At 44.2% G+C, this 288,358-nt stretch overlaps 3 protein-coding genes across 6 annotated transcripts; 1 reads left to right on the plus strand and 2 right to left on the minus strand.

Moving 5' to 3' along the window:
- The first annotated feature begins 38,399 nt into the window (after positions 1–38,399).
- On the plus strand, positions 38,400–162,537 carry LOC121003882 (piezo-type mechanosensitive ion channel component 2-like). Its single transcript, XM_040435822.1, has 55 exons — positions 38,400–38,445; positions 40,755–40,861; positions 44,308–44,345; positions 53,128–53,290; positions 80,228–80,432; positions 81,526–81,739; positions 82,736–82,902; positions 83,050–83,078; positions 83,329–83,339; positions 83,608–83,662; positions 85,769–85,892; positions 88,551–88,663; positions 90,334–90,597; positions 90,674–90,779; positions 94,539–94,720; positions 98,055–98,203; positions 98,504–98,677; positions 98,775–98,816; positions 98,948–98,980; positions 110,760–110,863; positions 112,277–112,434; positions 116,752–116,928; positions 117,025–117,168; positions 117,315–117,515; positions 117,755–117,959; positions 119,281–119,382; positions 124,706–124,871; positions 126,306–126,549; positions 126,634–126,730; positions 126,809–126,971; positions 127,415–127,504; positions 133,647–133,744; positions 135,572–135,640; positions 136,553–136,665; positions 137,131–137,245; positions 138,023–138,091; positions 138,178–138,344; positions 138,438–138,634; positions 138,710–138,823; positions 139,921–140,133; positions 142,345–142,603; positions 144,388–144,576; positions 144,779–144,983; positions 145,941–146,070; positions 146,181–146,328; positions 146,421–146,635; positions 147,503–147,661; positions 147,782–147,929; positions 149,113–149,301; positions 150,715–150,807; positions 157,027–157,196; positions 157,282–157,398; positions 160,302–160,381; positions 160,463–160,694; positions 162,282–162,537. The coding sequence occupies exons 1-55, from the start codon at positions 38,400–38,402 to the stop codon at positions 162,535–162,537; spliced, it is 7,818 nt and encodes a 2,605-aa protein (XP_040291756.1).
- Positions 162,538–163,473: 936 nt separating this feature from the next.
- NPEPL1 (aminopeptidase like 1) lies at positions 163,474–182,105 on the minus strand. The gene is made up of 12 exons (XM_040436671.1): positions 181,884–182,105; positions 178,908–179,093; positions 178,417–178,587; positions 178,246–178,335; positions 176,196–176,277; positions 175,900–176,042; positions 171,814–171,891; positions 171,256–171,356; positions 169,913–170,036; positions 169,589–169,765; positions 167,084–167,194; positions 163,474–163,947 (listed from the first exon to the last, which is right to left on the minus strand). The coding sequence occupies exons 1-12, from the start codon at positions 182,031–182,033 to the stop codon at positions 163,795–163,797; spliced, it is 1,566 nt and encodes a 521-aa protein (XP_040292605.1). The 5' UTR covers positions 182,034–182,105; the 3' UTR covers positions 163,474–163,794.
- A 41,588-nt stretch (positions 182,106–223,693) lies between these two features.
- Positions 223,694–244,241, minus strand: STX16 (syntaxin 16). 4 transcript variants are annotated; one of them, XM_040434879.1, is made up of 9 exons: positions 243,961–244,241; positions 231,802–231,813; positions 231,120–231,227; positions 229,602–229,742; positions 229,364–229,526; positions 229,195–229,286; positions 225,655–225,798; positions 225,500–225,580; positions 223,694–224,718 (listed from the first exon to the last, which is right to left on the minus strand). In XM_040434879.1, the coding sequence occupies exons 1-9, from the start codon at positions 244,039–244,041 to the stop codon at positions 224,614–224,616; spliced, it is 927 nt and encodes a 308-aa protein (XP_040290813.1). In that variant the 5' UTR covers positions 244,042–244,241; the 3' UTR covers positions 223,694–224,613. The 4 variants fall into 4 exon arrangements, with proteins under 4 accessions (XP_040290813.1, XP_040290811.1, XP_040290812.1 ...); XM_040434877.1 differs by having other exon boundaries at positions 243,916–244,241; XM_040434878.1 differs by lacking the exon at positions 231,802–231,813 and having other exon boundaries at positions 243,916–244,241.
- Between the last annotated feature and the right edge of the window lie 44,117 nt (positions 244,242–288,358).

Genomic DNA, 288,358 nt, shown 5'->3' on the forward strand with positions numbered 1-288,358 from the left:
TCTCATTAGCAATAGTTCTTCACTTATGAGGGGCTGTCCCCAAAGGTGAAGAAGCACCCACCTACCTGTTGATTGTACTGCGACTCTCCATGTACTGTAACTGTAAAGTATGTGGCACAGGGATTCTGCTTTATTAGATGCAGACCCAACACCAAAAGTGCATTAGGAGGGGTGGGGGTGATATACAAAATGAGTGAAGGCCATACCAAATGGGGTGGGGAACTTTACAAAGGAAAATGTACGGCGGCGTGCCTCACACACCACACTCATCAATCTCCTACAAGCCAACTTTCAAATGTTGGCAAGTATGGAATATACCCAAGACCAGACACAATATGATTGTGACATTTAAATAGAACCTAAGGAATATTCAGAATGAGTGGATGTGCCATGTTTTTTGCCACATGGCTAAAAACCACAAGGCAAAAACTGCACATGGTTTTACTGCTAATGGTTAAAGGATAACTGTCATATTTTTTTTACTCAAAATTTAATTTTCATATATGTTGTTGCTGCTGTGGTGATAATCCATAATCACTAATTATTGTGTTCACACACCACTTGTTTAATAAGATTCCGTCCATAGCAACCGCTCCTCACAACACTTCTTTCTGACTATCTTCTCAAGATGGCCGCCGATGCCCTTACCCTGAGGCTAAGACCTCCCTCTCTAGCTACCCAGAATTCCTTCGGCTCATCCCGGGAAGGCGCAGCCTCACCCCAACCAATCGGCTTTCTCCATACTTAAACACACCCTCTTCCTCCTGAGTAGTTAATCGCAAATTTCTATCGCGAATATCGTCACTATCCCGGTCCGACAGGAGCGCGCATGTAGCGTTCGGGACTGCCCACTACTACGTCCTCCGTCTTCTGTATATAGAATATAGGAGACGGAGGACACCTAGCAACGCTGTTTTAGCCGCACCACTGAAATGCCTGGGGGAGGAAAGAACATGCTGCAATTACTAGGCAATTCAATACCTATACAAAAGTATTAACTAGGGAACTAAGGTAAACTTAGTCAGACCAATCCAATTACATAAAAAAAATATATATGACAGTTACCCTTTAATGTTCCGTAGCAAGCATAAGAAAAACACATTAAAACTGCAAACCATGGGATAACCGCACCAGCTAACTAGACCTTAACGAATCCTTAGCACGTAGTTTTGGCCATTTTTTGGGCCAAAAAATAAAAATGTCGTGAAAAATGGCTGACTTGATCAGCATCCATTGCAATATTTTTGCAGAGAACTTTTGCCCATATAGTGTGCATTAGCACTTCTTATGAATTAATGCCATATTTTGCATGCTCTTTGTTTTTTGTTGAGAGGAAAGTATGTACCCGCTTGTAATATTACTACTTCTGTAGAGCTGTATGGGAAACAACTTAAGCATTGGTATAAAAAAATTGCCATTAAAAACACCAACACACAATTGCAAGAAAAAAACAACAACTATTGAGGTCTATGAGAAAAAAAACACACCAAGCAAGGTGAAAAACAACACTACAAAAATGCCCGCTTGTTCTGTGTTTCATTTTTTCAATAGACTTACATGAAACACTGGAACTAGTGTTGTTTTTTTTCCCCCTAAAAAATTATGCAAAAAACACCAGCAAGAAAAAAAACACAAAGATTTGCGAAAGCCCTCAAAAACCCTGAAAAATCTTATGTGTGACAACAGCCTAATGGTTCTTGTTGGGGGAGGGTTAACTTTATTGGTAGGTGAAGTCAGAGAAAGCATGTAATTACACATTTTTTGGACTCTTGTTTAATTTTTTGACATTTTGTTGCAGGACAATTCTTATGAAAGTCCAAAATCAGCTTCTTCCAATTGGAGGAAACTCATCATTTAATAGATCATCATCATATCGTTTTTTTCCCCAGTAACTCCACAGGATAGGGAATGTGTGACTGGTGGGCGTCCCATGTTCCCCCATTTCAATGGAGTGGTAGTTGCACATATCTGGTGCTGCTTCATACAACTGGGACTTAGGCCAGACACACACAAGCCGAGTTCAGTGTCGCAGCGCGTGTCAGTGTTCTGACCTCAAAGCACAGCATTATAATGAACTTGCTTATGTGTGTCTGGCCTTAGCTCTCTTCGGCAGTGCCATAGAGAATGAGCAGCAGAGGACATGCCTGTCCGCCTCTCCATTTAAATATGGGAAAACGGTACTCCAGCAGTCAAAACTCCAATCTACCACCACACCCAATGTAGACATGTTCAAACAGAGAGTAGTTTTCATTTTTAATAAAGCTTTTAATAAAGTTGGAACTACGGAAAGGTGCTGTTTATGGGAGTGTTGCAAAAATTCAGTCTTTTGTAGCAATTAGCTGTGATTTTTAGTTGCCATGTAGTCCACGGATTATTTTTATAAATCTGCTAGGCATTCATAAACTGAATACATATAGTTTTAACTTGAGCGTTGACTGATATACTGGATACTGTGAGATGGAATAATCAGTAATATGACATTTACTTACAGTAAGCCAGCTTTTCCCATCAGTCCCGATGGACAGTAAAGGGATGTTCAATAGACAATAATCGTAACCGAGACGCCCTTCCTCATCACTCAAAGATGTTTGCTTGTCATTTTTGAAAATGTTTCCGTGCTACTAGAGTCAACATAATCACAGAAAAAATGGTGTACCACATGCACAAAGAAATGTCTCCAAATGTATGAGGAATATGTTGCCCATGAGACCAGCTAGGTCAGTGATGGCGAACCTTTTAGAGACCAAGTGCCCCAACTGCAACCCTACAACCCACTTACTTATCACAAAGTGCTGACACGGTAATTCACCCTGAATACTACAGTCCCATGTAGTAGATCCTCCATGTACTTTATCATTTAGCTATAGCCTGCCTACAGTCAATGCGCTGCCTGTGCTGTTCAGTGTGCTGTTCAGTAGAGATGTCGCGAACATAAAATTTTCCTTTCGCGAACGGCGAACACGAATTTACGCAAATGTTCGCAAACGGGTGAACCGGGCGAACCGCCATAGACTTCAATAGACAGGCGAATTTTAAAACCCACAGGGACTCTTTCTGGCCACAATAGTGATGGAAAAGTTTTTTCAAGCGGACTAACACCTGGACTGTGGCATGCCGGAGGGGGATCCATGGCAAAACTCCCATGGAAAATTACGTAGTTGACGCAGAGTGTGATAAGTTGAATTCGCAATGCGATTAATATAACCTGCATTAATCGCATTGCGAATTCAACTTAGATCTGAGTTCCTAATGGTTGTATTGCTAGAATTGACGAATATAACGAATATAGCACTATATTCTCAATCTTCGTTATATTCTAGCAATACAACCATTAGGAACCCAGCTCTAAGTTGAATTAGCAATGCGATTAATATAACCTGTATTAATCGCATTGCGATTACAACTTAGTCAAATTTGTGACACTGCAGCTTCAGAATGAATCTAATATGGATGCTGTCCTTGCTTTTTGATAGGAGGTGGGAGGGTCTGGGAGGGAGGGTCTGCTGCTGATTGGCTGGAATGTGTCTGCTGACTGTGAGGTACAGGGTCAAAGTTTGCTCAATGATGATGTATAGGGGGCGGACCGAACATCGCATATGTTCGCCTGCAGCGGCGAACGCGAACAAGCTATGTTCGCCGGGAAATGTTCGCCGGCGAATAGTTCGGGACATCTCTACTGTTCAGCCGTGCGTTAATGAATGGCAGGAAAAGTCTAAAACATATTGGTACACCTTAGACTTTTTCCAGGGCGCTCAAGGCTGGGGCTTTTTAACATTGTTGCATGTTGCATTGTAACATTGCAAGTAATGGTTGTGAATGTGGTCCTGTTACTACATGCCACCACAACAGTATGAAGAATCCAAACCTCCTCGAATTTTTATTATAAATCACAAGCAACTTCTCCAGCAGTGATTCAGTGTGAGTCACTTGAGACATGTTACCATTTTTTTAAGTATCTAATCTGCACTGCAATTCCTAAATCACACACAACTTACAGCCAAATCATACTCTAATGCAACAGCTAGTCTAAAAAAAAATCGCACACATTTTTCACACACGTGACTTGTATGTGTCTTCATGTTACACAACCAGATTTACACAACCTGATCAAATGCTTGTGTTGTAATGGGTTTTCCAGGTCATTGTGTTGTAATGGGGTTTTCTGGGTCATCTATATTGATGACCTATCCTCAGGATAGGTTACCAATATCTGATTAGTGGGGGTCCAACTCCTAGCACCCCTGCTGATCAGCTGTTTCAGGAGGCCACAGCGCTCCTGTGAGTGCCACAACCTTTTTAAAGCTGACCAAGCATAGAGCTGTCCACTCGATAGAGGCTATGCCTGGCATTGCAGCTCAGCCCCATTTACTTGAATGGGATTGAGCTGCATCTAGGCTGCGAGTGATGAATGTGACATCACTGCCTAGGAATAGGTAGAGGTCTCTTCAAACAGCTCTATTTTATATTTCTAACTGATTCAGAACGAATCAGAGCTGAAGAAGCACAGCCTAAAAGAAACAATGCTGCAGTTCAACTCTGCCATAGATTTGTCTTGCTCCTCAATTCAAGTCAATGGGAATGATGGTGGTCCTCCCTATTGCATTCTACCCTCTGACAGCGTGCCCGATATGGATTGATGACTCCACTTTTGGGTTAGTGGACAAATTGATGAACGACTTAATCTGGGGGAGGGGAAGGGTTAGGATTAAACAAAAATATCTTTGTATATCGGAGAGAAGGGGTGGCCTTTCCCTTCTATTCCTCCAGGGATATTATATTGCAGCACAGATAAAGTGGTGTTTGGGAGGGGGGAGGGCAGAAAGTCAGGCCGCTTTGCTGTTGGGTATCCTCTCAAGGGATTTCCAGGGGCCATATGGGGACATTTTTTCTGTCTTGGAGACTGGTCATTTGGACATGAGGAAAAAACAATGTTTGATTAGTGATACACTAAATAAGGTTTGGAATAAGATAAAAAAAATTACTGGGTGAGACATTTCCTAATCACTTTACTCCACTTTGGCACAATTATAATTTAAAAGAATTTAAGTCAATTGTAGACTATAAATATTGGAATTCACGCGGAATTAACCGCTTAACTCATATAATATCACATGGTAATATTATTCCTTTAGATGCACTAATAAAAGGTATAGCGTCCTTTGTAGATAGATATAGGTATGCACAAATTAGTCACGCATATATGAGCACTCAGGACAAAAATTTATTGGCCATTAGGACAAGCCCCTTTTTGGACTATTGTTTTAGATTTAAGGATACTCAACTTACACTCTCTCAAATATATCGTAAACTCCTGGACTGTTTGGGGGAAATAACCACATTTAAAAGTGAGGGAGGCTGGGAAGCTGAATTGGGCGAAGGGAACAGCTTGGAATGGGATATCGTATATCAAAACATAAAGAAAGTATCGCTCTCTCAGAAATACAGATTGATACAGTTCACCGCCTATACTACTCCCCCTCCTTCCTCGCCAAGATATACAAGGAAAGGAAGGACCTGTGTTGGAAATGTTCGTCAGAAAATGCGGAGTTAAGTCACCTACTATGAGATTGTCCGGAAGTGTGGGGGTATTGGACTAGCATCTATGAGGAACTATATAAAAGATATAAGATCAAATTGAAGCGAAGTTTTACGCAGGCAATATTGGGTCTTTTCCCCCGCTCTGAACTGACCCCCTACCAATTACGAGTTAGCATGGAAAGTTTTATGGTCGCAAAGGCCTTGATAATTAAATATTGGGGTACGAAGAATAGTCCTAGCTTTAATGAATGGAGGGCTCGGCTAGACACTATTGAGGCCTATAGAAGAATGGCAAGGAAATTAGAGTGATGACTCCCTGCGGGGGCAGGCTCCCTTACTTGCTTCAGGCCCCCAGGATCCCTTATAGTGGGAATTTCTGGAAACAGAAGTTAAGGTAGATATTAAAATGTGGATGGACCCCGCAGCAGTGAAGCAAAAGGGATGGGGTGAGTTAAAAGGAACAAGTGTATTAACTTGTATAAAGTATATTTGTAAATTTTAACTGGTTGATATGAGAATTTGTATATTTGTTCCAGAAAATAATAAAGGATTTAAAAAAAAAAAAAAAAAGTCAATGGGAATGACTAAGCAGTTTTCAGACATAAACAGCCTTCTGACAGAGCTAAATTAGATTATCAAAAGTTCACTGTGTCTGGCTTTTTCCCTCCAAAACTCAGCTCTTCATAGTCCCATATGGTAACTGTGGAAAATTACTAGTTTCTCAGTGGAAAATCCCAAAGTCTCTCAGTATTAGCTGGCTGTGCATTAACCCTTTCCACAGTGCAGTGCAAATGAAAAGGATAAATTACAATAAACATATAAAATGCAGTTCAACAATATGAAAGTGTATGTGCACAGAATGGCATAAATCATAGTTCAATTTAATTTAACCCTTTAAAGGGCAATACAGTAGGGAGCTAATGGCTATTCATAGCAGTAATAGGGGCAAATATCCACAAAAATCCATACTCTAGAGTAACTTTGCTCCGGGGTATTACAACTCCAAAACATGTAGGACAGTTACATGGGTTTCCGGGCATGAACAGTTTTTTCTTGTACTAATTTTAATATTTCTATTTAAGCCTGCAGTTTTTAGGCCACGATCACATGTTCCTGTTTCCTGAAGCAGTTTTGGAAGCTAAAACCACAGGTAACATAGTAACATAGTTTGCAAGGCTGAAAAAATACATCCGTCCATCCAGTTCATCCTGTTTATCCTACAGGTTGATCCAGAGGAAGGCATAAAACCCAGTGAGGTAAACGCCAATTTTCCTAATTTTAGGGAAACAAAATGTATTCCCAACTCCAATCAGGCAATCAGAATAACTCCCTAATGAATTTAAAAAGAGAGGAGGTTGTATCTGTCCGTCATGCTTTGTCTCAGTCTATGATCCACACCTGATTTTCGCTTCCAATACTGCATCAGGAAACCTGTTTTTTGCACTGGACTTCTTGCCCCTGTTCTGCTGTGTATTTGCTATTTATGCATTGCAAAGGGTGAAATTCATGGTGGAAGTTGACATTCTGTGGATTTAAAATCCACACCGCAAGTCAATTTACGATTTCTTATGGAGGAATTTGTTTTACTCTCATCCACTCATCCATTGTAAAACACTGTGGATTTTCTTCACTAAGTTTACTGCGGAAACCCACATAGCCTATACAGCGTGTGGACATACCCCTACTACACTTTGGGTGTGGTCTACAGATATTGATGATCTATCTTCTGGACAGATCATTAATATCAGATCGGTGGGGGTCCGACACCTGGCATCCCCCACTGATCAGCTGTTTTGGGCTGCCTAGAAGCTATACTGTGTATAGAGCGTGTGGTGGCTGTGTTGGGGCACTGCAACTCAGCTTGCATTTATATGAAGTCTTCTGCTTCCATTCCGCACACAATATAGTTTCCAGAACCGCGGCTGGCCCAAAAAGGTGGGAGTGCCGGATGTCGAACCCCCACCTATCTGATATTGATGACCTAGTCTGAGAACAGGTCATTAATATTTGTAGTCTGAACAACCTCTTTAATGTAGAAGGAAACAAACTATAGCTCAACAGTGTTGTTCACCCCTTCAACCATTGCTGGTCCCTGTCAACATCCACTATAGTGATGTCACTCATGGATGTCACCCCATTTCATAACAAGGAGTGACCGTGACCCGCAAAGGTTGAGCACATCTCAAGATGTTTTGTTGTCTGTGTCGAAATGGCAGAATTAATTTTGCAAGCTGCTTTTATGCTTACGGCACACGTTTTTGTTAAATTTGTACAGACGTACGAATGACATTTCTGTCCAACACAGCTCTCTAAATATGAGCCTCAGAGGATGCGCTAGTCTATATCTTAGTTACTGTCTTCTGATCAATATACCATTACTCATTTACATTTAATATCCTGTGTGCAAAAAAAATATTTATATCATTTCAGTGCATGTGGCCTTAATGCATAGTTTAGTGTTCACATCTCTCCTAACATTTTGAGATGTATCTCACATTAACATAATGCAGTGTCATCATGTCCAGCCTGCTGCTAGCTCACATTAAACATTGCAAACACTTATATATTTTGCAATAAAATGGCCCCATTACTCCATCTGTCATCACCGATGATGAGAAAGACTTGAGTTTCCTTTCCATTTTAAAATCTGCTGTATCTGGTAGCTTGTCAATTATATCCAGACATCCCATTGCTGATCATCGGCAGTTTCTTCTCTGCTGATTACATTTGTCCAGGGTCTGCTATTACAGCTATACAGACATCTGGAGCCAGCAAAGAATGTTCACTTAAAGCATTTTCCAATGCATGATATCAAAATATTCAATCCTATATATATCCTGCTTGCAGTGTCGGACTGGGGTACTTAGGGCCCACAGGTGTAACTCATTCTGGGGGCCCACCTTAGGGCTCCTGCACACAAACTTATTTTTTTTCGTGTCCATACCATTTTTTTCGTGGCCTGTATGTGAAACCATTCACTTCAATGGGGCCGCAAAAAGTGGAAATGAATCCATGTGCATTCCGTGTCTGTATGTCCACATATCCGTTCCGTAAAATTATAGAACAGGTCCTATTATTGTCGGCATTACAAACGAGCAGGGGCGTACATAGAATTCATTGGGCTCCATAGCAGGAATCTGAATTGGGCCCCCATGGTCCTTTACAAGCCCCGCTGACTACCCATCCCTGGTCCCTCCAACCTTCTACCCCAGTCCCTCCCCTCCCCTACCCATGAACTGTAGGTACACTGGTGCTACATTACACATTACTACTGTTTGTGATTGCCTGTGGGTGCTTATGAAATAACATGTACACAAGGGGTGACATTAGTAGGTATAATGTACTATATAGCACTACCGTCCAAGCCCGCGTTCACATTACTGTTAGTTTTCCGTTCTTCTGATCCGTCAGAAAAAAAAAAAAAAAGCAATAAAACAGATCCTGTATATTAAGCATCCATTATGCTCAGTTGTGCACATTTTGCATCCATTTTAGCCATTTCCATCTGAGATACGTTATTTAGGACGGTAAGAAAAAAAATACTTTGTGTAGAACTTTCTTTTAGGCCCCTTTCACACGAGTATTCCGCGCGGATGCGATGCGTGAGTTGAACACATTGCACCCGCACTGAATCCTGAACCATTCATTTCTATGGGGCTGTGCACACGAGCGGTGATTTTCACGCATCACTTGTGCGTTGCGTGAAAATCGCAGCATGCTCCTCTTTGTGCGTTTTTCACGTAACGCAGACGCCATAGAAATGAAAGGGGTTGCGTGAAAATCGCAAGCAAGTGCGGATGCGGTGCGATTTCCACGCATGGTTGCTAGGTGACGATCGGGATGGGGACCCGATCATTATTATTTTCCCTTATAACATGGTTATAAGGGAAAATAATAGCATTCTGAATACAGAATGCATAGTACAATAAGGCTGGAGGGGTTAAAAAAATAAAAATAAAAATTAAACTCACCTTAATCCACTTGCTCGCGCAGCCCGGCTTCTCTTCTGTCTTCTTTTTTGCTGTGTGCAGGAAAAGGACCTGTGGTGACATCACTCCGGTCATCACATGATCCATCACATGATCTTTTACCATGGTGATGGATCATGTGATGACCGGAGTGATGTCACCACAGGTCCTTTTCCTGCACACAGCAAAAAAGAAGACAGAAGAGAAGCCGGGCTGCGCGAGCAAGTGGATTAAGGTGAGTTTAATTTTTTTAAATTTTTTTTTTAACCCCTCCAGCCTTATTGTACTAAGCATTCTGTATTAAGAATGCTATTATTTTCCCTTATAACCATGTTATGAGGGAAAATAATACAATCTACAGAACACCGATCCCAAGCCTGAACTTCTGGGAAGAAGTTCGGGTTTGGGTACCAAACATGCGCGATTTTTCTCACGCGAGTGCAAAACGCATTACAATGTTTTGCACTCGCGCGGAAAAATCGTGCGTGTTCCCGCAACGCACCCGCACCTTTTCCCGCAACACCTGTGTGAAAGAGACCTTACATAAAAAAAAGATATCAGACGGAAATGGCTAAAGAGGATGCAAAATGTGCATACCTGAGCATAACGGATGCCTAAAATAGAGGATCTGTGTTTTGTTTATTTATCTCCTCTTCTGACGGATCAGAAGAACGGAAAACGGTGGATGTGAACCCGGCCTAAGGCCCCTTTCACACGAGCGAGTTTTCCGCGCGGGTGCAATGCGTGACGTGAACGCATTGCAGCCGCACTGAATCTGGACCCATTAATTTCAATGGGTCTGTGTACATGAGTGTTGTTTTTCATGCATCACTTCTTCATTGCATGAAAATCGCAGCATGTTCTATATTCTGCGTTTTTCACGCAGCCCCATTCACTTCTATGGGGCCAGGGCTGCGTTAAAAACACATTGCACGGATGCAATGAGTTGCGTTGTAAACGCAAGTAACTTAGCAACAGTGAAGGGAATTTAGACAGAGAGTTGAGTTTCTCAGTGTCTGGCTCCACGCAATGCAGTGTGAGAGAACTTTGTTTGTAGAGTCTCCTGCCCTTGCGGACCTATTTCAGGATGCCAAAGCCTCTCAAATCCATGGACATCGAGAGGCTCATTGTCCTCGTGCAGGAGAGGCCCTGCATTTGTGATACAAGGTCGAGGGAGTACCACGACCAGACCAGTACAAAAAGGATGCAGCATGGGTGGAAATAACCCAGGAGCTGTTCACCAGCATATGGGAAAAAAACAAAGGCCAGAGTCGCCAGAGTTTGGGTAAGTAGCCAATCTATACATGTGTGATCCTTGCTGTCCTCCCTAGCATAGCACATGTCATACGTTATCCTCCCTAGCATAGCACATGTCATACGTTATCCTCCCTAGCATAGCACATGTCATACATTGTCCTCTGTAGGACTATAATTTTTGCAAAATTTGCCTTTGTTGTCTTTTTATTAAAAGTGGATGAGGTCAAGAATCGGTGGCAGAGCTGCAGGGACCAGTTCAGGAAGGAGATTCAGCACCAGGGGCGTAGTGGTTCCGGGCCACCGAAGAAAAGGCCCTACATGTTTAGGGAACAACTCATATTCCTACGTGAAATGATGGAACTGCGTCCGTAAGTTAATTATAAACACTGACCACTACATGTTTATCGATACACACTGTATGTTGACTATGTTGGTAATGTGATTTTTAACAATTTGTAAATTAGAAATGTCATAGTTGCCGATAGCAACCAAGCCGATTCCTCCTTGGTTGCATAATGATATTTATGTATCACAAACACATAGACCACATTAATAATTGTAAACGGTTAATATACATTAATATCACCCAAATACGCTTACTATATAAACTTGATTTCTCAATCAGTTACACACACTAATATTAATGTGGTTATAAACAATATCAACAAATTTATACACTTTATTCAACAGATTTTTATTTATAATACATATCTACAAAACATTAAAAAATATCTATAATGTCCATTATGTACACGATAGTAAACACAATACAGATGGAGTTTAGTGACATGACACATGTAGGTTTTTATTAAATCAGAATTAGGCCAACTACAATTTTATTAATGATGATGGTGAAACATGTATACATTTAGTGCTAAAAATTACACTTTATATTAATGAGGTATTAGTACATATTTCACATACCGTGTTCCAAACAATATATGTAAGCAAAATATGTAAGCTTGCAACCCACGTCAAGGGTCCTCATTATCTTGCGAGTCCCTAACAAAAAATTCACCATCCAGGTTGTGAAAAAAATTAATAAAATGGCAACTACAACCTTCCATGTGTCGAGTACTACTGCTGGAAAGGGAATGAACCGATAGGGGATATAAAATATTCAGAAAATAAGTCCCTCACTCTCAGTCCATCAGATCCTGATCTTCCAAGTTGGAAAGTGTCTCTTCCAGATGGCGGCCTATATACTTGGGCGTCTTCATCAGGTGTCGACTCATAGGTGCGTATGTAGTTGTGCAGCACTACACACGCTTTGATGACCACATTAACATTTTCGGGGGCCAGCTGTAGGGCCTAAGGAAAAACCCACCATTTGCTAGAAAAAATACCAAAGGCGCACTCCACAAACCTTCTGGCCCTACTTAAACGATAATTAAAAGTGCACCTCTTTTCATCCAAACCTCGTCTACGAAAGGGACGCATGAGGTGGGTAGAAAGGGCAAAACCCTCATCCCCTAAGGCGCAGGTGGACCAGAGGAGCCAGGAAGGTTTGCTGGCTGTGATATGTCCAGTTGGTTGGACTGAAGCCACCAACCCATTCTGGAAACCCTGAAGATGCGAGCATCTGCAGTACTTCCATAGGACCCAATATGTACAATTATAAACCTGTAGTTTGTGTCAGCCAAGGCCAACAAAACTACAGAGAAAAACTGTTTCTAATTATAAAAATCGGGACCCTGAGTTCGGTGGCTTCTTAACCCGTATGTGCTTTCCGTCAAGGACACCAATACAATTTGGGAATTGAGCCAACTCCAGGAAACCCTGGGCTATATGAAGCCACTGCTGCCTAGTTGGATGTGGCAGCACCGAAGCTTTCAGTCTCAACCAAATGGTGGCACATGTATCCCGTACCACACCAGCAATTTGGAGGTCCCCATTCTAAACTCAAAATGTAAGGACGAAAAAGAGTTGCCAGTCGCCAGATATCTGAAATGAAAAACAAATAATAATTAGCACCATTAATACCCAAAAGATCACATGTTTAAAAACCTTCAACATTACTTAAAAGTATTTCATGGCAATGTGTCTGCCAAGTGGAAATAAAATTATACCATACAACAAGATTAGGACTCAATACTTTATATTGAAATACACTTTAATATAAGGAAAACCGTTTAGCTACATCAACTTCCAGACCATTATCATATACACACAGGTGACATATCCTCATCATTACAGCCAGGATTAGAACCCACCCCCCCTCCCGCGGAACTTCTGGTGTGACTAATCAATGACTTGGTAGTACACCAAATGACTGTATAAAAAGTGGCCGGGGCAAAAGCACACACAGTTTCTTACTGTAAATGTACAATATACAATACATGTGTACTACAGAATATACAGGCCATAGACCATACTACTACGGTATGTATTGGCATACAGTGAACAGTGGGTCATTCATGTCTGAGTCGAATAATATAGTCTTACTTTGAAGTAATAATGAGACGTTCTTCAGGTGACACACTCCGCCGCATGTTGGTGTCCTGGAAAGTCAAGGCAGGCCGCAACTCCCCCATCAGCCGATCAAATGTAGCCACCGACATGCGGCAATAATTAAATAACTTCACAGGGTGCGCACGGAGGTCAGATTACAAGCCAACAAATTGACCTTTGCTGGCCCGCTGCGAAATTATAGGATGCACCCACATCCGCTTCCTCCGCGGTTCCCCCTCTATCATTTCTGTCCGCTCTCCAAAACAACGGAAGACCAGCCAGTGCAAAAACACATGGTCAGTGGATGACACGGTGAAAGTGGACATCTTGCAAAGGGAAATCCAAAAACCAAACACACAAACCAGCCAAATGACCAAAATCTCCCCCCAAAAAATTGAGCTGTCCAAAAAACCAATGCATGCTGGGGGTATTTATATGTGTTTGCAGTAACAGGTGAATCTAGAGGATGGATCAGTTTTTTTTCACGAGCGTTAAAAAGGCATGCAATCCGCATGTCATCCGCGTGGGAAAAATGCAATAACGCAAAGCAATCGCATACAAAACGGACTGCACACGCAAGCAAAATCGCGCAATTATCATTGAACGCACCCTGAACGCATCGGGACCTAATCCGTCACGCTCATGTGAAAAGGGCCTAAGGATTCATTCATATCTCAGGTGACTGTATCTGGCAGGCTGTTCCGACAGAGAACATCCTGCCAGAGTTGACTGGATCCAGCATTGCTAGATTCTGCCGTTCACCAGGGATGCCCAACCAGCACCCTCCAGCTGTTGCAAAACTTCAACTTCCAGCAAGCCTGGACAACCTAAAGCTATTACGGCATGCTGGGAGTTTTTCAACAGCTGGCGGGCTGCAAGTTGAGCTTTCCTGCCAGAGACTATGGCAGACTATCAGCAGGGTTTTGGCCTGACAAAAACTGTTCTACTCGTGAAGGGCAGAAACCAGCAGTGGTGGATTAGTGAACTCTGGCAGGATGTTCTCTACCACAGGGATCAGCAACCTCCGGAACTCCAGCTGTTGTAAAACTACAACTCCCAGCATGCTCCACTCACTTCTATGGGAGTTCTGAGAACAGCCAAGCAAGTGTGCTGGGAGTTGCAGTTTCACCACACCTAGAGTGCCGAAGGTTTCTGACCCCTGCCCTACCAGATGCCGATCACCAGAGATGTGAATGAAGACTAATACGGCATCAAAGTGCAGCAATCAGATGGCTTTATTTTGTCTGGGTTCAGAGCTGAACCCCGGACATATCCCCTTCTTCTCCCACTCAGCCCCTGTAACATGAGCATTGGAGCATTTCCCTTGCCCTGCGCTGAATCTGGAGAATTTTTCTGGAGATTCGGTGACGTCACCTGATCTGCAGAAAAAGCCCTTGCCCTGCGCAATTCAGCACAGGGCAAGGGAGAGCATTGGAGCATGAAATACTCTGATGCTCATATCAGAGGGGCTGAGTGGGGGAAGAAGGGAATTTGACAACCCCTTTAACAGTCACAGTCATAACTAGTATTGAGTGAACTTGTATTTTCAAGTTTGGCATACAAGGTTCGGGTTATCTAAGAATTCCGTTATGGATTCTGCTACCACGGACCATAATAGAATTCTATGACAGCATAGCATGGTCAGCATAGACTTCTATTATTATAGGCTTCCGTGGTGGATGCCGTCATAGAATTTCATTTTGGTCTGTGGTAGCGGAATCCCTAACGGGATTCTTGGAAAACCCAAACCTTGTACGCTGAACTTGAAACACAAGTTCGCTCAACACTACTCATAATGCATTAACTAAATGTGAAAATGTGAAGTGTGTGATAACTCTGCTACATCTGTGTGTATGTGTATATATATATATATATATATATATATATATATACACTGCTCAAAAAAATAAAGGGAACACTTAAACAACACAATGTAACTCCAAGTCAATCACACTTCTGTGAAATCAAACTGTCCACTTAGGAAGCAACACTGAGTGACAATCAATTTCACATGCTGTTGTGCAAATGGGATAGACAACAGGTGGAAATTATAGGCAATTAGCAAGACACCCCCAATAAAGGAGTGGTTCTGCAGGTGGTGATAACAGACTACTTCTCAGTTCCTATGCTTCCTGGCTGATGTTTTGGTCACTTTTGAATGCTGGCGGTGCTTTCACTCTAGTGGTAGCATGAGACGGAGTCTACAACCCACACAAGTGGCTCAGGTAGTGCAGCTTATCCAGGATGGCACATCAATACGAGCCGTGGCAAGAAGGTTTGCTGTGTCTGTCAGCATAGTGTCCAGAGCATAGAGGCGCTACCAGGAGACAGGCCAGTACATCAGGAGACGTGGAGGAGGCCATAGGAGGGCAATAACCCAGCAGCAGGACCGCTACCTCCACCTTTGTGCAAGGAGGAACAGGCGGAGCACTGCCAGAGCCCTGCAAAATGACCTCCAGCAGGCCACAAATGTGCATGTGTCCGCTCAAACGGTCAGAAACAGACTCCATGAGGGTGATATGAGGGCCCGACGTCCACAGGTGGGGGTTGTGCTTACAGCCCAACACCGTGCAGGACGTTTGGCATTTGCCAGAGAACACCAAGATTGGCAAATTCGCCACTGGCGCCCTGTGCTCTTCACAGATGAAAGCAGGTTCACACTGAGCACATGTGACAGACGTGACAGAGTCTGGAGACGCCGTGGAGAACGTTCTGCTGCCTGAAACATCATCCAGCATGACCGGTTTGGCATTGGGTCAGAAATGGTGTGGGGTGGCATTTCTTTGGAGGGCCGCACAGCCCTCCATGTGCTCGCCAGAGGTAGCCTGACTGCCATTAGGTACCGAGATGAGATCCTCAGACCCCTTGTGAGACAATATGCTGGTGCGGTTGGCCCTGGGTTCCTCCTAATGCAAGACAATGCTAGAACTCATGTGGCTGGAGTGTGTCAGCAGTTCCTGCAAGACGAAGGCATTGATGCTATGGACTGGCCCGCCCGTTCCCCAGACCTGAATCCAATTGAGCACATCTGGGACATCATGTCTCGCTCTATCCACCAACGTCAGGTTGCACCACAGACTGTCCAGGAGTTGGCAGATGCTTTAGTCCAGGTCTGGGAGGAGATCCCTCAGGAGACCGTCGACCACCTCATCAGGAGCATGCACAGGCGTTGTAGGGAGGTCATACAGGCACGTGGAGGCCACACACACTACTGAGCCTCATTTTGACTTGTTTTAAGGACATTACATCAAAGTTGGATCAGCCTGTAGTGTGTTTTTCCACTTTAATTTTGAGTGTGACTCCAAATCCAGACCTCCATGGGTTGAAAAATTTGATTTCCATTTTTTTATTTTTGTGTGATTTTGTTGTCAGCACATTCAACTATGTAAAGAACAAAGTATTTCAGAAGAATATTTAATTAACTCAGATCTAGGATGTGTTATTTTTGTGTTCCCTTTTTTGAGCAGTGTATATACACTCACCTAAAGAATTATTAGGAACACCATACTAATACGGTGTTGGACCCCCTTTTGCCTTCAGAACTGCCTTAATTCTACGTGGCATTGATTCAACAAGGTGCTGATAACATTCTTTAGAAATGTTGGCCCATATTGATAGGATAGCATCTTGCAGTTGATGGAGATTTGAGGGATGCACATCCAGGGCACGAAGCTCCCGTTCCACCACATCCCAAAGATGCTCTATTGGGTTGAGATCTGGTGACTGTGGGGGCCATTTTAGTACAGTGAACTCATTGTCATGTTCAAGAAACCAATTTGAAATGATTGGAGCTTTGTGACATGGTGCATTATCCGTCTGGAAGTAGCCATCAGAGGATGGGTACATGGTGGTCATGAAGGGATGGACATGGTCAGAAACAATGCTCAGGTAGCCCGTGGCATTTAAACGATGCCCAATTGGCACTAAGGGGCCTAAAGTGTGCCCAGAAAACATCCCCCACACCATTTCACCACCACCAGCCTGCACAGTGGTAACAAGGCATGATGGATACATGTTCTCATTCTGTTTACGCCAAATTCGGACTCTACCATTTGAATGTCTCAACATTTTTCCAGTTTTCAACAGTCTAATTTTGGTGAGCTCGTGCAAATTGTAGCCTCTTTTTCCTATTTGTAGTGGAGATGAGTGATGCCCGGTGAGGTCTTCTGCTGTTGTAGCCCATCCGCCTCAAGGTTGTGCGTGTTGTGGCTTCACAAATGCTTTGCTGCATACCTCAGTTGTAACGAGTGGTTATTTCAGTCAACGTTGCTCTTCTATCAGCTTGAATCAGTCGGCCCATTCTCCTCTGACCTCTAGCATCCACAAGGCATTTTTGCCCACAGGACTGCCGCATACTGGATGTTTTTCCCTTTTCACACCATTCTTTGTAAACCCTAGAAATGGTTGTGCGTGAAAATCCCAGTAACCTTAGCAGATTGTGAAATACTCAGACCGGCCCGTCTGGCACCAACAACCATGCCACTCTCAAAATTGCTTAAATCACCTTTCTTTCCCATTCTGACATTCAGTTTGGAGTTCAGGAGATTGTCTTGACCAGGACCACCCCCCTAAATGCATTGAAGCAACTGCCATGTGATTGGTTGACTAGATAATTGCATTAATGAGAAATAGAACAGGTGTTCCTAATAATTCTTTAGGTGAGTGTATATATATATATATATATATATATATATATACACATACACACACACCATATATACTGTACATATAGTACACACACATATATACATTTACTCAGTCATTCACATATATACAGGTACATTAGACAATTACACACGTATATCACATACATGTGCAGAATACAGTACACTACACAGACATAAGTAAATATATGTATACTGTACACACATATATTACACTGGCACAATGGGAGGACATCTTATCCTCAGCCGGCAGTGCAGCAGGCTCTCTTCCCCCCTTCCTCTGTCCCGACTGCTGCACATGGATTACAGAACAGCAGAGGAGGACTCTGCAGTGTGCCAGTACAGGGAAGAGGAGCAGAGTGGGGGAGGGGAGCACTGGGGAGGTTTCTGATGGCATGATGGCATGTAGCATGCTATAGCTTCTGAAAAACAGACCTCTCCTCAGCAGTGCAGCCCCTGAGGACTTGCGCAGGCTGCTGCTAGAGGCATCTCTTCATGGTACGATAGGGGCCTTGCTGGGGAAAGCGTGGAAGCCAGAGCACAGCCTGCTGGAGAGATGCAGTGAGGGGAGCTGTAAGGCAGAGCCAGAGGCCCTGGCAAATACTCTAGACCAGAGCTGTTGTACTAATGGTAATAAGGGGGCGGAGAATTTCCTCCACAGTCGGGCCCCCTACCCCTACGGGCCCCATAGCAGCTGCGTGATCTGCCTCTATTAGAGGTATACCACTGCAGACAAGGAAAGGACTGTTATATTAGGGGCCGGCTGTTCTGTTCCGCATAATGTGGAATGCTCACACCCGGTATCCATGTTTTGCGGATCCGCAATTTGCTGACTGCAAAACATCCAACAGTCGTGTTCATGAGCCCTTACAGTGATAAAATGCACAAACATACATGTGGCAGAATTTAGGCTAATTTCACACTTGCAGTAACAGGGTCCGGCAGGATGTTCTAGCGGGGGAACAGCCTGGTGGATCCGTGCTAACGCTAGCCCACCATGCCACCGTGCTGCGGCCGGACCTTCGGCCTGCCCCCTTTACAGTGAATGGGACTGGAGGAGACTTCCGGCGGCACGGTGGGCTAGCGTAAGCACGGATCCGGCAGGCTGTTCCCCCGCCGGAACAGCCTGTCGGAGCCTGCTAGCGCCAGTGTGAAAGTAACCTTACACATATATGGATATCCTGCACTTAAGTCGGTCAGAAACAAGACACATGCAGCACACACCAATCACTCATTGGACACATATGGCACACAAGACACTTATACATGGGTCACATGCTGCATATACACCACTGATGCATATTTAACGCCCCAGAGGTGCAGTACCACCTTTGCACCTTGCTACTGTCTCCTATGGTTAACCACGTGTCATCCTATGTATTAATTTTCAGGTCCTGCAAAATGTGTATTCATATTTCTTATTTTGTAACTGTTCACGTGTAATATGCCTGGTCCACCAGCAGGTGTCAGCAAATATGGCAGAGCTACAGGTACATAGAATAGAACCTTCCTTTCCAATCTAACCCTCCTCTGTGGTGTGGTGGGCGTGTCCCACTTGCTGCAGGGAGGGTGAAGTTCTAGTTAGAGTCAGTTGTAGTTTACCCCCTGCCAAGGGAGGGTATGTAGCAGGTGCACGTCACTGTTGGAAGTGGCCTTGTCTAGGCCAACTGGAGCACCTTCAGCTCATCTGGACATGGAGGCAGAAGCCTGAAGCCTCAGAGACCAGGAGTAAAGTGTTCCCTGGACAGAGCTGGAGACAGACCAGATTGCAAAGTGAAGTACAGCATAGAGAAGAAGCTGAGTTCTATAGTCAGCCTGCCAGTACAGCAGAGTCAGAGAGCAACTGATGTAGCAGAGAGGAGTTTGCCTGCCACAGTTAATGCCAAAGCCTGCTGGAAACCAAGATAAAGCCTGTAAATCATTTGGAAGAACGTTTATTGGGAGTAAAGCTATTATTGAAGTTCATTACAAGGTCCGGACTTAAGTTATTTCTTCCAATTCCTCAATTATTCTCCCTATTGCTCTGCTTCGGACGACAACGCCTGGGTTCCAGCGTATCCAGGTAGGAGCACCGTGACACGTGCACCAACATTAAGGGACATTTAGGCCACCCTACACCTGGCGTCACAAAAACATTTACTTTAAGGGACCCATGACCGTTGTCCGTGCGTCGCACATAGATCATATATAGCACACACCAATCACCCATAGGAAACATGCAATGCACACACCAATACATTTATGCCTAACCCTGTTATGTGTAGCACACCTAAAGAGGTTGTCTTAGTTCAACAAATGACTTTTGTCATGTAGAGAAACACTATAGGTAGGTAAAGGTGTTGGCCTATGCGCACTTCCAGCCTTTCCCTATAGTGTGTACACGGTGGTCGTAACCACGGATACATGATGTGTATGATGTGATGGAAAGGAGGCAATATGGCTAATCACTATACATTAGTAAGTGCCTTGTATTAACTGCATGATAAATGCCATTTACTGAAGTGAGACAAACTCTTTAACCCCTTTATGCATAAATGTCTGGCATAAAATTTATCAAATCTTAACCTCCTCAGATTGCACATAATCTACAGTATATTTATAAGGGTTGTCCTACTATAATGACCTATTGCCTATCTACAGGATAGGTGAGAAAATATCAGATTGCTGGGGGTGTGACTGCTGGAAAACCCACTGATCATGATAAAAGGGGTCCTGAGACATTCAATTACATTACCGCCTTGATCATGGGGGTCACAGCAGTCAGACCCCCATCAATCAGACACTTATCACCTGTCGTGTCAGCTGTTTTACCTTTTCACATTCCTTATCCTTAAAAGTTATCCTTAAAAGTGATGTGTAAAAAATAAAATTAAAATAAAAAATCTGGCCCAAAATATGTGTCAAACTAAAATAGAAATGCTTGACTGTTAGGGTCCATTCACATGTCCGGACAGCGGCACTGAGCATTCCCCATTTTGCGGACCGCACATTGCCGGCACTAATAGAATATGCCTATTCTTGTCTGCAATTGCGGACAAGAATAGGACATGTTCTATTTTTTTTCGGGAAAGTAATTGGGACCCGGAAGTGCGGGTCTGCAATTCCGTGTCCGGGCATCACATCGTGCTGCACCATAGAAATGAATGGGTCCGCAATTCCGTTCCGCGGAACGAAATTGCGGACGTGTGAATGGACCCTTAAAGGGACTGTGTCCACTTTTCTAGTTATCCCATGCTAAATAATTATATCACACTGGCGCTTTTATCCTCTATACCAGGGGTCTGCAACCTTTAAGACATAAAGAGCCACTTGGACCCGTTTCCGAAGGGGAAAAAAAACTGGGAGCCGCAAAACCATTGCGACATTTAAAACAAATATAACACTGCATATATTGTTTCTTACCTTAATGCAATATACAGGATCGTGCAGTCAGCTGTCAATCTGAAGAAAAAAAGGACTTTTTCACTTAACAATGTAAAATATATATTTGCAAATTAATAGCTAATTAAAATATTTAATTTACCTTTACCAGACCACCCCCAATCATGTGCCAGTAATACCAGACCCCCCCAATCATGTGCCAGTAATACCAGACACCCCTCCAATCATGTGCCAGTAATACCAGACCCCCCAATCACGTGCCAGTAATACCAGACCCCCCTCCAATCATGTGCCAGTAATACCAAACCCCCCTCCAATCATGTGCCAGTAATATCAAACCCCCCTCTAATCATGTGCCAGTAATACCAGACCCCCCTCCAATCATGTGCCAGTAATACCAGACCCCCCTCCAATCATGTGCCAGTAATACCAGACCCCCCTCCAATCATGTGCCAGTAATACCAGACCCCCCTCCAATCATGTGCCAGTAATACCAGACCTCCCCAATCATGTGCCAGTAGTAATACCAGACCCCCCCAATCATGTGCCAGTAGTAATACCAGACCCCCCTTCCAATCATGTGCCAGTAGTAATACCAGACCCCCCCCCAATCATGTGCCAGTAGTAATACCAGACCCCCCCCAATCATGTGCCAGTAGTAATACCAGACCCCCCCCCCCAATCATGTGCCAGTAATTCCAGGGGCCCCCCCAAATTCCCCAATCATGTGCCAGTATAATACCATTATGTGCCAGACTGCCAGTTAAAAAAAAATAAAATTAACACTTATACTTACCTCTTTGGAGCGATGCGATGCAGGCCTCTTCCGGCGCTGTACGGCTCAGGTGGCGCGATGAAGTCATCGCGCCACCTACGCCGGCCTCTGATAGGCTGCCGGCCTAGTAGTGCCGACAGCCTATCAGAGGAACAGGAAAGGGACACACCTCCCTGCCCTGCTCATCCGCACAGCCTTCTGTTTGTATCGCTGTCCTGAGGACGGCGATGCAAACAGATCACTATGGAGATGAGCGCTTCGCTTCCACAATGGAAGCGCTCATCTCAGTGCCTGCCCAGCCGCTGCTGCACAGTGCCTGCCCCACCGCCGCCGCTGCACACACACTGCTCATGCCGCACACACACTGCTCATGCCCATGCCAGAGCCGCGGCAAAGGTTCAAAAGAGCCGCGTGCGGCTCCAGAGCCGCGGGTTGCTGACCACTGCTCTATACCTATCGCTGACGCTGCGGTACCATAGCAGTATAACAGCTGCTACAAAGAAACAAGAAGGCTAATATCAAAGAATAGGTTCCGCACAACGCTATCCCACACTCTCTACAACACCTTCAAAAGAGGCAAAGACGTGCATATATAGCATCAATACAGTTATACATAAATGTACCTGTTTGAATGTTGCTGTTGTTTATCTGCAGGTGCCGTTCCTCCTTTATATATTGGTATTCGTATACTTGAGTGGGGTAAGGAGCCCTATAAATTTTTATATTCTATACATGAGCTTGCCCTGGCCGGTGGCACTGCTCAATATTAAACTCACTAGTTCGCACTCGACTTCGAGCGCTGTGTGACGTCACAAAACCAGAGTAAGAGTATCTAGGAGTGTCAAAAAGCTTCAACGCGTTTCGGATAATCGTTATCCTTCATCAGGGAACCTTTTCTAGTTATCCTCTATCCACAGGATTGGGATAACTAAGTGATCCGTGGGGGTCTGAACGCTGGAGCCCCCACTGATCCCCCTTCTTGACTGAGTGCGAGGTCAAGCATATGCCCTGCCTCTCCATCCATTCTCTATGGGGTCGCCGGAGATGGCAGAGTACAGCGCTGGTTAATTCCAGTGGTCCCAAAGAGAATGAATGGAGCAGCATGGCGTATGTGTAGCCTGTCACACCATAAAAAGGGGGAACAGGACCCGTTCCTGGGGGTTGTAGATTCAGACCCCACTATTCATATAGTTATGCCCTATGGTGTGGAGAGGATAACTTGAAAACCTGGACAACCCCTTTAAATCCTCCACCACTCCACCACCAGTATCTCTTTACATGGCAGCAGTGATGCCTGTAAATACAGAATATCATCACTACCACCATGTAAACCATACGTGTCAATACTGGAGAATATGATGCACTGTGCAGAATTTTTCGGGCATAAGTCCAACCCCCTTTGCAGGTCACAACCTTTAACAAAGCCCAAGCAAAGGTTCTAGAGGAGCAACGTGAGTAAAAGGGCTCAAATGGAGGGTTATAACTGAAGCAGAGGCATTAGGGTCACCTGAGGCAGGATAGTAGTGTGGATCCTGGAGCAAGGGTAATTGGAGAAGAGGCAATATTAGCGGTGCATTTAGAGTGGGGGCATCTGGAGCTGAGGCACTTATGGGGGTGCACCTAAAGCAGAGGCATTAAAGTCACCTGTGGCAGGGTAATAGTGGGGATCCTGGAGCAGGGGTATTAGGGGGGCACCTGGAGAAGAGGCAATATTAGGGGTGCATTTAGAGTGGGGGCATTAGGGGGCATCTGGAGCTGGGGCATTTATGGGGGTACACCTAAAGCAGAGGCATTGGGGGGACCTAGAGCAGAGTCCCCCCAATGCCACTGTGAACTCTGCAGAGAGCAGCACTCATACACAGATCTGAGTCTGCTATAAGCAAATCCCCCTATTTCCCCCTTACAGTCTCCTACAGCTTACTACTGTCACACACCTGAGAAATCAGCCCAGCACCGCAGAGGAGTCCTTCTCTCCAGCAGCCACAGTTTTCTGACAGCAGGGAGGGCAGAAGGATGGCCAGACATGTTTTCTCCTCCTTCACTGCCAGCAGCCCGGGACCCTTAGAAGATACTGCAGGGCCTCCTGTACAATTTACACCAGTAGGAGGCTGCATCACTGTGCGATACTGCCACCTAGTGGCTACAATAATTATCTCCTGAGAAAGGAGAAATAATTACTCCTCCATCTTATCTCTGGGCGCAGGAGACTGGGGCCCCACAAAGGAATCCCTCACCTCCCCTGTGGGCCAGTCCGAGCCTGCCTGCTCATATGTTCTACTAGATAATTCATAGTGACTGACCTCCACAAATCAAGAGGACTGAGAATTACCAGTAAGTTCTACTGAAGACCAGAGTTTCCAGAGTGAGCCGTCTGCTCTTCCACGTTCTTCCCAGCCCATAATTATTGGACTCTTTTGGGGAGGTTGGTAATTAAATTGTTAATGAAATTGTGCAGGTGTCCACAGCGTTCTTTAGAGTGGCGGGAATAGTTACCTTCAATGCTATGGAGGATCTAAAGAGCTTCCTCACCAAACATGGTTGATTTTAGTTTGAAAGATTTGAATTTGATAGTTCACCCTTGATTATGTCCCATGGTAATTATTGTTTAAGTTTCTTTTTGTATAATTAGACAGCACTCTGTTTGATTGATATGATGATAAGTGATATTTATTCAGCCGGACATAATGATGCACAATGTACAGTTATGGCAACGTTTCGGGCTAAATGAAAGCCCTTCATCAGGCCCAAATCAGGCCACACATGAAACGCCGGCGCCGGTGTGGTTCCTGAGGTGGAGCAAGGAACATAACCGTGACGCGCACCCCCAAATAAGCCAGGTTATTGTTGAGTGATGTGACTACTTGGAATTATACTATTGTTTAAGTGTCTGATTGTTACTAGCATCTAAATTATTTCTTGCGGTTGCCTAGCAACATGTTCTGCAGTCAGAGGGTGACCACCCTAGATTCCATATTTTTGCATACTTACCAACATTTTCGTTAGTAAAATCAGGGCATCTGACAAATTTAAATCCCATGGGAATACATGGGGAACTATTTATCATGCAACTTTTTCTGCAAGTGCATTCTCCCACATGTGAAGGCACTTTACAGGTATGTGCTGGTTGATAGAGACGATCAACTGATTGAGGAGTGTTTGCTTGTTCATTGGGTGATCGCCAGCACCTCTTACACAGGCCAATCATAAGGACCGAGCGTTTCCACAAATGCTTATCCGTGATAATTGGTCAGCATATTGGTCCGTGTAAAAGGAGCATCATTTGGCAAATGGAATTTGGAAATTCGAAACTGTCTGAGCATTGGATGTCACTAACATTTAAAGAAAATTAGGTTGTGTGCCGTTCAGTAGAATTAAGATGGTTGTTCTTCCCATCTTCGATGAATGTTTTATTATGTAAATGTTATTTAAAAGCATTTTGAGGTCAGTACAAGTCCTGGCAGAATGCAGAGTCCCTCTACTCCATCGTCCGAGGGAAGTACAGCCTTTCATTTTCAATGCAGCCCTGATGATGCACAGACAGCGGCATGAAAAATCGACATCAACCCCTTTTGCATTTCAATGGTTTGCCCATAACCCAGGTAATGAATAAGGGTCTATTTCTTATTATTTTGTGCCTGCGTTTCACTACAGCCTTAACTATGTTGTATAATAGATATAATGTATATGCTTTATCTGCCTTGTGGTATTGCTGTATATAAAATGTAACTGCCGTTTCAGTTTATTTTTAATATAGTGTAGAGACAGGGATGTTAAACATTTTTGTAATATACTTTATTAGGGAAAGATGTTTCTTTGTACTAGAAAACATGATGTACGAGTTTTCTTAGTAAAGCTTTGAGTGTTGCTAAGAAGGGTCTGTCTTCAGGATTTTATTGAGCGCTGAAGACATCTGTGTGTATGTGTGTTACAAGTCAGTGGGCAGAGATAGTTAGGGCACATGTACTTTGTCAGGAACTGGGGTAGTGACAAGACGCAGGCTGGAAGCCTCTATATGTTACACACAGGTGTCTTCAGCGCTCAGTGGAACTAAAGACTGAAGACAGTCATGCTCAGTTATAGCTTTGCAAAGAAAACTGTTAGGCTCCATTCACACATCCGCAAATGGGTCCGCATCCGTTCCGCAATTTTGCGAAACGGGTGCGGACCCATTCATTCTCTATGGGGACAGAAAAGATGCGTCCGCGGCTCCGCAAAAAAATAGAACATGTCCTATTGTCCGCAATTACGGACAAGAATAGGCAGTTCTATGGGGGGTGCTGGCCGGGGGTATTGCGGATCCGCAATACACTACGGATGTGTGAATGGACCCTTACACCCAGTTTTCTTGTACAAAGAAACATCTTTCATTAATAAAGTCTATTAAAAAAAATGTTTAACATCCCTGTCCCTACACTATGTTAAAAATAAACTGAAATGATGGTTACGCTTTAACTACAAGTGGAGAGAAGGATGAAGATGCGATTATTGACTAATGGTGTATTGTCCCCTTGACTTTTACAGCTGGGTTATTGTACTAGGCGAAAATGAGAGTAACTTGTATGGAAATAAAAAATTTTTTGTTAAAGTGAGTGCAAAGGTAAATTGATGCACCAAAAATGTTAATGCTTGCATGCTCTAAAACGGCCTCTGAGAAACAAAATCTGAAATCTGGTTGGTTGGTGACATCCTTACATGCCCATGGACAGAAAGGACAGTAGATTTCTATTGTTCTCCGGTCTGGATCAGGGGTGCAGCTAGCCTTTCTGCTGCCTGAGGTGAAAACTGAAATGGCACCCCCCATGCCAATTTCTTAACCTAACCCCTTTGCCACAATGAAAGCGCTCATTGCCCATGGCCCTTCCACTGCCCCCCTCTTGCCCCTACCTGGTGCTGCCTGAGGCGATTGCCTCACCTGGCCTCATTGGTGGTGCACCCCTGGTCTGGATTATGTCACAGGCAAAAGGAACAATGGCTCTCCACCAAGGTCTAAACTTACATCATAGCGCCCATTGGAATTTTGTCTAGGTACAGTGTAGCATTATAATTTGACCAATACATGGCATTTTTATTTTGGCACTCTTTAATGTATGGTAAACTATTATGTAGACACTTTATTGCTATAATTCCCAAAAAATAAATGACAAGGGACACCACACATATTTGTTTAGGGGCCTCCACAGACCCTAACCTGCCTATACTAAGCACTGTACACAACACTGAAAGAATATCAACTTTACAAACATACACATGGAGCTGTAAGGGGGTCTTTAGGCTGGGGCTACATGGTGCTCTCTGACCAAGGATCACAGTGTAGCAGGGCAGCCATAGATATGAATGGGATTGCAGAATTGCAAAAAATCCAACGAACCTTTGAGTCGCGCTGTGACCTCATTCATTCCTATCGCTGCCTTGCTAGACTTCGATCCCTGATCGTGTGACAGCTGTTGCACCCAAGATCGTTGTGTTGCCCCGGCCTTAAGCCTCATTCACATGTCAGTGTTTTCCCATCAGTGATTGTGAGTCAAAACCAGGATTGGAGCCTCCACAGACATAAGGTATAAGGGAAAGATCTGCACCTGTTCTGTGTTTAGAGCCGCACTTGGTTTTGGCTCAAAATCACTGATGGAAATCACTGACCGAACACTGACTGTGTCAATGAGGCTTTACTGTGGATTTTTTTGGTCTATGAGTGGTATATGTGGATTCTCACTGAAGGATGGCGAAGAAACCAGGCAGACACCGATATGACAAGAACAATGGGTGTTACAAATGTCTTACAAGAGGCAATTAGCTTAGTGGTTACAATCTCACATAGCAAAACAGAGTATGCTTAGAAACTACTGTATCTCAATGAGGGCACAGGCTTAGTGGCAACAGGGTTGGCAGACTTACTGTCTCAGCAGATATTGCACCCAACCAGTCTCCTGGTTGACAACAATGAAGATGGCAGTGCAGCTTGAAAGACTGCGGTGTCTTTACTCCTGTCCTGGCACCTAGACAGGTCCTCTGCTGCTCTAGAGTGCAGCAGCTAAGAAGTGCAAGTTACCCCTTCTCCAGCCTACCCCCTACCACTCGGGGGTTCAGCTGATTGACCCTCTCTTTGTCTAGAGGGGGTCTACCAAGTTGTGAATGCCGTTCACCTCCACTTGCTAGCTACCATTGCAATGTAAGAGGGGGTGCACACCATTTCAACAACTCTTCCAGAGCTTACCATACATCTGTTTGCATCTACAGCCTCCTGATATATCATACACAAGTTTTACTGTCAGAATCAGACAGAAATAAATTGCGATACGCCTCCATAGATGCTGCACTGCTGTGGTAGTCTCCCCTTGTAGCATTGCTTCTAAGGGAGAATGTCTCCATAATATGGATTGTACAGAGACACAGGGAGCTCAGAAATGTAGTGACTCCCATGTGCATGAGACCTTAGGCTGTGTTCACACTTCAGTTAGTTTTTTTGTGGGTTGTTTTTGCTCTGCTCTGAATAAAGAAGCAATATTATAAAAGAAAATACGTAGACTCAGCCTATGTTCACACTGCATAATGTTGAAGCTTAAAAATACAAAGCTGATATGGACCTGATTTCAGAAGAAGTCAACCTCTGAAGTCCAAATGCTTTTTCCATTTCATTTCTTTTATTTCAGCAGCATTTTCAGAAGAGTAAACTACGGCAAAATACATATCAAGTAGAAAACTATATTTGGAGTATATTTTGGCGTAATCAGCTTCTAAAATTCTTCAAAGTGACATCCCACTTTTTTAAGTATTTTTTAAAACAGCGGTGTAAAAACACGTACCCGTGTGAACTATGGTGCGTGTTTCTCATTGAAAACAATAGGAAGCTGATATTAAGTGTTTTTGAAGCATATTACAATGTAAAATGCCTGATTCATGTGCTAAAATATGCTGCGTATTTTGCTGTGTGAACACCTCCTAAGTGTATAGTCACATGTGAAAGATATGTTGCAGAAGATTTCTACAACTGTCCAGTAGAGATGGCCTTGCAGTTCGCCCGGCGGTCGTTTCGTGGCGAACTTTGCCTGAGGGGTGTGATATACTTATAAATATACTTTCTAACATAGAAAGTATATTATAGTGCATTTGTATTGTGCAGCAGTTGTGTGCGGTTCTGCTGGGATACCGCAGCTAGATAGACGGACAAACGCTGTTGGAATAACTAATTGCAACTGGTGTGATATACCTGTTGCCCCCACAAAAAAAACTGATCGAGGGTTGTGATATCCCTATAATATACCTTCTAACATAGAAAGCATATTATAGTGCATTTGTATTGTGCAGCAGTTGTTGTGCGGTTCTGCTGAGATACCGCAGCTAGATAGAGGGACAAACGCTATTGGAATAACTAATTGCAACTGGTGTGATATACCTGTTGCACCCCAAAAAAAAACTGATTGAGAGGTGTGATATGCCTATAATATACCTTCTAACATAGAAAGTATGTTATAGTGCATTTGTATTGTGCAGCAGTTGTGTGCGGTTCTGCTGAGATACTGTCACGGTCCCTCAGGTGACTGATGTCAGGAAATCAAGGAGATTGGCTGAGCGTGGAGGAATCTAACAGCCTCCTTGATTTCTCTTGATTCAGTGTTGATAGGGTTAATGACCACTTCCCTTTTCTCAGCTGTTGCTCAGTGGTCATCACTTCTACCCTTTATAGTCTCACCCCACTCTTCTGACTATGCGGTTGATAGCTTCATTTGGGTTTGGCTGAGCTGGTGTGAGATTCTCTCTGGTGTTCCTGTTCTTCCGTCTCTACAGAAGTTAAGTGTCGCGTTTGTTTGTATTTGTTATATTCCCTGTTATTGTTCCATTCGTCCATCCGGGGAGGAATGGGTTGTCTCTGGTCCTATACTTATTCCAGGGCTTTATAGTGAAATAAGGGCCTAGGTATCCTGCTTATGAATATTCCTACCTTCAAGTCTATTCATATTGAGTCAGGGCCTGGATTAGGGTTGTCAAGGAGATGACCTGTTTCTTCCCTAGTTTCCAGGCCCAGTTACTGTTCCCCTTCCCTCCTGTGTTCAGTGTGGAGTTTCCCCCCCACACTGATCGTGACAGATACCGCAGCTAGATAGAGGGATAAACGCTATTGGAATAACTAATTGCAACTGGTGTGATATACCTTTTGCCCCCCACAAAATATTGATTAAGGGGTTTGATATACCTGCTTCCACAAAATACTGATTCAGGGGTGTGATACACCGGCTTCCACCAAATATTGATTGAGGCCTGCGATACACCGGCTTCCACCAAATATGGATTAAGGGGTTTGATATAACAGCTTCCAGCAAATATTGATTAAGGAGTTTGCTATACCAGCTTCCAGCAAATACTCAAAAAGGGGTTCTATATACCTGTGTCCACAAAATACTGATAGATGGGGTTGATACACAGGCTTCCACCAAATATTGATTGAGGAGTGCGATACACCGGCTTCCACCAAATATTGATTAAGGGGTTTGATTTGCCGACTTCCAGCAAATACTCATTAACGGGTTCTATATACCTGTTTCCACAAAATACTGATAGAGGGGATTGATATACTGGCTTCCACCAAATATTGATTGAGGCCTGCGATACCCCGGCTTACACCAAATATTGATTACGGGGTTTGATATACCGGCTTCCAGCAAATATTGATTGAGGCCTGCGATACACTGACTTCCACCAAATATTGATTAAGGGTTTTGATTTACTGGCTTCCAGCAAATAATCATTAACGGGTTCTATATACCTGTTTCTACAAAATACTGATAGAGGGGATTGATATACCAGCTTCCACCAAATATTGATTGAGGCCTGCGATACACCAGCTCCACCAAATATTGATTAAGGGGTTTGATATACCGGCTTCCAGCAAATAATCATTAACGGGTTCTATATACCTGTTTCCACAAAATACTGATAGAGGGGATTGATATACCAGCTTCCACCAAATATTGATTGAGGCCTGCGATACCCCGGCTTACACCAAATATTGATTAAGGGGTTTGATATACCGGCTTCCAGCAAATACACATTAACGGGTTCTATATACCTGTTTCCACAAAATACTGATAGAGAGGATTGATATACTGGCTTCCACAAAATATTGATTGAGGCCTGCGATACACCAGCTTCCACCAAATATTGATTAAGGGGTTTGATATACCAGCTTCCAGCAAATACTCAATAAGGGGTTCTATATACCTGTTTCCACAAAATACTGATAGTGGGGGTTAATACACCGGCTTCCACCAAATATTGATGGAGACTTGTGATACACCGGCTTACACCAAATATTGATTAAGGTGTTTGATTTACTGGCTTCCAGCAAATACTCATTAACGGGTTCTATATACCTGTTTCCACAAAATACTGATAGAAGGGATTGATATACCGGCTTCCACCAAATATTGATTGAGAAGTTTGATTTATCGGCTTCCAGCAAATACACATTAACGGGTTCTATATACCTGTTTCCACAAAATACTGATAGAGAGGATTGATATACTGGCTTCCACAAAATATTGATTGAGGCCTGCGATACACCAGCTTCCACCAAATATTGATTAAGGGGTTTGATATACCAGCTTCCAGCAAATACTCAATAAGGGGTTCTATATACCTGTTTCCACAAAATACTGATAGTGGGGGTTAATACCCCGGCTTCCACCAAATATTGATGGAGACTTGTGATACACCGGCTTACACCAAATATTGATTAAGGGGTTTGATTTACCGGCTTCCAGCAAATACTCATTAACGGGTTCTATATACCTGTTTCCACAAAATACTGATAGAGGTGATTGATATACTGCCTTCCACCAAATATTGATTAAGGTGTTTGATTTACTGGCTTCCAGCAAATACTCATCAACGGGTTCTACTGTATATACCTGTTTCCACAAAATACTGATAGAAGGGATTGATATACCGGCTTCCACCAAATATTGATTGAGAAGTTTGATTTATCGGCTTCCAACAAATACTCATCAACGGGTTCTATATACCTGTTTAAACAAAATACTGATAGAGGGGATTGATATACCGGCTTCCACCAAATATTGATTAAGGGGTTTGATTTACCAAACTGGCCTGCAGTAAAATTGATGTTCAATGACCGTCTAAAAAAACCTCCAGCCACATAATCACTTGATCTTTTTGGTACGGTAAATGCCTAATTGTTGGGGCCTCGGAGGAATTCAACACCTGTGACGACCACGTGTTATCGAATTTTACCTATTATCATTTGGGGTTTATTCAAGAGGGGGGATTTCGTTAGCCATGTTTTTAATCCAATTTTATATTTTTAGTTGTTTTAAACATATGTATTTGACATGTATTTGTAGTGGCCTACAGTAAAATTGTGTCACGGCGGACAGGAACTCAGATACACAGACAACCAAATACACAAGTGTCTAGGCTAGATGCTGGGGACAGGTCACCTCCTAGCACATCCCTGACTTCTCTCCCTATGCTGCTAAGCCCACATTCAGACCTTAATGGTAGGAATGAAGTGTCCTCGTGCCTGGACTGCAAACACCCTAGAATCCCTGAGATGGTGAAAGGGGAGAAGGGGCAGAAGACACACAAATAGCCTAGACCGCAAACAACACAAACAGAAATCAAACTTATCTGAGCTGGAACAGACAATCCTTCCTTCCTTGAATCCAAGGCCAGACTGAAAGCTATAACCCGCACGGCCCTCTGGGATTGAAGGCAATTTAAGCCAATAACCCCACCCAGAGCACCTGAAGGAAGGCGGATCCAGCATGATTCCAAAACAAACAAAAGGTTAGACACGTGCTGCCAATCTGACAGACCTCCGCACACTGTCTGAGCCGGGCATGACAAATTGTTATCCAATGACCGTCTAATATACCTCCAGCCACATAATCACTTGATCTTTTCTGTCCGGTGAATGCCTAATGTTTGGGGCCTGTACTCCACTGGCCTACAGTAAAATTGTTATTCAATGACCGTCTAATAAACCTCCAGCCACATAATCACTTGATCTTTTCTGTACGTTAAATGCCTAATTGTTGGGGCCTTGGAGGAATTCAACACCTGTGATGACCACGTGTTATCGAATTTCACCTATTATCATTTGGGGTTTATTCAAGAGGGGGGATTTCGTTAGCTATGTTTTTAATTCAATTTTATATTTTTAGTTCTTTTAAACATATGTATTTGACATGTATTTGTACGGTCCTGCAGTAAAATTGATATCAAATGACCGTCTAATACCTCCAGCCACATAATCACTTGATATTTTCTGTACGGTGAATGCCTAATGTATGGGGCCTGTACTCCAGTGGGCTACAGCAGTGGCGTGCCCAGGGGGGGGGCGGGGGGTGCTGTGCGCCCCGGGTGCTGGCTCTGACGGGGGTGCCAGCAGACCCAGAAGCAATGAGCGCTTCCATCAATACAGATGGAAGTGCTCATTGCTGAAGCGCTGACACCCGTGACCCAGTCCCATATACTGCGGCAGGGCAGGGAGCGGAGCGCATAGTTCCCTGCCACACCGCCGATCGCTTCAGGCCTAGTAGGCCTGAAGCCTATGCGGTAGTAAAATCCGGGTGCAGGCGCGCGTGATGACGTCATTGCGCGCCCCTGTGCCGGGACTCAGCAGCACAGTGCCGGGACTCTGCAAGCAAGTGCAGGTAAGTATTTAGCTTTTAGGGTTTCTTTCTTTCTTTTTTCTTTTATGTGGCAACTTTGTTGGACATGAGGGGACTGGGGTGGACAGAGGACGTGTGGTGGCAAACTTTTATTTTATATTATAATGTGGCAACTTTGGGGGACCTGAGGGGGCCGGGGTGCACACAGGACAGAGAACGTGTGGGGGCAAACTTTTATTTTATAATGTGGCAACTTTGGGGGACATGAGAGGGGTGCACACAGGAGGACGTGGGGGGAATATGGTGGGATACTGTGTGACATTATGGGAGGGATGGCAATGTGGGGGACACTGCAGTGTGGGGGGCAGCGTGGGGGACACTACTGTGTAGGGGGCAGCGTGGGGGACACTACTGTGTGGGGGGCATTGTGGGGGGACACTACTGTGTGGGGGCAGCGTGGGGGGACTACTGTGTGGGGGCAGCGTGGGGGGACACTACTGTGTGGGGGGAAGTGTGGGGGACTCTACTGTGTGGGGGGAGTGTGGGGGACACTACTGTGTGGGGGCACACTACTGTGTGGGGGGCAGCATGGGGGGACACTACTGTGTGGGGGGACTACTATGTGGGGGACACTACTGTGTGGGGGGACTACTGTGTGGGGGGACTACTGTGTGGGGGAAATTACTGTGTGGGGGAAATTACTGTGTGGGGGACACTACTGTGTGGAGGGCAGAATGGGGGACACTACTGTGTGGGGGGACTACTGTGTGGGGGGCAGTGTGGGGGAAATTACTGTGTGGGGGGCAGTGTGGGGGGACACTACTGTGTGGGGGGACTACTGTGTGGGGGGCAGTGTGGGGGAAATTACTGTGTGGGGGACACTACTGTGTGGGGGACACTACTGTGTGGGGGGCAGCGTGGGGGGACACTACTGTGTGGGGGGACTACTGTGTGGGGGCAGTGTGGGGGAAATTACTGTGTGGGGGACACTATTGTGTGGGGGACACTACTGTGTGGAGGGCAGCGTGGGGGACACTACTGTGTGGGGGGCAGCATGGGGGACACTACTGTGTGGAGGGCAGCATGGGGGACACTACTGTGTGGGGGACACTACTGTGTGGAGGGCAGCATGGGGGACACTACTGTGTGGGGGGCAGCGTGGGGTACACTACTGTGTGGGGAGCAGCGTGGGGGACACTACTGTGTGGGGAGCAGTGTGGGGGAAATTACTGTGTGGTGGACACTACTGTGTGGGGGGCAGTATGGGGGACACTACTGTGTGGGGGGCAGCATGGGGGCCTTGCTATTAAGGAGGCACTGTAGGGGCCATTCTATTATTTCTGGGGACACTATACAGGGATTATTACCTGGAGCACAATATAAGGTGTTATTATTACTGGGGGCACTCTAGTGGACATTATAGCTGCTGTAGACACTATAGGGACATTTGGGGTAATTTATCAAACTGGTGTAAAGTAGAACTAGCTTAGTTGCCCATAGCAACCAATCAGATTCCACATTTCATATTTGACAGCTCTTTTGGAAATCCAGTTTTACTTTACACCAGTTTGATAAATGACCCCAATTATGTCTATTAAGGTCACTATTTTTTCAGCAGTATAGTACCTAGGGCATTGGGGGGCACCACGGGCACAGTATTGGGGGTGACAGCAGGATGACACTGTGGGGACACCAGGATGGGGAGGTTGATGGAGAAATCTAACGTGTCTGTGTTACAAACTCTGTAGAGACGAGATGCGGCTGAAAGAATTTCTCATGGTGGTCAATGGGGGAGAAGAGGAAAGAGAAGGTCTACATGACAGGAGATATCCCTGGATGTAAGAGGTATGTGGTCAAGTATTGGGGGGGGGGTGCCAAAGAAATGACCCGCCCCGGGTACCAAACACCCTGGGCACGCCACTGGGCTACAGTAAAATTGTTATTCATTGACCGCATAATGTACCTCCAGCCACATAATCACAATTTATTTTCTGCCAGGTGAATGCCTAATTTTTAGGGCCCATACTCCCGTGGCCTAAATTAAAATTTTTCTAGGTTCCAGCAGGGCACCTTTTTGAGAATTTCCCTTTAAGATGCATAAAAATGGCCCCTGATTAAAATACATATTTTTTGTGGTGATTTATGTCATTGATCCCCCTCTAGTATGTCACTGTCCATGTTGTGGGACTATTGTGCACTTCTAGTAAGTATTTGGTGGCTGCAAATATGACCTAAAGGTTTTTCAGGTTCGCCTGCCATTAAAGTTAATGGGGCCCACCGCGAACTTGCAGTTCGCAAACATTTGATCGCGTTCGCGAATCTTCCCGGCCGATGTTCGTCCATCACTACTGTCCAGTTCATTGTAGGTTGTCCTGTGGCCGAAAATTCAAAAATAACGTTGCCACACGTGAACATACCCTAATGGTTAAATGGGTTTTCCAGGATTCTAATATTGGAGACCTACGCACAGGACAGGCCATTAACATCTAATTGACGAGGGTTTGTTATTCTGCACTTCTCTAACTCTTTCAAAGTAACATTCATTTTAATGGAAGCTACTCTGAGACAGTGGATTGACGGGTTTTTAGACCCTCCCCCCACGATCACATATTGATGGCCTATCGTGAGGATAGGCCATAACTTATTATTAAAATACTAAAGGCCATTAGTGTATTGTCAGCTGAACCCGCCAAGAACGGCGAATTCGGCCGACAGTTTGATGTGTGCGGGGAGCCCCCGACTCTCCCCTGACGGATGATTTTGGCGGAGAAGTAGATCGGGCGAATGGAATATTTTCTCCCAATCCTATTGTTCTCCTGGACGATGAGCAGAGGTGGACTAGGAACTTAAAGTGGCCCTGGAAAAAATAGTAAAAGTGGCACGGTTTTGTAGTTGGGTCCAAATTGATGGAAGGCAGAGCAACACAAGTAGGCAGGGCCAGTGATACCATATTGTGGCACATTATACCATCCCAACAGAGCCAAATACTACAGTCCATCACAAAATACTGCCAGCAGTACAAAATACATCCCCAAAAACTTCCACTGACCGGCCGTGAGGAGGGCTCAGGTGGCCCCTTCGGCATCGGCCCACTGGGAAGTTTCCCTGTAAGGTCTATGGCCAGTCCGCCCCTGGAGATAAGCCACCACCAGAAGTGTACGGCAGTGGTGTTCTCCACTCTCCCCGTTGAATACACATACAGGGAGAGAGATTGAATGTGTACGACCACCCTGAGGAGTACATTTTCAATACTTGCCACTTCCAAAAGCATATTTCAAATCAGCGTCATAAAAATATGAGCGCAAATTTCCTATATAACCCAACGGTAAGCTTATTAGCAGTGTGTTATTAGCTTATTAGAACATTTAAAATGGGCATTTTTCACAACAAAATACGGTGCTGATTTTGCCTTGTGAACATAGCCTCATTGTAATGGCTCATGCACATGAATGTATTTTCATTCCGTGTCCGTTCCGTTTTTTCTGTGGACTGAATGTGGAACCATTTATTTCAATGGGTCCGCAAAACAAAAAGGAAGTTACTCTGTGTGCATTCGGTTTTAGTATGTCCGTATATTCGTTCCGCCAAAAAATAGGACATGTCCTATTATTGTCTGCATTACGGACAAGGATAGTACAGTTCTATTAGGGAACAGGGGTTTCTTTCCGCAAAATATGGAATGCACACGGACGTTATCCGTACTTTTTGCGAATCTGTTTTTTGCGTACCGCAAAATACATACGGTCATGTACATAAGCCCTAAATCAGTGACCATAATCTGCAAGTTGGACACCTCCACAGGACTATAGTCCCCCCCAAAAAATAAAAAATAATAATGATGCCACTTGAGGAATATTATAATGTCATTCGGTATCTGTAATGGAAATGTCTGTCAGTCAATGAGCAGAGTCAACAGCTGGCATTGTGTTTCCCTGACCTAAGCGTTGTCTGAAGGCTTCATCTCTGCGCAGTATTCCTCTGTGAACAGCTTGTTTGTGTGCAGCAGAGACTGGAGAAGGTGAGGAGTGAGATTTAATAGCAGTGTGAATTGCCCAGAGAGCAGTGGGATATGAGGGCATCTGGATCAATATGTTCCTTCCCTCAGCTCTCATGCACCTCCCCTCACCACACTGAAGACCTCTCACTCCCAGCTGCTCTCTGGCCAGTGTGGACACTCAGGTGGGTCTGTCCTCTTCATTTACACTAGCGAACCCTTGAACTTCTCAGTCAACCCTGGGCATGGGACGTAAATGTCAATCTACTACTTTCCTAGGTGTTCAAGATGTCTACCCTATTGTGACTAGACTGCTTGGCCCTTCCTAACCCACCTCGGCAGACTGGCATAGAGAATGGCAAATGAACTATTATGTGGGTTAGTCTTCCGTTTCCTCCTCCCCAGCTGCTTACTGGCAGGTAGGTATCAAAATCCACTACGTCTCAGACAATCTTCTCAAATGACGTAATTCTGTATATTATGTTATGTAGAATTATTACTTTCGAAATGGCACTGTATTCTAAGGGATTATCCACGATGCATTACGTATATCTGTGTACTGTTATTAACAAAAATATATAGTCTCAGAAATATACAAATATATGTTTTTTTAATTCATTTTTATTATTATATGATTTCTATAATTTATTATCAATGCTGAAGAAATCTAATATCACTATTTTGCCTCCTGGAGCCATTTGCATCCGTTTCAATGGATTCTCCATCATCTATTTTGTGTACCTGATGCTGATCCCTCTTCTATCAAAACCAACATACACTACGATGAAAGGTAGACTTATTTGCTGCTTTGTGACCATATTCTTCATATCTTAAACTTCCGCTATAACCTTGTTTTATTGATTGCTTGTGATGTTATGAGCCTCGAAATTCAAATTTCTACAAGTTGGAATGTTTTTACTGAACCCTCTCTTTTTTATAAAGTAAATGGAGTAGGATTTTGTATATGACCCTTCATGATATTATTAGTTATCATTTATAACATTATTCCCGTCGTCTGGTAACTATCTGCTGGGTATATTACTATGCCGTGCAGTTACATTGCCCCTTGGTCTATGTTGGATGACAACGGACTTGACATTTTTCTTTGTTTTTCTTCAGTTAGGCTTCTTACACACAGGTTTTAATGGGATTTTCTGCACTTTTGCACCTGCAGTTTTTGGTGCACTTTTTGTGGTAAAAATGCCAGCTCCATGTTAGCTGAATGCCTATTGGGACACATACTGAAGTTTTTGTCCATTAGACAGCGTTTTCTGTCTTTCTGCCTTTTTATCAAAAATGATGCATGCTATCATGCTGTAGCTTTTGGTGTTTTTCAGCTATTTTGACATCCCCTGCTCTATAGGGGGAAAAACATGAAAAAAACACTAGTGAACAATCGCAAACTGTGTGCAAAAATGCCAAAACAAAGCCACAAAAACCTTAGCAAAAGCAACAGGTGGCCAAAAAGTGTTTTTACAGCCCCAAAAAGGGCAGACAAAATGTATGTGCTTGTGTAAGGACCATAACGGTGGCTGCACACTGTGCAGATTTGTGTGCCGCACATAAATCCGCACTCTTTGGGCTCATGCACATGACCGTATGTATTTTGCGGTCAGCATTCCGTATTTTGCGGAACGGAACAGCTGGCCCCTAATAGAACAGTCCTACCCATGTCCATAATGCGGACAATAATAGGACATGTTTTTTTGTGGAACGGAAATACGGACATACGGAAACGGAATGCACACAGAGTAACTTCTGGTTTTTTTTTTGCGGACCCATTGAAATTAATGGTTCCGCATACAGTCTGCAAAAAAAACATATCGGACACGGAATGAAAATACATTCGTGTACGTGAGCCCTTTATCTCAGAATTGGTGTGTTTTTTGGTGCAGATTTTCGTGCGGATTTTCTGTTTATGTTAACAACCACATTGAAGTCTATGGGGAAAACCACTCTACAGAAGGTGTGGAATCGCATAAACAATTGACATGTGAGGGTGCCTTTTACACATTGCAGATTTTGTTGCAGAAATTTCCTGTGACTAAAAATCATTTCCACTCATTTGATTGGGCTTTTTTTTTTGTGGCAAGCACATGGATTTCTGTAAGCCCCATTTAGGTAAACTATTTTTCATTTGCAAGAAAATTTATTTAACAAAATCTGCAGCCTGTGAAGGCATCCTTAGGCTATCTGCACATGAGTGCGGGGGAACACACACGAATTTCCATGTGGATTTATGTGTGTTTCTGCAGCATACCTGCACCAAAATCCGTAATGTCTACCAGCGGTTTTTGGTGTAGAATTGAAGCTAAAACGGCAAACATAATTGACCTGCTATTTATTTTGAAATCTGCATGGCAGGTCAAATTCCGCACTAAAAAACTGTGCAGTGTAAGTAAGATTTGTGTAATCTCATACACTTTGCTGATACTGTAATACACTGCGTTTTTTCCGCACATAAATCGGCACGTAAAAACCGCTCTTATTGCGCAACATGTGCAGGTGGCCTTAATCTACTTGCACACATTCTGCATTACATGTGGGTTTTCCACGACGATTCTCGTACAGAAAAAAATGCAGCGTAATAGTGTATCAACAAAGTGTATGAGATTTCACACTTTGCTTTTTCGTTAAGTACGGAAATTGACCGGTTGTGAAATCCTCAGCCTGTCAATTCTTTGTGTGGTTTCCACCCTTTTCAACACAGTGGTGAGATCTGGGGAAAAAACACATCAAATACGCACCAAAAACCAAGTAACATCTAGTATATAGTAGCCATACAAAAAAGTTGACATCAATCTTTAAACCTTCCACCCGTTAAGGAAATAAAAGGGACCAGAAGGATAACTGAAAAACGAATAAAATAAAACTAAGTTGATGCATTAGCCTGTATTCATATGTGTATCTTTTTTGTCTTCACCTTTGAAAAAACTACGTGCAATCTAAAATATCTATTGTCGTGAAATTATTTTTCAGTTCAGTGCAGTAAACTTGTGCCACAATATAAAAACTTCTAGGCCTTTTTGGATTGGAGGAACTTGAAGTTTTCATGTTTTCTCTATTTTCTTTTCTTTTTTTTTTTTTTCTTTGTTTTAGAACACACTGGAAAATTCCTTAAGTCCATATACTATACCAGCTTCTTTCTCCTCATCGTACAGTCATCTTTCCAAATTGTGTTTCATTACATTCCTCCTGAAGGTAATATACTCGTGGGCTAGGATTAAGTACTGGTGTGCATTTTAAAGAGGACCTTTCACCGCTCCTGACATGCCTGGTTTAATAGCTTCATGCATTCCCCACGTAATAACAATTCTGGAGCATCTATTCTTATGTCTGTATGTTGTGCCATTCCTTTATTATTTCTACTAGAAGTTATGAATGAATTGCTAGCAGTCTGCAGTAAGGGTACAGAGGGTGGTAACCAGTTGGGGGGGTGTACCTGCACAGTCTGAAAGTGGCAGCACTGATTGGATAGTCAGTCTGTGCAGGTACACCCCTCCAACTGGTTACCACCCTCTGTACCCTTACTGCAGACTGCTAGCAATTCATTCATAACTTCTAGCAGGAATAATAAAGGAATGGCACAACATACAAACATAAGAATAGATGCTCCAGAATTGTTATTACATGTGAAATGCATGAAGCTATTAAAACAGGCATGTCAGGAGTGGTGACAGGTCCTCTTTAAGGGGGTATAGTCTTAGGGTACAGCCACACAGTCAGGTTTTCTGATGCAGTTTTAGAAGCCAAAATCAGGAGTTGATCATAAAAGGAGACAAAGTATAAAGGACAGATACAACTTCTATTTTTTTTTTTATTTCGCTCCTGGTTTTGGCTTCCAAAACTGCATGCAGAAACCTGACAGTGAGGCCGTACCCTTAGGGTACTCTTACACGTTCTCAGCTACAAGACAATTTACTGCTTTGGACTATAGCTCAATATTTAAAATTAATTTTAAAAAATGCTACAAAAGTCTAGGTGTTAGCCCCATCCTTATATGTGCCCTTTGTTTATTATCTGTTCCTTTGGCTTCAAAAACTGCATTAAAAACCTGAACATGTAAGCCCAGCCTGCAGTGTCACCCTCTCATCATGAAAACAACTATTTATCTTGGACCCTATATCATATTATAAAGAACAAAAAACTATTGGAAGTAGAAATAAGCATTGATCAGAATACCAATAATGGTTATTTATGTGGACTATACAACTGCTTAGGCCTCTTTCACACGTTTTTCCCCCGTGGCCGTGCTACGAACCGCAAATTGCGGTCCACAATGCATTGGCACCGACCACTTGAATGGGTTCCGCGATCCCTCTGTTCCGCAAAAAGATAGAACAAGTTCTATCTTTTTTTGCAGAACGGAACAGAACCCCACGAAAGCACTCCGTAGTGCTTCCATTCCGTGGTTCCATTCCATTCTGCACTGCATCCCCGGATTTGCGGACCCATTCAAGTGATGCGGAATGCATACGGCCGGTTCCCCGTGTATTGCGGACCCGCTGTATGCGGGCCGCAATACGGCCATGGGAGACACACAGTCGTGTGAAAGAGGCCTTAGGCTGAGGCTGCACCTAGACTTGTAGCACTGTTAGTTTATTTTAATTGTTGATTCACTGATGCAGTGCATAAGATGGAATAAAAGTCAATTTACTGCTTCAGACTAAGGCCTCATGCACACGACCGTTGTTTTATTCCGTGTCCGTTGTGCCGTTTTTCGGGATTTTCTGCGGACCCATTGAATTTCAATGGGTCCGTTGAAAACTCGGCTAATGCACCGTTTGTCATCCGTGATCCGTGGTTCCAGTCCGTCAAAAAGATATAACCTGTCCTATTTTCGCGGAAAACGGTTTGCAGACCCATTCAAGTCAATGGGACCGCTAAAAAACACGGAGGCACACAAGATTGTCATCCACGTCCGCGTCCGTTTTTTTCCTATCATTTGCATGGCAAACCTGTCTTAGATTTTTTTTTACTTTCCTTTATGTAAAAATAAAGGAAGACACACGGAAACAAAAACTGAAACGGATCACGGAAAAACGGAACCACATTTTGCGGAACGGAACACAACAACGGTCGCGTGCATGAGGCCTAAGGCTACGTCTACACGACGACATTTGTCGCGCGACATTTTGTTGCACTAATGTCGCCCGACAATTTTTATAATGGCAGTCTATGGTGTCGCACTGCAACATGCAACATGCTGCGACTGCAACGCAACAGTCGCAGAAAATCCATTTGAGATGGATTTTTCTGCGACTGTTGCGTCGCAGTCGCAGCATGTTGCAGTGCGAAACCATAGACTGCCATTATAAAAATTGTCGCGCGACATTAGTGCAACAAATTGTTGCGCTACAAATGTTGCAGTGTAGTTGTGCCCTATCTGTTGCGCGACTTATTGTGGCGCGACAAATGTCGTCGTGTAGACGTAGCCTAAAGCCTCATGCACACGGCCATTGTGCGGCCGTAATGTGCATTGGGGGTCGCAATTTGCGGTCTCCAATGCATGGGCAATGTCTGTGCGGCAGCCAGGACGGATCGAGACCCATTCAACTTGAATGGGTCCGTGATCCGTCCGCACTGCAAAGAAATAGAACATGTTCTATTTTTTTGCGGTGCGGAGGCACGGACAGAAACACCATGGAAGCACTCTGTAGTGCTTCCGTGCCTCCGCTCCGCATCGCAGCCCCAGATTGCGGACCCTTTCAAGTGAATGTTTCCACATCCATGATGTGGGGAGCACATGGCTGGTGCCTGCATATTGTGGACCCACTGTTTTCTGGAACGCAATACGGCCATGGCCGGGCAACGGCTATGTGCATGAGGCCTAAAAGTGCTACAAAAAGTCTAGATGTAGTTTCAGCCCTAAGGTACGGCCACAAGATTAGGTTTCTGGATGCAGTTTTGGAAGACAAAATCAGGAGTGGATCATAAAGGAAGAGTAAGCATAAAGGACAGATACGACTTCTGCATTTTTTTCTGAATCCGCTGCTGGTTTTGGCTTCAAAAACTGCATCAATGTGTGTCAGCCGCCTTACTACTGCATGCCTCCCAAGTGTCCCTCTGTCCCTCTTTGTTACTTATGTGTCCCTCTTTTTGACCTGGGTAATAAATGTACAATAATAAAGTTACTAAACTGATCCAGAAAACATCTGTCTGGTTCCTACCTATAAATTACACCTTAACTTATATATATTTTTTCATTATTTGGGCAATTGTGGACTTAAAATGTCTATATTAGAGGAGTTTTGTGTGAATATTTAAAGGGGTATTCCAGCACAGGGGCTGCACATGCTGTAGAAAAATAGCGGAAGTTATACCGCTTTACCGATTCTCCAGTGCTGCAGTTATAACGGTTACGGGTCCCTGAGGGCCCCCCACTCCTTGCTACTGTCTCGACATGGCAGGAAATGTCTGTGGTTCCTCAGTCAATCACTAGCCGCAGCCATGACCCTCCGCAGCCAGTGATTGGATCTTATACACAATGAGCCATAAGTGTCCTTCTTTGACTGGCCAAAAGGTGGGGTGATATGCTGATAGTGTCCCTCTTTGTGCTTTTTAAAAGGTGAGAGGTATGCTATTGTACTGTGTGCAGAGTCTGCTATACTTGACAATGACTGTGTTATTTGTTGCTGTCTGTTCAGATTACCTCTGGGAAGAAATCCTGAAACACTTTGGAATTGTGAGGTAAGAAGTATCATTTTTTTCAGACTATAAGACGTGTCCATAATTAGAAGCATAAAATTAGAAAATACATATATGGGTGATACACAGTGGATATGGTACAGACACAGTAGAAAAGCCAAAACAGTGCCATCGACAGTGTATCCTGACTATGACAGCCCCAGTGCCTAACCACATTGCATGCCACAGCACCTCCAGACTATGCCAATTTTCCAAAAAATGCTCGAACTGTAGAAATACATAGGGGAATTGATCAAACTGGTGTAAATTAGACCTGGCTTAGTTGCCTATAGCAACCAATCATACTCCACCTTTCATTTTCCAAAGGAGCTGTGAAAAATTAAAGGTGGAATCTCATTGGTTGCTATGGGCAACTAAGCCAGGTCTACTTTACACCAGTTTGACAAATTACCCCAACAGTGTTTGCAGGGTATGTTCACACATGACGGATACACAGATTTGCCAGCATTGCACAGTACCAGCAAAGTGGGTGAGATTTTAAGAAAACTGTAGCGTAAAATCTCCACCGTGGATTTCACCTATTGCAATGGAGAGAGCCAAATCCGCAGCTATTTCCCCTGCAAAAATAGCCCGAAATACATGCAGTTATTGCAGCATTTTTTGGTGTGGATCTGAGGCAAAATCTGCTGTGGACTTTTCTTCTATTTTTCATCGCAGGTGGATGTACCTTTAGGGCATATTAACATTGCGAAAATATACCACAACTGCAGTTTTCCATTGCAGAATTTGATATCGAATCACCAGCTTCTCATTGAATTCAATGGGAAAAATACCAACCTGCACACGGTGGCATGTTCTTCCACCGCTGATTTCCAGTCTGCTTCAGAAGTGGCATTACCGTATTTATTTATTTAATGCACTTATACAGCGCTACTATATTTCGCAGCGCTTTACAGATATTAGCATCCAACTGTCCCCAATCCAAGGTCCCTATCAGTATGTCTTTGGAGTGTGGGAAGAAACCGGAGTATCCGGAGGAAACTCACGTAAACGTTTACGTGGGGGGAACATAGAAACTCCATGCAGATGTTGTCCTTGGTCAGATTCAAACCTTGGACCCCAGGACTGCAAGGCACCACTGAGCCACCGTGCTGCTGGCATGTTAATATGTGGAAGCGGATTTTAGCTGCGTTCTACATTGTAGATAATGGAGAAGGACTAAAATTGCTAGCATTTTTTTGATGTTTTTGGCTGCATTTCCACTGCCCAAAACACGCTGCTCAGAGAGAAAGATCACACTACTAATCTGCCAATGTGTGAACATATCCTACTCACTGTTATTTTGTCTGGAGAACAGCCGTATATCAGATAACACTGATTGCTAGAGTTGTGATAGGTTTTATCTGGCCATACAACCCGCTGGTGACTTCTCCATGTGACTATTACAAACAATGTTATGGACAATCTCATGGCTACATTAAAACCATCAGCAATGGTGTACACATTTTTATTTGTATATTTTTATCGGACATGCTTTCACATTTTTGTTGATTATTGATTGGTTTCAGGGGCGAACTGGCCATAGACCGTACAGGGAATTTTCCTTGTGTGCCAGTTAGCTAGCCAGTTTGTGTTGGCTTTGCCTACTTCTGTTGCCCCATCTTCTAAAAATTTGGATCCACCTACAACATGGGGCCATTATAAAAAAAAAATTCCAGGGCCACTTTAAAGGGGTTGTGTCACTTCAGAAAATAGCATTTATTATGTAGATGAAGTTAAAACAAGGTACCTACTAATGTATTATGATCCAGCCAGCAAAGGAGGCAAAATGCGTAATAACAATACATTAGGAAGTGCCTTTTATTAACGTTCTCTACATGTTTAATACCACTTGCTGAAGTGAGACACCCCCTTTAAGGTCCCAATCCACCCCTGGTTGGTTTGTGCAATCACAATCACTGATGGAAATCGCTGATCAAACACTGACCAAACACTGACTTGTAAAAGCGATGGCCGCTTCTGTAACTCAGCCTCCCCTGGCTGGTACTTACTGTGGTTATTACCATGCCATGACATGTCCCGAGATGGGACAACGTGAAACGGGCGCAGCCCCCCAGGGCCCTCTATCGCATCCCAGGTGTAGTAAATGCTGAGTGGTGTAATGCGGCCCAAATGTCTCTTTATGTGTGTCACGGTGCTCCTACCTGGATACTGCTGGACCCCATGCTTTGGCTCCGAAGCAATAAAAAGGGGGAATAATTTAGGGATGGAGATGACCTTGAGATGAAGTTCAATGGCAGCTTTACTTGAATAAACGTTTCTCCAAACAGTTTTCAGGCTTTGTCTTGGTTCCAGCAGGCTTTAGCATAAACTGGCAGGCAAACTCAACTCTGCTTTATCTCTTTCTCTCTGCTGTACTGACAAGCTGACTGAATAACTTTGCTTCTTCTTGATGTGAGAGACAGGTTTTATTTCTTTTTATATATATATATATATATATATATATATATATATAATGTGAACATTCTGTAGTACTCTTTTCTGTCCACTAGATGGCTGCAAACCAGATGTATGAGCCACGTGTGCATTCCTTTTTTTGTCTTAAAGGGGTATTATCATCTTAATGATCACTGTTAAATCTGTTAATGATTTAACAGTGATCATTATTCTAAATATATTTAATTAACTAATTCCCACCCCTTAGAAGAAAATATACACATACTTACCTGACTGTTGTCTTCCGTCTCCCCTGGTTACGGCCACCGCTCTTCTCAGGAATCGCGGTGGCCGCGCTTGTGCAGGCGACTTCTTCTCTTTTCCCGGCCGGCCTCACACAGTCCCGAAAGCGCACGCCGAGGCCGCGCGTGCGCTATGGTAATTTCTTCCTGGCCAGTACAGTATAATTGCCAGGAAAAAGTCACCAGGGCGCATGCGCGGTCTCGGCGTGCGAGTTCAGTCCATCGCGCGGCCCTGCCGGGAGAAGACTTCAATCAAGATGGAGCCTGCCCCCTGCCGAGTGCCGAAACCAGGAAGTGGACAGCACGCCGGGAGCAGGTAAGTATGAAACGGTGTGTTGATAATACCCCTTTAAGGACACTAGGGGGAAGGGGAGGGGGATTAGGTTGCAGTTTTCAAATCTATCTATGAACTCAGAGTTGAAGTTGCTGAAACCACTCCTATCAGGTTAAGGAGCCAATAGTCTCTTCTTAAGGAACACCCCTTTTCTGATGTCATGTCTGCTATTTAAGTGAATGTAACTTGAATAAAGGGTCTCTCTTGTTCTGGCTCAGGAGGATGAGAAGATGCTTTCATGAAACCAACTGTGTGTCTGGTCTCATTATGAAAGTAGAATGGTGCGCACTTCTAATTGATTTAGCACCACGCAAAGACGATGAGAATCACATGAATTGCCATAACGTTGATGCTGCACTTCACTCTGTAGTCTGACTTATGTTCAGTCAAGGAACTTTTCTCCTGGCTCCTAAGGCTTTAAGTTTCCGCCTCCATGACCAGCAGAGCTTAAGGTGCTCTGGCTGGCATGGGCACGTCAGGCAGCGACGTGTCCCTGCACTCCCTTCCCCTGTCTAGAGGAGCCTAAAACTAACTGGAAACTTCTACCCCACCCTTCCGGCAGGAAGCAGGATTGTCCCACTTCAGCCCAAAGGTGGGGAGAATGGAATGGTAAGTTCCATTCTCTCTAACTATAGCTCGGCCATATTTGTTGCCACCTGCTGGTGAACCAGTCACATTACATGTAATAAACAATTGCATAACAAGACTAGGAATGCACACTGTGGAGAGGACCTGGAAAAAATACATAAGATGACATACAGGTTAACCCATTAGGTAGTAGCAGGGTGCAGGAGTGGTAACACCACTCTGGGGTGCTACATACACCTTTACTCAAAACCAAGCAGCCCTTAGCTTGTGCTTAGAATGTGCTCTAAGGGTACCCAAGGATGGTTAGAGTGCTGCACGAGACTATTTACTATTACTAACTGATATAGCAACGGCTACCACTACGTCTCTACCCGTATGAGTAGGGTTTCTATTTACATTTCTCCCTCTCGGTAATAATCAGAGAACCAAAAAGTCTGCACCAAGCGCTCAAATACTCCACGACCTGGCCACAGTCGTATATGGAGCTTGGTAGTGTCATGTACTGTAATCCCTCCACGATACTATTAGACACCCGCAAATAGGAGGGTGGCTTCATCCTGTAATCCCTTCCAAGCACCAAGGTCTAATCATACTTTACGCTTCGTCACCTTGATGACGAAACTGGTAGCTTCACATTTCCCTTAGGGCTGTGTACATTGCGTTAAGGCACCTAGGAACATATTTTTTAGACCTGCTTGTGACTTTACCACTCGGTCCTCCCTGTGTAGCAACAACACATGATCTCAAAGACACAGGACATATTGGCTCCTTCCCCTCCCAAGTCTGTGGAGAGAACAAGAATTAAGTGCATATGCAAATCATACAATATAATACCTAGGCTTTTTAAACTAATACAGGGCAAAGGGGGACAATTGGTATTCAGTGTCCTCAGAGGCAGTCCATATGAGCAATGAAGCAAGGATGCTAACTACAGTATCTAGCTAACAATATAAAGTCCAAAGTCCATTCAAAAAGTGCATAAGAGGTCACATTGTTGTACCCGTAACAGAGTCCATACAATGGGAAAATTGCTTAAACGTTGCAGAACCTTAGAACTTTAGTGCAAAAATATAGTTAAAAAATGTCACACTAGAAATCACAAAGAGATCAGGTGCACGTTTGAGTCCTTTCTTTGGGTGCTGGCTTGTAACGTTGCAAAACTGGAACATACAGTATAGTGAAAAAAGTCATTTATAATCCACATAAGGTAGTAGGTAATTCCCACAGTGGGTAGTTTTCCTCACAGCATGAGGTATCCTCTGGGAGGGGTTGAAGTCTTCCTCCTGGCTTCCATATTTGAGGGCGCAAAAGTCCTTGTTAAGCTGTGTGACATCCTCATCGATGTCACGGCTAGCAGTGGTGCTCTCTGTGGCTGAGACTCCAGCAGAAACTTCATCTGCGATCTCCTGGTGGCCTTCTGTAGCAGAATTTAGTACTGCAGGATCACCTTCCTCTGGAGGATCCTCTGTAAGCCTTGACCTTTTCCTGGTAGATGACAGATTCTCCAGTCTTTCATAGCAAGGAGCTCCGGATTCATTGGTGGTTCTGGAGTGCATGGAGCAGTATCAGTAGATTCCTCCTTATCCTCGCACACCTCAGGGCAGTGCTCCTGTTTGGTGGGCTCGGGCTGTACAGTAGCAGTAGTAGTAGGCCTGGAGATTTCTGTAGTGGCAGTGATAATGGCCACAGACTGGCTTTTTTCGGGCTCTGCTACTCCAGTAGTCAGGGGCAACTGTGGTAACCTTCGCCTGGCAGATGGCCCGCTGCTCCCTCCCGGAGGGACTGGAAGTCTTCTTCGCTGTTGTTGCAGGGGTTGAAAGTCCCAAGTGGCAACGACAATGGCCACAGGGCAGTCCTTCTCTGACCCCACTGTGGAGGTACCTAGAGGCATGATGCATGTGGCTGTAGCTGCTGATAGTGCTGATGGTTTGCTGCGATCCAAGTAGGGTGGCCACTGGCTTCCCCTCAGAAAGCCGGACCTCACCGGCCACATCCCTAAACCAATAAACTACACCCACGTCTATGAAGCCATGCCCGCCCAGTGAAGCCACGCCCCATCGCAGGAAGGTGAGGAGGAAGTCCGACACACTGGGTGCGCTGTGTGGATGGAGGGGAGGGGGTGATGGCCTCAGGGGCAGAGCGGTGCCCCCGGGTTATGGGTAAATATGGGCACCAGGATAAGTTTACACTGTGCAGGTGCCACACTCAGTCTCACAGGGAGCCCCCAGCAGCTCGTCCTCCGCCTTCCTGAACAAACCTGCTCTGCTCCTGGCTGCACATGCCGGCTCTCTACAGGCTGCCCGGCCATATGGCCTGCACCGGTGAGGTCCCGTCCCTCGCAGCACTCCTCTGTTCCCGACTTCCCAGAACTGGCTGGTGCAGCTACAGCGCTGATAACGTTGTGATGTCATCGTGCAATGTGATCCAGACATGCTGCCAGGCCCTGCCTCCTGCCAATTACTTAAAGTGACCATGCCTGAGCGGAGTCAGCGGACCTGCCGTCCCCGTCACCCTGTTACCAACAAAAAAGGAGGACTTCTGGCCGTCCGTCCTGGCCTTGCGCCAGACGGAGGACCAGGAGTCTAAAAAACGGACTGTCCAGCCTAAAAACGGATGTCTGGCCACCCTAGATCCCATGGGTGCTATCCTTACTGTCAGATATGGCTTTTGATACCCTGTACCAGACTAGAGGGGTCAGTGTAAGCTAACATGCAATTTAAGTGTATGTTGCTATGGGCAACAGCAGCAGAATTGGTGCGTGGCTCCTTTAAGAGTCGCTGCAACTGCTCAATTCTGGGGAGTATGATGCTCTGGCATGCAGATAATGGTCCAAAACAGTCTTTAGCAAGGTTATTTTCCCCAACAGTACTCACTCAGACCTCTGGACATTGCTTCTCAGGATCCAGGGAAGAAGGAACTGCATTTTCCCTTTCCCTTTGCCACTGCTTCTACTTCCTGTAGGGGGTACAGTTGGTTTCTCTGTCCTCCTGGGAACTTGTACTGAGCAATTTAGTTTCTTCTGCTGTAAGAATGGTTCCTCTGTGGAGACGGGCTCTTTGGTTCCCTCCCCTCTGATGGGTGGATGTCTTCCTCTCAACACACAATGCCCAAATCCAAGATGGCTGATTAACCCCTGTTTTGCCACAGTGCTGCAACCGATGCAGATTCACACTCTCCAGCAGTAAGTAGATGCTATAAAGTCTCTTGTAGGAGGATTTACAGATAGAGTGGGCCTTCAATGCGCAAAAATAGATTCTGTCCCCAGGGCCCTCTATTGCGTCCCAGGTGTAGTAAATGCCGAGTTGCGTAGTGCGGCCCAAATGTCTCTTTATGTGTGTCACGGTGCTCCTACCTGCCCATACCGCTGGACCCCAGGCTTTGGCTCTGAAACAATAAAAAGGGGGAGTAATTGAGGGATGGAGGAAAAATAACTTGAGTCCAGACCTTGAGATGAAGTTCAATGGCAGCTTTACTTGAATAAATGTTTTTCCAAACAATTTTCAGGCTTTGTCTTGGTTCCAGCAGGCTTTAGCATAAACTGGCAGGCAAACAACTCTGCTTTATCTTTTTCTCTCTGCTGTACTGACAAGCTGACTGAATAACTTGGCTTCTTCTTGATGCTACACTTCACTCTGTAGTCGGACATGTTCAGCCAAGGAACTTTTCTCCTGGCTCCTGAGGCTTCAGTTTTCCGCCTCCATGACCAGCAGAGCTTAAGGTGCTGTGGCTGGCATGGGTACGTCAGGCAGTGACATGTCCCTGCACTCCCTTTCCCTGTCTAGAGGAGCCTAAAACTAACTGGAAACTTCTGCCCCACCCTTCCGGTAGGAAGCAGGACTGGCCCACTTCAGCCCAAAGGGGGGAGAATGGAATGGTAAGTTCCATTCTTTCTAACTATAGCTCTGTCATATTTCACCATGCTGGTGAATCAGGCACATTACATGTAATAAACAGTTGCATAACAAGATTAGGAATGCACATTGTGGAGAAGACCTGGAACAAAATACATAAGATGAAATACAGGTTAGCCCATTAGAGATAGTAGCAGGGTGCAGGAGTAGTAACACCACTCTGGGTTGTTACAAACGTTTTTAAGAAGGTATTTATTTTTCAAAACATGAAGATTATTCAAACTGTAAAGAAAGAGATACAATTTTACAATCCAGCTTCCGTATCTTTTCCACAGTTTTTAAGATCTCTGCTTGCTGTCGTTCTGCAGGAACATTCATTTTTTACTTCCATTGGATAAAAATGTGTCCTGTTCATGTCTTGATCACACTGGTACTGTAACTAGCCGTGTATCTGCGTGTCCTTTACCAGGACAGATATTTATCGGTCGATAATATGCTATGAAGGATCCCACCAAATGACAGCAATCAGATATTTCAATTTTTTTTTGCAAATTTGCTTAATATTTGCTGGAGAGTACTTATAGTTTGTGCTTTGACTTAAAGGGGTTGTCTCACGAAAAATATTCTAAGGTTTTCAAACCAGCACCTGGACCGAAAGTCACATGTACTGAAATAAATTTAGCATAGCCACTGAGTAATTCAATAAATTGTATCTGTATGGCGCCACCTGCTGTATGTTTTTTCTCTTATTTCTTTGTCCGGCTCACTGACATGGCCGCACATGCTCAGTTTCATCCTTCAATTGAGTTGTGATGCAGCAGAAAAGACACTCCCCTTGAGATATCACCTTGATATAAATCTAGCACAGCAATAAATGGGGATATTTCCATGTAAGGTACAGGGCTGGTTCTAGCTTTGTTAGAAAGAGATTGTCATGTACTATATGGTGTCTGATTTTCATTTTTAACATTAGTCATGGGAGAACCCCTTTAAGTTGTGACATAAGACTAAAGTAGCTTATTACATGCGCCAGGGATCGGGCGCATATTGGGAGCAAACATTCCTATGAACACTTGTTCTTGATAATTGGTCCATGTAAATGTGCTGCTAATCACCTGAGAATTGTAATAGCAACCATACAGAGGAGATGATTGCTGCATGTAAATACGGCTCCCATGAGCAGACAAACAAATGGTTCATTCCCAGTCATGTGTATCAGCCCATGTGTCATAAGCTTGTAGTACATTCTCTTCCTCTTGCTCATACAATAAATAATTTATTGTATGAATTGAAGTAATTTTTTTCTGTTTTAGACTTAGCAACGTAGATGCTTGGAACATAGTCCGACTGTTGGCCTCCGATATTGGCATGTTATTTTCTGGATATTTTATTCGAAGGGCCTGTAAAAAACTAGTAAGATCAGGAGCTCCCAAAATCAGTGTTCGTGTGAGCAGTGAGGAGGAAGAAGAAGATGAGGTGAGCCCATAATTTTTCGGTGTTATTTGTCATGGAAGGGTCATCTTTGCAGTTATCTTCCCCCCCCCCCCCCCCCCCCCCCACACACACACACATTGGTGGAGATGTACTAAGAGAATTCCAACTTAAGTTCACCATGTACTAAGAGAATTCCAACTTAATTTTACCAAAAAACTAGCATATATGCACCACATTTATTTTGTGATTTTAGACACATTTTGTGCTTAACTTTACAAGGGGGTATGACTTAATCGGAAAGGGCTTAGGTTAAAGAAATACTGTACTTTCACACAATTTAATAAAAAATGTTGTATCCACCCACAGAATAAAATTATCATATCATATATGGAGATGTTATATTGGCAGAATAGAATGGCTCTACTGGTCAATTGGGATGGGATGGTGCTTAATATCTGAGTGTTGACCAAAAAAATTTAAGAGATAGTTAGGAAGATATGGCACTCATATATCTGGAGGACTGCTCAAACATTAAATTTTATTATATTCAAGTAATATAATGTTCCACAGGTCATAATTGTTAAAAAGGTCATAAATCTAAAATAGTCATACAAGATACGTATATTGTACAGAAAATAAAACAAGAAATGATTAAAACATCACTAAAAATGACGATTCATTATGAGAATCACTGAGGCATAAAATGACTGGTTATTCAGTGAACCTAACTTTACTTGGTATGTCCACCACAGTAAAATCTGATTATCGAATATAATGATCGCTCAGGCCGGATTTTTCGATCAAGTAATCACCGGATATTCGATATCCACAATTGTTATGTCCACCACAATATAATCGGGTTGGCGAATATAATGATTATTCAAGCCGAATTTCCGATCGGGTGATCACCGAATGTTCGATATCAGCGATCGCCGATTAATACATTGTAACACTTGTATGATTTTCACAGAAGGAAAAGACTAGTTTCGGTTCGATTATTGGCTGTGAGTTGCAGATGTTGTATTGGTCCAACACCATATATTCGGGCGGCTCACAAAGTCAATATTTCGTAATAGAAACTCTGTATAGTAATTCACAAATTATCGCAGCTTGAATTATTCGGGGTTCCAGCTCTTTGGTGGCGTCCCACCTGTTTATGAGCTGTACTGCTCCCTTACCTCCAAAGCGAAGTATGGCTTTTTCCTGTGATCTCCGCTACTGCCTCAGTGATTCTCATAATGAATCGTCATTTTTTGTGATGTTTTAATCATTTCTTGTTTTATTTTCTGTACAATATACGTATCTTGTATGACTATTTTAGATTTATGACCTTTTTAACAATTATGACCTGTGGAACATTATATTACTTGAATATAATAAAATTTAATGTTTGAGCAGTCCTCCAGATATATGAGTGCCATATCTTCCTAACTATCTCATATATGGAGATGGCCTTGCGGTTCGCCCGGCGGTCATTTTCATGGCGAAATTTGCGCATTCATGATTCGCCGAACATGCGAACATATGGCGATGATCGCATGCGCCATATTCTTTTGCATTGAGCTGAACTTTGACCAATGACACATCCATCAGGTGGGACAGGACAGCCAATTGAGACGTTTCAGCACATGAACACACCCCAACCCTATAACAGAACCCGATCTGGCAGTCATTTTACATTCTCTGTTTTGACAGTGTAGGGAGAGGTTGCTTTGTGGAGCAGGGACAGACTGTTAGGGACACCAAATGCTTGCTAATAGGGCCACAAAAGTCCTTTTAAGGACTGGTATAGGTGTGCTATCGATAGGTGTGATATAGAGGGGTGGGATATACTTATAATATACTTTCTAACATAGAAAGTATATTATAGTGCATTTGTATTGTGCAGCAGTTGTGTGCGGTTCTGCTGCAATACCGCAGCTATATAGAGGGACAAACGTTATTGGAATAACTAATTGCAACTGTTATGATATATCTGTTGCCCCCCCAAAAAAACTGATTGAGGGGTGTAATATACCTATAATATAGTTTCTAACATAGAAAGTATATAGTGCATTTGTATTGTGCAGCAGTTGTGTGCGGTTCTGCTGCGATACCTCAGGTATATAGAGGGACAAGCGCTATTGGAACAACTATTTACAACGGGTATGATATACCTGTTGCCCCCCAAAAAACTGATTGAGGGGTGAAATATACATGCTTCGACAAAATACTGATTAAGAGGTGCGATATACCTGCTTCCGCAAAATACTAATTGAGGGGTGCGATATACCTGCTTCCACAAAATATTGATTAAGGGGATTGATATACCTGCTTCCACCAAATATTGATTGAGGCCTGTGATACACCTGCTTCCACAAAATACTGATTAAGGGGATTGCTATACCTGCTTCCACCAAATATTGATTGAGGCCTGCAATATACCTGCTTCCGCAAAATTCAGATCGAGGGGTGGGATATACCTGCTTCCACAAAATATTGATTAAGGGGTTCTATATACCTGTTTCCATAAAATACTGATTGAGGGGTGCGATATACCTGCTTCCACCAAATACTGATTGAGTCCTACGATACACCTGCTTCCACAAAATACTGATTGAGGGGTGTGATATACCTGCTTCCACAAAATACAGATTGAGAAGTGCGATATATCTGTTTCCACCAAATATTGATTAGAGGTTCTATATACCTGCATCCACAAAATACTGATTGAGGGGTGCGATATACCTGCTTCCACAAAATACTGATTAAAGGGTTTGATATACCTGCTTCCACAAAATACAGACTCAGGGGTGCGATATACCTGCTTCCACCAAATATTGATTAAGAGTTTCTATATACCTGCTTCCACAAAATATTGATTAAGGGGATTGATATATCTGCTTCCACAAAATACTAATTGAGGGATTCTGTATACCTGCTTACACAAAATACTGATTGAGGGGTTTTATATACCTGCTTCCACAAAATACTGATTAAGGGGTGCGATATATCTGCTTCCACCAAATATTTATTAAGAGGTTCTATATACCTGCTTTCACAAAATACTAATTGAGGGGTGCGATATACCTGCTTCCACCAAATATTGATTGAGGCCTGCGATACACCTGCTCTCACAAAATACTGATTGAGGGGTGCGATATGCCTGCTTCCACAAAATATTGATTAAGGGGATTGATATACCTGCTTCCACAAAATTCTGATTGGGGGTTTCTATATACCTGCTTCTACAAAATACTGATTGAGTGGTTCTATATACCTGCTTTCACAAAATATTGATTAAGGGGTTCTTGTACCTGCTTCCACAAAATACTGATTAATGGGGTGCGATATACCTGCTTCCACCAAATATTGATTGAGGCCTGCGATACACTTGCTTCCACAAAATACTGATTGAGGGGTGCGATATACCTGCTTCCACCAAATATTGATTAAGGGGTTCTATATACCTGTTTCCACAAAATACTAATTGAGGGGTGCGATATACCTGCTTCCACCAAATATTGATTGAGGCATGCGATACACCTGTTTATACAAAATGCTGATTAAGGGGTTTGATATACCGGCTTCCACCAATTACTGATTGAGGCCTGCGATATACCTGCTTCCACAAATACTGCTCTTCTCTAGGGACTTTGGCACAGGTTCATTTTGAAAATGACAGGCAGAGGAAGAGGCAGGCCGTTCCGCAGGGGTGGTAGGGGTCGGGCAGGTGCACCAGGTGGAGCCTAAGTGGGAAGTGTCACCGCCAGTTCTGTTCTACCTCTTGTATGATGTTCTTTGTTTTGGTTTCACTTTCTCATCTCCTTTCCTTCTGCCAGGTGTCACTTATTTTGACTAATTGTCTTCCTTTATAATCCCTCCCATACTGCCTCACTTTGCGGTTTATACTACTTCCTGGATGAGGTGTCCACTGCTGGAGGCTGCTTTTGCTGTTTGTTCAGATAAGTCATTTACTTTATTGTGTTTCCTTGCTGGCTTGATTCTAGGTGACCCTGACTCCATCTGTATTAAGTGTAGGGAGCCGGTGGTCGTGCCCCCTCACTATTATAGGGTTTTCAGGTGTCACACAGTATTAGGTACGCGGGCATGCAATCGTCTACCATACAGACCCTTGCATGTTCATAGCAGTCAGGGAGAGCTCTTAGGGTTTTATAGGGCTCACTTATAAGCTACTTAGTTTGGGATCAAGCCAGTCGCTCGTTTATTTATATGTTCCAGCTATCTGCTAACTTCATCTGTGACATTATAAACCGCCATAACCGTCTTAAGCATGGATCCGGTTTCAGCCTTGATTGACCGCATGCAAGGTCTTTCGCTGGAGGTAGCAGATCTCCGTAAAACTGTGTCTCAGTTTCAGGTGACCGGTTCTGCTGGCGTTCATGGAGTTTGTTCCGGGCCTAAGATCTCGCTCCCGAATACGTTCTCCGGGGGTAGTGAGGATTTTGTTCGCTTTAGAGAGGCTTGCAAACTCCATTTTCGCCTACTTCCCCATTCCTCTGGTGATGAGGAGCAGAGGGTGGGGATCATCATCTCGCTGCTCAGGGATAACACTCAGTCTTGGGCCTTTTCGCTGCCGGTGGGGGCACGGCGCCTCCAATCGGTGGATGAATTTTTTGTAGCCCTGGGGCAGATATATGATGACCCGGATTGTATTGCCCTGGCTGAATCTAAACTGCGTATTTTATGCCAGGGTAAACAGTCCGCAGAGATATATTGTTCTGAATTTCGGAGATGGGCAGCTGATACTGGTTGGAATGATGCTGCACTCCGAAGTCAATTTTGCCATGGTCTTTCGATAAGATTGAAAGATGCATTCGCTTTTCATGAGAGACCAGCGTCGTTAGAGTCAGCCATGTCTCTAGCTGTTCGTATTGACAGGCGTCTTAGAGAGAGAGAGGAGACCACTCTTTCCTGTCATATTCAGCCCAAGGACTGTGGGGCTGTCTCATTCAGTGCGCAGGGGTCTCAGTCTGTCTCAATCCCCTCTGAGGAGGAGGCCATGCAGCCGGGTTTGCTTGCCTCTGATAGTAGAGGATTCAGCTCTCAGAGGAGGGTTTGTTTCTGTTGTGGGGGTATAAATCATTTGGCTAATGTTTGCCCCTCTAAAAGATTCATGGCGTTTTCTGAGGGTAATAAAAACAAAACAAAACAAAAAAAAAACCTCTAAAAACTTTCCATTTGCTACTATTGGCAAGGTTGATGTGGAAATTGAAGGTTTGCAGTTTGCTTGTAGTTCCTGTTTTCTCCTACCTGCCAGGGTGGCACTAGACAGCAAGAACATTGTTTGTGAGATTGTGGAGCAGCTGTCAATCTCATTGATAATCAATTTGCAACAACGCATGGTTTCCAGGTATGCACTTTGGAAAAGGATATACCTGTTTTTGCTATCGATTCCGCTCCACTTTCTCAAAGATCGTTAAAGGGCATAGTTCACAATATCCGTTTGACTGTGGGTGACGCTCATGTTGAGGATATGTCATGGTTCGTCTTAAGCGGATTACCTACTCCTCTAGTGTTGGGGCTACCCTGGCTCACTAAACATAACCCCACCATTGATTGGCAAGCAAGGCAAATAAATGGTTGGAGTGAGTTTTGCAGAGAGAATTGCCTCACGGCGTCTCTTTCAGAGGTTTCTACCAAGACTGTGCCATCTTTTCTCTCTGAATTTTTGGATGTGTTTTCCGAGAGTGGTGTCCAGGAGTTGCCCCCTCACCGGGAGTACGACTGCCCTATTAATCTCATCCCAGGCGCCAAGCTGCCAAAATCCTGACTATACAATCTCTCCCAACCTGAAAGAGTCGCTATGCGTACTTATATCTCTGAGAGCCTGAGAAAGGGACACATCCGACCCTCGAAGTCACCTGTTTCCGCTGTTTTTTTTTTTGTTAAGAAAAAAGATGCTTCTTTAAGACCTTGTCTGGATTTCAGGGAGCTGAACCGTATCACGATTCGTGACCCATATCAGCTTCCTCTGATCCCGGACCTGTTTAACCAGATTGTTGGGGCTAAAGTTTTTTCTAAGTTGGATTTAAGAGGGGCATACAACCTAGTCAGGGTCAGGGAAGGGGACGAATGGACGGCCTTCAATACCCCTGAGGGTCATTTCGAGAATTTGGTTATGCCCCTTGGTTTGATGAATGTCGTCTTCCAACATTTTGTGAACAGCATTTTTTATCATTTAATGGGGAAATTTGTACTGGTGTATCTAGATGACATTTTGATTTTTTCTCCTGATTTCAAGACTCATCGGGACCACCTATGTCAGGTCTTGCTGATTCTGCGGAAGAATAAATAATACGCTAAACTGGAAAAATGTGTGTTTGCAGTTCCGGAGATTCAATTTCTTGGTTTTCTTCTCTCCGCTTCTGGTTTTCGGATGGACCCTGAGAAGGTCCGCGCTGTGCTTGATTGGGAGCTTCCTGAGAATCAGAAGGCGCTGATGCGGTTTTTGGGTTTTGCCAATTATTACAGAAAGTTAATTTTGAATTATTCCTCTGTTGTTAAGCCACTCACTGATATGACTAAAAAGGGGGTGGATTTTTCCTCGTGGTCGGTAGATGCGCTTCCGCTCCCATTTTGGTACAACCTGATGTCTCTCTACCTTTTATTGTTGAGGTGGATGCTTCTGAGGTGGGTGTGGGTGCGGTCTTATCTCAGGGTCCCTCTCCTGCCAAATGGCGACCGTGTGCCTTTTTCTCAAGGAAACTCTCCTCTGCAGAGAGAAATTACGATGTGGGAGATAGGGAGTTGTTGGCCATCAAATTAGCTTTTGAGGAATGGCGCCATTGGTTAGAGGGAGCCAGACACCCTATTATGGTGTTTACCGACCATAAGAATCTGGCCTACTTGGAATCGGCCAAGCGTCTGAACCCGAGACAGGCCAGATTGTCTTTGTTCTTTTCTAGGTTTAATTTTGTTGTTACGTTCCGCCCTGGGGTTAAAAATGTGAAGGCGGATGCCCTGTCACGTTGTTTTCCGGGAGGGGGGAACTTTGAAGACCCAGGTCCCATTTTGGCTAAAGGGGTGGTCGTCTCTGCTCTTTATCCTGATTTAGAGGCAGAGGTTCAGGCAGCCCAGGCAGAGGCTCCTGATCTTTGTCCTCCTGGGAGGTTGTTTGTGCCTCTCGCTTTACGACACAAGGTTTTTAAAGAGCACCACAATACTGTCTTTGCTGGGCACCCGGGGAGTAGAGCCACAGTGGATCTCATTGCTCGGAGATTCTGGTTGCCAGCTCTTCGTAAGACGGTTGAGGGTTTTGTGGCAGCCTGCGAGACCTGCGCTCGTGCCAAGGTCCCTCATTCACGGCCATCGGGTTCTCTCCTCCCGTTACCCATTCCTTCCCGTCCTTGGACGCATCTGTCCATGGACTTCATTACGGACCTGCCTCGTTCCTCGGGGAAGACTGTGATTCTGGTGGTAGTGGACCGTTTTAGCAAAATGGCACATTTCATTCCCTTTCCTGGGTTACCCAATGCTAAGACGCTGGCGCAAGCGTTTGTTGATCATATCGTTAAATTGCATGGCATTCCTTCGGACATCGTTTCTGATAGGGGCACACAATTTGTTTCCAGATTCTGGAAGGCCTTCTGTTCTCGCTTGGGGGTTCGGTTGTCGTTCTCTTCTGCTTTTCACCCGCAGTTGAATGGTCAGACCGAACGCGTCAATCAGAATCTGGAGACATATCTGCGCTGTTTTGTGGCAGAGAATCAGGAGGATTGGTATTCTTTTTTGTCCCTTGCTGAGTTCGCTTTAAATAACCGTCGCCAGGAGTCCTCTGATAAGTCACAATTTTTTGGTGCATATGGGTTTCATCCGCAGTTTGGGACATTCTCTGGAGAGGGGTCGAGATTTTGATCGTCTTTGTCATTTATTTGGCAAAAGATTCAGGGTAATCTGAAGAGGATGAGTGAGAGATATAAGCGTGTGGCGGATAAGAGACGTGTGCCTGGTCCGGACCTGAATGTTGGTGATCTGGTGTGGTTGTCTACAAAGAATATCAAACTGAAGGTTCCCTCCCTGAAGTTGGGTCCTAAGTTTATTGAGCCTTACAAGATCTTGTCCGTCATCAATCCCGTTGCCTTCCGTCTTGATCTTCCTCAGACTTGGAAGATCCATAATGTTTTTCACAAGTCCCTATTAAAACCTTATGTACAACCCACTGTACCCTCCTCTTTGCCTCCTCCGATTTTTGTTGATGGTAATCTTGAATTTCAGGTCTATAGGATTGTGGATTCTAGCATTATCCACGGTTCTCTTCAGTACCACGTTCATTGGGAGAGTTATGGTCCTGAGGAGAGAATTTGGGTCCCAGTGGCGGACATTAAGGCCACTCGTCTCATCAGGGCTTTCCATAGGTCTCATCCTGAGAAGGTGGGCTCTGAGTGTCCGGAGTCCACCCGTAGAGGGAGGGGTACTGTCACCGCCAGTTCTGTGAGAAGATCTGGCAGACGTTCTCTACCTATTGTATGATGTTCTTTGTTTTGGTTTCACTTTCTCATCTCCTTTCCTTCTGCCAGGTGTCACTTATTTCGACTAATTGTCTTCCTTTATAATCCCTCCCATACTGCCTCACTTTGCGGTTTATACTACTTCCTGGATGAGGTGTCCACTGCTGGAGGCTGCTTCTGCTGTTTGTTCAGATAAGTCATTTACTTTATTGTGTTTCCTTGCTGGCTTGATTCTAGGTGACCCTGACTCCGTCCGTATTAAGTGTAGGGAGCCGGTGGTCGTGTCCCCTCACTATTATAGGGTTTTCAGGTGTCACACGGTATTAGGTACGCGGGCATGCAATCGTCTACCATACAGACCCTTGCATGTGCATAGCAGTCAGGGAGAGCTCTTAGGGTTTTATAGGGCTCACCTATAAGCTCCTTAGTTTGGGATCAAGCCAGTCGCTCATTTATTTATAGGTTCCAGCTATCTGCTAACTTCATCCATGACAGGAAGTTGGAGAAGGTGCGTGCGATTACGTCAAATGATGCACCAGAGTTGGTTGAGTGGCTCACTCAGCCTTCAGCTTCTGCACCCTCCTCATCCTCTGCATCTGCACTCTCCTCACTCTCTGCTGTGTGCACCCCCAAAGACACCACCACGACCAGCACCACCAAAGCCCCTCCACTCGAGTCAGAGGAATTATTCACCCATCCATTCCCAGACCTTACAGATGCACAGCCATTCTTGGCATAGGATGAGGAAGAGGAGGTAGCAACGGCCGCCACCCATCGGTCTGACGACAGTACCCAGATAAGCCCAAGGAGAGTGGTCCCTGCTGTTGCTGCCTACTCCGAGATCTCTAATGTCAGTGGTGGTGAAGGTGACGATGATGACGTGTCGATAGACGTCACGTGGGTGCCCACAAGAGAGGAAGAGGAGGGGAGTTCAGAGGGATAGACGGAGCAGCAGATAGGGAGGAGAAGGAGGAGAAGCAGGCAGAACTCGAAGTGCACCGGAGGCAAAAAGCAGACTGCAAATGTATCTGGAGCGAGCTATCCACCATGCACGGTCACATCTTGCGCTCCCAGAACACCGGCACATGGCTCCGCAGTGTGGGCTTTTTTTAACGTGTCAGCTGCTGACAATAGTGTTGCCATCTGCAGCCTTTGCTGTCAACGCATAAGTCGCGGTAAGCCCAACACTCACCTAGGAACGACCACCTTAAGAAGGCACCTGGCCTCCCATCACCGAGCCTATTCGACATGCCAGGTGAGACGTTGCCATGCTGTGCTGCGGCTGTTGTGCCTGGAAGCCAAGAGCCACACCGGTCCTGCACTGCTTTCAGCTTTGCGGTCACAGTCAGATCAGTGGCTAACCCCGCTCAATTTGACAGTTGGTAAAGTGGTGTGCGACAACGGTGCCAATCTGTTGAGCGCGCTGAAACAGGGCAAAATGGCACACGTCCTGAACTTAGTCGTGCAGCGATTCGTTGCCAAATACCCCGGGGTCCAGGACGTTTTGCGGCAGGCCAGGAAAATCTCTGGCCATTTTAGAAGATCTTACACGGCCATGGCTCGCCTTCCTGACGTTCAGTGACGACACCACCTGCCCGTCAGAAGTCTGATTTGTGACAGCCCGACACGCTGGAACTCCATCTTGTATATGCTTGATTGGCTTCTCCAGCAGCAACGTGCCGTTAACGACTACCTGTACAAACTCTGCAGCAGGACAGGTTCTGGGAGCTTGGTTTTCTTTTCACTGTGCCAGTGGCTGCTCATGCGCGACGCACACAGACTTTGCGGCCATTTGATGAGATCACCAAACTGGTCAGTTGAAGCCAGGGCACCATCAGTGACATCGTACCTTACGCCTTCTTTCTGGAGTGTGCATTACGTCATGTCATTGATCAAGCCATCGAGGAGCAGGAGCTGGAAGTCGCAATGCTGAATGAATTCCCAGGGAGGCTACTCCATCTGAGGCAAGTCAGCAGGAGTGAGAAGAGGAGTCGGAGGAGGATGGTGGCTGGGGGGAGGAGGAGGAGCAAGAAGAGCAGGCTTTGAGGGGGACTTTAAACTTTTCGGAGATCCCTGGTGTTGTCCATGGCTGTGGGGAGGAGACCGAGGACTTTCTCACTGAGCTACATTCCCTCATCTTGCAAGGCGCATTGGATTATTCTTTGCTTTATTAACAAATCTAAAGCTTGATGTGACATTATGTGCCAGAGATGCACCAAGTATTGGCCAATTTTACACCAAATTCTAGGTGCAATCGCATTAGTAAATGTGGGCCTATGAATGCGTCTTTGGCCTTTATAATAAGCTGTATCTCTGCTAGACGATAATTTAATGAATATCTGTGAGGTTATGATTGGGGTTACTAATAATTGTGTATATTCTTGCTTTGCTATTTGTACCTTCTCCACAACATATCAAGTATTATGTTGCCTCTCCAGAAGGGAGAGAATGCAGCACTACAGTTCTGTAATCATTTGTCTTTTTCATCAAACCTGCAACACATTCAACAATGCTCCTTCTGGGTCAAGACGATTAATCTGTGATAAATTATTCTTGCCCCAATGCCAGTGCCGCACTGCATGGCAGATCAGTCATACATAAATTATCAGAAGTAGGTGACCACTAGTGATGAACAAATTTCTTGAAATTCAGTTTGGATTTGATTCGCCTGAATCGGTAAGTCAATTTGATTCAGGTCTGAATAGATTCAACCCAAATAGAAAGTGCTCATATTGCCCTGAAAAGTTGTGGATGTCATTCTGGGGGTCTTCTAGGACAGTATACAACTCATTGCCAGCATTACTAATCTTAGAGTGACAGTGCCATTTATGGCTATGCCTAAATTCTTGGCTGCTGGTGGTAACATGCAGCATCTTTAAAAGCAAACTACACTGTAGCCAAAACAATTGCCGCTTTTTGGCAGCAAATGCCTGCCGATGTGTATACACAGACATTGTCTGGGGTCATTTGATCCTCCTTCTTCGTCTTTCCTGTCTTCTGATCTGGAAAATGGATAATACCATTTTGAGAAAGTGGTCTGAATTAAATCAACAAAAAAATCTGATTTGGATTTCACCTAAATTTTTGGAAAATGTTTTGTCGAATTTGCTCAACTCTAGTGATAAGTTTAACAATTATAGGAGTTCCATGGCTGCCATTTCCTTCTCTCACCATTACTACTAAGGGTCGGTTTAGTTTACAATGATTTCTTGTGCTATATTATAACCATGATCAATCTCAGCCTACAATCATCATTGTGAAAATAATTTTAAAGAGGGCCTGTCACCACTCCAGACATGTCTGTTTTAATAGCTTGATGCATCCCCCATGTAATAACTATTCTGGAGCATATATTCTCATGTCTGTATGTTGTCCCATTCCTTTATTATTTCTACTAGAAGTTATGAATGAATTGCTAGCAGTCTGCAGTAAGGGTACAGAGGGGTGTTTTATGGAATTTGGGAACATTTGGCTGTAAAAAGTTTAGTTTCTTCCAATAAAATGTTTCTTTAGCCCCAAATTTTTCATTTTCACAAGGGGTAACAGGAAAAAAAAGTACCCCCTTAATATATTCTTTAAGGGTGTAGTTTCCAAAATGGGGTCACTTTTTGAGGGTTTCCACTGTACGGGTACGTTAGGGTCTGTTCAAATACAAAATGTTGCCTATAAACCATTCTAGCGAAATCTGGCTCCAAAATCTATGTGGCGCTCCTTTCCTTCTGAACACTGCCACGTGCCCATAGAGCAGTTTAACGCCACATATGGGGTATTTATGTAAACTGCAGAATCGGAGTAATATATATTGAGGTTTATTTTGCAGGTAACGCATACTGTGTTGCAAGAAAAAATTGATTAACAAAAATTTATAATTAATTTAAAAATCTACCAAAAAAGTTAAATTTTGAAATTTCACCTCTATTTTCCTTTAATTCTTGTGGAACACCTCAAGGGTTAACAAAGTTTGTAACATCAGTTTTGAATAAGCAGACATATTGCATCACTTACAGAAGGGGACCAAGTGTGCGGGACCAACTGGTCAAAAGCCATTTCTTGGCAGCTCCAACACCAGGAACATGGCTGGACAGTTGGGTGCGTGGTAATTACAGATGTTCATGATTAGGTTATTGGGGAATTCCCTCGGGTCCTCTATTCTCCCCCATTAACCTCACACACCCTTACCCTACCTCGTTACCAACCCCCCGCCAAAAATGACACAGAGCCGCATATTGGAATTAAATGGCCACAGAAGCCTTTTATTAATACAAACATAACATGTAACATATATAAACATATCTGTATATACCTAGACCTGACGAAGGAGGTCCTAGAAGCCCCGATTCCAGCTGGTGCACCAAACACCTGGCTCAAGCCACCTTGCCTCCAGCCGTATCACTCCAGCTCGGAGACACCGAGTGATGGTCACCCCACAGAAATTAACCAACTTTCCAAACCTGGGAGTCCAGCCCCACCAATTGAGGCCCTCCCATCCACAAACACCAAGCCCTACCACTGTCTTCCAGGACCTCCTACCGCCACAGACGCGCAACTTGACCTTTACCTCAAGCTTGCGCGCTCTTCCACACCCCCAAAGCTCGCTCGATCCCCCCTTGCAGACCCAAAGACCACAGATCAATGCCCACTGCATTGAGGTGGACCCCGTCCGCCCTCCAAAACTCACCAACTCCTGGCTCTAACTCAAAATGCCGTACCACAACTGCCCCATTCCGCGCCACAAATTTTCCAACCGCCCTATTAACTTTAATGCGGGCCTTGTTTATCCTCTCCACCGATCGGGCCTCCCGCCAACGCCGTCTAGACACGATGTCCGACCACACCACTACCATCCCGGGAAACAACGACCACAACCGTAACAGGTCAAACTTAATATCCCAGATTAATTCTCTCACGGCTTCATGCCCAAATCGTTCCCTCCAGCATGCAGCACCAATACATCCGGAGGCCGGTCCAGCTGCACAAAGCGGTGAACCTCCCTCAAAACCCCACCCCACAACATACCTCGGTAACTCAGCCACCGGATGGCCACCACCTCCCTATCAAAGCCCAGCTGCCGACCGTTCGGCCGCACATCGGCCCGTAACGCCCCCCAAAAAATGAAGAAATGCCCGATAATACACACCAGAGCCGGGGGGACACCTGAAACAAGACAAACATAACAACCGCATTAATGCCGAAGCCCGCAACCCGCATCCCTTACAGACTGCCCAAACGCACATAGGATCGAAACCTACCCGATTCCCACCGACCTATCCTCTTAATAACCTCCTCACTCATACCCCGACGGGCTGCCTCCGTCGCCACCCCAATCCGGAACGAGTGACCCGTGTAACACCGCGAATCAACCCCCAATTCCCTCAAGCACCTCTTCAGAACCGCCATGAACTGGAAGCTGGATAAAAATGACCCATCCGCGTGCTGCAAAAAGGGGGCTGCCTCTTCCCACCTACCCCCGCGATACTTCTGCAGGCAAACGACCGGACACATCGAGCAACCCGGCACTGCGAACAAACAAACACTGCACCCTCGCCCCTCCTGATCTATCTTGGGCCTACGCAGCCGGACCACCACCCTGTCCTGAAAGATATCCACATCCACATCCCGTAACCCCCCCGGCACAACTAACGCTCCTACTCACCAATTCACCCAACCTAAACGCCCCGAAAAAGGCCAACGAAAATGCCGACTTAAACAAGCTTACCTCCCTCCCAGAGCTACAGGCAACCTCTAATCGCCCCCCAAGATTTAACAACAGCTCAAACGACACCGGTAGCCGCCTATCCTCCGTCCGCCAACCCCTCCGCCAACCCTTCAACAGCTGCCGAACCAAAAAAGCCTTGGTACAATCCACCAGCCCCCGCAGCTTGAAACCAAAAGCCAAGCCCGACATGCACCTGTTTACCTGAGCCACCGACCACCCTTCATCTTTCTTGCACCCCAAAAACAACACCAAGGGAACTTCACCCGCATCCACTCCCAGCATGCCACACCAACTCACCCAACCATCCCAAGCCTCAGCATACGCTGCCCACGTACCGGCCGTTAGGGAGACCCTTAATAGCCTACTCACAGTACCTCCAAGATCTCCCACAGCAGCCCCGGACACTCCAACCCGGCGACCTCTGCCTCTGGCGCCAGCTGCCGAAAGCGCTCCCACTGCGAACGAGAAAGAGCATCTGCAATACCGTTAGAGACCCCCGGCACATGAACCGCTACCACCCACACATTCAACGCTAAACAACGCAATACCATATGCTGCAACAACCTAACAACCGGCGGGGATGAAGCAGACAAATTATTAATGGCCTGCACCACCCCCAAATTGTCACAATGAAACCTCACCTTTTTGTTACGAAACTTATCCCCCCACAACTCCAGTGCTAGCACAATAGTAAAGAGCTCTAACAATGCCAGATTCCGAACCCAACCCCTTACCCCCCACGACTCAGGCCAGCGGTCCGCACACCACTGCCCGTTGCAGTAGACCCCAAAACCAACTCCCCCCGCCACGTCAGAAAACAAATCAAAATCCACACTATCCACCACATCCCCCAAAACCAACGCCCTCCCGTTGAACTCTGACAAGAACCTAGCCCACACTTCCAAATCCCTTCGCAGCTCGCGCCCCAAACGAATAAAGTGATGCGCTGCCGTCACCCCCGCAGTCGCCGCCGCCAACCGCCTGCAAAATATTCGCCCCATGTGCATAATACGACATGCAAAATTTAACTTCCCCAACAATGATTGCAAATCCCTCAAACGAATCTTAACCGACCTACCCGCCCTGTCGACCTCCGCCCGCAAATCCCACAACTTATCCTCCGGCAACCTACACTCCATGTCCACCGTATCCAGAACAATCCCCAAAAAACTCAACTCAGTCGTAGGCCCCACCGTCTTCCCTTCTGCAAGCGGCACCCCAAAGGACGCAAACACCGACTGTAACGTAGAGAGCAACAGATGACATACCCGCGAATCCGCAGGACCCAAACACAAAAAATCATCCAGGTAATGGATGACTGACTTGCAACCCGAAACTTCCACCACCACCCACTCCAGGATAGAACTGAAGGCCTCAAAATATGCGCATGACAAGGAACAGCCCATCGGCAGACACCTATCCACGTAAAACACCCCATCCCAAAAACACCCCAATAGATGTAAGCTATCTGGGTGCACCGGGAGTAAACGAAAAGCCGCTTCAATGTCTGTCTTCGCCAACAAAGTCCCCGGACCTAAACGCCGCACCCACGCCACAGCCGCGTCAAACGAGGTGTAGACCACTGAACACAATTCAGGATCAATACCCTCATTGACCGACGCCCCCTTTGGAAATGACAAGTGATGGATCAGCCAAAACTTGTTTGGCTCCTTCTTTGGCACCACCCCCAACGGCGAAACCTTAAAATCCGAGAACGGCGGACCCTCAAACGGTCCATCCATACGCCCCAACAACACATCCTTTGCCAGCTTCTCTGACACCACCTCCGCATGCTCCCCTGCCGAGAGCAAATTCCTACCCGTAAAGGGTGTCGGCCCTGGGTCTGACGGGATACGAAAACCAAACCTAAAACCATCTAACAATAACTGAGCCGCAGGCCGAACAGGATACTTATTTAAAAACGGCTCCATCCTTTCCACCCGTACCGGTGTCAAACCCTTTTCCACTACATTCCCCCCCCCCCTCGGAAACATCTGGACGCCCCATGAGCCCCGCCGCAGGAAGTGCACTCGTGCTTGAACTTGCACTTCGCCCCGAATTTACAGTTCCCTTCATTAAAAAGGAAGCACAAACCCTTCGCCGCAGCCGTTGACATCCCCGACTGCCCTGCCCCGTTACCTGCATCCCCCCGAAAGGACTGCCGCCCCGGCGGCATCACCCGCACCAATATCTTTGTGGTCCCACCGCATGTTTGGGCGGACCGCTTTCCTCTGCCTAAATTGCTCGTCATAACAAAGCCAGCCCACGCCCCCATACACCCGATACGCCTCCCCGATCGCGTCCATATAACAAAACAGCGCAGAGCAGCACTCCGGCGCTTTTTCCCCAATGATGCTCGCCAAAATGGCAAACGCCTGCAGCCAGTTGGAGAAGGTACGCGGAATCAGCCGATACCTGCGTTTTTCATCCAACTGAAATCTCTCTAGGGGCAACAAGGAAAAAATCTCCATATACTCCCCCTTCCAAATGCACTCCTTCACCTCCTTCTTTAAATGCGCCTCCAATGGGCCCTCGAAACACACATATACCTCTCCTTGCGCCGAGTCATCCACTTTCCGCCGCTCCTCTTCGCCCCCCGCTTGGGTCTGCACCGATACCGACTCCCCCCCCCCCGCACCTGCGTATTAGCAACCCCTGGCCCAACCCTCACCGGCACCGAAGGGGCCCCCCCCCTCCCCCCAAGTGGGCAATGGGGACAACCCTGCTCCCCCAAGACCGGCAACCCAACCCGCCAAGCTACCCAGCAACTGACTCAGCCCCCCATCCAACTCCCCGTGGCTCCCCCCTGCCCCCACCCCCCCATGGGCGCTAACTACCGCATGTGAAGATCCCACCGAGGTCTTACCTGGCTGCCCGGGCGCTGTGAACCCTGCAGACGTCACTCCTGACTCCAGCAGATCCATCCCCAGCAACGAGATGTCCTCATGCGCCGACACCACTGCTGACCCGGATCCCCGCACCCCAGCCTCCACGGTGCGCACAATGATGGTGAAGATGGCTCCTCCTCCCGCTGCTGCCTGCCAGTACTTGCCACATCTTCTTCTGCATCCCAAGGCCTGGGCCCCTGCCGACCAGCTGCCAGCCCAGCCTCGTGTCCACACCGCCTCACACTCCCCCGGCCGTGCAGGCCTCCCGACACCCACAGAGGGGGGGGATCCTGCAGGTCCCGATCCATCGCTGCACGCTGGGGAAGGCAGGGGGCGGGAACCCCTGCCCTGCTCTGAGCTCCGCCGAACTGTGGGATTCCTCCCGCGCCGGGAGGCTGACGCTGGAGCTTTAGCCGTGCCTCCCCGGCGTGGAGGGTCCATGGAGGGACTCCCAATCCGGCGCCGAGCCCGTGGGGTCTCGCTCGGGCTAAGGCGCGCCGGCGGCCGTGCCTGACGCGGCCATCTGCCCTCCGGCGCCGAGCTGGAGGTGCCCGCTGCCTCCCCACCAAGCAGTCCCGATACCTGCGCCTCCAACCACTCCGGGCCGTGCGACTCTGCCGCCTCCCTCAGCCTATCTAGGAGGGCCTCCATAACAGGTAAGCTAGCTTCTCTACCTCAGCTTTTCCTACCTAAAATGGCGCCCGAATTCCCGCTTCACCCCCTTAAAAACCTTACCGCTCCGCCCCTCTCCTTAACCCAACCCCCTCCCCACTTAACCTTTTCCTGCCCACCTCTAGCCTGCGACTACCCCTGACGTCCCCTCGTCCACAAACCTATCATGGCAGCCTCCCCTTAGGCTGTCGCTCTAGTACAGCTGCACTGGATGTGTGGCATGCAAATACATGAAATGCAGCAAAACATTTGTGAGTAATAACACGGGGAGAAAATAAGAAATCTGGGATTTTATCAATTGTAGATCCAAAGGGTTCATTTACAAAATAACCTGTTTATGTGGCAAAGAATATATTGGTAAAACGAAATGAGTAGGGGAACATCTGGGTGATGTAGCAAATTCAAGGGACACTACGGTCTCACGTCATGTGAGGAGTGACCATGAGGGAAGGCCAGAGTGTCTTTCATTCATGGGTATTGAACTGATTAAAAATCCAATTAGAGGAGGGATCAGAAAATACTCCAATGTGAGGCCAAGTCGATTTATTATCTTAAAACTGTACAGCCTAACGGACTGAATGAGCAGCAGAACTTTAGCTGCTTCATTTGATGAGACAGGCATGTGTCACCGTCCTTGTGACATTAAAATTGTCCCCCCAAACAAAAAACATTCGGTGATCCTACTGTACATCCACTTTTACTGTTTGTGATCTGCTGAGTGTGTAACGAGATTATGTATAGTGTGGTTCTGTTGCACACTGAATAGATCGAACACAAACCCACCCCCCAAAAAATAGGGGGTGCTTAGCGGTATTACTATTACAGGAAGTAGGGGAGGGGTGAAAAAGCGAGGCAAATTCAATAAAAGGGATGAGACGCAGGTCTGTGCTCTCCCCACTCGGCTACACCAACGGTGAGGCGGCAAGATGTATGGGACACTTCCCTACATCTAGACACAGCGGGACCACTGTCGGACTGTGTCCACCCCTGTTTGGGAGTTGATGTGATACTTCACTAGTAAGTAAGAGGTGGTTTAATGTGCACTATTTGTATGGTGTTTATTTGACTGAATCCTGTGAAGAATGGAGTACTGGTAGTTATTATGTTTAGGCAGCCCCCCTGAGGCTAGCATCGGATCATCTCATGCTCCGTGGCGCTCCCGTGCCCTGCGCTAAATCGCGCAGGGGCACGGGCTCTTTTGTTTTCAATAACACACGGCCTGGCGGAAACTTCCGCCCGGCAGTGTGTTCAGTGATGTCACCGGCTCTGATGGGCGGGCTTTAGCTCTAAATCCCACCTATCAGTGCCGGTGACATCAACGGGGTTCCTGGCAGCCCCATGTAGAGCCCCGGTACGTACCGGATCTCCAAAAAATGCCTTTGCCCTGCGCAATTTAGTGCAGGGCAAAGGAGAGCATCGGAGCATGAACTGCTCCGATGCTCATGTCAGGGGGGCTGCCTGGGTGAAAATGGAGGTATGTCCGGGTTCAGCTCTGAACCCGGACAACCCCTTTAACTAGGGTCACTAGTATATTGCTGCTCTTTACACTTGCAAGCAAAGCACCTGTCCTCAATATTCTTGTGTTTTAAGGATACTCCTTTATCACACAACTGATACTCATCTGCAATCTGCACGTCTGGAGGCGGTAAGACTGTATCTTACTAATTTTGTGATCTGTCCTCAGGCAACTAGACTGGATCTGAGGATATGACAAGATAATAGTAGGGTGTGTTGATAGCGGTTCAGTCTTTTTGATCTGCTCACTGTTTTTGGTGTTGTTTTTAACCTTATTGATCTATTATTTTACGGCATATCTAGTAAAAGTTATATTTTAGAATATGAGAATACCCTGTCCACAGAGAATTTTTTGAAATGTTGATTGATAACCATTTTATGAGGTATTACTATCTGTCTTAAAAGTAGACAAATTGAAATTGAGAAAATTGTGAATTTTTCCACATTTTTGGTACATTTTGGATTATTTTTTAAATAAAGGTGAAATATATTGACTCAAATTTACCACTGTCATGAAGTACAATGTGTCAAGAGAAAACATTTTTCAGAATCGCTTGGATAAGTTAAAGCGTTCCAAAGTTATTACCACATAAATTGACACATGTCAAATTTGCAAAAATTGGCCTGGGTACTGAAAGGGTTAAAAATAACCTGTCATCAGAACAGGCACATTAAGCTATTCAAATCTTCACACTGGTCACACTGCCAAGGTTCAGAAACTGTTTTTCTTCAGTTGCCTAATAAGTTTTTTTGTGTGAAAAAGTGGAGCGTGGGGCGTGGACTCACTAACGGAGTCACTGGGGCGTGGAGTCACTAAAGGAGTCACTGGGGGGTGGAGTCACTAGTAGAGTCACTGGGGCATAGAGTCACTAGCGGAGTCACTGGGGGGTGGAGTTACTAGCGGAATCACTGGGGCATAGAGTCACTAGCGGAGTAACTAGCAGAGTCACTGGGACATGGAGTCACTAGTGGATTCACTGAGGTGTGGAGTTACTAGCGGAGCCACTAGGGCGTGGAGTCACCAGTGGAGTCACTGGGGCGTGGATTCACTAGCAGAGTCACTAGGGCGTGGAGTCACTGGGGTGTGGAGTCACTAGTGGATTCACTGGGGCATGTCGCTGCCTGAGACGAGTTGCGTAAGTCATGCTGGCAATCCTTCCCACCTCGCTGTTACAGCCACCCATTCTATTCTGCAAGTCAGGCCATTCTAAATCTGGCACAGGTGGAGAAGCACTCCTTCACATGGCCAGACGCTGACATGCCAGATAGAAGGTCCGGGCTGTAAAATTCACATTCAGGGCCATAATTACAATTAAACTGAGAAAAACTACCATATGTCATAACTGCTCTGTAATAATACAGTGTAATATTCACTATATAGTTTGCACTAGCCAAAAAACATTAAGTAAGAAGGATTCTGTTTGACACGCTATAAATGTAAGTGGTGGTGCTGTGACTCAGATGGGAGGTGAGGATGGGAGGAGTGGTAGTGGCAATGAAGGTGGTAGTAGTACTCATAGCTCAGGGTCGCTAGCTCCACACGTGCGCTCCCTAGAGCTGTGCAGTGACTGGAGGATGCACAATTTCTTCCCTTGGGGCACACCCTGGTGCTGGGGCTCCTGCCTGCTGGTAGTTGGCGTGCCTTTGATGGTGAATGGTTTGGCTTGGTGGAAGACAGGAGTGCTGAGGCAGAGGCTGACAGATGGTGGAGTCAATCATGGCTGCAGGTAGCAATAAATAAAGTCTTTCTTTAATAAATTGAAGATGGGAGTAGTAGTATATACAGCAGTAAAAGGCACATATACAGTTGCAAGAAAAGGTATGTGAACCCTTTGGAATGATATGGATTTCTGCACAAATTGGTCATAAAATGTGATCTGATCTTCATCTAAGTCACAACAATAGACAATCACAGTCTGCTTAAACTAATCACACACAAAGAATTAAATGTTACCATGTTTTTATTGAACACACCATGTAAACATTCACAGTGCAGGTGGAAAAAGTTTGTGAACCCCTAGACTAATGACATCTCCAAGAGCTAATTGGAGTAAGGTGTTAGCCAACTGAAGTCCAATCAATGAGATGAGATTGGAGGTGTTGGTTACAGCTGCCCTGTCCTATAAAAAACACACACCAGTTCTGGGTTTGCTTTTTACAAGAAGCATTGCCTGATGTGAATGATGCCTCACACAAAAGAGCTCTCAGAAGACCTACGATTAGGAATTGTTGACTTGCATAAAGCTGGAAAGGGTTTTAAAGGATCTCCAAAAGCCTTGCTGTTCATCAGTCCACGGTAAGACAAATTGTCTATAAATGGAGAAAGTTTAGTACTGCTGCTACTCTCCCTAGGAGTGGCCGTCCTGTAAAGATGCCTGCAAGAGCAAAGCGCAGACTGCTCAATGAGGTGAAGAAGAATCCTAGAGTGTCAGCTAAAGACTTACAAAAGTCTCTGGCATATGCTAACATCCCTGTTAGCGAATCTACGATACGTAAAACACTAAACAAGAATGGATTTCATGGGAGGATACCACAGAGGAAGCCACTGCTGTCCAAAAAAACATTGCTGCACGTATACAGTTTGCACAAGAGCACCTGGATGTTCCACAGCAGTACTGGCAAAAAATTCTGTGGACAGATGAAACCAAAGTTGAGTTGTTTGGAAGAAACACACAACACTATGTGTGGAGAAAAAGAGGCACAACACACCAACATCAAAACCTCATCCCAACTGTGAAGTATGGTGGTGGGGGCATCATGGTTTGGGGCTGCTTTGCTGCGTCAGGGCCTGGACGGATTGCTATCATCGAAGGAAAAATGAATTCCCAAGTTTATCAAGAAATTTTGCAGGAGAACTTAAGGCCATCTGTCCAGCAGCTGAAGCTCAACAGAAGATGGGTGTTGCAACAGGACAACGACCCAAAGCATAGAAGTAAATCAACAACAGAATGGCTTAAACAGAAGAAAATACACCTTCTGGAGTGGCCCAGTCATTGTCCTGACCTCAACCCGATTGAGATGCTGTGGCATGACCTCAAGAAAGCGATTCACACCAGACATCCCAAGAATATTGCTGAACTGAAACAGTCCTGTAAAGAGGAATGGTCAAGAATTACTCCTGACCGTTGTGCACGTCTGATCTGCGAATACAGGAAACGTTTGGTTGAAGTTATTGCTGCCAAAGGAGGTTCAACCTGCTATTAAATCCAAGGGTTCACATACTTTTTCTTGCAACTGTATATCACAATGTAAAGCTCCATTCCCACTACCGTATGGCCGCCATGCCCATGTTTGCGGATCGCATACAGTGGGTCCACAAAACATGGGCACTGGCCGTGAACTCTGTACCTCAGTATGGACTCATTGACTTAAATGGGCCCGCAATCCACGAGATATGGCAAAAGATAAGACATGTCCTATCTTTTGCAGAGCAGAGGCATGGACCTGGAAGCCCATGGAAGCGCTTCTGTGGGCTTCCAGGTCAGTGCCTCAAAAAGTTATTTTTCGCCATATCTTGCAGATCGTGGACCCAATGGGTACACACTGCGATGCATAGTTCACACAGCGGGTGCCCATGTTTGCAGACCCTCAGTTTGCAGTCTGCAACACGGGCACGGCGGCCATACTGTTGTGTGAGTGGGGCCTAATCCTCTCCCAATATAAGTATATAGACAGGAACAATAATGGTAGCTGTAGTTCTCCCTGGCTCTCTTTTCCCCTAAACATAGAAACATAGAAACATAGAATGTGTCGGCAGATAAGAACCATTTGGCCCATCTAGTCTGCCCAATATACTAAATACTATGGATAGCCCCTGGCTTTATCTTATATGAAGGATGGCCTTATGCCTATCCCATGCATGCTTTTAAACTCCTCCACTGTATTTGCAGCTGCCACTTCTGCAGGAAGGCTATTCCATGCATCCACTACTCTCTCAGTAAAGTAATACTTCCTGATATTACTTTTAAACCTTTGCCCCTCTAATTTAAAACTATGTCCTCTTGTAGCAGTTTTTCTTCTTTTAAATATTCTTTCCTCTTTTACCTTGTTGATTCCCTTTATGTATTTAAAAGTTTCTGTCATATCCCCTCTGTCTCGTCTTTCTTCCAAGCTATACATGTTAAGGTCCTTTAATCTTTCCTGGTAAGTTTTATCCTGCAATCCATGTACTAGTTTAGTAGCTCTTCTCTGAACTCTCTCCAAAGTATCAATATCCTTCTGGAGATATGGTCTCCAGTACTGAGCACAATACTCCAAATGAGGTCTCACTAGTGCTCTGTAGAGCGGCATGAGCACCTCCCTCTTTCTACTGGTAATTCCTCTTGCTATACACCCAAGCATTCTGCTAGCATTTCCTGCTGCTCTGTGACATTGTCTGCCTACCTTTAAGTCTTCTGAAATAATGATCCCTAAATCCCTTTCCTCAGATACTGAGGTTAGGACTGTATCACTGATTTTATATTCTGCTCTTGGGTTTTTACGTCCCAGGTGCATTATCTTGCACTTATCAACATTAAATTTTAGTTGCCAGATTTTTGACCATTCCTCTAGTTTTCCTAAGTCCTTTTCCATTTGGTGTATTCCTCCAGGAACATCAACCCTGTTACAAATCTTTGTGTCATCAGCAAAAAGACACACCTTACCATTGAGGCCTTCTGCAATTTCGCTGATAAAGATATTAAACAATATGGGTCCCAGAACAGATCCCTGAGGTACCCCACTGGTAACAAGACCTTGGTCTGAATATACTCCATTGACTACAACCCTCTGTTGCCTGTCCCTCAGCCACTGCCTAATCCATTCAACAATATGGGAGTCCAAGCCCAATGACTGCACTTTATTGATAAGCCTTCTATGTGGGACAGTATCAAAAGCCTTACTAAAGTCTAGATAAGCGATGTCTACTGCACCTCCTCCATTTATTATTTTAGTCACCCAATCAAAAAAATCAATAAGATTAGTTTGACATGATCTCCCTGAAGTAAACCCATGCTGTTTTTCATCTTTCAATCCATGGGATTTTAGATGGTCCACAATCCTCTCCTTAAGTATGGTTTCCATTAATTTCCCCACTATTGATGTCAGGCTTACTGGCCTATAGTTGCCCGATTCCTCCCTACTACCTTTCTTGTGAATGGGCACAACATTTGCTAATTTCCAATCTTCTGGGATGACTCCTGTTGCCAGTGATTGGTTAAATAAATCTGTTAATGGTTTTGCTAGTTCACCGCTGAGCTCTTTTAATAGCTTTGGGTGTATCCCATCAGGCCCCTGTGACTTATTTGTATTAATTTTAGACAGTTGACTTAGAACCTCTTCCTCTGTAAAGACACATGCGTCAAAAGATTCATTAGTCTTCTTTCCCAACTGAGGTCCTTCTCCTTCATTTTCCTTTGTAAAAACTGAACAGAAGTATTCATTGAGGCAGTCAGCTAGTTCTTTATCTTCTTCCATATACCTTCCGTCTTTAGTTTTTAATTTGGTAATTCCTTGTTTTAGTTTCCTTTTTTCATTTATGTATCTGAAGAATGCCTTATCGCCTTTTTTCCCTGACTGAGCTAATTTCTCTTCTGCCTGTGCTTTAGAAGCTCTTATAACTTGTTTGGCCTCTCTCTGCCTAATCTTATAAATTTGTCTGTCATCCTCGTTTTGTTTTTTTTATAATTCCTAAATGCTATCTTTTTGTTTTTAATGATTTTGGCCACTTCTGCTGAGTACCACAGTGGTCTCTTCCTTTTTTTGCTTTTACTGACAAGCCTAATGCAATCTTCTGTTGCCTTCAATAGTGCCACTTTTAAGTAGTCCCATTTCTTCTGGACTCCAATGAAACTGTTCCAGTCTTATAGGGACTCGTATACCACTAATCTAATTTTAGAAAAGTCAGTTTTTCTAAAATCTAAAACTTTTGTTTTTGTGTGGTGTGACTCAGTCACTGTACTTATAGTAAACCACACTGACTGGTGATCACTAGATCCCAAGCTTTCCCCTACAGTAATATCAGATACCAAATTCCCATTTGTGAATACTAAATCTAAAATGGCCTCCTTCCGGGTTGGCTCCTCCACTACTTGCTGTAGAGATAATCCCAGTAGGGAATTTAGAATATCTGTACTCTTGGCAGAACTAGCTATTTTGGTTTTCCAGTTAACATCTGGAAGATTGAAGTCTCCCATAATGATAACTTCCCCCTTCAATGTCATTTTAGCTATTTCCTCAACTAGTAGATCATCTAATTCTTTGACTTGGGTAGGTGGTCTATATATAACACCTACACGAGTTACCTTATGATTATCAAGCTGCAAGGTAACCCAAACTGACTCTAAATTGTTCTCGCTAACTTGTATCAAATTCGATTTTATGCTATCTTTCACATACAGGGCCACCCCTCCCCCCTTCTTGCCTTCTCTGTCTTTCCTGTATAGAGAGAACCCTGGTATTGATATATCCCAGTCATTACTCCCCTTGAACCACGTCTCAGTAACAGCCACTACATCTATATTCTCAGATGCCATTATAGCCTCAAGCTCATTGATCTTATTCCCTAGACTGCGAGCATTTGTAGACAAGACTCTGAGCTTGTCATTTCTTAACCTTTGTGCTACTGGCCTCTTCTGGCATTGTTCCGGGGCGCAGTCGGACTGCTGGATTATCACTCTTTTGCCCCCCTTTCCTAGTTTAAATGCTTCTTAGCAAATACTTGGAACTGTTCACCGAGGACATTCGTTCCCTTGAGAGAAAGATGCAAACCATCTTTCTTGTACAGTTCTTTTCCATTCCAACAAGAGCTATCATGAGACACAAATCCAAACCCTTGGTTCAGACACCATTCACCAAGCCATACATTGAATTCCTTAATGCGCATCTTCCTGTCATGCTGAAGGTTATGCACAGGCAAAACTGCAGAGAATGAAACAGTTGATGCAATAGTTGCCCGATTCCTCCCTACTACCTTTCTTGTGAATGGGCACAACATAAAGACACTTTGAAGTCTATCAACAGAACCACAGACATGCAATTAGTTGCTTACTAACTCTTTCTGCTCTTCCTGGGCTCAGGGGTGCAGATTTACGATACAGATAGTCAACAGTGATGGCCAGTTCGCAGTGTTCGCCAGCGAACACACATGCAGGCTGCTATCTTAACTCACAAGTCCGGCAATGCACAGGTAAGCCCTTACCTGTGCCTGTGCCGGGAGCCAGTCTGAAACAAATGCGGTCACTGGGAGCAGTTCCGGCGGCTGTTCTCGGACTGCCTGCTCCCGGTGACCGCATTTGTTTCAGACCGGCTCGCGGCACAGGTAAGGGCTTACCTGTGCATCGCCGGACTTGTGAGTTAAGATGGCAGCCTGCATGTGTGTTCGCTGGCGAACACTGCGAACTGGCCATTACTGATAGCCAGTCCTACTCAAAGTACAGTAGATGCCGGAGACAATAATCCCTTCTCTGAACCTGGATACTGGTAGCATTGTCTTCTCCCTTGCTCTGCTCAGACAAGGATTCTCAACTAATTAACTAACCAGGGGGCAGGCCCAGCCCATCACCCTGGTAACCTAGACAGTTTGCCAATATATTAACCCTCTGGTTGCTATAAAATACAATAAATCACAAAAAATGTTTTTAACTCTTGTAATAATAATTAACAGTAGTGCAGTAGTCGTTCTGGAGAACTGTAGTGGGAAGACAAGCTACAATAAAAACATTTTATTACGTTTTTATTAATCTGATTTATTTTACCTCAGGAATCTGAGACAGAAAGTGAAACGGAAGAAAGTGAGAATGAGACAGATTTTTCCACAGAAGACACTGTGGATAAGGACACCAACGACACTCGAGCAAAACTCATCGAGAAGGTTACAGCCTTCGTTTCTGCAATGAAGATTTTGTTTGAGGCTCTGTTTACGACAGCCGGAAAAGTGGTGGTTACTCTTCTACTTGGCCTGTCAGGTAGTTTCTGTACACAAAATAGCATTTTTCATGTAATTTTTTGGTGTTGCATGCTCCAGCCCCCCCTCCCCATAGCATTTAGGATGGATACACTACACATTTGCCTTGTGGATTTGCATGCAGTGTTTTACAGTATCAGTACAATGAGGATTTTAAATTGGCAAGATTTCTATTTCCATTTCCCTTTGCAATGCATGGGGTTAGGGAGGGTCTTATGAAGACCAGTTTTTTTTGCAATGCTCCATGGGAAAATAATATCGAAAGATGTATCTCCCAGGGAAAGAGAACCATATCGCTAGCGCCACCTTTTGGAAGTGGCTCGCTGTGAGTCAAAGTCTGACTTTTTCACAAACCTTGGAACCTGACAAAGCAAATTGTGGTTTGGCTATTTTCCCTTGGAATAGGGTGAAATCTACGTTAAAAATCCATGGAAAATCCACCTCGACTGGTCGCAACCTAACATTGAATTATCTATTATCTGATTTACTGTACGTCTATGACTGGAATTACTTTATTACTTTTATCACTGCCTAATAACAAAGCTGAAATCTCCTCCACTGAATATGAAGCAAATGTTCCATTTTAGGTTGTGCTTCATAAAAATGCCCTCAACCCCTAGATGACCAATGCAGACATCATTAAACATTTATAGAACATTTTATGAAAAATAATTAGTGTATGGAACCTTTTTTTTTCCCCTAAGGTTGTATTTCCCATCAGTGTAATGTTAGTTTGCATTAGGCTATAACTGTGTTGCCACCCACCCTCCAAAGAAAACTGCTGAAGTAATGGAATCATCACCAAGCCATTAAAGAACATGATTAGGTCACATCATAGTCTACTGCAATCCAGTGATAGAAAGCACATAACTGATACTAGTCTAACTAAAGAAACCCATTATCAAAGAGTAAAAATTGCATTAAAGATGCAGTCAACTGGTTTCCATTGGTTGTTTTATAATCAACAGTCAGCATTGCCGGGAGCGGCCGAGGCCTCATCTGCAGGGAATTGCATGTTTTCCCCATGCAGGTTTTATTCAGGTGCTCCGGTCTCCCACTCCATTGCAGTAACTGCTCCCGTCTGTCTTCTGCAGGTATAATTTTACCGTCTGTGACATCTGCCCTGTATTTTTCCATCTTCATGTTTTTGTGTTCCTGGTGGGCATGTAACCGCAGTGTTAGCCTAGTGGTTTTCAGCAGTCTCTGCGTCATGGCTGCAGTCTTTAGTGCTGGTCACTTGACGGCCGTCTATCTATATCAGCTCCCCTACTTCCAAGAAGTAATTCCACCCCAGGATTTGTATGCTAGGTAAGATTTTAAATTATTGTTCCTTGTATTATTATAAAAAAAAAAAAATGTATGCTTTTTCTTTTTATCTGGGGTACATGCTGCCAAATACTTTAACCCATTATTAACCAGCAGTTTTTTAATTCTTCATCATTGTCGCATTCCAAGAGACATAACTTTTTTTCCCCCCGTCGATGCGGCTGCATGAGGTCTAAAAAAGTGGGCGAGGAAGGTGACGGGTAGGCAGGCCTGTTTCATTCACCATTTTCTACGTGTGGTTTAGGCGTAGAAAATGGTCTAAATGTCAGACAGCTGAGAAGCTGTCTTACATTTAGAAGCGGCGGTGGATACGCCTAAGTTATGGCGCCTCTACATAACTCCGGCGGATCCACTGCCAGCTATAGGGGTTATTAAGACCGGCGTCTAAAACGCCAGTCGTAATAAATGACCCCCATAATGTATAACATTTAGTTTTTTTTGGGGAGGGGGGATAGTAATTTCCCCATTTTTAGTTTTTATAATGTTCAATATACATTATCAATAGCATGGTAAATGTATTCTCTTGGCCAGTATAATTGTGGTGATACTCAATTTAGATGCAGCAGTTGCTATTGACAATGGCATCTAAGGATTAAATGGTCTGGATTGGAGGTTTCTCTAATCCCATCTGCTAGAGTAGGAGACTGGCTGGCACATAAAACGAGTGCCAGATTAAAATTGCAGATTAGTAAAAAACAAATCTAGGTGGTCAGTAGGGGTTTGGGACCACAGTAATCTGAATATTATTTGACTTTTTAAGTGCAGCATGGTATTTCCATCTGTATTTTCATACATCATTCATGCAATGTCCAAATATCTTAATGGCGTTCACCGGTAAGTTTAGTGAGTCATGAGCCTTTAACACAAGTATGGGATGACCGGAGCCCAGTGATACTCAGTATGAACCATTTCATATTATTGTTTGACATGTCCAACGGAGCATTGTAAATATAGCCCTTTTTTATTTGAAATTTTTAGGCTTTTTGGGATAACAGCAATTATCAGGACCAATCAGACGGAATCATGGATGATCCATCTTCACCAAGATCTACACTGGCCAGTTTTTGCAAACCCATTTATGCTGCTAGTTTTATATTATACCTTAGTCATGTTGGTGCAGCAATGGGCTAAACTTCCAATGGTATGTCACAAATTGCTCCCAGTGCTCTTAGTCAGGTGTGCACAACTTATTCTGGTCAGAGGGCCACACTGTCATATTGAACCAGTCCCAAGAGCTGCAATAAAACTTGAAAGAGTATTTACCATCTTAGACATTTATGGTATATTGAAAGCATGTGTCATAGATACCCAAAAGGTGCTTGTTCCACTTCCAAAACTCCCAAATATTGGGTGAATGGGTGATCCCTTCTTCTCTGCTTACCCTCCTGAAATGAAGAGACCATGCATGTGGCTCTCTCCAATGTAGATTGCTGAAACAACCAAGTGTTTCCCTGCTCCCATAAAACTGAAATGAAGATAGTTGCATGCACGCTTGGCCTCCTGTACACCTCATCTACTCCTTTTTGGAGTTTAGGAGACCTCAGTTCTACCAATATATAGACATCCCAGAGACGGCCACTCAGTTCCCCATTAGAACTTACCAGTCCCTGCTCCCATGATACACACCATTCCTCTTCTCCCAAAAATGGATAATACATATGAGCAGCCACCAGACACAGATAAGCATGACTGTGACCATATTGTTGGGGGACACACAGAACTGCATTGCGGGCTGCATGTGGCCCCCGGGCCAACGGTTGTGCACCACTGCTCTTGGTGCTACATTGGGGAGATCTATCGTTTTTTAATTATCTGTTGAAGGAGGAATCTACAGGTGTAACAGAAAACAGCCCCAAAGATGATCACCATATGGATGAAATGCTTTGGACCTCAAATGCTGAGCAAGTGAGTATTTACATGAATTTTCTTCAAAATTAATCTAAACACAGGATAACAGACATTTACAGCCAATGAGTCTATTGTATATGCAATAAATATATTTTAAAGGGCTAAGAAGGATATACTGTACCCAACCAATAAAATGGTTGATAGAGATACATTATTTGAAAGAACCAAGCGTTACTAGTGCATTGTGATTTTTAATTTTTATATAATTTTTCTTCAATTCTATATCCGTTTATTGTGCATTATGATTAGCTTACTTCCTGGAGGCTCTCCCCAAATCAAATAATCCCGCCCTCTCACTCTTCTTCGTCTGCTGTCTACCCCCTTTCTTTCTTCTTGTATCTGAAGTGACTATACGGTCATTGTCATTGTCACAAATTTTGTATAAATCAATAATACATGACAGTATAAGAAATTTATGATATAGCTTATTGGGGGAAATGCTTCTTTCTCCACTTATCAGCACCTTTTGATCTACACCTCCCTAAACTGTTCAATTACTGTGAATTCACTGCTCATCTTAGGGGACAAGATGGAGTTTCAGCTCACTAAGGAAATTATTTTATGATGCTCATAGTTTTCGATGCACAGAGGAGGGGATGAAGGAGCTCTGTCTCTGCTTTTCTATGTATGCAGTGGGATTCATCATAGCAGCTAGTCTCTAACCATTGGCTCAGAGCCAACTGAGAATTAGAGACAGAGCCTGCAGAGGTGTAAGCTGGTGAAAGTTATTATATTATCATACACAAGTCATGTAATGGTACAGTATTACAGCAGTTTATTCTGAAAACTCACCTGAAACAACAGGCGCACTTTATGTCACACTATAAGTAAAATGGAATAACATGATATTACACTATAAAACAACATGCAATCTGAAATGTACCCAAAGTAGTCTTTGCACACACCGGATCTATCGCCTACACTTGATTGTGTTACTGAGAATTAATAACTAATTCATGCAGACATAGTTGCCATCAGTCTTGAATTTACAGAGACAGTCCCTGCAAATGTATTTTTATTTTATTTATTTTGCTTATATAGCGCTACTATATTCCGCAGCGCTTTACAGACATTATCATTGCTTTCTTTCTCCAATGAGGCTTACAATCTAACGTCCCTATCAGTATGTCTTTGGAGTGTGGGAAGAAACCGGAGTACCCGGAGTAAACCCACGCAAACATGTGTGAAGAACATACAAACTCCATGCAGATGTTGTCCTTGGTCGGATTGAAACCCAGGACTGCAAGGCAACAGTGCTAACCACTGAGCCACCGTGCTGCCCAGTTCAGGCTGGGCAGCACAGTCTATTTGTCCCTTATTTACCAACTGCAATGTTGGTAAGTATGTGCAGTTCAGAGGAGAGAAGTCACCTCATTGACTATATTCACAGTGTTTCAATTAAGCAGTCACTAACTTTTCGCAAAACTTTTTATATATCATAGAAACATATCAAAAGTTGAGATCGGAGGGGTCTGAGCGCTGAGACCCCATCAATCCCTAGATTGATGTGAGAGAAATGCATGCATAGCGTGCTCTGTCTTGTGCAGCGAGGAGAGAGGGAGTGTGCTATGTGTGCGCTCATCTCCCCTTGTTCTAAGGATCGATGGGGGTCTCAGCAGCAGGGTCAGACCCCCACCGATCTAAGCTTTTGATATGTCTCTATGAGATAAACGTTTTGTAAAAAGTTAGTGACCCTTTAAAGGGGTTTCTCTGGCATTTGTTTACTGATGCCCCCCCCCCCCAAATAGGTTCAGTATCTGATTGGTGGGGGTGTTACATTAGAGAAGGCACCAGCCTCGCAGCCTTCTCTCTGCCCACCAAACACTGTGCCGTACATTGTATAGCCGCAGTGCTTAATATCGCAGCTCAGACCCATTCACCTTTATGGGACTGAGCTGTGCCTAGGCCACATGACTCATAAACGTGACATAATATGGTCTAGGAAAAGCAGGAGAGAAGGCTGCGGCACTACTGTGAGCAACTGTGCCTTCTCAATCAGCTGATCGGCGGGGGTCCTGGAAAACTGCATTAAGGTGTGTATCATCAATTATACGTTTTGATTTTGCCAGATGTTAATTGCCATTTTTTTTCCCTACCTTTTAGACTGAATATCTGATGCCTAATGGGTGGCAAGAATTGCCTCTGCTTCAGTGTGAAGTGCAGCAAGCACATACTGATTTCTCTCTGCCTATATACCTTGAAGATGACATAAAAATAGTGGTGTCAGGTCAGTTTGTCGCAATAAGCCCTATAGTTATGTTTCTGGTTATTACCCTGTGCTCACCCAGAAATCTCACTAGCCCATGCCCTTTGTCTGTCTGTATGCACATGCTAAATACAAACATTTTTGCAAGACAAGGTTACAGTATATCTGTTTAAAGGGGTCTTTGGAACTTAAATATCGTAGTCCTGTCTACAGGATAGTTCATCAATATCAGGTCAGTGGGTGTCCAACTCCAGCACCCCCACCGATCAGCTGTTTGAAGGGACCTCGCTAGTAGGGTGAGTAATGTGGCTTATTTCTTGCCCTGTGATGCCATATCCATGGATCACATGGCCTTTCTACAACTCCTTCCCATTCAAATGAATAGGATTGAGCTCTGAGCTGTAATAGAAAGCTATACAATGTATGCCGCTGTGCCTGGTATACTAAAAAGAGGCCGCAACCCTTGTCCTAACAGCTGATCAGCGTGGGAGTGACAGGAAGCGGACCCCCACTGATTTGACACTGCTGACTTCTCCAGAGGATAGGTCATCAATATTTAAAGGCTGTGTACACATTCGGAGGCAATTTTTTTTTATGATTGTATGTATTTTTGGCTAAAAATATTTTTTTCCATTGGCCTTTATTAGAAATATTGAGCTGTTCTGTCACAAAGGGTTAAGCTTTTCTAGCTGTGTGACTGGTACATTCACTTTCAAATTGTGCTGGTCATCTAATAAGCCTTATTTTTAAACTACTGAGAGGTCATAAACACTTATTTAAGCCCCATTCTTATCAATAAGAAAAGAACTTAGCTGTAATGAGTGTTTATAAGGTCAGAGAGCAGAAATAAGGAGTCTGTTTGCTGCCGGTCTGACGGAAAAGACAGGAAATCCAAAGGCATGTCAGCTCTGTACGGAAAAAAGCACACACAAAAGTGTACATAGCCTTTAAGTCCTGAAAATCCCTTTAAAGATCTACAAACCGGATTCCAAAAAAGTTGGGACACTATACAAATCGTGAATAAAAACTGAATGCAATGATGTGGAGGTGCCAACTTCTAATATTTTATTCAGAATAGAAATAGAACATAAATCACGGAACAAAAGTTTAAACTGAGAAAATGTACCATTTTAAGGGAAAAATATGTTGAATCAGAATTTCATGGTGTCAACAAATCCCCAAAAAGTTGGGACAAGGCCATTTTCACCACTGTGTGGCATCTCCCCTTCTTCTTACAACACTCAACAGACGTCTGGGGACCGAGGAGACCAGTTTCTCAAGTTTAGAAATAGGAATGCTCTCCCATTCTTGTCTAATACAGGCCTCTAACTGTTCAATCGTCTTGGGCCTTCTTTGTTGCACCTTCCTATGTTGCGCCAAATGTTCTCTATAGGTGAAAGATCTGGACTGCAGACTGACCATTTCAGTACCCGGATCCTTCTCCTACGCAGCCATGATGTTGTGATTGATGCAGAATGTGGTCTGGCATTATCTTGTTAAAAAATGCAGGGTCTTCCCTTAAAGAGATGACATCTGGATGGGAGCATATGTTGTTCTAGAACCTGAATATATTTTTCTGCATTGATGGTGCCTTTCCAGACATGCAAGCTGCCCATGCCACACGCACTCATGCAACCCCATACCATCAGAGATGCAGGCTTCTGAACTGAGCGTTGATAACAACTTGGGTTGTCCTTGTCCTCTTTGGTCTGGATGACATGGCATCCCAGATTTCCAAAATCAACTTCGAATCGTGACTCATCTGACCACAGAACAGTCTTCCATTTTGCCACACTCCATTTTAAATGATCCCTGGCCCAGTGAAAACACCCGAGCTTGTGGATATTGCTTAGAAATGGCTTCTTCTTTGCACTGTAGAGTTTCAGCTGGCAACGGCGGATGGCACGGTGGATTGCGTTCACTGACAATGGTTTCTGGAAGTATTCCTGAGCCCATTCTGTGATTTCCTTTACAGTAGCATTCCTGTTTGTGGTGCAGTGTCGTTTAAGGGCCCGGAGATCACGGGCATCCAGTATGGTTTTACGGCCTTGACCCTTACGCACAGAGATTGTTCCAGATTCTCTGAATCTTCGGATGATGTTATGCACAGTTGATGATGATAGATGCAAAGTCTTTGCAATTTTTCGCTGGGTAACACCTTTCTGATATTGCTCCACTATCTTTCTGCGCAACATTGTGGGAATTGGTGATCCTCTACCCATCTTGGCTTCTGAGAGACACTGCCACTCTGAGAAGCTCTTTTTATACCCAATCATGTTGCCAATTGACCTAATTAGTGTTAATTGGTCTTCCAGCTCTTCGTTATGCTCAAATTTACTTTTTCCAGCCTCTTATTGCTACTTGTCCCAACTTTTTGGGGATTTGTTGACACAGTGAAAATTGGAATCAACTTATTTTTCCTTTAAAATTATACATTTACTAGGATTAAACGTTTGATCTGTCATCTACGTTCTATTACAAATAAAATATTGACATTTGCCATCTCCACATCATTGCATTCAGTTTTTATTCACAATTTGTTTAGTGTCCCAACTTTTTTGGAATCCGGTTTGTATAAACATTTTACATAAATTGTTTTACATTTGTAGATGTTTCTATTTCTCAGTGTTTTGCTTGCTGTATTTTTAAAGAATCAATTTTGTGTTTCATGTCACTTAGAGAAGGAGGAAGCAGAGGAGATCGCTCCAGCAGAGTCAAAGCGAAGTGGAATGGCTGTCCTTGGCCAGTTTATCATGAGGCAGAGTTACGTCAGTGCCTTAATTGTCATGATGGTGAGATGGCGTTTCATGCTCAAAGTGGATTTGTATATAGTAGTGCAAGTGTAGATTAAAATTAATAAACTGGTCACAAATATTCAGTTATTTTACATTAGATTTTAAATAGTTATTGAATGGTCAAGATGGGAAAACCAACGTAAGCAATGACCCAGAGTAGGCAGACTTACAGAAATGACTGAGCGAGAGGTGCTCAGCATTCAATCGGAGCTATGGAAACAGCATAACAAAGCAAACTATACTGCTTCTATAACTCCCAAATTATGGAAACAGTGTAGACTGCCATGCTTGGCTGTTAGAGTAGCTTGCATTCCCTCCTGTGGGAGTTAAGGAAACAGCAGACTACCACCCCCCTCTGATTTTTCCATAGGTCTGGCCATACCCGGCCATAGCTTACTGTGGTTATTTCAATCTCAACCATAGAAATACCCCTTTAAAGGGAGTATGTCAGCCCACAGAATCGCTAGTTAGGGACTGGGGAGAGCAGTAAAAGTATACTTTTTAAGGAGATTTTCTCATCAGGAGTAGTGTGAATATGGAGCTTTATTCTGCCAGATTTTGCTTCTGTCAAGAACACAGGGCAGATCTTCACTGTAAAGGGTTCTCTGCATTGAGCTGCTTCACAGTCCCTCCCCTTTGCTCTGAGTGACAACTGTATCATCCAACAAGTAGACCACAACAGGGAGGGGTTGTGAGCATCTCAATGCAGAGAGAAATTCACAGTGAAGCTAAGGGCACATGCTGGAGCAGAGCCTCGTAGGATAATAGTTCATATTCACACTACTCCTGATGAGAAAAGCTCCACAAAAGGTTTGTAACTCTCTCCTCAGCTAGTGCGGTCCAGGGTTTAGCATGGTCAGAACTGCTGACAGACTCCCTTTAAAGAAGATGAATAGAAGAAACTCAAAGAAGACTCTTTAAACTACAAATTAAAACTTTTTAAAAAAAATATCACCCAGATGTGAAAGTAGCCTTATATTTCCTATCAGGTTTGAATAGTGACATTTATATGGGTATATGTGAAGACATTAAAAGGGTTGTCTCATCTCAGACAATGTCAGATAGATGCGGTTCCCACCTCTGGAACCTGATCTAATTTTTAGGATGGGGCCCCCAAAATAAAGGAGCAATCACGACCACCCTCCATTCACCCTATGGGAGTTCTGAAAATAGTCAAGTGTGCGCCCTCCACTATTTTTGTAACTCTCACAGAAGTGAATGGAGAGCAAACTATGCATGCTGCAGTCTCCTTTGCTTTGGGGGCCCGGTTCTGTAGATATGAGCAGGTCCAAGGGGTGCGACCAGCACCTATCTGACAATGGTGACAAATCCTTGCAATATGCCACCAATCTCCCTTTAATGTATGTGGTATACTAGATTCAAATAGAGTATCTTTGACAATACTGCATCTGACAGAAACCAGAACAGGTAGAGTTGTCATGAGAATGTCTCCTCAGCCATTAGGCCTACAACTTCAAACCAGCATATCTCAGCTTAGAAGTAAGATGATAAAGCCTGCTGTTCACATTTCTAATGTACACTGAAGGGCTGTTTTTGTTCTGCTCATCGTCTTTAATGAATTATCAGGAATTAGCATGTGTTCTATCTGTAATTATTGCTAGTCTAAGTGTTATCTTTGGTTTAAATGAGATGCATTTGTTCTCTAGGTTTGGAGCATCACACACAACAACTGGCTGACATTTGTTTTATTAATATGGTCATGCATAATTTGGATGACTCGGGACAGGCGTCGTTATGCCATGCTAAGCGCACCGTTTTTGGCTTCTTATGCCAACATTTTAGTGGTCCAGAATTTTTTTGTTGGTCTCAATATCTCCCAAGAAGAACTATTCCCTGGAATACCCACAGCTGTTCTTATTGACTTTGACTTGAAGCCTTATACTATGCCATGTGTGCATCTTGGACTAAAGGTGAGACAAACAAAATATCTTTTTACCTGTGTGTGTAAAATTACTTATTGTTAACCATGGCATTTTTCTTTTTAAGATTTTCTATGCCTTTGTCTTCTGGACATTGTTAAGGCAGAATCTAAAAGAACGTCAACAGGAAGGAGACATGGAATCACTAAAAGAGGTTCTGGTGGAGGAAAGTGGTTAGTAGGCCTCACTAAAGTCCTTTTTTAGCTATTATACATAATGGATAAAAAAAATCTTTATACAGCAAGTACCAAAAGCTGTCAGACTTCGTAAAATTATCATACATTTTTTTATTTATTATTTTATTCTTGAGATGTCTATTCTTCTCATAAAAGAATTTATTGTTGGGACCAGACTGCCCAAAAAACAGTCTTCCAGTGGGACAGATTAAAGCAGCTCTCCGACTGAAGAAAAAATATTCATATGAACAGGGAGGGGGGGGGGGGGGAATCACCTGGTGTTCTCCTTTTCATCTTTTCAGCTGCAGATTTGCCAATTCCCATAATCCTCTCCTCACATTTAAGATGGACAGAATACTTCTCAGACCACCTGATGCATACCGTACATTTGATAGTCAAGACACTTTGTGCTGCCTTATGTGAGCAGTGCTGGCCAATCCAAGAGCAGAGCTGAATAAGCTGGAAGGGTCTTAGACTACCAAATGTACAGTGTGCATCAGGAAGCATGAGAAGCATTGTGGCCATCTTGGATGACAAAGGAGACGCTGGGAATTGGAAGATCTGCAGGTGGAGAGGTGAAAATGAGGGCAGCATGTAAATGTTCTGTTCGTTCCCTAGTTAATGTGGTTTTATTTTCTTCAACCTGAGGGTCACTGTTACGCTGGCGATCCATGCCCGCTGCTGTACTACTCCTCTGGGCATACATAGGGGCTGTGTTACTCACCCAGCTGGTCCTTATGTTGTTCTGGCCATCTGGACCCATTTGCCCTTCTCTGCCCACCAGCAGTGGGTCAAGCTATTGGAGAACCAAGTATCTCTAACCAGCGGCGCAGCGTGGGTTGCCAGCACCTAGGGCATGCTCCCAAACTGTCCTCCATGGTAATAGCATTCCCTACAGCAGTGTTACCTCCAGTCCTCATGGCTCACCTGATCGTCATATTTTCAGGATTTCCTTAGTATTGAGCAGATGATATAATTAGTGTTAGTGCGTCAGGACTTTCCACAGGTATTCATTCTGTAGGATATTCTGAAATCATGACTGGTTGGTGGGCCAGAAGGACTTGAGTTGAGGAACTCTACCTTACAGTACCTCCAATAGCAACCCCATTAATATGTGCTCAATAAGAATGCCTCTATAGTGCCCCTAGTAGAAATAAGGCCTCCTATAGTTCCCCCAGCAGTAACAAGGCCCCTCTATAAGATACCCCAATAAGAGCCCGCAGTAGTAATAACGCCCCCTATAGTGTCTGTAGTAGTTATAATGCGTCCAATAGTGGTACAAGTATTTATAAAGACCTGCTGTAGTGCCCCATGTAGTTATAATGACCCCCTGTAGTGTACCCTGTATTAAACTGTCCCCTGTAGTGTCACTAGATAAAAGACCCCCCGTAGTGCCCAAATGTATAATGCCCTCTATATGGATAGTATAAATAATGCCTGACCCCCTCTGTATTATTAATATATATATATATATATATATATATATATATAAATAGCCCCCTCTGTATAATATATAATGGCCCCTCTGTAATATTAGGATATATAATGGCCCGCTATGTATTATTATTATTATTATTATTATTATTATTATAATATATAATGGACCATTATATATATATATATATATATATATATATAATAATACGGAGTTGGCCATTATATATACTAATAATACAGAGGGGTCATTATATATAATAATTATACAGGGGGGTCATTATATATAATAATTATACAGAGGGGCCATTATATATTATACAGAGGAGGCCATTGTATATAATCATTATACAGGGGGAACCATTATATATTATACAGAGGGGCCACATTATCTAATATATAAAGCTGAGTGTATGTGTGTGTGTGTGTATGTCCGCTAAAGGAATCTGCACCGTCGCATTTACAATCACGAAATTTGGCACACAGGTACATCAGGTGTCTCTGGGAAGGTTTTAGACCGGGTCTCAGCTCTCTATGATGTACCGTTCCTGAGATATTCCCAAAAAATGCATTAACCAATAGAAGCTTGGTCACATGATCCTTATTAGCCAATAGAAGCTCGCAGGTCCTCCAGCCTCCACATACACAGTTTTACACCAGGTTTCCATAACAACCCAGCCATTTATTTGAGGGCCTATGGCTGCCTGGCGCCCCTGCAATTTGCCCCCCCCCCCCCCCATGCTACGCTACTGTCTCTACCTCATGAAGGATGTGGCCTGTGCTTGCCAGCCTGTCCTCTCCTGCTTGCCAGAAGGGCATGCATGCTCTCCCCAGCTCTTCAAGGGCCAACTAGGACACACCCTAATCTTCACCAGCTAATGGCTGGTCACCCTGGGGTACTTAAGACACCTTCCCCTCTGGAAAGGTACCTGAGCAAAAGGTTTCTAGCATGCTAGTCCCCGTAAAGGTTTTCTGTCTGTTTGTATGCCAGTGTACCAACCTCTGCCTGAATTCTGACTCTGAATCTCTGCTGCCTGACTTGACCTGTGCCTTATTACTCTTTTAAACCTTAGCTGCTTGCCTTGACCTCAGCCTGTTACTGACTACGAGCTTTGCCTGATCTCTCGGTGCTTTGCACCAGTGTGACCACTGTGGGTCACCTGTCAACCACATTGGGACTACTCCATGAGGTAGCAGCCTGGTGGCTCCCATGCAGCAAACTCCAAATTCCTGTATAGGGGTTAAAGGGTGAATACCAGGGGACTGCTAGGATAACACTCTTAGGTTTAGCCCAAAGTAAAACCAATTGGTTGACATAGTGGTTCCATACCAAATAATCCTTACAGTCACCTAAAAACAATATAAAGAGGCCTAGATATAACAGGGTCCATGAATTTCTGCAGTGGGTGTACCCGACTTGATCATCACTTGCTCATAGGGTGTATGACTTTTGGGATAATTCACATATAACAAAGATGCATAATCTTTTCTGGTCTGAAGGCCACATATTGTACCACTCCCAAGGACCGCAATTGAGAGGTATGCCCATCTGAGACATTTATGGCTTATCCACACTATCTGCTCTCTACATTTCTAAATGGTGGGAGTACTAGAAGTGTATGAAGAGTAATTTCCTGATCCCTTGAGATGAAGTGTCTGTAAATATCGACATCATAGTTTATGGATGTTAGTGAAACAACTGAGCATTTCACAACTTCCATAAACCACAATGGAGATAGCCACACATGCCTGGCCACCAGTCAACCTTGTCTCCACCTTTTTGGCTTGCTGAACCTATTAGACATTTATAGTACTGTATATCCTATTAATATATAATTAATGTTTTACATAGAAATTCCCCTTTAATGCAGAAATCAAAGTAAAACTAAAGCACAGTGCACCAGGCCTTATGGGGTGGCGCATGACACAGGGATTCAAAATGGAGAATACCAGTGATGGTCCAAACTAGGCATAACAGTATCAGTCTTCTCCTTTCAGACTGCTTAACGTATCCCCCCCCCCCCCCCCCCAAGTGCCAGTCTGATAGTTGGGGGCTGAACAGAATGGCATTTTGGGCCACAGGTTGGGCACCCCTGACATATAACCTATCAGTCCTAATTAATGGTAAGATGCCACTAAAAGTGAATATGCATATATTTTATGTAGCTAAAAGGTGGCTAATATTCAACAGGAATGTGCATTGGCATCCAGAAATGTAAATTAGCAATACTTAATAAACACGTCATGATTATAGTCAATGGGCACCTTACAGTTTTTAATAATTTCACAAATGCTATTTCATTTTTATTTTGTTCCATGCAGAAATCGAGGAGCCTCCAAACGCATTCATGGAAGTAGTTGGCTCCTTGGTGCGGGGTACACTCGTGAAGTACTGGATTTACTTTTGCGGTGCCATGTTTTTTGTCATCAGTTTTAGCGGGAAGGTTGTGGTGTATAAGATCCTCTACATTGTGCTTTTCCTGTTCTGCGTGTCTCTGTACAAGGTGAGGGCAACTTTTGACTCAAATCTGAAAGCTAAGCTCTTAAGGTGGCCATACATGTTAGTCTAAAGTTGATCCAAATGGATAATTTCAACCACAACGATTGTTAGTCGGTGGAAATTTAACAAGATTGATCATTTTAGCCAACCAATAACAGACTATCATTGTTTGAAAGGAAGTTACTCTGGCAGTTAATCAGACTTAAGATCTTTTGTTCTACAATTGTTCGTGGGCGAAAATTCCTCCTTTGAAAGAATGATCCCAGAAAGATCTTTCATCCATCACCCAATTTCATTGAACATGCATGGGCAGTTTGAACAACTGTAATGACCAATATGGACTAAAATGTGTATGACCGTGTCTGTGAAACCATTGTTCACCAGATGATCGTTTGCTCAACTGAAGTTAAACCGTCAACCAACTTCTGTCTAATGTGTATGGCCAGCTTAAGAAGGCAGTTTCTTAAAATTTTGAAACAAAGTAAATAAAACTGGGTTGCACAAACAGGCGGCACCTTTGCTGAGGGTGAGCCATTTCTGAGATTTTTCAGCTCTTCCAGTTGATCACTAGGCAATCATTCATTTGGATACCGAAAATCTTGGAACCCTGTACTATAGTAGTGAGCACCCTCAAAAGCAGAGTTGTCATTACTGCAGTTTACTAACACCCACATACAGAGTCATACAGATGGAATATGTATTTATTTGCCCTACTATTGGACATTGATTACAAAGGTGCCATTCACAAACAATAGTACCAAGTGTAGCTGCTACGAAAAGTATGACATTGTGCAGTATAGACCAGTGTAAACAATGGAGACCTCGTAGCTCTAGTCCAAGCTCTCTAGCTGATCTAGCTAGTCTTACCCCCACAGATTTAATACCTAAAGAAAGGCCATCCATTTTCAAAAGTCTAGATAAATATATGCTAATCCACTGGCGCTGATGCTCCCTAAGTAGTGTGCTGCAGTACCGCAATACCTGCTGCTAGGGATGCCTCACAAAAAAATGCTAAAAAACAAGATACCGCGCACTACCTTCTCCACTACTAGTCCTATCTAACCCTGCCAGAACAAGACCACTATCGTGTATCAATACTTAAATCATGTTTACCTTGCTATTGATTCTTCCTCCGTGATCTTTATTCAGCTCCTATTGCAGGCTTGATGACAGGATTATTGTGGGTCTGGTATCTCTTTCATAGGAGTACGCCCCGGCCGGTGGCGTTCTCCGTACTGATGAGTTTGAAAGCTTGCGCTCATGTGGAGCAACCTAGTGACGTCAGTATCCGAGCTACGGATCTCTACAAGTGCCAAACCACCAATGCGTTTCGGACAATGCGTTGTCCTTCGTCAGGGAATCAATCTGGCACTTAACGATACCTCCCTTTTATACCTCCTTAGTTTGCCTGCCTTAACTCTTCATGTGCTACATCTTACTTTCAACCTCTTGTTCGTCTCATTATGTATACATGTCTCCCATTTAATCAAAAGCAAATAACTCTATTTCGACATTTAGACCCTCCGGTGGCTCTTTTTGAACGTCCAATATAGACCTTGTTACAGGGGCATATAACTGCATATATTACCCCCTGACTATTGCATGTTATGTATTCTCTAATATCCTAATCATATACATATGAACTGTCTTTGTTCTGTATCTGGAATTGTTTTTTGTTTTTTTGTGATTTTTTACACCCCAGGCATTTTTTATTACCTATTGCTGTACATTCTCTTGTAGATGCCACCATATGGTTTCGGCATCTCACTTTTATGTAAAAAATATAAAAAAAATATTGCGAGACAGCTAAATATTTTTTACATAAAAGTGAGATGCCGAAACCGCAGATAGAATACATAGGGGAATGTATACTGTTCATTTTTATCTTCAGACGTGGGGTACCGCAATGGGGACGAGGTTCGCACCGGGGTTCGCTAATTTATAGGTAGGGTGGTGGGAACATATGACCATACACCTGGATGGCGAGAGCTGGACGGGCCTCGTCCTATGGCAGCGTTTTATAGATGATGTGCTTTTTATATGGGAGGGGGAGAAAAAACACTTTTTGAATTTTTTAAAGAGATGAATAAAAATTACTTATCTAGAATTCACACCGAGTTATAGTGTAAAAGAGATACATTTTTTAGATCTCACTATTTACATTGAAAAAGAAAAAATCTGTACCAAAACATTTAATAAACCTACAGATGCCAACAGTTTTATCTCCAAGGAAAGCTGCCACCTACCACGATGGCTTGATAATATACCTAGGAGCCAGTTTTTGCATATTAAAAGGAATTGCTCTGAGACAGAGGAATACAAAAAAGAAGAGAAATATATGCAGAAAAGATTTAAATCAAAGGGGTATAATAAAGAAATACTAATAAAACGAAAAACAGAAATAGAGCAACATAATAGACAAACTCTATTGGAAGACTTAGTAGATAAGAAAGTACATGATTTGCAGAAAAAAGTGAGGCAGGAATTCCATCTATAATTATACCATATAATGGTCAGACAAAATATAAAAAAAAAATTGTGAATAAACACTGGGACATATTAAAAGAGGACAAGGTAATTGGAGATTATATCCCAGATGTCCCAAAGTTTGTATACCGAAAAGCAAGAAATATAGGGAATATGGTGGCATCTACAAGAGAATGTACAGCAGTAGGTGATAAAAAGATGGAAAATAAAAATTTACCAAATGGGTTTTTTCTATGTAAAAATTGCCTGGGGTGTAAAAAAATCACGAAAAACAAACAAAAAACTATTCCAGATACAGAACAAAGACGGTTCATATGTATATGATATTAGAGAATACATAACATGCAATAGTCGGGGGGTAATATATGCAATTATATGCCCCTGTAACAAGGTCTACATTGGACGTACAAAAAGAGGCACTGAAGGGTCTAAATGTGGAAATAGAGTTATTTGCTTTTGATTACATGGGAGACATGTAGGCATAATGAGAAGAACAAGAGGTTGAAAGTAAGATGTGGCACATGAAGAGTTAAGGCAGGCAAACTAAGGTGGTATAAAAGGGAGGTATCGTTAAGTGCCAGATTGATTCCCTGACAAAGGACAGCGCATTGTCCGAAACGCGTTGGTGGTTAGCAAGGTAAACTTGATTCAAGTATTGATACGCGATAGTGGTCTAGTTCTGGCAGGGTTAGATAGGACTAGTAGTGGAGAAGGTAGTGCGCGGTATGTTGTATTTTAGCGTTTTTTAGAAATGTCTAGATAACCACTTGAATTACATTTTTGGATTACAAGCACTTGTAATACATTGGACTGTGTAAATTTGTGCAATGCTTTTCCTGGATAATTTGCAGATTCATTATGAATTGTGGAGAAGAATCCTAAAGTATTTCTGGATCACAGTGGTTTCCTACTCTATGGTGGTTCTCATTGCTGTCTATGTCTACCAGTTCAAGACCATCTCTGGATTTTTCCTTCAGATCCTAGGAATGTCAGAGGAGGGGTGAGAAAATGGGGATTTTATATAGCATGGTAATACGGGTTGCAAACATTTTGGTCACTACTGCATATGAATAGTAATATACTTGGGAACCAATAAAAGGTGAATTTCTTGACTCTCATATGACAAAATGCTATTATGTTTGGTAAAGGATCATACCAAGGCATATATTCATATAGAACCCTATTGAATAGCACTTTCCTGTACAAGTCATACACCTGTAAAATTGCACAATGTACAATATACAAGGCTGCATTTAAGATTGGTGACCATTGCTTCTCCCAAACTAATATTTGTGGTCAGACTGAGAGACCTGGGTTTGGAGCAGTACAGCACTGTGGAGCTGTTTGCTGGGATATTACTTCCGTCCTCCTTCCTCCTCGCTTGTATCCTTCAGCTCTACTACTTCAATGAGGACTTCCTGAAGCTAACAGATCTTAATAACATCCCAGTCAATGAGGGAGGAATTCATGACAGGTCTGTATATCAAAGGAAATTGGCTTCTGTAAAGCAAAGTCTAGAAAGATATCGAAGTGCTTTACATTGCATTACTTATGTTTCCTTGTGTACACAGCAAGAAGAAACTGGAGAGCCGTGTCCTCATTCTGGCCAACGTGTGAGTAACCAGTTATACATACAGTATGTGGCTTCACGGAAGAATGAGTGAGAGTTTTCTACCCTAACTGCCCCTTGTGGGCACTTATATGCCTACTCTTCATGATATAAATCTCTGTCTGTGTTTTCCAGCATAAAAGGCAACCTTGGCAATCTAAAGACAACGTAAGGAACCACCCACCATGTTTCTACAAACTCCAAATGCAACTAAATATTTTATTTCTAGGTTTCCATGGTTTTATTTATGTTTTCCAAAGGGCTGGTGATACAAAATGCCTAGAATGCAACATAATTATTTATTTTTTTAGTTTTCGGGCAGTTTTTCTTTCTCATTTTGGCAGTACTATGCCACTCAAAAGGAAATAAAAAAATGTTTTCCTTATTATATGACCTCCTAAATAGATCAGTAAACCATTGGCAATTTACCATTGGCAAGGGGAAAATGTTATCTGCTAGCTAATGCTCATGATAATAGTAGATGTAGAATTCAGGATAAAAGTATGACAGCTCTATTGTTCTTTTGATGGTCCTAATAAAGTTGCCCACAGAAGAGCAAATTGAACTGATTAGTGCAATGTGTGAAGCTCCAACTGAGTCAAGACAGGAAGCAGAATAGATGGATTGACAATCATCCACCCACGTTTTATTGAAATAATATACACATGGGCTGTTAAAGGGGAGTTCTGGGAGTAGAATATCCTCAGGATAGGTCATCAATATCTGATGAGTCAGGGTCCAGCACCCAACCAACACCGCCACAATCAGCTGTTTGAAGAGGCTGTGGCACCCTAGTGAGTGCTGTGGCTTCCTCACATACATTGTATAGAGGCTGTGCTTGGTATTGCAGGCCAGGCCCATTCACTTGAATGAGATTGAGATGCACATAGGCCATGTGACCAACGAACGTGATGCCACTGGCCCAGGAAGAGGCCCGAACTTCTTCAAACAGCTGATCGGTGAGGGTGCTGGTGGTTGGACCCCCATCTTTCAGATTTTGGTGAAATATCCTGAGGATAAGTCATCAATATTGTACTCCCAGAAAACCTCTTTAATATTTGATTTTAAAAAATTATGGTTGCATTTTTTAAACATCCTAGCATCTAATTGTCACACTTTTAAAGGGAATTGCCTGGTTTAGAAAACCCCTTATCAAATACCTGATAAGGTAATTCTGGGTTAATGAGGGGTGGGGGTATCTACTCAGGATTCTCATCTACTAGTTCAGCTAGATCTGAAACAGGCATCACTACTTTTTCTTCAACATGTCAGACACCTTGGCAGAAGCTACTGGACCCTATTATAACTACAGTTGTGTTCAAAATTATTCAACCCCCAATGCTGTAAAGGGTTTTAGGGAATTTAGTGTACATTTGTAATTGTGTTCAGAATGAAATCTTACAAGGACTTTTTAAAGAACCAAATGCAACTAAAATGACATCAATTGTTTTTGTAAGAGAAGGAGAAAGACAGGAGGCAGCGCCTCGTGTGTAGAACCGTATGATAATATTAAAAACAACAATGCACTGATTGTGCTTACCGTATTGGGTTGTGATGAGTCACAACTCCTATGAATCGCTTATGCTGGTAAAAGCCCGTCCAGCTTGCGGGAATGACTGCTGCTGCTGCCCAGGTTCTTACCCGTTTTCGTGGAGCACGATATCCGGGGTATGGAGAATAGTGGATAGGTATAAAAAATGAACCTTATAAAAAGCGGCGCTGCTGCAGAAGACAGGACTCAAATAGATAAAATAAAGTGGGTCTTTATTTATATTGGTCTACGCGTTTCAGGGGCGGACTGCCCCCTTCTTCAGGACAATATGTCATTACATTGTGGGTGTGAACATTATGACTTTTTATTCTGTTTGTTTGGGCGTGATAATTCGGCCTCTGGGGGCGTGGGGGGGCGTGGGGGTGGAGGGGGGGCGGAGACATGAATGCACGTGTTTCTCTTGTTGATATGCCGCCCACAAGAGGTCTGCTGCGTGCCTTCTTTAGTGATGTGTTGAAGGACCTTGCTGACGTCTTTCTTGTGGGTGCGGTCTTCGTGACGTAATCTGTGGGCGGAGTTACGACTCTTCCAGTGGTGACATCCACCGATCACCTCTGATGTTTTGTGGGCGGTGTATTTTGTTTGTATAGCGCTGGTTTGGTCTCTCAGATATATTCTTTTTCAGGTATGGTATTTTTGGTTTAGTTTGTATGGTTGCTATGCCGACCCTAGCTGGTCTGTTAGGTGCCGCTTTAGTGTAGCGTTCGAGGACCTTCCTGACGTCACGTTTGTGGGTGCGGTGACGTAATACAGGGGCGGAGCTATGAACTTCTAGCCATAAGTATTACGTTTCAATTGCGATGTCTTGTGGAGGGTGTGTATTGTTAGTGTTGCGCTAGTTCAGCCACTACAGTGTGTTTTTATGCGGGCATGGCAGTGTGATCACAGAAGTATATAAGAGAGTGCAATGGCCTACAATAGGAATTTATGTATATAGATACAAAAAAGTGCGGGGCATGCAGAATGCGGGACATGTGGGAATGAATAAAAGGATGTGTATGTATATATAAGTGTATGTGTGGGGTAAAGAACCCACACGTACAGGTTCATATAAATGAGAGTGAGCATAAGGTAAAAAATGGTTTAAAAGATGGAAAATACCAAATAAATTAATTGGGTAATTAGATTAAAAAAAATAATAATAATAAAATTAAAAAAAATTAAAAATTGATGAAAAATAATTGATGAAAAATAATAAAATAGATAAAAAAAAAATAAAAATTAAAAAAAAAAAAAAAAAAAATGATAATGTTAAAAAATAATAATAATGAACAATAATAGATAATAAATAATAAATAATAATGGTGGTAGTGGACAGCCATCTGGCGGGGATATAACCCTTTACCAATAAGAGTGGGAGACGGGGGCTGTATCACCTCGTATGAGTCTGTGTATATAAGATAATATATTTATTTATTTATTTATAGGATAATATATTTATCGATTTTATTGATTCATTTATTTATATATATATAGTCACTGGTAGGTCTACTCATAGGGCCTTGCGACTAAAGGGGTGGGTCTCGATGGCCTATTTATGGTGGTCCAGACGCACAAGTATTTTTTATATATAAAAAAAAAAAAAAAAAAAGAGAGATTCGGGTTTGCAAGAGAATTTTTGGGGATCTGAGAAGAACGAGTTGTAGTGGTAAAAATATATTTATCTAGTAGCCAATATTTTTGCGCACGTCGTACATATACGCTCACGCGTGTGTCCGTTATTACTGTGAGGTGTGAGTGGGGTATTTGGTTTTACAGAATGGTTTCGCTGATCTCATTTAGTCCGAAGGGGGTTAGGGTATCCAGTTGGAATATCCAAAAGACCTCCCTTCTTTGGAGGCTGTTGAACCTATTATAGGGATTTGTGGGTATATAATCAATAGGTGTGATTTTTATTGCATGTTTGTCTTTTTCTGTTGTGGTCATACAGTGTCTAGAGATGCTATGTTTTATATTCTGTTTCCGTATATTGTATCTGTGTTGGTTGACTCTGCAGTGTAGTGGCTGTGTGGTACGGCCCACATATTGGAGGCCACATTGGCATTCAATAAGATAGATGACATAGCTGCTCTGGCATGTCAGATGGTGTTTGATTTTGAAAGTGGCACCGTTTTTTGTGGATGAGAAAGTTGTGTTTCTATGTGTAATAATATTGCAACAAAGGCATCGTCGTTTGCCACATTTATAACTGCCTATTCTATTCTGTATAGTGCCCTTTTCTTCTCCCATGCTATGTTTTGGTTTGTTTGGGGCCACAGTGCTCTTGATTGTGGGGGCTCTTCTGTATGTGATTATTGGTTTGTTGGGTAGGTATTTTTCGAGATAGGGATCTTGTTTTAGGATGTGCCAGTGTTTTGTGAGTATTGTGCGTATGGCATTGTTAGATGTATTGTATTGTGTGATAAGGTTGAGATGTCTTTCTATTTGGGTCCCTTCATTTTCAGTTTTTTTGCTGCTGGTCAGACATTCTTTTTGAGTATTTTTGATGCTTCTTTTATATGCGTTTGTGATGAGTCTTTTAGGGTAACCTTTTTCTATAAAGCGTTTTTGTAAAATTTTTGCTTGTTTTTTGAAGTCTGAATCCTCTGTGCAGTTGCGTCTTACCCGTTTATATTGGCTATATGGCACGTTCTGTAGCCATTTTTTATGGTGGAAGCTTTTGTAGTGTATGTAGCTGTTTGTGTCAACTTGTTTGAAGAATGTTTTTGTTGTGAGGATGTTGTTTGTAATAGAGATAGAGATGTCTAGGAAATCTATGTGAGTTCTATCAAAAATTGGGGTAAGGGCAATCCCCCAGTCTGTTTTGTTTAGGCTTTCGCAAAATTCTAGTGCTGAGGGTTCATTTCCGTCCCAGATGATGAAGACGTCATCTATATATCTTCTGTAGTATATGATTTCCTTCCTCTGGTTATCGTAGATATAAGTTTTTTCAAATTGGCCCATAAAAATGTTAGCGAAGGCCGGTGCCACTTTCGTACCCATCGCGGTCCCCCGGCGTTGATGGTATGTGTGGCCATTATAGATGAAAAAATTGTTCTCTAAGATAAAACGCAAACTTTCAAGCAAAAACTGAATTTGTTGTGGTTTTAGTGTAAGGTCCTCTCTCAGTGTATTTTCTACACATCTAATACCTAGGTCATGTTGTATGTTGGAGTATAATGCTGATACGTCCATCGTGAGTAGAGCATATGAGTCCTTCCAGGGGATGTCAGTTAGCTCTTGGATTAATTGTCTGGAGTCGTGAAGATAGCTGTCTAGATTACGTACATAGGGTTGTAGGAACAGATCAAGATAGTGTGATAAATTACTTGTTGCTGAGTTGGTGTTTGATACTATGGGTCTCCCTGGAGGGTTTTCGGTGTTCTTATGTATTTTTGGCAGATGGTAGAAATAAGGATTAGAGGGTGATTTTGGAATGAGAAAATTCTTTTCTTTTTTGTTTATGTATTGATTCTCGTGAGCACTTTTTATAAAGGTGGTTAGTTTTTTTATAATGTTAGGGAAGGGGTTCTCCGTTACTTTCTGGTAATAATTTTTGTCATTCAGAATGTTCAGTGCTTCTTTTTCATAAACTTCTGTATTTTGTAGGACTATTGCCCCTCCCTTATCTGCTGGTCTTATTTTAAGATTTTTATTGTTCCCGAGTTTTTTTAGGGCAATTTTTTCTTGGTTGGTTAGGTTGGCCTTATTGTGGTGGCTAATTGAGGGGTTGGCGTTTGTGGTGATCTTTTTGAGGTCTGCAGCCACTAGATCAAAAAAAGGCTGGTATGAGGTGTCCTTGACTCTGAAGTGGAAAGAAATTCGATTTCGGGCGTACTTCTTGGTGTTTGTATGTTTGTATATCCTCTGGGTTGGTGCTCTCTAGTAACTTTTTTGTTTGGTTCTTTTTATGTTCGTATTCGAAATGTCTTTTTATTGTCAGGTTTTTACGAAATTTTTGCATGTCGAGGTATAGTTCGAAGGCATTCACTCTGGTGTGTGGACAAAATGAAAGGCCCTTTTGTAGGAGACTTTGTTCTGAGGTTGTGAGCTGGTGTGTTGATAGGTTGAAGATTTTTATTGTTGGTATAGGTTCATTCTCGTTTTTACTTTTGTCGTTTTTCTTTTTTGTTATATTGCCTTGCCTTTTTTGTTGTTGCCCTCCTCTACATCCTCGCATTCTAATTTTCTTTTTCCCGGGGTCGGTTTGAAGAACTCTGTTATTTGTGGTGTGATTGATATGTGTTGTTTGGTACCTATTTGTTTCGTGCTTGGTTGGGATCGAATATTGTTGGCATGGTCTAAAAAAGGAACCAGGGCTGAGGTTCCTGTGCGGGTATTGTCAATGGTAATGCAGTGGGGGGGTGTTACAGGTTTGTCTGGCGGAGAGGTGTGATGTACCGTAAGGATGGATGTGTCAAGAAGTGAACTGATATTCAGTGATGTGTGGCATGGGTGGGTGTCCGCTGTGGTGCCAGATCTCTTGGGAGATATATCTTTTTTTGGGGTTGGGCTAAGATGTATGAGTGGGGAGGAGTTAGCCGTGTAATCTTTGAGTGGTGTACGGTTCTTTTTAAAGTCTAAATATTTGGATTTTAGGACTCTGAATTTTTCCAAGAACTCGTCGGTGGATGAGTCTAAGTCGTGTTTTTTATTGGGAGGGTCGGTGTTTGCGCTTGGCGAGTTGCGTACCAGACTGGTATTGGTAGTGTCATTCAAAAGTATTGTTTCCTTTATAATGGCGGTGATGGGTGTAGGGGTAATGGGGGGTTTAAGGTTGGGTGGTCGCTCATGTTTTGGTGGTATGCTAGGTGGAGCGCTGGTTTTACTGGACGGTATAGTGTTTTGGAATTTGTATACTGTCGGTGCCGCTTTCTCGGTTTCTCTATTTTTGGATTTTTTGTAAGCATTATTGGTAAAAAAACGTGTTCTCGTCTCATGGTTGAAACTGGGTTTTTGGGGTCGTGTGGTATTGGTCATATTTTGAGGACCCGTGTATTTCTGGTTATGTTCGCTAGGGTTTATGATGTTATGTTGGTTCCCTTTTCTTCGTGTGAGTCTATAGGTTCCCTGTTCTTTGTCCATTCTATCTCGTTGCAATTTTTTAGCTTTATTGGCTATAATATTTTGCTCACTCTGGTAAATTCTATTTGTGAGATTTTGGTTTATTGTAGGGTAATCTGGGTGAAGTTCATAGTGCTGTAGGGATTTTATGATTATTTCAATTTTTTCTGTATGGTTTTTAATCAAAGCTTCCCTTTTGTTGGAGATGATTCTTATTAGGCCCGCCGCACATTGATCCAAATAGTCATTCCATTCATATGCGAAGACAGGGTCTTCTGGAAAGGTCGGGGCATTTCCTAATCTTAGACCTCTTGGTGCTAGATTCTCAAGTGTATATATTTGTAAAAACATGGCATCTAGTGAGTGTATCAGTTCATTCCTCAGGTTATCCTCAAGGTCCCGAAATAGTTGGCACATAGTCTTAGTTTCATCATGTGAAAAACTTGCCTTGTCATTTTTGCTGGTTGTCATGGAAGCAGGTTCGTTGGTATTATTCCTTGATGTATAACGTAGCACCAGGGACTTGCGTTGCTGTGTACGTTGCGAAAAATACTCCATTTTCCTTCTTTGTAGTGGTTACGGTTTTTCTACACGCTTTTAGGCTGCAGTTCCTCCTTGGAAAAAGGACTTCAGGGGGTCCTCCGGGTTCTGTGTGTTCCCACCAGGCTCCGGACACAATATGTAAGAGAAGGAGAAAGACAGGAGGCAGCGCCTCGTGTGTAGAACCGTATGATAATATTAAAAACAACAATGCACTGATTGTGCTTACCGTATTGGGTTGTGATGAGTCACAACTCCTATGAATCGCTTATGCTGGTAAAAGCCCGTCCAGCTTGCGGGGATGACTGCTGCTGCTGCCCAGGTTCTTACCCGTTTTCGTGGAGCACGATATCCGGGGTATGGAGAATAGTGGATAGGTATAAAAAATGAACCTTATAAAAAGCGGCGCTGCTGCAGAAGACAGGACTCAAATAGATAAAATAAAGTGGGTCTTTATTTATATTGGTCTACGCGTTTCAGGGGCGGACTGCCCCCTTCATCAGGACAATATGTCATTACATTGTGGGTGTGAACATTATGACTTTTTATTCTGTTTGTTTGAGCGCGATAATTCGGCCTCTGGGGGCGTGGGGGGGCGTGGGGGTGGAGGGGGGGCGGAGACATGAATGCACGTGTTTCTCTTGTTGATATGCCGCCCACAAGAGGTCTGCTGCGTGCCTTCTTTAGTGATGTGTTGAAGGACCTTGCTGACGTCTTTCTTGTGGGTGCGGTCTTCGTGACATAATCTGTGGGCGGAGTTCAACAGCCTCCAAAGAAGGGAGGTCTTTTGGATATTCCAACTGGATACCCTAACCCCCTTCGGACTAAATGAGATCAGCGAAACCATTCTGTAAAACCAAATACCCCACTCACACCTCACAGTAATAACGGACACACTCGTGAGCGTATATGTACGACGTGCGCAAAAATATTGGCTACTAGATAAATATATTTTTACCACCACAACTCGTTCTTCTCAGATCCCAAAAAATTCTCTTGCAAACCCGAATCTCTCTTTTTTTTAATTTTTTTTTATATATAATAAATAAAAAATACTTGTGCGTCTGGACCACCATAAATAGGCCATCGAGACCCACCCCTTTAGTCGCAAGGCCCTATGAGTAGACCTACCAGTGACTATATATATATAAATAAATGAATCAATAAAATCGATAAATATATTATCCTATAAATAAATAAATAAATATATTATCTTATATACACAGACTCATACGAGGTGATACAGCCCCCGTCTCCCACTCTTATTGGTAAAGGGTTATATCCCCGCCAGATGGCTGTCCACTACCACTATTATTATTTATTATTTATTATCTATTATTGTTCATTATTATTATTTTTTAACATTATCATTTTTTTATTTTATTTTTTTTTTTTTTTTATATATAAAAAATACTTGTGCGTCTGGACCACCATAAATAGGCCATCGAGACCCACCCCTTTAGTCGCAAGGCCCTATGAGTAGACCTACCAGTGACTATATATATATAAATAAATGAATCAATAAAATCGATAAATATATTATCCTATAAATAAATAAATAAATAAATAAATATATTATCTTATATACACAGACTCATACGAGGTGATACAGCCCCCGTCTCCCACTCTTATTGGTAAAGGGTTATATCCCCGCCAGATGGCTGTCCACTACCACCATTATTATTTATTATTTATTATCTATTATTGTTCATTATTATTATTTTTTAACATTATCATTTTTTAATTTTATTTATTTTTATTTTTATATTTTTTTTATCTATTTTATTATTTTTCATCAATTATTTTTCATCAATTTTTTATTTTTTTTAATTTTATTATTATTAGTTTTTTTAATCTAATTACCCAATTAATTTATTTGGTATTTTCCATCTTTTAAACCATTTTTTACCTTATGCTCACTCTCATTTATATGAACCTGTACGTGTGGGTTCTTTACCCCACACATACACTTATATATACATACACATCCTTTTATTCATTCCCACATGTCCCGCATTCTGCATGCCCCGCACTTTTTTGTATCTATATACATAAATTCCTATTGTAGGCCATTGCACTCTCTTATATACTTCTGTGATCACACTGCCATGCCCGCATAAAAACACACTGTAGTGGCTGAACTAGCGCAACACTAACAATACACACCCTCCACAAGACATCGCAATTGAAACGTAATACTTATGGCTAGAAGTTCATAGCTCCGCCCCTGTATTACGTCATGAAGACCGCACCCACAAACGTGACGTCAGGAAGGTCCTCAAACGCTACACTAAAGCGGCACCTAACAGACCAGCTAGGGTCGGCATAGCAACCATACAAACTAAACCAAAAATACCATACCTGAAAAAGAATATATCTGAGAGACCAAACCAGCGCTATACAAACAAAATACACCGCCCACAAAACATCAGAGGTGATCGGTGGATGTCACCACTGGAAGAGTCGTAACTCCGCCCACAGATTACGTCACGAAGACCGCACCCACAAGAAAGACGTCAGCAAGGTCCTTCAACACATCACTAAAGAAGGCACGCAGCAGACCTCTTGTGGGCGGCATATCAACAAGAGAAACACGTGCATTCATGTCTCCGCCCCCCCTCCACCCCCACGCCCCCCCACGCCCCCAGAGGCCGAATTATCGCGCCCAAACAAACAGAATAAAAAGTCATAATGTTCACACCCACAATGTAATGACATATTGTCCTGATGAAGGGGGCAGTCCGCCCCTGAAACGCGTAGACCAATATAAATAAAGACCCACTTTATTTTATCTATTTGAGTCCTGTCTTCTGCAGCAGCGCCGCTTTTTATAAGGTTCATTTTTTATACCTATCCACTATCAATTGTTTTTGTAATACAGTATTAAATGTTTTTTTTTTGTGATTTCTTCATTGACACAATTATTCAACCCCTTAAAGACTACCACTCTTAAGAACAGAGGTTCATTCAAGTGTTTTCGATCAGGTATTGAAAACACCTGTGGATGTCAAGGAGCAGCAATCAAGCATAATAAGCACCAATAAGGCAGATTTAAAAGGACTGTGATACTCAGCTCCTTCTAGACATTTACTGGTGTGTTTACAAACATGGTGAAGTCAAGAGAATGGTCCAGGAAGACAAGAGAAGAGGTGATTTCTCTTCACAGGAAGGGCAATGGCTATAAGAAGATTGCAAAGATGTTAAACATACCAAGAGACACCATAGGAAGCATCATTCGCAAATTCAAGGCAAAGGGCACTGTTGAAACGCTACCTGGTCGTGGCAGAAAGAAGATGCTGACTTCGACTGCTGTGCGCTACCTGAAGCACAAAGTGGAGAAAAGTCCCCATGTGACTGCTGAGGAACTGAAAAAAGATTTGTCAGATGTGGGTACTGAAGTTTCAGCTCAGACAATAAGGCACACACTGCGTAATGAAGGCCTCCATGCCAGAACTTCCAGGCGCACCCCCTTGCTGTCTCTAAAGAATAAGAGTCGACTGCAGTATGCCAAAAGTCATGTGGACAAACCACAAAAGTTTTGGGATAGTGTTCTGTGGACTGATGAAACAAAATTAGAACTGTTTGGGCCCATGGATCAACGCTATGTTTGGAGGAGGAAGAACAAGACCTATGAAGAAAAGAACACCTTGCCTACTGTGAAGCATGGCGGGGGGTCAATCATGCTTTGGGGCTGTTTTGCTTCTACAGGTACAGGGAAGCTTCAGCGTGTGCAAGGTACCATGAAATCTCTTCAGTACCAGGAGATATTGGATGAAAATGTGATGCAGTCCGTCACAAACCTGAGGCTTGGGAGACGTTGGACCTTTCAACAGGACAATGATCCCAAGCATACCTCCAAGTCCACTAGAGCATGGTTTCAGATTAAAGGCTGGAACATTTTGAAGCCGATTGAGAACCTCTGGTGGGACTTAAAGAAAGCAGTTGCAGCGCGCAAGCCTAAGAATGTGACTGAACTGGAGGCTTTTGCCCATGAAGAATGGGCGAAGATACCCGTAGATCGCTGCAAGACACTTGTGTCAAGCTATGCTTCACGTTTAATAGCTGTTATAACTGGAAAAGGATGTTGTACTAAGTACTAAGATTGAATGTCACTTGGGGGTTGAATAAAACTGATAATGATGTGAGCACAGAAAAGACATTTGTGGTTATTTCATTATAAAGGTTATGTTATATTTGTCTGACTTACAAGTGCCTCTTTGATTTAATTGTAAACAAGATGACTGAAATGATCAAAATCAATGTCAAACTGGCCAAAACACTCAATTTCAGTGGGGGTTGAATAATTTTGAACACAACTGTACGTCGGGCAATGGATCCAGCTCTGCTTAGTGGTTTCCTTTTACAATGAATGTGAACAGAGCCTTGTATATCAACCTTTGTTGTCATGAAGGCAAACGTGAAAGCGTGGTGACTGTAGATCCCCTGTGGGATGTGCACCTAGAATGATTCTTTCCAGCTAAGGCATCTTGCACACAAACATTGTGCATCCGTTCCATGCATTGGGGACCGCAATTTGGGGTCCCCAATGCACAGGCAACATCCGTGCGACAGCCGGGACGAATCAAGACCCATTCAACTTGAAAGAGTCCGTGATCCGTCTGCACCACAAAAAAATAGAACCCGTTCCGCATCTCCGGGCACACAACGTTCTTGTGCAGGAGGCCTAAGAAACATAATGCAAATAAAGAGAATGCTAAAGATGTATAAATTCCATTTACACCAAACTGTGCCGACTCACGTACGTGCATATAACAATCACACTTAACAGTGATTAGTGCATGTTCTCTATAGGATGGATGCTGACAAAAAGAAAAGTTCAAGTCAGAACACACTAGATAAAATTGATAACAGTACTGAGGATGAAGACACAACCGAGGATGATACACAGTCTCCAGGTAATACACAGATTGGTGGCAAGAAGCTTGTGCACAAAATCTAGTTGTCTCTTTTACAGTTTACTGACCTTAAGGCAATGCTTTTTCCCCTGCTGATATACTGTATCTAGTAACCTGGTATATCAGGCCAAGGCATTATATAATATGCAATTTCAAGGGGCCACATGCTTTGCATATCATTGTTATTATAGGGGTTTTCTGGAAGTAAAATATTGATGACCTATCCTCATGATACATTGACCAGCTGGTTCACTGCTAAATGATTAATGTTATGGTTCATTATTACAACTGTTAAAGTGTCTACTGTGATACTGCAGACCTCCCAAGTGTCCCTCTTATGGACGGGCAGTCCCTATTTTGGACCCCAGTCCCTCTGTTCCTCTTAAGTGCTCATCCACACGAACGTATTTTCTTTCCGCGTGCGTTCCGTTTTATTTGCGGACCGTATGCGGAACCATTCACTTCAATGGGTCCGCCAAAAAAACGGAAGTTACTCCGTGTGCATTCCGTTTCCGTATGTCCCTATTTCCGTTCTGCAAAAAAATAGAACATGTCCTATTATTGTCCGCATTACGGACAAGGATAGTACTGTTCTATGAAGGGCCAGCTGTTCCGTTCCGCAAAATACAGAATGCACACGGATGTGATCTGTATTTTTTGCGGATCCGTTTTTTGCGAACCGCAAAATACATGCGGTCGTGTGCATGAGGCCTTTAATGTCCCTCTTTTTGATCTGAGGTATAGATTTGCATTATTACATTTACAATATTGATCCAGAAGGTTTTTGTCTGGTTCCTCTCTGTATATTAGAGCCTGCCTTGTATATTATTTCATCTTTTGATGTAATTTCAATTTTAGAAATTTCTATATTCAGATAATTTTTGTGCTATTGTACACTAAGAAAACTATTAAAATTTATAAATATACAGGAAAAATTGACTTTTACACAATGAGCCATAAGTGTCCCTCTTTGACTGTCCAAAAACTTGGACTATGTCTATGTAACCCAAAAAGGCTATGTATGGGTAGGAAGCAGTTAACTGGCAGTTCTTACATAGAAACATAGAAACATAGAATGTGTCGGCAGATAAGAACCATTTGGCCCATCCAGTCTGCCCAATATACTAAATACTATGGATAGCCCCTGGCCCTATCTTATATGAACTCCTCCACTGTATTTGCAGCTGCCACTTCTGCAGGAAGGCTATTCCATGCATCCACTACTCTCTCAGTAAAGTAATACTTCCTGATATTACTTTTAAACCTTTGCCCCCCTAATTTAAAACTATGTCCTCTTGTAGCAGTTTTTCTTCTTTTAAATATTACTGTTAGTTACTGGTATACTTGTCTTCCATATGCACAGTTGCTGGGTCTTTAGGTTGCGAATAACTAAAAGATTTAGTCTATTTCCAGATAAAAACCCATGGCTGCTAGTGATCGATAAGCTAATGTCCTTGCTGCTGAATCTGCTCAATTTCATTCATGATGTCCAAGTGCTCTTGTGGAGACTACTGGAATTGCACATCATCAAGATCGTCTCCACCATAGTCATCTGGATCACACTCCAAGAGGTATTTAAGATATTAAGTGGACCCATGTCTCATAACAGCAGTGAAAATATTACATGAGTGTATTAATGAAGAGTAGAAAATATTGCACAGGTAAAAATATCTACATATAATATCTATAAAAAATAAATAGCTTATTTTGCGGTGGATCTGTGGCGAAAACTATGATGAGTGCTCCGCAAGATCAGCATTAGTTATATAAGGATTTTCACCCTGTGCACTGCAAAGATGAAATATGGAACGTAATCGGCAGCATTAATGACCATGCTGCTGCACCATAGGTCAATGTATGCAGCAGACCAAGCAGCTGCCTTAGAGCGCACCCTGCGCAGAGAAGGGGAGGGCGGAAAAATGAATGACCTTTTTTATCGCGCCAAAATGTAGCTTCGCTTGTGTTGGCAAAAATCCTTGCACCGGCCCTGAATGTATGCTGCAGATTTTTTTTCACACTGTATGGCTGAGCCATTTTGCTGGTCCTTTAAAACTGTGCGGATTTACTGTGCGCAAATCCACTGAGGCAAACTATTCATGGGGATCTGTAAAACCGTGTACCAGGGTGGGCTCCCCAGGATACAGCGAAGTCACTGACGAGGAAGGCAACACTGACACCAGCTTTTGCAAAAACAGAAACTTTAATGAACAGTAGAATTAAACACAATGTCAAATGTAGTGATACTGTCCTGAAGTTACATACGCTCGGCTTGGACGCCGAGACCCCTGTGCTGCACAGCACGGCACCCCAAGATGGCCGACAGACATTATTTGCAATGCTTTACCTATTGCGAGCACAACTATCACTGCCTCGCTTACCTATTATTACCCTAGAGAACGGGAATAATTGTGCGGGATGCAAGATACAGGCAGCCCGCGGTGCAGCACAAGAGCTCACAATCTTACAGGGAGTGCAGAATTATTACGCAAGTTGCATTTTTGAGGATTAATTTTATTATTGAACAACAACCATGTTCTCAATGAACCCAAAAAACTCATTAATATCAAAGCTGAATATTTTTGGAAGTAGTTTTTAGTTTGTTTTTCGTTTTAGCTATTTTAGGGGGATATCTGTGTGTGCAGGTGACTATTACTGTGCATAATTATTAGGCAACTTAACAAAAAACAAATATATACCCATTTCAATTATTTATTTTTACCAGTGAAACCAATATAACATCTCAACATTCACAAATATACATTTCTGACATTCAAAAACAAAACAAAAACAAATCAGTGACCAATATAGCCACCTTTCTTTGCAAGGACACTCAAAAGCCTGCCATCCATGGATTCTGTCAGTGTTTTGATCTGTTCACCATCAACATTGCGTGCAGCAGCAACCACAGCCTCCCAGACACTGTTCAGAGAGGTGTACTGTTTTCCCTCCTTGTAAATCTCACATTTGATGATGGACCACAGGTTCTCAATGGGGTTCAGATCAGATGAACAAGGAGGCCATGTCATTAGATTTTCTTCTTTTATACCCTTTCTTGCCAGCCATGCTGTGGAGTACTTGGACGTGTGTGATGGAGCATTGTCCTGCATGAAAATCATGTTTTTCTTGAAGGATGCAGACTTCTTCCTGTACCACTGCTTGAAGAAGGTGTCTTCCAGAAACTGGTAGTAGGACTGGGAGTTGAGCTTGACTCCATCCTCAACCCGAAAAGGCCCCACAGCCCAAACCAGTACTCCACCTCCACCTTGCTGGCGTCTGAGTCGGACTGGAGCTCTCTGCCCTTTACCAATCCAGCCACGGGCCCATCCATCTGGCCCATCAAGACTCACTCTCATTTCATCAGTCCATAAAACCTTAGAAAAATCAGTCTTGAGATATTTCTTGGCCCAGTCTTGACGTTTCAGCTTGTGTGTCTTGTTCAGTGGTGGTCGTCTTTCAGCCTTTCTTACCTTGGCCATGTCTCTGAGTATTGCACACCTTGTGCTTTTGGGCACTCCAGTGATGTTGCAGCTCTGAAATATGGCCAAACTGGTGGCAAGTGGCATCTTGGCAGCTGCACGCTTGACTTTTCTCAGTTCATGGGCAGTTATTTTGCGCCTTGGTTTTTCCACATGCTTCTTGCGACCCTGTTGACTATTTTGAATGAAACGCTTGATTGTTCGATGATCACACTTCAGAAGCTTTGCAATTTTAAGAGTGCTGCATCCCTCTGCAAGATATCTCACTATTTTTGACTTTTCTGAGCCTGTCAAGTCCTTCTTTTGACCCATTTTGCCAAAGGAAAGGAAGTTGCCTAATAATTATGCACACCTAATATAGGGTGTTGATGTCATTAGACCACACCCCTTCTCATTACAGAGATGCACATCACCTAATATGCTTAATTGGTAGTAGGCTTTCGAGCCTATACAGCTTGGAGTAAGACAACATGCATAAAGAGGATGATGTGGTCAAAATACTCATTTGCCTAATAATTCTGCACTCCCTGTAAAGGTATATACTATAATTTTCCCTTCCCTTGTTCCCAAACAACACTGTTGCACGTGTCCTTAATACTCCCAGCCAAGACGCTGGAGTAGCTGAAGTTTGCAGTGAATAGTTTTAGAATCTTTGTAACCCAGTCCTTGTAGCACAATCCTTGTAACACAATGCTTGTGACACGATCCTTGTAACCTGCTGAACACAGAATCCCTAGCTGTCTAACTAAACGCAGGCTAGATCACAGTTTTTTTTGCGGTGCGTGCACGATCTCTCTTACCGACGACCCGGGTATGGTCTTTATCTGATGGTGACTTAAACCGAATTACAAGTCCTTCCATCCACCATGAGGCTCTGCAGGGTCTGTAGCTCCGTTCCATGGCTCTTCTAGCCTTCCTCTTTTCTGGACGACATCTGGATTGCTGAGAGTCATCAGTCACTTCCAACAGTGACTCCGGCCATCCCAAGTCTCACTGACGCGCGGATGCCACCCGATGCTGTCTCCCAGCCTATGTCTCTCCAAAACATGTCTGCTCTCTTGCTTCCTGTTTCTTGCAGCAGCAGCATGAGTCATCAGCTCCACCTCTTATGCATATTCAATTACTTAGCAAAACTTAAAGGATAACTGTCACATTTAGACTCTAATTTCAATTTTCATATATGTAGTTACTAATAACATGATATTCCAGAATCAGTTACTATTAGACTGACTTACCCCATATTTAATAAGATTCAGCCCTTAGCAACCAGTCTGCATAAAACTGCAATTTCACTATTCAGTTAAGATGGCCGCCACTGCCCTCACCCTGAGGCTAATCCCGCCTGCCCTCACTAGCCAGTAACAATAGCCCCCAAAAGTGTCAGTAACCAGAGCCCTCCCCCTAAAGGGTTAATCTAGTGCAGCACAAAGGGGTCCTCTTACCACATGTTGCTTTCATTTATACACTGAGCAGATGGCAGATCTCCCTTCCCTGGTCTGCGCTTCTCCAACTCTGCATTCTCCAGCTCTGCTGAGTGAGGGAGCATCTGCCAAGCGCAGGGACAGGGAGAAGTGCACACAGCCCAGGCACTGTTATCAGCTGCTGGGGAGGACCTGGCTTTAATCATTTACTTAAAGTCCCTGGCTGTCAGTAATGTGAGCCTGCACGCTGCGTGCTCCGTCCTTCAACAGATAGACGGACCATGCCTGGCAACCCTATTTTAAGCACAGGTAAAAGTAGGCAGTACTGTGAACAAAAATGTGGAATTAAGGGGTAATTGAATATACAGTGAAAAGTTGAAATAGGACCACCAAGGTGATATTAATCACCACAATCCAATACTCCAAAAAATATATATATGACAGTTATCCTTTAACTGTGTGGTGGAACAGCGGCCTCTTGTGGCCAGACAGCAAAATAACAGTTCTAATGAAAAGATGTGTACAGAAACAGCATGAGCTGTTTCTCCATCTTACAGATGTACCCTAAATGTCTCAGAGATGACATTCAGGCCGTATTCACATGACCGTATCTGTTTTGAGGTCCACAAATCGTGGATGCGCAAAACACGGATATTAGCCTTGTGCATCCAGCATTTATTTTTGTGTGGGGCCGCAGAATAGAAATACAGTATGGATGCAGACAGCACAGTGTGCTGTCCACAGTTTTGCAGCCCCACTAAAATGAGTGGGTCCACATCCCATCCACAAAAAACGTGGATCAGATGAAGACCGAAAATATGGTCGTTCAAAACCCCCCTAAGGCTGGGGCTACATGGTGACTTTATCCCACGACATGTCACATGGACAAAGATCACAGCAACGCAATGCTACATCACGACTAGTGAATGTGAATGGACTCTTAGTTATTTTTATGATCATCTGCCCCTTTTCTCTCATTATGTGTTTCCAGGTCTCTCTGATGAATTGCCTTTTCTACCTGCCGTGGGTGTTCGCTCTGCCATACTCACACCTGCGTCCATATGCTTCAAACATCTCCACAGTGTGGTCCTGTGTGATGGTCATCTGCAAAATGATGTATCAGTTGAAGTTTGTCAAACCACTAGAGTATTCCTCCAATTGCACTGAGGTCTGGCTCTGTCTGTTTTTGCTGACCTGTTTCAATAGCTCATAACATCTTAAGTATGAATAAATAAATATATATATTTGTATGTCTTTATTTCAGGGCCTGTATCGCAATGGAAGTCTCTACAGTCCAATGTCAGAAGAGTTGCTACAGAAATCTATACTATATACCGCCCCTGTGGACCCAGCATTGTGGTGTGGAGGGTTGATAAAATGTGCAGATAGCGTCCTACCCTGCCTTCAGGTAACTTCTGGTTCCATATGTTTTCAAATTCACTTTGGTTCCTGAACTGCAGTGAAATAACAGGTATATCCCTTCTGTATTCACTGAAGCGCTGAGGTACATACTGTATGGAAGATTACGGCACTGATACTTGTCGTCCTCTACAGAACCATCTGACTATCCTGGCACTGATGGCTATCGAGTCCACCGTGTATCGACACCAGCTCTATTATCGCGTACACAACAAGCTGACTACCCCCATCACCAGCAGCATTTTTGATAACATCACCCGCCAGAATCTTGATGACGGTCTTGTCAACAGTCTAAAATACTTTGTCAATTATTTCTTCTATAAATTTGGACTTGAGGTTAGTTATGAGGTTAAGACCATTTAGAGGGCATAGTTCTCCAGGTACAAGCGGCTTAATGTGTGAAGGTTTCTGCAAAGTGGACTTAGCCCAGGCAGCTATGTGGTTGCTGTGGACAAGATCTACTCAGTTTTTATCATCGTTCTGCTAGATTCATTTATTTCTACTGAAAGCCAAGTTACTTTTCCAGAACACGATGTTGAAGTATACTTGTATAAAATGTCTTTTTTTCCTTTTAGGTTTGTTTCGTGATTGCAGTAAATGTAATTGGCCAGCGGATGGATTTTTACGCAGCTTTGCATGCTGGCTGGCTGATGTATTTGCTTCATTTGCGTCGTAGAAAAACGATTGCAGAGGTCTGGCCAAAGTACTGCTGCTTCATAGCCAGTATTATGACTGTCCAGTATTTACTCTGCATTGGCATCCCTCCGGCATTCTGTGCAGGTAATGCAAAATTATTTTAACAATGCCATGATCCTATGTAGACTGCAGGACACTCTCTGGAGCCACCAAGAAAACTGTGGTCCATGTACACTGTGTGACCTGACATGGAATCCACATGCAGATTACCGCTAATTGCAGGGCTGAATATGTGCTTGTACGTGACACTAGCTCAGCAATTAGCATTAATCCATATGGGGATCCCTTAGGCTGGGCTGCACCATGTAGGAGCACTCTAAAACATATTATGGTTGCAAGACCTGGACTTTCTGCATCTTACTGAACTGAACTCACATCACTATGGGACCTATAAGACCTAATTTGCACTGCCGTGATTTCCATTTGTGTGCTATCTGGTCTTCCCCTGCATAGCATGCCACCTTAGGAGTATACACCTCCACCCACTCTGTATTACGATTATATCATTAGCGTACTGTTGTGGGGTGATTTACATAATCATAGCTGGTCCACTGTCCTACCTATTGTCTGCCTATCCACACCTGTTTTTTTCTGGATGGTTGGAGCTCTCCTTATTTATTTTAATCTATCTACTAATTAAAATTGTTTGTTATTTTAGTTTTTAACGTTTCTATAGGCAGTGTGTGATATCCTTTGATTGAAATGTGAACCTGACTTATCCTTTCACGAGGATCCTAGTCTGAAACTAGCCTTACACAGCTTGGGTAACATAGCCTGCCTTTACCTGAGTAAACAGAGGGTGTAATTTGTTGATTGAGTGCAGCGTAGTACCGAACTGGAAGTCATATAATCGTCACATACAGCATTATACCAGGCGACAAACAGCAGAGTAAACACATCTGAAATAAGTGCACTAATATGGTTTGCCTTACTCGCTTCTATAAGTAGAGGGCATCATAATATGGCAGCACTATCAAGCTGAGGAACAGAGACCCCTCCCTGTATACAGCTCGGTATGCTGGCAGGATCCTGTGATTTTTTTAATGTTGTGAGACCCTGTCTCCATCAGTCACCTAGATAAAATAGGCCCCTTCCATATGGCCGGCTTTATAGGGTCCATGGTGATTGATTAATTGATTGATACTTCCTGCTTATAAACCTGTCTCCTTGTGCTTGTGCTGCCAGAGGACGTCCCAGAAATACATTTTATGCTCTTCAGCACAAATATTGAGAATTTTCTGTATGATAAAGCTGATTCAATATACAATGTACTATAGAGTGTGTAAACACCATCTTTGTTCCTATTACACCCTACTGTATAATAGTATGCCCTACTGTCTCTGATGATGCCCTGTGTAGTTTATTAGATCCTTGTCATTAATTATTCTCTTTGATTCTGGTACAGATTACCCATGGAGGACACTGAAACTTAAACCCAACTCAAACCTTATCAAGTGGCTGTATCTTCCTGACTTTGCCAAAAGCCCTGATCCAGGATTCCTGCTTTGTATGTGACTTAACATTGTGCTCCTATATTGTGCTTGTAATAACCATTATATAACATTTTATATGCTTATAAATGCCCTTGTGCTTAGTTTGACCATCAGTTTAACACAGTATGAATATATATGTATATAACAAAAAGTCTATAAGTAAGTGACTTTGTCAAATACATTATATATGTGTTAAATGTCTTTTGTGGGGCATCACCTATTTTATGCAGTGACTTGCACTCAGGGCCGGTGCAAGGATTTTTGCCACCCTAGGCAAGATAAAAATTGCGCCCCCCCCCCCCTTATCAGATGATCTGCCCATATCATGACATCACATATGTTCCACCCCTTTATCAGCATTTAAATTAAAAAGAACTGCTATGTCTCCCTTAGGGTTAATTCAGCTTCTTGTAGCTGCCTCCCTGACAGCCGCTAGAGGTGCTTCCGCGATTCTCACTGTGAAAATTACAGTGGGAAGACGCAGAACATAGTTTTGAATGCGTGCGCATGCGCATTCGCAGCTGAGGGGAGGATCGGGGAGAAGAGTTCCCAGTGCCGGTGCTGGAGAAAGGTAAGTGGCTGAAGGGGTTTTAACCCCTTCAGCCCAGTGGGAGGGGGACACAAGGGTGCCCCACCCTAACAACTATATAGTGCCAGGAAAATGAGTTTGTTTTCCTGGCACTATAGTGCTCCTTTACACCAGTACTGCACAGGGTCTTTTCTCTGCAGGAACAGGCTATAGACACCAGTACCACTACATTAAACTGTACTGGTTCTGGGACTATACAGGGAGTGCAGAATTATTAGGCAAGTTGTATCTTTGAGGATTAATTTTATTATTGAACAACAACCATGTTCTCAATGAACCCAAAAAACTCATTAATATCAAAGCTGAATATTTTTGGAAGTAGTTTTTAGTTTGTTTTTAGTTTTAGCTATTTTAGGGGGATATCTGTGTGTGCAGGTGACTATTACTGTGCATAATTATTAGGCAACTTAACAAAAAACAAATATATACCCATTTCAATTATTTATTTTTACCAGTGAAACCAATAAAACATCTCAACATTCACAAATATACATTTCTGACATTCAAAAACAAAACAAAAACAAATCAGTGACCAATATAGCCACCTTTCTTTGCAAGGACACTCAAAAGCCTGCCATCCATGGATTCTGTCAGTGTTTTGATCTGTTCACCATCAACATTGCGTGCAGCAGCAACCACAGCCTCCCAGACACTGTTCAGAGAGGTGTACTGTTTTCCCTCCTTGTAAATCTCACATTTGATGATGGACCACAGGTTCTCAATGGGGTTCAGATCAGGTGAACAAGGAGGCCATGTCATTAGATTTTCTTCTTTTATACCCTTTCTTGCCAGCCACGCTGTGGAGTACTTGGACGCGTGTGATGGAGCATTGTCCTGCATGAAAATCATGTTTTTCTTGAAGGATGCAGACTTCTTCCTGTACCACTGCTTGAAGAAGGTGTCTTCCAGAAACTGGCAGTAGGACTGGGAGTTGAGCTTGACTCCATCCTCAACCCGAAAAGGCCCCACAAGCTCATCTTTGATGATACCAGCCCAAACCAGTACTCCACCTCCACCTTGCTGGCGTCTGGAGTCGGACTGGAGCTCTCTGCCCTTTACCAATCCAGCCACGGGCCCATCCATCTGGCCCATCAAGACTCACTCTCATTTCATCAGTCCATAAAACCCTAGAAAAATCAGTCTTGAGATATTTCTTGGCCCAGTCTTGACGTTTCAGCTTGTGTGTCTTGTTCAGTGGTGGTCGTCTTTCAGCCTTTCTTACCTTGGCCATGTCTCTGAGTATTGCACACCTTGTGCTTTTGGGCACTCCAGTGATGTTGCAGCTCTGAAATATGGCCAAACTGGTGGCAAGTGGCATCTTGGCAGCTGCACGCTTGACTTTTCTCAGTTCATGGGCAGTTATTTTGCGCCTTGGTTTTTCCACACGCTTCTTGCGACCCTGTTGACTATTTTGAATGAAACGCTTGATTGTTCGATGATCACGCTTCAGAAGCTTTGCAATTTTAAGAGTGCTGCATCCCTCTGCAAGATATCTCACTATTTTTGACTTTTCTGAGCCTGTCAAGTCCTTCTTTTGACCCATTTTGCCAAAGGAAAGGAAGTTGCCTAATAATTATGCACACCTGATATAGGGTGTTGATGTCATTAGACCACACCCCTTCTCATTACAGAGATGCACATCACCTAATATGCTTAATTGGTAGAAGGCTTTCGAGCCTATACAGCTTGGAGTAAGACAACATGCATAAAGAGGATGATGTGGTCAAAATACTCATTTGCCTAATAATTCTGTACAGGGTGTAGTGTCCTTTTAGGCTCCATCCACACGTCCGCAATTTCATTCTGCATTTTGCGGAACGGAATTGCGGACCCATTCATTCCTATGGGGCAGCACGATTGCGGATCCGCACTTCCAGGTCCGCACTTCCGTTCCGCAAAAAAATAGAACATGTCCTATTCTTGTCCGCAATTGCGGACAAGAACAGGCATAATCTATTAGTGCCGGCAATGTGCGGTCCGCAAAATGCGGAACGCACATTGCCGCTTTCCGTGTTTTGCGGATCCGCGGCTCCATGTATCCGCAAAACACGTTGCGGACATGTGAATGGAGCCTTAATGTGAGGTAAATTAGTTTCCAATGTGGTATAAATAACTAAACAATTAAATATTAAACATATTGCATTGTCTACTTACCACCAGGACAATAAGATGATCTGGTCTCTGGCTGCAGTCTGGCTCTGGGGACTCCCTTGTCACTCTCTTCTCCCCCCCCCCTCCCTTGTCACACCCCCCCTCCCTTGTCACTCTCTTCTCCCCCCCTCCCTTGTCACTCTCTTCTCCCCCCTCCCTTGTCACTCTCATTCCCCCCCTTCCTTGTCACTCTCATTCCCCCCCTCCCTTGTCACTCTTTTCTCCCCCCCCCTCCCTTGTCACTCTCATTCCCCCCCACCTCTAATGTAGCGTGGCCGAGCTCTGTTCGGTCCGCGGTACAGGAGCATTTGTTTCCTGTACCCGGCCGGACTGAAAGGAAGTGCACACTAAGTGAGCACTTCCTGTCAGTCCGGCCGGGTACAGGAAACAAAAGCTCCTGTACCGCGGACCGAACAGAGCTCGGCCACGGTACATTAGAGGCGCTTACCTCCTGTCAGTTCCTTTTCTTCAGGCTGCGCCCGGGCGGTGCACAATCATAGACGCACCAGCCTGGGCAGTGCGGCAGCCGCCCGGTGCGGGGGAGGGCCCGCCGCCGTACTTAAAAATAAAACTTGCGGCAACGCTTTTTTTTTTAAACCGCCTAGGTCGCCTTACAGGTGGCGCCGGCCCAGCTTGCACTGCATTCTGGATGAGTTGTGTTTTTTACATTACTGTACAGTGCCTGTTATACCAGTATATGGACTATTATTTCAGAAGACTTAAAGGTAGGCAGACAATGTCATAGAGCAGCAGGAAATGCTAGCAGAATGCTTGGGTGTATAGGGAGAGGCATTACCAGTAGAAAGAGGGAGGTGCTCATGCCGCTCTACAGAGCACTAGTGAGACCTCATTTGGAGTATTATGCGCAGTACTGGAGACCATATCTCCAGAAGGATATTGATACTTTGGAGAGAGTTCAGAGAAGAGCTACTAAACGAGTACATGGATTGCAGGACAAAACTTACCAGGAAAGATTAAAGGACCTTAACATGTATAGCTTGTAAGAAAGACGAGACAGAGGGGATATGATAGAAACTTTTAAATACATAAAGGGAATCAACAAGGTAAAAGAGGAGAGAATATTTAAAAGAAGAAAAACTACTACAAGAGGACATAGTTTTAAATTAGAGGGGCAAAGGTTTAAAAGTAATATCAGGAAGTATTACTTTACTGAGAGAGTAGTGGATGCATGGAATAGCCTTCCTGCAAAAGTGGTAGCTGAAAATACAGTGAAGGAGTTTAAAGAGGACCTTTCACCTGAAAATGCAAGTTAAACTAAAAATATACCCTTACTTGCCGTCCCCCGGTTGTGCTTATTTAGTTCTCCATTTTGCACTCAGTGCCCCCGTTTGTCCGCGGTGCCCCCTGCAATATTTCCCGCCTTCTATGCTATTGAGCTCAACTGGGCGGGCCTGCAAAAGTTGTCCCGGGCGTGTCTTTCTTCTCCCTGGCACGAAGCGCATCCAATCAGCACGCTACGCTCTTAGCCAGGGAGAAGAAGCTCCAGTTCTCAAGAGATCTGGAGCGATTTCATCCATCCTGAGCCGGCGCCATCTTGGATTCCCGCGGCGAGCATTGAAGCAGCGTCTGAGGGGGCGGCTCAGGATGGATGAAATCGCTCCAGTTCTCGCGAATCTCGCGAGAACTGGAGCTTCTTTTCCCTGGCTAAGAGCGGAGCGCGCTGATTGGATGCGCTCCATGCCAGGGAGAAGAAAGACACGCCCGGGAGAACTTTTGCAGGCCCGCCCAGTTGAGCCGAATGGCTCATTAGCATAGAAGGCGGGAACTATTGCGGGGGGCATCGTGGACAAACGGGGGCACTGAGTGCAAAATGAAGAACTGAATAAGCACCACCGGGGGCCGGCAAGTAAGGGTATATCTTTAGTTTAACTTGCATTTTCAGGTGAAAGGTCCTCTTTAAGCATGCATGGGATAGGCATAAGGCCATCCTTCACATAAGATAGGGCCTGGGGCTATTCATTATATTCAGTATATTGGCCAGACTAGATGGGCCAAATGGTTCTTATCTGCCGACACATTCTATGTCTATGACTACACCTCACAGGTGAAGACCAACATATTAAACTCTGTATAGTCTGTGAACAAGCAGAAAAGGTTGAGAGATATGGGCACATTTAATTTTGCATAATAATGGGCTATGAAGTTGTCCATACACCTTCATTAGCTGTCGGGATAGCTATCAGTTCCTACACATACACATGCTTGGTTTGGCCGATCATGTATGTGTTTTCAATGGGGAGAGAGGAGATACCAGCTGCCAGAGACATCTCCTGGGAAAGGATTGGTATGGTATTCTCTCCCCTGATATCATCTGTCCAGAGCTCCCCGTATACATTAGGTTGCTGTCTGGTCCTGCTAAATATGGCATGTTTGCCCATAATGTGTATGGGGGCCTTTAGACATGTTGTAACTATGGATCGATGCTTGACAGAAGAAAGAAAGTCATTGCATACGTATTATTATTTTTTTTTTAATTACATGATATCTATGTCCAAACTGTACAATGGAGTTCAAATGTTTTAATATTAACCTGTCATTGGATGAAGTGATTATCTTCTCTTCTCCATCTTGTCCAGATGATGCCATGCTGCTGCTTCTTGCTTCTCTGCAGTGCCAGGTATTTGAGGATGAGAACTTGACTTGCGTGCGAATGCTAGCTGGTGACAACATTGAGATTAGTAAGGACCTGGATCCAGGAGATCTGAGCCAGTATAGCCCTGTACCCAACTTCCTCCACTGCAGGTGAGTGCTGGCGAGCATACGTGGCTTCTAAAAGAACAATATCTAAATAGGTTTTTACTTCTTAAATATGGTATATTATGTATTCTTATAGTGAAGGATTGTGTAATGCCAATGCTTTTGGACCTTTCAAATAATTTTACTCACAGCTCAGCAATATACAGTACTTAAAAAGATGTGAATAGTTTTGTCTTTTAAGGCTTGTTCACATCACGTTTGGCCTCTATATAGGCTATGTACACCTTTGGAGGCAATTTTTTTTATGATTGCATTTTACTTATTTTGAGCTAAAAATCATTTTTTCAATTGATCTTTCTTAAAAATATTGATAAGGAGTCCATCAGATTATCTAATTTGTCGGAAGAGAGAAAATTCAGACCCCTTTATTAGAGGATCTCAGCTCTGTACAGAAAAAAGGGCTCCATATTTGTAATAAAGACCCATTTAAAAAAAAAAATCTTTTTAGCTCAAAATGAGTACAATGTAATAATAATAAAAAAAATTGCCTCCAAAGGTGTACATAGCCTTTAACGTACTGTATATGTCATGACGTATATATTAAACAGATGCCTCTGACAGATGCCATAGAGTGGTTATAGAGTTCCATTGTTCCAAAAGTATTGTTTTTACTTGATACCCTTAAAAAGAATAGCACAGTCTACTGCGCTTTTCTGTACTTGGTGTACGGCCAGACAGAGGCAAAAAGGACGCTCTGGCTGATAACCCTTTGGACTCCCCATGGATACAGTTGGCATATACATTGGGCGCTTTTCATGCTAAACAGACACTTCAAAGCTGATGTGAACATAGCTTTACTCATAATGTGGACACACTAGGGCACATTAATTATTACTTTTGTAGAACAAGGTTTAAGTGTTAGGCTACTTTCACACTAGCGTTTTCACTTTCCACTATTGAGATCCATCATAGGATCTCAATAGCAGGGGAAAACGCTTGCGTTTTGTCCCCATTCATTGTCAATGGGGACAAAACTAAACTGAACGAACTGAATGTACCAGAATGTATTTCGTTCTGTTAGGTTGCATCCCCATCGCGGACCACGGTGTGGTGCGGAGCAAGACGGTTCTGTCATGACTCACAATGTAAGTCAATAGAGATGGATCCATTTTCTCGGACACAATAGAAAACTGATCCATCTCTCATTGACTTTGACATTGCTGAGAGTCCATCAGTGACATGGATCTTCGAAGAGTGATGCCTGAAAGGAATGTATTTTGGTGTGTACTTGTGTGGTAATGGATTTGGTATCTCGTCAGCTGTAACGACGGGTGGTGGCAGTGTGTATTTGGGGAGTGAGAATTGTGTCGGGAGTGTGATTATTGCTTAATTTGCAACCTGAAGTAGAATCTGTAACTTTCTTCTTCTGCAAACTGAAAGGTCTACTAGCATGACATATTTATGTCCTATTCTTTACAGGTCCTATCTGGATATGGCTAAAGTGGTGGTATTTAGTTACCACTTCTGGTTTGTGCTATGTTTGATTTTCATCACTGGTACCACCCGCATAAATATACTGTGTATGGGGTATCTGATGGCCTGTTTCCATTTCATGCTGTTTGGTGGTAGCCTTCTCTTAAAGCCAGTCCGTCATATTCTGAAGCTTTGGGACTATCTCATTTCCTACACTGCATTTGTAATCACCATGAAAAACATTCTTTCAGTAAGTGTGGAATAACCATGTTTCAGGGTCATCAATGGAAAATGAACAACCAAAACCGTTGATTGTTTTGTTTTTTTTCCTCAGATTGGGGCATGTGCCTACCTAGATAAACTGATGAAGAATAATTGTTGGCTCATCCAGACATTTAGTATGTTTTGTACCATCAAAGGCTACGACTTGAGTAAGCTGGAGTTCTGCTACATAACAGGTACCTACTGAATGCCTCTTGAAACTTCATCATTATGGTCTTACCTTACAGGTATCCCATCTGATGGCACATGTGAACTGCCAGAAAATGAAGCAGGAATTGTATGGGATGCAATCTGTTTTACATTCCTTTTGATCCAGCGCCGTGTGTTCTCCAGCTATTACTTCCTCTATGTGGTGGCAGACCTGAAAGCTTCTAAACTCCTGGCTTCAAGGTATGACTTTTCTGTCACATTTCTTATATCAATTGATAAAATATTTTGACTTTCCTTTCAAATTAAATACTACAGTGAAGGTCATTCATTGTAGACAACCCCTGCTTAGAATGAAACCACCCCACCAAAAAGCTGATTGCAGCAGGTATGGCTTCTCTGATCCCCAATGATAAGCTAAACAAGAGACTGAGGATTTTATCCTTTTGTGTGTTCTATGTATAGTATCAAAAGCTGGTAAATTAAAATGGGTATGATGTTATTAGTATAAAGGGATGAAGAGATTGGCCAAGGACATAGCTGGAAAGAGAGGAGGCGGCCGTCCAGGCATGTAGTCCTGGTGCTGAGTGTCACAGGAATGCTAACACACCACTATGCATGGGCCAGAGTACTAAGAAATAGAACTCTGTCTGGATAATAAAATGTCAGCCTCCTTTTTTTGTCAGAGGAGCAGAGCTGTTTGAAGAGAAAATTAAGAAAGTAGTGGCTGCACGTCTAGAAGAGGAAAAAAAATGTGCCCAGGCCATGAAAAAACAGTAAGTGCTAAAAATTGTATGAGGTGATCTATGTCTGTAACTTTTATAATAAGCCTAATGTTTCTTCTACAGTTAGAGTACATGATAAACTGCATTGCTGTTGTTCTTATGTGTTTAGTGTACAGTTTGGCATATTGTTCTTGTGTATTTATGACTATGTAATCATTTACAATAATCAGGATTTTCCTTAAGTCTTCTAATACTGTATGGTGTATGTCCATTTCAACAATGTGTCAGTCTTTGAATGGGATGAAAACTGATCTCCTACTACTAACCCACACAGTCCAAGCAAACATGTAGGGGACAATATGACCATATTACCTTTCATAATACATGAGCCCCTATCATGAGTGGTGTTTTCATGTGAATTCAAAGATTCGAGAATAAATAGGCTTACCCAGGCTAAGTGAATACAAATATTTACTAAGTGTGATTAAGTGGAAGGCTGAAAAGTCAGCCTGAATTTGTGGGAGGGGCATCTTACCTTCTTAAGCTCCAGCCCCCAGCTCCTCAGGGCGCTTCTGTTCACAGCTGGTTAGGGAGTCGCTTGCTCTGGTACTGCATCCGTGCACGTTGTGAGTTGCTTTCATCTACTTCGTTTCATTTTCATACATTGCCGTTCACGTCTTCAGGAGAGGTAAATTCTGTGCCATACTTCCGGCTCCCTGAGTCGGCGTGCGTTCCAGCGTGGAACGCATGCCTATACACATTCCTGCCCCAAGTTGTTTCTTGTCTTGTCTGTCTCCTTTCTTTTCCCCATCCAACTCCCTCCCGAGGCAGCAGGGGGGGGGCAGGGTCCGGCCCGCTGGTCCCCCCCCCTCCACACGGCCTCCCCCGTCCCGTCTTTACTTAGGGCTCCGCTGCAGCCCGGCGTGCATTCCAGCGTGGAGCGCACGCCGGAAATCCGCCACCAGGCATGAGCTCCAGGTCGCGTGGTCGGCGTGCGTTCCAGCTTGGAGCGCACGCCGGAATCCCTCCGCCGGGCCTGGGCCTGGGCCTGGTCACATGTTCGGCGTGCGTTCCAGCTTGGAGCGCGCGTCGGAGTCCCTCCGCCGGGCCTGGGCCTGGTCACGTGTTCGGCGTGCGTTCCAGAGTGGAGCGCACGCCGGAATCTTCATTTAGGCCTGGCAGATCCATGCGACGTGGCGGCTCCAGTGCGGTGGCCCCAGCCTGGGTTAAATCCTGTCCCCACGGGGCCCTCCCCCTCTCGAAACACACCTTGATTCTGGCCCCACAACCAGGTCTCCCGCCCTACGTACTACTTAGGACGAGTGGTCCCCGTCCCCCAGTCTGCTGGTCCGCATAGTCACCCCCCCTGCCATTCCATTTCGAACCAGGCAAGCCTGGCACCCCTGTCAAAACAGGCTATACGTAGTAGGGGTATCTAGCCCCTGGGCAACAACGGCCCATGTCCACAAACAGCCGCAAAAAAAAACAAAAAAAACCCTCGGTAGGTCCCAACCACAAGCCATTTCATATGCACTCCCGCCGTGCCACGCAGCGTTAGGCGAGAGGAAGACAAAGTTATCCTCATTTCCTCTTAAGGGTCCATTCACACGTCCGTAAGTGTTTTGCGGATCCGCAAAACACGGACACCTGCAATGTGCGATCCGCAATTTGCGGATCCGCACATCACAAACACTATAATAGAAAATGCCTTTTCTGGTCTGCAATCGCGGACAAGAATAGGACATGTTCTATTTTTCCAGGAACGAAATTGCGGATCCCGAAAAAATGGATCCCAAAAAAACGGATGCGGATCCCGAAAAAATGGATGCGGATCCAGGAAATGTGGATTTGCATCCGTTCCAGCCCCATTGAAAGTGAATGGGTCCGCAAATTGCGGAACGAATGCGGACCCAAATTACGGACATGTGAATGATAGCCTTAGGGAGAGGGCCCCGGGGGCCCTGCTGGGCTGGAAGGGTCGCTAGTTTCAGCACGGTGTTCAAAGAAAACGGGGTCTCACCACGAGTAGGCCAGGTCATCATTCCACGCCATACCCATTCAGCGGTCACTAAACGCTCACTGCAGTCATCTATTCTATGGTGGCGACAGTGCCATGTGTTATATGTATGTACTTCACGTTATATGCTGCTGTCTCATCTACTGGTTCGCCAGGCTCATACCTACTTCTGCCTCCTGGATCACCCAGGCTCACACCTACCTCTGCCTCCTGGATCGCCCAGGCACGCACCTACCTCTGCCTCCTGGATCGCCCAGGCACGCACCTACCTCTGTCTCCTGGTTCGTCCAGGCTCATACCTACCTCTGCCTCCTGGATCGCCCAGGCACGCACCTTCTTCTGTCTCCTGGATCACCAGGCTCATACCTACCTCTGCCTCCTGGATCGCCCAGGCACGCACCTACCTCTGCCTCCTGGATCGCCCAGGCACGCACCTACCTCTGCCTCCTAGATCGCCCAGGCACGCACCTTCTTCTGTCTCCTGGATCACCAGGCTCATACCTACCTCTGCCTCCTGGATCGCCCAGGCACGCACCTACCTCTGCCTCCTGGATCGCCCAGGCACACACCTACCTCTGTCTCCTGGTTCGCCAGGCTCACACCTACCTCTGCCTCCTGGATCGCCCAGGCACGCAACTACCTCTGCCTCCTGGATCGCCCAGGCACGCAACTACCTCTGTCTCCTGGTTCGCCCAGACTCATACCTACCTCTGTCTCCTGGTTCGCCCCAGGCTCATACCTACCTCTGTCTCCTGGATCGCCCAGGCACGCAACTACCTCTCCCTCCTGGATCGCCCAGGCACGCAACTACCTCTGTCTCCTGGTTCGCCCAGGCTCACACCTACTTCTGTCTCCTGGTTCGCCCAGGCCTGTCATCCTCCCCAGTTATGTTCTCTTTTCTTTCCAAACTTTATGGATTTGCCCTCTCAGGAACGTGTCCTGACCGTTCACTGGTACGAGATTTTGGACCAAGGTCAGGTGACCCAAGACATCGGTACAGGTAATAGCCTCTAAGCCCAGGTACGTACCCAGACCGACACAAGCCTTCTCGTAGGCACCGGTCGTACTACGTTCTGGTCACATATAGTTATTGCATATTTTTCCTGGAACAATTTGGTTATGTATTCCCCTGAATCACTCGGGTCTAAGTATTGGCCTGAATCGCTCAGGCTTCTGTATTTTTCCCTGGTCTCTCAGTGGGTAGGTAGTGGCCAGGTCCACCCAGGTCCAAGGTAATGCCCGACGCACCCAGGGTCCGTCATCTTCACCAAAGGCGTATGTAATCGCCTGATTCGCTCAGGACTCCATGTTGCCTGAACCGCTCAGGATCCAATGTATTTGCCTGAATCGCTCAGGTTCCATGCATCTGCCTGGAACGCTCAGGGGTTTTCAGCAGGGTCCGGCTGGTTCCCGGTTACCCGGTTCGTGTCCTGCATGTCTGGATTCCGTTTCCCGCAGGTCTCGTTGCATGCAGCACGACTTCGGGCCCTGATTCTGGCAGTTCAGGTCACCCAGCAGTTGGCCATGGCGCCCAGGCTGCATCCTGGTTCTCCGTCGCTTCATCCCAGTGCCACCAGATCGCACCTCTCTCCGGGTCTCGTACCAACGCAAGCTTATTCTCATGTAAGCAGGGCCTCAGGCCACCAGAATTTCGATCCATCCTCAATTGTGTCGCAGGGCTCCTCCGTGTCCGGTCACTCCACGGTTCAGGTAAGGTCCAACCGAGTGGCGGCTTTACGCTCCTCCGCAGCTCGGAGCCTTCCTTTATTCATCACGAGCCTCCATCCCTAGGTCTTCAGTATCGCCGGAGAGTTGGCAGCGCTGTCCGTCGATTCGGGTAGGTTGCAATCCCTTCTATACCATGGTCATTCCTGTTTCCTTTCCACTCTCGCCGGTCACTCGGCCACTGCTCAAAAGAAAAAAAAAAAAGAAAAAAAAAGAGAGAGGGAAGTATATGTATGTGTACTCTCCTGAATATCTCAGGGTGTATTTTCCTGAATCGGGTTTCATATATTTCCCTGATTAGCTCAAATTTTCACGTATTTCCACGATTCACCCAGGTCTCAGTTCCCTGAGTCGCTCGGGTTTATGTATTTCCCTGAATCGCTCGGGCCATGTATGTTCCTGGATCGCTCAGGGTTATGTATTTCCCCGAATCGCGCAGGTTTGTATTTTTCTGTCTCTTCAGGTTGACTGTATTTCCAGGTTGTATGTATTTTCCTGATTCTCTCAGGTCACGTATTTCCCTGAATCGCTCAGGTCTTATTTCCCACAGGTTGTAAGTATTTGCCTGAATCGCTCAGGTCTTATTTCCCACAGGGTGCACGCAGTGGCTTGAATCGCTCAGGATCCAATATATTTGCCTGAAAACGCTCAGGGGTTTTCCCATACCATCAGGAAACTACCAAGCCGGTGTCAAGGTTTACGAAGTTTTTCCAGGTCCCACTCGCAGGGTGGCTTGGACGATGTCTCCTACACCCTGGCGTTCATAGCCCACTGTCACCGCAATCTCAGGCTGTCATTTAACACCATCGGGCTGTACCTAGCGGGGATACAGCACTGCGCCATGCTTCATAATCCAAATAGAGGTTCCTTTTCTTCAGTGCAGACAGTCAAGGTGGCCTTGGGGGGAACCAGAAGTGCGGGGATGCCCCTACCGGCCGTAGACAGCCTGTCTCCGGCGAGATGTTTAGGCGACTCTCGTCCGCGCTGGATGGACTTTCTTTTGGGCACTCTCCTAGTTTGATTATTAAGGCAGCCATGTATCTCGGGTTTTACGGGTTCCTCAGGCCAGGTGAGTTCACCAGCACCTCCCCTAAACGTCAGGGGTTGCAGGTGCGACAGTTGTCCTGGGCCCATGACCATTTTGTCCTCTGGCTCCCTTCCACGAAGGCCAACCAGCATGGACCACCCTCGGAGGTCAGGTTTTTTAAAGCCTCCAACGATTGGTGCCCAGTCATGGTCCTCCGTCAATTGCTAGCCCTGTTGCAAGATGCCTCCCCAGAGGCCCCGCTGCTTCCTTGGCGTGGGGGGCCCCTGACGTCAATCCAGTTTGTGTCCCACATCAGAACGCTGGCCTCAGGTCTCGGTTATAACCCGCTGGCCATCACAGGACACTCGCTCCGAATCGGAGCCGCGTCCTCAGCATCAAAAAACGGGGTCCCGGCGCACGTGATTAAATGCATGGGTAGGTGGCGCTCTTCTTGCTTCACGAGATACATCCCGAACCCGCATGTTGAGATTTCCCAGGCATTTTGTAATCTTGCTCTCTGAGTGGTATTAAAGGCTTTTGGTCACTACTCTGCTCTCCTCGTCTATTTTGCCCACTACTAGGCTTACCCTCGCTCCTGGCTTCCGGCACAACACAGCCAGCTAGGTCAGCGGAAGCGCTTCACCCACTCATCACAGTTAAGCCTCTCCCATAAGTGGAAGGCTGAAAAGTCAGCCTGAATTTGTGGGAGGGGCATCTTACCTTCTTAAGCTCCAGCCCCCAGCTCCTCAGGGCGCTTCTGTTCACACCCACCCACCCCCCCTGTTCTCAAACACTCCCCTTAGGGTACGCCCACTACTAGGCTTACCCTCGCTCCTGGCTTCCGGCACAACACAGCCAGCTAGGTCAGGGGAAGCGCTTCACCCACTCATCACAGTTAAGCCTCTCCCATAAATATATTAAAAACAAGACAAACAAGTCACATATATAGTAAAAAAAACTATTGCACTGATCTGGGTAGGCTCCTGTTTGCTTTCTGGCAGGTGCAGTCTCATAGCCGACATTCTTATCAACTGTCCTAGCAGTGCACAGACCCATAGCCGGCACCCATTCATGGTTGAATACAAGAGAGGGAGTCTTCTGACATACTCCCTTATGGATGGTCCAATGGCAGTTTGACGCTCTTTGTTAATGCACAAAAATGTGCACTTTTTAGCCCCCCTGAGAGGATTCCCAGTCTGCAGTACGCATGTCTTGTGAGTTAATAACTCTGGAATGTGGCCTGGTGGTTATCTGACCCAGACCCATGGCTTTGTACAGTATATGTTGACTATCTATCTCTGACTCACTACATTACAAGAAATATAAATGTTAATGTAATAATTAAAGCGGAAAGAACCAACCAGTACTTAATTAAAAATACCCATATAAAACAAGTAATCTGTGTGTGTCATATGAACCTGCAGGATGGAGCAAATTAAATCTAAACAGAAGTCAACAAGTAACGAGAAAACGAGAAAGGAGAGCGGAGGAGAGGATACGTCTGAATCATCAAAAGACAAAGGTAAAAAATAAGAAGGTCTCTAATGGACGTGTAGTTCCATTACTGAGATGTTTATTGCAGAATTATCCACTCCAATCCGCATAACCACAACTTTCTTGTGCAAATCTGGTCCGATAATCTCAGAAATGTTCTTTTTTAAAGTAAATAAGTTTTTTGCTGCATCAGGCTTCCCCTGAATCATCACTAGCAGCTCTGAAATCTCAGGGCCTCTCATCAAGCAATACAGGAGGCACAGGGTGGCGTTAAGGGGGAGCAGTGGTGCACCAAACAAAGTGGCCCTGCCTATGGTGCACTGAAAGCCTTATTTGCAAAAAAATAAAAAGGAGCATTTCTCAGAATCAGAGGATCAGATTTTCACACCAATATGTTTCAGGGCATCTACCCTGCATGGTGGTATATTTACTTACAAACTGATTTTGGAGGAGACAGACTCCTTGTAAGTTTAAGTGGTACATTTATCATTATCTAATCCTCAAAACTCACTCAACATTTATTTTTAGGCCTCATGCACACGGCCGTTGTTGTGGTCCGCATCCAAGCCGCATCCGAGCCCCATTTCACTTCAATGGGGCCGCAAAAGATGCGGACAGCACTCTGTGTGCTGTCCGCATCCCCTGCTCCATTCCGTGGCCCCGCAAAAAAAATATTGCAGAAGGCACACGGGCGGCTTTAGTTTTTTTGCGGATCCGTGGTTTGCGGACCGCAAAAAAATGAACGGTCGTGTGCATGAGGCGTTACACAGAATGCTCAATTTATGCTTAACCTCAAAGGGAATGTATCACTGCAAATTTTTTCTGCCAGTTAAAATCAGATAGTGGCATATCCTTTTTTCCTAATCTGTTTTTATTTTCAAATTTTATATATTTTTTTCTTCTGTTTCTGGAACATGATTATGGGGGTGGCCATTGACTTATGTGGGAGAGTTTTCTAGGCATGGCCTGTGCAGGGTTCAGGAGGGAGTAGTTAAGCTGTGATATCACCTACCATGAATGGTAGATCCTGCGTTATCTATATATAGGGGATATCTGTCATTCTATCATTCTAATCCTGCCTCTGATGATAATGAGATAACTTCTGAAAAATGATCTGTACAGACCAAGACCATGGCATCTATTAATAAGCTTAGTGGCCAGTGTGAAAACTACAAGATTTAATGTTTTTTATATATATATATATATATATATATATATATTGTGACTTGAAAACAACCAAAATGTTTTTAAAAATGTTAACAAAAAACATGATTTTAACAATAGGTCATTTTTTGACACGTTCCCCTTAAATAGGTTGTTCGGGTAAAAATAACAGGATCATGAAAGCTTTAACATTTTTATATATTTTATTTACCTGCAATGTCTGTTTTGCAAGATCCAAACTCTGATCACATGACCCCGTCCACCTCTCTACACAATGCTTCTGCTGACGTCACGTCCATCACTAAGCTTTAGAGTGTTCTCTTTAGGGGTCCAGGGAGAGACTCTGAGCATGTCACCACCAAAATTATTTGCCTGGGTCAGTGGGTGGCCACAGAATCTGACCCCCCGTTCTAGAGCATGTGCAGGTGCCTACAGTCCTGCAAACCCTTTGTTATGAGAGCATGTGCCAGGACTGGGGACTGGATTCATTGCAGGTATATAAAGTATATTAAAAGATTGTGTACAAATTGGGATTCATGACCCTAAGCTAGTTTTGCCTTTAATACTAGTAAGTGAAAAATGCAGCTGATTGGTCATCAGTGATATATGTTATATGTAAAAAAAAAAACTCATATTTGTAACATGTAAATGATTGCATCACTTCAGAGGGGACTTCTCTGTGTAATTACAGATGACAGTGAAAAAAAAGACAAGGATGGGAAAAAAAAATGGTGGCAGCCTTGGGTCAGTCACACAACAAGTAAGAAACATGGATCTGCTTATTTTGAAGTGTAACGTAGGGATATTAGAATATAGATTTGCACACAGCACGTCTTGGCAATAAAATGTAAGGTGACATTAGCTCTGAATTTTTGAAATTCATCTTTCCCAGTTGCATAATACTTGTGGTAGAAACAAAGACAACAGCAACCCTCCAAGTTCATCTCATCGGTCCCCACATCTTCCTCTTTATTCAGAGGGGAAGCGCCTTTAATTTCTTCAGATGCTGATTTCAAATCTTAAAGGGGTTGTCCAGCCTTTATAAGTGATAGCCTATCATCAAGATAGGCCAGCACTAGCTGATCTGCACACCACCGCCGATCAGCTGTTGGGTGTAGCTCTGTCTCCGAAACTACACAACTCCATCTGTCTTGTAATTGGAGGGAATGTGTTACTACAGTGCTGCTCCCATAGAAGTCAATAGGAATAGTGCTGTACTAACTAGCTTCCTTCACTACATGGTTGACAGCGCTGTGTAGTTCCGACACCGACTTCTGGTGACAGCGCTACACCAAAACAGCTGATCAGTGGGGGTTCAGAGTGTCCCAGAATAGGTTATCACTTAGTAGAGGCAGGACAACTCCTTTAACATAAAGAAGAATTCATGCCCCTGCTGAGATTGGTGAAATAGATTTCAGTCTGATCTTTTTGAACCGTCTATTTTGTGTTTGTGACTATTACACATCATTACTGGTGAGAAAACTCTACTTCTGGGGTCAGCAACCTCCAGCACTTCAGCAATTTCCAACATGTTTCATTCACTTCTATTGGAGTTTTGAAAACAGCCGAGCAAGTATACTGACTGAGAGTTGCAAAAAAAATAAAAAAAATATTAAAAATGTGATTGGCTATTAGGGTCAGTCCTTTTTAAATATACATTTGTATTTTTCAGTGGTTCGTAGTGGAAGTTATAGCCTATTCGATACAGACAGCGAAGATGAAGAGGAAGAAACTCGAGAAGAAAAAAGAGAAGAAGAGCCCCCTAAAAAGAAGACAGCGTTTCAGGTAAATAATTTAAGTTCCACCATTTTGTCCCAGGGTTTAATAAAAAGGAACTTGCACTGGCACATATTGCTTGGACCTAATTGTAACCTTATTATGGAACTTTGGTAGGTTAGCCATATTTTTGCAGCATAACCATAGCCATTGCCTACACATTTGACTTCCTAGTGCAGCTCGTCTCTAATTTTGCTGAGTAAAAGAATATGGCCACACACTCAGGGTTCCTGATGCAGTTTTAAAAATCAAGAGTGGATCATAAAAGGAGAGAAAGTATTATGGACATGAACCACTTCTTCTTTTTTAATTAACTCTTGGTTTTGGTTTCCAGAACTGCATCTGGAAACCTGACCGCGTGTCCGTACTCTAAGCCAGGTAGTAAGCTTCCAGATTGACCAATGTATGAGAAATCCATACTAGTTTCCTTGTGAAAATAAAATGCAAAGATGTTGTGTTTGCCTTTGTCTGCAGCTAGCATATGAAGCCTGGACCACAAGCTCTAAATCTGCATTGAACCTACGGAAGAATGATGAGATGACCATCCAAGAGCAGATCCGCAAAGAGATGGAGAAACAGCAACCAGATGGTACATTGTGATCAACCTTACTGTTTTGAAGACCTTTAACCTTGGATGACTGTAATCATTTTTTTCTGTAGATTAATGAAGGTGTCTAGTACTTGTGTCACCTGCTTATTTTGACCTTTTTTTAATCCCAGTTTCCATCTTGCATAAACAATTAGTCTACATATAAAACTGTAAGTTACAACCTGTATTATGCTCTAGAGCTGTATTCAAAATTCCATGGCTTTAGAGCTGAAATTTCCCAACATTCCCTACTGGCTCAGTGCCTGTGCAGAACTTGTTCTGGTGCACTTTTAAAATGCAGTCTCTTTTGCACCAAACACTGGTGTCACCAGGTTCTGGTCTTTCTTACATCAGTAGTCTGATGTAAACTATTTGGGACACATTTATTAAGACCGGCGTTTTAGAAGCCAGTCTTAATAAACCCCTAAGCTGGCGGTGGTTACACCGAAGTTATGAAGAGGTGCCTGCCTCTTCATAACTTCGGTGGATCTTCCGCCAGTTCTAAATGTAAGACAGCTTCCAAGCTGTTGACTGTTTCCAGTACCAGCAGAGATGTAAAGGCAGTTCTGAGCTAGAATATAGTCTATAACTCAGGATAAGCACTAGACAAGTCATACAATGTATTTACAAATAGTTTTTGGCTTTTTATATACATTATATTAATATGTGAATTGTAAAATGGTGAAAAATCAAATACAGATTAGTGTTCTGTTTTTTTTTATTTCTACCCATCCACTTCAAATTATTTTATTTTTGTTTGGCAAGTAGGAAATCAAGGGAAAACAGAGGAACCCCCAATAGATCAATCACAGACAGAAAGTGAGGAGGATACTGCAGATGGACCAGGTAAACCCTGGTAATGGACTTATCCATTGTAGGTTTTTTAGGACCACCATTAGCTCACACTCTTTCTTTATGTTCCCACGTCACAGAAAATATTGTCCAGAGGATCATAAACATTATCAAATTTTCCTGGGTCTTCATCCAAGCTCTCGCAGATGACACCATTGAAACTCTCGACTCTTTCTGTAAAAATAGCGTGGATGTTGCCACCGTCTTGAGGATAGAGCGCTGCATGTTACAGAGGAACTTGGACAGGGTAAAATGTCTAATAACACATGCTTTTGGAAACATTTTCTATAGTTTCCTATTTAGGAGTGTAATAAACATTACAACAGACTTTTGATTTCAGGGTAAAGAAGCCTCTCAAGAAGGCATATCTGAGTACTACAAAGCCAAGCAGCTTTCAAGGACTCAAACCTTGTCCAGTGAGGAGAACGATGACCATATTAGTTGTGTAAGAGAAGAGACTGTTCAGTCCAAGAGGCTGGAGATCTGTAAGATCCTCAGTCTTGAATCACAGCAGTCTCAGGACAGTTTTGTCTCCAGGTAATCACGGTTCATGATTTATAGCGTATGGGGGGTCAGATAAGATATCAATATATGATAGTATTTTTTTGGCAGCTGTGTCACAGAAGATTTGGTTTTGTCCTGTGAAGACCCTGCTGGCCCAAAAGGCCGAAAACCCCATCGTATGCTTGCCTTTGATTCAATTTCTGTTGACAGTTTGGATTCAAGGTAAATGCTAAGTGCTTCAACATTGCATTCAACTGCATCGACATCCTCAGGGAACAGGGGACAGCCGGCAAATTGCAGGACTGTCTCGCTGGATGGTTGGGAAGTATGATTAGTGCGACTGACTTTGAGAAATTAGCAGGCTTTTTTTAGTTCACTTTTTTTTTTATTATATATGATTATTTACTGTACATATGACAGTATTTATAACTAGGCTACTTTACATACTTTAATACTGTTTTACTATTGAGTTTCCCCTAGTGGCAGCTGCAGGCAGCCATGGTTTTATAATTTAAAGGGACACTTCTGTCAGAAAGGCGTATTTTTAAAGATTTTTCGCCAGTTTTTCTTTTTTCATTTTGGCAGTACTATGTCAAGATTAAATACAAAAGATTTTCCTTCTGTATCAGTCAACGCAGAGAGGTAATACTCCTATATAGGGATCTTATTGTTTAGCTTATTACTGCTGTGAGGAAGGAATAAATTCACCCATTTTGTTATAAAATAAATAAATATTTACATATAGGCTGTAAATATGTGTTCATTTTGTGATGGTAGTGTCCCTTTAAAGGGGTTGTCTGAAAGGTGGAAACTCATTTCCAGGTGTAAAATGAAATACAAAAAGGTTCCCCTCTCCATGGCTTCTGGTTCCCATCAACCTGAAGAGTGTGCTTTCTGACTTTGCTGTATGACAGGGATCAGCAACCTCCGGCACTCCAGTTGTTCAGAAACTACAACTCCCAGAATGCTTCATTCACTTCTGTGGGAGTTAGAACAGCCAAGCATGTTTGCATGCTGGGAGTTGTAGTTTCACAGCATCTGGAGTGCCAAAGGTTGCTGATCCCTGCTGTATGAGAACAACAGAGCAGCAGCTTATACTAGTATAAGTGATCATTTAAAAAAAAAAATGGTTCTCCAAGAGTGTAAAGCTATGCCTCTGGACATTGCATATATGTTTTTTTACTATATATTTTTTCACTTGAGCTGTAAAGTAAGCAAAATACTAGTTACAAAGCGATATTTCTTTTTTTTTTTTCTCCTGTGCAAAATTTCCCTTTAAATTTCACCTCCATTAGTCACATCCTACAGGAAGATGTCAGATTGGAGCTGGGTCAGGAAGATGAGGACTATGAAGGGGATGCAGAAATGACAGAAACCAGAACACATCTCCCACCATCATATAGCACAGTTATTTTAGAGGGAGACCAGCAGGCCCTGGAAGCTGAAGAAACAACCCAAGGACTGGATGACAGCAGCCGGCCATTGGTGGACGTTCCACAGTTATTAACTGCTAGTGAACTGCTACTGAACAAGTAAGAAGGACAAAACTCAATGAAGATGACGTCAGAAGTTACGTTTCCAAGCTGTATTTCATCTATGTTGAAATAATGGCATTGTCACAAGCCTATGTGAATATTTTGAGAGTACCAGCAAAGTAATACATTGAATCTACTTGCTAAGTGTGCACATAGGGGTAAATAATTTGATCATTTAATCAAGTATACACATTGAAGCATAATACATAAGGAAGGCAAAAACCCCTATAAGGTCTCTTTCACACGTCAGTGAATGAAGGACTTTATTGTGTGTATTCTCCCACCAGTGGTTTTCCATGGACAGTGAGTTTGTGGTGACACCACTGAAGCATGGCCTATTTTTGTCTGTGATTATGAATCCCTCATGCCATCTGTGTTTGGTCCATAATTTTCACTGATTGTTGCTAGGAGATGCTCTGAAAATTAATTTTCAGCCTAGCAGTGTTCTTTGAATACGGATGACACACAGAGAGCATAAAACAGACACACAGACCAAACACAAATTCTTCACGGACATCGTCACGGATGAACCACTGTCCACCCTTGTCATGGATGTCATCATGGATGTGTGAAAGAGGCCTAAGGTGGTTGGCAAGTACAGAACATTAAAAAAAATATATATACCGGTATATATATATTTCCATTTCTGACCCAAAATATGATGATAATTGGAATACATCTGCAGCAAGTCTCTAATGCGATGTGAAAAGACGAGAATGGTTGTGATAGAGGTTCTCCTCCAATGATGAAGGCAGTAGTACTCACAATGGCAGTCTTCATTCTGGAACTCCCTGGGCTGAGCAGTGAAGGGAGGGGTGCACCCTTTCTTCCCATCAGGACACATCTTGGTTTAAGGTCTTCTACCTGGTGTTAGGTGGGGTGCCCTTGGTGTCATTTTATTTAGAGGTGCAAGAAAGGGCCCCCTTGGAGGACAAGGCAATACAAGTGGCAGTGCAGATGACGGTGCAGTACAATGATGAGGTCAGTTCTTGATGAAAACAAGTCAACTCTATTTTACTGAAGCAACTTGACAGGGGTACACAGGGACTCTTTCAAAATTAGGCACAGTCCTTGCAGGTTGCATAGTCAGTTTACCCAAGGTTGTATATAGGGAGGAGTATACAGTATAACTAAGTCTTTTTCCCTTTTCCAGTTAATCTGTACAACCTCTCCAATCTGGCCAAAGGAGTGTAAATGCTCTCTCTTTCTATTTCCTTCTGTTCAATCAGTATTTCTACAATACCCAGCTGCAGTTTATAGTCCTTTAACAGATGGAAAATCTGTCTCATAGTATAGTAGAGAGTCTAAGGCCTCATGCACACAACCGTTGTGTGCATCCGCGTCCGTTCCGTCCAAGATAGTCTCCGCGTCCGTGATCCGTGATTCCAGTCCGTCAAAAAAATATAACCTGTCCTATTCTTGTCAGTGGAAAACGGAGGACGGACCAATTCAAGTCAATGGGTCCGTCAAAAAAAACGGATGCACAACTGGTATGTCATCCGTGTCCGCGTCCGTTTTTTTCTACAAGACCTTGGTGCAATAAAATTACACTTTTCATTAACCTTCCTTTTTTTTCCCCGTCAGCAAAAAAAAAAAAGGAAGACACAAGGAAACACAACTGAAGCAAATCGGACACGGACCACTGAAGCCCAAATCACTGACAGTGAAAAAACACTGTCGTGTGCATGAGGCCTTAGGCTTCTAACCCCAACCAAGATGCCGTGAAGTCCACAGCCAACATGCATTACCTTCACTGACTTTTATTTTCCAAGCACTGTCCCAACCTGACTGACCCCATTATAATCAATGGGCGCTGTTTATCTTGGTTATTACTGTCAGTTTCAGTGTTCTGCTCCTATAACTGAGCAGAACAACGGAGAGTTCTATCCTGTTATGAACCCAGCTCAACCCGTGATATTATTACTTTCAAGAAGTGCATCCAGACCACTCTTGGACTTGCACAATGAATCAACTATCACAGCCTCCTCTGGCAAAGAGTTCCATAGTCTAACTGCTCTTACAGTAGAGAATTCCTGTCTATGTTGATGGTAAAACCTCCTCTAGATGCCCTCTTGCCATGGTTATAGGCCTAGGTGTAAAAGGATAATTAGAAAAAGACCTTCATTATTTATCAGATTATTGATGCACCAACAAATGTTTGGTTTTTGACCCAAAATCATGTTCTTTCTACTCTCTTCTGTCCCCCAGGATGTTTTATGATGAAGAGCTGGAGGAGTCAGACAGGTTCTATCAGAGTCTCCCGCGCCCCCTGCGCCTCGTCTTTGCTCTCTATAATACCATTGTATCAAAGTCTGAAATGCTTTGCTATTTTGTCATCATTCTTAATCACATGATATCTGCATCAATTTTGTCCTTGATTCTACCTATTCTCATTTTCCTATGGGCAATGTTATCAGTACCTAGACCCACAAAACGCTTTTGGATGACGGCCATCATCTATACTGAGGTATGAGGTCCGGCAATTTCCTAGATGTGACCAGTATGTTATTCCTGTCCTTAGAAGTCGGGAAATGCAAGGTTACTTACATGACTTGTATTAGTTTAATGCCTATGTAGATATTACTGGCATCTGCTAAGCCTAACATCTCTCAGATTAAAGGGGTTGTCTGGGCTCAGAAAAAAATAAGGTCCTACAACTACTACATCATGTTTTTAGTTAGTAAGGCAAATATGCTAGCAAGTAGCAACGTAGTGGTATCTATTCATTGTGTGCACCTTAGTTGTTCTTTACTCCCTGGGAGAAGGGCTCGTCTATAGCTTCAGTGATATGCTGAAAGCTACATTTCCCAGCATGCCCCAACTCCTCATCATCTCATTGCATCGTTTGTAGCCCATCAAGGCCACCTCCCTGAATTTTACTCCCTGTGTTGGCCAGCCTGGCCTCCAGCCCTCTACTTCCCTCTAGTCTACATTGTTGTCTGCCTCACCAGGTTCTCCTCCTAAGACTATCCCTCCACCATGTACAGCACGTGGTTGCTCGTGTACCGTACTTAGCGGGACTAAGTTCATGCTCATTGAGCTTGCGTCAGAGCCTCTGTGGCACAAGCACAGTAAGGCCCCTTTCCGCCCGGCTGCAATGCGTGAGGTGAACGCATTGCACCCGCACTGAATCCGGACCCATTCATTTCTATGGGGCTGTGCACATGGGCGGTGATTTTCACGCATCACTTGTGCGTTGTGTGAAAATCGCAGCATGCTCCTCTTTGTGCGTTTTTCACGTAACGCAGGCCCCATAGAAATGAATGGGGTTGCGTGAAAATCGCAAGCATCCGCAAGCAAGTGCGGATGCGGTGCGATTTTAATGCATAGTTGCTAGGTGATGATCGGGATGGGGACCTGATCATTATTATTTTCCCTTATAACATGGTTATAAGGGAAAATAATAGCATTCTGAATACAAAATGCTAAGTAAAATAGGGCTGGAGGGGTTAAAAAAAAAAATAATTTAACTCGCCTTAAGCCACTTGTTCACACAGCTGGCATCTCTTCTGTCTTGTTCTGTGAGGAATAGGACCTTTGATGACGCCACTACGTTCATCACATGGTCCGTCACATGATCCATCACCATGGTGATGGATCATGTGACTGACCATGTGATAAGCGTAGTGACGTCATCAAAGGTCCTTTTCCTCACAGATGAAGACAGAAGAGATGCCGGCTGCGCGAAGAAGTGGATTAAAGTGAATAAATTATTATTATTTTTTTAACCCCTCCAGCCCTATTTTACTTAGCATTCTGTATTCAGAATGCTATTATTTTCCATTATAACCATGTTATAAGGGAAAATAATACAATCTACACAACTGTGAAGAAGTTCGGGTCTGGGTACCACAGTCAGTTTTTTATCACGCGCGTGCAAAACACATTGCACCCGCGCGATAAAAACTGAACGGAACGCAAACGCAGTCAAAACTGACTGCAATTGCGTACCTACTCGCGCTGGTTTGCTGCAATGCACCGGGACACATCCGGACCTAATCCGGACACGCTCATGTGAAAGAGGCCTAACTCTAAAACTTATGAATGCCACATGATTCATGACATGATGGACATTGGGGACATTTTTTTATTGAGCTTCTTCACTTGACCCATATGAATTTCAGGAGAATCACAGTATCAATTATAAAATGTAATTTAACCCTAAAAGGGTTCTAAACATAAGATGTTTGTCTGTTTTCTATGATTACTTTATGACTACCTCTTCTTTTGCTCTCCTGCATGTCTCATTAGATTACCGTTGTCATCAAGTATTCTTTCCAGTTTGGCTTTTTCCCATGGACATCTACAGTGTACCGTAGCATGAATGCAGATAAACCATTCCGTCTCCCCAACATAATTGGCATTGAAAAGAAAGACGGCTATGTACACTTTGACCTCGTACAGCTTCTCGCCCTATTTTTGCATCGGTCTATCCTGAAAGTAGGTTAACATATATACATGTGTTACCCATACATCACATTGTAATGCAGCTGTAGGCAATACTGGACTCTCTTTATGTTCCTGAGCTATAATTTACAAACTGTTCTGACTACCCAACCTGGAAATCGAAGGATGGTTCATCATACAATATGAGGTTGTGTGGGTGTGGCAGATCTGTAGTAATGATAATTCTTGTGTGTAGTGCCACGGTTTATGGGACAACAAGGAGGTCTGTCTACCAGAGTCCAAACAGAAGAAGAAGAAGACAAAGAGGCAAAAAAAACGAGGAAGTAAAGGTGACGATGATACCCACTCTGGGCTGGTTCCATGGCATCTATTTAAACACCAGAATGCTTCAAAGAATGTTTTCAGAAAGAGGAAAACCTCACAAAAAACAGCGGTTGAAGGTACTACAGGATTAATTGGTAGTTCTTTCAAGGGATACCCTAGTGTATGTATGTTTGTGTGTGTAAATCCCTTCCATCTGCCATAAACGTTTTGCTAATGTATAGATTAGCAAGAAGTAAGGGGGACATATGATTTAAAATACTAATCTTGCAGAAATGTATTTTTTTAGTTAGGTTCAGTCGTATCTTGAGGACTGAATGGGTTAAATGTGAAGAGGTAAAATGTGCATAATGTTAGAAAAGTCAATAATGGCGTTTTTTCACAGACCGATTGTTGGGCAGATTATCGGGGGTGGACATTCCTATGAAAACTCATTCCCAATAATCTACCAGTCAAAAGGTGTAAAATGCTCGTTCATCGGGTAAAACTGTTATTTGTTCAGGCAAGTACCGGTAAATTTTTGGGCAGCAGATCGTAAAACAATGTAGCTGTATGAGGTTGATCGCTCGTTCTCATACTGTGGGGGTGATCGCTGCATGTAAATGCAGCACTTCACCTCCATTAAACGAGCAGCCATTTGTTGGAAAGGAACAATTTCTTCCCGATAATCAGCTGCTCTTTGGAGCATGTAAACCTACCTCAACTGTTCAAGCCCAATAAAAATGAGTAGTGGTGAGCACAGAGGGGCTTAAAAATATAAAAGAATGGATCCTCACCCTTAGGGAGCCCTCGCCAATGCTCTAGTCTCCACTTCCTGCCTGAAACTATGGAAATGCCAAAAAAGGACCCCTCAGGGAATCACCAGTATGGCCAGTGATTAGCTGAGTGGGCCTTTCTGGCATAGTGGAAGTGGAGACCAGTAGCATTGGAATGGCAGCAGTTGGGGGATCGGTGGGGGCTACAATATGTTTTAAAGCCCCTCTAAGACCACTGACAATTTTTTTTGCGCTGGAAAACCCCTTACAAGACAAACAGACAAGGCAAGCTGTTTGTTCACATTTTTTTTCACCTCTTAGGTACCCCGCAGAAGAAAGACAACAAGAGGAAGTGGAATTGTTTAAGACGCAACCCAAAAAAGAAACGTCAGTCAATAAAGGAAAGGCTAAAGCAGCAGTGGCTCAAGCTGAAGAAAGTGGCGGTGAAAATGTAACATTTTAGAATTGTATATATAGAAATAGAGAAGTAAAGGCATCCATGCCTAAGTGATTCCAGGATCTTATGTAGAGTCTTGTGATGGCCTGCTTGTCTTTTCACAGAGCTCTGCAGATCTACTTGCCAATCAGACAGTTCTTCTATGACATTATACACCCAGAGTATAGCCCCGTGTGTGACGTCTACGCTATTATGTTCCTGGTTGATGTTATTAATTTTATCATTGTCATCTTTGGATACTGGGCATTTGGGGTAGGTATTGTTTAGCAAGATGAGTTTTCTTATACAAAAAGATAAGATTAGCTTAAACGCAAAAACTGAAAGCCAGAAATTTTCATCTGCAGAAACATTCTGCCGCAGCAGACATCACAGAATCTCTGTCTGAGGATCAGGTACCAGAGGCTTTTCTGGTTATGCTTCTACTACAGTTTGGCACCATGATTGTTGACAGAGCCATCTACTTGAGAAAGACCATGTTTGGAAAGTGTGTCTTCCAGGTTGTCCTCGTGTTTGGAATTCATTTCTGGATGTTTTTTATCCTTCCTGGAGTTACTGAAAGGTAAAGCACTTGGTTTGCAGTAAAACAAGGGACAAATCCTCCATATTCTATTCTACAAATAGGTTGCATATGTTACACAAATACCAGGCTCTACCATTATATGCAGAATTCCACTTTTTTTATTTGGGGTGGGGGGGGGGGGGGGGCTGGTCCCCCTTAATTAAAATTGTATTAACCTTTCTTTAACATAAGATTTTGATCATTCAGAATGTGATCTTCAAATCCCAACAATTTCCAGTGCATCAAACACAACAATCCTCCTGCTCAAATATTGAAATAGAAAACCAAAGCCCAGTTTTCAGTTGGTGGAACAGTCATAAAGGAAAGCTGAATGTAAAGTCATCTGCTATTATCAGTACAGCAATGTATAGAAATGGCTCTGGAGGTTCTCACTACTAGATACAAGACAAAAAGTAGTGATCACGAGGGAAGGGATTTTCATGGTGTTCCTGTCACTTATGCTATTGAATAACACTGTCTCCTTGGCCTAATTTGTCTTCTTCTAGGCGCCTGTAGATGCCATTTTACTGCACAGTAAAGCGATAAGAGATATGTCCAGTGAAACCAGGAGATGGACAAGCAATCTTTTTGGGAATGTTCTTTCAAATAAATATCTTTCATCTATGAACGATCTTTGTTTAAATTAAAGATCAAATTAAAATTTCAAACAGGCGCCTTCTTTTCAGATGATAATGTGTCATCGGTTGTCTAAAATGATTGTTTGTTTAATTTCACCTGACGAAAGTTTTGGTTGAATTTGTCAGAAATCGTCTGTTTTGATTAACTGCACATGACCATCCTTATGATTGATTTTAAGGTCTGCTTTATTTAACACATTCTTATTCTCCACTATTGTCTGTTTTGCAGGAGGTTTAACACCAATCAGGTGGCGCAGCTATGGTACTTTGTGAAATGTCTGTACTTTGGTCTGTCAGCTTACCAGATCAAGTGTGGCTATCCCAACAGAGTCCTAGGAAACTTTTTAACGAAGAGCTACAACTGTATCAACCTCTTCCTATTCCAGGGGTGCGAGGCACAAGCTTATAAGTTACATTTATAGTTTTAGACTTGGCTGATTTACGTGTTTCTTTTGATGTTTAAATATCAAGAATATCAGGATGTTCCTTTTTTACTCTTCTCCCATAGTTTTCGTATGGTACCTTTTCTGACTGAGATGAGGGCTGTCATGGATTGGATCTGGACAGACACCACACTTAGTTTGTCAAGCTGGATATGTGTGGAGGACATCTATGCGAACATTTTCATTATGAAGTGCTGGCGGGAGTCTGAGAAGGTAAACATTTTATGTGCATCTGCCCTTTTCATACCAGGTTCAGTGTGCTTCTAGAACCAGATGTTTTCCAAAAGGTTGTCCTTTTTGTATAGCTCTTTTCTAGCTGTATTAGAAATCGCAGTTGAGCGTATTTACAACATGAATGGGTTTTACTAGGAAACATACCACATTGTATATTATTTCTTTTCTTTACTCTAGTGTAGGCACCAAGCCTGCTGCCAGCATTTCCCAGCAGAGAGGCGCAGCCTGCTGGTGAATGTCAGTATAGCACTGCGCTATAGGAATAGTGCATTGTATTTTAATATCATCTATTATAGTCCCCTTGTGGACTATTAAATAGTTAAAAAGAGTAAAAAAAAAAAAAAAATCCAATAAAAAAAAATACGGTTATTTTCCATTGAAAAATACTTTTGAGAGGAAAAAAAATTGCACAAAAATGGTATCGCCGCGTCCATAACAACCCGCACTACAAAAATATCATGTAAATTATACCGTACGGTGAACGCTGTAAAAAACATTCCAGAATTGCTGCTTTTTGCTTAGTTTCCATACAAAAATTTAATTAAAAAACTGATCAAAAAGTGTTATGTGCCCCAAAATGATACCAATGAAAACTACAAGTCATTCTGCAAAAATCAAGGCCTCACATAGCTCCATAGAAAAAAATAAAATAAATGTTATGGGTCTTGGGATGCAGTGATTCAAAAACATTTAATAAAAAAAAAAAAGGCTTTTTATTGCGCAAAAGTAATAAAACGTAAAAAAAAAAAATATATATATATATATATATATATATATGTATTTGGTATTTCTGAAATCGTACTGACCCTTAAAAGAAAGTAATGTTATTTATGCCACAAAATGAATGCCGCAAAATGGCAGCATTGCTGTTTTTCCTATCCCACTCCCAAAATGAGTTAATACAAATTAAATGTGTATCCCAAAATGGCACCATTAAAAATTACAACTTTTACTGCAGAAAACAAGCCCCCCCCCCCCCCCCATACGGCTACATAGACGGAAAAATAAAAAAAATTCTAGCTCTTGGAATGCGATGATCAGAAAGTCATTTTTTTTTTTAATCGCTTGGTCAGTAGGGCCCAAAACAGACAGGTCATTTAAGAGGTTAAGTTTTAGCTTTGTTTTTGTCTTTATATTTTAGAGATTTTCTATTTTTTTTTAGAAATACCCAGAGCCTCCAGGTCAGAAGAAGAAAAAGATTGTGAAATATGGAATGGGTGGAGTAATTATTTTTGCCTTGATCTGCATTGTCTGGTTCCCGTTACTGTTCATGTCATTGGTGAAGTCCGTGGCCGGTGTTACCAATCAACCCCTGGATGTTTCTATTCAGATCAGCATTAGTGGCTATGAGGTACAACATCACTAGATTATTATTATATTATCACTGTTTACACCCAAATCATCAGATCTGAGAGTTCTGAAGCCTCCCCCTTCCCAGCTGTCAAAGGTTTCTTCCATCATGACACTGTTTTTTTTTTCCTTATCTGCGGCATAATGCTGCAGTTTTAGAAAAATCATAAAAAAATGTAAAAAATGACTGTGGCATGTGCATAAGGCTACTTTCACATCTACGCTTTTGCTGTGCGGTTTTAAGATCCAGCAAAACACTTCCATAATTATAATTCAACCGTTCAGAATGGATCTGGTTGTATTATATCGAAAATTATGAAACGGGATCCGGGACTAAAACAATTGTAAGTCAATGGGCACCGAATAGTTTTTTTTTGTGTCCAAAAAATAAATAAATAAATAAATAAATCGGATCCGGCATCATTGACGTACATGTTTTTTTTCAGTTTCCCATGCCGCAAACAAACACTACTTGCACCGGTTTTGTGTACGGCATGAGAATGCAACGAACTGGAACGAAACGCATTCTGGAGCTCTCCATTCTGATTTGTTCCGTTTGTCCCCATTAAAAAAAGAATGGGGACAAAACTGAAGCGTTGTGCTGCAATTTCGAGAGCCTGTGCCTGATGTAAAAAATCGGACAGCACAACGCAGATGTGAAAGTAGCCTAAACCGTAACATTGTCCCACATTTCCTAAGGTGATTATGCGTTGACCTGGTCATAAAAAATGTACCAACACCTGGCCCACTTTGGCACATTTTTGGTGCATTTAGGTTTAGCTTTTTTTTGTGTGACAAAAATAAAAATCTACTGCATCTAGCTTGCCACTGGGTTAGATAAGTAAGAAAGCGTTGCGAGCTAAAATGCACCAGTTTGCGCCAAAATTGCAACAAAATTTTGGCACAAAATCCTGTCACAAAGTAGCTAACTAACTAACAGGCAGTATAAAAAATATGCCATGCACCAAATTTATCATCCAGCCTAAGGCACTGTTAGGAATTTCACACTTCTTTAGACTGCCTAAAATAAAAAAAACTTCTAAAAATATCTTTAACATAAAAAAAACTTGATCAAAAGAAACAGGCTTTTATTCCCTGTAGGCCTCATGTACACGGCCGTACCGTGTTTTGCGGTTTGCAAAACACTGATACCGGCAGTGTGCGCACCGCATTTTGTGCAATGGAAGGTCTGTCCCTCAATAGACCAGTCCTATCCTTGTCCATTTTTTTTTACGGGGCCAGAGTGCTGTCCGCATCTGTCCGCATCTTTTGGGGCCCCATTGAAGTGAATGGATCTGCATTCGAGCCACAAAAAAATGCAGCTCGGATGCGGACCCAAACAACGTTTGTGTGCGTGAGGCCTTAAGCGGAGATCTCAATAAACCAAAGGTTTCTCTTTTATTTTATCTTCCAGCCCCTGTTCACCATGAGTGCTCAACAACAGAACTTGGTCCCTTATTCCCAGGCAGCCTACGATGAACTGACATACAGATACGCATTACATCCTGTGAGTATGCATGAGTAGGGTGATGGGGATTAAACGGAACTTGTCACTCAACTCACTGAGGGCAGCATAGAGAAGTGACAGACATGCTGATTTCAGCGGTGTGTCACTCATAAGCAGGGGTGGACTGGGAACTTATAGTGGCCCTGAAAAACAAAAACTAAAAGAGGCCCCTCTTTGTAAGCAGTTCCAAATTAACAGAAGGTGGGGCAACACAAGTAGGAGAGGACATCAATACCATAGTGCAAAATACCATCCAAGCAGAACTAAATAACACAGTGTAGCACAATATACTGCCTCTGTGGTGGCCCTCAATAGCTGCCATTTTCTGACCTTCTCCTCCAGTTGTCTTTGATTAAGATATGGAGCGGGGGACTTAGAAGGTGCGGGACACAGAAGTTAAATTTAGGAGGGCATGTGTGGTTGCTGGCTGGGTACATACAGTTGCAAGAAAAAGTATGTGAACCCTTTGGAATGATATGGATTTCTGCACAAATTGGTCATAAAATGTGATCCGATCTTCATCTAAGTCACCACAATAGACAATCACAGTCTGCTTAAACTAATAACACACAAAGAATAAAATGTTACCATGTTTTTATTGAACACACCATGTAAACATTCACAGTGCAGGTGGAAAAAGTATGTGAACCCTTGGATTAAATAACTGGTTGAACCTCCTTTGGCAACAATAACTTCAACCAAACGTCTCCTGTAGTTGCAGATCAGACTGCACAATGGTCAGGAGTAATTCTTGACCATTCCTCTTTACAGAACTGTTTCAGTTCAGCAATATTCTTGGGATGTCTGGTGTGAATTGCTGTGGCATGACCTCAAGAAAACATCTCAATCGGGTTTAGGTCAGGACTCTGACTGGGCCACTCCAGAAGGCGTATTTTCTTCTGTTTAAGCCATTCTGTTGTTGATTTACTTCTATGCTTTGGGTCGTTGTCCTGTTGCAACACCCATCTTCTGTTGAGCTTCAGCTGTTGGACAGATGGCCTTAAGTTCTCCTGCAAAATGTCTTGATAAACTTGGGAATTCATTTTTCCTTCGATGATAGCAATCCGTCCAGGCCCTGACGCAGCAAAGCAGCCCCAAACTATGATGCCCCCACCACCATACTTCACAGTTGGCATGAGGTTTTGATGTTGGTGTGCTGTGCCTCTTTCTCTCCACACATAGTGTTGTGTGTTTCTTCCAAACAACTCAACTTTGGTTTCATCTGTCCACAGAATATTTTGCCAGTACTGCTGTAGAACATCCAGGTGCTCTTGTGCAAACTGTAAATGTGCAGCAATGTTTTTTTGGACAGCAGTGGCTTCCTCTGTGGTATCCTCCCATGAATTCCATTCTTGTTTAGTGTTTTACATATCGTAGATTCGCTAACAGGGATGTTAGCATATGCCAGAGACTTTTGTAAGTCTTTAGCTGACACTCTAGGATTCTTCTTCACCTCATTGAGCAGTCTGCACTGTGCTCTTGCAGTCATCTTTACAGGACGGCCACTCCTAGGGAGAGTAGCAGCAGTGCTGAACTTTCTCCATTTATAGACAATTTGTCTTACCGTGGACTGATGAACAGCAAGGCTTTTGGAGATACTTTTATAACCCTTTCCAGCTTTATGCAAGTCAACAATTCTTAATCGTAGGTCTTCTGAGAGTTCTTTTGTGTGAGGCTGAATGATTCACATCAGGCAATGCTTCTTGTGAAAAGCAAACCCAGAACTAGTGTGTGTTTTTTATAGGGCAGGGCAGCTGTAACCAACACCTCCAATCTCATCTCATTGATTGGACTCCAGTTGGCTGACACCTCACTCCAATTAGCTCTTGGAGATGTCATTAGTCTAGGGGTTCACATACTTTTTCCACCTGCACTGTGAATGTTTACATGGTGTGTTCAAAAAAAACATGGTAACGTTTAATTATTTGTGTGTTATTAGTTTAAGCAGACTGTGATTGTCTATTGTTGTGACTTGAAGATCAGATCACATTTTTGACTAATCCATATCGTCCCAAAGGGTTCACATACTTTTTCTTGCAGCTGTAAGTACTTGATTCTCACAGCGTTAATTACTGTTGAGAGCTCATTATGTACCAGGTCAGCAGCAGAGAGGAGAACTTGGGTGACCCCCTGGGTAATCAGCCCATCGGGAAATTTCCCGGTTGGGTCTATGGCCAATCCGCCACTGCTCATAAGCTAAAAGTAAATGGTTGCTGAGAACCAGGTTTATAATTATTGAAGCCCGAGCCTGGATTAGAGTCCTGGTTGCCTGAGAAGAGTCATGGTTCTTCAGGGGATCCTGCTCTCCCCACCCACCTGCTGATAATTGCCAGTGTTCTCTCAGGGGTAACACTGCCGATCCTCAGCAGGTGAGTGGGGAAAACAGGAGCTCATATTCTCAGGCAGCCATGACTTTCAGACCCGATGTCCATGATTATGAGAGCACACTGCCGAATTCAGTGTTGCCGCCTATTTTCATGAGTAAAAAGCCTGTTTACAACTGTCTTATCTTTTAAGGGTTCATTCACACATCCGTATGTGTTTTGCGGATCCACAAAACACAGACACCAGCAATGTGCGTTCCGCATTTTGCGGACCGCACATCGTCAGCACTATAATAGAAAATGCCTAATCTTGTCCGCAATTGCGGACAAGAATAGGACATGTTCTATTTTTTGGGGGAACGGAATCGCGGATCTGCATTTCCGGATCCAGACAGCACATAGTGTGGCCCCATAGAAATTAATGGGTCCGCAATTCCATTCCACAAAATGCGGAACGGAATTGCGGATGTGTGAATGGAGCCTAAGTCTCGTTTACCAACCGTTTTTGTGCCTGTTTTGAGGCATTTGTGTCTGCTACTCCTATTTTGAGTTTTAAGGCAAATTCGCCTTATTTTGCACGAGATTTTGTCCTAAAAACAGTCTAATTTTGATGCCACTCCTGTCTCTGGTTTGAGTGGTGAGTTGCGCCACAGTTTAATTACTATCATGGAGATGTTCGCCAAAATTCAGCTTCCTTGTGCCACATTTTCATACGCATACTATTTAGACCAGTTTTGTGAATTTGAATCAGTCTTAAAAGAAAACGTAATGCTAGAGAGGCTCATCCCCGTCACCGCCTGCCATTGGCTGCCCCCCACCCCCGCAGTTCCGGATGTTTTCATCCACGCGACAGGGCGATGCCGTGTCGGCTGTGCGGGCTTCAGAAGCGATGCGGGTGCCAGGGAGAGAGGTAAGTACATTGTGTGTGAGGGGCCCAGGCATATGGGGGGGCATTTCAGATAACCCCTTTAAACCAAAAAAGACAAAGTAGATTTATGAAAAGATAATAAAAGGAGGCAAAAATTGTAGACAGACTTTGCCAATACGCCTGTTTTTTTTTTTTACTCCAAAAATAAGGCGATCTTAGCTTAGTGCCCCAGTGTGTCCGAGTCATAAACCTGATGTCAGGTTCCCTTTAATACAGGACAAGGCTGGGGCTACACTGGGACATGAAGATCATGATGTTGCTTTGACTGCGACACAAGTCGCAAAAAAATCAACACTGTTGGGACTTGCTTTTGAGTTTTCTGTAATTTGATTGTCACAGATTATTTTTTTGGGTTACATGACGCTTTGCATGAAATGCCTCTGTATAGCCCAAGCCTAAATGTCCATACTAACCTTTACGCTAGCTGCACACGGGTGTGGGTAAACGCACATAAGATCTGCATGAATTTCCGTGCGGATTTAAGTGTTTCTGCAGCATATCCGCACCAAAATTTGCAATGTCTAACAGCAGTTTTTGGTGCGGAATTGCCGCAGACAGGGCCGTCTTTAATATTGATTGGACCCTGGGCAAAAATTTACTTGGGCCCCCTGGATCCCGCCTTCCCACACCTTAGCAGGCAATCACGCCCTCCACCACAACACACACACAAAAAATCCACACATCTGGTAGAGTACAGTGAATGACTGTAAATACTTCCAGTTCTGAAGACTCCAGCGGCTCAGGATCAGTGCTCTGGGCAGCTGGGCTCAGGCTGGAAGTGGGCACCGCTCTCCAGGAAGGAGACCAGGGCTCGGCTCACCCTAGTGTTACAGTGCACCCCAGCACCCCACAGTATGCAGTATAGCACCCTACAGTATACAGCACCACACAGTATGCAGTTTAGCACCCCACACTATACAGTACCCCACAGTATATAGTAGAGCAGTATAGCACCCCACACTATACAGTACCCCACAGTATATAGTAGAGCAGTATAGCAACCCACACTATACAATACCCCACAGTATATAGTAGAGCAGTATAGCAGCCCACAGTATACAGCACCTCACAGTATACAACACCTCACTGTATACAGCACCCCAAACTATACACGATACAGCCCCCCACACTATACAGTACAGCAGTATAGCACTCCACACTATACCGCACCCACAGTATACAGTATACAGACCCCCACAGTATACAGTACAGCAGTATAGCCCCCCACACTATACAGCCCCCCCCCACACTATACAGCCCGCCCCCACAGTATACAGGCCCCCACACAGTATACAGGCCCCCACACAGTATACAGGCCCCCACAGTATACAGCCCCCCCACTATACAGGCCCCTTCACAGTATACATCCCCCACACAGTATACAACCCCCACACAGTATACAGCCCACCACACAGTATACAGCCCCCCCACAGTATACAGTCCCACACAGTATACAGCCCACCACACAGTACACCCCCCCCACAGTATATAGGCCCCCCCACAGTATACAGCCCCCCCCACAGTATACAGCCCCACACAGTATACAGCCCCCCACAGTATACAGGCCCCCACACAGTATACAGCCCACCACACAGTATACAGCCCCCCCCCCCACACAGTATACAGTCCCACACAGTATACAGCCCACCACACAGTATACAGCCCCCCCAGTATACAGGCCCCCACACAGTATACAGCCCACCACTATACAGTAGTTTACAGTATATTAACATAACAGCCCCTGTCACCTTTTTCTGATGTAATCTTCACACAAAAAAGCTCCACAGTTAACTTCTGCAACACTCCTGGTAGGACCTGTGATGACCTCATAGCCATGTGACCAGTAATTGCTAGGTTTCTGGTCACATGGTGATGATGTCATTAAGGTTCTGATCACAACTTTAACACAGTACGATCATGATGCCTGGACTCAGTGCAGGCAGGCATGGCAGCACCCCTGTGTAGCTGACAGCTTGACACCCGGGGCAGTAGCTAGTAGGGCTCAAGAGGCAGCTGCCTTGGGCCCCCCAGGAGCAACTGGGCCCGGGGCAGCTGCCCCTTTTGCCCCTTGGTAAAGACGGCCCTGGCCGCAGATCTCACCCTTCCATTGAAAAGGGTGAAATCTGCAGCTAAAAATCGCAAACATAATTCACATGCTATTAAATTTGAAAATCTGAATGCAGGTTAATTTATGCACTGAAAAAAAATCAGCAAAGTGTACATGAGATTAGTGTAATCTCATAAACTTGGCTGGTACTGTAATACACTGCGTTTTTTCTGCACTGGAATCCGCAAGGAAAAACCGCACATATTCCGCCAGATCATTGGATCAGTCACAGTTTTCAGAGATCTACCAGGACCACTGTTGTCCGGCAATATGGATAAGATCAGGTATGTTTGATAATCCATTAGGATGTATAAATTAAGGCTACTTTCACACTCGCGTTTGGTGCCGATCAGTCATGGATCTGCACAGACGGATCCGTTCAGATAATACAATCGTCTGCATCCGTTCAGAACGGATCCGTTTGAGTTATCTTTAACAGCCAAAACGGATCCATCTTGAACACCATTGAAAGTGAATGGAGGACGGATCCGTTTTCTATTGTGCTATATTGTGTCAGTGAAAACAGATCTGTCCCCATTGACTTACATTGTGTGTCAGGACGGATCCGTTTGGGTCAGTTTCATCAGACGGACACCAAAAAGCTGCAATCTGCATTTTGGTGTCCGCCTCCAGAGCGGAATGGAGACGTAACGGAGCCAAACTGATGCATTCTGAGCGGATCCTTATCCATTGAGAATATATTAAGGGCAAAACTGATCCGTTTTGGACCGCTTGTGAGAGCCCTGAACGGATCTCGGAAACGGAAACCAAAACGCCAGTGTGAAAGTAGCCTAACCCTGCATCGCTGGTAACATCAGATGATCCCATTACTTTGTTTTCTGCTCCTGTTTCATACCCAGTCTGCAATGCAGTTCATTGTTAATTACATGCCTGAGGACATTGTGACTGCCAAGATAAAAAGTAATGCCAGCCTGCTCTGGACCATAAGCCCGGCAAGTCGTCAGGCGATGATACGGGAGCTATCAGAATCTACGCAGATATACTTTGATATTCACTGGAGTATCCTCAGGTAAGACAAGATATGTACCGTACATGGCACCAGGCAGATGACAGTCCGGGGTTCATACTGATGCCCAGAACTTTTTGTGTTCCAGGAATGCGTCCATTGTAAAAAGCGCAGAGAGTGTTGGGAAGCACACAGTATGCTATGAGGATACAGAAACCCGCGACCATATAGTCCAGATGCTTACAGGAGAAAGGAAGGAGCCAATGTATGTATTGTACATGAAGCCTTTGATTTAAGCCTACTGCAGTTAGTTCACCATTTTTATATTGCTTCAGTGCATTTAGATCAGTGATGGTGAACCTTTTACAGACCGAGTGCCCAAACTGCAACCCAAAACCCACTTATTTATCGCAAAGTGCCGACACAGTAATTCACCCTGAATACTACAGTCCAGTGTAGCATATCTTCCATGTACTTTATCATTTAGCTATAATAGCCTGCCTACATTCAATGCGCTGCTTGTGCCGTTCATAGTGCGCTCTGCGCTGATGAATGGCAGGAAAAGTCTAAGGCATATTGGTACACCATAGACTTTTTCCAGGGTGCAGTTGCCCACAGAGAGGGCTCCAAGTGCCGCCTCTGGCACCCATGCCATAGGTTTGCCACCACGGATTTAGAGCATAAAAAATGAAGAAACTTTGAAAGCAGTCCTAAAATCTATCATTTTGTGTATACAGCTCCTATAATAACCTATGTGTATCCAGGGTAGACCATAAACTGACCCTGTCTAGTCTAATAGTACATCTTTGTGTGTTGGACAGATCTAAATTCCTCTCAAATGAATGAGGGGAATAGAGAATAGGAGAGAAAAGGGGCGCACAATAGGGTAGTATGTATATACAGATAAAACGATAATATCGTGAGAATTGTGAAGGCTCACCTTTTTGAGTTGTGCAAAATTAGGCACAACTCTATTGAAGGCTTTTAGTGATGAGACTGATCTTCCAGAAGTGCAGCCGCAGATTGTGTGTTCTTTTTGATGGGATGTCCAGTCCCACATAAGGAAAAATGGCAATAAAAGGGAGATTCTGCTTCGGCGCAAGTCCACAATGGAAACGGTCTCAATGGTATGAAAATTCTTCTTTAATGGAAACAATGCGTTTCAGGGAGTAAAACTTCCCCTTCATCAGGTTTCATAGTATTATACTATGAAACCTGATGAAGGGGAAGTTTTACTCCCCGAAACGCGCTGTTTCCATGAAAGAAAAATTTTCATACCATTGAGACCGTTTCCATTGTGGACTTGCGCCGAAGCAGAATCTCCCTTTTATAGTCTAATAGTACAGTCACACTTCCATCAGTCCCCTCAAGCCAAAAAGCAGGTTAAGGGCTCATGCACACGAATGTGTGCCGCCCGTACCGTGCATTAAGGACCTAAAATTGCAGTCCCCAATGCATGGGCACAGTCTGCGTGGCCTTCGCTGGCGGATACAGACCCATTCAACTTGAATGGGTCCACGATCTATCTGCACCGCAAAAAATAGGAGAATGTTCTATTTTTTTTGCAGTGTGAAGGCTCGGACCAAAATGCCACAGCAGCACTTTGTATCTTCCAGATTGTGGACCCATTCAAGTGAACGGGTCTGCATCTGTGATACGGTGCACACATGGCTGGTACCTGTATACTGTGGACCCGCTGTTTGAGAGCTGCAATACGGCATGGCCAGCATACGTTCGTGTGCATGAGGCCTAAGTAAGTGGTTGGGGACAGCAGGAAGCGAGACTACACAGGACCATGGAGAAACATAAGTCTGCATGGGAGCTGTATACACAAATCAGTAGATTGTAATTTAAGACTATTTAACCATACTATAGAGGCATAAAAGGTTGAAAAGATAAACATGCTTTAAAGAGGTTGCCCCACTAAGAACATCCTTTACTGACAAATCCAGCCCCAAATGCTGAACATTTTTGTATTTACACGTATTTAGAAAACATTAGTATAGTGCCACCTACTGTTTCTGCTCCATAGCCTTTACTGCGTCCACCTGAGTAAACGTGCAGAGGTGGATACACTTGCTCAGTCTTGCCTCTCTCTTGTGAAGAGCTGCCTGTCTTAAGTTGCAGCATCTTCTCTCCTTCCCAAGTGGAAAGTGACACAGCGTTACTGTAATTGCATTTGCTCAGCATCTCATCTTATAAGTAGAAGATACTTCAGAAGCAGCTGGTTCACCACACTAGGAATCCCTCAACCTACATGAAGGAGCAGATAAATAAGCAAAAATGACCATGTGTGTCCACCTCAGCACATTTACTGAGGTGGACACAGAAAAACTGTTCAATAGAAACAGCTGTTGGCGCTATACTAATTATTAACATTATAATATATAAGTATTTTATAAATAGATAAGTGCAAGGCTCCATTCAGACGTCCGTAGAATGTGTCCGCACCCGTTCGGCAATTATGCGGAACGGGTGCGGACCCATTCATTCTCTATGGGGCAGGAATGGATGTGGACAGCACACAGTGTGCTGTCCGCATCCACATTTCCGGAGTGCGGCCCTGACCTTCCGGTCCGCGGCTCCGGAAAAAAAAAATAGAACATGTCCTATTCTTGTCCGCAATAGCGGACAAGAATAGGCAGCTCTATGGGGGTGCCGGCTGGGTGTATTGCGGATCCGCAATACAGTATGGACGTGTGAATGGACCCTAAAGGGAATATAAAGGAGTTTTCCAGGACCTAAGTGTTGATGACCTCTCAGGATAGGTCATCAATATCTGATCAATTGGGTTCTGACTCCTGGCACCCCTCTCGTCAACTGTGTTGCTGGATCGAGCATGCCAATCTCTTCAAAATATACTACGCGTATCATTGTAAATTGTATAGCAGCTCAGTCTCATTCCCTTGAATTGGACTTAGCTGCAGAAAGGCCATGTGACCGATGGGTGTGACATCATAGGCCTGAGTGATGCAACCTTTTCCAACAGCTGATCCAATCTTCACCCTTCAGCTATTGGTGACCTATCCTGAGGAGAGGCCTTCAATATTTAACTTCTGGAAAATCCCTTAACTATTCTTTGTAGGACTAGGTGGTAAACTTACACAGAGAACTAGTGTTAATAAAAATAACGTTTGTAAAAAGTCTCTACAATTCTATTTTCCTTAGCATGCTCAAGAACATTTTGCCAAAACATCTTCGATCAAATTCTGGACCCGAAGCAAAAGTCGCTCACCGGCTTCAGACAGGTAACATCAGGTATCACTTCTTCACTCTAGAGGTGGAACCTCTTAAAACATGGAGATCTGATTGCTTTGGTCATTTTCCAGAATTTTCAGAAAAGCCAGAAGATATCCAGAAATACGCTTTCTTCCGTAATTTAACCCTAAAACTGCAGCAGCTGTCTGTGAATAATAGCACATCGAGCCAAGTGACAGAATGGTGGTTGATTCAGGAGTGGAATCCAGCGTGTGGCCCCGATGGCTGCAGCAAGAACATTGAGCTTGTTATATACAACGATAAAGCTAGTCCTCAGAGTCTGGGATTTCTTGCTGGATACGGGTAAGATCTTTTATATTTCTTTACTATAGAAAGATTCAGTCCCCATCATCTTTACCGCACTGTATGTCCAACTTGACATTTACAACTGCATGCAGGACTTTTCTCGACGCTAAAGACTCCTAATGGATTTACATAGAACTGGGCAGTCTGATAACCATAGGGTGCATGATAAACGTAAGTCCACTTCTTCCTATGGACTGACAGGTTCGGAATGTGTTGTATAAAGCAAACAGGAGATACGGAAACAGCACTTGGTTCTTCCCATATCGGCTATGGAATAATGGTTGAACATGGGCACAGTCCACTCTATAGTTTGTATGTTCTCCCCGTGTTTGTGTGGGTTTCCTCTAGCGTTCAGGGCTCCGCTTGTGAGCTCCGTTTGAAGGGGCTCACAAGCGGCCCCGAACGCATCCGTACTGCCCTAATGTATTCTGAGTGGACGCGGATCCACTGAGAATGCATCAGTCTGGCAGCGTTCAGCCTCTGCTTGCAGCGTTCGGGTGTCCGCCTGGCCGTGCGGAGGCAAACGGATCCATCCAGACTTACAATGTAAGTCAATGGGGACGGATCCGTTTGAATTTGACACAATATGGCTCAATTTTCAAACGGATCCGTCCCCTATTGACTTTCAATGTGAAGTCTGGACGGATCCGTCTGAAGCTACTTACACACTTTTTTTAGAATTTTTTCTACAATATAATGCAGACGGATCCGTTCTGAACGGATCCCAAGTCTGCATTATATGAGCGGATCCGTCTGGGGAGACCCCAGACGGATCCGCTCTGAACGCTAGTGTGAAAGTAGCCTAAGGCTACTTTCACACCTGCGTTCGGGTGTCCGCTCGTGCGCTCCGTTTGAAGGGGCTCACGAGCGGTCCTGAACGCAGCCGTCCAGCCCTGATGCATTCTCAGTGGAGGCGGATCTGCTGAGAATGCATCAGTCTGCCAGCGCTCAGCCTCCGCTCCGTGAGCGGACACCTGAACGCTGCTTGCAGCGTTCGGGTGTCCGCCTGGCCGTGCGGAGGCGAGCGGATCCGTCCAGACTTATAATGGAAGTCAATGGGGACGGATCCGCTTGAAGATGACACCATATGGCTCAATCTTCAAGCGGATCCGTCCCCCATTGACTTTCAATGTAAAGTCTGGACGGATCCGCTCAGGCTACTTTCACACTTAGAAATTTTTCTAAGTTATAATGCAGACGGATCCGTTCTGAACGGATGCAAACGTCTGCATTATAGGAGCGGATCCGTCTGATGAAACATCAGACGGACCCGCTCCGAACGCTAGTGTGAAAGTAGCCTTAGTCTGTCACACAACGGAGCCTAATGGATTCCTACATGGCGTCTGTCATTTTGCAGGGGAAGATTATAACTGCATGTTGTGCTATTCTTCCCATCACATTTGATGTAATCTGCAAATCAGGCTCCTGGCAGATGTGATCACAGCCTTAGCGAAGCAACCGCGGGAGCAGGGCGGTTTTGATCATCCACATGTCATTATAGGATTATAAAAAGACTAGATGAACCAATTATACCATTACTGCATGTGTTCATCTTTTTGTTTTGTTTTTCCCCTAAATTTGCAGCATCGTGGGTCTATATATGTCCGTCGTTCTGGTCATTGGCAAATTCATCCGCGAATTCTTCAACGGCATCGCCCGGTCCATCATGTTTGAGGAGTTACCCAATGTGGACAGAATTCTGAAACTCTGCACAGACATCTTTCTAGTCAGAGAAACTGGAGATCTGGACCTGGAGGAACAATTGTTTGCAAAACTAATCTTCCTCTACCGCTCTCCTGAAACGATGATAAAATGGACAAGAGAACGGCACGACGAGTGACTAAACTCACTTCACGGCATGTCCATAAAGTGTCTGCTCAATGGATGAATTTACCTTCAAGCAAATGACTTTGTATATGACTTAAATAAACACTAGTTTATAAAAGAAATGACAGGTTTTCAGTGACAACCCAAAGACACGGTCTCTGTACGGTGCCAAGATATAAAAGGACTCTGCCACAAATAGCCAATATACCTCCCCCTAAGGGCCAATTATCAAGAACAAATGCTCCTACGAACGTTCCTTCCTGCCAGTTGGCCCATCTAAATGCTTCTTTGATGGCTCCAAAAATCATAATTTCCAGTGATGTACTAACAAATGGAACATACTGCTAACAATATGCAAAGTGACTAGGGGACAAACAATCGTAGTAACGATCCCTCACTTGCCTTTTACTTTGCATTTGGCTAGGGTGAAATGCCCCTTTCCCTGATCAACTTCAATCATTATGGGTCCACGTAATAGGTTCGGAAAACATGTTTTCCCAACAACACAGCCATCTCCAATTACTGTAAAACAAAACAATATAAAAAAAATAATCATATTCCACAACTTGTGTTATAAAAGGCGGCGGTGGACTGGGAACGTCAAGTGGTCCCATTGTGTAGTTGTGTCCAAATGGACAGAAGGCAGGGCCAGCTATACTATATTGCAGCACATTATTCCATCCCAGCAGAGCCAAATGTCACAGTACATCACAAAATACCTCCCCTAAAACTGCCCCTCTGTGGTGCCACTTGCCATGTTCTTTCCTCCTACTCCAGTTGCCTTAGGATGGCAATACATTTAATTTCAGGAGGGGAGCGTCCGATCATTACTTACCAAGGCTGCCAGATGTAAGGAGGGTTCAGGGGGTCTCCTGGAGGTTTCCCTGTAGGGTCTACGGCCACAATTAAAGGCACACGGACAACAAATGTACTGAATGTAAAAGCCAAGCCAGGTATGCAGACAGTTTTAATAAAAACGGCAAGTCATGTAGAAAGACAGACACTAGTACATCCCATGAGAGAGGAGGAATGGCTACCGAGAGAAGTGGTGATAGTATGCGCCTTCCAAGACTCGTAATCAATTATACTGATGAGCTTCAGGTATCAGGACCTACTCCTGAGTACACAAGCATTAAACAGAGATAGAAAAAGTCCATCCACATATGTACACCGTTAACAAATACCAGGAATACAAATGGTCAGATCAGAGACAGGAAAAACACTGCACGGATCAGACCAGCAAGATTCTTTAGTGGTCTAGACAAGGTGGTCACACAAGACGTCTCCTTTTGGTATCTCTCTCAGGAGTCTCAACTACTTCATCCTCTCCGAGGGGGGAAACCATGTTTAGTAAAGGGTCTTCTGAAGCACGGCCAAACAGAGACAGAAGTAAGGCGACGCCAAAGCCGGTGGCTCTCTCACCCTGTGGAAAAAATACAGTATTAGGCTACATGCACACGTCCGTATGTGTTTTGCGGTCCACAAATTGCGGATACGCAAAAAAATAAAAAATTATATATATATATATATCATCTGTATTCCATCCATTTTTTTTTCCAGATCCATTGTAACAATGCCTAAAACAGACAAGAATAGGACAGTTTATATTTTTTTGCGGGGCTACAGAAAGGACATACAGATAGCACACAGTGAGCTGTCTGCATTTTTTGTGAACCCATTGAAATGAATGGGCCTGCATCCTATCCAAAAAAAAAAAAAAAAAAAAAAAAACGGAACGGACATGGAAACAAACAACGTTCATGTGCATGTAACCTTACACCAACAGAGTCCAGAAAGTACACATCAGTAATAAACAGCATTGAAAATGTCTAAAGCGCTGTAGAATAGGTCAGCGCTATATAACCAAGTAAAATAAAAACTGTATAAATAAGGCTACTTTCACACTCGCTTTTGGTGCGGATCAGTCATGTATCTGCACAAACGCATCCGTTCAAATACAACCGCATGCATCCGTTCTGAACAGATCCATTTGTATTATCTTTAACATAGCCAAGACGGATCCATCTTGAACACCAATGAAAGTCAATGGAGGACGGATCCGTTTTCTATTGTGTCATATTGTGTCAGTGAAAACAGATCCGTCCCCATTGACCTACATTGTGTGCCAGGACAGATCAGTTTGGCTGCAAGCAGCGTTTTGGTGTCCGCTTCCAAAGCGGAATGGAGGTGAAACGGAGCCAAACTGATGCATTCTGAGCGGATCCTTTTCCATTCAGAATGCATTAAGGGCAAAACTGATCCGTTTTGGCTGTTTGCGAGATCCCTGAAAGGATGTCACAAACTGAAACCAAAACGCCGGTGTGAAAGTAGCCTAATGGACAACATTGAAGGTTCACAAGAACAGATATTTGCGATCGCCAACACAATCGCTGTTAATGGCCCAATTCCAGACAAGCATTTATACACCGTATTATCGTATATATAATTGTTCTTAATTCATCATTCGGTTAGGTATCTAAAAAGGAGTTATCCCATGAAAGATGGGTGATGAAATAACAAATCATGGGTGGTCCAACCACTGGGACTCCCCTGCATCCCAGAAACAAAGGGTCATTGAATCCCCTCTCTGAATGCATTAGTAGTACACGTCAGTCCACCGCTCCATTCACTTCCATGGGGCTGACGAAGACTGTGCTCTTATAGTCCAACATATGGACCAACATATAAACTGCTGCTCCGTTCAGAGAGGGGATCTCTTGTTCTCAGGATCACATCGGAATAATTCATTTTGCTCATGTAAATGGGCCTTTAGTTGGGTGCAACTTCAAGCCACATAATTAGTATAAAGATTCTCTGCAGATGACCTGAATTTATTATACTACATTACACAAACCCTTAAAGAAGACCTGTCACCACATAATGCAGCGCAACCTGCAGGCAGCATGTTACAGAACAGGAGGAGCTGACCGATATAGATTTGTGGTAAAAGATTCAGTAAAAGGGTCATTGATCCATTTTCAGATCACTGTTCACATGGGAGGTGTTATTAGTCGTTGATAGCATTCCCTGTGCGATGCTGGATTTATACAGCCCGATGGTGCAGGCGATTATTGGGAAAGAAGTGTTCCTTCCTGTCAATTGCCCGCTTGTCAGTGGAGGTAAAAAAATGACATTTACATGCAGTGATCACCCCTACTGTATGGGCATGGGCGATGGCTACTTATCATTCAGATTTATTATTTCTGGGCAAAATCTGCTGCCCAGAAACGATGATTAAGGTGTCCGTATGAAAGACCGTTTCAGCAGATGAATGAGCGCTTCGTTGGTTCTAAAACGAATACTAGGGAGCACTTCCATTATGGAAGCACTCACTAGTATTCAGGAGGTGCAGGAAGCAGCTGCTAGTGCTTGCTGTACTCACCACTCCCTGGTCTTCTGGGGGTCTGATCATTTGGTTTTTGTTCTGATTTTCCTCCTCTAAAACTTAGGCCTAATGCACACGACCGTTTTATTCCGTGTCCGTTGTTCCGTTTTTCGTGATTTTCTGCAGACCCATTGACTTTCAATGGGTCCGTTGAAAACTCGGCTAATGCTCCGTTTGTCATCCGCGTCAGTGATCCGTGGTTCCAGTCTGTCAAAAAAATATAACCTGTCCTATTTTTTTCACAGAAAACGGTTCGCGGACCCATTCAAGTCAATGGGACCGTGAAAAAACGCGGAGGCACACAAGATTGTCATCCTCATCCGCGTCAGTTTTTTTCCTATCATTTGCATGGCAAACTTGACTTAGACTTTTTTTTACTTTCCTTGTCTGGTGATCCTCCAAAAATAAAAGGAAGACACACGGAAACGGATCACGGAACCCCATTTTGCGGAACGGAACACAACAACGGTCGTGTGCATGAGGCCTAAGGAGTATACTATAAAGCGAAAAAAATATTCCTATCTGTCCATCTATAGTCAACTTCTCCTGCTCTTTAACCGATTGCACTGCATTTCGTGGCGACAGGTTCTCTTTAAAGCGTGTTCAGATCTGCGGAGTGGATTACAGTAGAATAAGTGAGGATAGGGTTTTGAAAACTACACGAGAAAAATCAGCACGCTGTAAATTTTCAAGTAAATAACTGCGGAAATGCTGCAGATTTTACACCTTCATCACAAGTCTGAAATGAAATTTGTATGTAACAAATGCTGATTTGCGGCCAGATCCACAGCTACATTTGTTTAACTGTATATTATCCTTAAGAGATGCAGCATGTTTTCCCGACATCCATAAAAAAAAAATTAGATTTGCTCAGTACCCATTAGGTTTCCGTAGGACGTCTTTCTGACAAACATAAGGGATACGTGATGGCAGGAAATTTGAGTTTTGTTTAGTTTTTTTTTTTACTTTATAGTCAATGGATGCCGGCTAGAAACAATGTGTCATTTAATCTGTCAAATGGATCCATTTTTCTGGTCAGGAACAGAACAACAGAAATGAACAAGCACCGAGTGGATTGTGGAAGGTACAGGGCATGGAGATGAGGCCTCTTCACTTACAGCTGTACCACGTGTGACTGTAACCTTAGAGCCATATAAAGCTGGTAAATACTCACCGCATGAACAGGGGAAGCGATATCAACGTGCACCCAAACTCCTGGCCAGTCAAAGCCAATGTGAGAAGCAATGAAGAGGCCTGCGCAAGAGCTCTGAGCATTCTCCCGGTCCTGTACAGAATACAGACAAAGATCAGTCGAAACCCTTTAATGCCGCATGTGTCTGAGGCCTAATGACTAGGCAGTTTTTAGCGATGTTGGTTATATGTTTGAAGGCTTCATTTACAGGCTTTTTATGGCTTTTTTGCCTTGTAAAACACAACATTCATTTTTGGGTGGCGAATTTTATTCACACAATTATTTTTAAATACTTCCTATAGGAAAAGACATACCCCTGCCCCACACAGCAAATGCATTGTGTTTTAGTGTGTTTCATACTTTTCCATCACCTTACAGCTAATATCTGGCTGCAGTGGTTTCTATAGGTGGTGTCACCCATGACTTTTTGTGACAGTTTTTGATGTCGTTTTTTTGAGGGGGGAGGCAAAGCCAGAAGTGGGTTAGGAGGGAAAGAACAATAAAAGGGATGGACTTGTACTTCCTTCTCCTTCCTACTGGGTCCACATAAGCCTTTGGGTTAAAATTAAAAATATTTGATGACACTTACCAGTAATCTGTTTTCTTTGAGGCTATGACTGCACCCCTGGAGAGACCGCCTCCTCAAGACAGGAAACAGGAACCAGAACCGCTTTAACTTTTTTTTTTTGTTCACGGTAATGCAAACTGATCCGTTCTGAATGGATACAATCGTTTGCATTATAGGTGCGGATTCGTCTGTGCAGATACCAGACGGATCCGCACCTAACGCAGGTGTGAAAGGAGCCTAAATCGTCAAGGATCGGCCCAAACAAGTATTCACCTTGACACAGAATGACACAAAGCTTAGCTTTAGAACTAGTATCCCCATTCCAGCTCTTTAACCAAATAGCTCTACGAGCAGAGTTCGATAAGGCGGAAGCTCTGGCAGATCACCTTAATGAGTCCACGGAAACACCGGCCAGGAAATCCAGAGCATTATATACAGTAGGGAAAGAGGATATTAAGTGCTCCCTAGGGGTACCCCCTTTTATGTGAGCCTCCAGCTCCCCCATCTAGCAACAGAAGTGGCGGCAATAGCAGGTTTAAAGGCCGCCGAAGAGGCTTCCCAATTCTTTTTTAAATAAATTTCTGCCCTTCTGTCCATCGGGTCTTTAAGAGAACCCAAATCCTCAAAAGGAAGCGCAGCTTTTTTTAGACATCTTCGCTACTGGCGCATCAAGTTTTGGGGCCCTATCCCAAGAGGCAGACACTTCTTCATCAAAAGGATATTTACATCTTACAGAGGAAGGACTAAAAAAAACTTCCTATCAGGTTTTTTTCCCCACTCTTTAGCAATGACTGTCTGAACATTTTTATGCACATCAATTCCTTCTCTTGGGGCCCAGACCCTCAAACATAGAGTCATGAACTGACTGCAGTGGCTTCTGCTCATCTAAGCCCATGGTAGCTCTTACTGTTTTGCCTAGGGAGTTAATGTTTTCAGCATGAAAGAGCGGTTTCCCTGCGGATTCGTCATCAGAGGACTCATTAGATGATGGCCATTCTCCCTCTTCCTCCAGTCCGCGCAGGCAGCCGGACATGCGATCACGGCCGCAGAGGTCCACAGACGCCCCTGGACCGAGAAGGAGACTGAGTGGAGAGGAGAGAGAAAGAGGCCCACCGCCCGGGATAACCCTCCCAATACTATAAACTAGTCGGGACTACCGCAGCTCCTCTTCAGCGGTTCTGATTCCCACCTGTCCTTTAGGGTAGGAAACAGAACGGTTCTGGTTCCTGTCCTGAGGAGGAGGAGGCAGTCTCTCCAGGGGTGCTGTCATAGGCGAAGGGGAAAAACTGTTTGTGACAACACTCAAATAGATATTCATGTGGTTTTATACACACAGTTAAAATCTATTTCAATTATTTTTTTTAAAGAATGGTAAAATTGAATTTCTTCTTCGGTCCGTTTATAGGATCTAGACTGTGGAATAGCAGTCTATGGAGTGAATGTAAAATAAAGCCCTACAGCAGCTTGCTGTAAAGACAAGAACGGGCAGGGCAATAAAGCCTAAGGCTAGGCTCACATCAGTGTTTTAAAATTCTGGTATTCAGTTCTGGCATAGGTAGAGAATACTGGCATTCCGGTGTCCAGCGTGAATCCGGTCATTCTGACGGAAAATTACCGGGCATGCGACATTTTGTCCAGCAAAATGCCGGAAAACCCCCATTATAGCGAATGCAATCTGGAGCCACCGGCAGTATCTGGCACATGCAGCAATCCTGGTATTCGGTTCCTATGCCGGCCATGTTACTCTGCTGTTGTATGTTTGAATTAAAATCACAGAAAACAGTTTAATGTTAATAAAAATGTTAAAATACAAGTGGTTAAAACTGAAAGGTGAGCTTGTGAGAAGTGAAGATAACCAGATAAACCTGTGCGATAGATTCATATAACTCTACACCACCACATCGTTCTCCTCTACTTACCGCCACTGAATTCTTCATATCGGCCACAGCAGATGAAAACTCGCTGAAGTGCAGCTCTGGACAATAAACCAATGGGTGAACCAGGTCTCCACACTTCCGGCCAGCCTTCACACAGGCCATCTCCCACTCCTCACTATTGGTCAGTACTGCGGCATGGTACTTGCCGGTTGCAATGCCCTGAAAAATAAAACATAAAATTAATTCAAGAAACACCCCCCCCTCACAAAATTCTAATTCCTATCACTATAACAGGCGGGTGTTGCAGAGAACACAACCAGAATATGGACATGTAGACCAGTCACAAATGACCTGCGCCCGTCTCACCTGAGCACCTGTCAAAGTTGCCATATCCAGAATGATATCTGCATTTAGATCCTTGCAGGCATAAGACACCCCGTCAGCCAGCACCAGCCTCCCCTCCGCATCAGTGTTGTTAATTTCAACCGTTCTAAGAAAAAAGACAATTCCATGTTGGCAACAGAACAGAGGAAGAATATTCTGCCACTCAGAGCTAATTAAAGGGGTTCTCACTTCATCAAATGGCACTCATAGACATGGTTAATACAAGGCACTTACTAATGTAAATGATTCTAGCCAGTAATCACAATACGTCATATCATACACTGCTCATATCCACCCTGAAATCCAGCAGCGGTGGTTGTGCTTGCACACTATAGGAAAAAGCTCCGGGAGCTGCTGCCCATGCATGCCTATGTGCACACTCGCGGCCCCGGCCACCAGAGAGGCTGGTGCCTTTTCCTGTAGTGTGCAAACACGGACAATGCTGCTGGATTGCAGGGCGGTCGTAACCATGGAAACAAGCATTGTATAATGCAATGGAAAAAGGAATCCAGCCAGCAATGGAAGCAATATGGATAATCAAAATACATTAGTAAGTGCCTTGTATTAACTTTCTCTAAATGATGAATGCCATCTGCGAGAGATACATGGTTTACATTCAGTAGTCAAAAATGTGCCCTGCCCCAAGTAGTGGCTGTCTGGCTGGGGTTTGTGTAAGTGCATCTGTATCAGTTGGACATCTAATGGATCTTTCTGGCTGTCCCTCCAGGGGATCTCACAATAAATTAAGCTCTAGCTGCTTTAAACTGAGACCAATGAGATTTACCCTCTAAATCTCAGGTCCCTCAAATGTAGGGTACACGCCAGACATTGCAGACTCTTTATGCCGAAGGTCTTGCTGCTGTTCCAGTCAAATTCAAATGTTTCATGCAGATTCACTGCTCATCCCTATACATTGAAGGTGCTTGCTTTTCACCCCCACCCACATGTAGTGTATTGTAATTTGTTGTGGGGCTGCACCACAAATCCACAGCACATTTGTCACATCTGAACTTACCCTTACCCTCCCAACCAATCTTAAGATCAGGCATAGAATGGGTGATATAGTTTCTTAGGCAGCCGTCTGCATGACACTCAGCGAGTATCGTGTACTGGTCCCATCAATTAAGGTAGGATTTGTGCATGAAACTAGCTGGGTGCTGTACTTTTGCCGTGGCAATGATAACCAGCGGGCATGTAAAGAGACAGGAGAATAACACTGGGGGACACGTTAATGTGACACCACAGAAATACACCAGCGTGATAATGCCACGTGCATTAAAGCCCAGCTTAAACCTGCTCAAGTAAAGACAAGCAGACAGCCTTACTTTCCAGAGTACAGCAAGTGGATGTCATCTGGTCGAGTTGCATTTGGTCCAACGGAGTTCTCTGCCAGGCAGAACAAGGCGTGGAGGTTGTCTTTAAAGCCCTAGAATACAAAAAGAATGGAGATTAACCCCTATTGCCTACTACTTCTTCCATCACATCCACGACCTAAAGTGCTGGTACCATGCGTCGCTGCTGCTTAGCAGTGCCCTGTGTATTGCAGGATGCCGCTTATCAAATAGCGCGAGAATATATAGTGTGTAACCCTTTAATAGGCAGAAAAGGCTTAAAGCACCACATTCATCACTGTCAGTGCTTCCTGTGTCTCTAGTCTGAATCGAAGGCAGGGATAAGCAACCTCCGGCACTCCAGCTGTGGTGAAACTACCACTCCTAGCATACACACCTGCGTTGCTGTTGTCAGAACTCCTATAGAAGGCAAAAGGAACATGCTGAGAGTTGTAGTTTCAACACAGCTGGTGTGACAGATTGCCGACGCCTGATCTAAGGCAAGAACTGCACAAACAGAAATATGCTGTGTTTAAATCCTGTTCTAACAACCTGTTTTACTGTAGCTTTAAATGCTCCGAGCACCGCGGCTGCTCCTCCACAGTCTCTCTTCATACCCGGCATAGTGGTCTGTGAATAAGAGAAATCCATCAGCGTATGTTCATCCGACACCTCCAGTCATTACCAGGATACATTCGGACATCGCTCTGTCCTGTCACTGGAGATAGTTATAGCGAGAACATAACTGCAGCCACCACATTCTACACTGGTCCGACATTTACTAATATCAGTGCACCCAGATGTTGACATGCATTGCACCAATATGAGGGGCGATTTGTCACCTCTAGGTTTAGGCTAGTTTCACACTAGCGGCAAGGAACCCTGGCAGGCTGTTCCGGCGGGTGAACAGCCTGTCGGATCCGTGCTGCTGCTAGTGCACGCCCCTGGACTACCGCGCCGTCCCTACTGACTAATGGGGGTGGGCTGGAGTTCCGGCGGCAGTACGGCAAACAGGATGAGAGGAGGCTCAGTGCTGAACTCCTGTTCACTACATAAACCCATGGCATTTCCTGCATCCACCACTAGGGGAGCAGGGCGAATACATTGTTACAGCTTCCATTGCTTTCACTGGTAACTATATAAATTCCTGTACACTGAGCTCCCCCTACTGGTGGTTTTATTTTATCATGTAGTGCCGGGAAGCATGTTACCTGCTACTCTATATGAGGGATGTTTATCAGTGGATTTATGTCAGTTGTCTGATCCAAGTAAATTAAATGGGATGTTCATAGTTTTTCCATATTAAAAGTTTCCTCCTCCTCGTTAGCTCATCAGAAATCTCACTTGGTGGTGGAGTCGGATAATAGTTTTGCTGTGGGGCCCCAAGAGACCTGTGTGCCCATGACATAAAGATCTTGAAACAAAGTACATTAGTTGTCAAACCTTTCACTTGTGCAGTGATTACATAAAGCCAGAAACCCATTTAACCTAACAGTCACATTAAAATTGGGAAAAACCCTCCCAAAAACGTCACTTTTTTATTGTAGATTTTTAATGTGTGTCTGAAGCAAATCTTGTTGGTGCACAACTGAATTGCATTTTAACCCCTTAGTGACAATTAATTTTATCCGTAATGACCTATTTCCCCCCTTTGTGTTCCAGCAGTCATAGCTTTTTGGGGTATATATAGTGTATTAAATAAATTGAATTATTTTATTTGTAGGGAGAAAGTTTTTAAAAAAAACAAAAAAAAAACAAAACAAACCACAACAACAAAATTTGAACATCATTTTGTGTGTATTTAATGAGTTTACCGTGTGGTATAATTAACATAACTTTATTATGTGGGTCACTACAATGATGATAATGCTGTCAGCTCTGCAACTGCCCCACCCCCTTCAGACTGAAGGGAAAGGGGCGGCTGCTTTAGCTGCTCATATCTCTGGTTTGGTACCAGCTAGAGATATGTATTGTATTGCTGACATTCCAAGCTCTCTAACAATACCAGAATGACAGCATTATCTTCAGTACATGGGAAGATATCACTGTTAGAAATCGGAATGCAGCTAAAACAGGTTTTACCGCGATTATTCCAGACTTGAGATTTCTAACAGTGATATCTCCTGCTGATATTGTGCTAATGCTGGCATGTTGGTCAGGAATGTATAAAAGCCTGGAATGCCAGCTCTCAAAAAAGCCCAGATTCATCTCTCTAGCTGCTACCAATCAGAAGATGTCAGCAGCTAAAGCCGCCCCCTTTTGCCTAGCTGGGCTCTGGCAGAACAGTTAAAGAGGTTATCCAACCCCGAACAGGAACATGCCTCCCATGTCACCCGCGATGCTAGGGAGGCTCGTCCCCATCGCAGCCTATTGGAGATTCAGTGGCAACCGAGCGGGGAGCAGGAGCAACGCGGGTGCCAGGTAAGTATAACCTATATGAGGTGCCCAGGCATTGGGGGGGCTCATTATAGTGGTTGGCGAACCACTTTAAGTGCTTTTCCCAGAGCTCGAGCTGAGGCAAAACAGTTAGGTGGTTAAATGGTTTATATGTGAATATCTATTAGAGTACATTTAGATTATGGAAACATGGTCCCTACTTGGGACTTCTATTTGCTTCAAGGTGTTTTTAAAAGGGTTGTTTCATCTCAGCTGAGATGGGAATAACCGCAATACACTGCGTGCAGAATTATTAGGCAAATGAGTATTTTGACCACATCATCCTCTTTATGCATGTTGTCTTACTCCAAGCTGTATAGGCTCGAAAGCCTACTACCAATTAAGCATATTAGGTGATGTGCATCTCTGTAATGAGAAGGGGTGTGGTCTAATGACATCAACACCCTATATCAGGTGTGCATAATTATTAGGCAACTTCCTTTCCTTTGGCAAAATGGGTCAAAAGAAGGACTTGACAGGCTCAGAAAAGTCAAAAATAGTGAGATATCTTGCAGAGGGAGGCAGCACTCTTAAAATTGCAAAGCTTCTGAAGCGTGATCATCGAACAATCAAGAGTTTCATTCAAAATAGTCAACAGGGTCGCAAGAAGCGTGTGGAAAAACCAAGGCGCAAAATAACTGCCCATGAACTGAGAAAAGTCAAGCGTGCAGCTGCCAAGATGCCACTTGCCACCAGTTTGGCCATATTTCAGAGCCCAAAAGCACAAGGTGTGCAATACTCAGAGACATGGCCAAGGTAAGAAAGGCTGAAAGACGACCACCACTGAACAAGACACACAAGCTGAAACGTCAAGACTGGGCCAAGAAATATCTCAAGACTGATTTTTCTAAGGTTTTATGGACTGATGAAATGAGAGTGAGTCTTGATGGGCCAGATGGATGGGCCCGTGGCTGGATTGGTAAAGGGCAGAGAGCTCCAGTCCGACTCAGACGCCGTGGAGGTGGAGTACTGGTTTGGGCTGGTATCATCAAAGATGAGCTTGTGGGGCCTTTTCGGGTTGAGGATGGAGTCAAGCTCAACTCCCAGTCCTACTGCCAGTTTCTGGAAGACACCTTCTTCAAGCAGTGGTACAGGAAGAAGTCTGCATCCTTCAAGAAAAACATGATTTTCATGCAGGACAATGCTCCATCACACGCGTCCAAGTACTCCACAGCGTGGCTGGCAAGAAAGGGTATAAAAGAAGAAAATCTAATGACATGGCCTCCTTGTTCACCTGATCTGAACCCCATTGAGAACCTGTGGTCCATCATCAAATGTGAGATTTACAAGGAGGGAAAACAGTACACCAATCTGAACAGTGTCTGGGAGGCTGTGGTTGCTGCTGCACGCAATGTTGATGGTGAACAGATCAAAACACTGACAGAATCCATGGATGGCAGGCTTTTGAGTGTCCTTGCAAAGAAAGGTGGCTATATTGGTCACTGATTTGTTTTTGAATGTCAGAAATGTATATTTGTGAATGTTGAGATGTTATATTGGTTTCACTGGTAAAAATAAATAATTGAAATGGGTATATATTTGTTTTTTGTTAAGTTGCCTAATAATTATGCACAGTAATAGTCACCTGCACACACAGATATCCCCCTAAAATAGCTAAAACTAAAAACAAACTAAAAACTACTTCCAAAAATATTCAGCTTTGATATTAATGAGTTTTTTGGGTTCATTGAGAACATGGTTGTTGTTCAATAATAAAATTAATCCTCAAAAATACAACTTGCCTAATAATTCTGCACTCCCTGTAAGCTCTGGCAAGGGAAGGCAGAGTTACGAAAACGGCTGAGCTCCACTGGTTCCATAACTCCCAGTGAATGGGAGCTACACAAAGAGCACAGCCAGCTAGGCCGTTCCTGTATCTCGTAAGTCCACTCATGGCCAGCACTTACTGTGGTTATTACCATCTCGGCTATGAAATACCAAGATCGGACAAAGTCTTGCCACATCAATAGGATATGGCGTCATGTGCTCATACAAAACAAAAGATGTTCTATTTTACCAGCGGTGCACCAACAAAGTCAATGCAAAATACAAGCAGTGAAGTCTCTCATAGCAAGTGGATTCCTGCTCTCATCTTTCCTACTCCAGAAAAGGGGTGGCTTAGAAGGGAAACATCTCAAGACAAAAGTGTTGATAAATTTACAGCAACTCCCTTCGTCATACATCTCCCTCATAGAACCATACCTTTCCCTTAATGCTGAGTCCTCCGGTATCGTACACAATGCCCTTACCAACCCAGGCAATGGTTTGTGTGGCACCTTCAGGGGTGTGGCTCAGGATGACCAGGGCAGGAGGATGTTCTGCCGCTTTTCCAACACCATATATTCCTACAGGACACAAAGAAACAGATCAAAATACATTTAGTATTTCTGCAAGAGGAAGAAAGGCCAACAAAGAGATTTTAGGTTCTCAATTCATCGTAAAATAGCCAACGGCTTTGCTCGTGTTCATCTACATCTTATAGGACGCCTCATTCTCACCTCCAAATCCTTTCTCCTTTAGCTCCTCATCTCGAATAATCCTTGGAGTAATGCCAAGCTCCTTCCCAACAGCTGCAATCTCCTGCAAAATTAGTGTTCAGACTTAGACCCCAAATCTATGACATAAAAGACACAGACAAGGCTGAACACGAATGCAGAGCACACTGGGTAGTGTTACCCAACCACCCCCCAGAATGCCAATACCAGTACAGTGGACAACTGGCAGAGAGTAGGCGTTTCACTTATTTCTTTCCTGACGATAAGAGGCGTCATACACTTTATATGCTCTGACTATATACACTGCTCAAAAAAATAAAGGGAACACAAAAATAACACATCCTAGATCTGAATTAAATAAATATTCTTCTGAAATACTTTGTTCTTTACATAGTTGAATGTGCTGACAACAAAATCACAAAAGAAAAAAATGGAAATCAAATTTTTTAACCCATGGAGGTCTGGATTTGGAGTCACCCTCAAAATTAAAGTGGAAAAACACACTACAGGCCGATCCAACTTTGATGTAATGTCCTTAAAACAAGTCAAAATGAGGCTCAGTAGTGTGTGTGGCCTCCACGTGCCTGTATGACCTCCCTACAACGCCTGTGCATGCTCCTGATGAGGTGGCGGACGGTCTCCTGAGGGATCTCCTCCCAGACCTAGACTAAAGCATCTGCCAACTCCTGGACAGTCTGTGGTGCAACGTGAGGTTGCTGGATAGAGGGAGACATGATGTCCCAGATGTGCTCAATTGGATTCAGGTCTGGGGAAGGGGCGGGCCAGTCCATAGCATCAATGCCTTCGTCTTGCAGGAACTGCTGACACACTCCGGCCACATGAGGTCAAGCATTGTCTTGCATTAGGAGGAACCCAGGGCCAACCGCACCAGCATATGGTCTCACAAGGGGTCTGAGGATCTCATCTCGGTACCCAATGGCAGTCAGGCTACCTCTGGCGAGCACATGGAGGGCTGTGCGGCCCTCCAAAGAAATGCCACCCCACACCATTACTGACCTAATGCCAAACCGGTCATGCTGGAGGATGTTGCAGGCAGCAGAACGTTCTCCACGGCGTCTCCAGACTCTGTCACGTCTGTCACATGTGCTCAGTGTGAACCTGCTTTCATCTGTGAAGAGCACAGGGCGCCAGTGGCGAATTTGCCAATCTTGGTGTTTTCTGGCAAATGCCAAACGTCCTGCACGGTGTTGGGCTGTAAGCACAACCCCCACATGTGGACGTCGGGCCCTCATATCACCCTCATGGAGTCTGTTTCTGACCGTTTGAGCAGACACATGCACATTTGTGGCCTGCTGGAGATCATTTTGCAGGGCTCTGGCAGTGCTCCTCCTGTTCCTCCTTGCACAAAGGCGGAGGTAGCGGTCCCGCTGCTGGGTTTTTTCCCTCCTACGGCCTCCTCCACAACTCCTGATGTACTGGCCTGTCTCCTGGTAGCGCCTCCATGCTCTGGACACTATGCTGACAGACACAGCAAACCTTCTTGCCACAGCTCGCATTGATGTGCCATCCTGGATAAGCTGCACTACCTGAGCCACTTGTGTGGGTTGTAGACTCCGTCTCATGCTACCACTAGAGTGAAAGCACCACCAGCATTCAAAAGTGACCAGAACATCAGCCAAGAAGCATAGGAACTGAGAAGTGGTCTGTGGTTACCACCTGCAGAACCACTCCTTTATTGGGGGGTGTCTTGCTAATTGCCTATAATTTCCACCTGTTGTCTATCCCATTTGCACAACAGCATGTGAAATTGATTGTCACTCAGTATTGCTTCCTAAGTGGACAGTTTGATTTCACAGAAGTGTGATTGACTTGGAGCTACATTGTGTTGTTTAAGTGTTCCCTTTATTTTTTTGAGCAGTGTATATCAGGGATACGCCAGATTTTTAAGATGAAAGGCAATGCTGATAAATTTCTCCCCAAAGCTCACGGTAGATAAAACCTTTTGGCCGTTGCTCCGCTCCCATACCCTGCGCCTGTAAGAAGACATGCCATCTGCATCCCAGAGGTGGATGCCAGTTACCAGTCTACTCACCTCAATGAAGTGGTCTGTGTTCATCTCATTACAGGGGGTATCCACAATACGTGCGGCCAGTCTCACCCCCTCAGTGGCACTTTCCAGGCACTAGTACGAGAGAAGCAGACTAGTATGAGACAGCGTCGTCCCCAAAAAGGAAAAATAATCTACATATTGGTGCCATATTACCTTCAGAGTGGTCACTTCCATGGGTCCATTGTTCTGTCCAACGAGCAAAAACTCAATGGCAATGTTCTTTTTATCTGCCCGGCGGGAAGCACTGGAGCGGCGGGTAAAGAGTGGGAAGGCTCGAGCAATGGCACAAGCACTGGCGAATGCCTCTGATCGCTCGCATACCATCTGTAGAAGAAGGTCATCATGCTGTTACACTGCCCATACATACATTATATTTCAATAAAGAGATTGTTCTCAGGGTTCTCATCTCTTGGCCAGAAGGAAAAAAGTGGTCACAAAGAGCGTCTGACTCTGTAGGACCTGTCCTGTGTGATGCATTTGAGTGGGCACTGTGTAATGTGTAGTTTCGCCTGTGGAGACGCACTAACTAGAGGGGAAAGGGGGGGGGGTCACTTTCTGATTGTTAGAAGGGTCCTATGAAAGTTGCACAAACAGAGAACCCCATGGAAAGCCAACACAATGTTCCCTTTGGCATCATTACTTACCAGGATACATCTTGATGTTCCTGATGGGAGGCAGCTTCGGACCAGACGTGTGATGAAGTGCGAAGCGGAAGGGCTGTTATGGCGGCTGACACAGGAAGGCAAGGCGGCAACTGTGGCCAGGTTCAGGTACAGAGGACAGCTGTCCGTTGGGTTGGGACTTAAAGTGCTGAGAGCATTCTTCCAAATCTTGAATGAGGAGAGACAAATGCACAAATGACTTCATGTATGAGGTAAAGCAAGAAGCTCCACCGAACTGAATGGTGCTGAGCTACAATACCAGACATAGCCCAAGGACAAAACTGGCCCTGTCATGGGAAAAAATAGTAATGCCCAATAGAGAAGGTACCTGCAGCTCTGGAGAAGAACCTTTCACTAGGTAGACTGCAGATCCTGCCCACCTCAGTCCAGGGACAAGTATATCACCATGAGCAGGTGACAGACGTATGACAACAGCCACCGTCAAGCTTGTTTAGAGGTTGACACTTTCCAGTCTCTCCTTCCTGATCCAAGACAATCACTAAACACCTATAAAAATCTAAAGGCCACTTAACACGGGCTGACACAGCAGGCAATTATCGGAAACGAACCCTTCAGGTCTTGATAACTGCCTGCTCATTACAGAGGGCGAGAGCAGCGTTTACATGTGGCAATCACCTCCGCTGCATTACTGCAATCGCTTGTTCCCAGAGAGCAAAAGTCAGCAACCTCTGGCAACTCCCAACTTCTAGAGGACAGTTGAGCAGGGGAGATGGCTAGGAGGGGCTGATGAGTTTTTAACACAAAAAAAAACAAAAAACAAAACGTTCTTTTAATTAGTTTTTTGTTATTCGAGTACTCGATTAAATCAATAGAATACTTAATTACAAAAATGGTCGATAGCTGCAGCCCTAGTGCAAATGAGAACTGGAGCATGCGCTGAGAGCAACCAGATTCCAGCTCCAGAGCCTTCTGAGCAACTTCACTTTTCACAAGAGTACATGGACGATTCAGACAGACCCCTGTACTCGGTGACACCCTGTGAGCCGCTCATCATTGGGAGACCCTTTACCGCTGCTGCTTCCACACAAACACTCTGGGACTTTAGATCCATCATTAATATATATATTTTTTTTTTTTTTTTTTTTTGAATGTCACTCCTTTTTTTGAATACCCTAGGCATACACAATATATTATATACACACACTATATATACTGATGCTGTCCTCTGCATAGGGCATCAATATCTGATCCGTGGGGGTTCGACCCCCCCTAATTAGCTGCCTGAGGAGGACACGGCTTCCTCACAGCGCTGTACATTGTCTAGTGGCTGTTCTTGGTATTACAGACCAGGCGCATTCACTTGATGGGGCCGAGCTGCTCCTAGGCCATGCGACGATGAGTGTGACGTCACTGGCCTAGGAAGACGCTATGGCACTCTTATGGCTGTTTTTCACGAACGGTAAAACAGATCCGGCCGAATCTGCTTTACTCTCGGTGTGAAACCGGCCTTTTAATGTGCGTTTACTTTCACAGGAATTTAGGATCGTATAAATGTAGGTTCTGCTCTATCAATCTAAGGGACGGTTATTACACGCGCCATTTATGAAGGAATAAGTGTGTAAAAAAACCATCTGAAATTTGGATTACGGACTGCACTGCCATGGCAGCGACCCATCTGTATGAGGTGGGCATGTCGTGGCAGGTGGGCTCACACCATCAAAACGGGCACCTAAAATGCATCAGTATAGTAAATATGGCAGTAATGTCATTTAAGGCTCCATTCAGACGTCCGTATGAATTGTCCGGATCCGTTCGGCAATTATGCGGAACAGGTGCGGACCCATTCATTCTCAATGGGGCCGGAAAAGATGCAGACAGCACACAGTGTGCTGTCCGCATCCGCACTTCTGTTCCGCGGCTCCGCAAAAATATAGAACATGTCCTATTCTTGTCCGACAAGAATAGGCATTTTCTATTATAGTGCCGGCCACGTGCACATGGCTGGTGTCAGACGTGTGAATGGGCCCTTATATTGTGCATATATTCAGCGTCTGTCTTGACTTTTCTGCTTGTGAAGATAGAAGTGATCACACCCTACAGGGAGCAGTAAGGGTTAAATGGGTTACCCCAAATAATGTAAATAGTGAAAATCAGACATATAGTCCACAACAAGGTCTTTCTAACAAAGCTAGAACCAGCCCTGTACCTCCCATGGATCCAGAGATCTCCCCCATTCATTGCTCTGCTAGGTTTATATCCTGGCAGCTCAGAGGGCGTGTCCTTTCTACAGTAGAAGTCAGTGTCTGTGCTAAAATTTTAATTACATGCAATTACAGAAGTATTCAGATCCGGGTGCCGGTTTGAAAACTGTAGAATAATTTTCGTGGGACAACCCCTTTAACATAGAGAAGGCCGTTCTAACGGAGCTCTAGATGTCCCATGTGGACTGTGGCCCCTGTAGTACAATCTGTGTGTAGGGAGGGGATCAGCCACGTCTCAGGGTAAAGTACAGCTTTATGGCAGTCGCTGAATCCAAGTACATAGAGGACGCGCCCTATGCCACGGTACTACCACTCCCAGGACACACTCAGGATGGGGGTTACAGTTCTACAGCCACCAGTTAGAGAGACGGGAGGATTAGGGCGAGTGAAGAATGATGTGACTAGTCCCATTACACCATCAACCTGCAAAAGGATCAATGGGCGGCCATCTATCATCAAATCCAGACAAAACAGGGGGTAACCTGCAGCGGCTGAGAAACTACAACTCCCAGCATGCCCTGACAGCAGTTTGGCATGCTGGGAGTTCCAGATGCTCAACAGCTGCAAAGCTTGGTCTGTGATTGCAGGGAGAGGGCTCCTGCCTGTACCAGCCCTCTGCACCCACCGCTCACTGCCCTGGATAACCCCCTCCTCCATACAAACCAGGACACAGGGAAACAAGGTCGGAACCTCTGAGCAGGGCACAGGACTTCCGGCCCGCGGTCCGTCTCCTCACCTCCTCGGTGACCCTGGGCTGCAGTTTTCCCCTCACATCGTTCCACAGCACCCGGTGCAAGTTTGGCAGTTGGCCCAAGATTAGCACAGGCCTAGCCTGGGGGTCCGCGTCCCCGGCGCTGGATTTGAATTCCAGCCGCACATTGGCCATGTCAGATGCTTGTGCGGTCCCTAACCGCGCCGCACCTCGCTGTCACCTCCAGTCCCGCCCTTCCGTACAGGAGCCAATCACATGTCCGGACGAAGTAGCCCCGCACTCCCTCTTGCTGGTAAACTGTTCCTTATTTGTTATTCTTAAGCTCCGCCCCTGGTCCAGCTCCAATGAAGAAGCACGTAGGCTGTGCGTTCCACGTTCCGACCTAAGATGATTCTGGTGGAATCAATGGACATTCACTTTAGTTCCTACCTGGGTGAAATCTTCCTGCAGGACATAGCTGTAAATCTAAGCGCAGTAAAAACTGCTAAAAGTGTGAGTAAGGGCTTATACAAACGACCATATGTATTTTGCGCCCCCCCCCCCCCCCCAAAAAAATAAATAAATAAATAAATAAAGGATAAAGTCTGTGTTGCATCCATTTTTATTTTTTTTGCAGATCCATTGTAACGACGCCTGTCCTCGTCCACAAAAAGGACAAGAATAGGACATGTTCTATTTTTTTGTGGAACCGACTTGCACACAGAGTCATTTCCGTTTTTTTTTTTTGCGGTCCCATTGAAATGAATGACAATCAAAGAGAACAGGAGTCGAGGCTCACCTGGTCAGGGTCTGAGATGGAGGCACGGATAATCGCCAGGAACTCAGCGTTTACTCTGAACTTCAGTCGCACTTCTATTGCGATTTTGGATTTGACTCTGAAGGGCAACACTTGTGAGTCCAGCATAGTTACCCGCACCTACCGCAAGGAGACGGCGGGCAACAGCACCTTGCTTGCTTCCTCATGTCACCCTGCTCATGTTGTACGCAATATCCCTACAGGCGAATTCATAGGCCATGCACGGAATTGCTCTAATGACACGGACCTCAGGGAGGAGCTCAACCTAGCTGCTGAGCGCCTTGTTGCCCGTGGATTTATGGTTTCCTCAGAACAGGGCTGGCACCGGCTCAAATTCTAATAGTGTAAGTTCAAAGAATAGAGCCGCAATTTTTTCTACGAGCTACAGTGCAGAATTCAACCAGATTCGTCAGATTGTCAGAAACAATCTGTCCCTGCTCCGTATGGATGAGCAGTGGTCCGATGTTCTCAGCTGTAATATTAAATGTGTTGCTCGTCGAGCCCCCACCCTGGGCCAACGGATCAGTCCCAGTTTGTTCATGGATAGTTCACAGACAGAGCAGAGCTGGTTACGTTTTAAAAGCAATTATAAGTGCGGACACCGTATCTGCACTTGCTGCAAGCATCTTTCTATAGGTCAATCTGTTGTCTCTGTATCTAACCCAAAAACTTTTACTGTGAACCAGTATATCAATTGCAACACCAGCTTTGTGGTCTACTGCATCACCTGCATGACATGCCGCCTACAGGACATAGGCTGCACTTCCAACAGCCTCCAAACCAGAATTCGCTTACATATTTCTGATATTCCACATGCGCTGACCCGAAATGTTTCTGCGGTCAGTTCACACTATGCGGCTTGTCATGCAGGTGATACCAGTAGCCTTGTGGTGCAAGGAGTGGAAAGGGTTAAAATCCCCAAACGTGGAGGTGATCACAGGAGAGTTCTTTTAAATAGAGAATCATACTGGATTTTTACTATGGGCACTTGTGTACCAACAGGTCGAAATCGCAGACATGATCTTATATCACGTTATTGACCTTGGTACACTTTCTCTGTATTTTCTCTTCTCATGTTTAGCATATGTTTTTAAGTGTTTGAGGTGGAGCTATGTGTTGATTGTGTCCACCTGGCATGCTGAACCTGCCTCTTATTTAAGGCCAGTGTCTTACACTATCATGTTGTCATGAGTAAGGATCTGAATTTATTGATCTGAAACGCGTAGACCTGGTGTACATGTCCGGATTTTAGCACGTTTTTGTATTAAAGCATTCAATTGGTCGTTTGGAAGCTGGATTTTCTCTTTTTTCCTACATTGAAATGAATGGTTCCGCATACTGGCTGCAAAAAAAAACAAAAGAAAACTGAAAGGGCACGGAAAGAAAATACAGTTGTGTGCATGAGCCCTGAGGGGCGTATGTTTTTTGCTGTTCGCAAAATTGCGGATCCGTTTTTTTCTACAGTGTACTTTTGGGGCCCCATAGAAGTGAATGGGTCCGCATCTAATCCGCAAAATTGTAGATCAGATGCAGAAAGCAACATACTGTACAGCCGTCTGAAAGAGCCCTAAATCTGGTGCTGAGATTTCATAGAGTCCATGCAATCCCCAGGGGATAGGGCTACAGATCATACACCCAGGAAGCATTTCCAAGGGTACCGTATTTTTCGCTTTATAAGACGCACCTAATGATAAGACGCACCTAGGTTTTTAAGGAGGAAAATAAGAAAAAAATATTTTGAACCAAATGGTGTGCTTTTGGTAGGTTTTGAACTAATGGTGGTCTGTGGATGCCGCACTGTTATGAGGGATCTGTGGATGCCGCACTGTTATGGGGGATCTGTGGATGCCGCACTGTTATGGGGGGATCTGTGGATGACGCACTGTTATGGGGGATCTGTGGATGGCGCACTGTTATGGGGGGATCTGTGGATGACGCACTGTTATGGGGGATCTGTGGATGATGCACTGTTATGGGGGATCTGTGGATGATGCACTGTTATGGGGGGGATCTGTGGATGATGCACTGTTATGGTGGGATCTGTGGATGACACTGATGGGGGATCTGTGGATGACACTGACGGGGGATCTGTGGATGACATGACGGGGGATCTGTGGATGACATGACGGGGATCTGTGGATGACACTGATGGGGGATCTGTGGATGACACTTATGGGGCCCTGTGGATGACACTTATGGGGCTCTGTGGATGACACTTATGTCATCTACAGATCCCCCATCAGTGTCATCTACAAATCCCCAATCAGATGCATCAGTGTGGAGGGAGGAGGCGGAGACACTCATGGCGGGGCCCGGTGCAGTGATTCTATTCTAATACACCGGGCCCCGCAGCTAAGTACATTCAATCCGATCCATATCTTAATGTATACCGCACTGTTCTGTACTTACTGTAGTACCGTATGTATAGCATTAAGACGGCGCAGACCGGCAGCTCCCTCAGTTATGCGCCGCCTGCCCCGCCTGTCGCAGCTCCCTCCTCATGCGCCGCCTGCCTGCTTATCTCACTTTATAAATGAACAGGCAGGCGGGGCATGCCTGTTCATTTATAAAGCGAGATAAGCAGGCAGGCGGCGCATGAGGAGGAAGCTGCGACAGGCGGGGCAGGCGGCGCATGACTGAGGGAGCTGCCGGTCTGCGCCGTCTTAATGCTATACATACGGTACTACAGTAAGTAGTACAGTATCCGCTTTATAAGACGCACTGCCATTTTGCCCCCACTTTTGCTTTATAAAGCGAAAAATACGGTATATTATACGGTCATGTTTCCAACACGTTTTCTAAAAGGGGTTATTATTCCTATTCACTTAAATTGTAAAACCACCAGCATTCATGAAGGACAGAAGAGAATGAAAAAAAAAACTACTGATCCTGCATTTTAAACATGTAGTTCCCTTACGTCCTAACCAGTGGCACAGATGGGGTATTTCGCCCCCCGTGGACTGGTAGGACAGGTGGAAATTTTATTGACACTTAATAAATAAATAATTACCTAGACCCTCCCACCTCCAATAAAAGAGGGGGATCACCCTCAGTCCCCTTGTGTTTTTTACTGTCCTCCGGACAGGTTTGAACTGGTGGAGATCCCCCTCTGGGGATCCCTGTTCTGTTCCTCATTCCTGCAGCTGTTCCGCTCCCGTGCTGTGTCTGGGGGTGGTGAGGATGTCTGTGTTCAGCCCGCTTGTCGCTCGCCGCTGTCCTCTATCTATGCGCTCCTGGAGCGCTGAGAGCTAGGAATCGGCGACCCCACATGTTTCCTGTGGGCGCCGCCATTTTGGGAGTGACGTCTCCGGCTGTGACGTCACTTCCTGTTTCTAGGAGGAGTGTTTCCCTCCTTTATAATGTATTTTTTTCGCCGGTTTTGGCGAATTAGGCTATTAGTGCTGCTACTGAGAGGGGGAGGATCCTGAGCCTGCTACTGAGAGGGGGAGGATCCTGAGCCTGCTACTGAGAGGGGGAGGATCCTGAGCCTGCTACTGAGAGGGGGAGGATCCTGAGCCTGCTACTGAGAGGGGGAGGATACTGAGCCTGCTACTGAGAGGGGGAGGATCCTGAGCCTGCTACTGAGAGGGGGAGGATCCTGAGCCTGCTACTGAGAGGGGGAGGATCCTGAGCCTGCTACTGAGAGGGGGAGGATCCTGAGCCTGCTATTGAGAGGGGGAGGATCCTGAGCCTGCTACTGAGAGGGGGAGGATCCTGAGCCTGCTACTGAGAGGGGGAGGATCCTGAGCCTGCTACTGAGAGGGGGAGGATCCTGAGCCTGCTACTGAGAGGGGAGGAGCCGGAGCCTGCTACTGAGAGGGGGAGGAGCCTGAGCCTGCTACTGAGAGGAGGAGGGGCCTGAGCATGCTACTGAGAGGGGGAGGAGCCTGGGCATGCTACTGAGAGGGGGAGGAGCCTGAGCCTGCTACTGAGAGGGGGAGGAGCCTGAGCCTGCTACTGAGAGGGGGAGGAGCCTGAGCCTGCTACTGAGAGGGGGAGGAGCCTGAGCCTGCTACTGAGAGGGGGAGGAGCCTGAGCCTGCTACTGAGAGGGGGAGGAGCCGGAGCCTGCTACTGAGAGGGGGAGGAGCCTGAGCCTGCTACTGAGAGGAGGAGGGGCCTAAGCATGCTACTGAGAGGGGGAGGAGCATGAGCCTGCTACTGAGAGGGGGAGGAGCCTGAGCCTGCTACTGAGAGGGGGAGGAGCCTGATCCTGCTACTGAGAGGGGGAGGAGCCTGGCTGAGGACACCAGAACCAGCAATACAGAGCCAGGAGGTGAGGAAGGGATCTGTATATCCTGCATATGTACAAGAGTATGTGACAGTGACTGCGTGTGTACAAGTGTATGTATGTGACTGCATGTGTGACAGTGCCTGCATGCGTACAATTGTGTATGTGTCTGCATGTGTGACAGTGTATCTGAGTGAGTGCATGTGTGACAGTGTATGTGAGTGACTGCATGTGTGACAGTGTATGTGAGTAGAGTTGTTGCGATACCAAATTTTTGATTTGATTTCGATACCATAAAAAAGTATTGCGATACTCGATACCATTCGATACCACGCGAAAAAATAACCAAAAAAAGCCACGTGCATTCCGCATTTTAAAAAAAATGGCGAATCGCGCAGTTTTAATTATTTTTTTCTGTTCGGGCGTTCACCGCATATATTTTTTAAAATATTTTAATAGTTTGGACTTTTTTGACGTGTCTATATGTTTATTTATTTTATATGTGAAATTGGGAAAGGGGGTGATTTATACTTAATATTTTGGTGGGTCTTTTTTGCTTTTTTTTTTTAATAACGATTTCTCCCCTTAGGGGCTAGAACCTGGGATATTTTCATCCCTTGTCCTATTCAACCTGATAGAGATCTATTAGGGTGAATAGGACCTCACACTCTCCCTGCTGCCCTGTGCTGCCCTTGTGCACACAGCAGCAGGGAGATGACTATGGTAGCCAGGGCTTCAGTAGCGTCCTGGCTGCCATGGTAACTGATCGGAGCTCCGCGATTACACTGCTGGGGCCCCGATCAGAAGTTGCCACTGCCACCAATGAGGAGGGAAGGGGACCCTGTGGCCACTGCAACTAATGATTTTAATACTGGGGGGTTGAGGGGGTGGGCGCACTGTGCCACCAATGATTTTAATGGGGTGTGTGGGAGGGGAGCACTGCGCCACCAATGATAATTAACTTTTAATACAAGAGGTGGGTACTGGCAGCAGATCAGTGCGGCACCTGAGGGGTTAACTGCCGCTGATCGCAGCTCCCTGTCAGAGGCAGGGTGCCAGCTATACGATTCTGCTGCCGGCACCTGCCCCCTGTATTATGTGTTAAAGACTACCTTATATGGGTCCGGACTTAGTTACGTATTAGGCTACACAGAGAGGCGCCCAGAGATGTCCCAGCACTTACTATTATTCCTGGGCGCTGCTCCGTTCGCCCGCTGTGCCCCATTACTGTCTCCTGCTCCGTATACTAATTACTATCGGAGCAATGGGGAGGAGACATCAGCTTCTCTAGTGGGCGTTCCTTCTCCCTGCGATGCGATTGGACAGCGCTACAGCCAGGTAGAAGGAACGCCCACTAGAGACGCTAATGTCTCCTCCCCATCGGTCCAATAGTAGTATCTAGCATACGGAGCAGGAGACTGTAACTGGGGCACAGCGGGCGAAAGGAGCGGCGCCCAGGAATAATAGTCGGTGCAGGGACATCTCTGGACGCCGCTCTGTATAGCCTGATACTTAACTAAGTCCGGACCCAGGAAAAGTCCTATCATTGATGGCGCAGAGCGCCCGTCCCTCTCTCCGTTCATTGGTGGCAGCAGCACAGGGGGGAGGGAGACACCCGCTTCCTTCTCCCCTGTGCTGCTGAGAGAACATGAGTGCGCCGACAGCAGCGCAGCCCAGTATCGAAAAAATGGAAATCCCGGTATCGTATCGATACCGGGACAAAAGTATCAATTGGTTATCGAAATTTCGATACCCGCAACAACCCTATATGTGAGTGCATGTGTGACAGTGCCTGCATGTGTACAATTGTGTATGAGAGTACCTGCATATGTGAGGATGTGTGAAAAAGAGCGGTTGCATGTATGACAGTCCAGTATGTGTGTTAGGGCTCATTCAGATGGCCGTCTGAAGGAGTCTGCATCTGTTCCGCAATTTTGCAGAATGGGTGTGGATCCATTCATTTCAACAGGTACGCATAAGATTCGGGCGGCACATCGTCTGTTGTCCGCAGCCCCGCAAAAACGATAGAACATGTCCTACTTTTGTCCGCAATTGCAGATAAGAATAGGCATTTTCTTTCATAGGACGCAATCGGCCAGTCTCAGTATTTTGTGGATCCGCAATTTGCGGACTGTAAAGCACAGCCGTCTAAATGGACCCTTAGGCTGGCGCCACCTTGTGGCACATTGTGCCGCCAAAGATTGCAGCGACACTACGATACATCACAACTAGTAAAAGTAAATGGGGCCGTGTGACGGTCACAAAAATCCAACCTGCTTTTTTTCTTGCAACTTTTCGATTGTGATTTTAAGAAACTTCAAGGTCACAGTGCGACCCCATTCATTTTAACTCAATTCATCGCAGAATTGTGCTGCTGTGATCCTTGGTTGCACGACACATTGTTGCCCAAAAGCACTGTGCAGCCTTAAAGGGGTCACTGTATTAATTTTTTCTTCATTTTCCCCCCTTTTTCATTGTTACTGTACTTATTAAATGTTGCTTCCTGGGCCAGTGCTGCGATCCTGGTTCTTATATGCTGCTTGGTCTTCCAGGATTATGCACGTATCGTATATATTTACATCTGTATGTGTGGTAATCGTGCAGCTGCTGATCGGGTTGCCCGCTGTCAGTGACAGCAGGGCAACCCTAAGACAAGGCAGGGACAGTGCCCAGGTGTCCCTGCCTTCACGATCGCTGCAGACACAGCGTTCACCGAGCGCTGTGTCTGCAGAGAAGGAAGCGCTGTGCGCTTCCTGTTCCGGCCCGGCGGTCATGTGACCGCCGTGACCGGAGTGTGCAGGAGCTGTGTGAGGTCTCTCAGAGACCTCGATCAGCCCTGCTGTGAGGCTGTACAGCGCTGGATTGCTGCTGTACAGCCTCTATAGGGGTGCATTTGTTCTGTAACTGGGGCTACTATGTCAGCCCCAGTTACAGGAGAAATCAACAGTGAAAAAAAAAAAAAAAGTGAAGCAAATGTCCCCCAGAGGTCTTGTATGACCTTATGGGGGACGAAAAGTGTAAAATAAAAAAATAAAAATAAAAGGTTGAAAATAAAAAAATAGAAAAAAGTTTAACATGTAAAAAAAAAAAAGTCCCCAAGTAAGGAATGAAAAAAAAAAGTTAAAAATAGAAAAAATAAAAAAAAGTATACATATTAGGTATTGCCGCGTCCGTAAAAACCAGCTCTATAAAAATATCACATGACCTAACCCCTCGGGTGAACACCGTAAAAAAAACAAAAAAAAAACTGTGTCAAAACAAGCAATTTTTGTCACCTTGCATCACAAAAGGTGCAACACCAAGTGATCAAAAACGCGTATGTCCCACAAAATAGTACCAATAAAACCGTCACCTCATCCCGCAAAAAATGAGCCCCTACATAAGAAAATCTCTCAAAAAATAAAAAAACTATAGCTCTTAGAACATGGAGACACTAAAACATCATTTTTTTGGTTTCAAAAATGCTATTATTGTGTTAAAGTGAAACAAATAAAAAAAAGTATACATATTAGGTATTGCCGCGTCCGTAAAAACCAGCTCTATAAAAATATCACATGACCTAACCCCTCGGGTGAACACCGTAAAAAAAAAAAAAAAAAAACTGTGTCAAAACAAGCAATTTTTGTCACCTTGCATCACAAAAGGGGCAACACCAAGTGATCAAAAACGCGTATGTCCCACAAAATAGTACCAATAAAACCGTCACCTCATCCCGCAAAAAATGAGCACCTACATAAGAAAATCTCTCAAAAAATAAAAAACTATAGCTCTCAGAACATGGACACATTAAAACATAATTTTTTTTTGTTTCAAAAATGCTATTATTGTGTAAAACTTTAATAAATGAGAAAAAGTATACATATTAGGTATCGCTATGTCTGTAACAATCTGCTCTATAAAAATGTCACTTGACTGAACCCCTCAGGTGAACGCTGTAAAAATAAATAAATAGAAACTGTGCTAAAACAACCAATTTTTTGGTCACCTTGCCTCATAAAGTGTTATAATGAATGATCAAAAAATCATATGTACCCAAAAATAGTACTAATAAAACTGGCACCTTATCCCCTAGTTTCCAAAATGGGGTCACTTCTTGGGAGTTTCTACTGTAAGGGTGCATCAGGGTGCTTCAAATGGGACATGGCATCTAAAAACCATGTGGAGTTCCTTTTCTTCTGCGCCCCGCCGTGTGCCCATACAGCAGTTTATGACCACATGTGGGGTGTTTCTGTAAACCGCAGAATCTGGGTAATAAATATTGAGTTTTGTTTGGCTGTTAACCATCGATGTGTTAAAGAAAAAAATTGATTAAAATGGAAAATCTGCCAAAAAAGTGAAATTTAAAAATTTGATCTCCATTTTCCTTTAATTCTTGTGGAACGCCTAAAGGGTTAACAAAGTTTGTAAAATCGGTTTTGAATACCTTGAGGGGTGTAGTTTCTACAATGGGGTCATTTATGGGGGTATCCACTATGTAGGCCCCACAAAGTGACTTCAGACCTGAACTGGTCCTTATAAAGTGGGTTTTGGCAATTTTCTTATAAATTTGAAGAATTGCTTCTAAACTTCTAAGCCTTCTAACGTCCTAAAAAAATAAAATTACATTTCCAAAATGATGCCAACATAAAGTAGACATATGGGGAATGTTAAATAATAAATATTTTATGAGGTATCACTTTCTGTTTTAAAAGCAGAGAAATTGAAATTTAGAAAATTGCGAATTTTTCAAATTTTTGGGTAAATTTGGGATTTTTTCATAAATAAAGGTGAAATATTTTGACTCAAATTTATGATTATCATGAAGTACAATGTGTCATGAGAAAACAATCTCTGAATGACTTGGATAAATAAAGGCGTTCCAAAGTTATTACCACATAAAGTGAGATATGTCAGTTTTGCAAAATTTGGCCTGGTCAGGAAGGGGGCAAATGGCCCAGATGGCAAGTGGTTAATACTATAATGGGTCCTACAGACATGTGTCTGTGAGAGATAACCATTTAAATAGCAATGTAGAAAGTCTGCCTTATAGGAAGCATTGGGTGTATGAATGTCCCATTCAGGTCTTCATAATTATATTCTATATATTCCTGTGTTGAGTATTTAGATTTGCAACATATCTTAACCAATGGTTTATATAATGTATCATTTATGTGTAATAATGTATCGATACCATGTATCATTTAGAATATATATTTTATGCCATGTATATCTCACTGACTGAAAATAGACTTTTTGATGTTTAGAAAGTATTGAAGTTATCTTCCTACTAATTGGGTTTCATGAGGAGAGCTGAATGTTATTAGTTAGCCATGTGGACAAGTTAAATATATATATCCCAGGTGCCAAGTAAAAGGACCATTGTCCCTAAATGACAGGAGGATAGTGACATGTCTAAACTATGGGTAATTAAAATGTCAGGAAGTAACCCTTAATACTGATATATTGAAGAGGTTAAAAAGGTCATGTGAATGTATTATTAGGTATTTAGAATTAATGTTGAAATTGTTATGTGGTACAACAGTGCCATCTAGAGGTAGATGGATACATTTGTTGCTGGGGGCGGAGCTTGGGAAGCAGTGTGTGTATATATAGAGACAGACTCATTAGCTGGCCTAATTCATTAGCTGGAAGTACTAGCTTCAAGTACTACATTAAGTACTAGTAAAGAGATATTGCAGGAGACTGAAGAGACTCAAGAGATACTGCAAGAGATTGGCTTAGAGTCTCCAACTGGCTCATCTGTGTTGTTTTTGCTGATCATTGCTTGAGAAGAGGTAAGGAATTCGGTCAGCTGTTTGCTATTGTGCGTTTGCTAATGAGCCTAGCTCACTAAGGTGTTACATTTGTTGCTGGGGGCGGAGCTTGGGAAGCAGTGTGTGTATATATAGAGACAGACTCATTAGCTGGCCTAATTCATTAGCTGGAAGTACTAGCTTCAAGTACTACATTAAGTACTAGTAAAGAGATATTGCAGGAGACTGAAGAGACTCAAGAGATACTGCAAGAGATTGGCTTAGAGTCTCCAACTGGCTCATCTGTGTTGTTTTTGCTGATCATTGCTTGAGAAGAGGTAAGGAATTCGGTCAGCTGTTTGCTATTGTGCGTTTGCTAATGAGCCTAGCTCACTAAGGTGTTAAATTTGTTGCTGGGGGCGGAGCTTGGGAAGCAGTGTGTGTATATATAGAGACAGACTCATTAGCTGGCCTAATTCATTAGCTGGAAGTACTAGCTTCAAGTACTACATTAAGTACTAGTAAAGAGATATTGCAGGAGGCTGAAGAGACTCAAGAGATACTGCAAGAGATTGGCTTAGAGTCTCCAACTGGCTCATCTGTGTTGTTTTTGCTGATCATTGCTTGAGAAGAGGTAAGGAATTCGGTCAGCTGTTTGCTATTGTGCGTTTGCTAATGAGCCTAGCTCACTAAGGTGTTAAATTTGTTGCTGGGGGCGGAGCTTGGGAAGCAGTGTGTGTATATATAGAGACAGACTCATTAGCTGGCCTAATTCATTAGCTGGAAGTACTAGCTTCAAGTACTACATTAAGTACTAGTAAAGAGATATTGCAGGAGATAGTCAGGAGGTAGGCTGGAAGGTGGAAACAATACAAAAAAAAAAGGTAAGATTTGTTTGATTTAAAGTTACAAATTATTATTATTATTATTTATTTATTTTTTATTTATTTTTTTCTCCTCTTTAAAATGGCAGACTTGGTTCAGTGCAGGAATTGTTGTGCATTTATTTCATGTTCCACTCTTTGGAGATTCGGATGCTGTCAGATCTGTAGACAGTTCTCCTTACTGCAGCAGGAAATTGCATTTTTGAAAGCTGAAATATTTAAATTATCTGTTAAACAAACTCCAGCTAGGACTGCTGCAATGCCACTGCCACAGAGGACCCCCAGAAATGGCAGATGGGTTACTGTAGGTTCTGGAAGTCTTAGAGTGGTGGATAGAAGACATGTCCCACAGTCGGTGGTTCTCCATAATTCATTTGCAGCACTCTCAGAATGTAAGGACAACATGGATATGGACTCAAGCACAGAGGGTGTGAAACCATAGACTCCTATGTCTAATGTATGCAACAAAAAAGATAAAGTGAAGTCTCAAAGGAAGCAGCTGTTGCTGGGTGATTCAATCATAAGAAGTGTGGAGCTTAAAGAAAATGGTTTTGTGAGATGTCTCCCTGGGGCTACTGCTAGAAGAGATAGAAGACGTATTATTAATATTGTTAAGCAAGCAAAGCAGGAAGGGGACGTGGATGTTCTTGTCCATCTAGGGACAAATGACCTGGTTTGCAATGAAGTGTCAGAGGTGAAAAAATCTTTTATCACACTTGGTAATGACGTACAGGATTTTGCATCCACCATTTCATTTTCTGAAGTTCTGCCTGTGCATAATGTTCAGAATGATAGGCAGAGGCGCATAAAGGAGTTCAACATATGGCTTGGTAAATGGTGTCAAGAGCAAGGATTTGGCTTTGTTTCTCATGATAGCTCTACTTGGAATAGAAAGGAACTGTACAAAAAAGATGGTTTGCATCTTTCTCTCAAAGGAACAAATGTACTTAGTGAACAACTCCAAGAATTTGCGAAAGAGTATTTAAACTAGGAAGGGGGGGCAAAAGAGTGAAAATAAAAGAGTCCATTTGCCCCCCGAAACAATGCCAGAACAGGTCAGAAGCACAGAGGTTAAGAAATGATAAGCTCAGAGTCCTGTCTACAAATGCTCGCAGTTTAGGTAAAAAAATCAATGAACTTGATTCAATAATGGCATCTGAGAATGTAGATTTAGTGGCTGTTACGGAGACATGGTTTAATGAAAGAAATGACTGGGACATAACCATACCAGGGTACTCTTTATACAGAAGAGACAGAGAAGGCAAGAAAGGAGGAGGAGTGGCCCTGTATGTGAAAGATAGCATTAAATCTAACCTAATACAAGTTGGTGAGGCCAACATAGAGTCAGTTTGGGTTACGTTGCAGTTTGCTAACCATGCAGTAACTCGTGTAGGTGTGATATATAGACCACCTGGTCAAGTTAAAGAACTAGATGATCTACTAGTTGAAGAAACAGCTAAAATGACAATGAAAGGAGAAGTTATCATTATGGGAGATTTCAATCTCCCAGATATAAACTGGAAAACCAAAATAGCAAGTTCTACCAGGAGTACAGATATTCTAAATTCCCTACTGGGGTTATCTCTACAACAAGTGGTTGAGGAGCCAACCCGGAGGGAGGCCATTTTGGATTTGGTATTCACAAACGGGGATTCGGTATATGATGTCATTGTAGGCGAAACCTTGGGAACTAGTGATCACCAGTCAGTGTGGTTTAATATAAGAACTGTGAAAGAGTCCCACCACACAAAAACAAAAGTTTTAGATTTTAGAAAAACAGACTTTTCAAATATGAAATTAGTCATAAATGAGTCCTTATCAGACTGGAACGGATTACATGGAGTCCAGGAGAAATGGGACTACTTAAAAGGTGCATTATTGAAGGCAACAGAAAATTGCATTAGACTTGTCAGTAAAAGCAAAAAAAGGAGGAGACCACTGTGGTACTCAGCAGAAGTGGCCCAAATCATTAAAAATAAAAAGCTAGCATTTTGTAATTATAAAAAAACCCAGAGCAATGAAGATAAGGAAATCTACAAGATTAGGCAGAGAGAGGCCAAGCAAGTTATAAGAACTTCTAAAGCGCAGGCAGAAGAAAAACTAGCTCAGTCTATGAAAAAAGGGGATAAGACATTCTTCAGATATATAAATGAAAAAAGGAAATTAAAACAAGGAATAACTAAATTAAAAACAAAGGACGGAAGGTATGTAGAAAAGAATAAAGGGCTAGCCGACTGCCTTAATGAATACTTCTGTTCAGTTTTTACAAAAGAAAAAGGAGAAGGACCTCCACTAGAAAGAATGACTAATAAATCGTTTGATGCATGTATCTTTACAGAGGAAGATGTTCTAAGTTTGCTGTCTAAGGTGAAGACAAATAAGTCACAGGGGCCTGATGAGATACACCCAAAATTATTAAAAGAGCTTAGTGGTGAGCTGGCAAAACCGTTAACAGATTTATTTAACCAATCATTAGTAACAGGAGTCGTCCCGGAAGATTGGAAATTGGCTAATGTCGTGCCCATTCACAAGAAAGGTAGTAGGGAGGAATCGAGCAACTATAGACCAGTGAGTCTGACATCAATAGTAGGCAAATTAATGGAAACCCTATTAAAGGATAGGATTGTGGAACATCTAAAATCCCATGGATTGCAAGATGAAAAACAACATGGGTTTACTTCAGGGAGATCATGTCAAACAAATCTTATAGATTTTTTTGACTGGGTGAATAAAATAATAGACGGTGGAGGTGCAGTAGACATCGCATATCTAGATTTTAGTAAGGCTTTTGACACTGTCCCACATAGAAGACTTATCAATAAACTGCAGTCATTGAGCATGGTTCCACAGGGATCTGTACTGGGACCGATTTTGTTTAATATCTTCATAAGTGATATTGCAAAAGGCCTCGCTGGTAAGGTTTGTCTTTTTGCTGATGACACAAAGATAGGTAACAGGGTTGATGTTCCTGGAGGGAAACGCCAAATGGAAAAGGATTTAGGAAAACTAGAAGAATGGTCAGAACTCTGGAAACTGAAATTTAATGTGGATAAGTGCAAGATAATGCACCTGGGGCGTAAAAACCCAAAGGCAGAATATAGAATATTTGACACAGTCCTGACCTCAGTATCTGAGGAAAGGGATTTAGGAGTAATTATTTCAGAAGACTTAAAGGTGGGAAGACAATGTAATAGAGCAGCACGAAATTCCAGCAGAATGCTTGGATGTATAGGGAGAGGTATAAGCAGTAGAAAGAGTGAAGTGCTTATGCCGCTGTACAGAACACTGGTGAGACCTCACTTGGAGTATTGTGCGCAGTACTGGAGGCCATATCTCCAGAAGGATATAGATACTCTAGAGAGAGTTCAGAGAAGAGCTACTAAACTAGTACATGGATTGCAGGATAAAACTTACCAGGAAAGGTTAAAGGACCTTAATATGTATAGCTTGGAAGAAAGAAGAGACAGAGGGGATATGATAGAAACTTTTAAATACATAAAGGGAATCAACTCGGTAAAGGAGGAGAGCATATTTAAAAGAAGAAAAACTACCACAAGAGGACACAGTTTTAAATTAGAGGGGCAAAGGTTTAAAAGTAATATAAGGAAGTATTACTTTACTGAGAGAGTAGTGGATGCATGGAATAGCCTTCCTGCAGAAGTGGTAGCTGCAAATACAGTGAAGGGGTTTAAGCATGCATGGGATAGGCACAAGGCCATCCTTCATATAAGATAGGGCCGGGGGCTATCCATAGTATTCAGTATATTGGGCAGACTAGATGGGCCAAATGGTTCTTATCTGCCGACACATTCTATGTTTCTATGTTTCTATGGATGATATATTATTTTATAATTTGTTTTCTCCAGCATATCAAGGGTTAAGATTACATCATAGTAGTATTAACATACGTTACACCCTCCTCAGTTGATTGGGAGATCATAATCCAGGAGGAGGTAACGTAAGATATCAGGGAGGATAAGTACTGCTGGATAGGAACATAGATGGAGATCAAACCATCAGATCAGATAATCAGAAAGGATATCAAAGGAAACTTGAATTATATTTTGACCACTAGAGAACTCTTGAGAACTGGTCCTATCCGAAACTCTGTCCATCCTTGACTTGGTAATGTATATTATTTATCGCTTGTGATATTAATAAGATATTCCTCTCAGCATATAGTCAAGAGTTCCCATACTGTGGGAACGTATAGTGTTAAACACCACCCTAATGCTAGTTGTCAACTTAGCAAAGATGCATATTGCTAATGGGAGATTAGACATTGTCTGAGTAGAGGAAAAACTCTGGGAAATTATATTTCCATAGTCGGATTGCTGAGTGGGATATAATATCATTTATATTTGTGATTGTCATAGGCTGAGACAGAGTCAAGGGACAACTTTTATTGTTCCTTAATTAATTATGTATTTTGTCATGTTATAACCTGTTGGTAAATAGAAAATCCAGAATTTTTCTTGATGTATTAATTATTGGTCTGTTTGATAAAGATATAGCATTTATATCTTGTCATATGTAACTTTAAATAATTCTGTGCTGGTGAGAAAGTGATAGTGGGTTACACCACCATCTAGTGGTGGTTTGTTGGTACTGCGTCAATTTATCTATCCATTGATCTTATGTCTGTTTTATATTGGATTTTTACTCATTCATAAATAAATTATTACATATATTTTGCATAATTGATTGCCCCTTTGTTTTCACTAATTGCATAAATTAAATTTAGAGTCTCAAGATAAAAGAAAAGGCGTTTTATGTCCGCCTAGTGGATTTCCTGACTGATTTCCATATTTTATTGACATTTAATTTTTTATATAAAATATTTATATTTTATATAAAAGATATACCTTAACAGGTATCTATTCCCCAGTTTTCCTGATACCCAAGGTGACCGGAGACTGATCATAGATCTGAGATATTTCAATCAGTTCATCAAACGCAAGCATTTCCGGATGGAAACTATCCAGTCAGTGACCTTGGATCTCAGGGATGCTTACATCCCATATTCCAATCCTTCCTGGGTCCAGAAGATTCTTAAGGATCGCGGTGCAAGTCAGGGGAGTCCTAAAACACTTTCAGTTTGTGGCCCTCCCGTTTGGAATTTCTTCGGCCCCACACACATTTACCAAAGTGGTGGTTTCTGTGGTGGCAGCTCTAAGACTTAAGTGTCTGAGCATCATTCCATACCTGGACGACTGGCATTTTAGAGCCTTCCCAAGCGATCCTGTCCCAACACATTCAGCAGGCTGTAGCCTTCCTCCACCAGCTAGGATGGATAATCAATCAAGTCCCATCTCCTGCCAGCTACCTCAGTGAAGTTCCTGGGATCCGTGGTGAACTCAGTGGAAATGACTATTCATCTTACTCCCGAAAGAAGGCTATCTGTTCAAGAGACAGCCCGCTCTCTCTTAGTACCGCGGAATGAAACCATCCGTACTTTGATGAGAATGTTGGGACTAATGTCATCAACCGCAGAGGCGGTTCCTTGGGCATTATGGCACCTACGTCTGCTACAATCGGCGGTACTAGCCAAGTGGAATCACAGTCCGGTGGGACTAAATTTCGTGCACTCCCTGTCTTACCGTGAACAGTCCTCCCTAAGATGGTGGACCCATCTGGAGGACCGCAAGTCCCTGATCCAACCCTCTTGGATCATACTTACCACAGATGCATCCCTAGTAGGCTGGGGAGCACATCTTCTGGACAAGACAGTTCAAGAAACCTGGACATCTCAGGAGAAGTTGTCATCGAATCTCCTAGAAATCAGGGCGATCAAACTAGCCCTTCTTCATTTCGCTCTCTGCATTCAAGGCAAAGCGGTGAAAGTACAGTCAGACAGCATGACCGCTGTAATGTACATCAACAAGCAGGGAGGCACGAAGTCACAAAGTCTCCTGAGAGAGATAGGTGTGATATTGGATTGGGCAGAATTCAACCTCACCCATTTATCAGCCGTCCACATTCGTGGAGTCCACAATATGATTGCAGATCGCCTGAGCCAAGGTCTCCCAACCGGAGAATAATCTCTCCATCCAGATGTCTTCAAGGAGATAACGCTCAGATGGGGCATGCCAGAGATCGATCTCATGGCAACGAGGTTCAACACCAAGATGGAGAGGTATTGCTCCCTTTACAGGGAGGACAACCCGGTGGCAATAGATGCACAATGTCAATCCCATGGAGGTTCGGGCTGGCCTATATCTTCCCTCCAATTTCCTTGATTCCGAGGGTATTGATGAAAATCAGGCAGGACCAAGCATCAGTCATCGCCATCATTCCATACTGGCCGAAAAGAGCTTGGTTTACCCAACTCATTCAAATGAGTCTGGGTCAATTTTGGAGGCTTCCCCCAGAGAGAGTACTGGTGCCAGGGGACACTCAGATCTTCTCAAATCTTCAACCTGACAGCCTGGAGGTTGATCAGTCTCTTCCAAAAATAGAAGGGCTATTGGGGGGTCTGTCTTGAGAACCCTACAGCACTCCAGATCTGAGACTACTAACAGATCTTATTCAATAATTTGGAAGATTTTTTCAAATTGGTGTTCTCCATCCAGTTCCTGTCGGATGGTCTGGACAAGGGGTTGTCACCGTCTACCCTCAGAGTGCAAACTTCTGCTATCTCGGCCTGTCTCAACAGGTCCATTTCTCAAGAACCCCTTATCAAGAGGTTCCTGAAGGGAGCTTCAAGGTTAAAGCCTACAGTAATCGTGCTCAGGGGGTTATCACCCCCCCCCCCCCTCTTTGAGCCTTCAATGGAGGTGGAGTTCAAATTTCTTGCCTGGAAAATTACTTTTTTATTGGCTATCACTTCTGCAAAGCGAGTTGGGGAACTCCCAGCTTTTGAGTCGTACACAAAGTTCTTGCCTACCTTTATTCCAAAGATGCCTTCATTCAGCAACATCAACCAGGTAATTTCTCTTCCAGTTTTGGCTCCACTCCCCTCCTCAGCAGAAAGAGGGCTCCATACCCTCGATGTCTCAGGATTTACCTGGAGCGGTCCAAGGTATTTAGGAAAAATGAAAATCTCCTTATCCTTTTTTCCGGTACCCACAAGGGTAGGAAAGCCTCTAAGCCATCCATCAGTCGATGGATTAAAGAGGCAATTCGGGAGTCTTATGTGTCTCAGGGTTCTGAGCCACCTGAGTTTGTAAAGGCCCACTCTACTCGAGCGGTGGCTACTTCCTTTGCAGAAAGAAGCTCCATTCCACTGGATGTCATTTGTAAATCAGCTTCCTGGAGTTCTCACTCCACTTTTTTCTCACACTAGAATCCAGAGTGGATTCTAGGATAGATAGCTATTCCTTATTTGGTCGGACAGTGTTATCCTCCACCAGGCATGAGGGCCCTCCCTTGGGGGATTCTACTTGCTAATCCCCATCTGTGCCAGTGGTTAGGATGTAAGGGAATCGTTAATTTCTAATAATAATTTGTTTTCCCTTAGTCCTAACAGTGGCACACAAATATCCCCCCCCCCCCCTTAGTTATTTGCTGTTAAATTGTTATACATTATGGTTGCTTATTTCTACTTATAACTACACAAGGGGACTGGGGGTGATCCCCCTCTTATTGGAGGTGGGAGGGTCTAGGTAATTATTTAATTATTGTCAATAAAATTTCCACCTGTCCTACCAGTCCACGGGGGCGAAATACCCCATTTGTGCCACTGTTAGGACTAAAGGAAAACAAATTATCGTTAGAAATTAACAAGACTTTTTTCCTGTTCAGAATAATGCATCTTAGACGGAAATGGCTAAAACGGATGCCAAATGTGCAGAAATTAGCATAACGGATAATTAAAATACAGGATCCATTTATTTTTATTTTTATGAAGGATCAGAGGAACAGAAAAAGAAATGGTGATGTCAACACGGCCAGGGGAGGTGACTCAGAGGGAGGAGACAGTTGGTTCCAACAGGAATGGAGTTTGAGCCAAAACCAGGAGTGGAGACTCCAAGAATTAAGGTATAATGGAAAGATGTGCAGCTGTCCGGTGCTTTTGATACATACCTGCTTGTGTCTCACAATCACTGTGAAACGTGTGAAAGAGGCCTTATTGTCACGATTCTGAAGGCTTCAGAGCTGAAATCGCCCAGCAATCCCTGCTGGTTTAGTGAATTACACATTTTCTGTAAGAGCCTTTAGATAAGACACCATTCCGTGATTTTATATTGGGGGGGGGGGGGGGTGGAGAAGCTGTACAACACCTCAAAACCCCATTCACTAACATTGTACCATACTTGGTTGTGGAATTTTGTTGCAGATTCTGCAATTGAAATTGTACATCAAATACACAATGTGTCAAATCACCCTTATAGGAGTCTATTTGGAGTCTGATCAGACCCAGGAGAATAGTGAATGCTGCTCTGGAGTATAATACAAGCTTTCATAGGATGGAACTTAGGATAAGTAATGTATGTACACAGTGACTTTTTACCACCAGCAGAATGGAGAGTGCAGCTCTGAAGTATAATACAGGATGTATCATAAGATGAGCAATGTCATGTCAGGTATGCAGTGGCTCCACCAGCAGAATAGTGAGGGCAGATCTGGAGTATAGGATGATTCAGGATCAGTAAAGGTCAAGAAATGTTTGTACACATGGACTCCACCAGCAGCAGAATGGAGAGTGCAGCTCTGGAGTATAATACAGAATGCATCTTAGGATCAATACAGAATAAGTAATGGAATGTATGTACAAATTGACTCAATAATTTATGGAGGTTATATCCATGTAACACACTGCAGTCAAAAACAGATATTTAAATAATAGCACTCCTCCATTCATGAAAAAATGTCTTGTTATTTAGCCACATTAGTACATTTCAGAACCAACCAATAAAAGGACAAGGGGACAGTTATTAAAAACAGTGTTTTATACACCGCTCTAACTCTTTCCTCGCTGGCATCTCTGCAGGTCTGTGCGCTAGAAGTGAAGTCTAGAGTCGTGGCCAAAAGTTTTGAGAATGACACAAATATTAGTTTTCACAAAAATTGCTGCTAAACTGCTTTTAGATCTTTGTTTCAGTTGTTTCTGTGATGTAGTGAAATATAATTACACGCACTTCATATGTTTCAAAGGCTTTTATCAACAAAAGGCTTTTATCAGCTAATCTAGAGCTCTCTTGTTAATGATACTACAGAATCATAGAATAAAACCGCATATGAACCGGAGTGGAAATAAAGCCAATTGATTAAAAGATTACGAGATCCACATGACCCAGTGTAGGGTTAATGATGAATTCCATGGACAGCCAGAGGTATAAAAGCCGGATATCCAGGTAGTTCTTGTCAAAGCCACTGAGGAAGAAGGTAGTAACCTTTGAAACGCGTCTGGCGTGGACGGATAAGAAATTAATCCTGGCAGAAAACCGGCAGAACGTGATTGTCAGCAAGGATAAGCGCTTCAACCGAATAAATACCAGATCTACTGGCCACAGTCTGGTAACTTAAACACTTCAGCCCCCAGTGCTTAAACACCCTGAAAGACCAGGCCACTTTTTACACTTCTGACCTACACTACTTTCACCATTTATTGCTCGGTCATGCAACTTACCACCCAAATGAATTTTACCTCCTTTTCTTCTCACTAATAGAGCTTTCATTTGGTGGTATTTCTTTGCTGCTGACATTTTTACTTTTTTTGTTATTAATCGAAATTTAACGATTTTTTTGCAAAAAAATGACATTTTTCACTTTCAGTTGTCAAATTTTGCAAAAAAAACTACATCCATATATAAATTTTGCTCTAAATTTATTGTTCTACATGTCTTTGATAAAAAAAAAATGTTTGGGTAAAAAAAAAATGGTTTGGGTAAAAGTTATAGCGTTTACAAACTATGGTACAAAAATGTGAATTTCCGCTTTTTGAAGCAGCTCTGACTTTCTGAGCACCTGTCATGTTTCCTGAGGTTCTACAATGCCCAGACAGTACAAACACCCCACAAATGACCCCATTTCGGAAAGTACACACCCTAAGGTATTCGCTGATGGGCATAGTGAGTTCATCGAACTTTTTATTTTTTGTCACAAGTTAGCGGAAAATGATGATTTTTTTTTTTTTTTTTTTCTTACAAAGTCTCATATTCCACTAACTTGTGACAAAAAATAAAAAGTTCTATGAACTCACTATGCCCATCAGCGAATACCTTGGGGTCTCTTCTTTCCAAAATGGGGTCACTTGTGGGGTAGTTATACTGCCCTGGCATTCTAGGGGCCCAAATGTGTGGTAAGGAGTTTGAAATCAAATTCTGTAAAAAATGACCTGTGAAATCCGAAAGGTGCTCTTTGGAATATGGGCCCCTTTGCCCACCTAGGCTGCAAAAAAGTGTCACACATCTGGTATCTCCGTACTCAGGAGAAGGTGGGGAATGTGTTTTGGGGTGTCTTTTTACATATACCCATGCTGGGTGAGATAATTATCTTGGTCAAATGCCAACTTTGTATAAAAAAATGGGAAAAGTTGTCTTTTGCCAAGATATTTCTCTCACCCAGCATGGGTATATGTAAAATGACACCCCAAAACACATTCCCCACCTTCTCCTGAGTACGGCAATACCAGATGTGTGACACTTTTTTGCAGCCTAGGTGGGCAAAGGGGCCCATATTCCAAAGAGCACCTTTCGGATTTCACAGGTCATTTTTTACAGAATTTGATTTCAAACTCCTTACCACACATTTGGGCCCCTAGAATGCCAGGGCAGTATAACTACCCCACAAGTGACCCCATTTTGGAAAGAAGACACCCCAAGGTATTCCGTGAGGGGCATGGCAAGTTCCTAGAATTTTTTATTTTTTGTCACAAGTTAGTGGAAAATGATGATTTTTTTTTTTTTTTCATACAAAGTCTCATATTCCACTAACTTGTGACAAAAAATAAAAAAATTCTAGGAACTCGCCATGCCCCTCACGGAATACCTTGGGGTGTCTTCTTTCCAAAATGGGGTCACTTGTGGGGTAGTTATACTGCCCTGGCATTTTCCAGGGGCCCTAATGTGTGGTAAGTAGGTAAATGACCTGTGAAATCCTAAAGGTGCTCTTTGGAATATGGGCCCCTTTGCCCACCTAGGCTGCAAAAAAGTGTCACACATGTGGTATCGCCGTATTCAGGAGAAGTTGGGGAATGTGTTTTGGGGTGTCATTTTACATATACCCTTGCTGGGTGAGAGAAATATCTTGGCAAAAGACAACTTTTCCCATTTTTTTTATACAAAGTTGGCATTTGACCAAGATATTTATCTCACCCAGCATGGGTATATGTAAAATGACACCCCAAAACACATTCCCCAACTTCTCCTGAGTACGGCGATACCAGATGTGTGACACTTTTTTGCAGCCTAGATGCGCAAAGGTGCCCAAATTCCTTTTAGGAGGGCATTTTTAGATATTTGGATACCAGACTTCTTCTCACGCTTTGGGGCCCCTAGAATGCCAGGGCAGTATAAATACCCCACATGTGACCCCATTTTGGAAAGAAGACACCCCAAGGTATTCAATGAGGGGCATGGCGAGTTCATAGAAATTTTTTTTTTTTGGCACAAGTTAGCGGAAATTGATATTTTTAATTTTTTTCTCACAAAGTCTCCCGTTCCGCTAACTTGGGACAAAAATTTCAATCTTTCATGGACTCAATATGCCCCTCACGGAATACCTGGGGGTGTCTTCTTTCCGAAATGGGGTCACATGTGGGGTATTTATACTGCCCTGGCATTCTAGGGGCCCTAAAGCGTGAGAAGAAGTCTGGAATATAAATGTCTAAAAAATTTTACGCATTTGGTTTCCGTGAGGGGTATGGTGAGTTCATGTGAGATTTTATTTTTTGACACAAGTTAGTGGAATATGAGACTTTGTAAGAAAAAAAAAAAATAATTCCGCTAACTTGGGCCAAAAAAATGTCTGAATGGAGCCTTACAGGGGGGTGATCAATGACAGGGGGGGTGATCAATGACAGGGGGGTGATCAATGACAGGGGTGGTGATCAATGACAGGGGGGGTGATCAATGACAGGGGGTTGATCAATGACAGGGGGGTGATCAGGGAGTCTATATGGGGTGATCACCACAGTCATTGATCACGCCCCTGTAAGGCTTCATTCAGACGTCCGGATGCGTTTTGCGGATCCGATCCATCTATCAGTGGATCCGTAAAAATCATGCGGACGTCTGAATGGAGCTTTACAGGGGGGTAATCAATGACAGGGGGGTAATCAATGACAGGGGGGTGATCAGGGAGTCTATATGGGGTGATCACCACAGTCATTGATCACGCCCCTGTAAGGCTTCATTCAGACGTCCGGATGCGTTTTGCGGATCCGATCCATCTATCAGTGCATCCGTAAAAATCATGCGGACATCTGAATGGAGCTTTACAGGGGGGTAATCAATGACAGGGGGGTGATCAGGGAGTCTATATGGGGTGATCACCACAGTCATTGATCATGCCCCTGTAAGGCTTCATTCAGACGTCCGGATGCGTTTTGCGGATCGGATCCATCTATCAGTGCATCCGTAAAAATCATGCGGACATCTGAATGGAGCTTTACAGGGGGGTGATCAGGGAGTCTATATGGGGTGATCACCACAGTCATTGATCATGCCCCTGTAAGGCTTCATTCAGACGTCCGGATGCGTTTTGCGGATCGGATCCATCTATCAGTGCATCCGTAAAAATCATGCGGACATCTGAATGGAGCTTTACAGGGGGGTAATCAATGACAGGGGGGGTGATCACCACAGTCATTGATCATGCCCCTGTAAGGCTTCATTCAGACGTCCGGATGCGTTTTGCGGATCGGATCCATCTATCAGTGCATCCGTAAAAATCATGCGGACATCTGAATGGAGCTTTACAGGGGGGTGATCAGGGAGTCTATATGGGGTGATCACCACAGTCATTGATCATGCCCCTGTAAGGCTTCATTCAGACGTCCGGATGCGTTTTGCGGATCGGATCCATCTATCAGTGCATCCGTAAAAATCATGCGGACATCTGAATGGAGCTTTACAGGGGGGTGATCAATGACAGGGGTGTAATCAATGACAGGGGGGTGATCAGGGAGTCTATATGGGGTGATCACCACAGTCATTGATCATGCCCCTGTAAGGCTTCATTCAGACGTCCGGATGCGTTTTGCGGATCGGATCCATCTATCAGTGCATCCGTAAAAATCATGCGGACATCTGAATGGAGCTTTACAGGGGGGTGATCAGGGAGTCTATATGGGGTGATCACCACAGTCATTGATCACGCCCCTGTAAGGCTTCATTCAGACGTCCGGATGCGTTTTGCGGATCCGATCCATCTATCAGTGGATCCGTAAAAATCATGCGGACGTCTGAATGGAGCTTTACAGGGGGTTGATCAATGACAGGGGTGTAATCAATGACAGGGGGGTGATCAGGGAGTCTATATGGGGTGATAACCACAGTCATTGATCATGCCCCTGTAAGGCTTCATTCAGACGTCCGGATGCGTTTTGCGGATCCGATCCATCTATCAGTGGATCCGTAAAAATCATGCGGACATCTGAATGGAGCTTTACAGGGGGGTGATCAATGACAGGGGGGTAATCAATGACAGGGGGGTGATCAGGGAGTCTATATGGGGTGATCAGGGGCTAATAAGGGGTTAATAAGTGACGGGGGGGGGGGGTGTAGTGTAGTGTAGTGGTGCTTGGTGGGACTTTACTGAGCTGCCTGTGTCCTCTGGTGGTCGATCCAAACAAAGGGGACCACCAGAGGACCAGGTAGCAGGTATATTAGACGCTGTTATCAAAACAGCGTCTAATATACCTGTTAGGGGGTTAAAAAAAACACATCTCCAGCCTGCCAGCGAACGATCGCCGCTGGCAGGCTGGAGATCAACTCTCTTACCTTCCGTTCCTGTGAGCGCGCGCGCCTGTGTGCGCGCGTTCACAGGAAATCTCGGCCATCGCGAGATGACGCATATATGCGTGACTCTGCGCAGGGCTGCCACCTCCGGAACGCGATCCTGCGTTAGGCGGTCCGGAGGTGGTTAAGGACAGCAGAAAAAGCAGCTGGAATAATTAAACCAGCGGTCCGGAGCAGGGTAAAACGCCCATTGTAGACTGACCGGAACTTTGTCTATGAATTAAACAGAGCGAGACCTGTGGATTACGGACAGCTCTGGATAATTGCGATTAATAGTGGAAGCGGACCATAGAGTCCAGGTATATCAGCAGATATACCAGCAAGGTACCTCTTTACTCTATACATGAGGTAAGCCTTTCTTGCAGCCACGCTACAGACTGAATCACAGTATTAAGCGTGAGTACCACTTTAAACAGGAGCGACTGCTAAAACTTTTATTTGCCTAAATCCGTGGAAATTGAATATTACTGGAGCAAATATTTGTATTAGGAGACATCTGCTAGAGTTGTGGAACTGCCACTATAAAACTCCTCTTGAATGCGGGTAGTATATACACCTTGATTATTTTCCATTTTGAAACAAAGGAACACTTCACAGTATTCATTGATATTTTTTCTTTGCACGACTTGCAAGTGATCACCAACGTTTATTTTATATCCACTTTTTTTTTTGTTTGGATTATACTTTATTTTGAAAGACTTGTCACGTATATAAATTTTCCTTTTATGTAACACTTCACATGGTGATGAGCATCTGCAGTTGCTCACTGAACACTCACTGAACACTTACCCGACGTATTTAACTATTGCAATCGGAGTTTGTCTTATAGGCAGCCTATCATTAACCTTATCTACCTCAATTTTGTCTTTAGTGACCATTTAATATATATTCGGCTATTAGTCCTATTTTAACTTATTATCTGTATTTTATGATATTGTGTTTATGATATTGTGATTATTTATGTTATTGATATCAATTTTATTAAAATATTAGATTTATTACCCGGTGGTTCCGGATATTAGAGTGCCCATCTCTATTCTTTCAATTTTATCAACAATTACATGACATTTATGCAAAGAGTCAGTATTTGCAGTGTTGGCCCTTCTTTTTCAGGACCTCTGCAATTCGACTGGGCATGCTCTCAATCAACTTCTGGGCCAATTCCTGACTGATAGCAACCCATTCTTTCATAATCACTTCTTGGAGTTTGTCAGAATTAGTGGGTTTTTGTTTGTCCACCCGCCTCTTGAGGATTGACCACAAGTTCTCAATGGGATTAAGATCTGGGGAGTTTCCAGGCCATGGACCCAAACTGTCAACGTTTTGGTCCCCGAGCCACTTAGTTATCACTTTTGCCTTATGGCACGGTGCTCCATCGTGCTGGAAAATGCATTGTTCTTCACCAAACTGTTGTTGGATTGTTGGAAGAAGTTGCTGTTGGAGGGTGTTTTGGTACCATTCTTTATTCATGGCTGTGTTTTTGGGCAAAATTGTAAGTGAGCCCACTCCCTTGGATGAGAAGCAACCCCACACATGAATGGTCTCAGGATGCTTTACTGTTGGCATGACACAGGATGGTAGCGCTCACCTTTTCTTCTCCGGACAAGCCTTTTTCCAGATGCCCCAAACAATCGGAAAGAGGCTTCATCGGAGAATATGACTTCGCTCCAGTCCTCAGCAGTCCATTCACCATACTTTCTGCAGAAGATCAATCTGTCCCTGATGGGTTTTTTTGGAGAGAAGTGGCTTCTTTGCTGCCCTTCTTGACACCAGGCCATCTTCCAAAAGTCTTCGCCTCACTGTGCGTGCAGATGCACTCACACCTGTCTGCTGCCATTCCTGAGCAAGCTCTGCACTGGTGGCACTCCGATCCCGCAGCTGAATCCTCTTTAGGAGACGATCCTGGCGCTTGCTGGACTTTCTTGGACGCCCTGAAGCCTTCTTAACAAGAATTGAACCTCTTTCCGTGAAGTTCTTGATGATCCTATAAATTGTTGATTGAGGTGCAATCTTAGTAGCCACAATATCCTTGCCTGTGAAGCCATTTTTATGCAACGCAATGATGGCTGCACGCGGTTTCTTTGCAGGTCACCATGGTTAACAATGGAAGAACAATGATTTCAAGCATCACCCTCCTTTTAACATGTCAAGTCTGCCATTTTAACCCAATCAGCCTGACCTAATGATCTCCAGCCTTGAGCTAGTCAACATTCTCACCTGAGTTAACAAGACGATTACTGAAATGATCTCAGGAGGTCCTTTAATGACAGCAATGAAATGCAGTGGAAAGGTTTTTTTGGGATTAAGTTAATTTTCATGGCAAAGAAGGACTATGCAATTCATCTGATCACTCTTCATAACATTCTGGAGTATATGCAAATTGCTATTATAAAAACTTAAAGAGGACCTTTCACTTGTAAAAACAATGTGAACTAAGTATGCTGACATATAGAGCGGCGCCCGGGGATCTCACTGCACTTACTATTATCCCCGGGCGCCGCTCCGTTCTCCAGTTATGCCCTCCGGTACCTTTGCTCTGTAAGTTATAGTAGGCGATGTCTTCCCTTGTCCTGTGGGCGTCTCCTTCTCCTAGGCTGTAGCGCTGGCCAATCGCAGCGCACAGCTCACAGCCTGGGATAATAGTATTATCCCACATTTTTACACAACTGAGGGATTGCAACTTTTTAAAGAAGACTGGCATAGGAGAATAAATGTGTCCAAGTTTTTATCCATTAATAAATGAGTGCTTGGCCTAGTTTGGCTTGCACCTGGTGCTGAAGTATACATAGTGCTACATGTGTCATTAGGTCATCATTATTTATCAATGGATAACCCCTTTAATTGAGATTTTATTATTAGGAGTAGTGTCAATATGAACTTTTATTCTGCCTAATTTTGCTCCAGCAAGTGCCCAGGGCGGGGCTTAACTGATGTGCTTCACAGCCCTCCCCCCGGCAGTGACAGCTGTAGCATCCAACCAGGAGACCGATACAGCTGTCACTCAGAGCAAACAGCAGCTCACAATGAAGCTTGCCCTGGACACTTGCTGATGCAAAATCTGGCAAAAGCTAGATTTTTGTACTTACCGTAAAATCTGTTTCTCTTCCGTTCATTGGGGGGACACAGGCTTGACCATGGGTATAGCTGCTGCCACTAGGAGGCGGACACTAAGCACAAAAGTGTGAGCTCCTCCCTTCAGCTATACCCTTCCTACAGGGACTAAGCTAAATCAGTTAGTGCAAAAGTAGTAGGAGAAGCAAGAAAAAGACAGGAAAACCAAACTATGTACATAAGAGGCCCGAAAAGAGAGAATGGGTGGGATCTGTCCCCCCCCCCAATGAACGGAAGAGAAACAGATTTTACGGTAAGTACAAAAATCTAGTTTTCTCATCCGTATCATTGGGGGACACAGGCTTGACCATGGGACATTACAGATCAGTCCCAAGGGAGGGCATAACAAGAAACCCTCCTGCCAATTAGAAAACCGCCGTCTGCAAAACTCTGTGTCCCAGAGAAGCGTCAGAAGATGCAAAGGTGTGTACGCTTCAACAATGGCCAAACGAATCCATCGGGAAAAGGACGTTTTGGACGCAGCCAGCCCTAGTCTCAGCCCCCTCTGATATGACGAATAGAGAAAACGGCCGTCGAAAAGATGACGTCTGGGAAAGATAGATGCGAACGGATTGTACCAAATCCAGAGTGTGGCGCGACTGTTCATGAGGATGAGACTGGGCAGGACAAAAGGAAGGTAGAATGATCTCTTCATTGAGATGGACTGCCAAAACAACTTTCGGAAACAAGGACTGGACAGGGCGAAGGACTACTTTATGCTGATGGAGTATCAGGAAGGGCGACCGGCAGGAAAGAGCCGCTAGTTAGGACACCCTACGGATGGAAGTGATTGCCACCAAAAAGGCCACCTTGTAGGACAGGAAGCGTAGGGACACCTGCTGCAAAGGCTCAAATGGAGAAGACTGGAGAGAGCTGAGCACTAGATTAAGATCCCAAGGATTTAACGGAGGACGGTAAGGGGGTGTAGCATGTGCAACTCCCTGCAGAAAGATCTTAACCGCAGAGAGCGAAGCCAAATTCCGCTGAAAAAGAGCCAGCCCTAAGTCCATGCTGGACTGCAGGAAAGACAAGAGTCGCGGTAACGAGAAATGAATTGAAGACCCCTGGTGACGCTCACACCAACAAAAGTAGGACTTCCAGGTACGGTGGTAAATTCAGAAGGATGACTGCTTCATGGCACGAATCATGGTCTGGACAACCGCATCCAAGAAACCCCAAGCCCTTAGTACGGCAGCTTCAACAACCATGCCGCAAAATGTAGAGACTCAAAATTCGGGTGGAAGATTGGTCCCTGCAACAAGAGGTCCTCCCGAAAGGGAAGACGCCAGGGTTCGTCGGCGAGGAGGGCGAAGAAAAACTTGCAGGTGAAGGGAATTTGTCGGGATCAAGACGCTCCCAGCTGAGGAAGTCGCGATCCAGTTGTCAACGCCGGGGATGTGAACTGCCAACAGCGCCGGAACATGGCTCTCCGCCCAGCTGAGAATCAGTGCTGTTTCCGCCATGGCTGCCAGGCTCCGGGAGCCGCCCTGGTTGCTGAGCTACGCCACAGCCGTGGAGTTGTCAGACTGAACTCAAACAGGACGACCCCGGAAATAGTTGGTCCAATGAAGCAGAGACAAACGAATCGCCCTCAATTCCAGAATGTTGATTGGGAGGGAGCGCTGCTCACGTGACCACATGTCTTGAACGGAGAGTTTTTCCAACACTCCCCTCCCAGCCCGGAGGCTTGTGTCCGTTGTCAGCACCGTCCAGCGGATGGAAAGGAAAGAGCGGCTTGTCATCAGCATCGGGGAGACCAACCACCACCTGAGGGCCCAGCAGATAGGGGCAGGGAGATGTATGAGCCGATCCAGGGAGGTTGAGGAATGGTCCCAATTGGTTAAAATGGCTCGCTGGTATGGAACTGAGCGTAGGGCACCGCTTCGAGGGCAGAGACCATGAAACCCAGAGCCTGCATTCAGTGATGAATGGAAAGAGGACAGGGCCACAACAAGGGGAGAATCTGAAGACTGAGAGTGGATAGCTTCTCCGAGGGCAAGAGTACCTTGGCCTGATAGGTTAACTGCTGAGATGGATAAAGACAGGATTTTTGTCAATTCAGGATTCATCCGAAGTGTTCCAGGGTGTCCAGGACTATGTGTAGGCTGTCCGCTGTTGCTGGAATGACTGACCCTTTATCAGGATTTCATCCAAGTATGGAATCACTACTACAGGATACCCCTGGCATGGAGCAGGGCCATGACCGCTGCCAGAATCTTCGTAAAGACTCTGGGAGCTATGGCCAGGCAGAACGGGAGAGCCACAAACTGGTAGGAAAAGGGACCCACTGCGAACCGGAGAAATTTCTGGTGACTGACGCAAATGGGGACATGGAGATAAGCGTCCTTGATGTCTATCGAGGATAGGTACTCTCCCGGTTCCATGGACGCAATGACCGATCCCAGGGACTCCATCCGGAAGAGGCGGAGTCGAAGGAAGCGGTGGAGTGCTTTGAGGTCCAGAATAAGACGGAACGTACCCTCCTTCTTGGGGACCACAAAGAGATTGGAGTAGAACCCGCGATCATCCCGCCTTGCGCAGGATGGCCTGAAAAAAGGATGGAGGAGGGGACCTGAATTCCAGTTTGTAACCCTCTGAGATGACCTCTCTCACCCAGGCATCCGAAACAAGAGCCAGCCAGACATGACGAAAAAGATGAAGACGGGCACCCACTCGACCGGAGGGTGCTGAAGGCCTCAAGTCATGCAGAGGAGGTCTTGGGGTTATAGGACTTGGAGCCCTGGTGACAGGGACACCAGGAAGGACGGGGTTTGAAGGAAGGCTTGCGTTTCTGATCCATGGTGGACTTGTCGGTTGGCCACTTGGGGCTGGCAAAGCTCTGAAAGGGACAAAAAAGAGGTCTACTCTTTTTAGACTTGTTAAAGCGCGCCCTTTTTTGTGGTAAATGAGTGCTCTTAGCACCTGTCGCATTAGAAATGTTCTCGTCCATGTGTTTGTCAAAAAGTCTACTGCCGGTAAAGGGGAGGGCCGTCAAGCATTGTCTGCTGCCCAGCAGGAGAGCCATAGGGCACAGCAAATAGCCACTAAAAGGGCTGACGAGCGGGCCCATTAGTCTGGCCGCGTCCAGAGAGGCTTCACAAATATACGAACTGGCATGGGAGAGCTGCAGGGCAACATCTGAAAGTTCCTCCGAGGGCTTCCCCGAGGAGAGACCCTGACGTAGCTTGTTTGCCCACTCACCCATAGCTTTGCTCACCCATGTAGAGGCAAAAACCGGTCGCAGTGCAGTGCCCACTGCTTCAAAGAATGATTTTGCAAAGGTTTCCAATTTTTTATCCCTGATATCAGAGAAGGCAGCCCCATCCGCTATAGGCAAAGTGGTATGTTTTGACAAGCGGGATACTGGCGGGTCAACTATAGGAGAAAACGACCACTTCTTAGTCAGATCCTCCGGAAATAAAGGACGTCTAAGAATTTTGGTAAAGCAAAACGTCTATCAGGAAAATGCCACTCCTTGGAAAGGGAGGAATCAAAATCCGGGTGGTTGGGGAAACATTTGGGCGGGCGACGAGACCGCCTGAAGGAAAAACTCGAACCGGCCGATGAGGGTGTGGGGTCCTCCACCTGTAAGGTTTCTATAATCGCTGTTATGAGATTGTCCACCATGGAGGACAGTTTGGAAGACTGGTCCTCAGGAGAGACAAAGTCTGCATCTGACAATCTTTCCTCGGAACATGCCTCTTCCAATGAGGAAAAGTCTGAGTGAGACTCTACTGGGAGGTGGCGGAGAGGCAGAGGAAATGGAGGAAGCAGACACCCTTCTGGGACAGCTGCGATGGGAATGAGCCCCAGGATCCCCAGTCAGACTGGTCAGAGGATGGCCTTGCGGACAAACGCCCCAGTAATTCCACAAAGGCTTTGTTGGTTTGGGAGATGTCCTGTACCATCTTTGTCAGGGAGCGTGCTCACTCCGGTTCTACCATGGGCTGGGCACCAGGGGCGACTGGGTCAGGGGCAGAGCCACTTGTCGGTGTAGCAGAGCACGAAGAGCAGAGGGGATCTAACTGTGACAAGAAGCACAGGCAAAATGGTGCACAGAAGTCGCCGCCTGTTTTGGGGCCTGGGCTCAGGCATAGTGTGCACCCTGTAGTGACAGGTAGGAGTATGGGGGGGTAGGTTAAACCCTGTAGGAGGGGAAGACACAGCTTACCCGGCCTGTGTTCCTCAATGTAGCTTGACTAGAGGAGCCTTAAATCAGCATCCTGCAGAGGTCCTCCTGAAGCAGGCGGTGGGAGAAGCGTAGAAAAAGCGCTCAGAATTCGCGCCAGGACACAGAGGAAGGAGGGGGAAGTGGAGGGAACTTCAAGTTCCGCCCCCAAAATGGAGTCTGCCCCGGATACTAACAAGGGGAAGCGCAGGCCAGGTCCCTCATAAAGAGGCCTCGCCCCCTTCCATTCAGCGGTGCAGGTGCTAGGAACCCTGGCCGAACTGAGATGCCAGCCGGGTAAGAAGAACCCGCCGGGGCCTCAATTACAAGTGGTCCTGGCGGAGGAAGGGATGGGAACGCCGCAGTAATGAGACGGGGCCCATAGGAATAAGGCATCGTGAGCACTCCCTTCATCCCCCCACTCCCGATAGGAAATAGGGGAAAAGCGTTGGTGGGGGCCATTCACTAAAGGTAACCTGAGAAGCGGAGGGGTGAGGAAGAAGGGGGTGTTTGGGCCTGGGTTTGTACATAGTTTGGTTTTCCTGTCTGTCTCTTTTCCGGTCTGTCTCCTACTGCTTTTGCACTAACTGATTTAGCTTAGTCCCTATAGGAAGGGTATAGCTGAAGGGAGGAGCTCACACGTTTGTGCTAAGTGTCCGCCTCCTAGTGGCAGCAGCTATACCCATGGTCAAGTCTGTGTCCCACAATGATACGGATGAGAAAACAACATTGCTTACCGGTAATCGTTTTTCTCGATACCCATGACGGCACCCTGTGCGACTGAGGACCTCCCATCAGGACAGGAAACCTGAGAAGATAAAAAGGACACACCTCCACCCAACAGCAGTGGAAGAAATAAATTGTTCTCCGGAGAGAAGTGACAAAGGGTTAAAGACCCCCTTTTTTTTTTTATATATATCTATATTACTTCATATAGACCTGGCAAAATGCTATATATATATATATATACCTGGGGAGGGAAATATTGGGTGCTGTCATGGGTATCGAGAAAAACGATTACCGGTAAGCAATGTTGTTTTCCCCTCACCCATGACGGCACCCTGTGCGAGAAAAACTATAAGTAGAACCTAGGGGGGGGGGGGGCAACAGCCTGAAGGACTTTTTCCCCAAAAAAGGCATCAGAATGGAGCTGCAATCTGTAATGTTTAAGAAAGGTATGCGGGGAGCTCCAGGTAGCCGCCCTGCAAATCTGGGCTAAGGATACATCAGCTCTCTCAGCCCACGAAGTAGACACTGCCCTAGTAGAATGGGCGCCAAAACCTGAAGGAGGGGGGAGACCCAGGGAAATATAAGCTCTAGCTATGGCCTTCTTCACCCATCTAGCAATAACCCCGCGGGATGCTTTTTTCCCCTTATTTTCTCCTAAAAACTGGACCAGGAGGTTCTCGTCCTTTCTCCAAGGAGCCGTAACATCTAAGTAGACTAACAAGCATCTCTTAACATCTTGGCAATGAAACTTTTCCTCCAAGCTATTGGAGGGGTTAGGAAAAAAAGAAGGCAACACAATGTCTTGGCTCCTATGAAAATCAGAGACAACCTTGGGAAGAAAAGAAGGCAGGGGCCTGATAACTATCTGGTTATCCTGGATGATCGTATAGGGCGGATATGCCGAGAAGGCCTGGATCTCCGAGATCCTCCTAGCAGAGGTAATAGCCAGGAGGAAAGCCATTTTAATGGATAAGATGTCAATTGGGACCTCTAATAAGGGCTCAAAGGGTCTATCGGTTAGGGCCGTCAAGACCCTGTTCAGGTCCCAAGGAGGGGAAAGAGGTCTTACAGAAGGACAGATACTGGCAGCGGCAGAAAGGAAACGCTTGACCCACGGGTGGATTGCTAATTGGAAGTCAAAAAAGTAGCTCAAGGCCGACACCTGGACTTTTAAGGTGGAGGCCTTGAGCCCTTTGTCTAACCCTGCTTGTAAAAAGTCTAAAATCTTAGGGATTTCTGGAGGACTAAATAGATCAGGGCTGGAACCTAGAAAGGAAGAAAAGACATTCCAAACCCTATTATACTTCCTAGCTGTTGAAGTTTTTTTGCTACCTAGAAGGGTGGAAACAACTTTGCTAGAAAGCCCTCTCTTCAACCAGATGTCCCTGTCAATCTCCATACTGCCAATTGAAGAATCCCTGGATTGGGATGGATGCCATACGGGCCCCTGGGAGAGTAGATCCTCCCTTGGAGGGATCACCCAGGGAGGGCTTCTGGCTAGACTTAAGAGGGTGGAGTACCAGACTCTCTTGGGCCACTTTAGGGCTACCATGATTATGGTGGCTCCCTCCCTCCGCACTTTCTTCAGAACCTGCGGAATTAGGGAAATAGGTGGGAAGGCATAGCCGAGTTCCTGGCTCTAATCCTGAGCCAGACTGTCTACCGCTGTAGGATCCTCTGTGTAATTTAGGGAGAAGAATCTCTTTGTCTTCCTGTTTTTCCGGGTGGCAAAGAGGTCTATAGTTGGGGTCCCAAACTTTGCTACAATCTGGGAAAAAATCTCCTCGTTCAGACTCCACTCTGCCTGACTGAGCTCTACTCGGCTTAGAAAGTCGGCCACCGCGTTCTCCTTCCCTTTCAAATGTATTGCGGATAAGACCAGGTTTCTGTCTTCCGCTATTTTGAAAATTTCCTGGCAGAGGAAGATTAGGGATGGTACTTTTGTTCCGCCCTGATGATTTATATAGGCCACTGTCGTTGAATTGTCCGAGTAAAAGACCAACTTTCTGTTGGAGACATCTGGAACTGCCACCTTTAGTACTCTTTCTACTGCCTTGAGCTCCTTGTAATTTGACGCGCAGTCCCGGGTTTTTAAATCCCATCTTCCCTGCCAGTATTTTCCCTCTGAATGAGCTCCCCAACCCCACGGACTGGCGTCTGTCGTTATCAGCATGGGTTCCATGAGGGAAAAAAAGGAGATAATGCGGCAGCACTCTGCAAATCAGACAAAGTACAACAATGCTTACAAAAATTATGGTGCTAATACTACGCTTATTTATAAAAGCGAGATACTTGGTCAATGCATTTTGTACAAAACCATCTAAGCCCGTATGCCAAACGTCAAGGCGATCTCTGTTACACGGGTCCTAACACTAAATACTACCTGTTATGCGCCATAATGACCGCCATAAAATTCAGGGAGTGTTGGACCCACATGCATGTTGGATCCACTCTGCCTTTTTCCGTTTTTTGTGCCAAAATGGCCTCCATTACAAGGGATGCAGGTACCAACATGCATGCTGAGCCCACTCTATACCCTTCCTGGTGCTAAACAGCTTCCAATGAATGTAGTGAGAGCAGGCCACAGCTTTATACTGAAAATAATTAAAATCAGCCTATGGGGCAGACAGGCTAATCAGGAGTGCACGACTCGCTGGAGTGCCACATCTCCAGCATTGTAAATCTGCAAAAAAAGAGGGTTAGTCAGCACCTCCCAGTGCGCAGGTGCACGCCGCCATGGCAAAGACCTAGAGGAAAAAAAGGAGACAATGCGGCAGCACTCTGCAAATCAGACAAAGTACAACAATGCTTACAAAAATTATGGTGCTAATACTACGCTTATTTATAAAAGCGAGATGCTTGGTCAATGCATTTTGTACAAAACCATCTAAGCCCGTATGCCAAACGTCAAGGCGATCTCTGTTACACGGGTCCTAACACTAAATACTACCTGTTATGCGCCATAAAATTCAGGGAGTGTTGGACCCACATTGCATGTGGGTCCAACACTCCCTGAATTTTATGGCGGTCATTATGGCGCATAACATAACATTATGGCGCATAACAGGTAGTATTTAGTGTTAGGACCCGTGTAACAGAGATGGGTGTGGAGTGTGGGTGAAAAAGGCTTGGGGATAGGAGCGGAACTCCAACCTGAATCCCTCCGCTATCCCCCCCAAAACCCACTTGTTTTGGGTGACGTTCGCCCAAGCCGGGAGAAAGGCAGAGAGTCTTCCCCCAACCTGGAGTCTGGCGTCATTGCTTGTCCTTTGGTTTGCTATCCTGGGATTTAAAAAGGAAGCCGCTAGTTTTTCTTGGAAATCTATCCCTTTCCTTCCTATCGTAGGGCTTACCCCTCTGTTTTCTAAAGCCCTGCTGGGGTTTACGAAAAAAAGGGGGTCTTCTGAGGGACAGGAAACCCTTTTTTCTTGTCGGATGCCTTCTCCAAGATGTCATCCAGGGAGGACCCAAACAATCTATCACCCTCACACAGAAGGGCACAGAGTCTGGCCTTAGACCCCTGGTCACCCTTCCATGATCTAAGCCAAATGGCTCTTCTTGCCGCATTCGTCATAGCTGAGGATTTGGCAGCAAAGCGCATAACATCCGTTAAAAAATCCGCCGCTTTAGCAAAGGTGGGAAGAGAAGCTAAAATTTCCTCCCTGGGCTTCTTCTCTTTAAGATGTGCCTCTAGCTGTTCAATCCACAATCTTAAGGACCGGGATACCCAAGTGGCTGCAACTGCGGGTCTAAGACAAGTAGCGGAAGTTTCCCACGCCCGTTTTAGGTATATGTCTGCCTTCTTATCTAACGGGTCCGAAAGACAACCCAGATCATCAAAGGGGAGGGCAGATCTCTTAGCTATCTTAGCGACTGGAGCATCTACCGTAGGGGCCCTATCCCAGCTGGAGGAAACTTTTTCTTCATAAGGATATTTCCTTTTCACCGAGGAGGGTAAGAAAAATTTTCTATCCTTTAAAGGATGCCTTAATAATAGACTTCATGGACTTAGTAAGGGTCTGGGATTGCTCTGCTACCAGTTTATCTATACACGCTGAGCATAACGCCTTCTGATAAGATGCAGATAGGGACGTTCTACATTCCGCACATTCCTTGTGTCTGGTCTTGGAAGACGATTTTTTAGGTGGCTTAGGGATCTAAAGAGACAATCATATGAAACACCACATTAGAAATAAAAAGGAACGCTCTCACCCCTTGAAGCTTTTTCCTTATTCTTATGTATTGTGCTTTTTACCGCCAGAGGATTGGTGATCTGACTTCTGGATGGAGTGATGGAGGTGGAGTGCTTTGCCTCTGACCTTCCATTTCTATAGTCAACACGTACACACCAAAACCATATGCTCATCAGTTTTTCTCCATACGCTTTGTTATGCCATTATGATTGTATGCACAATATAATTTATATGCCAACTTCATGCTTACCATAAGAGTCGTATTGTCTTATACCTTTAAACATTTTATCTGATATGCGCTGACCAAGGATGTATTGTTCATGTATTGTTCATGTTTATTCAAATATGTAATGCACCTTTATTTGTCGTGTAACTGAAGAAAATCTTAAATAAAGATTTGTTAAAAAAAGAAGCTTTTTCCTTTTCCCCCATCCTCAGACCAGTACCGGACTTGCAGGCCTCAAGGGTTCCTGGGGTTCAGCGCGTCCTTCTGTAGGCTCCGACATGATTGCAACCAGGATCGCTACACAGCACATCCAAATTGTGCCCCAGCTGGCTGCCTGAACCTGCCGCCGTATTTGTATTTTAAAGGACGCGCTCCGGCCTCTACTTCCGGGTCCTGCATGGGCGAAGCCCCGCCCCCCCCGACATCATCTCCAGGAGACGGCCCCGCGCATGCGCATAGGCGCACGGATGCCATCTTGGAACTGGGGAGAGCGAGGAAGAGCATGGGGAGCCGCCTGAACAGTGCCACAGCGGCTCCCCGCAGGGCCGGAGAGAGGGCAGGCGCAGGCAGACTTATGGGAAGCAGCTTCCGGCACGGCCACAGAACTACCGCTCCCCAGGGATAGGACTTCCTACGGCACCCAGCCACAGACCTTCCCCAGCTCTGGTGTCTTGGAGGTACGTCTTCAGCAGTAACTTGTGCTGCTTCTCAGGATCTCCCATCCGGAGGACAGGAAACCTGAACTGGTGTTGGGTGGAGGTGTGTCCTTTTTATCTTCTCAGGTTTCCTGTCCTGATGGGAGGTCCTGAGTCGCACAGGGTGCCGTCATGGGTGAGGGAAAATAAAACTTCATATTCTTACTACTCCTGATATGAATAACTCCACAAAAAGTTATGTTTGTCTCTCCAGCCCTTACCTAGTGCTGCCAGCAGTTTAGCATGGTCAGAACTGCTGACAGACTCCCTTTAAACTGCAGAGCATTTTACCTTGTGTACATATTCCAGCACCAACTAAAGATTGCACTACGGCTTCATTTTCTTCCTAGACCATATCTATGTGTCTGTGTAGGAAAATCATATTGGGTACAGGGACTGATGTTGATGTGTGATGCACTGAAGAATATGAAAATAAACCGTCACATAATGGACAATCACTCCAACAGTTTAATGACCAGAAAGAAACAGAATGACAAGAGAAGAGGCTCCAGGAAGGATACCCACTGATAAAACCGTTAGGATAGGAGACATGCTTTCCGCAGGGCTCTGTGCATTAGGGGCACTACACCCAACATGCACGGAGGATTTCCTCATCATGTACATTATGTTACACAGAACAGACAGCTGCAGCTTTTCCCATCAAAATAGCTTTGTTTCCCCCCATACTTACAGTCTTATAAATTACAAATATACACAAATCTCATCACCACCTTTAAGTCACAAACTGATCCAGAAACGGAAGTCACACTTTTTGGTTTATGATTTGCAGCCACAAAATGTAAAAATGCAATAATTTTCCAATGGAACATCCTTGCAATTAAGGAAAAGCAACAACAGTCCGGGTCTGTGGGCCTCCTGCTCATGATAAATAATAAAACTCTCTCAAAATAGTATTTACAATGTGTCATAACCGTCCCAATTTCCACAAATTCTAGAATCTAACGCTAAGATGGCTGAACTGGGGGAGGGGCAGCAGTCCACACTAGCACGCTGACAGCCACCTGGCCAATTTGCAGTTTCATTAGTGTCAAAAAGTGAATGAGCTGTCAGGCCTGACCCAATCTGGACCGGAAGAGGAGGCTCTGCTTAACGGATTCTGGGGTTTCATGCAAAGTATAATCATTACATAGTGAAGTTAAACAAATTTCTCATATACTTTAGGGTTTAAATTCTTCAACATTTCTGAGATCTCTGCTTAAAGGGACTCTGTCACCACTTTCTAACCCCCCCTTTTAAAAGTATTGTTCTCTCCATGGCGCCCTTGTGATTACAAAGGTGTTGTTATAACATAAATTCGCCGTCTCGTTTTGATAAAAATACCTTTTATCTAACCTGTCAATCTTGTGGATAAGGTGCCCAGGGCGTTTCTGAAGGTCTGAAGCTGCCGCCGCCGCCGTTGGTGCCCAGCTCCTCCCCTGATCCTTTCAGCGCCGCCTGAATGTAAAGAAATCCGCCTCCGGCTCTCGCTCAGTGCCCCCTCCTCCTTTTCAAAGATCCCGCGCGTGCGCACAGGCCTGTGCCTGATGCGCCTGTGCGGACATTTAGAATCAGCCTCATTGAGCGAAGTGCGCGTGCGCGCACTTCGCTCAACCTCCTCATAAGACGAGCACTGCAGCCAGCCACTCAGAGCCTGCCAAGCGCTGTATGGAGCCGCAGGCTCTGAGTGGCTGGCTGCAGTGCTCGTCTTATGAGGAGGTTGAGCGAAGTGCGCGCACGCGCACTTCGCTCAATGAGGCTGATTCTAAATGTCCGCACGGGCGCATCAGGCACAGGCCTGTGCGCACGCGCGGGATCTTTGAAAAGGAGGAGGGGGCACTGAGCGAGAGCCGGAGGCGGATTTCTTTACATTCAGGCGGCGCTGAAAGGATCAGGGGAGGAGCTGGGCACCAACGGCGGCGGCGGCAGCTTCAGACCTTCAGAAACGCCCTGGGCACCTTATCCACAAGATTGACAGGTTAGATAAAAGGTATTTTTATCAAAACGAGACGGCGAATTTATGTTATAACAACACCTTTGTAATCACAAGGGCGCCATGGAGAGAACAATACTTTTAAAAGGGGGGGTTAGAAAGTGGTGACAGAGTCCCTTTAAGTCCCTTAAAGGGGTATTCCGGTTGGTAAACGGTGCCCAATACCCTCAGCAGTCCCCCAGTAATGACAGTAGCGACTTCTTTCTATAAGAAGTTCTGGATATAGCCGAGTACTGCCCTCCACTATTTCGGAATTCCGTGGCCATACGCAACTAGCCGGTCCGGTCATTTTTGGGGGACTGCAGGGGGTACGGGGTCCCGTTCTCGGGACTGGTAGGGGTCCCAGTGGTAGGACCTCCACCGATCTCATAGTTATCCCCTAATCTTAGGCTAGATGATAACTTTAACCAACTGGAATACCCCTTTAATGATAACACGCTGTGTAAACTACAGCACCTCCAAACCTGATTGGATAAAAGGCATAACATGGTCATGGGCCAAAAGTAGTGACATCTACATAGTCCTTTGACCAATCAGGGAGGGAGGCGCTTGAATTAGCATATGGCATACACTTTGGAAGGGTGCTTCACAGGGTATTACTGTAAGCATTCTATAGCTGCTCTGTTCTAAAGGGGTCTGACTGTGACAGAAGCCTTTAAGTGTATGACACCTCTTCAAGTCCAGCAACGGGACTATACAAGTAAAGGTTTACAAGCTATGGATGTAAACAGCAAGCAGAGATCTTAAAGGGCATCTGTCAACAGATCTGTACCTATGAAACTGACTGACCTGTTACATGTGTGCTTAGCAGCTGAAGGCATCTGTGCTGGTCCCATGTTCCTATGTGGCCACATCGGTTAGAAAAATAGTTTTAGATATGCAAATGAGCCTTTAGGAGCAACAGGGGGGTTGGCCTTGCACCTAGAGGCTCTACTCTCTCCCTCTCTACTTTGACAGGGCCACGCAGTGAAAACATCATAACGCCTGATCCTGTCAAAGTGGAGAAGGCGCGCAGGTTGTTGAGAAAGTAGAGCCTCAAGGTGAAAAGGCAACGCCCCTGTTGCTCCTAGATGATTATTTGCATATATTAAAACTTCACTTTTCTCAACATAGTGGGCAAATATGAACATGGAACCAACACAGATGCCTTCAGCTGCCAAGCGGACATGTAACAGGTCAGCCAGATTCATAGGTACAGATCTGCTGACAGATGCCCTTTAAAAAAGTTGTGGCATTGAAATACAAAAAGTATATAAAAAAGTTGCAGGACCTTTTAATATTATTATTATTAAAATTATTTACATGAATCCAGAAGACCTTTTTAATAGAAACCCATCAAGCAGACAGACCTTCTTTGAGATGTATATTTCCTCGTGACCTGGAAATTGCAGTTTAAGTAACTGGTTTAGGTACAGAAATCACAGGCAGCGGTCTAAGTGGGGGGTGCAAGGGTAGTGATGACATGTGAGCCCTGGAGCCCACTGACCTTTCACCATAGATCCAGATGAGAGCTGCCACCAGCACCTCTGGAAGAAACTACAGCTACCATGTCACCAGCAACTTTGGCTTCTGTGTCGTGATGGTAGCCAACTGTCATGATATGGCATCCAGAGGATCATCCATCTGAGTCCCAACCACTAACCTAATCAAGGAGGCTTGATACATCATTGCTACGCCTGAGATACAGACTCCCTCTAGCAAGTTCATTATATATCCCCGTTACACGGCGGTCCCTATAGGTCAAGCCTGAGAGTGGACTCACAGAAAGCAATTAAATCTTTTCATCTGTTCCTGACCCCATGTGAAGCAATATTGTTCTTTTCATGCAGATAGTGCAAAATTTGAGCCCACCACTGCTTTGGTCCAAAGTCCATTGTATGAAATCTTCATAAATGATCATAATTCGCAGTAACTAAGTAAAACGTCCGCACAATAAACAGAAACGGGGCTTCTTCAGTGTTTAAAAATGACTTCAGCTCTTGAAAAATCTGAAATGCTGATTTTGACGAACACAGGGGAAGGCACGAGGGCAAAAAAATAACCCTCTGAATTCACAGGAGTGTCCGAACCGAACAATCCAAACTAATGCAAATGATCTAGTTAGACTTTACACCAATGAGCACAACGATTAGAACAATCACAAGGACAAACAGAATTAAAATGACCAGCATCTTGCGGTTCTTTTTCTGGTACTGCTCCGCCTGCAAAACAAGAATAATACAAAGGGTATGCTGTGAGTTGTAGTTTTCCAACAGCTGGAGTGCCATAGATTCGAGACCCCTACTGCGCAGTAATTTTACAAACCGCAACCACTAGAGCAGCTGTCTGGGGGTCAGAGCAAGCTCATGCTGCACAGACTTCAAGGCTATGTACAACCTTGGGGGCAATTTTTTTATTATTGCATTGTACTTATTTTGAGCTAAAATCATTTTTTCAGTTGGTCTTTATTAAAAACATGGAATCTTTTTTTGTGTACTTAGCTGACATGCTCTACTAGCTGCCTGTGGATTTTCTGTCTTTTCCGTCATCCAGGGAGCTGACAGGCTCCTTATCTCTGCTCTCTGAGCTTTTAAACACTCATCCTTATCTTACTGATAACAATGTTGCTTAAATAAGTGTTTATGACCTCTTAGTAGTTTAGGGATAAGGGTTATTAGATGACCAGCACAAAGTAAAATTACCAGTTACACAGTTAGAAAAACAGTTAACCATTTGTGACAGAATGGCTCAATATCTTTAAATAAAAGCAAATTGAAAATATGATTTTTTGCCAAAAATGAGTAGAACACAATCAAACAAAAATTGCCTCCAAAAGGTGTACACAACCTTTAATTTATATCTGGGAATAGGCAGAATTCATTTTCAGGATCAAACATGTATAATACAGTGGAAAAGGAAGAGACAGTAAGTTCCCGCATGTCTGAATACTGAGGGATGGGGCTTGGGGAGGACACTGTATTATAACATGATATAGTCACTCACCTTGTGCAATTGTTTTAACCCTTCCTCTGTTTTAACACAGGACTGCTCGACATTGTAGTCAATCCTGTCAAGAACTGTGCCCTGCAACAAAACAAAGCCATGAGGAGAAGAAAGGAGATGACAGCTCTGAGACAGCAAAAAGGATTGCCACGTACCTGCTCCACCACCATGGTTGCCAGCTCCCTGAAGATCTCATTTAGGTCGGAGATGGACTGCACAATCTGACGGATCTCCCGTTCCCGCTCCTCCACTATTAGTGTATTCTGCTGCACTAAAACCAGCTGGTCATCGGAGAACCCCTGGGCAAGGTAAAAGGCAAGTTCAAGACTGTGGACTCACCAATAGAGTCATTTACATACAAGGTGACCCTTTTATTTTTTCTTTGCTGTCCCTTAACTCCCTTTATAACGCCTATTTGACCACACAGGCGCCATGCAACCACCACTAGCTGAGATGGTATTGCTACAGGTCAACAATTACACAGGTCAACTAAACTTAGGAAAAATTAACCTGTTAGGACCATGAACTATAAATGTACAACATGGGTTCTAAACTCCTTCAATAAACCAGGAGCAAGTTGGTGCCTAGCTATTTATCCAATATTGACATGCACAGAGCTCAGTGTGTGTGCGCGCGCGCACACACACACACACACACACACACACACACACAATCTCCCTGACTCCCTGAACCAGTACGTATGTGACTAATGGGTGTCCCCTGCATGGCAGAAGCTCTGCCTCTGACCTCAGGGGCTATTTTTTTTTTTTACATATAATTGGGTGTCAGGCGGTGTACAGTGGAATTCTGCAAAGTAAAGAATGTCTTATCAGATCAGATTTGTGAGGGTCTGACTCCCAGCACCCTGGCTATTTGAAGAGGCTGCATCACTCTTTGAACATTGTGGTCTCCTCACTAGGGGTGCACCGAAATGAAAATTCTGGTCCGAAACCGAAACTTCAGGATGCCCTTGACCGAAACTGCCTTTTTGCCCAAATACTTTTAAAATACCTTTTTTTTAATGATTTTATTAATAATTCTTTTTCATGAATTTAATAAATCATATTATATAACATGGTGCTTCCTCATACACAAGTGATTGTACAAAACAACATGTACAAGTGATTGTACAAAACAACAGTGCAAGAAACAGTTGTAAAACCAACCTCAAACTGTAAACAGACGTAGCCTCAGGTCAAGAACAAATTTTTGCTGGGAGAGGGGGATCTGTATGGAGAGGGGGATCTGTGGGTGGCTCTGTTATGGAGAGGGGGATCTGTGGGTGGCTCTGTTATGGAGAGGGGGATCTGTGGGTGGCTCTGTTATGGAGAGGAGGATCTGTGGGTGGCTCTGTTATGGAGAGGGGGATCTGTGGGTGGCTCTGTTATGGAGAGGGGGATCTGTGGGTGGCTCTGTTATGGAGAGGGGGATCTGTGGGTGGCTCTGTTATGGAGAGGGGGATCTGTGGGTGGCTCTGTTATGGAGAGGGGGATCTGTGGGTGGCTCTGTTATGGAGAGGGGGATCTGTGGGTGGCTCTGTTATGGAGAGGGGGATCTGTGGGTGGCTCTGTTATGGAGAGGGGGATCTGTGGGTGGCTCTGTTATGGAGAGGGGGATCTGTGGGTGGCTCTGTTATGGAGAGGGGGATCTGTGGGTGGCTCTGTTATGGAGAGGGGGATCTGTGGGTGGCTCTGTTATGGAGAGGGGGATCTGTGGGTGGCGCTGTTATGGAGAGGGGGATCTGTGGGTGGCTCTGTTATGGAGAGGGGGATCTGTGGGTGGCTCTGTTATGGAGAGGGGGATCTGTGGGTGGCGCTGTTATGGAGAGGGGGGGATATGTGCACTGTTATGGGCATAACAGTGCACAGATCCCTTTCCCCATAACAGTGCACAGATCCCTTTCCCCATAACAGTGCACAGATCCCTTTCCCCATAACAGTGCACAGATCCCTTTCCCCATAACAGTGCACAGATCCCTTTCCCCATAACAGTGCACAGATCCCTTTCCCCATAACAGTGCACAGATCCCTTTCCCCATAACAGTGCACAGATCCCTTTCCCCATAACAGTGCACAGATCCCTTTCCCCATAACAGTGCACAGATCCCTTTCCCCATAACAGTGCACAGATCCCTTTCCCCATAACAGTGCACAGATCCCTTTCCCCATAACAGTGCACAGATCCCTTTCCCCATAACAGTGCACAGATCCCTTTCCCCATAACAGTGCACAGATCCCTTTCCCCATAACAGTGCACAGATCCCTTTCCCCATAACAGTGCACAGATCCCTTTCCCCATAACAGTGCACAAATCCCTTTCCCCATAACAGTGCACAAATCCCTTTCCCCATAACAGTGCACAAATCCCTTTCCCCATAACAGTGCACAAATCCCTTTCCCCATAACAGTGCACAAATCCCTTTCCCCATAACAGTGCACAGATCCCTTTCCCCATAACAGTGCACAGATCCCTTTCCCCATAACAGTGCACAGATCCCTTTCCCCATAACAGTGCACAGATCCCTTTCCCCATAACAGTGCACAGATCCCTTTCCCCATAACAGTGCACAGATCCCTTTCCCCATAACAGTGCACAGATCCCTTTCCCCATAACAGTGCACAGATCCCCCCTCCCCATAGCAGTGCCATAGACCGATCCCCCTCCCCATAACAGCCCCGGCCCTGCTGCTCACAGCAGACTAATAACTCACTGCATCTTTATTTTACCTTACAATCGTGACGCTCCAGTAACAACTCTGCAGGCAGAGCGGCGTAACGTCACTTACTCACGTGACGCACCTGCTCCGCCCACTTTATGAATGAAGGAGGCGGAGCAGGCGCGTCACGTGAGTAAGTGACGTTACGCCGCCCTCCGCTCTGCCTGCAGAGTTGTTACTGGAGCGTCACGATTGTAAGGTAAAATAAAGATGCAGTGACTTAAAGTAAACCGCCCGCCCGCACAAATCCCAAACCCCATATTTTCTGCCGATATGTACCAATATCGGCCAAAATGGATTAGGCCCATTTTCGGCCGCCGGAATTTCGGTGCACCCCTACTCCTCACAGCACACCAAGAACAGGGCCGACAGGTCATCAAATTTTACCCCCAGAAAACCACTTTAATATAAAATGTGGCCTTGGGAAAAAAATATAAAAAAAAAATATTGTAAGAGATATTAAAGAGGACCTTTCACCGATTCTTACCCTATGAACTAACTATACAGACATGTAGAGCGGCGCCCGGGGATCTCACTGCACTTACTATAATCCCCGGGCGCCGCTTCGTTCTCCTGCTATGCCCTCCGGTATCTCCGCTCACTAAGCTATAGTAGGCGGAGATACCAGTCCCTAAGTTATGGTAGGCGGAGTCTGCCCTAGCGCTGGCCAATCGCAGCGCAGAGCTCACAGCCTGGGAGGTTATTTTCTCCCAGGCTGTGAGCTCTGCAATGCGATTGGCCAGCGCTAGGGCAGACTCCGCCTACCATAACTTAGGGAACGGAGATAGTTCATACGGTAAGAATCGGTGAAAGGTCCTCTTTAAGCCACCACATACAGAAAAATTGATAAGAATTTAGGACCAACACACTCTTGTTCTCATGAAGTTAAAAAAGATATAGCGGAAGTGTGTATTTTGGGTTCTTCTAAGCACCTAAAAATTATGAAGGGGATCTGCAAGGAACACAAGATTATTCTTACCCTATCATACAACGTATTGTCCTCTCCATCATCCATGAGGGGAACAGAAGTGTCAAAAAAATGCTTTGATCTTTCTTCTCGGTTCTTTATTCCTACAGGGGAAATAGAGGTTAGTGACAATGATATTGATCCGATGCTCTATAATATGGATTCTCATGGTAGTTCTTACTCTTCAGATAGTCAGACTGGGTATGTCTGAAGTTTGTAGAGAGGTCCTGGAGAGACTGTGCCAGTGAGGAGACCACGTTGCGTAACACTCGCTCCTCCTGCTCTGTACAGTTCCGCACTTGGCTCTGTAAAGTCTGCACTGCCCTCTGACACCGGTGGAACATCTACAAGACAATGTGCCCCATTATAGCAGGAGTACAGATGAGTATATTCCTGTATGTGATGCTACTGCTCATTACCTGTGTGATCTCCTGTGTTGTGATCTCGATGGCGTGCTCCTCTTCTGTGCTGTCATCTAACGTTGGTCGGTTTAAGTGCTTGTCATGTAAGCTGGCCAGTTCCTTCATCTTCTGTTTAATGCGTGTAACATCATACTGGATCTGACGCACACAGTGTGAAAATGCGTTATAAGCTTACTGTATGAGGTTATATATTGAACACAATTATTAACCCTTTGGCACCACATAGGGTACATTAATGGGGCTGCCGCTCTGCAGTTAGCACCAAGCATCATAAATGGACCAGCAGCAGGTGTCAGCTGTATATTTGAGAAGATAACCTGCAGTTGGAGATGATGTATGTGCCAAACTCTTCTCCTAGAAAGGGTTTTGCAGTCTGCAAATCGCGGATCCACACAGTGTCCTTTTTTTATTTTTTATTTTACACTCCTCTAGAAATGTCCCTTCCTTGTCCGCAAAATGGACAAAAGGACATGTTCTTTTTTGCGGGTCTGCAGAATGGGCGTGAGGATGCAGACAGCTCACCCTGAATGTTTAATTAATCTGAATTAATGGGTCTGCCACAAATGCGGATTGGATGCAGACCAAACATAAGTTTGTGTGCATGAGCCCTACGTTTGATTTTCATTAACTTTTCTTTGCAGGGTCAGGTGGGGTTTGCTATGGGCAGGCTTGGGACCCTAAACTCCACATGAATAACGGCAGGTCAGCCAATTGCAGGCCGCGACGGGAACGAGCCTCCGTAGCCCGGGCACTTTGGGGGGCCTTATTTAAAGACTATTAAAACCATTCATCCTAAAATGACACCACCTTTAGGTGGGCGACTACCCTGTAGGAACTGTAATGGCAATCATATTAGTTGTCAGCCAGCTTTCCCTTAAAGAGAACCTTTCACCGATCCTGACATTGTGAACTAAGTATCATGACATATACAGCGGCGCCCAGGGATCTCACTGCACTTACTATTATCCCTGGACGCCGCTCCGTTCTCCCGTTATGTCCTCCGGTATGTTCGGGGACTTGGTTATAGTAGGCGGAGACTTAGGGGACTTGGTTATTGTAGGCGGAGTCTGCCCTTGTTCTGCTGGGCGTCTCCTTCTCCTAGGCTGTAGCGCTGGCCAATCGCAGCGCTGAGCTCACAGCCTGGGAGGTTGTTTCTCCCAGGCTGTGAGCTCTGCGATGCGATTGGCCAGCGCTACAGCCTAGGAGAAGGAGACGCCCAGCAGAACAAGGGCAGACTCCGCCTACAATAACCAAGTCCCCGAACATACCGGAGGACATAACGGGAGAACGGAGCAGCGCCCAGGGATAATAGTAAGTGCAGTGAGATCCCTGGGCGCCGCTGTATACGTCATGATACTTAGTTCACAATGTCAGGATCGGTGAAAGGTCCTCTTTAAACAGGTTAGGAGTCAATGCTTTACATGTACTGGAGATTTAGATTATTAGATGCTTTTTTTTTTTTTTTTTTCAACTTTAACTTTTTCCTTAAACTATATATGACAGGTCGTATCTTACTTCTTGCACTCCATCCACCCATTTTGGAGACAGTCGTCTGGTGACTCCAATGGCAGCTTCTGGATCCAGACTAATGTCCGACACCAAGGCCATACGATCATCTGCCAGCTGAAAAACAAGAGGATGTGGTCAGGCACGGACAGCACATAACGATGACTAAAATAACCATGTCCCATTTTATATATATATATATATATATATATATATATATATATATATATATATATATATATATATATATATATATGCACACACACACACACACACACACACACACACACACACACACACACACTGTAGGATAAGACTCTGTTCAGACAACTTCTGCTGCACTATTCTAACCAGTAAAAAATAAAACTGTAAATTTGATTAATCCGTTAAATAGATCCAGTAAAATACAAATGAAAGACATTGCAAACAGTATTATTATTATGCTACTTTAAGAGCGTATAAACTTTTGCAATTTGCTACTGCCCTGATGCATGTAAAAAAAAAAAAAAAAAAAAGGACTATTTTTCTCTACAGCTCCTATAAAGACCTGTGTGTCTCCATGGTCACAGACTACAAACAACCCCAGTGTGGTCATCTGATATATAAATATCCAAACCAATATAATACAATGAAAAAAAATAAAACACCCAAGAGAATAAGGTAAAAGACAGGATTAGGTGGGGGACTGTACCTCATCGAGCTCCTGGCGTGACGCAGGCACGAAGGCGCAGGCAGAGGGACAAGAGAAAGACAGATCATCAATGCTGATTAATAGCAGTTACCAACACTACTGATTCAGAAAGAGTGAGAAATCCACACAGAGTAAACCCCCTCGGCCCCCACTAGGATCAGCTGTTTCAGGGAGAGATGGGTGGCATCGCCCATGCCCATGGAAGACACAAACAAGTGGTGGACTCCGCTTGTGTGTCTGCTAAAAACCAGGGCTGTGGAGTCAGATCAGACCCCCATGGAGTCGAGGCTAGTTTTAGGTGGTCAGAGTTGGTAGAAATGTACTGATTTCAGTTTTAAATTTTTTTTATTTTTATTATTGTAATTTATTAACTTTCATAGGGGTTTAGAAATAAATATATTTCATGTCCTATACATCTAAGACCCCTACTTATCAGTGGGAAGCAGGGCGTTCTAGGGGTGAATTAGGGTTTAGTCATTGTACCTCACAACACTGTGGAGCTTCGCCCCCTCTTGCTCTGTGTAAGGGCTGATGCACACGACCGTTGGTGGTGATCTGCAAAACACGGATGCCGGCCATGTGCGTTCAGCTTTTTGCAGAACGGAATGTTCTGCCCTTGTCCGTAGTGCAGACAAGAATAGGACATGTTCTATCTTTTTTGCGGGAGCCATGGAAATGCCAAACGGATGTGGACAGAACGAAGTGCGCTATCTGCATCTTTTGCGGTCCCATTGAAGCAAATGGGTCCACATCCGACCCGCAAAAAATACAGATCGGATGTGGAAACAATATACGGTCATGTGCACGAGGCCTAAGTGCTAGGCTGTGTGGTGCGGACTGACCCTTCTAGATGTGTGTGGCCCACCTTTTGCCTGTGCAATAGGTCTGCCAGGAGCGCTACTAGAGCTATAATCCGTCTGACCTAAGCTGTCCCTGTGACCTTCATCTGTTCGTCGGCCTGTAGTCTGCCCTGTCCTGTCTGCCTGACCTCAGCTTGGTTCTGGCTGCCAACTACACAGGGTCTATTCCAACAGATGGCGGCCTGGTAGCTCCCCTGCAGCAAAGGCCAGATCCCTGTATAGGGGTTAAAAGGTAAAAACCAGGGGACCTCCAGGACAACAGCCTCAGGAACAGCTCACAGTCAAACTGGTTAGTTGGCACAGTGGGTACTCAACCATTGTCCGGAACAGTAAACAAGCTGCTGACTGGAAGAGAGACATTAGGAGCCAGTGCGCAGATAGCAGGTGGGTGTGAATCTTCCCATATCGGGGGCTGCGGGCTCCTGTGAAAAAGTTATTTATTCCCAGTCAACCTTTTTATGGCACCACTGAATATACTGTAGAATATAGCAGCTGTTTTTTTATTCTTTTATTCCCATTTAGACTTATACGTGATTCTCTGCATTTCCAGGACATACATTTATAGCTTTTTTTAAAATGTTTTCTAAAGACTAATTTACAGATTTTTTTAAATTAAGTGTATAAGTGTTTTCCAGTTATTAAATGCACAGTCTTACATAGTGTATTTTTCATCCCATAAGACGCAGTTTTTCTTTCCCCCCAAGTTGGGAAAAAACATCCCAGCGTCTAATGGGGTGAATACTAATGACACATTAGTACCAGAGGACCAGGAAGCGGTGAAGGCTCTGTACTCTCCGCTTCCTGGTCCTCTGCTGTCGGCTGTGCTATGGCTGCGCACAGTATGAGAGCGTTGGGTCACAGCACAGCCGCGGCAGGAGGAAGATCACACTGGAGGTGAGGAGTAGTACCATATTTTTCGCCCTATAAGAAGCACCCCCCCCTAAAGTGGGGTGAAAATTATAATGTGTCTTATAGGACGAATACAAAGGGGAGGGGCGGTTGAATGGCCGTCGCTTTGCATGTTGCCGATATATCGCAGGCTGTACGGCATAAGGACATCAGACATTGATCCTGGCATGTACAGTACCTACTGAGGAAGAGGGAAGAGCCTGGCACTTCTATGGCGGGACATCAACAACCACTATCCTCCTAGGACCTGTCACAGCTTCCCGGAGCCGCGAACATGCACACCAGCCTGCACCCATCTCTATGGGAAAGCCCTATTGCTAGAATGTAGTGTTGGATTTGAGGTTTTGCTAGAATGTAGTGTAAGGTTTGAGGTTTTGCAATAGCACAAACACGATTCTCTTTCTGTGATGCAGGGCTCTTATATTCTATATTGTGTGCACAGCATAGCAGGTATCCCTCCAGTACAAAAGTGACTAGCCTGCCTGAAAATAAGGGCAGGCAAAAACATATGGTATGTACCAGGCAGCCAGCAAGATTGGAGTTAATGTGACTCATTAACCCCAATCTTGCCACTGCCATGTTTTAAACATGAAGGGGGGGGGTGTCACTTATTTTTAATGTCAGGCTGGGCACATGCTTTTGGAGTAGGCCCTATGTGCCAAGAATAGGACATGTTCTATTTTTTTCAGGGTCGGAATTGCGGACCCGGAAGTGCGGGTCCGCAATTGCGGATCCGGGCCGCACATAGAAATGAATGGGTCTGCAATTCCGTTCTGCAAAATGCGGAGCGGAATTGCGGATGTGTGAATAGAGCCTAATAGTAAGTGACCGTACCTTCTCAAATAATGGGCAACGTGGGGTTAATGTGAGTTACAGAATACAGGCCACCTATTATTAACGTGAGGCACATGGAATGATAGAAGTCAAAATTCATAAGACGGTGCCGATAACATTAATAGCAAGTGACTGTTCATGTACCTCATGCTTTAACCCCATGTTGCCCATTATTAACACCTTTTGTTTAAAATATTTTTTTTCCTATTTTCACCTTCTAAAACCTAGGTGCGTCTTATATGGCAAAAAATAAGTTTTGTTTTTGTCACCTGAGGCTTGGGACTGATCCAAATGAGGCATGGGGGCTGATCAAAAGGCATGGGGGTCTGATCCGAGATCTGAATGGGGGGAGGGTCTCATTTATATTGGGGCTCTTATCCGAGTTCTGATTTGGGGTCATTCACATTGGTGTCTGACCTGAGGTCTGATAAACATTGGGGGTCTGATCTGAGGTCTAATGAAAAATATTTTCTTATTTCTTCTAAATTTGGGTGCGTCTTATGGGCCGCTGTGTCTTATAGGGCGAAAAATACATTATTTACTTTTTAGAACTTGTACCCCGATAAATATGGTTACATTCTAACTCGATTACTTACATGACAGTAGGAAAAAGCCTGATGTTGTGACCATTTTACTACAGCAAATTTTTTATTACTAAACTATCAGCCATTTATGAAGAAAATGGAGGCAGAACTTTGGCTTACAGACTCCGCAGCCCCGATAACACCAGACTGTAACAGGCTTTTGACCATGAATTCTATGTCACCCGGAGGCACTGGACGTCCTCCTAACATCAACCACTTGTATGCGCCTTTTGATAAGTTAAATGGATCCGCCAAGCACATGGTAGAAACGTGATGTGAACGCAGCCCTACAGTTTATTTCTGAGGATTCTTATACATTTATTTGAGGGGGAACTGCGCTTTAACCAGGTCAAGGCCAGGCCCTTAACCTTCCTTCCTAACCAGCTGCATTTTCTGTTTCTTTTAGTAGAAGCGTCTTTAGGAGCCATAACTTTTCCACTCAGTTATGTAAATTATTTTTGTGCCTTTTCAGTGAAACATTGTGCTTTATTTTTAGGTCATTTTTATTTATTCTTGTAAAAATGTTTAAAAAAATAAACAAAAAAATGCGTTTTCACATTCTTCACTAATATTATAGCACAGAGAGCAAATACTTTGTGCCCCCTATAAGGTCATCCAAAGCCTTTGGGGGTATTTGACATTACATTTAAAGAAAGAAAGCAGCCTGTCAAGTAATAGACACCACAGCAACAAAAAAGGTGTTCTGCAGCCTGCCAGCTGCCACGCGGCGTACATACAGCGCCCACCCCTGTGCACCCCCACTCCCAGGTGTAGCATTCCATTCACTAGCGCCATCTGTCGGCCTACAGCAGTACAACTATGATAATTGCCGGTCTAAGAATCATTGGTAGATTTAGGGTAGGGGGTCCGGCACTACAACACTACTGTCTACAATGGCACATCACTGTGATAATACCTCAGAGGGCACAGGAGAGCGGAGCAAGAAACAGAAATGTCATTTACTGTGTGACGGCTCTGTACGCTCGTCTGTCACCTACACCAAAGACTAGGAGCCACCACGTCAGCAGCAGGTGGAAGGATAAAGGAACAGGCAACGATGGACACAGGAGCATTCAGCCAGGCCGTAGACTGTACATGCATGTATTAGTACACGGGTCATGTATGTAAAGCTGCAAACACACACCAGAGACTTATCACATGCACAGGGCAAATTACAGGCAACACTAGACAAAGACCCCACAAGGATCAATATTATACACAGTATATATGTGTGCTCCCTGTATATGGATGTAAAACATCACCTAATATACTGTATATAATGTATACCACCTGTATACGGGAGGCTGTCATCTAATATACTGTATATAATGTATACCACCTGTATACAGGAGGCTGTCATCTAATATACTGTATATAATGTATATCACCTGTGTACAGGCGGCTGTCACCTAATATACTGTATATAATGTATACCACCTGTATACAGGAGGCTGTCACCTAATATACTGTATGTAATGTATATCACCTGTGTACAGGCGGCTGTCACCTAATATACTGTATATAATGTATATCACCTGTATACAGGAGGCTGTCACCTAATATACTGTATATAATGTATACCACCTGTATACAGGAGGCTGTCACCTAATATACTGTATGTAATGTATATCACCTGTGTACAGGCGGCTGTCACCTAATATACTGTATATAATGTATATCACCTGTATACAGGAGGCTGTCACCTAATATACTGTATATAATGTATACCACCTGTGTACAGGCGGCTGTCACCTAATATACTGTATGTAATGTATATCACCTGTGTACAGGCGGCTGTCACCTAATATACTGTATATAATGTATACCACCTGTGTACAGGCGGCTGTCACCTAATATACTGTATGTAATGTATACCACCTGTGTACAGGAGGCTGTCACCTAATATACTGTATGTAATGTGTACCACCTGTATACAGGAGGCTGTCACCTAATACTGTATATAATGTATATCACCTGTATACAGGAGGCTGTCATCTAATATACTGTATATAATGTATACCACCTGTATACAGGCGGCTGTCACCTAATATACTGTATATAATGTGTACCACCTGTATACAGGAGGCTGTCACCTAATACTGTATATAATGTATATCACCTGTATACAGGCGGCTGTCATCTAATATACTGTATATAATGTATACCACCTGTGTACAGGAGGCTGTCACCTAATATACTGTATATAATGTGTACCACCTGTATACAGGAGGCTGTCATCTAATATACTGTATATAATGTATACCACCTGTATACAGGAGGCTGTCACCTAATATACTGTATATAATGTATACCACCTGTATACAGGAGGCTGTCACCTAATATACTGTATGTAATGTATACCACCTGTATACAGGAGGCTGTCACCCAATATACTGTATGTAATGTATATCACCTGTATACAGGCGGCTGTCATCTAATATACTGTATGTAATGTATATCACCTGTATACAGGAGGCTGTCATCTAATATACTGTATATAATGTATACCACCTGTATACAGGCGGCTGTCACCTAATACTGTATATAATGTATACCACCTGTATACAGGCGGCTGTCACCTAATACTGTATATAATGTATACCACCTGTATACAGGAGGCTGTCATCTAATATACTGTATATAATGTATACCACCTGTATACAGGCGGCTGTCACCTAATATACTGTATGTAATGTATACCACCTGTATACATGCGGCTGTCACCTAATACTGTATATAATGTATACCACCTGTATACAGGAGGCTGTCACCTAATATACTGTATGTAATGTATACCACCTGTGTACAGGAGGCTGTCACCTAATATACTGTATGTAATGTATATCACCTGTATACAGGCGGCTGTCACCTAATATACTGTATGTAATGTATACCACCTGTGTACAGGCGGCTGTCACCTAATATACTGTATGTAATGTATACCACCTGTGTACAGGAGGCTGTCACCTAATATACTGTATATAATGTATACCACCTGTATACAGGCAGTTGTCACCTAATATACTGTATATAATGTATACCACCTGTATACAGGAGGCTGTCACCTAATATACTGTATATAATGTATACCACCTATATACAGGCGGCTGTCATCTAATATACTGTATATAATGTATACCACCTGTATACAGGAGGCTGTCACCTAATACTGTATATAATGTATACCACCTGTATACAGGAGGCTGTCACCTAATATACTGTATGTAATGTATACCACCTGTGTACAGGAGGCTGTCACCTAATATACTGTATGTAATGTATACCACCTGTATACAGGCGGCTGTCATCTAATAAACTGTATATAATGTATACCACCCGTGTACAGGAGGCTGTCACCTAATATACTGTATGTAATGTATACCATCTGTATACTGTATGTAATGTATACCACCTGTGTACAGGAGGCTGTCACCTAATATACTGTATGTAATGTATATCACCTGTGTACAGGAGGCTGTCATCTAATATACTGTATATAATGTATACCACCTGTGTACAGGAGGCTGTCACCTAATACTGTATATAATGTATACCACCTGTGTACAGGAGGCTGTCACCTAATACTGTATATAATGTATACCACCTGTATACAGGAGGCTGTCACCTAATATACTGTATGTAATGTATACCACCTGTGTACAGGAGGCTGTCACCTAATATACTGTATGTAATGTATACCACCTGTATACAGGCGGCTGTCATCTAATATACTGTATATAATGTATACCACCTGTGTACAGGAGGCTGTCACCTAATATACTGTATGTAATGTATACCATCTGTATACTGTATGTAATGTATACCACCTGTGTACAGGAGGCTGTCACCTAATATACTGTATGTAATGTATATCACCTGTGTACAGGAGGCTGTCATCTAATATACTGTATATAATGTATACCACCTGTATACAGGAGGCTGTCACCTAATACTGTATATAATGTATACCACCTGTGTACAGGAGGCTGTCACCTAATACTGTATATAATGTATACCACCTGTGTACAGGAGGCTGTCACCTAATACTGTATATAATGTATACCACCTGTGTACAGGAGGCTGTCACCTAATATACTGCATATAATGTATACCACCTGTGTACAGGAGGCTGTCACCTAATATACTGTATGTAATGTATACCACCTGTATACAGGCGGCTGTCATGTAATATACTGTATATAATGTATATCACCTGTATACAGGAGGCTGTCACCTAATATACTGTATATAATGTATACCACCTGTATACAGGCGGCTGTCACCTAATATACTGTATATAATGTATATCACCTGTATACAGGAGGCTGTCACCTAATATACTGTATATAATGTATACCACCTGTGTACAGGCGGCTGTCACCTAATATACTGTATGTAATGTATATCACCTGTGTACAGGCGGCTGTCACCTAATATACTGTATATAATGTATACCACCTGTGTACAGGCGGCTGTCACCTAATATACTGTATGTAATGTATACCACCTGTGTACAGGAGGCTGTCACCTAATATACTGTATGTAATGTGTACCACCTGTATACAGGAGGCTGTCACCTAATACTGTATATAATGTATATCACCTGTATACAGGCGGCTGTCACCTAATATACTGTATATAATGTATACCACCTGTATACAGGCGGCTGTCACCTAATATACTGTATATAATGTATACCACCTGTATACAGGCGGCTGTCACCTAATATACTGTATATAATGTGTACCACCTGTATACAGGAGGCTGTCACCTAATACTGTATATAATGTATATCACCTGTATACAGGCGGCTGTCATCTAATATACTGTATATAATGTATACCACCTGTGTACAGGAGGCTGTCACCTAATATACTGTATATAATGTGTACCACCTGTATACAGGAGGCTGTCATCTAATATACTGTATATAATGTATACCACCTGTATACAGGAGGCTGTCACCTAATATACTGTATATAATGTATACCACCTGTATACAGGAGGCTGTCACCTAATATACTGTATGTAATGTATACCACCTGTATACAGGAGGCTGTCACCCAATATACTGTATGTAATGTATATCACCTGTATACAGGCGGCTGTCATCTAATATACTGTATGTAATGTATATCACCTGTATACAGGAGGCTGTCATCTAATATACTGTATATAATGTATACCACCTGTATACAGGCGGCTGTCACCTAATACTGTATATAATGTATACCACCTGTATACAGGCGGCTGTCACCTAATACTGTATATAATGTATACCACCTGTATACAGGAGGCTGTCATCTAATATACTGTATATAATGTATACCACCTGTATACAGGCGGCTGTCACCTAATATACTGTATGTAATGTATACCACCTGTATACATGCGGCTGTCACCTAATACTGTATATAATGTATACCACCTGTATACAGGAGGCTGTCACCTAATATACTGTATGTAATGTATACCACCTGTGTACAGGAGGCTGTCACCTAATATACTGTATGTAATGTATATCACCTGTATACAGGCGGCTGTCACCTAATATACTGTATGTAATGTATACCACCTGTGTACAGGCGGCTGTCACCTAATATACTGTATGTAATGTATACCACCTGTGTACAGGAGGCTGTCACCTAATATACTGTATATAATGTATACCACCTGTATACAGGCAGTTGTCACCTAATATACTGTATATAATGTATACCACCTGTATACAGGAGGCTGTCACCTAATATACTGTATATAATGTATACCACCTATATACAGGCGGCTGTCATCTAATATACTGTATATAATGTATACCACCTGTATACAGGAGGCTGTCACCTAATACTGTATATAATGTATACCACCTGTATACAGGAGGCTGTCACCTAATATACTGTATGTAATGTATACCACCTGTGTACAGGAGGCTGTCACCTAATATACTGTATGTAATGTATACCACCTGTATACAGGCGGCTGTCATCTAATATACTGTATATAATGTATACCACCCGTGTACAGGAGGCTGTCACCTAATATACTGTATGTAATGTATACCATCTGTATACTGTATGTAATGTATACCACCTGTGTACAGGAGGCTGTCACCTAATATACTGTATGTAATGTATATCACCTGTGTACAGGAGGCTGTCATCTAATATACTGTATATAATGTATACCACCTGTGTACAGGAGGCTGTCACCTAATACTGTATATAATGTATACCACCTGTGTACAGGAGGCTGTCACCTAATACTGTATATAATGTATACCACCTGTGTACAGGAGGCTGTCACCTAATATACTGTATGTAATGTATACCACCTGTATACAGGCGGCTGTCATCTAATATACTGTATATAATGTATACCACCTGTGTACAGGAGGCTGTCACCTAATATACTGTATGTAATGTATACCATCTGTATACTGTATGTAATGTATACCACCTGTGTACAGGAGGCTGTCACCTAATATACTGTATGTAATGTATATCACCTGTGTACAGGAGGCTGTCATCTAATATACTGTATATAATGTATACCACCTGTATACAGGAGGCTGTCACCTAATACTGTATATAATGTATACCACCTGTGTACAGGAGGCTGTCACCTAATACTGTATATAATGTATACCACCTGTGTACAGGAGGCTGTCACCTAATATACTGCATATAATGTATACCACCTGTGTACAGGAGGCTGTCACCTAATATACTGTATGTAATGTATACCACCTGTATACAGGCAGCTGTCATCTAATATACTGTATATAATGTATATCACCTGTTTACAGGCAGCTGTCACCTAATATACTGTATGTAATGTATACCACCTGTATACAGGAGGCTGTCATCTAATATACTGTATATAATGTATATCACCTCTATACAGGCAGCTGTCACCTAATATACTGTATATAATGTATATCACCTGTTTACAGGCAGCTGTCACCTAATATACTGCATATAATGTATATCACCTGTTTACAGGCAGCTGTCACCTAATATACTGTATGTAATGTATACCACCTGTATACAGGAGGCTGTCATCTAATATACTGTATATAATGTATATCACCTCTATACAGGCAGCTGTCACCTAATATACTGTATATAATGTATACCACCTGTATACAGGAGGCTGTCATCTAATATACTGTATGTAATGTATACCACCTGTATACAGGCGGCTGTCATCTAATATACTGTATATAATGTATACCACCTGTGTACAGGAGGCTGTCACCTAATATACTGTATGTAATGTATACCACCTGTATACAGGCGGCTGTCATGTAATATACTGTATATAATGTATACCACCTGTTTACAGGCGGCTGTCACCTAATACTGTATATAATGTATACCACCTGTATACAGGCGGCTGTCATCTAATATACTGTATATAATGTATACCACCTGTATACAGGAGGCTGTCATCTAATATACTGTATATAATGTATACCACCTGTATACAGGAGGCTGTCATCTAATATACTGTATATAATGTATACCACCTGTTTACAGGCGGCTGTCACCTAATACTGTATATAATGTATACCACCTGTATACAGGAGGCTGTCACCTAATATACTGTATGTAATGTATACCACCTGTATACAGGCGGCTGTCATGTAATATACTGTATATAATGTATATCACCTGTATACAGGCAGCTGTCATCTAATATACTGTATATAATGTATACCACCTGTTTACAGGCGGCTGTCACCTAATACTGTATATAATGTATACCACCTGTATACAGGCGGCTGTCATCTAATATACTGTATATAATGTATACCACCTGTATACAGGAGGCTGTCATCTAATATACTGTATATAATGTATACCACCTGTTTACAGGCGGCTGTCACCTAATACTGTATATAATGTATACCACCTGTATACAGGAGGCTGTCATCTAATATACTGTATATAATGTATACCACCTGTTTACAGGCGGCTGTCACCTAATACTGTATATAATGTATACCACCTGTATACAGGAGGCTGTCACCTAATATACTGTATGTAATGTATACCACCTGTATACAGGCGGCTGTCATGTAATATACTGTATATAATGTATATCACCTGTATACAGGCAGCTGTCATCTAATATACTGTATATAATGTATACCACCTGTTTACAGGCGGCTGTCACCTAATACTGTATATAATGTATACCACCTGTATACAGGCGGCTGTCATCTAATATACTGTATATAATGTATACCACCTGTATACAGGAGGCTGTCATCTAATATACTGTATATAATGTATACCACCTGTTTACAGGCGGCTGTCACCTAATACTGTATATAATGTATACCACCTGTATACAGGAGGCTGTCACCTAATATACTGTATATAATGTATACCACCTGGTATACATTATATATTAGTTGACAGCCTCCTGTATACAGGTGGTATACATTACATACAGTATATTAGGTGACAGCCTCCTGTATACAGGTGGTATACATTACATACAGTATATTAGGTGACAGCCGTCTGTATACAGGTGGTATACATTACATACAGTATATTAGATGACAGCCTCCTGTACACAGGTGGTATACATTATATACAGTATATTAGATGCCTGTATACAGGTGATATACATTATATACAGTATATTAGGTGACAACTGCCTGTATTCAGGTTATATACATTACATACAGTATATTAGATGACAGCCTCCTGTACACAGGTGGTATACATTACATACAGTACACAGGTGGTATACATTATATACAGTATATTAGATGCCTGTATACAGGTGGTATACATTACATACAGTACACAGGACATTACACAGGGTCACACACGTGCACACTTGAACCCCATCCCCCGGATCCCAGCTTTCCTTGGGGATCTCTGATGCGGGCACACCCCGGGCCGGAGACTCACCGCTCCGCGGCTCTGCGTACTCCCCGGGCGGCTGGGACTACTCACTTGCTCGGCCAGAATGTGCCGGTTATGGGCGGCATTGTTCCGCAATAATAAGAAGGCGTCGGTCAGGCGGCGAGTGGCCATGTTGTTAGCCGGCTCGAGAGGCCACTAAGCCTGTCCGCCCTCCCAGTACACGCCGCTCACACACCCCGGCCACACGGCCTATTACACCCGCCGCCTGACACCGCGGCACCGACAGCCCGCATCCCAGCACTTCCGCCAGAAACCTGAACCGGGGAAACACGTCCGCCACTTCCGGCAGAACCGGGGCGCAACTGGGAATAATGTCCTCCAACTTCCGGCAGCTGTTCGGTGGGCAGTGTCTGCGCCTGTAAGAGTCACGTGACACGGGACGCCTCCATCCCAGTGCCCATGCACCTCAGCTTAACCACTTAAGTACTGGGCCGCTTTTTTTGTTTTGCATTTAGTTTTTTCCCTCCCACCTTCCAATAGCCACAGGTTTTTTAATGTATCATTTATATAGCCAGGGGCGGGAATAAAGTGATTAACAACAGGTTCTCTACTCAACAGCAACTTCAGAAAAGAAGGAAGGGGACACTTGTGCGGTGCGCAAAGCGCGGCAACGTTCTTCAGCACTAGGCCACACCTCTAAGTGGGCCCAACACCAGACCGCCTAAGTTCCTCTGTCCGTCTCCTTAAATGTCCCTCTTTTTGATCTGAGGTGCAGATTATTACATTAACAATATTGATCCAGAAAGTGTTTGGTTCCTCTCTGTATATTAGAGCCCTCCTTGCATGGGCGTAGCTATAGGGGGTGCAGAGGTAGCAGTCGCTACCGGGCCCAGGAGCCTGAGGGGGCCCAAAGACCCTTGTGCTACATAAGAAGACACACAATGCACTGAGGGAAGGGGGGCCCAGGCTGAACTATTGCACCAGGGCCCATGAGCCGTTAGCGACGCCCCTGCCTCCTTGTATATTATTTCATTATTTAATGCAGTTGGGATTTTAGAAATTTTTATATTCAGATAATTTTTGCACTATTTTGTAAGAGAAAACTATTGAAGTGTATAAATATGCAGGAAAAACGGTTCTTTCACACCATGAACCATAAGTGTCTCTCTTTGACCATCCCAAAAGTTGGGAGGTATAGAAAACATAACTAAACACCTAATCCCACCCAGTCCCCTAAATGCCCCCACATAGTAATTATTCTCACTGTAATATGCCCAGCTGTGCCCCTCACAGTAATATGCCCAGCTGTGCCCCCTCACTGTAATATGCCCAGCTGTGCCCCTCACAGTAATATGCCCAGCTGTGCCCCTCACAGTGATATGCCCAGCTGTGCCCCTCACAGTAATATGCCCAGCTGTGCCCCCTCACTGTGATATGTCCAGCTGTGCCCCCTCACTGTAATACGCCCAGCTGTGACCTCTCATAGTAATGTGCCCAGCTGTGCCCCCTCACTGTAATATGCCCAGCTGTGACCTCTCACTGTAATATGCCCAGTTCCCCAACAGCAGGACACACGAAGCTCCCGGCCGGCTCCGCCCCTGCAGGGACAGCTGCCAGAAAGTAGGACATACCTCCCCCGTACCGCTACCATGAGACAGCCACTGAAATCCGGGAGTTGCTTCAATGCATTTAGGGGTGGTCCTGGTCAAGACAATCTCCTGAACTCCAAATTGAATGTCAAAATGGGAAAGAAAGGTGATTTAACCCCTTAGTGACCACCCATACGTGTTTTTACGGCGGTCACTAAGGGGCCTTAGGCTGGGCCGCCGCGTTTTTACGGCGGCACAGTTTAAGCGCCGCGCGGCTCCCCCGTGCAGCGGGGAGCGCGGACCTGGCTCTCACATGAGAGCCGGGTCCCTGCTCTAACAGCCCGGAACGGCAGGAGTGCCGATCCGGGCTGTTTAACCCTTTACATGCCGGGCGCAATGGCGCCCGCTGCATGTAAAGTGGTGACAGAGGGAGCGGACTCCCTCTGTCTCCCATCAGCACCCCGAAAATGCGATCGCGGGGTGCTGATGTGCTGGGAAGCTTACCTTGCTTCCGATGAGGGCCCGAGCCTGTCTTCAGTTACTTCCAGCAGGCTGTGCCTCTCTGGCGCAGCCTGCTGGTCAATGTTCGAATAGCATTGCTATTGAAATGCAATGCATTATAGAGATAATGCATTACATTTTAAAAGCAATCAAAATACTGTATATTATAGTCCCCTTGTGGGACTATTAAGTAGTAAAAAAAATAGAAAAAAAATACACATTTATTAAATAAAAAAAATTCCATAAAATAAAAAAATATGCCTTTTTTTCCATTGAAAATACAATTTTCAATGAAAAAAATTGCAAAAAGAAAATATCCCCCATATGTTTGGTATTGCCGCGTCCGTAACGACCGGGACTACATAAATATTACATAAATTATCCCCTATGGTGAACGCCGTAAAAAATAAAAAATAAAAAAAGACAGAATTTCTAATTTATTCTTAGTTTCCACCGAAAAAAAACGTAATAACAAGCGATCAAAAAGCGGCATTTACTCCAAAATCATACCCATGAAAAATACAAGTCGTCTTTCAAAAATCAAGCCCTCACACAATTCCATATAAAAAAATAAAAAAAAGTTATGGGTCTTGTGAAGTGGCAATGCAAAATAATTTTTGGGGTTAATAAAAGGTGTTTTATTGCAAAAAAAGTAGTAAAACGTAAACAAAATTATAAGTATTTAGTATCACTGTAATCGTACTGACCCAGAGAATAAAGATATTATGTTATTTGTACCGAAAAATGAACGCCAAAAAATGTATAATGTAAAAACGCAGTGGCAGTATTGCTATTTTTCCCCATCTCCCTCCCAGAAAGAGTTAATAAAAGTTAATCAGAAAGTTATGTGTACCCCAAAATGGCGCCATTAAAAACTACAACTTGTCCCGTAAAAAACAAGCCCTCATAAAGCTATATAGATGAAAAAATAAAAAAGTTATAGCTCTTGGAACGAGACCATAAAAAAAGGAAGAAAAACGCTTGGTCATAAAGGCCCAAACAGGCTTGGTCACTAAGGGGTTAAGCAATTTTGAGCGTGGCATGGTTGTTGGTGCCAGACGGGCCGGTCTGAGTATTTCACAATCTGCTCAGTTACTGGGATTTTCACGCACAACCATTTCTAGGGTTTACAAAGAATGGTGTGAAAAGGGAAAAACATCCAGTATGCGGCAGTCCTGTGGGCAAAAATGCCTTGTGGATGCTAGAGGTCAGAGGAGAATGGGCCGACTGATTCAAGCTGATAGAAGAGCAACGTTGACTGAAATAACCACTCGTTACAACCGAGGTATGCAGCAAAGCATTTGTGAAGCCACAACACGCACAACCTTGAGGCCGATGGGCTACAACAGCAGAAGACCCCACCGGGTACCACTCATCTCCACTACAAATAGGAAAAAGAGGCTACAATTTGCACGAGCTCACCAAAATTGGACTGTTGAAGACTGGAAAAATGTTGCCTGGTCTGATGAGTCTCGATTTCTGTTGAGACATTCAAATGGTAGAGTCCGAATTTGGCGTAAACAGAATGAGAACATGTATCCATCCTCTGATGGCTACTTCCAGCAGGATAATGCACCATGTCACAAAGCTCGAATCATTTCAAATTGGTTTCTTGAACATGACAATGAGTTCACTGTACTAAAATGGCCCCCACAGTCACCAGATCTCAACCCAATAGAGCATCTTTGGGATGTGGTGGAACGGGAGCTTCGTGCCCTGGATGTGCATCCCTCAAATCTCCATCAACTGCAAGATGCTATCCTATCAATATGGGCCAACATTTCTAAAGAATGCTATCAGCACCTTGTGGAATCAATGCCACGTAGAATTAAGGCAGTTCTGAAGGCAAAAGGGGGTCCAACATCGTATTAGTATGGTGTTCCTAATAATTCTTTAGGTGAGTGTATGTGCAACACACATACACGTAAATACACCATATACATGGTACACATACAGTGGGGGAAATAATTATTTGACCCCTCACTGATTTTGTAAGTTTGTCCAATGACAAAGAAATGAAAAGTCTCAGAACAGTATCATTTCAATGGTAGGTTTATTGTAACAGTGGCAGATAGCACATCAAAAGGAAAATCGAAAAAATAACTTTAAATAAAAGATAGCAACTGATTTGCATTTCATTGAGTGAAATAAGTATTTGAACCCTCTAACAAAAAAAGACTTAATACTTGGTGGAAAAACCCTTGTTTGCAAGCACAGAGGTCAAACGTTTCTTGTAATTGATGACCAAGTTTGCGCACATTTTAGGAGGAATGTTGGTCCACTCCTCTTTGCAGATCATCTCTAAATCCCTAAGGTTTCGAGGCTGTCTCTGTGCAACTCTGAGCTTGAGCTCCCTCCATAGGTTTTCGATTGGATTAAGGTCCGGAGACTGACTAGGCCACTCCATGACCTTAATGTGCTTCTTCTTGAGCCACTCCTTTGTTGCCTTTGCTGTATGTTTTGGGTCATTGTCGTGCTGGAACACCCATCCACGACCCATTTTCAGTTTCCTGGCAGAGGGAAGGAGGTTGTCGCTCAGGATTTCACGATACATGGCTCCGTCCATTTTCCCGTTTATGCGAATAAGTTGTCCTGTGCCCTTAGCAGAAAAACACCCCCAAAGCAAAATGTTTCCACCCCCATGCTTGACGGTGGGGACGGTGTTTTGGGGGTCATAGGCAGCATTTTTCTTCCTCCAAACACAGCGAGTTGAGTTAATGCCAAAGAGCTCTATTTTGGTCTCATCAGACCACAGCACCTTCTCCCAGTCACTCTCTGAATCATTCAGGTGTTCATTGGCAAACTTCAGACGGGCCTGCACATGTGCCTTCCTGAGCAGGGGGACCTTGCGAGCCCTGCAGGATTTTAATCCATTGCGGTGTAATGTGTTTCCAATGGTTTTCTTGGTGACTGTGGTCCCTGCTAATTTGAGGTCATTAACTAACTCCTCCCGTGTAGTTCTAGGATGCTTTTTCACCTTTCTCAGAACCATTGACACCCCACGAGGTGAGATCTTGCGTGGAGCCCCAGAGCGAGGTCGATTGATGGTCATTTTGTGCTCCTTCCATTTTCGAACAATCGCACCAACAGTTGTCACCTTCTCTCCCAGCTTCTTGCTAATGGTTTTGTAGCCCATTCCAGCCTTGTGCAGGTCTACAATTTTGTCTCTGACATCCTTGGACAGCTCTTTGGTCTTTCCCATGTTGGAGAGTTTGGAGTCTGCTTGATTGATTGATTCTGTGGACAGGTGTCTTTTATACAGGTGACTAGTTAAGACAGGTGTCCTTAATGAGGGTGAATAATTGAGTAGAAGTGTCTAACCACTCTGTGGGAGCCAGAACTCTTAATGGTTGGTAGGGGTTCAAATACTTATTTCACTCAATGAAATGCAAATCAGTTGCTATCTTTTATTTAAAGTTATTTTTTCGATTTTCCTTTTGATGTGCTATCTGCCACTGTTACAATAAACCTACCATTGAAATGATACTGTTCTGAGACTTTTCATTTCTTTGTCATTGGACAAACTTACAAAATCAGTGAGGGGTCAAATAATTATTTCCCCCACTGTACATAAATACACCATATATACACTACACACACATAGCAGCCAACTAAGGAGCTAAACTATCAGTGGCGTGCAACACCTCTAACTATACCCAATGTCTATCTGTACATGTCCCAACCCTGCCTAGTCTCCATTGTTCCTCCCCACACAGTAGTTATACCAGATCTGGGATGGTCGGGAGGTATGCATACATAGACTATATAGACACTAAACTCACATAATCCCTTATAAAATATACACCCATATATAATACACCGTACAGTATATAAATTACACATAGGCTACACTAACAGTAGATTTGCCTACTCCATATACACATTTTCTACCTAGAATTAAAGACATATTTGCATACACATTATATTCAGAGCTATCAAACATACAAGAGAATACATTGCCACATACCTCTTACATCCAGTGTCTTCTCCTCTGATGTAGACCTTCTCTATCCTCATCTTCTCCTTTCACACCAGACCACCATCATGATTTTTAACCCATCTCTCATCTTAGGTTCCTACTTTTCCATCCTTCTCCTACCTTCTTAACAACTCACCTGTCACCCTCAATAATAATAATAATGTGCACTAGTTCAAAAATGCTCCCGTTCTGTGTGCCAGTACAAAAAAATTCCCTCAGTGCCCCCAGTTGAGCTAATGATCCCATAGTGTTCCCATAATGTGTGCAAGTATAAAATACCCCTATATAATGCCCCTAGTAAATGCCCACATAGTGCTCCTCTTCTCTTCCCCATAATGCCCCTTCTTAGTGCCCCCATAATGTGCCTATATAATATGCCCCCATAGTGTTCTCCCCCCCTCCAACACCATAGTATCCTCCATGATGTGCCAGTAATGCTCCCATAGTGTCCCCCATAGGCCAGCAATGCCCCCAGTAAATGCCCCCATAGTGTCCCCCATATGCCAGCAATTCCACTAGTAGATGCCCCCATAGTGTCCCCCATGTGCCAGCAATGTCCCCAGTAGATACTCCCCATAGTGTCCCCAAGGATGTGCCAGTAGATGCCACCATAGTGTCCCCTATGTGCCAGCAATGCCCCAGTAGATGCCCACATAGTGTTCCCCATATGCCAGCCATGCCCCCAGTAGATACCCCGATAGTGTCCCTCATGTGCCAACAATGCCCCCAGCGCGCCACAGAAAAAAAACAACAAAAAAAAAAACTTACCTCCACACTGTCCGCGATGCAGGCCTCTTCCGGCCTAGTGTCTGCAGCCTATCAGAGGAACAGGATGGATAACTGGCTTAGGTCTTCCCCGTCACATCCTTAAAGCTTATAAAAGAGCGGGATCTTGACATAGGGGCCACTTAATATGGTGGATCTGGTGATCTCTGTAATGGGGACACCCCTTTGCTCGGTTTCCTTCCTTTGAAGGATATCTGTCTTTCTCTGTGTTGAAGACCCATAACTGGGGCTCCACGTTTTTTTTGCATATCACTGTTTCCCAGGGAGTTTTGCACTTTGGATTGCTGTGTCGAGACTCTTAAATGAGGCTCCACAGTGTTTTCTGTAGCCGGTCTCCCTAAGATCATTGTTTTGTTTGAGTAGTCTCCAAGGCATTGCTCCCGGTTAGCCAGAATCCTACTCCACACTGAGGGGCAACACCCCGAAACAGCGGTCTGTGGATGGATAACTGGCTTAGGTCTTCCACGTCACATCCTTAAAGCTTATAAAGGAGCGGGATCTTGACATAGGGGCCACTTAATATGGTGGATCTGGTGATCTCTGTAATGGGGACACCCCTTTGCTCGGTTTTCCTTCCTTTGAGGGATATCTGGCTTTCACTGTGTTGAAGACCCATAACTGGGGCTCCACGGTTATTTTGCATATTACTATCAGAGGAACAGAGAAGGGAGACGCTTCTCCCCTGCTGCAGTGTTCAGCTGCATTGCCGTCCTGCGACGGTGATACAGAAGAATGTAGGGAGATGAGCGCTTCCACAATGCAAGCGCTAATCTCCCGCCGCACCGGATCAGGATTCAGCTGGTAACACGGTTCTCCGATCTGGCTGTAATTTTAACAACCGCATCTGGAGAACCAGAGGGAACCGGCTGAATCCCATGCCTGCTAGTACCACACAGATAGTGCCCCCATTACTGTGCCCGCTGTTCTTCCCAATACTATCCAGCAGAAACAGATAAACCCCCTGATAATACTAGTACCACAGACAGTGCCCTTCAATAATTATTGGCACACGGTGCCCTAAAATAACTGCGCCCAGTAAATAGTGCCCCTGACACTAATAGTGTAAACATTATGTCCCCCAATTACTACTGGAGGACTATGGGGAGCATTATTACTATTATGGGCACTATGTGAGCATTATTACTTCTGGGGCACAATGGGGACATTATTACTACTAAGGCCCCTTTCACACGGGCGAGTATTCCGCGCGGATGCGATGCGTGAGTTGACCGCATTGCACCCGCACTGAATCCAGACCCATTCATTTCTATGGGGCTGTGCACATGAGCGGTGATTTTTACGCATCACTTGTGCGTTGCGTGAAAATCGCAGCATGCTCTATTTTGTGCGTTTTTCACGTAACGCAGGCCCCATAGAAATGAATGGGGTTGCGTGAAAATTGCAAGCATCCGCAGCAAGTACGGATGCGGTGCGATTTTCACGCACGGTTGCTAGGTGACGATCGGGATGGAGACCCGATCATTATTATTTTCCCTTATAACATGGTTATAAGGGAAAATAATAGCATTCTGAATACAGAATGCATAGTAAAATAGTGCTCGAGGGGTTAAAAAATAAATAAATAATAATTTAACTCACCTTAATCCACTTGATCGCGGAGCCGGCATCTCTTCTGTCTTCTTTCTTTGCTGTGTGCAGGAAAAGGACCTGTGGTGACGTCACTCCGGTCATCACATGATCCATCACATGATCTTTTACCATGGTGATGGACCATGTGATGACCGGAGTGACGTCACCACAGGTCCTGTTCCTGCACACAGCAAAGAAAGAAGACAGAAGAGATGCCGGGCTGCGCAATCAAGTGGATTAAGGTGAGTTAAATTTTATTTTTATTTTTTTAACCCCTCCAGCGCTATTTTACTATGCATTCTGTATTCAGAATGCTATTATTTTTCCTTATAACCATGTTATAAGGGAAAATAATACAATCTACAGAACGCCGATCCCAAGCCCGAACTTCTGTGAAGAAGTTCGAGTTTGGGTACCAAACATGCGTGATTTTTTTTACGCGAGTGCAAAACGCATTACAATGTTTTGCACTCGCACAGAAAAATCACGCATGTTCCCGCAACGCACCCGCACCTTTTCCCGCAATGCCCGTCTGAAAGAGGCCTAAGGCTACTTTTACACTGCCGTTTGGGGCGGATCCGTCATGGATCTGCACAGACGGATCCGCACCGATAATACAGCCGCATGCATCCGTTCAGAACGGATCCGTTTGTATTATCTGTAACATAGCCAAAACTGATCCGTATTGAACACCATTGAAAGTCAATGGTGAACGGATCCGTTTTCTATTTTGCCATATTGTGTCAGTGAAAACGGATCCGTCCCCATTGACTTACATTGTGTGTCAGGACAGATCCGTTTGCCTCCGCATCGTCAGGCGGACACCAAAACGCTGCAAGCAGGGTACCATTGCCCGCGGCATGTAAAGTGTTAAACAGCCTGGATCAGCACTCCTGCCTGTCCGGGCTGTTAGAGCAGGGCCATGGCTGTCATCTGAGCCACGGCACAAGGGGGACCTGTGCAGCGCTTAGACTGGGTCGCTGTAAAAAAGCAGCGGCCCCTTAGTGACCGCCATAAAAAGGTGTATGGGTGGACACTAAGGGGTTCATATTTTTCTTTACATTTTTTTAAATTTTATTTAATAACTATTAGCTCCCTTAGGGGGCTAGAACCTGGGGTCTTTTGATTGTCCTATTCACCAGAGGATAGATCATCACATCAGTATTAAAATCTCGGAAAACCCTTTTAACAGCATTTAGAAAACATTAAGAAAATTGCTTTACGGCAGCCACATGGGCCATAGACACAATGGTCAGGAGGAGACCTCATTGACTTCTATGGGAGAGTTCTCTAGGCGTGACCTGTGCAGAGGTCATTGTAGAAGGAAAGAATAGATAAGCTCTGACCTCTGTGTATAGATAAGCATATAACTGCAGTAAAATCATCTGTACAGACCAAGAAGTGGAGCCAATTATGAGGCTTGAGCCTGTTTCACAGATCCAGCAGGCTGTTGTGCCCGGGAACAGCCTGCCGGATCCGTGAATACTGGGCGCAGCCATGCATTGCCGAGATACTGTCCGGCCAATATGATGAGGAGCGGCAGCACAAATACCACTGCACGCAGCACTTTTCGTCCGCCCGCTTCTCAGCATATTTTTAAAATAAAAACTGCTGTAAAAAACGGACACTGTCAGTTTTTCATGGCCATTCTGCATCCATGCAAGCATATATTTTCTGGCTGCCTGTCCCTTTTGCATCTGTTATCATCTGTTAGCATCCCAACCACTGCAGTGCCCTCAGTACACCCCACAGTGCCCCCAGTATCTATAATGGCCCTCCTGTAATACTCCCAGCTTCTATAATGCCCTCCCCCCTAGTAGCCCCAGTATATTAAAGGTCCCCCAAAGTGCCACCCTGTATGTTAAATCCCCTCAATAGTACCCCCTTTATCTAAAACGCGCCCCCCCCCCCCCCCCAATAGTGTTCCCCCAGTATAAAATACCCCCAATATGTTCACATATGTGGTACAGATTTCTGGCAGGCTGTTCCATCATAGTATGACGGGGATCGGCCAAACAAAAAACGTGGCCAGACCTCTGACAGAACCCATTATAGTTAATGCAGCTGGCAGGCATTCCGGTAGCATCCGGCAGTGCCAGATCCGGAGAACTCCGTTCTCTGCCAGCACAGCCTCCCGAAATAATGTGCCACAAATTTTTTATTAGCATTAGGGGTTATGGTTAGTATTAGGGTTAAGGTGCATTCATACGACCGCAAGTGTTTTGTGATCCGCAAAACACGGATACCGGCCGTGTGCGTTCCGCAATTTGCAGACCGCACATGGCCAGCACTATATAGAGAATGCCGGTTGCGGACGAGAATAAGACATGCTCTATCTTTTTTGCGGGGCCACGGAACGGAACAACCGATGCGGACAGCACACGGTGTGCTGTCCACATCTCTTGCGGCCCCATTGAAATGAATGGGTCCGCACCCGTTCCGCAAATTTGCGGAACGGATGCGGATCCATTTATACGGCCACGTGAATGCACCCTTAGGACGCATGAGGTATAAAGGGGAGGACCTCCTTTTACCCCCTCCATTCTAGCTTGCTCTACATAGAACAGGCTACATTTCTGACTACAGAGGGAGGACCCCCTTCCAGCAACTCCATTCTAGTCTCAGCCCTGCTGCGGTCTGCAGTTACTCCATTAATAGGTACAGTATGTATGAATGTACTGGCCACAGCACTCATCAGCGTTTGAGGCTTTTTAGGGTGCTCGTCCCTCTATGGTCCCTCTCCACCTGTGGCCAGATATTCCATATACAGAAATAACTTCAGATGACACTCCAAGTTTTGCAGTTGAACATGAACTTTTTTTATTAACCCAGCCGAAAATAGTGCATCATTGTTACAGCAACGTTTGAGCCTCAGCATGATACCACCCTTTATCAAGCCTATGTGTGTGTGTGTGTGTGCACTCTTCTTAGGGCCGGCTGCCATTAATCATTTAATCCCTATGCAGGCTGTAGATCAGTGGTTGTCAGATAAGGTCCTTTTCTAAGTATAAAAGTACAATAAAACAGATTTTGCATAAAAAACAACCCCAAAGACATACTGATAGGGATCTTAGATTGTGAGCCTAATGTCTGTAAAGTGCTGCGGAATATGTCAGCGCTATATAAGTGAGCATAATAATCAGTATCGCAACTGGATGCTTATGTCAAATAACATTTGTGTGTCTTTTTGCTGATGACACAAAGATTTGTAACAGGGTTGATGTTCCTGGAGGGATACACCAAATGGAAAAGGATTTAGGAAAACTAGAGGAATGGTCAAAAATCTGGCAACTAAAATGTAATGTTGATCAGTGCAAGATAATGCACCTGGGGCGTAAAAACCCAAGAGCAGAATATAAAATCAGTGATACAGTCCTAACCTCAGTATCTGAGGAAAGGGATTTAGGGGTCATTATTTCAGAAGACTTAAAGGTAGGAAGACCATGTCATAGAGCAGCAGGAAATGCTAGCAGAATGCTTGGGTGTATAGGGAGAGGCATTACCAGTAGAAAGAGGGAGGTGCTCATGCCGCTCTACAGAGCACTAGTGAGACCTCATTTGGAGTATTGTGCTCAGTACTGGAAAGGGAATCAACAAGGTAAAAGAGGAGAGAATATTAAAAAGAAGAAAAACTGCTACAAAAGGATATAGTTTTAAATTAGAGGGGCAAAGGTTTAAAAGTAATATCAGGAAGTATTACTTTACCGAGAGAGTAGTGGATGCATGGAATAGCCTTCCTGCAGAAGTGGCAGCTGCAAATACAGTGGAGGAGTTTAAGCATGCATGGGATAGGCATAAGGCCATCCTTCATATAAGATAGGGCCAGGGGCTATCCATAGTATTCAGTATATTGGGCAGACTAGATGGGCCAAATGGTTCTTATCTGCCGACACATTCTATGTTTCTATTTTTGGAAGAAAAAAAAAAGTTGTATTCTATTTTTCAATGTATTTTGCTGCCACCAAGTGGATATAATTGGTCATTGCATGCATTTTTTTTATGACTGTATGGGGATTATGGGTAGGCAAATGCAGTTTTACTATAGATTATAACCCTCTTAGCATCGATAATGCACATAGAAAACTCTAATAATACATAGTCCATATTATCAGTTTATGTCTCATGAAAACACAAAAAAAAAATATATATATTATATATACAGTTAGGTCCAGAAATATTTGGACAGAGACACAATCTTCATTATTTGGGCTCTGCATACCACAACATTGGATTTGAAATGAAGCAACTGAGATGCAATTGAAGTGTAGACTTTCAGGTTTAAAGAGGACCTTTCACCTGAATATCCTTAATCTAATTATTATCCTAAGGCCTCATGCACACGACCGTTCCGTTTTTTGCTGTCCACAAACCGCAAAAACGTAAGCCGCCCGTGTGCCTTCCGCAATTTTTGGAACGGGCGGCCCATTGTAGAAATGCCTATTCTTGTCCACAAAACAGACAAGAATAGGACATGTGGACAGGTTATATTTTTTTTGCGGGGCTACAGAACGGAGCAACGGATGCGGACAGCACACGGAGTGCTGTCCGCATCTTTTGCGGCCCCATTGAAGTGAATGGGTCCGCATCCGAGCCCGACCAAAACAGCGGTCGTGTGCATGAGGCCTACCTTATAGTGATGTCTTGGCACTTTTTTTTTGTTTTCGAAAGAACCCCCCGTTCGTCCACTGTGGTCCCAGTATCTTTTGGAGCCTCATATGCTAATGAGGCGACTTGGTTATACTAGGCGTGGACTTGTATTTCTCCTGGGTGCGGTTATCTTCTCCCTGGCTGCGAGCTCATCCAATCAGAGTGTCCTGCTCTTAGCCAGGGAGAAGGAGCTCAAGTTCTTGCGAGAACTTGAGCTTCTTCTCCTGCGAGAACTTGAGCTCCTTCTTTCTGGCTAAGGCCCCTTTCACATGGGCGAGATTTCCGCGCAGGTGCAATGCGTGAGGTGAACGCATTGCACCCGCACTGAATCCGGACCCATTTATTTCTATGGGGCTGTGCACATGAGCGATGATTTTCACGCATCACTTGTGCGTTGTGTGAAAATCGCAGCATGCTCCTCTTTGTGTGTTTTTCACGTAATGCAGGCCCCATAGAAATAATGGGGTTGCGTGAAAATCGCAAGCATCCGCAAGCAAGTGCAGATGCGGTGCGATTTTCACGCACGGTGGCTAGGTGACGATCGAGATGGGGACCCGATCATTATTATTTTCCCTTATAACATGGTTATAAGGGAAAATAATAGCATTCTGAATACAGAATGCATAGTAAAATAGGGCTGGAGGGGTCAAAAAAAATATATACAGTACAGACCAAAAGTTTGGACACACCTTCTCATTCAAAGAGTTTTCTTTATTTTCATGACTATGAAGGCATCAAAACTATGAATTAACACATGTGGAATTATATACATAACAAACAAGTGTGAAACAACTGAAAATATGTCATATTCTAGGTTCTTCAAAGTGGCCACCTTTTGCTTTGATTACTGCTTTGCACACTCTTGGCATTCTCTTGATGAGCTTCAAGAGGTAGTCCCCTGAAATGGTCTTCCAACAGTCTTAAAGGAGTTCCCAGAGATGCTTAGCACTTGTTGGCCCTTTTGCCTTCACTCTGCGGTCCAGCTCACCCCAAACCATCTCGATTGGGTTCAGGTCCGGTGACTGTGGAGGCCAGGTCATCTGGCGCAGCACCCCATCACTCTCCTTCATGGTCAAATAGCCCTTACTTTCAAAGTTTTCCCAATTTTTCGGCTGACTGACTGACCTTCATTTCTTAAAGTAATGATGGCCACTCGTTTTTCTTTACTTAGCTGCTTTTTTCTTGCCATAATACAAATTCTAACAGTCTATTCAGTAGGACTATCAGCTGTGTATCCACCTGACTTCTCCTCAACGCAACTGATGGTCCCAACCCCATTTATAAGGCAAGAAATCCCACTTATTAAACCTGACAGGGCACACCTGTGAAGTGAAAACCATTTCAGGGGACTACCTCTTGAAGCTCATCAAGAGAATCCCAAGAGTGTGCAAAGCAGTAATCAAAGCAAAAGGTGGCTACTTTGAAGAACCTAGAATATGACATATTTTCAGTTGTTTCACACTTGTTTGTTATGTATATAATTCCACATGTGTTAATTCATAGTTTTGATGCCTTCAGTGTGAATCTACAATTTTCATAGTCATGAAAATAAAGAAAACTCTTTGAATGAGAAGGTGTGTCCAAACTTTTGGTCTGTACTGTATATATTTTAAATCCACTTGTTCGCGCAGCCGGCATCTCTTCTGTCTTCTTTCTTCAGGACCTGGGTAAAGGACCTGTGGTGATGTCACTGTGCTCATCATATGGTCCATCACATGATCCATCACCATGGTGATGGATCATGTGAATGACCATGTGATGAGCGTAGTGACGTCATCAAAGGTCCTTTTCCTCACAGATGAAGACAGAAGAGATGCCGGCTGCGCAAACAAGTGGATTAAGGTGAGTTAAAAAATAAAAAATAAAATTTTTAACCCCTCCAGCCCTATTTTACTATGCATTCTGTATTCAGAATGCTATTATTTTCCCTTATAACCATGTTATAAGGGAAAATAATACAATCTACACAACCTTGAGCCCAAACCTGAACTTCTGTGAAGAAGTTCGGGTCTGGGTACCACAGTCGGTTTTTTATCACGCGCGTGCATAACACATTGCACCCGCGCGATAAAAACTGAACAACGGAACGCAATCGCAGTCAAAACTGACTGCAATTGGGTACCTACTCGCGCGGGTTTGCCGCAATGCACCGGGACGCATCTGGACCTAATCCGGACACGCTCGTGTGAAAGAGGCCTAAGAGCGGGGCGCTCTGATTTGATGCGCTCGCAGCCAGGGAGAAGATAACCGCGCCCAGGAGAAATACAAGTCCACGCCTAGTATAACCCAGTTGCCTCATTAGCATATGAGGCACCAAAAGATACGGGGACCACAGTGCCAAAACATCAGTGGGGGCCGCACTATAAGGTAGGAGAATAATTTGTTTAAGGATATCCAGGTAAAAGGTCCTCTTTAATCCAAGGGCTTGAACAAAAATATCCTGTGAAATGTTTAGGAATTGCAACCATTTTTCTACAAAGCCTCCTCATTTCAGGGGCTCTAAAGTAATTGGACAAATTAACATCACCATAAGGCCTCATGCACACTGCCAGACGGAATCCCGGCCGGGTTACCACGGACCGCTCTCGGCCACGGAACACGGCCGTGTGCATGAGACCTAAATAAAATGTTCACATTTAATACTTTGTAGAGAATCCTTTGCAGGCAATGACTGCCTGACGTCTGGAACCCATAGACATCACCAAATGCTGGGTTTCTTCCTTTGTGATGCTTTGCCAGGCCTTACTGCAGCTGTCTTCCGTTGTTGCTTGTTTGTGGGTCTTTCTGCCTTAAAGGGGTTATCCGAGACTAAAAAATGCCCCCCATATGCCCGGCCCCTAACACTGAATTTACTTACCTGGCTCCCCCCTCTCTGTATCCGGTGTCGGGGGGGAGCAGCCAATGGCAGGAGGTGACGGGGACAAGCCTCCCTAGCGTCACACCATTTTCGCTCCCTTCTTTTTTGACTATCCTCTTCAACATATTTATTGTCCTTTATAGTTTGATGTACTATTATCATATACACTCACCTGAAGAATTATTAGGAACACCATACTAATACGGTGTTGGACCCCCTTTTGCCTTCAGAACTGCCTTAATTCTACGTGGCATTGATTCAACAAGGTGCTGATAGCATTCTTTAGAAATGTTGGCCCATATTGATAGGATAGCATCTTGCAGTTGATGGAGATTTGAGGGATGCTGTAATGACCGGTGTCACGCACAGGGAGGGAAAAGGGAAAGCCCTGCCCAAAGGAAAGAGGGTAAGGTGGTGACCCCTGACTCACCTTGCAGCTGGCACCTGACTGCCCTGACGTCCCTAGATGGGTTCCTCACCCGTGCGGCGATCACGTGCCTAAACCCTGGCTTTCCCTGAAATGAGCCCTAGATAGTGAACGGGCCGGTGGGATCGCTAGTCCGCACCACTATCACTAAGAGGGAAACACCAGGGAGAGGACAGACAAAACAGACAAACACATACACCCAGGTGGGCGACCACAGCAGTCCACAAAGGTCCAACAGGGATCCGGAGGGTAGCGTTCTGGATCAACAACCAAAGAACGCAGCAACACAGCTCCAGAGGGTCAGAATAGATGTCCAGGCAGGAAGCTCTATATCTGGCAACCAGAGAAGTGTGAGAGGGGAATATAAGGAGGTTTGGGAGTGCTGGACAAGGAACAGCTGAGGAGAAGGAGCTACGGATCCCTGAGTGAGCCAAAAGGGTTTGCAAAGCAAACCCAGACAGCTACCATAAGGAAAACAGCCCTATCTTACACAGAACGCGCAGCCAACCGCTGCAACTTCCTGACCCCGGGTATAACAGAGTCAGGAGTGGTTCTTGACACCCTCGTGACAGTACCCCCCTCTCTACGAGGGGCCTCCGGACACTCAGGACCAGGTCTCTCAGGATGAGAGGCATGAAAAACCTGAACTAGCCTGTCGGCGTTTACCTCAGACACAGAAACCAACCTTCTTTCATTGGGACCGTAACCTCTCCAATGCACCAGATATTGAAGAGAGCGGCGGACCCGACGAGAATTAATAATTTTGGATATCTGAAATTCTAGATTACCATCCACGACAACGGGAGGGGGTGGCAGCGGTGACGGTTCTAGAGGTGGAACATATTTTTTGAGTAACGACTTATGAAAAACATTATGGATTTTAAAAGTCTGAGGTAACTCCAGGCGAAAAGCCACGGGGTTGATGATGGCTACAATTTTGTAAGGACCAATAAACCTAGGACCCAGTTTCCAAGAGGGAACCTTTAATTTAATATTCCTAGTAGACAACCACACATAGTCATTCACTCCTAGGTCCGGACCTGGCGACCGTCTCTTATCAGCCATGCATTTGTATTTACCTCCCATATTTTTCAAGTTAGCTTGCACCTTCTGCCATACCGATGAAAGAGATGACGAAAACCGTTCCTCTTCGGGAACCCCAGAAGACCCCCCCCTCTTTGAAAGTACAGAATTGGGGATGAAAACCATATGCACCAAGAAATGGTGACTTGCCAGTGGATTCCTGACGACGATTATTTATGGCAAACTCAGCTAACGGTAAATATGATGACCACACCTCTTGGTTTTCAGACACAAAACATCTTAGATATGTCTCCAGGTTTTGGTTGGTACGCTCAGTCTGTCCATTCGACTGAGGATGGAAAGCTGAGGAAAAGGACAAGTGTATCCCCAAACGGGAACAAAAAGCTTTCCAAAATTTAGAAATAAACTGGGTACCCCGATCCGAAACAACATCGGAAGGGACCCCGTGAAGCTTCACGATCTCACTGACGAATACCTGAGCAAGAGTTTTAGCATTAGGTAGTGCGGGTAACGCAATGAAGTGTACCATTTTGCTAAACCTGTCCACTACTACCAAAATAACTGTTTTACCCGCAGACAAAGGTAAGTCAGTGATAAAATCCATTGACAGATGTGTCCATGGTCTATTGGGAATGACGAGTGGTAATAGAGACCCTGCAGGACGTGTATGTGAAACTTTTGCGCGCGCACAGGTAGAACAAGAAGACACAAAATCCAATACATCCTGACGCAACCTTGGCCACCAAAAACGACGAGACAATAGCTCCAAGGTTGCTTTACTACCCGGGTGCCCAGCAAGTGCCGAATTATGATGTTCCTTTAATAATTCGAAACGTAGGTTCAACGGTACAAACAATTTCTCTGAGGGGCAAGAGACTGGGGCGTCCCCCTGGGCCTCTAACACCTTCCCCTCCAGAACAGAGTGTACCGCAGAAACAACCACTCCTCTTTGAAGAATGGGCACCGGATCACTCACATTACCCCCTCCAGGGAAACAACAAGATAGTGCATCAGCCTTGGTATTCTTTGCCCCAGGATGATAGGTAATAACAAAGTTAAACCTGGTAAAAAATAGCGACCACCTAGCCTGTCTAGGTGTGAGACGCTTAGCTGATTCGAGGTACAGAAGATTTTTGTGGTCCGTAATCACAGTGACGGGGTGGACTGCCCCCTCTAAAAAGTGACGCCACTCCTGAAACGCAAGTAGGCATGTCAGTAAGGGGTTTTACAATAAGTGAATAATTTTTAATGAATTTCCTATAGAAAATCGTGAAGCCCAAGAACCGTTGTAGTGCTTTGAGGTTCTCAGGAAGATCCCAATCCAAAATTGCCTGGACCTTCCTAGGATCCATACGGAAACCTGAAGCAGATAAAAAATAACCTAGGAATTGTATCTCCTGAACAGCGAAGACACATTTTTCAATTTTAGCATATAATTTATTCGTCCGTAGGACCTGCAGTACTTGTCTTACATGCACCTCATGTGTTCTCAGATCAGACGAATAAATTAAAATATCATCTAGGTATATTACCACAAACCTACCGATTAGATGACTAAAAATGTAATTAACGAAATGTTGAAAGACGGCAGGAGCATTGGTCAGACCGAAAGGCATAACTAGATTTTCATAATGCCCCTCAGGGGTGTTAAAAGCTGTCTTCCACTCATCCCCCTCCTTAATACGAATCAGATTGTAGGCCCCCCTAAGATCAAGTTTGGAGAACCACCTAGCACCCGCAATCTGGTTAAACAGGTCAGGAATGAGAGGAAGAGGGTATGGGTCTCGGATGGTTATCCGATTTAATTCGCGAAAATCTAGGCAAGGACGCAGGCCCCCATCTTTCTTTTTAACGAAGAAAAACCCTGCAGCCACGGGTGAAGAAGAGGGTCTGATGTGTCCCTTAGCCAAACTCTCGGAGATATAATCTTTCATGGCTTGTCTCTCTGGACCTGAAAGATTATATAACCTGGTCTTGGGTAATTTTGGGCAACACAAATTGCGATGTACGTATAGAGAAAACGTATACCCCCCGGCTGACATCCTCCACACAGCCTGGGGTTAGTAGTTTTCCGACGGTCTTTTGTTTCTGAGGAAAGAAGGACAGACATTAATGAAATGACCCCTCTCCCCACAAAAAAAACAAACCCCACGCCTACGGCGAGCCTCAGGAGGACGGACCTGACGAGTAGTTCCTCCTAGCTGCATAGGCTTGTCTAAGTCCGTACAGACTAACTGCTGCTTGGGAGGGGTTACCAATGGCTCCGGTTTTTTCAACCTGTCCCTAAGGCGTCTATCTATACGGATAGAAAGGGACATAACCGCATCAAGGGAAAAGGGGGTCTCATATAATGCAAGCGCATCCTTAACCCTTTCGGATAACCCAGAGCAGAACTGACTCCTGAGAGCCGGGTCGTTCCATTGGGTATCCGTAGCCCACCTACGGAAGTCAGAGCAATATTCCTCTACCGGCCGCTCTCCTTGTAGGAGTCTCCGTAATCTTGATTCAGCCAGTGCGACTCGGTCAGGGTCGTCATATATGAGACCCAAGGCCCCGAAAAACTCATCCACTGACCGAAGCGCCTGGGAATCAGTAGGTAAAGAGAACGCCCAGGACTGCGGGTCCCCCTGCAGCAGGGAAATAACAACCCCCACCCGCTGTTCTTCATTACCAGAGGAGTAAGGGCGCAGTTTAAAGTATAATTTACAGGCCTCACGGAATGTCAAAAACTTGTCCCTTCCCCCAGAAAATCTGTCAGGGAGAGGGACCTTGGGTTCCGCAACAACCTGGTTACCAGTAGCAACCGCTGGGCTTGCGGTCTGTTGTAATTGCTGCTGTTGCTGGAGGACCGACGCCTTCAATCCTGCCACCTCCAAAGACAGGCCATGAAATTGTTTGGACAGAGCAGCAATTTGATCCATACTGGATTCTAAGTAGGTAAAACATTTTTTTAAATTTTTTTTACCTACACAAAAATAAGGGCCAGATATAATGTAATGACCGGCGTCACGCACAGGGAGGGAAAAGGGAAAGCCCTGCCCAAGGGAGAGGGTAAGGTGGTGACCCCTGACTCACCTTGCAGCTGGCACCTGACTGCCCTGACGTCCCTAGACGGGTTCCTCACCCGTGCGGCGATCACGTGCCTAAACCCTGGCTTTCCCTGAAATGAGCCCTAGATAGTGAACGGGCCGGTGGGATCGCTAGTCCACACCACTGAACTAAGAGGGAAACACCAGGGAGAGGACAGACAATACAGACAAACACATACACCCAGGTGGGCGACCACAGCAGTCCACAAAGGTCCAACAGGGATCCAGAGGGTAGCGTTCTGGATCAACAACCAAAGAACGCAGCAACACAGCTCCAGAGGGTCAGAATAGATGTCCAGGCAGGAAGCTCTATATCTGGCAACCAGAGAAGTGTGAGAGAGGAATATAAGGAGGTTTGGGAGTGCTGGACAAGGAACAGCTGAGGAGAAGGAGCTACGGATCCCTGAGTGAGCCAAAAGGGTTTGCAAAGCAAACCCAGAAAGCTACCATAAAGAAAACAGCCCTATCTTACACAGAGCGCGCAGCCAACCGCTGCGACTTCCTGACCCCGGGTATAACGTGAGGCGTGGTCAGGCGTGGTTCTTGACACCCTCGTGACAGATGCACATCCAGGGCAGGAAGCTCCCGTTCCACCACATCCCAAAGATGCTCTATTGGGTTGAGATCTGGTGACTGTGGGGGCCATTTTAGTACAGTGAACTCATTGTCATGTTCAAGAAACCAATTTGAAATGATTCGAGCTTTGCAACATGGTGCATTATCCTGCTGGAAGTAGCCATCAGAGGATGGATACATGTTCTCATTCTGTTTACGCCAAATTCGGACTTTACCATTTGAATGTCTAAACAGAAATCGAGACTTATCAGACCAGGCAACATTTTTCCAGTCTTCAACAGTTCAATTTTGGTGAGCTTGTGCAAATTGTAGACTCTTTTTCCTATTTGTAGTGGAGATGAGTGGTACCCGGTGGGGTCTTCTGCTGTTGTAGCCCATCCGCCTCAAGGTTGTGCGTGTTGTGGCTTCACAAATGCTTTGCTGCATACCTCGGTTGTAACGAGTGGTTATTTCAGTCAACGTTGCTCTTCTATCAGCTTGAATCAGTCGGCCCATTCTCCTCTGACCTCTAGCATCCACAAGGCATTTGTGCCCACAGGACTGCCGCATACTGGATGTTTTTCCCTTTTCACACCATTCTTTGTAAACCCTAGAAATGGTTGTGCGTGAAAATCCCAGTAACTGAGCAGATTGTGAAATACTCAGACCGGCCCGTCTGGCACCAACAACCATGCCACGCTCAAAATTGCTTAAATCACCTTTCTTTCCAATTCTGACATTCAGTTTGGAGTTCAGGAGATTGCCTTGACCAGGACCACCCCCCTAAATGCATTGAAGCAACTGCCATGTGATTGGTTGACTAGATAATTGCATTAATGAGAAATAGAACAGGTGTTCCTAATAATTGTTTAGGTGAGTGTATATCACTGAGATGTCTTATCGCATTTTATTGCGATTGTGTCCTTTTTTGTTTTCTTTTCCTAACTGCTACATGTACGTCAAGACAATTTGTTTCCCGTGGTCACACCAGTATTTATTCGCCCTTTTGCACATGGACTTTTTAGCCTGAGGAAGCTAGCAGCCAGCCACTGAAATGCGTAGCTAGTGTCTTTTCCTCTTTTATTGTTTTATTTGTTTTTTAAATAAACCCTTTTATCAAAGTTTTCAGTGCAGTGCACTTTTTTCTCCTAACCCTGTGCAGCAGTGCACCTATCTTCTCTTCTGGACTCCCTGAGATGCATCCGCCTAAGGAACGTGGCAGCCTGATCATTTTCCCGGTCAGGAAATACTTGACTTTTAACTAGTGTTGTGCCTGGCTTTGCACAACACTATCTAGTAAGGTACACTTACCCAAATTACTCTCCTGAGGTTCCTGCGGTGTTCACACTAGGAAGGGCCCCTTTTGTGTTTTTCTTTACCATCCTAAAGAAGGGATCATTTCCGTACCTTCTTATGTGATTGGCTAAGAAGGATGAACCTGACCTGATCATGAAGGGCTGTCAACATTTCCAGCATGTCAGCATTGCAAACTTTCGTCATAGAATCTGCATCGACAATCTTCAACTCAACATCTCTGCGTATACTTTATCTGGTGTCATTAATGTGGTCACCTTGCCGTGGTCGATGGGCACAAATATTTTTGATCACAATGTATTTGCTAAGAACCTCACATTCATTTATACAGTGAGTACAGCATTAGGTTTGTGATCATATATCTTGTGTTAGCAGAGCTCTGTTTCATTGTATTTGATTAATGAGGGCATTGTGGCTGGTGGCATTAAAGGGGTAGTCACCTCTTGTAAAATGATGGCATGTTGCTACTAAACTGAATGAAGGTGCTGCAGTGTTTATTTTGCGCTGCTTCATTTTCTAAGATTTCTGTGCACTGTGGTGTCCTTGTCACCTGGCTGTGCTGGGACCTGCAGCTGACCCTATTCAATTAAATGGGGCCATGCTTCTGTTCCACCCACAGCAGGGTAGGCAGTCTCTGTGCAAAACCCCTGCTGATTATAAAGTGATGACATAGCCTCACTTTTAGAACATGTGAGAGCTCCTTTACTGGGAGCACGGGGGCTAGTTGCTCTAATGAGGGCATTCGTGCTGGTACTGCTATAGGGAACATCATAATTATGAGCGGGCACTATGGCTTTTATTCCCTTCATGGTCTTGTAAAGTCTATGGGGCTGTGTTACAGCTTCCTGCAGTCGTGGCAGTCAGACTCCCAACCGTTGTTCTGATGCTATGGCGCTTCCGTATTTTATGTACATACAGGGCCCCCGGCTATAGCAACTATACAGGCATAAATTAAATTGTTGCCCATAGAAGATAAAAAGATTGAGATTCCTCAATGGTTGATAACTTTTAATAGCTAACTGAAAATATGACACAATTGCAAGCTTTTGAGACTACTTGGGCCTCTTTCTCAGGAGTCTTTTAAGATAGTATCTGAAGAGTCACATATTTATACATAGCATAGCAATACTGAGATAGATGAGACAGGTGATGTTAAAGGGGTTTTCCGGGTTCAGTGATGAACCCGGACATATCCCCTTCCTCACCCAGGAAGCCTCTCTGAGATGAGCACCGAAGAATTTATGCTTTAGGCTTTTCCTGCAGATCCAGCGACATACCGGGTCTCTGCTAGACAGAGGCTTCTGCCTAGCAGTGTTCCCGGTGACGACATCGGCACTAATGGGCGGGCTTTAGATCCCCCATTAGTGCCGATGACGTTACTGGCAACACTGCTAGGCGTAGCAGTGTAAAAGTGTGAACAAAAAAGCCCTTGCCCTGCGTGATACAGAGGGGCTGCCTGGGTGAAGAAGGGGACATCCCCTTTAAGCAGATCGATATGAGTGGTGGAAGAAACAAACTGTTGTAGCAGTAAATTGTTAGAGCACTTATAGATGATCACCATTGTGGTGATAGAGGTGTCCAATTATTGTTCAGAGTAGACAACCCCTCCCTTTACATTCCAGGATTGGGTCATAACTTTGTCCATGTTTCCTTTCCAAAGCCAAGCCAGGAGAATATAGCCATAAAAACAGTAAAATAGAACCACTTCACAAAGTCCCCTATCATAAAATGTGAAGATGTCATATACAAGCTTTATGCAGACCAGAACTGTTAGGCTGGGTTCACACGGGCGAGATTTCCGCGCGGGTGCAATGCGTGAGGTGAACGCATTGCACCCGCACTGAATCCGGACCCATTCACTTCTATAAGGGTGTGCACATGAGCGGTAATTTTCATGCATCACTCGTGCGTTGTGTGAAAATCCCAGCATGCTCTATATTGTGCGTTTTTCACGCAACGCAGGCCCCTTAGAAGTGAATGGGGCTGCGTGAAAATCGCAAGCATCCGCAAGCAAGTGCAGATGCGGTGAAATTTTCACGCATGGTTGCTAGGAGATGATCGGGATGGGGACCCGATCATTATTATTTTCCCTTATAATATGGTTATAAGGGAAAAATAATAGCATTATTAGGGGTTAAAAAAAAATTAAAACATTTTTAACTCACCTTAATCCACTTGTTCGCGCAGCCCGGCTTCTCTTCTTTCTTCAGGACCTGGGTAAAGGACCTTTGATGACATCACTGCGCTCATCACATGCTCTATCACATGATGGACCATGTGATGAGCGCAGTAATGTCATCAAAGGTCCTTTACCCAGTTCCTGAAGAAAGAAGAGAAGCCGGGCTGCGCGAACAAGTGGATTAAGGTGAGTTAAATTATTATTATTATTTTTTAACCCCTCCAGCCCTATTTTACTAAGTATTCTGTATTAAGAATGCTATTATTTTCCCTTATAACCATGTTATAAGGGAAAATAATTACATCTACACAACCTTGAACCCAAACCTGAACTTCAGTGAAGAAGTTCGGGTCTGGGTACCACATTCAGATTTTTATCACGCGCGTGCAAACCCACAGTCAAAACTGACTGAATTTGCGTACCTACTTGCACGGGTTTGCCGCAATACACCCGGGACACATCCTGAGCCAAAACGTGACGCCCGTGTGAACCCAGCCTTAGATGGGTCAGGAAAAGGCTAGTGTCCTTTCCACCCGAGGTCACACATGAAGCCCCTATCTTGCCATATACACAGTGGCGTAGGGATCGCCATAGCAGCCATAGCAATGGCTATGGGGCCCTACGCCACTGGGGGGCCAGGTCTACCAGCTGAGGATAAAAAAATAAAAAAATTTGAGTGGTGGTGCAATAGGGGCCCCGGGCCTCGGGCCCCGCCCCCCCCTTCATTGGTGGCAACGGCAGTTCCGATCGGAGTCCCAGCAGTGTAATGCAGGGGGGGGGGGGCGCACTGCCCCTGCCCACCAATGATTTTTAATACTGGGAAGGACGGGGGGAGGTCACACTGCCACCAATTAACCACCTCAGCCCCCAGTGCTTAAACACCCTGAAAGACCAGGCCACTTTTTACACTTCTGACCTACACTACTTTCACCGTTTATTGCTCGGTCATGCAACTTACCACCCAAATGAATTTTGCCTCCTTTTCTTCTCACTAATAGAGCTTTCATTTGGTGGTATTTCATTGCTGCTGACATTTTTACTTTTTTTGTTATTAATCGAAATTTAACGATTTTTTTGCAAAAAAATGACATTTTTCACTTTCAGTTGTAAAATTTTGCAAAAAAAACAAGATCCATATATAAATTTTGCTCTAAATTTATTGTCCTACATGTCTTTGATAAAAAAAAATGTTTGGGTAAAAAAAAAATGGTTTGGGTAAAAGTTATAGCGTTTACAAACTATGGTACAAAAATGTGAATTTCCGCTTTTTGAAGCAGCTCTGACTTTCTGAGCACCTGTCATGTTTCCTGAGGTTCTACAATGGCCAGACAGTACAAACACCCCACAAATGACCCCATTTCGGAAAGTACACACCCTAAGGTATTCACTGATGGGCATAGTGAGTTCATAGAACTTTTTATTTTTTGTCACAAGTTAGCGGAAAATGATGATTTTTTTTTTTTTTTTTTTTTTTTATTACAAAGTCTCATATTCCACTAACTTGTGACAAAAAATAAAAAGTTCTATGAACTCACTATGCCCATCAGCGAATACCTTGGGGTCTCTTCTTTCCAAAATGGGGTTACTTGTGGGGTAGTTCTACTGCCCTGGTATTCTAGGGGCCCAAATGTGTGGTAAGGAGTTTGAAATCAAATTCTGTAAAAAATGACGAGTGAAATCCGAAAGGTGCTCTTTGGAATATGGGCCCCTTTGCCCACCTAGGCTGCAAAAAAGTGTCACACATCTGGTATCTCCGTATTCAGTAGAAGTTGGGGAATGTGTTTTGGGGTGTCTTTTTACATATACCCATGCTGGGTGAGAGAAATATCTTGGTCAAATGCCAACTTTGTATAAAAAAATGGGAAAAGTTGTCTTTTGCCAAGATATTTCTCTCACCCAGCATGGGTATATGTAAAATGACACCCCAAAACACATTCCCCAACTTCTACTGAGTACGGAGATACCAGATGTGTGACACTTTTTTGCAGCCTAGGTGGGCAAAGGGGCCCATATTCCAAAGAGCACCTTTCGGATTTCACTCGTCATTTTTTACAGAATTTGATTTCAAACTCCTTACCACACATTTGGGCCCCTAGAATGCCAGGGCAGTATAACTACCCCACAAGTGACCCCATTTTGGAAAGAAGACACCCCAAGGTATTCACTGATGGGCATGGCGAGTTCATGGAAGTTTTTATTTTTTGTCACAAGTTAGTGGAATATGAGACTTTGTATGAAAAAAAAAAAAAAAAAAAAAATCATCATTTTCCACTAACTTGTGACAAAAAATAAAAAATTCTAGGAACTCGCCATGCCCCTCACGAAATACCTTGGGGTGTCTTCTTTCCAAAATGGGGTCACTTGTGGGGTAGTTATACTGCCCTGGCATTCTAGGGGCCCAAATGTGTGGTAAGGAGTTTGAAATCAAATTCTGTAAAAAATGACGAGTGAAATCCGAAAGGTGCTCTTTGGAATATGGGCCCCTTTGCCCACCTAGGCTGCAAAAAAGTGTCACACATCTGGTATCTCCTTATTCAGTAGAAGTTGGGGAATGTGTTTTGGGGTGTCTTTTTACATATACCCATGCTGGGTGAGATAAATATCTTGGTCAAATGCCAACTTTGTATAAAAAAATGGGAAAAGTTGTCTTTTGCCAAGATATTTCTCTCACCCAGCATGGGTATATGTAAAATGACACCCCAAAACACATTCCCCAACTTCTACTGAGTACGGAGATACCAGATGTGTGACACTTTTTTGCAGCCTAGGTGGGCAAAGGGGCCCATATTCCAAAGAGCACCTTTCGGATTTCACTCGTCATTTTTTACAGAATTTGATTTCAAACTCCTTACCACACATTTGGGCCCCTAGAATGCCAGGGCAGTATAACTACCCCACAAGTGACCCCATTTTGGAAAGAAGAGACCCCAAGGTATTCACTGATGGGCATGGCGAGTTCATGGAAGTTTTTATTTTTTGTCACAAGTTAGTGGAATATGAGACTTTGTATGAAAAAAAAAAAAAAAAAAAATCATCATTTTCCACTAACTTGTGACAAAAAATAAAAAATTCTAGGAACTCGCCATGCCCCTCACGAAATACCTTGGGGTGTCTTCTTTCCAAAATGGGGTCACTTGTGGGGTAGTTATACTGCCCTGGCATTCTAGGGGCCCAAATGTGTGGTAAGGAGTTTGAAATCAAATTCTGTAAAAAATGACGAGTGAAATCCGAAAGGTGCTCTTTGGAATATGGGCCCCTTTGCCCACCTAGGCTGCAAAAAAGTGTCACACATCTGGTATCTCCTTATTCAGTAGAAGTTGGGGAATGTGTTTTGGGGTGTCTTTTTACATATACCCATGCTGGGTGAGATAAATATCTTGGTCAAATGCCAACTTTGTATAAAAAAATGGGAAAAGTTGTCTTTTGCCAAGATATTTCTCTCACCCAGCATGGGTATATGTAAAATGACACCCCAAAACACATTCCCCAACTTCTACTGAGTACGGAGATACCAGATGTGTGACACTTTTTTGCAGCCTAGGTGGGCAAAGGGGCCCATATTCCAAAGAGCACCTTTCGGATTTCACTCGTCATTTCTTACAGAATTTGATTTCAAACTCCTTACCACACATTTGGGCCCCTAGAATGCCAGGGCAGTATAACTACCCCACAAGTGACCCCATTTTGGAAAGAAGACATCCCAAGGTATTCGCTGATGGGCATAGTGAGTTCATGGAAGTTTTTATTTTTTGTCACAAGTTAGTGGAATATGAGACTTTGTATGTAAAAAAAAAAAAAAAAAAAAAATCATAATTTTCCACTAACTTGTGACAAAAAATAAAAAATTCTAGGAACTCGCCATGCCCCTCACGGAATACCTTGGGGTGTCTTCTTTCCAAAATAGGGTCACTTGTGGGGTAGTTATACTGCCCTGGCATTTTCCAGGGGCCCTAATGTGTGGTAAGTAGGTAAATGACCTGTGAAATCCGAAAGGTGCTCTTTGGAATGTGGGCCCCTTTGCCCACCTAGGCTGCAAAAAAGTGTCACACATCTGGTATCGCCGTACTCGGGAGAAGTTGGGGAATGTGTTTTGTGGTGTCATTTTACATATACCCATGCTGGGTGAGAGAAATATCTTGGCAAAAGACAACTTTTCCCATTTTTTTATACAAAGTTGGCATTTGACCAAGATATTTATCTCACCCAGCATGGGTATATGTAAAATGACACCCCAAAACACATTCACCAACTTCTACTGAATACGGAGATACCACATGTGTGACACTTTTTTGCAGCCTAGGTGGGCAAAGGGGCCCAAATTCCTTTTAGGAGGGCATTTTTAGACATTTGGATACCAGACTTCTTCTCACGCTTTGGGGCCCCTAAAATGCCAGGGCAGTATAAATACCCCACATGTGACCCCATTTTGGAAAGAAGACACCCCAAGGTATTCAATGAGGGGCATGGCGAGTTCATAGAAAAAAAAAAATTTTGGCACAAGTTAGCGGAAATTGATTTTTTTATTTTTTTTCTCACAAAGTCTCCCTTTCCGCTAACTTGGGACAAAAATTTCAATCTTTCATGGACTCAATATGCCCCTCAGCGAATACCTTGGGGTGTCTTCTTTCCAAAATGGTGTTATTTGTGGGGTGTTTGTACTGCCCTGGCATTTGAGGGTCTCCGCAATCATTACATGTATGCCCAGCATTAGGAGTTTCTGCTATTCTCCTTATATTGAGCATACGGGTAATGAGATTTTTTTTTTCCGTTCAGCCTCTGGGCTGAAAGAAAAAAATGAACGGCACAGATTTCTTCATTCGCATCAATCAATGTGGATGAAAAAATCTCTGCCAAAAAAAGAAAAAGGAGGGGAAAGGCGTCTGCCAGGACATAGGAGCTCCGCCCAACATCCATGCCCACTTAGCTCGTATGCCCTGGCAAACCCGATTTCTCCATTCACATCAATCGATGTGGATGAATAAATCATTGCCGGGATTTTTTTTTTTTTTTTTATATATACAAAGTGTTTGCCAAAGTATATGAACACCGCCACCTCCTCAGCTCATATGCCTCGGCAAACGTATCTTTTACTGCAGAGGAGAAATCTCGTCTTGCAGCGCCGCATACACCGACTTGCGTGTAATCTGACAGCAGCACAATGCTTCTGTCCGAATGCACATCAGTGCTGCAGCTAGTCGATCGGTTGGTCCACCTGAAAGGTAAAAAAAAACAAAACAAAAAAGAAAAAACCAGGCCGCAAAGCAATAACTTTATTAACTTTAGAACAGAACATATTAACTTTTTTTAACTTTTGTAACTTTTTTACTTACCGGTAATTTTTTTTTTGTTTAGTTTTTTTTACCTTTATAGAACAAACCTCTCCTTCCCCATGGGACAATGTGCAAAGCGCAAATCGCCCAAAGATGTGGCGAAGTACGTTATGCACTTTATCCCAGGTGAAAGGAGAGGTTTGCAGCAGCTGTGAGTAAAAGGGCCCTAATAGCCCTGTGTGCCTGTCCTGTGAGATGCAATCCCTATGCTAGGTGTACCTGTGTGTGGTACTTCCGGAAACACTCACCTAAGCATAGGGCAGGGTGGTCAGGGCAGTCAGGACAGAAATAGCGGGTGTCACGCCTTATTCCACTCCTGCTACAGACACGACATTTTTTTCGGGGTGGCGGTTGGGTTGAGGTACCAGCAACGACACTGGGGAAATGTCGCTCGTGTAGACGGCTAACTACACTGGTGGATGGGGCCACGGAACCTCCTGGGTAAAGGAGGTTCGCGATGATCTCTTCCTGGAATTTGAGGAAGGATCCTGTTCTCCCAGCCTTACTGTAGAGAACAAAACTATTGTACAGCGCCAATTGAATTAAATATACAGACACCTTCTTATACCAGCGTCTGGTTCTGCGGGAAACTAAATAGGGAGCCAACATCTGGTCATTGAAGTCCACCCCTCCCATGAGCGCATTATAGTCGTGGACTGAGAGGGGCTTTTCAATGACACGGGTTGCCCTTTCAATTTGGATTGTCGTGTCTGCGTGAATGGAGGAGAGCATGTAAACGTCACGCTTGTCTCTCCATTTCACCGCGAGCAGTTCTTCGTTACACAAGGCAGCCCTCTCCCCCCTTGCAAGACGGGTGGTTACAAGCCGTTGGGGGAAGCCCACGCGACTAGTTCGCGCGGTGCCACAGGCGCAAATCCGTTCTAGAAACAAATGCCTAAAGAGGGCCACACTTGTGTAAAAATTGTCCACATAAAGATGGTACCCCTTGCCGAATAAGGGTGACACCAAGTCCCAGACTGTCTTCCCACTGCTCCCCAGGTAGTCAGGGCAACCGACCGGCTCCAGGGTCTGATCTTTTCCCTCATAGATCCGAAATTTGTGGGTATAGCCTGTGGCCCTTTCACAGAGCTTATACAATTTGACCCCATACCGGGCACGCTTGCTTGGGATGTATTGTTTGAAGCCAAGGCGCCCGGTAAAATGTATTAGGGACTCGTCTACGCAGATGTTTTGCTCAGGGGTATACAAATCTGCAAATTTCTGGTTGAAATGGTCTATGAGGGGCCGAATTTTGTGGAGCCGGTCAAAAGCTGGGTGGCCTCTGGGACGGGAGGTGGTGTTGTCGCTAAAATGCAGAAAACGCAGGATGGTCTCAAATCGTGTCCTGGACATAGCAGCAGAGAACATGGGCATGTGATGAATTGGGTTCGTGGACCAATATGACCGCAATTCAGGCTTTTTTGTCAGGCCCATGTTGAGGAGAAGGCCCAGAAAAATTTTAAGTTCGGAAACTTGGACTGGTTTCCACCGGAAAGGCTGGGCATAATAGCTTTCCGGGTTTGCGGTTATAAATTGTGTGGCATATTGGTTGGTCTCTGCCACGACTAAGTCCAAGAGCTCCGCAGTCAAGAACAGCTCAAAAAATCCCAGGGCCGAAGCGATTTGAGCCGTCTCAACCCGAACTCCAGACTGGGCGGTGAAAGGGGGAACTACAGGTGCGGCTGAAGTTGGTGACTGCCAATCAGGGTTTGCCAGCACCTCAGGGACTCTAGGGGGTCTACGGGCCTGTCTGCGCGGTGGCTGCGACGGGGTAACTACTGCACGTGCCACCGTACCAGCTTCAACTGCCCTTCTGGTGCTCGCTACTTCACCAGGTTGTACGGCAGTGCTGGTACTAGGTCCAGGAAGGGCTGCGCTGCTGGTGTATGCCTCACCACGTGATCCGGCAGCGACAGCCCCACTCTGCTGCTCTTGAAGCGGATCCTGCGTAACCTGTGGTCTAGCGACACGGGGCCGGGTACGCCTGGTGCTGCCAGGGACCTCAACCTCCTCGTCCGAACTTTGGGTCAGAGAGCCACTGCTTTCTACAGGTTCATATTCTGACCCGCTAGATTCGTCAGATGAGGGTTCCCACTCCTCATCCGACTGGGTCAGAATCCTGTAGGCCTCTTCAGAAGAATACCCCCTGTTTGACATTTTGGACTACTAAATTTAGGGGTATTCCCTGAGACTACCCAAGAAAAAAAGCAAACCTGTCTTACAAAGGGGAGGCTAGCGAAGTACCGGAGGCCGCTGCGGTTGATAAAAAATATCAAAACTGATTTTTTTATCGCCGCAGTGCGTGTAAAGTGAATGTGCAGTGATCAAAAAATAATAATTTTTTGTCACTGCGGTGGGGCGGGCGTGGGTGAACGCACGTGTGGGCGACCGATCAGGCCTGATCGGGCAAACACTGCGTTTTGGGTGGAGGGCGAACTAAAGTGACACTAATACTATTATAGATCTGACCGTGATCAGTTTTGATCACTTACAGATACTATAAAAGTACAAATGCTGATTAGCGATACGCTAATCAGCGAATAAAAGTGACTGCGGTGCGGTGGGGTGGGCGCTAACTGACGCTAACTACCTAACCAAGGGGCCTAAACTATCCCTAAAACCTAACAGCCAATACCAGTGAAAAAAAAAAAGTGACAGTTTACACTGATCACTTTTTTTCCTTTCACTAGTGATTGACAGGGGCGATCAAAGGGGTGATCAAAGGGTTAATTGGGGTGCAAGGGGGTGATCTGGGGCTAAGGTGTGCTGTTTGGTGTACTCACTGTGAAGTCTGCTCCTGTGCTGGATCCAACCGACGAAAAGGACCAGCACAGGAGCAGAGAAGCCATATAACAGATCATATTTACTAATATGATCTGTTATCTGGTTTGTGATTCGATTTTTTAAAAATCAGCAACCTGCCAGCGACGATCATTGGCTGGCAGGTTGCTGATGCAACTCTCCTCGAACTTTTGCCGGCCCGCGATGCGCATGCGCGGGCCGGCTGTGACCGAAATCTCGCGTCTCGCGAGAAGACGCGCCGGCGCGTCCACTCGGAATGAAACAACCACCTCCAGGACGCGTCTGTGCGTACAGCGGTCCGGAGGTGGTTAAGGGGGGGGGGGGGGGGCGCACTGCCCACTGCCCACCAATGATTTTTAATACTGGGAAGGGCGGGGGGAGGGCACACTGCCCACCAATGATTACCGGGGGGGGGGGGGGGGGGGTGCACTGCCCACCAATGATTTAAATACCAGGGAGGACGCACTGGGGGCTGGTGAGAGGCACTAAGGACCTAATGGAGAGGGTACTGGGGGCTGGTGAGAGGCACTGGGGCTGATGGAGAGGCACCGGGGGCTGATGGAGAGGCACTGGGGGCTGATGGAGAGGCACTGGGGGCTGGTGAGAGGCACTGGGGGCTGATAGAGAGGGTACTGGGGGCTGGTGAGAGGGACTAGGGGCCTAATGGTGAGAGGCACTGGGGGCTGGTGAGAGGCACTGGGGGCTGCTATGAGGCTACTGGGGGCTGCTATGAGGCTACTGGGGGCTGCTATGAGGCATGGGGCTCTTATCTGAGGTCTGATTGGGGGTCATTCATATTGGGGTCTGAGCTGAGGTGTTATCTGAGGTCTTATTGGGGTCTTATTACCATTGGGGATCTTATTGGGGCTGTCAGCCGAGGTCTGATTAACATTGGGGGTCTGATTGGTGGTCTGACCTGAGGTGTAATGAAAAATATTTTTTTTTCTGGAGCAGCTTGGAGAAAAAAGGCCTCACAGTCTCCCACACTCCTTCTGCCCGGCCAAGCCTGCCAGCACCCCTGAGGCCAAGCCTGTCAGCACCCCTGAGGCCAAGCCTGTCAGCACCCCTGAGGCCAAGCCTGTCAGCACCCCTGAGGCCAAGCCTGTCAGCACCCCTGAGGCCAAGCCTGCCAGCACCCCTGAGGCTATGCCAGCCAGCACCCCTGAGGCTAAGCCAGCCAGCACCCCTGAGGCCAAGCCTGTCAGCACCCCTGAGGCCAAGCCTGTCAGCACCCCTGAGGCCAAGCCTGTCAGCACCCCTGAGGCCAAGCCTGTCAGCACCCCTGAGGCCAAGCCTGTCAGCACCCCTGAGGCCAAGCCTGTCAGCAAACCTGAGGCAAAGCCTGTCAGCACCCCTGAGGCCAAGCCTGCCAGCACCCCTGAGTCTTCAGAACTGTAAGTAAATTATATATAAGGGGAGCTTATAATATGAAAGAGACGAATTATGTCAGAGCGGCTCTTCACCTACACATGTATCAGCACTAGATATATACCCCTTACTTTCCCTAATACCCAAACTACACAAGATACATATACCCACCTTCTGTCTAATACACATACACACCCCACGATATGTTCTTTCACCTTCTTGTGTTACAGACCCCTGTACAATTTAACAATCTTCTTTAACACACAGACATTTAGATTCATACATTTCTTACACTGGCACAAATGCGTTGGCGAGGTCTGAGAGGTATGTGGGGGTGGGAGATCCGGGGGGGCCCAGTCATTTCTAACTACGCCCCTGCATATACATCAAAGAAATACGTGGCCTAATCTATATTTGGTCCACGTGCTTCCTCCTGAGAACTCAGGCCAGGTATATGCTTCCATGGTATTAAAATCAAATAGATCCCAGCTCAGTAACAGGGAGCAATTAGATAACTCCATCTATCCTGCCATTACCTCCACTATGTTTGGTACGCACATGTGCGGGACATTAGGGCGGAGTGGATGGAGGTAATAGGGAATTGTTAGGATGAACACCCGAAAAGATATTTCAATGCAAAGATTTTGAGGTAGACTTGGTTTGCAGCAAGTGGTCGTAAACACTGTGATAAAAGGTAATTACCATACTCCCTGGCCTCCTCTTATATCACAGGCCGGGGGGGGGGGGGGGGGGGGGTTGAGGGGGCGATTGGCGGGATCTACAGACCCTTTTTAACACATGTATGGAGAAAAGCAAACTGTCATGGGGATCACTAGTTTGATGGACTGACTGATATTTCTGCTTCCCCAGGCAGCCGGACTTAACCGTTGCGTAACATATTAAGTTCTGGTTTTATCCCTTTTTATTTTCCAAAGTGTTATTTTGCCCTGTATTTATATGTCTGTGTATGTTATGTTATATTTTCTATGATAAAGAATATAAATGTAAATAGCGGCTGCTCCTATAGAACAAATGGATGCCGGGTGCTCACCTCTCGGTCCACCCAAACCGACAGAGAGTGAAAATAAAGGAAGAGAAATGAGGGGCACTCCGAATCTAGGAAATAGTACGAAATAGTAGACAGCACTAGGCGGGTGAGCCAGATATTTAATAGATAAAATAAAATACAATAAAAACAACTGTAGGTAGATAAAATCAAATATGCAATAAAACCATATCCCAAATGGACATCTAGACACCGAGTAATAAGAGTCCTGGTGTAGCCTCTATAACGACCGCAAGTCTATGCAAGGAATTATGGTACTGCGTGTACCACACTCCCATATATCTGGCCGAGCAATGTGCTCCGGTGTCTCTGGATGAAAAAACTGAGACTTCCTGTCTCTTTACGGCAGCGCTACATACTCACTATCCAATGGCCCAACACAACTGTGGCAAGGTAAGTGTATCAATCTGTCCCAGCAGGACACCCAGATGCAATGACAGTGGCAGGTGATACTTTACCACTCTTCGTCACACGCCGGACCGTCCGCTCGCCTCTCGTGCCGCTCTGCCCAACGCGGCGTCCCACGTGGTATGGAGTCTCCACGTGACGCCTTACATGACTCCTCGGCTCTTCAGAGGTACGGTGTCGAGCGCTCTCTGCAGTCCTGGATATCGTGCTCCAGCGCATCCGGTTAGAAGTCAGTTAGTGATAAATCCTATGTGCAAATCTTTAGGTCCATAAAGGTGCAGTCGATGGCAAAGTGGGTAAATCCTAAATACGAATCCTTGAATATAAGTCGAGCTCACTGTCCCAAAGAACCAAACGCGTTTCAGGGTATACACCCCTTCCTCAGTGGTGGCGACAGTGAGCACTTGGTTTATTTTTATACCTTTTGTCAGGCAAAGTTTGGGTGGGACTGAGCTAATTGGAGAGATGGAAGGCTTGGTCCGGATTCGGATCTCATTACTATATGAACTGCAGTGGAGCAAAAAACGGCTAGGAAGAAACGCAATTGCGTTTTCATGGAACCCTATATACATTTCAGTACTCAAATCGGACATACCAAAGTGCCATCACAATTCAGTAATAGATTATCGCCATTACTCTGCCCAGATACAGGCTGTCAAACAATACTCCTACATCTCGGTATAGACACATAATCTAGACTATCATATATACATATATTAAAATACAGCCACATATGGCAGAATACACAAAAAAAACATAAAAACATAAAAAACGCAGCTGCGTTGTGGATGCGTTTTCACTGCATTTTCTATCAAAAACACCCAAATGGCCCCTGGGGGGTTCAGGTATCTTGCCTCAAAGGCAGCAAAACGTGGTGGAGGTCCACCATCATAACATTAGATAGAGATCTCCGATAAATCTGGGCAGAGTAATGGCGATAATCTATTACTGAATTGTGATGGCACTTTGGTATGTCCGATTTGAGTACTGAAATGTATATAGGGTTCCATGAAAACGCAATTGCGTTTCTTCCTAGCCGTTTTTTGCTCCACTGCAGTTCATATAGTAATGAGATCCGAATCCGGACCAAGCCTTCCATCTTTCCAATTAGCTGATATAAAAATGAAGACCACACTGTATAGTGTCGGGTCGGTATTGGAGGTGCCGCATGTCCATTAAGAATTTAGACCGCCTATACAGTGGGGCCATTAAGAATTCAGACCGCCTATACAGTGGGGCCATTAAGAATTTAGACCGCCTATACAGTGGGGCCATTAAGAATTTAGACCGCCTATACAGTGGAGCTATTAAGAATTTAGACCGCCTATACAGTGGCGCTATTAAGAATTTAGACCGCCTATACAGTGGTGCTATTAAGAATTTAGACCGCCTATACAGTGGAGCCATTAAGAATTTAGACCGCCTATACAGTGGAGCTATTAAGAATTTTGACCACCTATACAGTGTAGCCATTAGGAATTTAGACCGCCTATACAGTGCTACCATTATGAATTTAGACCGCCTATACAGTGGGGCCATTAAGAATTTAGACTGCCTATACAGTGGAGCCATTAAGAATTTATACCACCTATACAGTGGGGCCATTAAGAATTCAGACCGCCTATACAGTGGAGCCATTAAGAATTTAGACCGCCTATACAGTGCTGCCATTAAGAATTTAGACCGCCTATACAGTGGGGCCATTAAGAATTTAGACCGCCTATACAGTGGTGCTATTAAGAATTTAGACCGCCTATACAGTGGAGCCATTAAGAATTTAGACCGCCTATACAGTGGAGCTATTAAGAATTTTGACCACCTATACAGTGTAGCCATTAAGAATTTAGACCGCCTATACAGTGGGGCCATTAAGAATTTATACCACCTATACAGTGTAGCCATTAGGAATTTAGACCGCCTATACAGTGCTGCCATTATGAATTTAGACCGCCTATACAGTGCTGCCATTATGAATTTAGACCGCCTATACAGTGGGGCCATTAAGAATTTAGACTGCCTATACAGTGTAGCCATTAAGAATTTAGACCGCCTATACAGTGGGGCCATTAAGAATTTATACCACCTATACAGTGGAGCTATTAAGAATTTAGACCGCCTATACAGTGGGGCCATTAAGAATTTATACCACCTATACAGTGTAGCCATTAGGAATTTAGACCGCCTATACAGTGGAGCCATTAAGAATTTAGACCGCCTATACAGTGGAGCTATTAAGAATTTTGACCACCTATACAGTGTAGCCATTAATAATTTAGACCGCCTATACAGTGGGGCCATTAAGAATTTAGACCGCCTATACAGTGGGGCCATTAAGAATTTAGACCGCCTATACAGTGCTGCCATTAAGAATTTAGACCGCCTATACAGTGTGATCTTCATTAGTTAAATATCAGACAGCTGCGGTATAATTGGCCACGCGATTCTTGACCTGAATGGATCCCCACCGCGCTGTGTGGTCACTCCCTTACAAATCTTAATCTGAACAAGGTGTCCGCTTGTGAGCTCCGTTTGAAGGGGCTCACGAGGAGCGGCCCCGAACGCATCCGTCTGGCCCTAATGCATTCTCAGTGGAGGCGGATCCACTGAGAATGCATCAGTCTGGCAGCGTTCAGCCTCCGCTCCGCTCAGCAAGCGGACACCTGAACGCTGCTTGCAGTGTTCGGGTGTCCGCCTGGCCGTGCGGAGGCGAGCGGATCCGTCCAGACTTACAATGTAAGTCAATGGGGACGGATCCGTTTGAAGATGACACCATATGGCTCAATCTTCAAACAGATCCGCCCCTATTGACTTTCAATGTAAAGTCTGGACGGATCCGCTCAGGCTACTTTCACACTTAGAAATTTTTCTAAGTTATAATGCAGACGGATCCGTTCTGAACGGATGCAAACGTCTGCATTATAGGAGCGGATCTGTCTGATGAAACATCAGACGGACCCGCTCCGAACGCTAGTGTGAAAGTAGCCTTACAGACAAATCACACATTTTTTGATAGCTTGACTTGTATGCAACTTGCCGATGCCATGTAGCTGTAGCCTAAGTGTCATATTAAAGAGGACCTGTAACCTCTCCTGACATGTCTGTTTTAGTAATAACAATTCTACAACATGACTATTCTCATGACTCTTTGTTGTGTCATTCCTTTATTATTCCTGCTAGAAGTTATGAATGAATTGCCAGCCATTTGCAATGAAGGTCGAGATGGGTGTTACCAGTTGGGAGGGGGGTCCTTCTACAGTCTGGCACTATCTCATCTGTGCTGCCAGTGTCAGACTGTGCAGGGACACTTCCCTCCAACTGTTAACACCTCTCAGACTACTAACAATTCATTCAGGACTTCTAAAAGGAATAATATAGTCATAAGAATAGATTCTGCAGAATTACATGAAGGATGCAAATAGTTACTAAAATAGACATATCAGGACAGGTGACGGGTCCTTTAAAAGGACCAAATTACATCTCACCCTAAAGTTTAAAAAAATGTCTACCTCCCATAAGAATGCCTTTCAGCGCCAGTTTCCAGTGAAAAAGCTGTTGGCCAAGTATAAAAGCAGAGGAAAATGTACTGCTCACTTTTCTGTATCGCTCCACTGTGTTAAAGTTGCAGTTATTCTCACAGATGCCCTGTAGGGGGCAGCACCAGGTAGCGTATTTTTATATCACATTTTCCCTTTGTAATTCAGTTTTTTGGTTTTAGAACTTAGCTCTCTAAAAATGTTCCACTTGAGTGTGTTTATTGAACAGGCAAAACAAAAAAAAGTACATGTGCCGTTTAGGTCCAACCACCTGAGACCTTTTTCAAGCAACAAGGATTCCTATACACATTGCAGATTACTGCTAATCGCTGTGCTGCACCTGCACTTGTCGTGGTATTAAGTTGCACATATGTGCAGGCGGTTACCGCGGCTTTACCACAATGTGTACAGGCACTAGCAGAAAAAATACGCAATTAATGATGACAAAATCCACTATACCTGTGTACATCATGTGATACATTCTCTATATCCTATGCATACGTATAAAAAAACCATAAAAAACAAACTCTGCCTTTTTGGTCTGTCTGCAGGGCTTCATCCAAAATGAACATTCCTGTAGAAATCTGTTAGGCTTCTTTCACACGGGCTTTGCGGAAAAAGGTGCGGGTGCGTTGCGGGAACATGCGCGATTTTTCCGCGCGAGTGCAAAACATTGTAATGCGTTTTGCACTCGCGTGAGAAAAATCGCGCATGTTTGGTACCCAAACCCGAACTTCTTCACAGAAGTTCGGGCTTGGGATCGGTGTTCTGTAGATTGTATTATTTTCCCTTATGGTGACGTCACTCCGGTCATCACATAGTCCATCACATGATCCATCACCATGGTAAAAGATCATGTGACGGACCATGTGATGACCGGAGTGACGTCACCACAGGTCCTTTTCCTGCACACAGCAAAAAATAAGACAGAAGAGAAGCCGGGCTGCGCGAGCAAGTGGATTAAGGTGAGTTTAATAATTGTTGTTGTTTTTTTAACCCCTCCAGCCTTATTGTACTATGCATTCTGTATTAAGAATGCTATTATTTTCCCTTATAACCATGTTATAAGGGAAAATAATAATGATCGGGTCCCCATCCCGATCGTCACCTAGCAACCGTGCGTGAAAATCGCACCGCATCCGCACTTGCTTGCGGATGCTTGCGATTTTCACGCAACCCCATTCATTTCTATGGGGTCTGCGTTACGTGAAAAACGCACAAAGAGGAGCATGCTGCGATTTTCACGCAACGCACAAGTGATGCGTGAAAATCACTGCTCGTGTGCACAGCCCCATAGAAATGAATGGGTAAGGATTCAGTGCGGGTGCAATGCGTTCAACTCATGCATCGCATCCGCGCGGAATACTCGCCCGTGTGAAAGGGGCCTTAGAAAAGAGGGGAGGCTTTCACAGCCTTATGTTCTCCATTGTTGCTCAGTGTGCCTCAAAGGGGTGGGTCTACCACAGTCTCAACAGTAGGAGGAGGTTTCTACTCCATCGCAGCCTAAGCCCTACCCCTTCTCTCAGACCACTTGTCTGAACATAGAAACCTGATTTAAATTTGGTGTACCTAACATCAGCCGCAGATGCCCTCCTAAATTCAATTGTATCGCTGTCCTCAGGATGGGGATACAGATTAAGGTCTCATGCACACGACTGTATGTATTTTGCGGTCCGCAAAAAACGGATCTGAAAAAAATACGGATGACATCCGTGTGCATTCCGTATTTTGCGGAACGGAACAGCTGGACCTTCATAGAACTGTACTATCCTTGTCTGTAATGCGGACAATAATAGGACACGTTCTATTGTTTTGCTGAACGGACATACGGAAACGGAATGCACATGGAGTAACTTCCGTTTTATTTTGCGGACCCATTGAAGTAAATGGTTCCGCATACGGTCCGCAAAAAACCCAGAACGGACACGGAAAGAAAATACATTCATGTGCACGAGCCCTAATGCTGTGGTAGAGCATGGCTCCTAACCCTACTGTTCACACTCATAGGTCCAGGCCACCATATGAGGCAGTGTACCAGTTGCACAGGGACATAGGCGTCTCAGGCTGCAGGTATTTTCTTTTTTCCTTGGCCACTTAGGGTGCATACTACTAATATAGGTGTCATTACTAGATGAAGTCCAGACAGCATGCTGAAGGACGGGGCTCACTTGGTGCTGTGGCCCTCACTTCCTCAATTCAAGACAACTGGAGGAGGACAGAACGTGGCAGCTATTGAGGGTCCCCACACAGGGACAGCTTCTAGGGAAGTATTTTGTGCTGCACTATGGTATTGCTGACCCATCCTACTTGTGTTGGCCCCATTTCCTTATATTGGCCCTGCTTACTTGCATTGCCCCACCTTCTGTTAATTTGAACCCACCTAAAACATGGGGCCACTTTTAGTTTTTTTCCAGGGACACAGTTTTCAGTCTGCCTCTGGTTCTACTGCAAGTTTTTGTTGATGTTGTCCAGGTATGTTGTTCCATTCTAGGTTGGTCTTGTCCCCATTTTATTGGATGGTAGCAACCATCCAATAAATTAAAATAGAATGGGGGCTGAAAGGGACTTCATTTTTATCTTCTCATATGGAACTTCCAGTCCTCTATGTGCAGAATTTTAATACTTCGTTCCTGTCCACACAAGACAAAGAAGACCATTCTCTTAGGAGGAATTGACATACCAGCACTTCACAGACCAACCAGGACCATTGATTAGGTCTAATGACATTGTCACCTCCGAGTATGGGAAGTATAATTCTCAGTTGTGCAAAGCACCTTCACAAATCACAAGGTTGGAGAAAGGTTAGAACCTGCAGCCAAGAGGCCCGACCTTCTCCAACTCACAGACTTTCACAGACCGTGCCAGGGTGGAATAAACACCTTTCGAGAGTAACCTGTGACTTTACAGTCCTATAAAACTTCCCTGAAAGGCTACGTTCTCTAACAATAATGACTTTTAGAATAACAGGCCGCAAGTCGTGTAAAGGATTTGCAGGAAGCCGAAAAATAAATATTTGACCAAGTTAAAAGAAAACCAAACCTATGAGCAAAGTTTTTTGGCACTTCGAGGAACCTTAAGCCCTAGATTGTCACTCTTGGTACCAGAGCACTTTGTAAGTTCTTGCTAATCTGGGGCATCTGTTGATAGGCGAGCTGGATCCAGGAAATGAAAGGAAGGCAAAGCCAGTGTTTTCTTTGTAATTACTGGATATGTTTTATGATCGGCCGGCTATTGTAGTGTCTACGTCATGTGAGTTATGTGGTGGTGTAAAGTAAGCTGACATCATGGCTGGAAGATGAAAGGTCGCTTGATGAAGCATTCCATGTTCTAGTCGCGCAAAGTGTGATATTTTCCTATCTGAAGTTCCTAATAACAAGGATGGCCAGGCCTTTCTATGGAGCTAAATATAAGAACCATGCAGGAACATGCGTCTCATGGGGCATGCTAAAAAAAATATTCAAAATTGATGGAAGAAAATGTAAACTATGAGCTGAAAGACAAATCATTCCTACTCTAATTTTCAGAAGAGTGTTCTAGATTGATGGTACAATGACTAAGTTGTTTTTTCCCCTCAATTTTATAAAACACAGTGGACATCATGTTCTTCATTGAGTTATAACAAAAGGGCAAATCATCAGTCTGTTCACATCTATTTTCCTGTCTAGTATTACAGTTGTTATATTGAACATTGGGGGCTGTAGTTATATTCTTGTGCACTGGGGGCACTATTGTAGTACTGTAGTTAAAAAGCATGACGTTTTCACTGCCTGGCCCTCTCAATTAAAGTGCAGAGGGGGCAGCAGTTGCAGAGAGGGCTGAGCCTCTAGATGTAAGGCTACATGCACACGACCGTTGTCTTGGTCCGCATCCGAGCCATAGTTTTTGCGGCTTGAATGAGGACCCATTCACTTCAATGGGGCAGCAAAAGATGCGGACAGCACTCCGTGGGCTGTCTGCATCCGTTGCTCCGTTCCGTGGTCTGAAAAAAAGATATAACCTGTCCTATTTTTGTCCGTTTTGCGGACAAGAATAGGCAGTTATATTAATGGCTGTCCGTGCCATTCCGCAAATTGCAGAACGTACACGGACGCAATCCACGTTTTGCGGACCGCAAAACACACAACGGTCGTGTGCATGTAGCCTAATGGTAACGCCCCTGTTGCTCCTAGAGGCTAATTTGCATATATTAAAACATCATTTTTCTCAGAAATGTGGGCACATATGAACATGGGACCAACAGATGCCATCAGCTGCCAAGTGCACATGTAACAGGTAACATAGGTACAAATCTTCTGATAGATGCCCTTTAAATTTTTCTACATAGGAACAGTATTATAGTAGTTATATTCTTGTTCATTGTGACAGTATTATAGTAGTTATATAGAGTCATTTATCAAACTGGTGTAAAGTAGAACTGGCTTAGTTGTCCATAGCAACTAATCAGGTTCCTCCTTTCATTTTTGACAGCTTTTTTGGAAAATGAAAGATGGAATCTGTTCGGTTGCTATGGGCAACTAAGCCAGTTCTACTTTACACCAGTTTGAGAAATGACCCCAATATTCTTGTACATAGGAGGCCGAATTATAGTAGTTATAGTCTTGCACATAGGAGGCAGTATTATAGTAGTTATATTTTTGTACATAAAAGGCATAGTATTTATATCATTGTACATAGGGGCAGTATTATAGTAGTTATAGTGCTGTGTAACAGGAATAGTATTAAAAAAAGGCGAATGATAGAAATATAAAGTGTATACCCCCTGCAATCAGCAATAGTGTACAACTCACCACAAGTTTCCACAAGAGGCTCATAAATTAGATTTCTCTGTAACAGGAACTTATATACTGGTGATATATGCTTGTTTTAACTTGAATTCCTCCTTGCAGAGTTTTCACATACATGATTTGTGGCAACTTCGTGAGCACAAGTATGAAAATCACATTACTTTATATCATGTCAGATTGGCTTCTATTGTTGCTACATATACAGTTCTGCTTCATGGCAGCCAGCTGTATAAATTTTGCTGCCTCCCCTAGACTGAAAGACAAAATCTGCACGTCGCCAATCAAAGTAACGCCGTACGCAATTTTAGGAATTTCAGGTTTGCCTTTGTATAATTTTGCAGAGGGAAGACAAGATAGACAATGCCGTTTGTCCAGAATCATTACATGACTCACTTCTAACTCCCTCAGGAAATCCAAAATGGCAAGTGATTTGCTTAAACTTTTGACAAAACTGTAGTCAGAAAAATAAACTTTGCTGTTCTTAGAATCATATTATTGTGAGTTATTATCAAGTTTCCCTGTAGGATTAAAAAAAAAAAAAAAAAATCTGGAACTAATCCAGACGTCTACCAGCCTCACTGTCCATAAAGAGAAGTAAATCACAGCTCTGGCCTCCCCAGTGGGCATGGCTGCCACTTTG

This window comes from Bufo bufo, chromosome 6 (assembly GCF_905171765.1).
Source record: "Bufo bufo chromosome 6, aBufBuf1.1, whole genome shotgun sequence".
Taxonomy (NCBI): Eukaryota; Metazoa; Chordata; class Amphibia; order Anura; family Bufonidae; genus Bufo; species Bufo bufo.

Excerpts from the sequence above, each read along its gene's own strand:
- LOC121003882 (XM_040435822.1), top strand. The coding sequence starts at position 38,400 with ATGCTGATCCCTCTTCTATCAAAACCAACATACACTACGATGAAAG. Across the intron at positions 80,433-81,525 it reads TCTTCTACTTGGCCTGTCAG|GTATAATTTTACCGTCTGTG; the intron begins GTAGTTTCTGTA and ends TGTCTTCTGCAG. Across the intron at positions 83,663-85,768 it reads GGACCTCAAATGCTGAGCAA|ACTGAATATCTGATGCCTAA; the intron begins GTGAGTATTTAC and ends CCTACCTTTTAG.
- NPEPL1 (XM_040436671.1), bottom strand. The coding sequence starts at position 182,033 with ATGGCCAATGTGCGGCTGGAATTCAAATCCAGCGCCGGGGACGCGGAC. Across the intron at positions 178,588-178,907 it reads GAACATCAAGATGTATCCTG|ATGGTATGCGAGCGATCAGA; the intron begins GTAAGTAATGAT and ends CTTCTTCTACAG. Across the intron at positions 163,948-167,083 it reads TCGCTTCCCCTGTTCATGCG|GGTGAGAGAGCCACCGGCTT; the intron begins GTGAGTATTTAC and ends TTTTTTCCACAG.
- STX16 (XM_040434877.1), bottom strand. The coding sequence starts at position 244,041 with ATGGCCACTCGCCGCCTGACCGACGCCTTCTTATTATTGCGGAACAAT. Across the intron at positions 229,743-231,119 it reads GGGTGGATGGAGTGCAAGAA|ATCCAGTATGATGTTACACG; the intron begins GTAAGATACGAC and ends TGTGTGCGTCAG. Across the intron at positions 229,527-229,601 it reads CAACACAGGAGATCACACAG|ATGTTCCACCGGTGTCAGAG; the intron begins GTAATGAGCAGT and ends ATTGTCTTGTAG.